At 40.6% G+C, this 241,346-nt stretch overlaps 3 protein-coding genes across 5 annotated transcripts; all 3 read left to right on the top strand.

Annotated features, from left to right (window-relative positions):
* The first annotated feature begins 14,268 nt into the window (after positions 1–14,268).
* TACC2 (transforming acidic coiled-coil containing protein 2) lies at positions 14,269–145,787 on the top strand. Its single transcript, XM_050899008.1, has 20 exons — positions 14,269–14,338; positions 27,064–27,236; positions 60,397–60,522; positions 68,093–68,224; positions 99,453–99,616; positions 107,121–108,441; positions 111,855–111,890; positions 113,375–113,435; positions 114,467–114,674; positions 118,450–118,511; positions 119,341–119,456; positions 120,241–120,412; positions 121,816–121,956; positions 130,291–130,434; positions 131,359–131,435; positions 135,978–136,021; positions 142,178–142,338; positions 142,926–143,032; positions 144,154–144,274; positions 145,232–145,787. The coding sequence occupies exons 1-20, from the start codon at positions 14,306–14,308 to the stop codon at positions 145,295–145,297; spliced, it is 3,465 nt and encodes a 1,154-aa protein (XP_050754965.1). The 5' UTR covers positions 14,269–14,305; the 3' UTR covers positions 145,298–145,787.
* A 617-nt stretch (positions 145,788–146,404) lies between these two features.
* LOC127017481 (CD59 glycoprotein-like) lies at positions 146,405–148,235 on the top strand. Its single transcript, XM_050898544.1, has 3 exons — positions 146,405–146,459; positions 147,306–147,422; positions 148,030–148,235. Exons 1-3 carry the CDS (start codon positions 146,405–146,407, stop codon positions 148,233–148,235), a joined length of 378 nt encoding a protein of 125 aa, XP_050754501.1.
* A 48,956-nt stretch (positions 148,236–197,191) lies between these two features.
* Positions 197,192–236,463, top strand: PLEKHA1 (pleckstrin homology domain containing A1). Of its 3 annotated transcripts, XM_050899050.1 has the most exons (13): positions 197,192–197,243; positions 212,806–212,966; positions 215,632–215,688; positions 217,187–217,232; positions 219,334–219,431; positions 222,063–222,194; positions 223,861–224,004; positions 225,030–225,098; positions 228,306–228,370; positions 229,206–229,269; positions 230,525–230,614; positions 231,725–231,799; positions 233,981–236,463. In XM_050899050.1, exons 2-13 carry the CDS (start codon positions 212,826–212,828, stop codon positions 234,308–234,310), a joined length of 1,311 nt encoding a protein of 436 aa, XP_050755007.1. In that variant the 5' UTR covers positions 197,192–197,243; positions 212,806–212,825; the 3' UTR covers positions 234,311–236,463. The 3 variants fall into 3 exon arrangements, with proteins under 3 accessions (XP_050755007.1, XP_050755008.1, XP_050755010.1); XM_050899051.1 differs by lacking the exon at positions 231,725–231,799; XM_050899053.1 differs by lacking the exons at positions 197,192–197,243; positions 231,725–231,799 and having other exon boundaries at positions 212,834–212,966; positions 217,192–217,232.
* Positions 236,464–241,346: the final 4,883 nt, after the last annotated feature.

Raw genomic sequence — 241,346 nt, 5'->3', positions numbered from 1 at the left:
ATTATTGAGGATATATCTTTCTTATTACTTGAAGCTTCCTTTAAAATTCTCTTATATCTATCATCTTTTATGGCAGTATTAGAGAGTGGCAGTATTAGAGAATGATTTTATGGCAGTATTAGAGAATGATTGACCTGTAACACTGGGCAGTTTTTAATCAGTGCTGTGCTGCTTCTTTCAGTGAGGGAAGTCAAACCAAGCTTTCATACTGACCACTGACCTTTTTTCTGAAAAGATGGGCCCTCATTCTAGGGGAGGTGGGAGCCACTACACAGGCTGTGGAAAACTTTCAGATCAGCTTTTGTGTTTTCTGATGCCAGTGGAACAATGTTTATAGAAGCCCCTTAAGTCTGTAACAAGTCTGAAAAGAGTAAAATTTTACCCTACATCTATGATCTAAGCTTAAAGCTAAATTAGTAGCTTATATTCAGCTGATTCTAATTCAATTGCAGCAACTAATGGTTTGAAGAGTTGCACTGCTGACAGCCAGTATAAGAGTAGTGCCATCACAGATTATAGTTTTTATTTTTCTTAATATAATCCTTTTTAAGTACTGGCTTCTAAAAATCGCATGGTGAAACAAAGTTCAATTTAATTTTTGTATGTTTTCATTAGAAGTTCCTGAATGCAGGATACTATGAAAATATATCAGTTGATCAAGAAACATATACAGAATATACAAGGCTCAGCAAGTTTGACAAAATACTGAACTATATATTCTTGCCAAATTAAATTTGTCATAAAATGCTAGTTAGGACTTGACAGACTCATTTACTTCTCTGGTTTCACAGCAAGCATATGATCCAGCTAGCACTCTTGGTTCTTGGTCAAACCCAAGACTCAGCCAGCTCTGAGTCCTTGCAAATGGATTAGGATATGTCTGTTTGCTTCATGTGTAAACAGTAGTGTGCTGTGAGGAATTTTGTAGGACTGTAATAGGACTGTACATAGATAAAAGGTAAGAATGATTTATTTTGTTACCTAGATGAAATGTGCTTTTCTGAATATAAGTAATCAGAAAAGATTCATTGGATCATGGCAACCTGACTGGGTGTATAGTGTAAACACTTTTTCTTGCTATCAAAACATAATGTGATAGATATCATGCTAATATTTTTTTTTATATGAACGGTTGCCATATTTGCAACAGAAATATTTTAGAAGGAAACAGGACCAGTATGATTGTGAGTAAGAAAGCAGGACCACGAGATAATCTGCCTAGAAACAATGAAAGAAAACAGGAAACTTTATTAGTGAACCAACACTATAGCTGTTTCTGCAGAATAGATCTGATTAAGGAATTGGTCAAATTAGACCAAATGGCATACATTTTCAAAGGAGTTCTTTGGGAAGTATGATTTCAGAACATTTTCTCCCATTCCCCAAACATGCTTCCTCCAGTAGACCTGTAAAAAATATAGCTATTTTGGGGAGATATACACTAAAATAGAGGAGGGATATGTCCCTCAGCCCTATTTTCTATGATTCTATGAAGTGTCAGCCAAACAGCACCATTTCTATGCACTTAAGGTTCAGTGTCAGTTTTCACTCATCCTCCAAAAGAGGCAAAGAGGATGTGTCTAGATCTTCTGGAGCAAAAACAATTTTTGATGTTAACACACTCTGACATGGTGAGCAACTCCTAGTTGAAGCCAGAAGCACAAAGATTGCTGCAGTAAGGGTAGGGGAAAAAAGTACAAAAAAGCAGTTCATGAGTATCAAAATCCTAATTTTTACAGCACAGCTTAACAAATCTGCAGGTTTGGACCTTAGATGCCTAGTTTTTAATGTGCTCCATTTTGTTTTTAGCATGGTATAGACTGAATTCTCCAACACTTCAGAGGGATATGTGTGTGATGTATTATTCATAGCTGTCTTTCACTTTTGTTACTATTAGCCTAGTATAATGTGAGCTGTTGCCCTATTTTTCATCCTCACGAAAAAGCCTTTGATTAGACTATAAAGATTTTGTTTTATATTTCTGTATGTGTCTATGTATTATATATACAGCATATTGATACAATTGAAACTACAGTAATTATTATTAGCTGTTGGAATAAGTTGCATGCCTGCTTGTTACATTGTCTGTTACTCACATTTTCCATGCCACTTCCAACTGTAAACTGAAAATTATACTTAACCACTTTCTTTATGAGAAATAGCTGATTTTACCCACAAATTTGGAGTATTGCACAATTTTATTGAACCCATATGAAAATATCTGCATGATGCAAGGGGGCAGGAGGTTTAAATTCATGGTCTACATTAAGCTGGGGGTTTTTTTTCAGTTTCTCTGGTAGACTCTTAACTCATTGCACTGTTCACATCAAAAGGTGATGTGTGTCAGGAGCATTGAGCATGGAGATATTCTTGCATTCTGATAAACTAGCCTTAGCATTTCTTAATTGTCATACATGCAATGTTTAGTCCCTGCATGAAGACTTACCAGCCCAAAACCAATATTCGAACCATGGCACTACTAAACCATTTCTATTGGTAAAAAGATTTCGAGAGTTTTCGAAATTGCGCTTAAGCCTTTTGCATTAACATATCCTACAGTCTCATCATATCTTTCTATGGTAAGTTCTGTTCTTGCATCTGAAATTTAAAGAGGTTTGATTCAACCTATAGGCTATCACACTTTTCAGAGAAGAATATTATTCCTTTTTAGATGTACAGAACTTCACCATGTAACCTTTAAGAGTTTGCTCATACAACAAAAAAAGAATTGCATCTGGGTACAAGAAGATACCAATCTTGATTCACTTCAGCCCTTTAATTATGGAAGGTGGTACTGTGTATACTCCAATAGTACATGAACTGTAAACTGGACAAACAATTGTAGGCCTTATTTTGTGCTCATTCAATTGACTTGAAATATGGTTAGTATCCACTTCTTGGGTGCTAGTGACTGATATTTAGTTCCCTGCATTCTGTCACGGTTTCATGTTAAGAGTAGAAGTTTCATATCTTTCCGTTTACTAATATCTCAAAGTGCTTTGTGATTAAAAACAATTGATGTTAGCTGGGAGACAAAAGTGCCATCTGTGAACTTGCACATAGCATCAGCCTAGGCATTCTTTTTAATATTAGCTCCTGCTCTAACAGGAAAAGGTGCTTTTTTGCCAGCAAGTCAAGGATGTGCAGTACAAAAAGGCACTTGGATCTTTAATATCCAAAAGAAACAGTCATAAGTTTTGCATAAACATGTAATATTTCTATCTGAAAGATGAAATCTCAAAAAAAATCTGTCAAGCTAAAAAACTTGAGTGCTACTTTTCCCATTGCACTGGTCTTCTGCCATCATTTAAGATACCAGTGCTGACTCTTGGGATTTTGCACCCCAATAAAGTACGATTTTTACTTTTGAGTCCACATCCAAGTATGAATCCAGTCACTGGATTGCAGTGCTAGCACTGTGTGCTAAGGTTATAGCCATCATAGGTGCAGCTGGAGGAGAACTAGGGCAATGTTGCTTGTTTCCATTCACTTCATTACCTTTTGTTATTTTCTTAGGCATGAAAAGAACAGCTCAATGACAGCAGACAAATAGGTAAATAGTAGATGAATAGAAACCAACTGCAAAATCAAATTTCGTCTGTTCATCTGTCAAGTTCCGTCTGTTGTAATGACCAAAACCAAAATAACTATAGCCAATGTTCAAAAAACATAATTAGATTTTGATGTTAAAATCTTACTGAGATGAAAGGGGAAATTCACATCTTTAAGAACCAGGCTGTTGCAGACTCAGGAAGCCAATATTGCAGCCATTTGCAGATGATTTCTGAAGATTTTTTTTCCCAAATTTTCATTCAGTATTACAATCCCTGCTTAAAAACGTAAATATAGTGCCTAATTATGTATAACAACAATTATTTTGTGAGCCTGGTCTCCAGGGAACCTTCCCCAAATCAAAACTGAGATTGAGTTCAAGTACTGCAAAGCCTGTGTCTAACATGCTCACTAACGATGAAGAAATGCCAATGGAAAAATACACCTGTAAATTAAGAGTGAACTTCTGAAACTGGATATTGTTTACATTAGTGGAAAATGATAACATGAATATAAATAGTGTAGACCCAGCTGCACAAGGCAGTATGTTATATGAGTTTAAATCTGTCCTTAGGAGAAGCTGATTAGGTTTATGTCTGTCAAAAGGATGAAGACTTGTGCCATCTGTAACAACAGTGAGCAGCTTAGTTAACTTTATCTCCACCAACCACCATGGACCACTAGGACCACTTCCCACCAACATGGCATTAGATCATCTTTTAAAAAAGCCACTACCACAAAGGCAAACATCGAGACCTCCCATTTACAGTAGGATAATGCAGTTTAGGCACCAGTCATTGTCAACAGATCATCATAAAAACTTTAGGGACTGTCTTTAACTGACTTCTCAATCTTGTTTTGCCTGCCTGCTTAGTTGAATCAAAGGAGTCAATGGGGAAAATAGGTTTATAGTTTACATTCATATTCATCTTAAACAATCATTCATTACATTAATTTTAAACATTATGTTATAACAGTGATGAAACAATGGTAATGACAGTAAGGAAGCATTCTCATTATTATGCAATTTTAGCCTTACTGTTTTTCTTTCCCTCTTTATTTATGATATCTTTAATGATGCCTCTGTGATGTTACTGTGCACAAAAATGTTCTTGGCTGGCCCTTACAAATAAACCTTAGGAAGTATTTTGGTCCTGATTAGCCTTGAAATTTGATGGGGTCTTGTTGTGCAGGGCTAAATCAGTGTGACATCCTTGAGAAAAGTCCCTAATCCAGTACATATTCCATGTAAACTATAACTTATTCTTTTAGAACAGCAATGCCAAATCAAACCAGTAATCATTTTCATTCTGTACTGATATTCTGAGGGCTGAACACTAGCCCTAGTTTCCTGCTTAGTTCAGGATTACACAATATATTAATGACCTAATCACTCAACCCCTCTGTGCCTCAATTTCTACTTTTGTAAAATATCAGCAGTGTTACCCTGCTTTGTGAATCAGTGAAGAACTTGCATAAGTAATCCCACCTAAATGCATACAGTACATGAATGTAAGTGTTGTGCTTACTTAATGTAAGTATTTTCAAGGTGCAGAAGATTGAAGAAACTTGACAAGTTTAATTTCAGAGTAAATATTTTTTTAGCTAGCTTCAGCACCTTTGTAAACAAGGATTTATGGCTTTATGAACACTATCTTGACTACAAAATCATTTCAGAGGTCAGTGACTCAGTTCCCAGAGTTAGTCCTGCAAAGATCTAGTATGCTTGCTTGGACTAGAGTGTGAAACCTAACCCTGGTCTGGCTATCAACAAGTTGTCTTGAGGTGCAAGTCTCCTGAGAGACTTATTTTGATAGCCTGCCCTCACTACTGATAAAACACAGTACATCTGGATTGAGAATATTGCTCACTGCTAAATATTCAGTAGCTGAGATTATAATCTAATTTATTCTCACCCAGTGATCAAACAACTATCATGAAATTATGAAAAACAGCTTCAGGCTAAATGGTCTCTAACTGAGGATGAAGGATATAACCTGTATAGGACATATGCATTTATATATACATAATATGTAATATATATGTGTATATATATGTGTGTGAGTGTGTGTATACATGATTGCGTACCTGTGTTGGGCCAGCACAAAAAATCAGTAAGCATCCTCCCCTCAGCCCAAGGAAAGTCTCTGAGTGTTGGAGGCTTTCTAAAAGCCCAAGAATGAGTCCTCCTCTCCTGTGATATTTGTGTGGGCATGAAGGGTGTGTTAGCAGAAAGCCCAGAAAGCAGCTGCAACCTGCCAACTCTGACATGTCAACACACACCTCAGGCCAAGAAAGCAGGAGATGAAATACTGCTGCCATCCACGATTAGGGAGAGACAGTTGCTGACAGCTGGTTCAGACTCCACAGCTAAAGGAGAACAAGAAGGAAGGAATCTCTTACCTTCTGAGCAGCTTTACACCCTGCCTCTTCTCTGCCGTTCTCCTCAGCTCTCAGAAAACCAGACCGTATGGCAAGTCTTCGCTCTCCCTTGTATTTCCACTGAGTATCTTGGCCAAAGGGAGGAGAAAAAAGGGAATGCATGGACAGAAGAAACAGGTAAACGCTACAGAGAGAACAGCAAGGAAAATAGTTTGAAGGAGAAAGAACCTGAACAGAGGCAAGAAATCATTCACCTTGTGATGCATTCTTCCCATGCTTTATGTGTGCCTCTAGAGACGTCTTAAACGGACTGGTCCCCACCTTGCTTGTGTCTCCTTTTCTGCCTCAACATAATACGGATTTTTGTCTCTCTGAGTTGTGTCCTGCCATCCCCAGTGCTGTGGCTGGACACCACAGCAGGCAGACCAGCTCTGGGAGCAGAGAGCCAGCAGGTTTTGAAAATCCACCCTTCACCTCAGACCTCCCACCACTCCTTCAAAACTGTGCCCCAAGTCAGAGTAATGTTCTACCTGCCTCATCTTTGAGTTTTAGGAACAGGGATCCTTCACTTTGAGTGAATGAGGGTGTGCATTTAGAGTGTGAAAACACACGTGCACTCTGCCAAGTTGGCTATGGACCTGAAATATACAGTCATATATGTCTCATAATACAAGTATGGGTGAGATATTTTTCATAAATTATAATCAGCTCTTTATAAAAGGCAGGCAGTAGTAATAAGGAAATCATTTGCAGTCCTGCGCAATGATAGGCACAGATTGACCAGGTGAGCTATGTAGGTCAGCTGCCCCTATAGCTCCCAAGCCCTGTTAGCTGGTTGTGGTGTTAGGAACTTAAAATACAAAGCCTTTATCCAGCTCTCCATAGCCAGATACTCCATGTGGACAGAGAGAGAGTCAGTGCCACTGCACAGAGCTGCGTGTTTCATCTGGATCAACAGCCTTCCCACTGACTTAAGTGCTGCATATGGAATCTGGTGAAAAACTGCTGGTATAAATGTGGTTTGGAAAGAGAAATGCTCCAATACTTGGATGTTATTTTTTGGATCATATATATTTTATGAAATAGTTTTGGCATCACTTTTAAAGACTAGGTCCTCTGCATTACTTTGACATCTGCAATCAGTGCAAACAAAAGGGAATATACATGTGCTCAAAACATTTAATGCTCAGTGCACAAGAGAAAGATGATTCAGATCCACAGATGTAGGCATTGAGCACCATTTTAGACACCCTGAGGTGGCCATGACATCCTTGTGGGACTGGCAGATAAAACACAAAACTTATCTGAGACCATGTCTTCCAGAGAGGCAGTTAAGGGATAAGCAGGGTACCCTAAGGTGTCCAATGTGACACTAGATGTCTCTTTTAGGCAACAGAATCACACCTAAGATTTCCAGAATCACTTTTATTTATTATTGCATGAAATTATATAGTATTATGAAAGTTCTGCCAAAAGCTGAAATAACAGACTTCTTTTTTTCAGCTGGGAAAATATTCCTAGATAGAATGTAAAATAAAATTAATTAGCACCCCCATGTTGCTTTAGGAAGGGTACCTCCTGATGGAGGTTCGAATGACATTAACTCAAATTCCAGCATAGTCTGGCAACTGGAGCTTGCTGAGGAAGCCGGTGCTGACATCCTAGTTCTGCCACTTGGTGTTTTTTTTCACCTTGGGCAAATAAATTAATCTCCAAAGAAATATGCGTCGTCTTCTACAGCTTTTGTGCCATGAATGTTTAGACTAAAAGATCTGAAGGAGGGAGGAGGGACTATCTGTACAGAGACTAAAACAAGAGGTAAATTCTTGCAGGCACTTGATGTCTCTCACTACTTTCTAAAATCACTTCTAAGGGTACTATGCATAATAAGGCGGTCACATCTTTCTATAACTGTTATCACTACCGTATCCAAGTACTTCATTACCATGAGCATGAATAAAACTTTTCCAAATACCTTAGCTGTATGAAGAGGCTGAACCCCATCAGAAGTCAAAACACTTTTGGATCACAATGTTTTTTTCCCGGTTTCACACTGTAGCAAAACAATTCCCTTTCACTTCCTCCCTGAACACTGTGATTTCATAGCCTGACCACCTCTGGTGCCACAGTTAGACCTCCATGGTGCACTGACATCTGTGGCGCAGGAGTGCCCTGACGTGCTGCGCTGGCGTCATTAGAAGCAATGGAAGTGTGCCATAGATCAGATTTTTCCAGGCCAGGTTGTTATACTGATTGAAAATTAGCCAGAAATGGGAAGAATAATTTTTAACTTTCTTAATCTGTTTTTTAAAAAAATCTTTTGTCTCTTAGTAGGAGATACTCAGTCTCTCCCTGTCTCTTTTCTTTCGTACTTGTATATTAAGTGGAACAAATCAGCCAAGGCTGGGCTGCATGAAAGAGCTGTCTCATTCGCTGTCCTTTAAATCCTCAGTCCTACCCTATATTCAGTAGTGCGGTCCCGATAGGCAATTTCTGGTTATATTTGGGGGAAGGGCAGCAAAATACCATTTCACAACTCTCACAAAAGGCCAGCTCAGCTTTTTGTTGCCAAGCAACATCACGATTTTACAGCAGATCCAGCTGCTGATGTTGCTAAGCAACATCTTTCCCATCAAGTTGTGCACTTTTAAATCATTACGTGTTTACTAATTCTCATTATAGGATTATGTTTTCCCTCCCAGATCTTGATGTTTGCTCTGTTAGAATTTGTGAGAAAACAAGGGCTGAAGGACTATCCTAGGTCAGTCTTTCTTGCAGATCTCAACAATATTGTTCTAATATGCAGAAACTAAGAATGATTTTTCATTAGTTACATCAAGATCAGAGAAGAGCGAAATTCTGAACACCCCCCCTTTCTTCTCTTACCTATGAGAATAGCTGGTGCGTAATGGTATGATCAGTGCTTCAGTAGAGCTTTGCAATGCTTTATGCGTAGTATCAATCATGTGAAAGTAAGGAACATAAAAACGTTTTGTCTTATTTTGGCAGTATTTATACCATAAAGTAAAATAAGCTCAAACTAAATTGTCTTATATAAATACCTAAGGTAGCATATATTCAATATGTAAGAAGCTAACGTGTCTGAGTAGTGTGTGGTTGGTAAGTATACCAAATACTGTATATACTAGGATTAAATTTAATCAGTCATGACAAATTATTTGGATCTTACTGAAATGCCTAGCTCATTAATCCGCTACATAGCTTACCTTTAAGTCTGAGCTGTGTTTTTCCCTAGTTTGAGTCTTCCAGTCCTCCTGGGTTAGATCCTCTTTTGATCAACAAAAGACAGTCTCTCCCTGCATGAGCGTGAAGCGTGGATGAGGAACCACAGGGGGATTCCAGCAAATAACAGTAAAGCAGCCTGATGTGAGTACTTCTTCTCCGACCAGTTCTATAATAAAATCAAAGAGAATAAATCGAGACATCAGAGGATGAGGAATGCTCTCACAGTTAGTGGTTTACGCAAACTGATATGACTTCATACTGGAACAGAGCAGAAGAGCAGCATCTGCATAAGTGGGAACAACTTGCAGTGAATAGGTGCTGCTTGGGATAGTTGGGATAGGACCTGAGTGTATCCTAATTTAGACACAAGAGCAGGCCAGAAAACTGACCCAAAGATATAATGTCAGTGTTGTCAGAGTTGTTCTAGGTCCAGAGATCAGAGAGCGTGGCTGCTGTCTGTTAGCGTGTATGTCCCTCTCCTCATTTCACATGACTCATGGTTCTGGCAGCAGTAAAGTTGCGTGGCTTTGCAAACCTTACATGAGGTTTGCCAAACAGAGGGATTCTGCTTTGCACATGTGTTGATAAAAATATAAAATCAGAAATCATGATCAACTACCACAAGGTCATTTCTCCTAAGTTTGTGCCAGACAATTGTTTTGCAAGGCAGCTTCTTCACGTTCACTTTGTGGCATTTTCTGGCCTTAGCTTTAGAAATGGAATAGCACCAAATATGAGTTCACTTTCTGTTTATGAGGAAATAATGTGGCTAGCAGAAGTGAGGATGTATTACCAGGCTTGTGTTTTCCTGAGCTCCCACAGGATCCCTGTTCCTAAATTCATGGCAGAGAGCCTAAACAAAAAGATTGCATAATTTGTTGTCTATAGGCAATGAATTTTACAATGGCCCTATTTTGTTTTCTAAGGAAGAGCACACTAAAACTTTGATTTGATGAACATCAGCTTTTCTGGATTCTGAAGTAGGCTGGGGAGACCGGAGAAAAGGGGATGTGACAGCCACTTTCACATCTTTTAGTTTTTGAGCTTCAGTATAGATCTTGACTTTTCCATCTTGAACTCTTAGAGGTATAGCACAGATTTATTTGACATACTGTATTACCCACACACCACCAAACCCACTCATATGTACTTTACTTTAGAACCTGAAAAAGCTCAGTGAATACAGGTAATTTATTTCTGATCTGTGGAATTCTTCTTTGATCAGTAGCAGTGGCTTAAGGTGGTATAATAATGCTGGAGGCTTGGGTTGCTGGATCACCACCTTCATAAAAAAAGAAAGGTTAAAAAGGCAGGGCTACTCATGTAGTCCCTGACCTTGCAACTGTTCTTTCCAGCTCTTCACATGCCTAATGTTTTCAAGCCAGATGTTTGTAGACCAAGACTTTGTGGAACAGAGAACAACCACAGGAAAGCCAGCGGAGAGCATATAGCTACCCTATGAAATCCTGCCTCTAATTCATGTCAGGTATGAATTTTCCATGCTGGAGTCAGTAATGCTGCCTAGCAGCTCTTCAAGGTGCAGTAAACCGACAGTTGACAGTTCCTGTGCTGTGTGGCACCAACAAGCACCACTGGTGTTTACAGAAACTTGTTAATCACTTGGAGTTGCCACTAATGATAAATACACTGTCTTTTGTTATCAGCTGTCTTTCTGAACACCTCTTTGTGGAAGCATTGCTGGAACGGACAATGAGCATTAATAATAGCAATTAGCTCACCCATAAACCAGTATTTCTTGCAACATCACATTTCAAGGGGTTTTTGTCATGTCTCCACCCTTCAGGATGATTAAATGGGAAATGATTTCAGCATAACCTGAATAGGAACATCAACATTTGTTAGCAGGTATTTGAAAGCTTTCAAGAGTAATATGAGAAAATGAAAGACAAACTTAAACACATAAACAAACTTGAAAACAAAATGCTGAATAGATATTCCCCTAATACTAATTTTCCCTTGAAAACACGTGCATAACTTCGATGTATTGTTGATACTGTTTCACTGAACAATTTTTATAGTGCAAGAAGCATTGCTTATACGAGAAGCAAAGAAACAGTAGAAGGGAAATATGTTGTAACCAAAATCCATGTTCTCTGGGGTTGCTTTTGTGAAAAACGTTAGTACTCAATTCATGACATGCAGAGCCATAGCAGTCTCCCAGGAGCGGGGGGAGGCCTGGGTGGAGGAAGTATAACTTGTTTTCTTTTTTGCCTGGGGTGGAGGCAAGTTGGTTGTTCAGCAGGTTATGAAGGTGGGTCCCTGACAGAAAGCCTACATTTCATGTCGGTCTGAGGAGAAGTAGGAGGAAAATAAGGTGAAAACTTGTGAGGTGAAGATGGAAGGAATGGTTTGAAGACATGCAGTAAAAGTGTCAGTGAATCCAAAGCTGCCAGATTAATCCTGGAATGTAAGTGTAAAGTTAAACATTCTCTCGGTCGCTCGCTTTCAGGAAAGCAGTTGTTTTACTGTACCAGTACGAAAGTCTCTATGGGCTGATCAGACCAATTTGGTACTAGTGAGCAATTTTTGAGATATGTAGTGTTAAAATAATTTTAATAATGACATGTAAATTTTAAAAGATAGTATAGAAAGATGAGAAAGATTATCTTTTGGTTAACCTATGTTTATTTAATGAATGGATTTTTAGCATGTTTTTAATGTTTATTTGAGATTCTATACATATGATAAAGCACTTGTAGTTTGCAACCTAAGTAATGCTTGTGCACTGAGAAAATGTTTTAGAAATAACGTATGTAAAAAGGATTACAATAACATTGTAATCTGAAAAATTATCTTAGTTACTCTGCAATGTAATTCATGCATTATTATTATCACTTGTCTCATTATTGCAGAAACTATAACGACTTTATTCCCTATTTATGACATTTATCTTCATTATTAAGGAGATGGTAATGTGAGAATTGTGTGACAATTGTGAATTTTCATACTCTAGGGATAGAAAAGAGTAAGTAGACAGTGTGATATGATATGTTAGTGGAGATTTGTGATAGCTATCACTTTTGCCGTGCTTTTGTAATTTTCTACTTTGATTCTTGTACATTTTAATAAAAAACTGTAAATAAAGTAATTTTTCTTTCAACTGAATATTATGAATTTGGCCTCTATTAGCAGTTGCTGTTCTTAACAGTCAGTATTGCTGAGTTGGTGCAGAAGCATTGAGAGTATATTATGCACTGGAGTGAGTTTCAAATAAATAGAGTAACATTATGTCATACCCTGGCTAATCTATTTAAGAACTTGGTAAGCAAAATTTCCATTTTCCGGAACTGATATACAAGACCCCACCCCAATTAACCATGGGGACTTGGAGAGTTTAATTCATTCCCCAGCTTATGTTATTACTGCAAGTGCTTGTGAGGGGACAGTTTTGAGAGCTTTAAATTTCCTGGTGTTTTCACATGATGCCTGTGGAAACAGAAAAAGAGCTGGAAAGAGAAAAGCTCGTTAGGTCAGTGGCACAGAAATGCCAGTATATTCACTCCTAGGGAAATGTGCTGGCTGTTGAGAGAAGCATATTGCTATAGCAAAGTTATTAGTTCTCTCCTGTGCATTGAAACCTTCGTTAGCTGCTCTAACAGTGTGAGAATATTTTGTTATATCGATACATATGTAAAATACTATAATCTTAATCTGTTGTCTGGGAAGATTTCACTGAGCTGGGCCTGAAAAGATTTGGTTGTGCACACTACTTCATGATGGAATACTTCATAATTGTGGAATAGTGATTTTGAAAACATTACATACAGTCTTTAATTTAGTTCAGTACTATTTTAAAACAGTAGAGGATTTGGCAGTAATGTCAGCAGATAAAACCTAGCGTTGCTAATTAATCACTAAAAGTGCAGTCCTGGCCCCAGTGATTTCAACAGGAGCAAGTTCAAGCACCAATATATCCCCTGAAGACGCTCAAGTTTAAACAGAGCATAGCTTAAAAGCACAATACCAAACTTCTCTCTCTTTCCAAGCTTCCTGTGAAGAAAACTAATCTTTCAAGTTTAAAAAAGTGTACTGTAGTAATAAGTAATAACATTCCTTAAAAGCTTATATGGTTTCCTTGGCTAACAAAGTGCAATCTTTCTTTTACAGCCTGACTTTAATGGAGTTTTTCTTGACATATGCTGCAGACCAATCTCACATTCTTTGGAAAAAAAAATTGAAGAGAGTGTGTAATTTTCAGCTATCCAGTAATACAATAAATACAGTGAATTTAAATGTCTGAGCCCCAAAATAAAATGTCTAGAACAAGAAGTCTATAAGTGAATCTCAATTGTGTACTTTCACTATTGAGTATCCTTTTCAAAGAAATACAGAAATGAATCATGCCTGGGGAGACACTAATTCTAGAGCTGCTGGTTACTGTTCTAATGCTCAGAGGATTTTTTTGAAATTAAATAATTAGAGTTGAACTAGTATAAAACCAATAGTAATTAAGGTGAGCAGATCCTGTTAAGTGTAAAGAAAATGTGTTTAGATCATAACATTGTAAGCAGAATAATGCCTAAGAAAAGCAGGGTACGACTCCAGTGATAAGGATAAAAAAAATCCATTTACTCTTTCTTAAAGCTGACTGCATATATGGAAAATTGTTTCTGTTACAGTAACGGTCTGGTTTAACGTTGTGGTTCTGACAATGTGAGCGGGCAGCTCAGACCAGGATCTCCAAAAAATAGAAGTGGTTTGAATACAGTTAAAACAATAAGATTTTCATATGGGCTGTCCATCCAAAGTAACTTTGGCAAGGAAAATGCCTTTCTGCTCAAATGACATGGGATAATACAGAAACAGCGTAACAACACTGAGTTTCAAGAAGTGTCTTTTAGCATAAGTGGAGCCAGCGTAGCGAAGACAGTAGAGAGACATTACAAAATAAAAGCATTTGGAGTTATCTTCCCCTGATTTATGACTTAAAATCATTGTAAGACTGAATGTCAGGAGGGGCAGCTGATAGGGTGACTGAGGTGACATTCCTCCAAAATTTCCAGGGTTTTCTGTTGTTTGGTTTTTTACAGAAGACTTAGAGCTTTTTCTTTCCTTCCAGTGATCTTTCTTTAATTGCTGTGTGATACTGGACATCAGCATCAAAATGGGCAATGAGAACAGTAGTGCAGAAAATCAGGTGAGTATGACAGTGTGATTGCATTTTCCTTCCCTACTAGCCTAGAGCAAACCTTACAGAAATTGGTTTCACTGGCCGCTTACCCCACATTTATCTTCTGCTCCCAGTTACACTCATATTTAAGTGTCATTAATGGTAATTGAAGGCAACTTTTTGTTTGGTTGGTTTTTTCTTTGGCAATGACGCTGCTACGTAGCATCAGGGCACTGTGCAGGTGGTTGCTCCCTAGGGGACACGAGTCACAGAGGATCTCCACGGGGTGAGCAGGGCTGGCTCATCCCCCCTCCCCAGCCAGGGAGCAGGGCAGCCGGGGGGCAGGTGGGGAGCAGCCGTGGGCAGCCCCTGCTCCAGGCATCGGGCACGTCCCTGGAGAAAGGGACAGGCCAGGATGGGTCCAGGATGTCAGCCCATGGGTCAGCCCAGCTCAGCGGGGCCGATGGCCAGGCAGGGCAGGACTGTGGTGGAGCAGGAGACCAACATCCTATGGCATCGCTGGGGATAATGTCCCCAGGGGAACTGAAACGGGGTCCTGGGCCATGGGCAGGGTGGGGAGAGGCCCTGGGAGCCAGGCAATGCCTATGGTGCCCTCAGAGCCCTGACACACAGTAGCTTCTCCTTGTTCAGAAATGCTGCTCCAGGAATTTACACCCATTTTAGAAGGGTGCTTTGTTAATGCATCTTGGTGTTCGGTGATTTATTTTTAAATTCTTGAAAGGAAGGGAACCCACATGCTATGGCTAGTTGTGTACAATTACATTAGACGTTACTATGTTGATATAAGTTTGAATAAAGGTTTTAATTCATCTAATTTCAACAGTTAAAATACCAGAATGTGTTTCATCTTCTCTTCTTCCATATGTTATGGTAGATGATAAAATGCCTTAGGGTTCATTTTGCTTCCACTTCAGGTCTTAGCAGATCTGCTGTACCTTGTGCATTGCAAGGTGGACCCTCTCAAGGGAATCACTATTACAAGTTAGCCAGATTTTTTCATAAAGATTTTTTTAGAATAAAAATCTGCTATAATTCTTGGTTGTTCTGTCCCAGTTGTATTGTTAGCCCAAGATTTGGTCCCAACTTTTTTCATGGTTTGGAAAGAGCGGAATGTGTCAATTCCTATAACTAAGTAATGAGAATTTCTTCTCCAATGTGTACAACTTTCACTTAGGAAGTTTTTGAAAGTCAAATACATTTCTTGAGAAGTCTTCCTGAGGGTGAGAAGACTTTACTTAAAAGTTACTGAATTTATTAAGAAATTTAATAAAAAGCTCTTCTTTTATAACAAGGAAAGTAAGCTTCTGGTCTCTATTTCACACTGTAAAAAAACCAACCAACCAAACAAACAAACAAAACCCCAAAGCAAAACAAAATAAATGTTAGAAAACCAAGTTACTTTAAAAGTCACTATTAACAGAGAAAAAACAAGAAGTAGTAATAAAATCTTAAAAGCCACTTCATCTGCTGAACAGCTATTGAAAAAGTATTGCTTAATGAATAGTCAAAATTCATATAGTCACTGAAACGTTTAAATATGTTCATTTTTAGTCAGAAGTTCCCAATGCAAATAAAGTCATCCTTATACCACCAAGCCAAGGAACACAGCAGGTAGTGGATGATGAAACTGGTTTGCATGGTTTGCATTTCAAAATGTTAGCATCAGGCTTGGCTGTGCTTTTTCTTAAGCATCTGCTTCTGGCTTTTGTTTTTTTGACACTGACTGCAAATTTGCAAGGCAGCTACATTTAAGTTTTCAGCAAGTTGTAAAAAAAAATCTGGTTTCTTTTAACTTTTTTCTTTAGTAGCAATCTTATGCTTTAGAGAAACGGCCCATATTTGACCCTCTTTGCATGCTGGCTTTCCTTCCAACTCTAACACAATTAAAATAGCTCAGTGGGTGTTGCTCTTATACTCAGTACCAATTGACATGAGTTGTTGTTTTTGTTTATGTATTTATCAGAGAACACCATTGCCCAGCTCTAGCTCTCAGCTGAGTCATTTGGAAGCCGTACACGTGGTTTGCATTAAGGATGGGAGAGCCTGTGCTAAGTTTAGAACTCATTTAATAAGAGAGAAGATCTGTGGAATAAATGTGCTACTATGAAGAATGTAGTAGCACTTAGAGAAAAAGTAAATACCCAACCTGTCTTGTAAAGACCAGCCTCTGAGGAAAATATAATCTAAATTTAGTAGAAATGAGCAAAGATAATGCTTGGATAAAACAAGGCTGGGGCCAGCAGTATGTTTAACAAAGTGATTTTATGTGTACTGACCACGTTCTGTTTTGCTGTAACGGTACACAAAGTCCAAACTGCTGAGAGATTTTAGGTTTGTGCCCTGCGCTATTAGAATGGCAAAGCCTGCTTCCAAACAAGGGTCTCGGTCAGTGGCACAGCTTGTTGGGCTTATGCTGAATTAAATATAAGCTATTTTTAAGATGCATTTTCCTTGAAAAGCAAAACTCCACATGAAGAGAAATATGTTTAAATTGAAAAAGAAACAACCTATAAGAACAGATATTCTGACCCAGTTTGACCCTTGAGATCCAGCCTTTAGCAGGGAAAATACAGGGGAAGTAAAGGAGGTATTCTTTAATGGGAAGCTATGAAAAGTACTACAGTTTATGGAACTGTAGAAGGTCTCAGCCATTGTGCTGCCCATTAGACACATCTTTCTTCATCCATCCAAATGCACTGGGTAGTATAGAGGAATGGCAAGGTCTGTCCTCAGGCTTTTCCCCGACTTTTCCGGACAGCCAAATGTTCAAAAATCATCTACATTTCTTTTTATTATGGCCACCATAATAAAAAGAAAAGGCTCATAGTTTCATAGAAACTGATGTGTCTGCGCACTTCCTCAGCCCTAGACCTCTTAATAGTCTGGGCTCAGATGCCAGCTAATAAAGCCACACTTACAAACGAAACCAAGCTGACTAGGACCAACAAATCTGGTATCTAAAAAGTCTGGCAGTGTGAGGCACATGGTCTGTGTGAAGGAGCGTGAGCCCAGCATACCAGCTCTGCAGCCCAGCCTCATCCATGCTGCTCCCGGGGTTTGTGCAGTTAACTCAGGGACCCGCTCCCAAAGTGACTGTATGTTACACGATTGTTACTGACTTTCATGACTGTTTTTTATCATGGTCTCCCATCTACTAGAATTATGCTATTACCAGGATATCTTTGCTTTCATTTTAAAGGAGTGGGTGGAGGATGTAAAAAACAGAAGGAGTTGTCTATCATTGGAAACATGAGCACAAAATTTTCTAAAGCTCGAATAGGCTGGATTTTCTAATATGTAATAATTTTAACTCAGGTTTTTAATTCTTGCCACTGAGAGTTCTGAAGAGGAGAGCTGTCATCTTTCACAGCCTTTCTCGTGATTACAGAAAAGTCAAAGTTACCAAGTAATTGTAAAGCTATTTGAAGGTGAAAACTGCTGCTGAATTGAAATTCTAGCAGCGCATATTTTGCCCCACAGTTCAAGAGGGAATATCAAAGTCAGTTACACATAAGTTATTTCTATATATTTTGCTTTATCCTTTCTTCTTTGTTTTCTGAATAAGTAAATAGTCAAACAAAGCTGGTTATTCCACATCTATGTTATTGTCTGTTTCTCTTTAAATATATATCTTAATGTGTGGTTACCTTTTTTGGTTTTATTTGTTTTCTGCTGTGAAATGTGTAAGATATAGGCAACACATGCATACTTGCCAGAGGGGCCATAACTTCTGAAGAGTCTATTTGTTTGTCTGAAGCGTCATGCTGTGTTCCTGCTAGGATTTCTCCATTTAATTGTTATGAACAAATCTGACTGCTGCACATTCTGCAGTTAATATTCTGCATTATTACTTTCCCCATATTTCAACTTCCTTATGCCTATGCGAAATGATGGATCTAGTTAATTGGCATAATTCTTCTTTCAGATCCCAGTATTATGGGGATCAGCAGAGAATGCACTGGGCACATTAGCAGCTTCCCAGCCTTCAGTCTCCATTCCCACAGATGATAACTGGGCAAATTCCTCTGAGCTCTGGTGCTCATACTGTGTGTTTACATACTTTTTGAATAGTGCAATAACATCTCTGTACATTCCATTGTTTTTATTCAATTGGGAACAAAAATACATTCCCAATTTTCTGCATAATAATTTTGCCTATAGCATTTTAATGAGGTACGCTGTTACCCTACACGGGCTTTTCTTTGAGTTTGTTGTGTCCACCATGATTCACCACTTTTACTCTCTAAATTATTATTTTCTTTCATTTTTCCTTCCGTTTCATCCATTGCACATCAGGAGTGCACAGGACAGCAGAACTGTTCCACATCCTTCCAGTCAACATTCGCCCAGAACAGGGTGTCGATGGCAGTTGGCTACAGGCTAGCATGCCCATTACAGATGCTTACATAGTTCTAGCATACCTCCAGTCACCATATTCATTAATGCTTACTTCCAACAATAATTACTGCTGGTTCAATATTCTATGGTGAATAATGCCAAGTGTTGGTCTGAGTTTACACAAAAAGAACATTGTCGGTTTTCAGAGAATTATATGTCCATTTATGCAAATGCAGCAAATTCTGGGACACTTCTCACTGCAATGGATAATTATTATACCTGTTCTCATCTTCCCTGTGAATGAAGTAGGGGGGATGAAAGAAGAATAAAGATTCAAAGTTGTGACGGGGTTCTTAATTTGAAAGCATAGTGAAAAGGAAGTTGGAAGACTGTTCCTTCTCTTCTGAGTTAATGGTTAAAGCTTCCTTCACATCTGTGAAGTCACCACCATTTCTAATGGGAAATGTACATTTATGGGTACAGATGAAAAGGAAAAATATTTTATATTTATAAAGAACCTCTATAATTATTTACTACATTTCTCCATTTAGAAATAGCGTGAAAATGTTGGACCTACATTTTCCACAGCTATGGGTAGTTAGAAATTGCTAGGCAAGCAAACACTATCGGCTGGGGAGCACAACAGAGTTTAGAACTCAACTTGGAGACAATTTTCCCAATAGTACTTCATATGAATCTTACAGCATCTTCTCAAGTGTTTTATTGTTAGGCTGCTAAGAACCACTCATCAGAAAGCTGCTGTAGCTAAAATTATATTGACTGAAAATTGCAAGTTATGTGATGAAGATTTTTTCCCCCAAGATCATCAACTTTATTCTCTCTCTCTCCTGCTATATCTCATACACCTGCCATCCTTAAGAAAATAATGTAGGTACTCATCAGGCCTTCATCCAGCTGTCAGGAAAGGGACAAAGGAAAATAAGAAGCTGCGGCAAGACTAGTGGAGTTACAAGGATAACTATGAATTTTCCTTTGCCTGCTGAACATAGATCACATAAACAGATGGAAAGATTAGGTTAACCAGAACCATGAAGCCAGTTACATAGCTATGCTTCGTTTAGCCCAGTGCAGACTCATGCTACGCACGTTCAGACAGACTAAGGCTCAAACATAGCAGCAAGTTGTTGAGAAGACACGCTGAAATTGCAAGGATCTGAAGATAAACAGTTTAGTGCCCTCAGTGAATTGGAAGGGTCATAAACACGAACAATGAATCCTGAAGGTTTGAATTGCTCTTGCTGTAGCTGAGAGGAAGTTGTATATTCTGTGAAGGATGCTAAACCAAGGGTAAGATGGTGACTATACATAAACACACACACCCCCCAGTGTTTATTTTTACGTTCGCAGCCAGAGTCGTTTCAGTAGGTATTTCTCAGGAGGGAAAGCAACCCTTTTTCTCTAAGAAGAGGTCGTAGGTACTTACAATAGAACGTTGTAACCAGAATTTTTCAAATACCATTGTTACCGTATCACACTTTGCTTTGCTTCTTGTATTTGTAAGAAGCAGATTAAATGATACTTCCACCAAATGCCAATTTTTGCATTCCTGTCCCTTTGAAGATTTTAATTAGAAAAGGCATGAACTTAAAATTCTACTCCTGCGAGAGACAAATAAACCAAGCCAGAAGCAATAGCAAATTACACCATTACTGATTAAAGAAAAAAAATCTACTGTAATTGCAAAATTCTACATGGAATCTCCCTTAAGGAAAGAGTCTGCTTTTCATATCTGATCATGTCATAATTACATCCAACTAATGAAGTAGTCATGATGTTTGGGCAAAAAACCAAGAAGTGGTCATGACGGTCATCCCCCTCTCTGAACTGCTGTACTCCAGCCACTCTCAATAAGGGGCAGGCGCTGAATCATGCAGATTGCTGCACAAGTTGGTTATTAAAATCAGAATTTAGGTCCCTTGCGATGTGATAAAACCAAGTTATAGTGTAATTCTTCAGAGCTTAACTGTCACATGGAGTTCAAGCTTGACCCAGTATGTCAGGTACCAATTTGTTACTGTCCCGTGATCAGTAGTTTTGCTGACCAGTGTTTGCTGATTTGATTGAAAAGTTCTGCTTGTTAAAGCAATATCCACTCATTATCTTAATTTTTATCTATTTTGGTACCATTTCTCCAAACAATGAAGAAACAATGGTTCTCCAAGGATATAAAGATTGAAAAATCTAATTTACTACTCAGTTACCGTACCTGCAGAACAGCAAGGAAAAAAAAGCCAGAAGAGCAAAAAAGTAGCTCCTAAAACCTGCTCTGTCTTAAAAAATTGCAACAGCCATTTTAAAAATAAGATTTCCCAACCATGTGACCTGTGCAATTCTGGTTTTAGAAAAAGGTAAGCTTTAAAACTGGTCTTCTATCCACTTTTCTGACATAGATTGGGTTATTCATATTTCATTGGTATTGATTTCTAGTAGGTATCAGGGTATGAGGCAGACTCATTCAGGAACTGTTAACGTGATTGCTTTAAGAATCGCAGCAAGCCATTTTCTGGCGACTCAGTTCTGTTTTCAAGGAATGGATTTAATGCTGAAGTACAATAAAAATAACAAGGAGCGGCCTATTGATCAAGGCTGTAGATGAACAACTTTTCACTCCCTTTCTCTGCAGCCAGTCCTGCAGTGAAATGGAGCAATTGCTGCAAAGCATTGCAGTGAAACCTTTCCAAAGAGCGCCATGTGCACGCTTTTCTGCTTGATGCTAGCCTGCTCAGGCACACATGTGCGAGGCGTTTGGCAGAGGACGTGTGTGGCCCGCTGTCCCTGACGGGGACCAGGTGTCCGTCCTCCCGATGCGGTCAGCTTGGCGGTTGATCCTGAAACCGGAGCCCGGGTGCTGCAGGGCCGACCTTTGCTCCGCGTCCCGGCGTTCACCTGCACTGCCGCTGCCGGCTCCCGTCCCTGCGGAGGAGGTGGTGGCTGGGAGCGAACAACCAACACTTCTCGCAGGCAGACTTTAAACAAACCTATTAAAAAACAAAACAACTTGTAATGGAAGACATGGAGAAAAAGAAAAGGTAAGCTCTGGTTTATTGATTGAGACTTGTAAAGGCTTGTTCCAGCTTCCCCCCCAGTAACCAGAGGGAGTTAGTGGGAATGGAAACTTAATGTAACTCTTCAAAGATTACTTTCAGCTAGTCAGAGCTATGGCATGTTCCAGCAACTGCTATAAAAGGATGTGTGTTTAATGGAGGAATGTTGCAGAGAGCAGATGTAAAAGGAAGCAACTTTTATTGAGAGAAAGGAGAAAGGGGAATCAAAGGAAGCTCACTTATTTGGAGGGGTTTAAGTGCGAATGCTAGGTTTTAAAACCAGACCTGTTTTGTGCTTTGTGAGCAGGAGCCTGGTGGCTTGTTGAGAAAAACGAGGCTTCTTGAATCGCTGTCGAGGCTGTGGCAGTGCCTAATGCTGTTGCTATGGCTTTGAACCAGGAGGGGAGAGTCAGTGTTTTGGGAGCTGAGCTGTGAACAGGCTCCCATGTAGCATTAAAGGAATTTCTTTCTGGTATGATAACTTTAGCCAGAGTACAGCAGCGCACATAATCCTTTTGGCTACAATGTTAATGGAGTTCTCTTTCTTTTTTTTTTAGCTTTTAAGCTCCTGTTCAAAGTCATCAGGAAAATAAAGTGATCCTGTAGATTTACTTTGTGTTCTTGCAGAGTCCAATGCTTGTAGAAAGGTTTAATGCAAATTACATCATTGCATATTTCAGGAGAATCAGTTTTATTCACTTAAATAGTATGCTGGCTTAAAGGAAAACAAATATAGGCTGTTTAGTTTTCCTTCTGTTGTTTGTATACTCGCTGACAAACTTGGTTTGTTTGTTGTTGGGGTTTTTTAATTATCCTAGACTTACAGAAAAAACTGCTGAGAACCTCTATATTCTGATTTTTAATATAATTATTTCTTTAAGTCTTTCAATTAAGTAACTTTTTATAATCTCAGAATCCTTTTCAAAAAGGAGTATGCTACATTTGAAACAAATATAGAGCAAATTTAGCTGCAAGCTTCTGTAGTATATCACTTCAGAGGCTGTATGTGTTGAAACCTCAAAAGTAATTTATTTAACAGCAGCTTTCTGATGATGCTTGTGAACAAAACATAGTATTTCTAATTGTTTTCCCAGATGTTAATTAAAAATAAAAAAGCATGCTCTGCAAAGCTAGTTTAGCACCTGATTTGCATAACTAGCTTAAATTTGAAAAACTTGATAGAGAAATTGAATTATGTTTTTCTGCTGGCTGACATAGATTCACAGAGCATGTTCTTTTGTGACGATTAAATTAATACATTAAATGTAGAAGACCAATATATAAAGCTTTCCTATATCTTGGAATATTAGTAGTTCCTTTTACATTTAAATACCTACCTTAAGATTTATTTTAGATTATTGTTAAAATCCTCCTTCGAGCTTCTTTTGAAAATATACTTTCCTGGCCATGTGTGCTCTTGCCTTACTAGGTAAGAGGACAACTTTGCTTTTTGATCATTGAAACACCTGACAGCCTGGAAAGAAAGAAAGAGAGTGTCAACAATTCAGACTCCTCTCTTCTCCAGCAGGAGCTATGTTGCAAAGATTGTTTTGATATATGTTAAATTTGGTCATGTTCAGAACTGGAAGAACAAGAGTCAGATTTTTCTGTGGCCAATGACAGTTGCTTAGGGATAGCTGGGAGATGAGCTATAACTTCTTAAACATTAGATCCCTGAAAGCACAAAACTATTGAAAAACAAAAAAACCTGTCAAAACCAAACAAACAAAAAAATGAGCCCCCCAAACAATCTATGCAAAATGTTAAAAGTAGTCTTCAAAATAGTGCACATCATAACTAACTTTTTGAGCCATGTTTTGTTGTGATCATTCTCCTTGCCTCCTCAGTCTGCCCCTCCCAGCGTGTTTTTGTTTAGATATTAAGATTTGGTGTAACAGCTGATAAAATCACTGGGACATGGGCCCTTCTCTGTGTCTGATGTGGAAACATCCTAGTTTTGATGAGATGAGGTGTTCAGGTATAGCAGGCACATAAATGTCTATATTATGTAGTTAACTTGCGAATTATGGAGATGAATAGTAAAAGTAAAATCCAGCAAACTTCTACCAAAATGATTCTGGCCCCAAAGTGTTCTGTGAAGTGTCAGACTCAGGGAGTCAATGACAAATTAGCCTGACTCCATGTTACCGTTTCAAACTGTCCTGAAATAATTGTACTGCTGGCTTGTAAGTACCTAGCAGATGTAACCACTGAGTTAGGTCTCCTTGTATTTGTTAGTGCTATTTGAGCTTTGGTAGCAATGTGCTATTGAATTTATTATATGACAGGCTGACGAGTAGTGTTTCTTTCTAATGCCATAACTGAGCCCATGTTGCTGATTAACTATCGGTTATCACGTGACTCGTGGGAATCGTGGCTCTGGATGGCAATCCAAAGGATACTGATTCTCTGCACAGAAAGGAGTTTTAATTTAGAGATTTGTGTGCAAGAGGCATCCCTATTATGCTGTGGCTCCAAAAGTGGGATGACTGCAGGTCAGTAGAACAGAGGATTGTAACGTAAAGGAGCCCTTTGAGTTAAGCGGCTGATCTTGTGAAAGAGAGATTAATTGGAAGCAGTGTGTGGGTACTAAGAGTGCAGTAGGTTAATGACAATTCTTTGCTGTGTTCCTTTCTGCCATGGAAGATGACAGAGGCTTCAGAAGAAGGAGACAAAACATGCAGCTCGTCATCTTCTGAAGAGTGCTATGAGGTATTCCTCCTGCCCAGCACCCAAATCAGCTGAACAAAATTTGAGATGGTGGTAGTAGAAAGGAGGAAAAATAAAGAATTAGTTCTCACTGCCCTTGCCAACTGCTGGAGGCATCTGGACAAATTTCTAAATTGGCCTAATTTCTTGGGGTTCTTTGCGTGGTTCTCCCTACCCTCCCTGCCCTGCTGGGAAAGGAAAGGACGTCATTTTTGTTTGCAAGTGGCCTGAAAATTATTCTTCATTTGGCTGCTACTGTGAGGCATTCGTTTGTGGCCCACCTCCCAGACTGACCCAGCTGTAGCTCTCGCAATAAGACGTGATCCATTGACTACGAGCGTGGCACCGTGGCTGCCTCACGTGGCTTGTTGTGAGTTTACCAACCCGCTGCCTTGCTCTTGTCCTGCTTCCCTGGTGGGTCAAGGCCAGTGCATGCTCTGAAGACTGACTGTCCATGGGGTTGGGCCATCTAGTTGAAGGAGTTCCTCTTCTGCCAAGATATAAATACCTCCACCTTGGCTTGCTGCGTTTTCTAAATGCTAATTGGCAAGTGGAGTAGGCTCTGGGGTGTGGGTATAGTGGTGGTCTGTGAGTGGTGACTGGGCCATGGACGTGCTCCAGCGTGATCACATATGGCCCCAAGAAGTCACTGTTTTGGTTAGTTGGGTTTTTTTCCCTGATTGATAATTAGTTTAATAATGCATTTTTTCGTACTTCTTTCTCTCTGCACACATGTATGCATGCTGAAATAAATTCTCCGTGCAAACTTTCTCATGCAAACAAAAGCAAGGTTGCCCAAAACATAGCAACAAAAGCAAAACAGAGCCCTGTAAGCTAACTAAGCTCTATTTTTATATTTTTTTTCTGGTTGGAAGAAACAAATTTCCTTGTATAAATCTTGATGTTCTAGTATTTTTTTGCCGTATACTGTGGTTTTGGGGCCAACATATATACTTAGATAAATATTCCAAATGCCAGATGTCAGCACATGCTGGGTAAGTGCTTAATAATCATGAAACCAAGAGCCCTTGGTCTGTCCCAGTGGAAAGCAGTGTGATAAAGAAAACTTCTGCAAACAAAGCTGTAGTGAAGGGGTTCCTCCAGGGGAAGGCAGAGGATATGAGAGTTAATCAAATTTGCCTTAAGTCTAAAGGAAGTCTTTTTATATTTTCAGTATGCCCTGACCTTTTCAATTGCTCATTACATGGGCTTTTCTTGTCCGCTGGGTGTCTCTCATTCCTGGCTCTGATCACAAGAAGCCTTTGGTTGTGTGAGAGCACACCATGTTCACGCAGAGAAGTGTAATTTTGTAAACAATAGCTTTCTGCAATTTATTGACTACTTCTAAAACAAAATAAACCTAAAAATTGAGAGTAAAAAAACCCAAGAGATTAGTTGGAATTGTGTACTGTGCTTTTCATCTATGACATTCTTCTGAAGTGGTTCTCCTGTCGTCCGTACATATGCTTATGTGTCTTTACATTAAGTGTGCCTTAGGCTTTTTACAATTACAGTTAAGAATTAAAACAACAGTGACTGTATGTTGAGGGTGATCTGATGAAGCAGTTTTCCTTCTCTTTCGCTATTGCTTGATGTGCCAGAGGATTTGAAATGGAGCTTCTTCATTCAGACTTCATTTTTGCTTTACACTTAATTTTTTCTCTCCAGTTCTTTTGTTATACTTGAAGAACATCCTCAGCTACTGTTCAAAGCAGCTCTTACCAGCTCTTCTTTGCCTTCTAAAGATACTTCTGCCAAAAAAAATCAGCAGGAAGGTGCCACTGCCTGTTGTAAGCAGCCCCATAGGGGTGTTGTAGAACCCCAGGGATTTGCAGGCACACCACAGGTCACAGCCCTGGCATTTGCACAGGAGACTCTTCCTGCCTGGAGCGAAACCAATAGTTTGCAATAGAAACAAAACAAAACAAAAAAACCCACTCATGTAAAGGCATGTTTCCATGGATGAAGATCACAGGTAAATATTTACCTTTGAGAATAGGCGATGCAGCATTACCACATTTGTGTAATAGCATTTCTGTAGCAATTACTACAGAAACTGCAGTGTTTCCTGTAGCTGTTATTATAGAAAGGCAGCGTGGTGAAGGATCAGGCCCTCTATTTCAGTTCAGAGGCATTCTGAGCTTTGTTGAAGTGGGAGGGAAAGAATCTGGACTTGGATTCAAGTGCTGGGTCTTGATTGACGTTGGCTTTATCTCTAACTTGATTCCAAAGATACTGCTACTATTATGAGTGTCAAAGTTTATAGCCTGCTTCCATCCTTTCTCATTTTAAACTTGCTTAGCAAGGAAGCATTTGCCAGGCTTGGAAAAAGAGAAGATGATACCCTCCTTGGGTCAGTAAAGGCCCTGGCTGCTTTAGAACAATTGTCGCATTCTTCTCTCCCTCTTCTTTTCCTAGTATTTATTTTTGGCTCAACCACTTCCTTCTGTTTTTCTGTTGTTAAGGAAAAAAATGGCTTGGCTTTGGAACCTGCAAGTTTCATCAAAGTAGTGAAATCTACCACAGAAGTTGTCCGTCAGTGGGCAGAACAAAACTCCTTAGGCTTATGTATTCTCCAAAATAGCAGTAGCTATTTAAATTGTTCTTTTTTCATTCTAGAGCACTCCACAAGATTCAGAATTAGGCCAACCTCCTGGTGATGGGCACGGTTTACAAAGGAGCCCTCAGGAAAACAACATAGAAAGATCTGGAGGTCAGGACATCTCAGATCTTCTTCCTGCTGCTGTGCAACTGGCTGAGAGCATATCCCCATCAATTCCAGGACCTACAAGGTAAGAAAAGAAGTTTCTTCCTGTGAAGAAAATTGAAGCCCTGCTGCTGTTGATAGTTGGGGGCTGTTCGTTAAGTTTCTGTTCTTGTATAACTGATTTTCAAAGTCTATCATCCTGATGGATGATGATGATGCAGTCTTCAAAATAACCTGACAAAACAAGACTACTTAGTGTTTACCAAACTGACTTTCTCGCCTTACTGCGTAACTATAAACAAGACTCCAGCTGTTGTAGTAACCCTTGACCTAAACTTCCTATGCTTTTTGCTTATACTAATAAACTCTCATCTGAGACAGAGAAACACTGAAGAGTCCTTTGTAGTCATATATGATTGTGAAGTAAGATGTAACTGTAAACAATTGCAAAATGCTGTGCTCAGCTCTGTATAACAATCCTACTAAAAAGTACCAACGCAGCTAATATTTATTAGCATTGCACTCTTCTAAATGTCTTAAAATTCACCTGATGATTGCTTGATTAAATAAATAGGACTGCTTTCAGAGTTAAGGTATTCTTCAGTGCTATTTAGGATAGCAGAAGGTAACGTAATCTGGATTTTATTAAATATCCCAAAGGGAATATTTTGTCTGAAGCATTAATACTTTTTACTTGAATACCTGAATTTTCCCATGCTACTAGGGTTTTCATCTGCTGCAATGAAGAAATTATCTAATACCAGCATGATTTTAACATAGGGCTGAATACTTTCCAGATCATCAATGTTACCTGGGATAGAATGATAAATACAACTTAGAAGGAGTAACAGTAACTTGCTGATAAATGTGTAGGAATTTTAGGCCGTGGGCACCTTTTAAAGTGTTTTGACGAATTGTCTTTAAGATTGGAGAATTCACTGTAGAAAGATTTGCCACATCCTTTTCAAGTGGAGTATGTGTGATTTGGGCCTTTTTCTGTTTCCACCAACCCTGGCTACCATTTCTGATTGCCACCATCTTTGAAAGATGTAAACTTGGGAAAGTAATAACAAGAACAAACAGTAGTCAAGTGAAATACTTCAAATGCTGTTAAGTTAATGCTATGCCAGGCAATAAACTCTCCTTCTCCCTTTTTTTATAAGAAATTATGACGATTAAGCATTTCTTTACCGAGAGGGTGGTCAAACACTGGAACAGGCTTCCTAGAGAGGTGGTCAATGCCCCAAACCTGTCAGTGTTGTAAGAGGCATTTGGACAATGCCCTTAATAACGTGCTTTAACTTTTGGTCAGCCCTGAAGTGGTCAGGCAGTTGGACTAGATGATCATGGTAGGTCCCTTCCAATATTCTATTCTATTCTAAAATTATTGATATCATGCAAGTTGTGCAGTTTAAGTCCAAACGCAGGTATTAAGTAAGATCATAATTGACCACATCAGGGAAATTTCAGGGAAACTTAGAGACATGACATAATCTAAAAAGACTTACCAAGAAAAAGCAGCTTACTTTCTGGAAGGGACAGTTTGGCTGTGCTATGGAGCTCTTACAGTTCAGTAGATTGTCATACTTCAGTACACACAGTATGATATTTACTATTAATTCTATTTCTTCTGACTGCCACTAGCACATCTTAATTATCTACTGAAAATAATAAAGTCTGATCAAGACTAAGACTGCAAAATCAATTTACAATGATAAAGGTATTTAGGCTTGGAGTTTAAAATGATGAAAGGTTGCACTTCTTTCCTAGAGATGTATGACTATTTCTTTTCTAATGTGGTATCACTTTACTATCTGGCACCAGGTCTGTACATGAAACAGCTCTTCCTTGGATGAGTTCCTCATGTCTTTGAGAGCGTCTCTCCATTTTCATGTCAAATGAGGAAAGCCATAGATGTCATTCACACTAGTTAGAAAAAATTGAGTTTGGAGTTGTGATGTAAACTTGGACAGGGTGAGAATTTTAGATGCATATTTTGTTCGTTTGTTATTTCAGTTAACAAATACTACATGTATCTTCTAGCTTCTAGTTTCTCTCGACAGTTTTGTGCATAATCACTATATTGTATGTGTGTGTAATGGTGAGTAACCACACTGTCCTAGCTGAAGAAAATACAAATTTCTTGTAAGCTACTTAAAACCTGATGCATTCTGATTTGTGACAGTAAAATAGTAATTTTCTGCTATTCTTATCAGTATGCAGGTTATATTATGGGAAGGGGAAAAAAGTTAGAGAGGAAATGACGAGTATTACTAACTGCTGAATCTTATAGTAGGCCTATCATGACTAACGTTCCTGCAAATTAGAGTTGTTTGTGAAACTGCAAAATGACAGGTATTAGACTGTGTACTTAGAACTGCAACACCTGTACACCCTCTGACTGACAGCATCTGTACCAGCATCCACCTCATACAGTGTTTGTGCCAACTCCTAAGATCTGCCTTAAGTAGTGCCTCTATCCTGTGAATGAAGCAGCAGCAGAACTCACCTCAGAGGGCTTAAATTGTATATTTTCTTCTTGTTTCTCAGAAAGCATCTCTGTACAATTACTTTCTTGTCCACATTTTAAGGAAGATATATACACAACTTTCTCCAATGGCTGCCTATAAAGACCCTTCTAACTAGCTACCAGGAAACTGGTAGGGACAGTAACACTGTGAAACACTCAAAATGGAAAATGTACTTTCAACTCCCTGACTGACCCTAACTCCCAGGAATGAAGTTTATCAAAGCAACTAATCTCTCTGAATTTAATTTTCTGCACCTGCAAAATGAGTATAGACTATGCACGGTGTAGTACGTTAAAGAGTAAGAGATTCTTAGATGTTGCCAGAAAGCTGCAAGAAGTATGCAGAGACTTAAACTTTCTGACATTCTTGCTCCATTCATTTGTGGAAATATAAGGAACTCAGGTACACGAAATCAGCAGGGCCCCACCTAAAAGCCCTGAGGAAATAGTTCTTTATCACTTCACTGATGTTTGGTTCATTTTTAAAGTTGAAAATATATAAAATCGAGGAGGGGACTTTGAGGGAGGGCAGTTTGTTTTACCCTGGTCAGCAGTATCTTCCTCTACTTCTGTCTCCAAGAAAAAAAAGTAGGTGGCAAAATCATATCAAGCAGCCAGGAATGAAGCTGTATTCATCCATGCAGCAGGATTTTGTCACTCTGTCCTGGTTTCAGCTGGGATAGAGTTAATTTTCTTCCTAGTAGCTGGTATAGTGTTATGTTTTGGATTTAGTATGAGAATAATTTTTATAACACATTGATGTTTTTAGTTTAAAACTAACTCACCCAGTCATCTGGTAAAGACCGTTCTTGATGAAACGCGTGTGCGGGCACAGCTAGGAAAGAAGAGGGATGAAAATTTTGGGGGGGGGTTGGTGGTGTGAAGAAGAAAGTGTCAGCTTCAAGTTTCTCTAGTCACTCAGACATGGGAAACCATTTAATACAGCCCGCAGACAGATCTGTATCACTGTGGGTACTGGAAGGACATGGTAAACTTCTCAGAGCCTCATCACTTGAATATTTGACCTGAGACTTGTAGAATTTCTCATCAGTCTCACGTCTTCATATGGGTGGACCTTTGTATCTTCATCCTGTGGGCAAGGTTGGGCAGTCCTGCCATCGAAAATCGCCTCTGTGGGAAGCAAAGCTACAAGGTCTTGGCTGCGGGCCTCACCATGGCTTTTAACACAACAAGGAATGGCCTGTCTTACTGGTGGGGTCTCCTTTGAGAATGCAGAAATCTACTAAACGTGGTGCAAAACTTATAAGCAAGTTCTGTTCTTTCATTTGTGTGGTGACTTTGGTATAGCAGAATTTAACCCTCAAACTATTGTATCCATGCTATTCTTTTTCAAAACCTGCTGTTCTTCGTAATGATGCTTTAGCATACTGTAGGTCTCAGAACAGCAGCTTTTCAAAATATTTATTTTTTAATCTCAAAGTAGCAAGTATCTCTCTTCTTCCTATGGTAGTGATGGTAGAGATAACTGGTTAATAGAGTCTGATCTGAAGCCAGAAGTTGTCTGACAAGGAAGTGGGCCAGATATAATTTTCTCTCTGTGGGTCTGGATTGTAGCGGAGGCACACGTTCAGGCTCCAGCTATAAGCAGGTATAGGACTATTAAGCATGAATGGAAAAATAACAAACACTGGAGCTGAGGTGTGGTGTGTGATGGTTTACATTAGCGTCAGCAATTCTTGCATGTGGCCTTTTGGAAGACTGTGTTAACTGAAGAAGCAAGTAGTTACACACTGACGTGGTTTGAAACAATGGACTGAGTACAGCTGATTAATACAAGGCTATGCTGTCACCCACCCAAGCTGTCCAAACTGGTGTTAGAATGGGCCAGTGGTAGTAATGGAGACTGTGGGTGGGGTCTCTTATCTTGGGTTTTGAATATTTGTGGTTTGGCTGCAGCAAGTGCAATCTTGCCTTTCTTTTTTTTTTTTTTAATACTAGCATAGTCATTTTATACTGTTCTGTGACCAATTTGCATTTTTTAAAATGCATTGCTCAAAAATGGCATGGCTGCAGTTCTTTAGGGGTTCCTTTTCAAAATGTGAGAACCAAGAACACTTAGACTTATATTCTAGCTGGTTAAAACAGCTTTACACCTCAGTATGCGAAATTATGACTCTTGGGAGATGAATGTTACATGGATGAGTCAGCTTGAAGGGATTCATAAGATTCTTGTTTCAGGAAACTTATTAGATGGGCAGGAGCTCAGGCAATTACTTTTTATTTAGCCTTACTCCTGAAACTGCTGGTATATGCCTGTTTTGGGTGGCTTCTAAGTTATATCCTGCCAAAATAGAAACAAAGACAATAAACGGAAAATCTTTGAAGTTTCAGATTCCAGGCTGTTTATTTTTAACTCGCTCCTGTATGCTGCTTTGAACGCATCTTTTCCACCCTGAAGTGAACTCTTACAGTCTTAAGAGTGTATGACCTGCCATCTTCGGATGGAGTATCTCTGCGTGGAAAACTACCACGTTTGCTTTTTTCCAGTCTTCTGGGTGGCTTTCTTCCATCCTCCACAAATTCTCAGAAATTGTTTCAGTCACTTTTAAATTCTTATGTTTTGGAATTCAAAATGTCTGTGACTTATTTTAAAATACTCTGTATCAGTCTGATTTTTTTTACCTGTTTCTCACTAGTCCTATATGCTGAAAAGTAACACAGTCAGCAATTGATCTGTAAACTTTCCATGTGAAATAAAAATGCTGAAGAACTAGAATAGTTAGCAAGCCTCAGGCTTTGCGTTGGTGCCTGCACGAGGTGTAACCATGCCTTTCTCCTGGTGCACACACAGAGGAAAACGCCTGGGGAATTCTTAGCTGGACAACGCTACCCCAGAGAGGCATTTTTTCCAGCAGGTTTAGGAAGGAGCAGATACAGCAATTTAAAAGGTACACACCCAGAAGTAGTTCAGGGCAATAAGCACTCTTCATGGATGAACTTGGCCACTCTCCCACCTGGAGTGCTGCGCACAGATCCTGTGGGACCCACAGAGCCACTGCAGAATGACAAGCTGAAGCTGCCACGCATCCTGTGGGACCGTCTGTTCAGTGCCACGCTTCCTGCTGACTCTCTGGATATCTCGGATGGAGACCAGGAGCCGGTTGTGGAACTGGAACTGAAGATCTGGCCATGTTTGCTTGCTGCAGCAGTAGTACAGCTTAATTTTTTAATGTTAGAATAATTTAGTTTGGTGATACTTAAAATATTGCAGGCCCTGCGTTTTATTCTGTGTATGAAACAAGGAGGTGAAAAGTGATTGAGAGTGGGGGGAGAAGGGGAGGACAGTTCCCAGGAGGATCATATAGATCATTATTCCTGCTTCACTTTTTCCTGAAAGCTTAGATATACAGGGAGGGTGGTGGAAGCTGGCTGCTGTTAGCAGCCCTTTAGCAATGATGGATTTCTCATGTGTTTGTTTACACTGAAAAGTTCAAATAGTGATTTGCTCTGCCTCTAAAACTCTGACTTTTTTTTTTTTAAAGGGAATGTGGAAATTATTTCCATATTCCTAATTAACTTTCAATACCTCTTAGGGACAGATTAAAGTGCAGAATTCTTTAAGTTAACTCAAGTCCCCCAGTACATTGTGTCCAAATGTGTAAACTCAAAATGTAGATGTTGATCTCTCGTGTGTCAGGGGAAACAGAACAGAAACATTTCAGAAGCAGCTATACGTGTGCCATGGTTGCAGAGCTGGCTGTGCATTTGTCCCCTTCAGTGCTTTCTAAATTCATCCTCAGATTTCAGGCTCTTGTACTCCTGGGAATATAATCACTCAGGCTCTGAGTTACATCAGTATGGATGGCAACCGTATGTGACCTCTGGGTTTCATAGGCTTCAGCACTTGGTGTTTTTCCCTCACAAGTGTGACTGGGTTGGAAAGGCTGCCTGTCCTTTCAACAACTATGGCATGTTCTAGAAGGAAAGCAAAGGAATAAGAAAGGGAAATTTTAAATTATCTACAATTTTCTGTTGTTGGATCATAATTTCTTATTGTTTAACAAGTAAGCTTAACATATTTGTGCATCTCTACCCACCGTCCCTCCACCCCCCCTCAGGTAGTAAACACCAGAGAGCTTTTGTCTAGCTGCTGCTAGTTTTACTTTCTGTCCCCTTGCCTTTGCTGTGAATGGCAAAACAGAGTAATGGAAGTTGCAACTTCAAGTGTTAATGGCTGGTAGATTGGGTATGGCTCTTAATCTGGAAGTATTTATGGGAGATGCACCATAAGTCATCGATTTCTTAACATCCTTTATAGCTTGACACCCTAAACACAAACCAGGCAGTGTTGTCCTAATAAACATCTTAGTAACTGGGCAGTACTCTTAAACTGCTCCAGGATAATTCAAACTTGCCACAATACATTCTGAAGGTGGAAGAGGTTTACTACAGGTATTAAAAATTAATTGGTAAATTTGCAATGTGCTTCCAAACAAGCAATTTCACAGTAATTATTTATGCAAAACAAACATTTTAGACATATAAAGATTTAACTCATTGTTATGTGATTTTGTAACTGGAAGGATAGCATTCATATGGTCGGTATGTTAGGGCCTTGAACTTGCAAATCCTTAATTGTGTGCTTAACTTCTAAGACAAGGTGGTAACTCTTGAGTGCAGTGGGACACTTGCATATTTCAAGTTACATATGCATCTAGGTCTTTGCATGACTGCATTTTTTTTTTAACATATCATCAATTACATGCAGCAATTATTCCTAGCAAAATGACTCTTTCTGCCCTAAGCTCTACCCGAACTGAGGAACTCTAATGTTCTTTCATGCTTTGTCATTTGCATGTTTTGTTTTAAAGATGAATGAATTTTTCCCTTAATAATATCAAGCTAGTTCAGATTACAATCAAAAGAGATAAAGTAACTATGAAAAAGAACACATTTTATTTTCCTGTATTTAAAAAAAACAACTTTTCGGGTCATAGCTTTATGTTGATCATATTCAACGGGTTGTCTGAAAATACCTGTTCCCTGCAGGTAATTATTGATTGCTAATACATTTTCATGTAGATTGGGTTTTACTCAGGGGAATTATCTTCAGCATGTGGTGTCATTTCCCTGTAGTGTTACTTCTTTTAAAAAGAGTGGAAGATGATGGGACTAGGTGTGACCTTAAGAGGTCATCTAGTCCATCCTTCTGCCATAAAGCAGGATCAGCTGTGTTTAAGTCATTCCCAACAGATGTTTATCTAACCCCAGCAGTGTCTTGCAGACAGAAAAGCAAGAGTACAAAAAATGAAAAGGAAGATGTAGGATATGTTCCCTATATAGTTTTCCTTGTTACCTACATCAGAAGGAGAAACATAAATGGAAATATCCAAACAGGTCAGTCTGGATGTATCTTATTATGATTGAAAAATCAAACCTTTCAATTCTATGTTATGTCCTGAATAAAACATTGAAGCAAGCTGCAGTAGCACAGATGATGAATGTATACTACTTCATTCTGAAAGTGATAGTTTAAGTTGCTGTCACAGCATGTGCCAGCACTGTCATTTTAATACTGTTCAGCATACATTAATTACAAAGTTGTCCCAATTCCTTCATCTACTCCTGGGAAAAATGAACAAGTTTTCAGCATTATTGAACACCAGAAAAATTGTTTTAGTTGATTCATAATGCTGAATAGCTTAGTTTATAAGATTATCATCTGCCCTTGAACCTGCTAAGTCACATGTTTACTACTATGACTCTTTACAAAGTTACTACTAGCATGGCAGTAGATAGTTCATGGGTTTAGCAGTTGCATTCAAGAAAATTTAACCACTTCAGACATGTTTGGAACTGTTTCATATTTGATAGCTGCAAATAGAAGTCTAATGTAACAGAGAAGTCATGTCTGTGAAGGTCTCGGAGAAATTTCAGTCAACCGAAATTTGTAAAATGCAAATATATAATGATGTATGATCTGTATGATGAACATGTACCAATGGTTCGATCCCAGATTTGTTACCATGCTTTTCCCAACTCAGTTGACAGATGGGATTAACAATGAGTAAAGAATCAGAGGTTAAAGATAAGCGATAAGGAGAAACTGTAACTGTAGGTGGTGTTTTCTACTTTTTCCAACACTCAGTTTCATGGATATTAGAGGGCTTCTCCCCTCCAACCTCCACCCACATTTGTTCTTCCCCTGACCACTGTATCTCTGACAGGAGCATGCTTCCAGGTTGAAGAACCCTGGGCACACAACTGCTAATGAGCAATTTAATCGGTAAGAAGATAAACTTGCAAAACGAACAAAAAGGTGGAATGGCAATTGACTCCCACTTTTCCATCCCCTCTCCAATTCAGTGTTGTGGTTTCTGCCCCTCCTCTTCTAATTAAGCTTCCCTGAGTGCAAAATTAATGTTAAATGATGAAGTCCATTCCTTCCTTAGGGGAAGTCTCCTGGCATCTCGTTGTTTATTCATGTCCCATCATGCCCCATGTTGTCAGTGGTCCAGCAGATACCAAATACTGCATTGCCATCTCTGTTGTTCCCAGTGTCAGTAATTTGATATGGATAGGTGTTTTCAGTATGCTAGGAAAATAAAAATTGCTTTGAGCAAAACAATTTTTAAAAGTTTAAATAAAATGTATTGGTGTTATACATTAAATGTTCAAACTGATGCCAAGCATCGCTGAAACTTGTTTAAACTATATATGAATTGTCTGTTATAGATATTTTACCTTAGATTTGAGGCTTACCCTTAATATAGGCAAATTTCAATAGGTCTTTAACAACTAGTTCATTTTCCACTGCAATGACTCTGAAGAAGGTTTTTAGGATCTAAGACATACTCAGTTTTACATGCAGCCCTCTCATAAAGAAACTGGTTGTTGCATTGAGCAATCTTCAGTATAAGGAGGGGTTTTGACCCCACCTGGAAGTGCATTTTGTGCACTGTAGCACAGCCCAAGAGCGTGGGGCTTCAATGCTGCTTCAGCGGTCACTGAAGGGGCAGTGTTTGTCTAAACACGGACGTAAACCGCAGGGACCTGAGAGCTGGTCACTGGCTCACTTTTCAGTCAAGTATTCTGTGCATTAAACTTGGGCAGAGAAGGGGAGAGAGGCTTCTCAGATTTCTGGAGATTACTTAAAATCCAATCTATGCTTGGCCTTACAGAAGGTGTTTTAAACATCTTCTATAACTCCAGTCTGTAGGGCACTTTGAATTCCTGAAATGTAGCCTGTTCCTGCTAAGCTCTGGCAAAGCTCCAGTGATGGGCTCACCATGAATGACCTCTCTCTGTGCAGCTATGGAGCTAGAGCGCACTACTGTCACACTGACCTCCGAGCATTAGACAACGTGTTGTCTGTGTATCTTCCTTTGGATGGGAGGGGGCAGTGGTGGGAGATTTATTATTTCATGTTAAGTAAATGATGCCCCTTGCTCCTAGGTACAATTGTACGTTCAGTTTTGAATTGATATTTCACTCCATGTTCCCTACGGCAATGAAAATATGCGCAGGCTTCCCAGGGGAGGTGAAGGAGAGAAGAAGGTTAACCTATTTCATCACCTCCAAACCTAAGTGTGGAAACCGAGGTCCACACAGTACATGTGAAAAATATTTAAAATAACTTCTTCTCTGCAGTTAGTGCACCCACATCATCTCTGCTTCCATTTATTCTACCTTATCTTCAATGGGTGGGGAGAGAGATCATACAAACAGTTATTGCCTATATGCACTGAAATCAAACACAGCAATAAAATGACCTCATAGGGTGTGTATCATTGTATGGCAATGTCCTTCGGCAGGGTGAGACCTTTGACCTTTTGGTGAGAATCAACTGTGCTGATTAGTTGGAGAAAACATTCAACAGATGGGCCCTTCTTAATCTTCTGCTATACAATAAAACTATAGCCATACAACAGCAGTTACTGGATTGCACAGCCTTTAGCTATGCACAAAGTAGTCTCACAGAAGCAGAAATTAAAAGCCTGTCTTTGAGCTACTGATGTTTTTTTCAGTATTTTTGTCATTCTTTCCCATGTTGCTCCCTTGGTCTGTTAGGTGCGTGTCCCTTCTCCCCACACTTAACTAAGGCAGATTTTGGAATGGTTAAAATGCATGCTATGAGCATAGTGGCTGTCAGGTAAGACTAGGGACGTATTTTCCAGAGTAATGAGCATTTATATCACTGTAATGTGTGTCTGATGGTTTAGCTCCTGAAAGCAGATTATCAGCTTCTCAGTGCATGTACTGCATGGCTTGAAACATCAATGGCACGAATGGCTTTTATTCTTTGCTTCATTCGCTTCATATTCTTTGCTTCTTTATTGACATTAAATAAATAAACATTTCCATTGTTGGCAGCATCACTAATGAAGGCATCAGTAGCTACAGTGCTGAAGATTTATCCAATCCAAATTCAAGCATGGTGTCTTCAGAGGTGACAGGACAGAACAGTATCTTGCAAGAACACGGAGGACAAACAGGCTGTGATTTCTTAACGCAGGCTGCAGAAACAAGAGAGAGAAGTCTGCCTATCTCAGTGCCTTTTGCAGACTGTGCCAAAGAACATGTCACAGCTGATCTTACAAGCAGCAATGACAAGTTACCAACCTCAAATTGCAATGAAGCAGTGCCATCACCAGGTCCGCTGAATGACAAAGAAGAGGGAATAGCACATGCCATATTTGTGGACAGAGGCCCAAAAAGCGACAACATTGCTGCCACTTCTATGAAAAACAGTGAGAATGACCCCAGAAACCCAAGCCTGGAGCCCAGCCCTCCTGCAGCAATTACAGAAACGCAAGCAGTCACACAAATGAGTTTGAGTGAATTAGGAGCGCTTTGGCAGAGTGAACAGCTGGGTGGCATGAGGGAACCACATGTCAGCACGTTTCCCCAGGGTAAAGAAGCAGGAGATTATTTTACTGCTCAGGAGGCCAAGCTGAAGCAAGGAGTTTTGGAAGTAGGTCAGCCGCAGACTGTAATGCAGCAAGGTAGACAGAACACAGATGGTGGAGAGGGTCTGCTAATGAAAAAGAAAACCTTAATCCTAAATTATGCAGCAACAGGAGGCTCAGACAGTGAAAAATTCGGGGCAATTGTGAATGCTCAGGGCTTCGCTGAGATCAGTGAAGTCTGTAATCTGCAGATGGGGGCTGTAACAACAGCTAAAGGGGATGAGGCAAATCCAGCTCTATCTGGAAGCAAAGGGGAGCAATCAGAAGCCTGTACTTTAATGTCAGAGTTTCCTTCTAACCCTCCAAATCTCTTCCTGGTACCAAAGCCTGAAGAGCCTTCGAGGGAATATGTGCCTGGTAATGGCTCTCAAGATCCAATGAGGAGTGAAGCAGAGAAAACAGCCTCTGAAAAAACTGAACCCATTTTTCAAAGAGAGCTTCAAAAGCAGGATGAGCTTGTTAGTGCCGCGCTTTGCAGTGTGCCTTTATCGTTTAAGCAAAAGGAAGAACAAAAATCAGCTGTCACAACTGAAAGCCCAAAAGATGAAGCCAGCAGCAATGAAATTATAAAAGCTGATGATGTGTCTAGAGAAAACACCACACTTTCTGAAACAGAAAACCTTATCAATCCCACCAAGGAAAACTCCCTGGTAGATAAAAGATTATTACTGGAAGAATATGCATTAAGTACCTCTCTGAGCAGATCCACAGAGCTGAATCAAAAAGAAACTGAGGTGGGTGTAACAGGAGAAAAAAACGACATCAGAATGGAGGAGGCACAAGTGAGAGAAACCAGTGAATTACCTGAGGGGTCAAGTGGGGCAGAAAGACAACTGTTGAACTCTGTTAGTAGCCACTGCCAGGATGTGGAAAATAGCACCCACTTGGGACACAATCCTGAAGAATTCAGTCTTTGTGAAAAGACTTCAACAGGTGACCTAGGGGAAGAAGCTGGGGGAAAGCCTCTGAATTTAGACAGTAACTTTAAATTGCCTGAAGACAATTCACAGTCTCTTGGTTGTAAACCTGAACAACAAATGAGTAAAGAGCAAACAGCTGCTACAGATGACCTGGAGAATAAGCTCGTGGCTTCACCGCAGTTTCCAAGGGAGGAATACCCACTGAGTTTTGATTGCTTTAACGCTGAGGCAGAAGACAAAACTTTGGGCCAGCCAGGCTGTAACGGGACTGAAAAAGTTTGTTTAACCAGTGCACACAGTTCACCGCTCCTCCACTCTGAGAACAATACTATTAAGCAGAGTAAGCAGGATGAGTCCTGGGAAGAGGCTTTTGCTAGAGAAACTGTGTTGGAATCTGAATGCAAAACTGAGAGTCAAGAAAAGCCTGAGAGCTATAGCAAGTCAGAAGAAAGTGCAAAAATGTCCAAATCAAAACTGGAGCTCCAGGGCTTAAATGAGTTGGCAGGGGCTATGGATCGCATGGCTGTACAAACTGAGGAGGCCTCACGGGTTTTGGAAACCAAAGAACAGAACGGTCACATCACTGAAGTGCCTCGCAGCGATCCAGAGCAAGGGCCTGCAGCTGCAGCTGCACAAAGCAGTGCCGTGGATGGTAAAGAAAATGAGGGTATTCAACAGGAGAAGCACCAAACTGCGGTGAAAAGTTTCGCGGAGGACAAAGATTTGGCACTGAAAAGTGAATGCAAATCGGATGTGCTGATGCAAGCTCAGCTGGAGCAAGTGGCTGCAGAAAGTCACAGAAATATGCAGATGGCTTGTTCAGAAACCTCCCAAGCTGTAGTCAGTACTTCAGGACTCACTCCTCAGCAAGTTCACGTGGAGAAAGGGGGTGACAGCCCTGTCAGTGAAAACAACTGCCCCTCTGAGAGTGACACGTGCAGCTCTTCGGAGACCCTGGAGTGCAGTATCAGAGAATTGCAGGAAAATGCAGATGTTCCAACTGCTCTTCCCCAAGCAGAGCAAATGGAGAAGTCAGTGTCTGTTGCTGGCGACAGTGACTGGATTTCAAATACAGGACTTGAACAACAGAAGCAGCAAAGCAGTCTGACAACTGTCACAAGAGCAGATGATCAGGAACACAAAGAAAGGGCTCTAAAACCTGAACAGTCATGGGACCTAAATAATCACAGCGAGGTACCAGAAATACCTCTAAAAATTTCAAACAACCTTAATAAAAACTGTTCTGTGCTAGGTACAGCACCAATCCAATGCGACTCTGAAACAGCAAAAGAAAAGGACAAGGATAAAAGCAGTGCTGTGGTGTCAGAGGGTACGTGCAGCAGTAAACATGGGCAAAATGCTTCTGGTATGACCATTCTTAATTTGCAAGATTGCAACGAGCAAAACAAAACCGATCTCAAGGCAGAAGAAAACTGCCACAGTAAGCAAAACTCAAACAAGCCCGAGCAGGATAATAATTCTTTGATCTCAGCTAGACAGCATGAAGCAGCATGTCATAGCGATACATTTTCTAAAGAATCTGACAAGAATGAACAGCCAGGCAGCGGATGCAGGATAAAGGATAATACTGGTGAAAGCCGTGCTGCTGCTATAAACGCTCTTCCAGGGACACAGAATTCAGCAAGTGCCACTAACATATCACAGGCTTTACCAAGTGATACAGAAATAGCACATACTTCTGATAATTCTGAGAAAAATGATCCTCACATATCTCATCCAGAAACTCAAGGGAAAATGCCATTAATGGCAACAAACTTGGAAAAGATTGAAGGTCTGACTGCTGATGGGGAAATCATCCAGAAAGATGGAAATGTGGAGATAAGTTGTGAGCACGGTGCTTCTGTCGCAGAAACAAGCAACATGAAAAGTGATAAAAGTCCAGGGGCACAAGTTTCTCCTTCACCATTACAGGCACACGGGGAAGTAATTCCCACTGATAAGTCATATAAATCCAGCTGCATTCAAAAGACACCAGAGGAGCCTGGTTATTGTCAAGCAAATTTTACAGACCTCTCTACACAGACCTCTGCACTCAGCCATCCCAGCCAGCAACCTGGAAACAATACGAACAATAGTACTGGGGGGGAATTACTAAATAATGAGCTGGAAGTTGTAGCATGCCAAAATGCCTTAGAAAGTAACTCTAATTTGCAGATTGCTGCAGGTTCTCAGGTGTCTGTGCACTTAGGTCCTTCACCCAGAGTAAGCACAGGTAAAACAGCAAATTCAGAAAATAGCTCTGCGGGGAGTATGTGTGTGAATAAAAAAGATGTTCCAGACCACAGTTTTCAGGGTGATGGAGACAGAAGTTTAGCCCTGCCAGAGCCTTTAAATGTGGGGCAGAGTACTGGAAACTTATCACAGTTCAATTCTGAGAAGCTGAAAAAAGAAATATCTGCAATTAAATCCAAAGAAACAAAAAGTGAGGTAAACTTCAAAGAACAGCAAAGTGACAGTTCAGCAGAGTCTCTTTTAGCTCTCCCTACTCTAGAAGGGATGCTGCTGAGCCTTTCATCTGTTGGTAAACAAGAAGGCTGTAATGAGGAAATTGCAACCAATATCTGTGTAGATGACAAGTACAGTAAGATCTTAGAGAAACCTGGGAATTCAGAAAAAATGGAAGAGCTTTCAAAAGAGAGTAATAACATAACCAGGGCAGAGATCAGTATTTCCGAGCAGTCTGCAGAGAACTCTGGAAGGGAGCATGAGGCTCTGACTTGCAGCTCTCTGGACATTGGCTCCAGCCTCCCAGACTTTAGGGAGCATATCAGCCAGATATTTAAAAAAACTGTCCACAGCACACTGAGTGCTGAATTACCCCAACTTTTGTCTGAAAACCATGCAGGCTTCAAGCAGAGTCCAGTGGCCAAGGATACAGCAGAACTGTGCGGTGCTGAGAACTTCTCAGAATCAAACAAGGCGGGCAAAGGAGCTCCCAAGGGCACCTCAGAAGCAGAGGGGCAAGAGTTGTCTTTAGCTACTGAGACTTCCTGCAAAGCTGCCAAGGGCAAATCTCTGCAACAAGAAAACACAGTGGCAGAGCTGCCACCAGCAAGTCTCCAGGACACTGAGAAAAACAGGCAGCCCGGTAGCTGTTTAGAAGTGGTCCCTAGATTGGATGGCGCTGCACCTGCTGAATGCGCTCCAGAAAATCTGCAAAAGCCAGACAAAACCACTGAGCATCCAGAGAGCCGTGAGATGGAAAGAAAGGAAGCTGCGTGTGCTAGTGGCGTTGATCCTGAATCGCTAATAAGCTTAGAGATAAAGAAGCAAGGACCAGCTTCATTTGATGGGGCAGCAGCTGAGAACTTCCCTGCATATTCTGACAGTAAGCAACAACCCACTGTAGCTGCTATCTCCACAGGCGATGTACAGAAGAGGGACTTAGAAGATGCTGCTACCACAGAGGGAAATAACTTAATTAGAGAGTGTAATGCAGAACCAGTTTCGTCTGAAGAGGATGTAAGTCTTCCTACTGAACAGTGCCAGGATCCTAAGCCAAATGAACAGGAGAAAAGTGAGTACAGTGATCCAGGCATTGCCAAGAGCATCTCTGACATGGCAGCTTCAACACTTGTCCCGGGAGGATCTTACAATCATGAAAAATTGCCAGACAATTTTAACGTGTCACCTGGGGAGAATCAGGAGACACACATTCACAGCAATTTTATGCATGACATTAAGTCTCAGAAAGACATGCGGATGATACAGGATGATCCAGTAAATAGGAAATGCTTGGGAACATTGGAAAATTCACAAGATGCACAGCAAGAAAAGAAAGTGACCGTGCATGGGTTAATAGATTACTTAAAAAACGAAGTAAGCCAGGATGATTGCTTGCAAACTGACTCTAAACTGGAATCTAGCAATATGACTGAGGGAGATGTAAAAGAGAACAGTAACACAGTGTTATGTACAGCAAAGACAGCTAACGAAAAAACTGGAGACATCCCTGAAACAGGTACTGCAAGGATGTTAGTCACTGGTGAAGGTGACTTCGCTATAAACACGAGCACTGAAGAGCAGGAGACAGACCTGTACAAAAATCACTCTCCAACCGTTCCTGTGATGGAGCAGGGTGAGCATTCTGCATGTACAGATCTCACTGTTGCTGAAAATCAGCCGAGCAAGATGAATTCAGAACATGAAAGCCCACTTCAGGATGCCAAAAGAAAGCTATCACCGCTTGCATTAACTGAGCCTAAGAACCTTGACCTCAATGAACTTCAAGACATGGCTGTGGCAGGATTACCTCCTGAAAGGTATTTACTTTAAATTACTTTGTGAAATGGTTGTCAGGACCCTGGGGCTTGATAGGGATACAATTTTCAAGGCGGATACCCATTGTCTGGGCGACTTGGGAGGGCATGGCACTTACTCTGTTCTTAAATTTCTATTAAATTTCTGTTGCTTCTAAATGTGGACTATGTGGAAGAAATTTGAAACAATTTGTAAGGGCAGAGGGGTCCTAAAAGCTGAGGAGCACAGTTCTTACCTGTTCCATCTGCTGGTCCAGATTCCTGCCCTTACCTGTGTGGATTTGCTTATGCTTCCCAGTGTTCACATCTCATAGCCTAAAGTTAGGCAAACAAACAGCACTTCCTAGCCTTAAGTTAGTAGGCTTTTGCCTAAGTTTTGGTGACCCAGTTAAATGAGACCTGCAGCATTCACATAGTGGATTGCAGTATTTAAAAACAAGCCTACAGTATAACCCGATTACTCACACTGTTAGTTGTCTAGGCCTCCCTCTTATCCTCCCATATAATATAATTGTATTGACAGTGACTTTGATCACTGTGTTATTCAGTGTTTCTAATGACATGGAGTTGTTTCAGATGTGAATTCTTCTTAGCTGGGATTTGTGGAGCCTAAGAGTTGTTGTCTTTTTAATTTTTCAAACCTAGCAGTAACTGCTTCAATAAAGTTAAGACTTTTTTTTGTGAGTTTCTACTTTGCTGCCTGAATTCGCAGTTTGATGTGCAGCTAATTCAAAAGAATTATGATCTTAGAACAGGTGCTTTCCCTTTATCTAGTCATGTCACTGCTTCCTCTGTAACCTTAGCAACTTTCTTGCATGCTGTCCCTCTCCTTCCCGTACCGGAGCAGGCAGCTATAGGTGTAACTGCTAAGAGACAACAGCAGAGCAGAAGGGTACAGTGAAAAGCTGAACTATTTCAGACAACATCAATAAATGGTCTGCATAGATGGAATCTTTCCAAGTATTACCAAAAAATTAGATGATACTAACTGAAGAAGGAGGGAAAATATTTCAGTGCCACATTCCTTAAAGGTTAAAATGATAAAACCATATTGTAAGTGAAAATACCTGAAGTGTTTCTGTTGTGAAAATGTGGGGGAGTTCTTCCTGTTGTATGTAAGTCTGGGACAGAGACTGAATATGATCTAATTGTGTGAGCAAAATGTACATTAGAAGAATATTAGAAGTGTTGGAAGTCTGAAGAGCTATGTGACTTTCTCTTTAAGGATCTGTCTATAAAATGACAAGGAAATTAGACCCTGTTATTTCTCTCTAGCTCCTTTCGTTTCTTTTTGTTTCCCTTTATATGATGGGAAGCTTCACAGTGGGTAGCTTTGAAATTACCAAACAAATTCCTGGCATGGCCTGGTTCAGAAGCCTTAAGGGACTATGGGGCAGTACATGCATACGTCTACGCATGTGTGTTATATCAGGGCGGGTATCATACTTTAAATAAATACCTGTGGCAAGCAGGGCAGGGTTCTTGAAACAGCTGCTGGCAATTCATGGAGTAGTTGCTTAATACTTGCATATGCTTTAAGAATTCATTATCACCTGTTTTTCCAGCGTGAGGGTTTGTATCAACAGGCAGCTGCTACTTTTGGACTGCAGCTGTAAGTGGTGTCATACACATACCAAGTGTATATATGCACGCAGGAGATAGTGCGTGCAGAGCCGTACACGATTGCAGTATTGTAGACTTAAACACTGGGGACTCTCAGAGGTAGAGAGGAGTTTCTGCTTTTGATCAGGCTCATTTCTTAGAGGAATAGGCATTTATAATACAAAAGAGAAGTAGAAAGCATTAGTCGAGCTGGCTGGTCTGTCTTCAGCGGGTCCAACATGCTGACTAGTCCAGTTTTCCTCTGAGCTTAAAACTGGTTTTGTATAGTTGAATTTCAAGCTGTATTCCATACCCTGTATACTCTGGGCACAACACTTCTTGCCGCAGAGTGGTTTCCAGTTGTTTATTGCCCTATAATTCTTACAGAGGATAAACTACTATAGCCATGCAAAAAAAGGTGCACGTTTCTAAGAGCTGACTGTGGGGATTTGGGCCTGATGGAAAGAACTCCAGGGAGAAAGAATCCTCCCCAGCTTTCAAAATAAATAGTAGTAAGAAGTATATTATATTTAGGAGAAGGAAATGGCATGTTCTGAATTATTTCAGCATTGTTTTCTGCCCCCTCCGCTGCTTCTGTATATTCTCTTACAAGATCTCTTACGTTGAAACCCCACTGATCTGTGGGTGAGGGCGCAAAGCTGTGTGATCTGACTCTTAAATCCTTGTTAGGATTTCTTCCTGTAGAGGAAATAGAGGAATTTCTTTCCTTCGTGGTTATGGCACTGGGAGGAGGGTGGTCTTGTGATGAACAGTAGATCCAAGAACTGTCTGCAGTGACTCCTGCCCCCACCTCCTTTAGGAATGGGACAGTGGTCAACTAATAAGAAGAGCCTTTGTGTCTGAAGGGAATAGTACAGCACCAATAACTTCCCTTCAAATCTTCAGTAAAAAGGACAATTATTTTTGGAAAGGAGGTTGTGGCTGAAGCATTAGCCCCACTTTCTTGTGGAAGTACAGCTGTGCTATTAGCAGAAGTAGGGAGGGGTTGGGTTTTGGCAAACCTGTCTGTTAGCACTGAAAAGGAGTAAAAAATAACCCTTTCTTTGATGGTTTTGACATTTCTATCTCTCTACTGAATCTGTGACTGAAAACCTATGTTCGTGATGGCCACATCTGGGCATCAAAATGTCGTCCTTCCCACTTACTATTGGGCATCCAGCCACTCGATTTTGCTGTCTGAATTTTACTTGGAAAGGAAGATCAAGACTTGAGGTTTTTGGTTTTTCTCCTTTTGTAATGTCTACACCCACACATCTTCATTCTTCTATGGAGTACCTGTTGTACTCAAAGCACATACCAATGGAAAACTAGGTTTGTGATACAATGCTGGTTATTTTTTTATTTTATTTACGTATGTTTCTGCTACAGAAAAGTATAGAAGTAAATCATCTCTGGTCCTGCCAAATCGCTGGTACTTCTTGCTGTATTGAAAACATTCTGTAACATTCTTGTTGTGGTTTAACCCCAGCCAGCAACTCGGCACCACGCAGCCGCTTCCCCCTCCCGCCTCCCAGTGGGGTGGGGAGGAGGGAAAAAAAAAAAAAGGTAAAACTTGTGGGCTGAGATAAGAACAGTTTAATAACTAAAGTAAAATAAAATACACCACTAACTAAGAATAATAATAGTAATAATATAATAATAATAATTGTAATGAAAAGGAACATAACAAAAAAAAAAAAAAGAAATAACACCCAAGAAAAGACAAGGGATGCACAATGCAGTTGCTCACCACCCGCTGACCGATGCCCCAGCAGCAATCTGCCCCTCCCAGCCAACTCCCCCCAGTTTATATACTGGGCATGATGTTCCATGGTATGGAATACCCCTTTGGCTAGTTGGGGTCAGCTGCCCCGGCCGTGCTCCCTCCCAGCTCCTTGCACACCTGCTTGCTGGCAGAGCATGGGAAACTGAAAAGTCCTTGGCTTAAGATAAGCGCTACTTAGCAACAACTAAAACATCAGCGTGTTATCAACAGTATTCTCACACTAAACCCAAAACACAGCCCTGTACCAGCTACTAAGAAGAAAATTAACTCTATCCCAGCCAAAACCAGGACAGAACCTTAGACACATATTCGTAAGGTAGGTATTGACATGGATGGATGACACGAGCTGTTTTTTTCACACATCCTTCTATGTTTCTCAAGAAATTACGTTTATTCAATCAAATACAGGCATTTGCTAAAGAAGTCCAGCATGGACACTGTAATACTTTGTCCAATATCTGGACAGGCAGTTTAGCATCAATTTTTGTCTTCTTTTCTCATTAAGTTAAAAATTACTTTCAGATTAGTTTTTTTTCTTTAGCTTTCCCCAGATGTACTTTTCAACCTTGCTTCTTCCAAGTAAGCTGTCTATTTTCTCAAAATTGTTTTTGCATATCCTACAGATGCCCATATTTTCTCTGTTCCAACTCTGTATCTTCTGGCTTCTTGCAAAATTGGATACCATGGAGCTAGTTCCACTGTCCCTGTTTCTAATAGAATATGCAAAGTAGGATTAGCCCTGGCTTTGAACCCCGCCGAGGGCAGCTCGGAGAACAGCAATTACAGACACAGGCATATTCTCCATGACTTGGATGTGGCTTCCTTCCAGTTTTTCTGCGTCTTGGCATGCTTGCATTGCAAGAGTGCTTCTCAACAGAGACTCTTCTGGAGACATGTCTGAAGAGCCAGAACTCCATAGTACTTGCCTCCTCCTTTGCTTTCTGTTTTTCCTCCTGCTATCTTTTATGTTGATGTCCTTGGAGCCTGTCTTATCAATATTGGTCCAGGTATATGGAAGCCCACATGTGCATTGCTAATAGCAGGTGGGGCTTATTGAGATATTGCTATTCCTTAACATTTGGGTACTCTGGAAAAGTCAAAAATTGTTATATGGATCTGTTTGGGCCTGTTCATCTACACTCACCTTGACAGGTTAATTCTTATAGTAGAGTCTCTTTGGCCTATAAGAAGCTCTGCATCTCAAATTGCAGTAAGTGTAGAAATGGTAATTGCTCCAGTCAAAGGCTTAATTGTTCTGGATTCTAAGGTCCCTGTGAAATGCGGAGTGCCACCATTCTGTGCTGTTGTCAAGAAACAGCCCTAGTATGTTATGTTAATCTTGTTCTCCTTGCTGACAAGTGCTTGGGATCTCCTCCCAGACTAAGCATTTCCTGATGAACTCTTGTTTGTTCACCCAAGCTTAATCCTTCCTCTTCACTACTCCCCCTGTTTGGTACCTGCCCCATTCATCCATGGTCCTCAGTAAAATAACCAGCTGCCCGCAAGTGCCCTAAGACTCTGCAAGATTGTTTCCAATTTACTTTCACTAATTTACTTGCTTTACCTCTTGGTACATTCCTTTCAAGACAGCTGTGTGAGAGAAGGCTACAGCTGCAGCCTACCCTTGAAGTCAGTAAATGTTGGCCCAGAATCTCTGTGCCAGTGGAGTGATATCAGCAAAGAATTTGGCCCTGAGCCTCTAACAGATCAGTCAAGGAGAATGCTGCGCAGTCCTGTGATCCTTTTTCACCCAGACCATCCTACAAGCACGATACTCCCAGTTATCCTGCTTTGCTTAAATAAGGGGGGTGTCTAGTTGTTTCAACTGATAAAAAATCAAATTAGCAAAACAGGCTGTATGTAGACAAGTAGGATTTAAATGATGCGTTGGCCTGAACTACCTGGTGTTTTCCAACCTCAAACCTGTAAAGCTTGGCTTGTCTTTGTAAATTATGCTCTGAAAGGCACGGAACACTTGCTTCGTTAAACTGAAACTCATCAAACTGCTTTTTTATTCTTTTTCAGCCTGTTTTTCATAGCTCCTTTGGCTAATGAAACACAGTGTAATCAATAAAGCCTTTTTTTTTTTTAAGGCACTCAAGAGCTTATGTAAAATCTTTGGAATTTGTTAGCATGATAACATTGTTATGCTCTCCTAGCTGATAGAAATATCAAAGCCAGCTAAGAATAACTCTGCAGCAGACAGAGAAGATTGGATTTGTTTCCTGGAATGAAAGCAAAAAGCATGTATGCTCAGTTTCTAACAACTAAGGAAAAAATTTTAGCTGTCATGAAAATAAATGGACACTTAAAACTCCCATCTCCCCTTCTTAACAATGTCATTAAATGAGTCAAAATGTGGAGTTAGTTTTGCTGAATATTTAAAAGTCTCCAAGATTTTCCACATCTTCTCTTTTTTTCTTTTTTTGAATGCTGTGATGGTACATGAAACTTCTGTTGCATGCAGCATTCTTCAAATTTTGTTCTTCTGGTAGAAACTCCCAATAAACTTGGTTTGCTAGAGAAGTTATCACTGGAATTTATGAGGCTTTGAGTCTAGCCTAGTGTTTTCTAAAAATCGATCTTACTTATTTGGAAGTTTGCAAAATGGCAGTTTCCCATCACTTTGATCCTCCAAAGTGTAATGGGTTAACATTAAACTTTCCTTTTTTTCAAAGCAGAAGGTTAAGGTAAAAGTCTGGGAATTTAAAGAGACCACTCTCCCAAAGCCTTGCCAATAAAAATTGCTGGAAATTGCACAACCTAATTTTCAACCACCACAAATGATGGTTGTGGGCAATTTGTATGTGGAAACTAGTGGAAATACAAAGTTCAGGTGTTTGTTACAGAAGCGGCTTGGATATCTTAGCCAGGCTGCTCTGTAACTAATTGAGTCTGTGGTTTTGCAGAGTGTATGACTATGAGCCTCTGATTAGGAATTGCAAAAGAGAAACTCCTCTTTAATTTTAACCAAACTGAAGTATATTTATATGGTTTTCTTTGTTGCAAATGGCCTTAAAAATGGGCACTAAGTTTCCACAAAGAACAATTTAAAATCACACACACACATTTTCTTAAAGGTAAGTCACATGATGCAGCCTTAGTGTTCAGAACAAACCTAGGCATTGCTGTTTTGCCAGCTTTTTTGCAAGTTTATCACAAATATTGTAGTATATGTATTTGCTTATAGACTAGTGATAACCTCAGTTTAAAGAGTTAAAGAGCCTTGTTTTCATGCTTACAGGGAAAAACTTGACAATCTGATCTGAGTTCATCCTGTATTCTCAAAAAACAGAATGCAAACTTAAAAGAAAAACTGTGTGGGGTGTTTGGTTGTTTGGTTTTTTTTTTTTACATTTTTTTAATGTAACATTCTTTCCAAGCCAATTTCATGGGTTTTTCATAGGTTTTGTGAGGGCTGACTCATTCCCCCCCGCCCCCCCCCCCCCCCCCCCTCCCCCCCAAGTGCTTTGGTTTGGCAAAAGTGACATGGTTTATGGGAAAAACCCTCAGATTGAATTCACAGGAGCTGGGCAGAGTGGGTCACCACTAGCAGTACAGTGTCCATTGGAAGCTTTCACCAGGTGTCCACCCACAGTCTTAAAGCATCCTGACCATGGAGCACAGCCTGAATGACAGAGTCTCTGATGACGTTTCTCAAGTCATAGTCCAGACTTCTCAAAATGCAACCTAAAACGATGTCCTGGAATCCACCACTTCTGGAGGTACTGAACTTAAGTACCTTTAATTTTTCTGTAATTCATCTTCCTGAGTGTAGGGTAAAAATGTTGCCCGCCTGAGGAGAATACTCATGTGTTGGTCCTGCAGTTAGGAGCAGTGTGGGATGTGGAAGCTGGGGTGAAGTGTATATATATACATGCTCTGCCTTCCAGCACCATGTGCCTATGTAATGTTAGGTGACTATAGTGTCACCACAGGCACTTTGTTCTACCTGTGTCATGAACCACTTAGTATTGCCAAACTAAAAAGACGATTATTTTTTTTAGGGTTTCCTCCACTCCTAAGATTGCAACCTAACTTCTCACATATAGCTTGGTAAACGTTATTTTCATGGACACATACATATGTAGAAAAGGAAAAAGCAGGGAACTAACGAAAATAAAATCCTTCACCCAAGTGCAAAATACTGGTGTTCTTTAAAAACGTTTGGGATCTACATTAAAAAACAACAACGGTCCCCCCCAATATAAGCCATCCTGATGCTTTCTGGCCTTCCCTTGAGGCTAGCTGTTCCCTGGGAGCTAGGGAAGGGCCCGGACTCCAGTGGGGCCGTCCTGCAGGATGTCTTCTACCGCCGAGTCCCTCTCATCAGCACGCTCACCGCTCCTATCCAGCTCCGGCCCTCGGGAGAAATGTTTTGCAACACTTTCTTTTGCGGCGCTTTGATCTGTGGGCTCCGAGCCTCAGCCAGACAGCGTGTCACTGCAGGCTGCAGCCTGAAAGTCAGCCCCTGTCCTGTAATTGTCTTCCCCAGCCTTGCTGGGAGGTTGCTTATCTCTTGTTTTCCTGTTGCTTTTCAGCTGGTTTCCTCTCTTCTCCCCCAAGCCTTCTATTAACGCAGATTAATTAATTCTCACAGGAAAATCAGATAATCAAGCACACCTTAGCGCCGTGTTCCTGGAGTTACTGCATATTAGTCTTTCTATGTTTAAGTAGCAGAGGGCACTGGGAGGAAAGTGGAAATGTTTTTGTGACAAAAGTGGGTTTCGATTGCTTAGCAGTAGGTGAAAGGGTTTTGGTACAGCAGGAGGCTAATGAATAAACAGGGAGAGGCATGTTATTTGAGCAAAATGACCGTTTCATTCCAAAAATGCTATATTTGGTTTTGTAGCAGGAACGTAGCTAGTCTGTGTCCACAGCTTTGCGCCAGACTGAAGTGCTGCTTGCAAAGAAAATCAAAATTTATTTTAATGAATCTTATTCTCTCCAGGGTCTCCCTCCCCCTCAGGGCTGTTATACCTGCAGAAGCTATTTGTGAAATGGTTTCCAGATGACAAAAGAGTTTAGTTCCCCCCAAAATGAGAGGGTGGCTGAATGCTTGTACCTGTATCAGAAATCACGGTAACTTTTTCCATGCCTGGTTTCCTGCTTCTTGGGAGGCAGGATATGAGAGAGCTGCTCTCCCCAGAAACTTTAACTCTCAGCTTGATCTTAATTCTTGCTGTCAGAGTGGATGCTACTGGCTCCCGGTCCTGTAACTAAATGAACTCTCCCCAGCGTGTTGTACCATCCGTGGTGTTTAGCCCTCGATGAGCCATACCTTGCAGCCCAGGTGATGTTGGTGGTCTACCTTTTTTCCAGCATTTTCACCCATTACAGTATCTGATTTGGTCTCCGGGGGTCATTTGGTATATTCCTCTATTTCCTGTACAGGTATCTGAATTGTTAAAAGCAGCAATGAGCACATCTAGGGGAAATCCCTGTCGTCTGCTTTCAGACTAGATGGGAAAGTTCTCCTGTAACACAAAATTTACCTGGTCAAAAATTTGTTCCCTCCTTTTGCTCATAGAAAGTCAAACAAGGGCTAGACAAGAGTCAAAAAAAAAAAATTAAAAAATTGATGAATACCTTTTTCCACCTGAGGCTCAGTTCTGAATTGATGCTTTGAGAGGTCCAGCTGGTATCATTACTGTACCCTAACATTAAAAGGAGATGCACAGTCCTGCTAAGAGCTGGGCTGAGTTCTGAAGAAAAGGGAATGTTAGTTTTGTCACCCAAGCAGATGTAGCTGGCACCACAGTTGAATGCCCAGAGTTTGGGTGGAGTGCACATGGAGTGAGCTGGGAAACTAACTCAGCTAAATTACATCTGTAGCCCCAGCATTTTATCTGAAATATCTCGATTGGGCATTTGGTAAGCAATGAACTACCAACTGTCTTGCTGTGGGATAGATAGGATAGACATTTAGTCTATAGTTATTGTATGACATGTTATAAACACGATAATGATCTCCCTGGGTAGAGACTCAATTAATTCCTTGGGTGCTGGCAGCTTGTATATGCAATTTGGTGTATCTCAATGCAAAGGCTTAATTACCTGTGAAGCCATTCTTTTTTGTTGTAATAAACCCATAGGAAACCTAAGAGATTAATAAGGGCACGCAACTAATTAAAACTGCTCCATTTTCTTACAGGTAAAGAAACCTATAAGAAAACCTGTGTGACTTTAGGAGCTGGAACTTAACGCAAGAATTAGAGTAGGAATAAAAAGGTTTGTTTTAGATTTACAGCTATAAACAAAGTTTCAGTGGAAGTTGTTAAAAACTTTTCCCGCGTCCTGAAACTTTTGAAAAGTTATCTTTAAAGTTGGGCCAAACACCGTTCCCGCATCCTGAACCTTTAAAAAGTTGCCAAACGCCATCAATTAAGCAAGGCTCCGCTTAAGTGGTTTTTAAAACGTTGGGAGGTATTTCTGTACGCTTTAAGTGTTACATACGCCGTAATTTAATCTGTCCACATCCCCCACCACGCGCAGCAGATGGAAACTCCGAGCAGCCATCAGCTTGCCGTGACTCAAAAAAGCCCTGGAAGAAATCCCACCGCAAAACCAGGAGAGAAAAAAAGAACAAAACCCGTGGGGCAGCGTTGCGGGGTCCTAGGTGTAGTTCCCCCTCAACCCTTCTCTCCGCTTAGCTGCAAGCGGGGCGACGGCGAGCTGCGCCCCGCGTCCTCCCCCGCCGGGGTCGGATGCCTCCGGGGCGGCTGCCGCCGCCCCGGAGGCATCCGACCCCGGCGGGGGAGGACGCGGGGCGCGGCAGGCTCGGTCGCTGCGGCCTTTCCTCGGGGAGCCTCATGGGAGGAGCCTCTGAGAAGCAGCTCCAGGCTCCTACTCATCGGCCTTTTGTAAGCTTCAGCGTTTCAGCCTAAACTACCGCGGCCGGGGCCGGGTTTGGCGTGGGGTAAAGCCGCTGTTGCCGACCCGGGATGGTGGAAGTGGAGGGAATTCGTGTTAAACTGAGGGCCTGTTGCGGGCTGTTGTGTTGGAACCGAGGATGACTGAGAGTAGCAAAGCTGGTGATTATTTCCTGGCCTTGGTAAGTAGACACTTGTGAGGGGAAAGTTAGCCAAGGAAATAACAAAAGCAATGTGCAGTTGTTACAGTCTGTATCAGAAATTAAAAGTTAGCTGTTGTTTACCACTGCTTTTCTCTCTCTCAAAAGATTATTGCACTTTTTTCCCCCTCCTTTTTTCCCTTTGAACAACTTTTTGAGAAGTAACACTGCTACCGAGTAAAATGCCCTCCTGCTCACACAGCGCTGCCTCCAGCTCTGGGAGAGGATTAACTCTCCTTACCTCCAAGAAAGAGACTGGATGGTTTTGTGGCTCCTGCCATGGCTCGTGGTTGGGTTTCTGCTCGGCCAGCGTGTCAGCGGGTGAGGAGACTTTGGGGGGGGTGGTGTTGATCGCACTGAGAAACTTTTGGTTCAGGTTTACTAGCTGAAATTTGGAACCTTTTAAATTCTGCACCAATGACATCAGGACGTGACTGAGAGCTCTTCAGAGGCTCTAAAAGCTGCATGGTGGTGACGTTATGGGCTTTTTATAATGGTTGACAGTTATTACAGCAAATATGCTTATTCATCCTGTGCAGGCATGATTTATACTTCTAACACTTTTATGTGGCTTTCTGTTGTCCCTCTTTTAGCTTGCAAAGGAAGTAATACTGTAACGCGTGTTTCAGTCCCCTTAAGTCTTTTAATCTAAAATAATTGTATTTGTTTGTTTAATGTAATAACTCCCCATAAGTTTTAGGTTTTAATGTGACCACAGTAATGTAGAATATTCAGGCAGAAAAAAAACAATTTTTTTTTCTATATTATGGTTATGACTAATCACATCGATGATCAATCTGGATACGTGTGTTACAAAAATTAAGGGACTTCTAAGCAAGAAGGGCTGGATGAGAGAGGAAGTCCAGGCCCTCAGGTAATGTGTGACTAAACACCATCCCCTGCCAAGATAACTTCTCTATCTTGTCAGGATTTCCACAAGCACTGCCAGAAGAGTATCGCTTCTGAGAATTACGCTCCATCGTCACGTGCGCGGATTGCCTGACAGCGATAGCACTATCATCCCGCTTGGCCGGGTAATTTGGAGTTACCTGCAGGGATTGCCAGCTGCTGTGCAGCTGGGTTTCTGGCGTTGCTTTTCATAGGTGGGGTATTGCCTTCAGGAAGTCTTTTAAAAAATGCTTTCATTGCTCCAGAATACAGTTTCTGCATTTGTTTTCCTTTCTTACTTTCTTAGTACAGAAATTTGCAGTAAGAGAAGGGACTCCCTTGTTGCTGGAAGCACAGCCTTGCGTCCGGAGCCAGGCAGTCGTGTGTTCCCGTGTGGACTGCAGGCAGTCTGCAGCCTTTGGGAGATGCAGCTGGTTCCTATTGCTCAGCCAGGACGATGGCAGTTCCCTTCCTTGGGGACAGGTGTGACTCAGGTGCTGCCCAAGCCGCGGTGGGCTGGGCTGGCTCTCCCTGGGTGCTCTGAGCACAGTCACCCAGCATCCAGACCTGTTCTGCTGATTGCTCAAGTCTGGCTCAGAGGAAGAGCATGTAAATCTCAAATAAATGGACTAATTCCCCCAGGAGCCAGTTCTGGTATCTTGGTGGCAATGTTTTTTTTCCATAAGTGTAGAAAGGCTGCTATGCACAGCACCGTACATCAAACTCATGTGTCCCCTGTATGACAGAGATTTTATTTGTTTAATTAACACATGGCAGTTCATCTCTTGGAAACCTTTATTACTGTGTTTGTACAGCGCCCAGCTCAGCAGGACTCAGCCTGGCTGAGGCATGCAGAAGGTCCTGCAGTGTAAATACAAAGTGCTGATGCGAGGCACTTAAGGCATAGTTTCTCCTCCAGACTATAGAAGGAATTTGAGAGATTTTTCCAAAATCACATATTTAAATGCATAACGAAGTCTTTGTTGGGTTTACAAAAGGCAGCATATTTCCCCAAACTTGAACTTTTGACTGTGAGTGTGTGTTTAGCTGGTAAAAGTAAAGCCTTGGTTATATCTATGCATAGCAACCAGCAAAAGTCATTGCTGTGTCTGAGCTTTTAAAGCTATTGCTGGCATATGGACTTGCCCTGTGGGGACATCATTTGGTTGTATGGATGTCCCTTTAGTTCGTTGGGAAATAAAGCCAGACTTTCCATTTCAGTCTTAGCATCTCATATTTTTCCTAAAATTCTATTAATATTTAAATCGATCTTAAATTACCTCACAGGAAGTAGTACGGGGTAAAAAAAAGAGGGTTTTGTTTGGTTTTAATCCTGTGCTGGTAGTTTATGCAGCAGTCCTGAGCTGTTTCCTGAGCAAGATTAGTTTTAGTTTCTGATACCAGTAATGTTGATTTTTAATGTGAGAAATAGCTTCTTACCTCCTACTCTGCTAAATTATATTGACAGGAGTCCCAATATTCATGAAAATACTTTTAAAGAACAGAAATACGAAAGGTGCATAGAGTTACTATAGCAGATTATTGTTGGATTTTCTGCACATGAAGTTTATTTCAATGAATGTGGCTAATGTATGAGATAAGCTACAAAATAAAATATGAGAAGGTAAAAATGAATATTAGGAATTACTTAGTAAAATGAATGAAATTTTGTGAGATACAATGTGTTTGAATGAGTGAATTATTTGAACTGATGTAGATGCTGCTAGATCTCTTTCCCTTGCAAAGGATTGTGGTGTAAGAACTTATCAGAAATAGCAAATACTCTCAATATTTTTCCGTGATTAATTAGTATTTTTTTATACATGTGTAAACTGAGGCTCAAAAAATTGATTCTTTGGCCCCAGTTATTACGAAGCCAAATATGAAATCTAGAGGATTTTGTCTGTCAGCCTTGCTGTACCCAGTGAGCAACATCTCCTTTCTTGAAGAAAACGAAATAGCGGGTGATGAGAGTGCTGAGAGCTCAGTCCTGCCTTGCGGTTGTTGGTGCCATTTTCCAGAGATTTCTGAAGTAAGAGCAGGATCTATAAATCTTACCATTATCTCATTAAAAGCAACCAAATGTTTGGGACTAGGAGATAGCAGGGCTTGAAATGCTTATTGGTTTCCCTTGGAGTAAACTTGGAGCTGTTGTTGACTGTTCAAAGGGAGTCACATCCAGCTCTCCTGATTGGAAAAACATGGACAGGGAGAAAATGCCAAGACCCGTGGCTGCCTTCTGTCTCCAGCACCAGTGTCAAAACATTTTAAAGCTTTAGTATGAAATTGGGGTTTTAAGTTTTCCATCTCACTGAGGTCAGTAGGAGAGCAACAAAGGGACCCACCAGAGCACCTAGCTCTCGCTGTGTTCGCGGGGTTGGCGCTGAGGACCTGAACCTGCCTGCCTCTGTGTCCACGTGTGTAAAGCTGTGCTTTTTTACATATTTTAAATACATTTCCTGCCTTGGTTCGAAAGCTTCTTACATAGACAGAGGTCAGACCTCCTGTGTTTAAACAGAAGAAATTACATAGGTTTATGCAGTTATTTCTCATTCATTCATTGATATTTAATGACTACTATGGGTCGTCATAGTTTGTCTGAAGTTTGTCGTAGACTTTGTCTGAAACTTGCTGTTTGTGTACCTGCCTTCTAACAGTGACTTAGAAAATCTCTTTTCAAGGGTAAGTAGAGGCCTTAAAAGTGAAATTATGAAACTCAAGAGCCTGAGGACACTTGATGGGCAACATCTTTCACTTGTGACACGCTAATAACAGACTGAACCCCTTGGTCTTTGGGCTGAATTTAGTGTGCTCGCTGCAGCTGTTAGTAAGCAACTGCTTGTTAAACTGTGAGGTATTTTCCTTTGAAAAGTATTTCAGTCATGCTTGTCATAAGTAGAATTTGGAAGTCATTTTAAGTAGATCCTCTTCCAGACTTGTCCCAGAACTCTGGCAATGGAATGGAAAAAGCTCGTGGCCTTTCTGCAGAGCTCGATTCTTGAAACAAATTGGCCTAAAAGGCCGGTTGCTACAGAGGACTTGCAGCAGGGACCTGGCGGCAGGCGCCTGCAAGACGAAGGCGGTTGTGATGCCCAGGAATGTCAGTTGTGGAACTAGTTTGAGCAGCTTTTGGATAGCTTCATTGTTTGTGCCACACAGAGCGGGGTGACTTGGCAATGAGCAGCTTCGCCATCACCTCCCCGAGCCCGAGTTTCAAGTTACGTTGTCCGTAGACTGTATGAAAATCGCCGTCTGGGAGTTCGTGGTGCAGCGGATGTGAGTGGCGGCAGGCAAACACTTCGCTTCTCGCCAGATTGGGGCACACCAGTACAACAGCTTCAACTGCAGTTTTGGCTTGTGCTGTACTTTCTGTATGTTCACAGGAAAGACCCTTAGTGCTCTGTCAGTAGCCAGAACAAGATCTGCCCATCTGTGTTTCACTCCGTATGTATATAGCAAAGAAGTTGCAATGTCCCGTTGTCAAGATCTACTTTCTAAACACTGGTTTTAAGGCAAAGCAGAGGGGGCACTCCAGTTTGTGCTCTAAGTATATGCAACTCTTAGCGATGAGTGAAAACTGGTCCTTTTATGCTAACAAGCGAGAGGACTTTAGAACTTGTAAACATCTTAGCTCAAAGCTTCCTGCAACAGGCTGAGCCCTCAGGTGTGGTTAAACCAGAGAACATGTGGACAGTTAATTGCTTAGTATCGTAACTAGATAAAAGTAATATTGTCAGTTTAAAAAATGACCAAATGTTCTAGGCCATCATCTGAGAACTGCACTCGGTGCAGTGGCTTAACCCTGCTCTTGTTAGTGTTGGTGTAACAGAGGGAAGAATGCCACTTGGCTTGTCAGGGATGCCGTGGACAAACGAATTGGACTGAGTGCAGAATGATGCTGTGAAAACACTGGAAATGAAAAGCAGAAACACTGGCTGACAAAGGATCACAGGTGTAATTAATTAAAAACAAAATAAAAAAAATCAGAAAACAAGCTGAGCAAATCATTATTCCCATATGAACGTGTTACTTTACAGAATCCTTTAGATAAAATATGTGAAGTGTGAAGTTCCCAGAATAATATTGACATTATTATAGTGCAGTTTAACTCCTTGTTACGTTCTTTGAACCAAAATTAGACTGTAGTAGAGAATCATACTGATCCACTGGATTTGCAGTTAGGTAAGGAAGTAATTGTCTAGTGTTAAAGATGAGGTCCATGATTTAGGGATTTTTATTTTTAAGCTGAAATTCCAGATGCTGAGGGACAGTTTTAAGTTTATACACCTCTGCTCAAATCTGTCTGTGTAAGGTACCATCCATCTGTGTACAGAGTTGTATTCACTTGGTAGTACTGGAAACAACATGGACAGAAGGGTGTTCAGGAAAGCGGCACCTCAAAACCGAGCCAGTTGGGTGAATCCGCAGATGTGAAATTGGAACCCCCATTAAAGGTCACATTTTATGTTTTACAAAAACCTGAGGATTTCAGTGAGTTCCAGGGAAAACTGACACTTCCAGGGCCCTGGTCTCTGGGTGGCCACATGGGAAAGTCAGGTTGAAGTAGGCAACAAAAACATTGTTTTCAGGGGATTCCCATGGTTTGATGTCTTTGTTAAAAACAAACGAAACCCACTTCTTCAGCGAGGCTCCTTTCCTTATTGATTCAAGGGGGTGTTTCCAAATTGTTTTCTTTTAGCCAGGTTAGTGCTGGTACTCAGCTGCACCCTGCTTTCCCCGGGTATGGGACAAGGCTGGGTGTCTCCCTGCGTGTGCTCCCTGCAACACCCGGGACACCTTTGTCTGACTCCCTGCTCCCAGTGATGAGCCCCCACGCAGCTCTGTGGCAGGTGAAAGCCAGACTGGAGCTCCCTGTGTGTTACGTGGTTTTTAGGCAAGGAAGTCTTGCCATTTCTCCTGTTCAAGCAGTAGCTCATTTTCTCATTTGTTTTGTAAAATCACAATCAAAATGGGGTTAATTTGCTGTTGGATTGCACTATCTCATTGCTCCTGCAGTTGTAACACAGACAAAAATGCAGTGACTTCAGGCCGGTGGGAACAGTAGAGCTGTGCACGAAAGCAACTTACATGAAAAACGCCAACTTTCGCTGCATTCCCTAACACACGAGTTAGCATACACATGCTAAAGTCCAGGGGTTCAGACAGCCAAATGACAATAGTTCTGCAATAACTCAGACCTCTAAGGCTGCCTTTTTCCATGTCTTTTCTTTCCGCAGCCCTCCTGGGCGAGGTGATGATATACAGTTGGCTTCTCCCCTTGATCCTTCTGAGCGACCCTTAGCTGTTTCTGCGGCATATGGAAATGTTGACGCCGTGGATGCTGCTGAGCTGACTGCAGCAAGGTATTGTACAGAGCCATTGCAGCTGGAGCGGTGGGAAGCAGCTGCAAACTGCTTACTGATGTGGGCGGGTGGAGGACCACCGAGGTCAGCGCTAGCTAAGAAATCGCTGTTACTCTTCTTGGATGGATATATGTCTGGTATGGCCAGTTGCTGATGGGTTTGCTGAGTCTGTAGTCAGTGGAGCATCTGTCGCTGGAAATCTTTAGCAGAATTTGTATCTGCCTCTATCAAAACCTTCAAAGGAAGATGACGTTTACCTTCCCCTGAGATTGAATCACTTTGGCACATAAGGAGGGTCATGCCACGTGAAGGTGCAATATATGCCTTATATTTTTTTAGGTGCTTATACTTTTTTTTGGATTAGTACAAGGTAACTGATCCTTTCGGCATTTTCTTTAATTTTGAGAAGTTCCTTAACAGTATAATGCTGATCATAAAGCATTCAAGTATCTCATCTCTGTTGGACACTGGGCTTTTTGTCTGCTTTTACTTGCACTGAGAAGGGAAACTTGCTTTATTTGTGCTGGTGGCAGTTGGGTTGTCAGGATCTTTGGGCATATGAATTTGTCTTAACTGCCACCGGTAGATGAAGCCTTGTAGGGTGTGTTTACACTTCAATCATTGTGAATTCAGTGGAGTGTAAACATACACAATATATTTAAGCTAGCATTAAATTGGTTAGCTGAAGTAGCAATAATATGCTATCAAAGGCAGAAAGGAGCTTGTGTGGTTTGCGCAATCCACCTTAAAAGCTGGGTGACTTTGCTGTTTAGCCCGTACTGGTCTTCCATCAGTCCCCAAGCTGGTTAGTTGCTAATGCTGGCTGAGTGAATCTGTGAGAAACAACTTTTTGCCTACAATTGGGGTAAGATGATCTAGAGAAGCTTCCAGTGGGAAGCTAATGATGTGAATTTCTTCCAGTTCTTGTAAGTTTTTACTCAAGAGAGTTGTGTTTCTTTGTTTTTAACAAATGTAATTGGGTTACTGGTGGGTTTTTGTGGATTCTGTTTTTTCTTGCAAATGGATTGTTGGCCATAGTAGCAAGGCAGTTAGACAAGAGTGAGGAGTAATTAAGGTGGAGCTATGAGCTACTTTCTGAATGTGGAGGAATGAAAAAAGACTAACACCAAAAGTGCTAGGAAGATTTATATATGATCTCTGGACTACAGTCTGAAACAGAAGACTCTGTTGCCCTTGGGGTGATAGTTTGCTGTTTGTAGGGAAAAAGGCACACAAGCTGTCTGTGATTAAATGTCACTTTAGGAAACATTTAGGAAGAGCAGTCTCAGTGTTTTAATTTACTGCTGCTTGTAAACCTCACGAATTCACACTGTTCACATTCTCATCTTGATCTGGAGTTTCGAGTTAATTATATTATACCTTTTCTTTTGATCTACTTCATAACTTCTGTCTTTAAAATGTTTTTACCGTTAATGTCCAAAAGTTAGTCTCAGGGTTCCTTGCTTCATCCCAGTTGCGTAGGCTGCGAGTGCTGGTGCTGAGCTGTAGTTAGCCCATACAGGGTGGCTGAGCCCAGTAGGGGTGAGGGCACACAGACTGTGCAGCAACCACAGGATCTGGCTCTTGTTTCCATATCCTGACCTTGAGGAAGGTGCAAGGATTTTTGCAAGGATTTACTGCTAAAAAGTTGCAAACCAGGGATATTCAGCGTGGAAGTAGGTAGTTTTTCGGTTCCTGAAACGGAGGAAAGTGAGAGAGAGATACACTGTGGTTAACTGGAGTGAATCTGGCTGCAAGTAGTTCTCCTGTGTTTGTTGGTTTTATTTTTTTTGTTTATTTTTTTAAAAAGCTGCACGAGTTAACTCTTGTCAGTATTGTTTGGTCTTCTTATTCCTTTATTTTGCATCCTTGTTCAGCTTTAGACATAAAAGCCTACCTGTTCTCCTTGCACCTGTCTTTTCTGTCCAGGCTGTTGTTGCTTGCCAGCTTCTCTGTGAGCCTTGCAGAGGTGTTCCCTGGTGTCCCAGCAGTAGAAATGCAGTAGCTCCCACATGTGCCCACCTGCAGATGCAGCTGGTCAGCAGAAGAGGGGTTAATATCAACGCAGCTGGACCCCTGCTGTAGCTCCTGTCTGAAACAGGCATGGTGCAACTCTCTTCCGGCAGTAACAAACCCTGCTGATTTCTCTGTCGTTTGTTCAGACCTAAACCGATAACAACATAATGTTAGTAGCAAATGAAAGTAGTACTCCACCCAGAGATCAGCTCCCATGACTGCAGCTACTCCAACTCTGGTGACAGGCACCCCGTTGTCTGACTCAATTCTTTCTGGGGTACCGTGTCGCCATAAGATTTGCTTCTCGAGGCCCAGGATAGTGTTCCGGGCGGTGGCATGGGGCACGGGATATGTTTCCCCTGTTTATATACTGGGCATGACGTTCCATGGTATGGAATATCCCTTTGGCTAGTTCAGGTCAGCTGCCCCGGCTCTGCTCCCTCCCAGCTCCTTGCACACCTGCTTGCTGGCAGAGCATGGGAAACTGAAAAGTCCTTGGCTTAAGATAAGCGCTACTTAGCAACAACTAAAACATCAGAGTGTTATCAACACTATTCTCACACTAAATCCAAAACACAGCACTGTACCAGCTACTAAAAAGAAAGTTAACTCTGTCCCAGCCGAAACCAGGACACATGGGATATGCTCACAATGAGGATCAGTAATAGCAGGACTGGGCTTTTCTTATCCAAGGGAAGAGTTTCAGTGATGTTTGATGTTTCATGTCATTGCCTTATCCCTCATCTTCTCTTCACCTGTGACGTGGAGCAGATTCTTGCCTGTATAAGTAAGATGATGATATTAAAGCCACTGCTTTTTTGGCATTTTATGTAGAAATACTGCAGCACTGCTTTTCAATATGACTGCAAAAAAATTAGCTAATGCACAGACATGTGAGGTCTCTGTGTCGATGCCTACAGGTTATACCTCTGCACTAGACTTTTGAAATGTTACCAGGGCTACTAGATGGCATGATGCTATTCCAGTCTGTCTGCAGTAAAGTACAATTATAATGTGTTTTTCTCCCAATGTATTTAGGTATTTACTAATAAGTTCCTTTTGTTTCCGTGTATTTCCCCATCAGGGGTGTCACATAATGCAGATGGTGTGCACTTTGACAGGGAAAAATAATGGTGCATATAAGGTAGGGGTCAGCTAAATGTCTTCCAGATGGCAGTGCATAATAAGAGATCAGGTTGTCCCTCCATCTGTCCAGCCAAGAAACTGTATCTTTGTTTTGCTTCTTGAGGATGACTGTCTGCCTTTCCTCTCCCCTGTGGATAACATATTGATCAGGGACAACATGGTATCATCTGCTCAGTAAGTAGATTTTATTTACTGTATCGACAGAGGAGTGCCCTGAAAAGAATTAGGTAAAAAGTTCACTGGCTGTTCTGCCAAGCATTTTTGTTTAGCAATGAAACTGAAGGCCAAGTTCACTCTGATTTGCCAGTACACGTTGCAGTAGGAGAAATTTTGGCTAGACACATCTTTCTCTTTATGCTGCAGGTGCAGACCTCTGCAACAGGACTTCTGTTTTATATGAGAAATGCTTGGATTAGAAAGGCAGAGAAGGCAGATAAGTGCCCCTTACTCGTGGCTGTACGAGATCATGACTTAGGTGGGCTGCATGGTTAGAGGTGTTAAACATTTCCGAGCAGTGTCTATCTGTTCGCTGCAACTTGCTGCCTGTCTTGTGGGCAAAAAAACCTCCAAGTGCCCAGGAAAAAATGGCAGCTTGGAAAGCACTTGCTGCATGAGTTGTCTTCAGGGTCAGGCCATAGGTAATAGGCAGGGCAACTCAATCTGGTCCCTTCCATGTGCTAAGGAAAGCTTCTGCTCTTGCATTTAATCTCCAGCTGAGGTTGCAGAGCTGCAGCACGGCTTTTAGTCCAGACCAGACAGAGCTGTCACAGCTCTGTCATGAATACTAGGGAATGAAAGCTGTTCTAAACCTGGCGTTGGAAAACGTTGTGTTCCCCGCATCAGCCTCTCTCCCAGCTCCTGTTATGCAGAGGGCACATTAAGGTGTCGTAAGGGAATTTGTGATAGGTGATGTTGGATGCACTAAAAACTGTGTTGCTTTATCTGCAGATGGACCTTCCCCAGTCGCATAGTTGACAGCTTGGGGAACTGTGATGCTCTCAGGGTGTGCTCCTCAGTGTTAGCAGCACAAGCAGGCAGGAATACCCAGGGTTATCTGTATACGCAGACGGTCAGAAAGTGACTTTTGAGAATTACTTAAACAGAGGTGGAGCTTGAAAAATGTTTGTTTTCTAATGAGCTTGACTCTACAGGATAAAGACTGGCCAATGTATAGTTTATTGCATGCTGAGAAGACTCGGCCCTTTTGGTAGTATCCTTGCTACAACCATTAGAATATTACTAGTTAGAAAATAAGTTTAATGGCAAATCTGGTTTAGTAAGAGCTGTGGAGTGGCAGAGGTTTGAATGTAGCCGCTTCATGTCTGATCTGATACAAGTACCATGAGTTGATACATGTACCTGAGTTGATGCAGACTTAGGCTGGAGAGTTTAGAGTGGACACAGAGTCTGTGTTTTGGACGGGGCAGCTGTGCTGTGCTACCCTGCCTCAATTTATGCAGTCTGTACCATTTCTGAGCTGCTTTGCTTCTGCCTTGTCCCTTATGAGCTTATTATGCCACCAGTGGGCAGCAGCCATCTGCAGGTAATGCCCATCTGGTGATGAGCAACAACCAGTAGCACTACGCTGTTGCAATTCTACCTGCAAACCGTACTGAACGTGCCAAAATTATGATGTGGCAATATTAGCCCCAGACCTGGTGTGATTAGTCTTGAAACCTAGTTTTCATGGCCTTGCTCAGCACTCCTTGGTACTGTGGACCACTTGTCAGCGCGACAGCAGTGGGGAAAAGGAGTGGAGGCAACCCGTGGTACCCTGTCCTACAGTCCGCCCGCCCACGGCACACAGGTGGATGCCTCCCGGTACTCGTGTTGGTGTAAGATGTCAGAGAAAATGCAAGTACCAGCTGCATCTCTGCTGTGTTCCTTTACAAGTCCACTTGCATAAGTAAGGCAGCTGACACTTGGCAGGCGTGGTCTTTATGGGAATCTAGTATTTGACGGTTTAGATGAAGCTTGGAAAGATGAAGGGAAATTATTTGTGGATTTTAATACATACAGCTACTATAGCTCATAAAAGTAAGCCCTGTGCTTTGTGAAGGCCAGGGAGCAGAGCTCTTCTAAAAATGCCTGTATTTTGATAGCTAGTTTTGCTTTGCGTTAAGAATGACATTAGTCAAAGTATATCTCTGAAAATTGTTTCGTTTTATGTGGAAAGACTTAAAGGGGGAAGCTGAAGGGCTGCAGATGGGCAGTGGGGCCTGTGCGAAGGGTGTGGGTGAGAGGGGAACAGGTGCTACTGTAAGCAATTAACTGGGACGGTTTTATGTGCTCATAACATAAGGTCCATAATTTTATGTGCGTTTGGTATTCTTGCTTGGCTGGGCCCTCTTGTGAATTGTTTGGGTTTTGCAATTCTTTGTGTACTCTCCAAACAGATGTTCAGCATTTGCTTATTTTTAGCAGTTTACTTTTTGCTTTAAAATCTTACTTTCTCTAATCTTCGTGTGCCCCTATATAGTCACATCGCCTTCGTATATGTTTGATGCTATTACTATATTAGGACAAAGACATTTTTAGCAAAGGGAAAATTCCTTTCCATGAAAAAGGAAACAGCTTGCTTTTAAATTATTTATTTATTTATTTATTTATTCTAACTTGATGTGACTGAAAATTTAGGAAGTCTGTGTCAAGTGTCAGACCAGTTTGGACAAACTGAGGAAAGGGAAGGAAGGAAGGAAGGAGTGCATAAAGCAGAGAGAATTTCTTAGAAGAAATAACTGAGTAGTTATCCCATATGGCACAAACCAACTTCATGGATATGAGCTAATCAAGGTAAACCACTCTCAGAAAGAGCTTTCATGATCTTAGTAAGTTAGTGGATAAACACTTTGGGAAATAACTGTTCTCGTGCTCATATGTATTGTAACTAAAGTTAGGGATGTGATTTATGTTTGTCCTCTGTTTGTATACATGTTTCTAAAGAAAGGAACAATCTGTCCCTGAACTTTACCAACTCTTATTCAGTAACACAATTTAATCTACCTTCTACAATTACAGTACAATTACTGGGCGGGAGGGGAGAGGAAATTTTAAAAGGAATGACTAAGATAGCTGTTTATATTTAGTTCAGGAAATCTAAAAGAAACTTCTCAGCCAAGGCCTGGTTCCACCAACATTTCCTTAAACATTTGTGTCTGGATGTCTGGAAGCAGGAGCTGGCGTGAGGGGAGGCTGTTGTGTGTGGCTGCTACCCCAGGACATCTGTGTCCCTCTGGTACATCGAAGGTGCCCCAGAAAGGACAACGTGGCGTGACAAGACCCTACGCGGCTCCTGCTTTTGAGACATGAAGTCACTGGTTATTTAGTTCCTTTTCTGTCATTAGTTTAATGAGTGTGGCCAAGAGCAGGGGGAGTAGTGTGGTTACCAGTGTGCTTAAAGTGAGAGAGAATGCAAGTGAGCTTCTTGTGGGGTGATCTTTTGAATACATGGGTGATTTTACACTCTTAAAGAGCATGAGAAGGCTCAGGAGAGAAGTGTTTTATTTGTACTGCTGTCGAAAGCTTTTTTCCTAATTTGGGTTTTGCTTAAGAAAACAGAAAATTGATGGAGCTGTAACAGTGCATTCTGCTCTGGTCTGCCTTGAGGAGAGGGAATGGCAAGACTGCCCTCCCCTGCGTGCCAGGGATTTGGGCAGACGGCAGCTTCCTCCTGTACTCTGGTTGGTATCTGTGTGCAAGAACTCCTTTTCTGCAGGGACCAGGAGCGGGCATGCCTCCTCATAGTGCCCCACAGTGCCTGCCCTTGCTATGAAGAAACTTGGTCTTTCCAATCTGTATTTACGTGCTCTGGAAATCATTACATGACTGTCATGCTTCTGAGCTTGGGTCTTGTGGGGTTTTGCTGAGCAGAGGGACTTGTAGGAATTAACAAATACTGCAGTATTACAGTCCTGTAATCTTAACATTCGTGTCATGAGTTCAGGGATTATTGTGCTTGTAGCTTTACAGCATAGGGAGAGCTTTTAAAGTAAGAGAATTTTTTAGTTCCGGATTTTAGTTTTTTCTAAAAGACAAGTCACTTAATTGAATGTTTGTATTGTACACTGAGGAGAAAGGGCTGTGTGAGAACTGCAAAGTAGTCATTAGTGATTTATTTATTTTACTAATTTCATATGCAGTTAAATTCCTCTGGCAGTTAACGTTATGGTCTATAAGAGCTGTCAAAACTTTGCAATATTACTGGTTATGTGGTCGTCTGAGAAATTAAGTGAAATAGGGTTTGTAGGAAGAAGTAATTTGTGGGAGGTGAGAGAGAGATGGAGTTGGGGAGAGGATGATGAGCTCCTTAGTTTAGATCCAGCCAAAGTTAATCTTTTAAGGACACTTCACTAAAGTTTCATGGGCACTTCTGAAATTTGTCAGCTTATTTTTAATAATTGTTTTGCAGCACTTCGAAGTCTGATAGCTGCAAAGAAGTTGATAACCTCGTTTCTGAGGATGTACCTTTGGCTGCGGCCCCTGGTGATGGTGTAGAACTGCCTGCTCAAGAAACTGAAGGTTTCACAAGGGAAAAAAAGAGGTATTGTGCAATGTTATTTCATACATTACCATAAATTTCCATGTCTGTACATCCTTTGCTTAAGAAAACATAACTAGTGTGAAAGAGGCTGAATAACTTTAACAGGAGCTCTGTCTAAGTTACGTGAACACTTTGTTGCTGGATTTTGAAACCTAAATGGTAGACTATCAAGACCTCCTTGCTCCAGTATATTTACTCCAAAAGACCAGAAGAGGGAGCTTGGACTACACTGGTTGTTACTATGCTGATCTTTCTTGCTATTTTTAAATTAATAAATTTTTAGCTTTTTTCCCAAATATTTTCCTTTCTTGAAGTTCAGTTTGGGGTTTTTTGGTGGTTTTGGTTTTTTTTGGTGAAACTGTGCAAGGTCAGGTCATATTCAAGAAGACTGTTCTACTCATTCCCCTTCAGATGCTGCCAGCATCTTCCCCACCCCACACTACTGATTTGCATTGTAGTTGTCAGTACTGAAGGAAGAAGTTCAGCTTGGTTTTGCTCTTGCCGAAGAAATTTTGAATTATCTTGATTTCAAAGTTAAATGTTTTTCTCCTTCAGATTTGCACTGATGGGTGCCATAGTGTTTGATAGATGACCTAGGGCATTTTTGCTTGGAAACCCCCCAGACTGAGTCCTCCCATCTCAAATATAGTCGAGACAAGACATGTGCTTGGATATTCATGTCAGAGCTTTAGATGACGCCTGTCTTGTGGGTCATTAACCAGTATGCTGTTGTGGCTCGGCAATAAAGGCATGCCCTTATTGTGACATCTATTAATGGAAAAGGTCGCAGCACAGCTGAGAATATTAAATGGGCACTCCCTGGAGAATAGCATTCTCCACCTCACAAACACAGATTGGCAGCTTGTACTTGTCGTGACAAGTATGACACAAGACAGGAGACACCACGGGAAATACAGTTATTCCACTAAAGCTCTGTTCAAAAATGTCAAAAGATGCTGCTGTCAGCACGAGGATACTCTGAATCACAACTAAAATGTACACAATAGACATGTTCGGCTGTGGAACAGTGAATGAATAGCTATCAGCAAATGCTATTCAAAAACCCATCCACAGTATAATATCTAGGCAACATGTTGGTTAACTGTGTGTTCTAAGGTTCTGATTATTTTGATCAGAAAATGGTGTCCTCACCTCTAGTGTATGTGCTTGCTGTAACACAGTTAGGCCAAGTTTTCTGTGTAATGTTCCTCTGTGATACTGTACTAGACCCACACTTTCTAACCTGTGTGTAGTTGGTGGGGAACGGAAGCGCTCGAAGGTCTGTTTTGCATGAGTATGCAAGGTCTGTAATCTGGAGGGAATTTTCTGAATGAAGGGTAGATACCATGGTCATTCTCTAAAAATGGAGAGAAATGGTCAGGTGAGGTTGTAAGTTAGAAAATATTCACCCCAAGATGTTGGCTCTTTCCAGAGAATCATCCAAAATTGTTTGAACTTTATGGATACCCTGGACTGAATTTCACATTCTGTGAGTGCTTTAGTGTAGTCACAGATGACTATCGTTTACAAATCCAAATTGAAACCACCAAAACACATGGTGATTTTTTTTTTTTTCCTTTTCACTAGAATTCAGCATCAAAGAGAGGAGAAATAATTTTAGAACTCTGCAGACAAGCAGAGCTGCTGTGCTCACATATTTAGATTGGCTTGTGCCTCTGAAGTTTCTGTTTGGTTTTCATAATGATGTGGTGTGTTTAATAATGTAAATGTCTATATGTGCATAAGAATCTCTTGGATGGGGTAAACAGTGGTGTAATTAAGTAATATTAGTAGAACTGCTTAATGCAGAATCAAAATCCAGCCTAGGATGTCAGTAACCAAAATGTACACTGGCAAGCATCCTCGTTATGCCTTGAGAATAGCAGTCTTATCACTTACAGCGTTCTTTCTCTAAAGCTGAACTTACATGTCTGTTCTTTTTGTAACATGAACACAGACTTTCACAGATCTTAATGGAAATTAAGATGCATACAGAGGTGAGAATTGGAGATATCTGTGGGACTAAAGATAATTCTTGCATCCTCTTGAAAGCAAATATATTACTGTCCAAATAGCTCTTTGCTGTTATAATCAGCCCCTTATGCAAATACTTCTTGGACTATCTTGCATTTTTATGTGATGCATGTGCATCAAGTCCAATCAGCCATGGAAAATAATAGCATGCAAATTGGGTTATGTTTCACTTTGTCACATTTACGGCAACTGCCTGGACGGCAAGGTGCTAAACTTCTGTAAATGCTATGCCACTGCACAATTTTCTGCAAAATGGATCCTTGAGGCGTTTCAGTGTCCTCTGTGATTATGATGGTCACATTATGAACTGTGTCACAGACACTTCATAATTTGGGAGAAGTGCTGAAATATTGCTAGTGAGTGTAACTTGTCGTTTATGGAAGCCCTACGGATAGAGCTGGAAAGGCTCTGAAGAGCTGATCCATCCCTTTGATTGTCCTATGAGGAAGAGAGATAGGTATAATCCGTTCTGTAGAGCAAAAAGCAAATGCTGTCTTTGTGCCTGTCCTCACCTGTAGCCTCACTACTGGCTTTGAAAGCTACACCTGTGATGTTAAATGTGGCTGATGTGATTGAAGAGGTGGCTCCACCTTGTTGTCAGATACGGGGTCAGTTTTCTTTCAAAAGCTAAAACAGACTGGAGTCAGATCATTTTGAGAGACTCTGGATGGGTAGGGAACTTCTGCTGTTCTCTGAATCTCTGAAATTAAATACACATTTCTGTCTTACCTAATTTTCCTGAAATGCGCCTGGAACCAATTGGAAGCACAGCAACAAATCTTTCTATCCGAAAGCAAAAAGTCACAACAGTGTTTACAGAAAGCTATGCTTTCCGTGTTGTTGGTTTCCAACAGGTCGTTTCATAATACCTCCCTGGGAGGAAGCAAAGCTGAATTATTGGTGTCACACAGAAAAACAGGATAAGCATGACGACTTCTGGCTTTTATTTGCCTGATCATGTGTTGAAAACAAGTTTTCTCCTTTTGCCCACCTTTGGAGAGGCTTGGTGTAAAATTAAGTAAATAAAAATCAATGTATTGCCTTCATTTATGACCAATACTGATGATCCTAGACTGAGTTGCTTTTAATGATGTAATCAAAACCAAGAAGGGATTAAATGGGATTCAAAAACACCAGGCTTTTTTCCTTGAGTGAATTTAACCCTTTTGAAAGGGATGTGTCATTACACTAAGTTTACAAGTGTAACGCACTGAGCAAGGAAGAGATGGGAAATACAAGTGAGGGATACAAATGCAGTCTCAAGGCCTCTTTGTTTCGAAAGTGTGGGGTTTTGAGGTTTTTTGATTGGGGGGGGGGGGGCGTGGTTTTGGGTTTTTTACGTGCATTATATGAACTGGATAGTAGCATACCTCTGATGTGTGTCCAGACTGTCTGGTGCACAAGTGAAGTGATTTTTTTTTTTATAATAGTGACAGAATGAAGGCATTACAATGAAGTTGCTTAGGTCTTGGAAACTAAAACCCAAGGATTTTTCTTGAGGCTTTGTGGCTGATATCCCGAAAAGCATTCACTATCTTCTGAAGCACAACATAAAAAATAGATACCTTCCATGTAATCAGCCGGTCTGTAACAAATGGACAGGAGTGAGCCACAGTCCTGCTCTTCATTCATTTCCTCCATTCCAGGTTTTTAAAAGAGATTGTGTCTCCTGAGTGATGTGTTCAGAACTGCTCAGCCCCAGGCAGGAGGATGCTTTGTGTTGCTTGCTGTAGATCTCTTCAGCCTATTACTGAGTAATAGCATCAAATCCTGGGATGTCTGCTGTGTTTCAAGCCAAAAATGTTGTGGACTAAGTGCATTTTCTTATAGCTCATTGTGGGACTGGTATGGTGGGGTCCCCAGACGAGGGACTGGATCCTGCAGGCTTGTCTGGGTGAACCCATGACCGAGGCAGGGACAGTCCTCTGTGTGATGGGCAGGGTGCCTGGAGACCCCCATGTTGTGTGCTGGCAGAGAACAGCTTCCATAAACCAGCAGCAATTCAACAAATAGCTTCCAGTAACTGCATTTTTAGAAGGCAAAGCATTAATGGGTGCTTGACAGAAGTGGGAAATTTCACCAGGTTTCTAACCATATCTTTGTTCAGAATTTGGGCTCTCTGGGGTGCGTTCTGCCTGCATGTTTATGCTCAAAGAGAGCAATTATTTGTGTCTGTTGTAAAGCTTCTCTCTGTATGTGGCAGTGGACAAAAGGGCGATGGTAGCCCTCTGTTTGCTTGTTATTACTGTGTATTTTACAGGTTCCCTGAGGCGATATATGGTAATTTCCTTGCTGCTAGAACAGGTTCAGCAGCATGAAAATGAATATGTCATTACACTAATTAATCCATCCACAAGGAATTTTAGAATGACATTAATCATCTTACATCAACCCTACAAAACTGGCAGTACAGATTCAAGGCAGAGATTATACACCTGGCTTGGGTTGCTGTTCCCTGGCACTGTGGCACGCACAGTGACAGCTCCGAGGGCGCTAGAGGAGCCTGGCACTGCCAGGGGGGTGGAGGACTCGCAGGCGATCACCTCTTGTCCTAGAGCAGGTAGTGCATGGGTTAAAACTGTTGAGTCAGGTGTATTTTGTATTTCTCAATAATCAATGTTATGCTTAAGTATGGCCTGTGCTTTTGGGGCACTCTACCCCTAATGCTAAATCTTTTAAAAACAAAAGCAAAAAGAAAGCCCTGAAAAATACCAAAAATACTTCAAACCAATTTCCTGTTAACTCTTTTGAAATCAAATTGAAGCTGTAAGGTAACTTCTTAAAGAAGTTAGCCAGTCATTATTTGACCACCCATCCTTGGCAGTGACAGCAAAGACTTGCACCTGGCGGGAATACTGTTCTTGTCTGATTTCTTCATCCTGCGTTTTCATAATCTAATTCTTCACATAGGCCCTGAGGGCAAGAGACCTTTGGATTCTGCCTCCTGAAATCTCCTGCAACAAGGTGCCCCCGGAGAGCGTTATTCGCTCTGATCTTGTCGGCTGAGGGCAGGTGCATGAACGCCTTTAAAAATGTCAGTCCCCTCCCGGCATTACGCAGCTCCTTTCCTAACAAGCCTGGCTCCAGCTGTCTTAGGGATCTTACACCTCGAGATGTTTAAAGGCTTAGAAAGAAGCATGGAAGCAAGAAAAGATCCCATGGTCTGTGAAGGTGGTTTTGCAACTCTGGTGCATGGAAATGTCAACAGAGCTTTGGGCATTTAGCTCGTGGACGTGGTCTGCAGAGGCATATTCAGCGGTAAAACGAACTCCATCCTTTGGTGTGGTTATGCTTGTGGTCCCAGTCTGAAGGCTGGGCCAGAAATTTGGAAAACAGGGGTTTAAAGTTTTGTTTGTGATCCAGTGAATTCAGGCCTCGTTCATACAGTAGTAGCATGATACAAATGGAATCCAAAATTGAAGTGTCTGTGCCTCAGCAGGGGGGAAGGCAAAGGGGCAAATGACAGGCCAGAGGCTGCACGAAATGATGCGGGACGAAGAGCTTTCCACAGGGGTTTGGCTGCCCTTGAGCCTTAATGTAGGTCTCCTCTGCAGATCTGCATGGTAGACAGACCCCCTTGTTCCTTTGGTGAAATCTCCACACTTGAGGGTGCGCTCAGCTCTTGGAAACCTCATCTCCCTGTTTGTATGGCTTCTTAATTTCATAAAATGCTTTTGTACACGGAATCTTCTGGTATGTTTAGTTCTCACGTTACTGATTGTAATTCACTGCTGACCTCTGAAAGACTGTAGCCCCCCTGGCATCCTGAATAGCACCGTGCAGAGGCCCCTTTTGTTATCTTTGCAGTGGGTTTCCCATGCAGAAAATTTCAATAACTAAGCAGGCATCTTGATTATTCATAACTCTTAATGCCATTAATCTGACTTGCAATTTAGATTAAGCAGTGACCTTAGCAACCAAATGGTGATCAATGGGGGTGGGGGGCACAGTTATTTTTTAATTTTTATTTTTTATTTTTTTTAGAATCCCATTCTAGTGTTTGTTTCCTGTGAGTTGCAGTGTCCATCTGGGGTGCATCATCACTGGTCACTCCATTTTTTTTTGACTTGTCAGATGGAAATATTCTGTCAGTATGCTCAGGCTTAAAATTCTGAGACAGTGGGTTTTTTTCATGAACTAACAATGTATCAGTGTAAATAAAGCACTCACACCATGTTAATCTAGATAAGTGGTGGAGCAGACAATGTGTTTGTCAAAGTGTTTAATCTATAAGATAAAGTTAAATCTCTGAAGCTTTACACCTAGGATTGCCTCATGTTATTTTGTGGTGTATTATTTTACGTCACGGTAACACAGATAGGGCTGTGTTATGCCAGGTATTGTACAGAGGCAACTGAATGAATTGCTTTTATTTTTCTTGAAGAGAATATTGAAGAATATCCCACTGATTTAACACTCTCTAATTATTTTACTGTTAAGATTTCATTTACACTCTCTAGTCATGAATCAGTACCCCACTCTAAGCCCATTAAAAAAAAAAAAAAAAAGAGCTACAAAAAAACCAAAACCCAACAAGACTGTGGTTCAATCTGAAGGTCTGTCATTCTTACTTTAGGGCTGAATTTCTGATTTATCTGTACTGGAGTGGGATTAAATTAGGGATAACTGGATCTTTGAAGGATGGTGATGAATGTGCCTTTAAATTGCTAATTATAGACTATAATCATATCCTAATAATACTGTAGACATGAACTGCACTAAACACCTATTTATTAGGCACTACTAAAGCATAGGTGTTACAATTTATGTTAAGACTTTACTGGTTTTTGCCAGTAAACCAAAATGGGATAAATTTGTTGCATATTTCAGGTAACTTTTCATACTTACTCTTTCATTTGTAGCACAAAGTTGCCCCATAAACCTAAGGGAGAGAAAGAAAGAAATCTGCTTTTCTTCCACTGCTCTTGCTACCTGATAACAGCAAGAGGTCATTCCTCTCTTTGACAATTTGCATGGCTCTCCAGGAGGTGGCATTTGCTTAGGTTCTCTCTTTGGGATATCATCTTTCAAGATAACAAAGATTTTTAATTTTAAATGGTTGTCTATTCACATGCAATACTGTGGCTATTCCCTAGAGCAAAAAACAGTTAGAATCACATCTCTGGGGAGAGAGAGATTGAAGGGGTTAGGGTTGCTTTCTGTGCTTAGATGTGACTCTCTGAAGGATTTGATGACAGTACCAACGTTAAGTATTGCCACTGTCCGGTCTCACAGCAGTTCAAGAGTGCAGGCAGTGAACTGGATCATGGAATGACCTGGCTGGAAAAAAAAATGCAAGATCAATGCGGTCTCACAAAGATTTCTGCTGGCGCATCTCTGGGCGTAATGTAAGAGTAGAGTTAACTGGATAAAGTGAAGAACCAAAGTGAAGGGTAGCAAATGCCTTGTAGTGTTCAACTGGCAGCCTCAGCAGCTCATTACTTGAAGAGGGCTTTTAAGTGACTTCTCCTCAAGGCAAGTGGAAATTATAAGATAGATCCTCTCTTGGTCACTTTAGAGAGGGAGGTAAGACTAAGGAGCAAAAATCTGTCTGCAGGAGTGAGAGAGACTGGTTTGGAGAAGAAACAAAAAAACCCAGGAATCCTAAGTGTCCCAGTACTGAAAAAATGCATGGTGAGTAAATTAGCCCAGGAATATGAGTAACATGTCTAGAGCCATGTATTTTTGTGCAGCCTATAATGAAGAATGCTTGAATTCTTTAAAAGCCTGTAAAACTGCTTACTGTATAACCTTGAGAAAGATGAACGCCAAACCTTGAGTGCCCACGTGGTTGAAGACAGTCTGCTTGACCTTCTCTGTAACACAAGGATCAACACTGGTCCTGGGAGACCCGTGTTTCTGGGAAGGACTTAGCAGACGGACCCTGTGCTTAGAGGGCGTATCAGCAAAGGCCAAGGAGGGCTGGTGCTCCTGGAAGGGTTTTAGAGTACAGGAGTCTCCAGCCTTGGGTGTCCTAAAAAGGCTGTCACCACTGCACTTCAAAAGATGTCAATGCTTTTATCTGCTAATGTGTTCTCAAAAGTACAGCCAGCCTCCCAGAGGCAGTGGTTTGCCTTGCAACTGTGTCTGTGCAGAACAGTGTTGATTTTTTTTGAGCAGTTTGGTCCTTTTAGTCCTTTAGGAAAGCTGTTGCTGTTTCTTAGCAGTTTGAGGTTGTGGATGCCCTAGCCATGAGCCCTTTGATACCTGGCAGCTTAATAATAAGGGAGTCTTTGGGGTGAAATCTTCTTCCCAGGCTGCACTCAAGGCTTTGGGATCTAAAGGCAATATCATCTAAATATTAAAAAAAAAATATTGGGGGGGGGATTATGTTTAAACAATAATCTATCCTTTTTTAACATTTTCCCATCTTCGTTTGTTTGTTTTTTGTAGACAGTACTGTTCCTCAGAGCATTGGCAGCAGCCTTCAGGGTACCAGAGAAACCTCTTCTTGTTATTGGGATATTTGGTTTTTCTCTGTTCTATCCAGTTGGCTTTATATGGTGCTCATTTCTGCACAGTACCTCAATAATGCATTGCAGCTAGGAGGTATAGCTTAATATTCACCCACTCCTTCCCGAGGCGGATAGATGTGTGAGGGAGGGTTTTCTTTCAGTAGGCTCTTTGATGTTTCCATGTGTGTATGTGTGGTCATGTTTATAACTAGTGTAAATGCCTAGCACGATGGACAGTGAAGCCAAGAGCAATGAAACAGAACATAAATTTCAGTATATCATAAACCTTATCACAGTCCTGTCCAGCACTGTTTTTTTGATGGAAGCCAAAAATTTCAAATTGGGTGCAAATGACCCAAGTCTAAATTTATATATAAACATGAAATGTAATAAGACCAAATATTTAGGAGCCTGCACAGCGTTTTAAACAACTAACCAATAGACATCAAGTTTCAATAAAACATTAATTTAGTATAGGCCAAAATATGGCTCTTGCTTAAATGGATGAAACGGGCAGGAAGAGAAAAAGATAAATTTTGAAGGATGGTACTGAATATTTAAATAGTCTTTTTCAGCAGTGGGATCACAAGAAGTTGTTATGTGGCTGTTCATCCCTAGGCTGAAATGCCTGGGGCATCTTGAAGTCTTTTGAAGCTACAGTGGGATTTTTTTAATTTTTTTTTTTCTTTTCGAGCTACATCTGTGTGTTTTTCAGGTTCCAGAGAAGTTCTTACAAAATGTGCTTATAGTGTCAACACAGTTCTTATATTTTTAAAAGCCAGCACTAAATTTAGTACTAAATTCATGCTTCTTGGCAGGCCCAGAGGATGGATTGGGGCCAGGCAGGAGAGGGAGAGCTTCCCTCTCAGCCGAGGTCTTTCTTACTGATCAGGGCAGGCTGCAGGGAAAACCTTCCAGTGCTGCTGATCACACCACATTTGTGTTCAGACTCAAGGTCTATCAGACTCTGTGCTTCTGCCCCGCAGAGAAATCAAAGGTGAGAGCCAGCTTTGCAAGCTTACTGCTGTAGTTGCATGATGCTTAATTACATGTCCCCTCTCTCTGAAGTGCAAGAAGTGAAATGAGTGACATGATCCTCTGAGCAGCTAGAGTAGCTTAAAGGATACATGGGTTTAGGTGAATGTAGCAACCAGCAAAATGACAGATCCTCTCCAAACCTCAACCTAGGGTTGGTCCACAGATGGCTTTGTAGTGTAACAGATTTTATGGCCAAATCAGAAGTAAATCTACGGTCTGGCTTCTTGCACAGTGTTGGCCAGAGACTGCAGTCTATTATTTGTTACACTTGCATCCTTTAGTCAGCAAACACTTTCAAGTCCAAGGCTCAGTTACAGCACATCTTTTTTTGAAAGACCAATCACAGTCTGGAGTTTTAAAATTATTAAAGGTGGTCCCTCCCCATGAGGTAACTGTACTCACTATTAGGAATTTGCATGTAAAGGTTGATTTGATTTTGTTTTCCTAATTTTAGTTTCTCTCATTGGATCTTGTTGATGTAGTACTTGGTCAGAGCGGCCACTGCTTTCGAGCATGTAACTTCTCTTTGTGCAGGTGCCTTTGAGTGTAATGGCCTGAGCTCCTTCATTTTTGGTCTGAAACATTTTCCTAAGGCTCCAAGCAGCTCTTTTCTGGCCAGTCAATGAAGTATTGACACTAAACAGACAGAAGCGCATCCATCAAGGTCTCACTAGTGTTAGAGCCCATGTTCTTGTTTTACCAGTGCTCCAGTTCACATCGCTGTAATTGACCTGCTTGGATGGTTATTTTTCAAAGAGAAGAGTTAAATCCTGTCCCCTTTATAAGCAGGAGCAGCTTAGAGACAGTGAGCTGTCCCCATGGTGAATCTCTGAGCCGTGCCGTGGGCTGTGCACATGAACTGGAGTGAGTGAGAGGGAGGGGAGAATGAGGCAATACCTTGTCTGTAACACACCTCACGATAGACCAGAGCCCCCTGCTAACCCGGACAGTATGTGCAAAGAGACCAGGGGCATAGTGGGGCTTGAAAGGCTGAAGCTCTTGATCCTGCAGACTGTCAGTGAACCTGTTAGCCAAGACCTGTGATTTCTAGTGGAACTCGAATGTCTGTTGAATAGAAGTGTTGGGGAACGGGATAAAAACTTTCCCCACTATACAGCTCCTGAAAGGACCATGCTGCCTCAGAATAGGATTCAATCCAAGCCTTTTTTTATTGGGCCTTTGTTTATTTAATAGATGTACGTGCGAAACTTGAGGGAGTTGCCACAGGCATTTTAAGTGTATTCTTTGCACTTGTTAGGAAGATTCCACAATATTCCTGTTTTCCCCACTGGCAGGACAAACAGTGCGTGTGTTCTCCTTCTTGGCTTCCAGGTACCTGCTAGGGCTTTACTTTCTCAATATGGTGTTTGCCTTTCTAAGGAAATTTTTTTCTCAATGTCTTCCTTTTCTCTGTAACAAATGAAATCCATTAGGGAGCTCTTATGATACTCAAAAGGCCAGTCCTCTGTAGTTCAGTATAGCTACCACATGCAAAACTGAAGCTGAGCTGTAACCTCAACCTAATAGGGTCTCTGAATACAGCCGTGTAATTTTAGTCTGTTGGCTGGTACCATTCATTTCCCATATTGGATGGAAGTACTGGAGTTATTAACCATTTCAAATCTACTGCCAGACTGTACATGGAACTTTTCATACACTTTCTTCAAATTTTGTGTTTTACTTACTTTGGAATGCTCCTGACAAGTGTATACCTGACATGATGTTAAAATTTTGCACACTGAGTTGTGTTTTTATTTGGCTCTGCTGATTTGCTGTCATTAACAACATTGTCCAGTTCATGGCATTTTATGCTTATCCTGGTAAATGTCTGGTGAAGTAAATACTGCTGTAAAAGGGCTAAAAAGCAGCCTGTATTCTCTAGCACAGAAGAGGTGCAAACCTGTCAAGTGACAGTGTCCTGTATTTTCAGCTCTTACTCTGAGAGTTGTAGAGCTGTGACAGTGCCTGGGACGAGTTTGGTTCCTCATCTCTTGTCCAGTGATGACTGGAAATGGCTGTTTGGGCAGGTCGCGCTGCCCAAGTAGTGAAGGCCTTCCCCTGGGAGCTGGCAAATACGGAAGGCGTAGTGAGCTGCCACCACCTTGACAAGGGAGCATCAGAGCTGGGCTCTGCTGCAGAGCTTGGGGGTTAACCGGGGCTCAGGCACCCAACTGGGTGCCAGAAATTCTGAAGCTTAGTCCCTGAGTGAGGCGGTGCCGCTGCTTCTCTGGGGGACTGGAGACGAGTGTTGAGCAATGAAGCACTAGAAATGAGGGTTTGGCTTTCTCCAGAAAAGAAACAACCCCAAAATTGTAACTTGCTTGGAAGTTTGTGGCTAAAAAAAGTGCTGGCTCACTAGCTTTTCCCCTTAGTTTAAAAAAAAAAGGGGGGGAGAAAAAAAGGCACATTTATTTTGATGCTGTTCATAAAACAATTTAATTTTAGGCAGTCTCTGGAAGTGAAATGTATTTCATGTTCACTAAGCATCTTTTTTTCTTCTTATCCCGAGAACAATTTATTGTGGGTGCACCCAGAGAGACAGAACCTTGCACATGTATACAGCAGTCCTTGTTTCTGTAAAGCGAGCAACCCTACTGGATTTCCCTTTTTGCAAGCAGAGAAAAAAACCCAGAAGCTGTTTAAGGTGTCAGCCTAGGGAGGCCTCCACTGAAACATGAAAGCCATGCTGTGGTAGGTGCTTGGAAGTTAGTATGTTTTAATAGTTCTGTTAAATTAATCTGATCCTTTTGACCTCTCTGCCTTGTCACGTATCCAGAATTGTGACATAGCTTCAAGCCATTTTTGTCCCTAGAGTTTAATTCCTAGTATAGATAGTAGTGCAACTGATTTTTTTTTTTGCTCCTTCAGTGATGAGAAACATAACTTGTATGTGGAGCATCTGTTATTTGCTAAAGACAGTCATGTGGAGAGTGATGGTGCCCAGCCCTTTCAGCTTGTTATGCACGTGAATTCCCAGTACCCTGGTACTTCCAGAGCGGCAAAAGGATAAGCTATTTCGTAGGGTTTGGAATGCTGTTTGCTTGGGCTTGTACTTTCTGTGCTTAAAGATCCTCACCGCTAATCACATCAGTATTAGATGATGAGCATCCCCACAGCTCTCCGCCTCATCGTCCAGCAAGGGGGTCTGTGCAGGCAGAAGCAAAACGGTTAAGTGCACCGATCTGTTGGATGGAGCTGCGCCGGGTAGGGTCCGCTCCCACATTGGCTTGTTTACCTTGGCTGCTCATGATATTCTCCCTACGTTCCTCATGGAAGATTCCATTTTTTGCAAGAGGGATGAGCTCATTTGTTTAAATGAAAAAAAAGCAGCCATTCTGCTTATTAATCCTCTCTGCAATCATCCCGATATGCATAACTTGCCTGTTATTAGAGGGAAATGTATGCATGGCATCCAGTGCACACATGCATTTGCATTTCAAATCAGCTGAGTCAACACAATATAATGGTCCTGCCTGTAGGTCCTTAGGGAGCCACAGTAGCTGACAATGTGTGCTTAAAGGGAGGGTCTGCTTTTCTTCTTCTTCTTTTTTTTTTTTTTTTTTTTTTTTTTAAGCCAGTTTCAATAGCCAGTAGTCCTGTGTTAGAGGCGCTTGCACCATAGCTGCTTGGACCACTGATGTTTAGCAGACGATTAGCCTGTCACAGTGGCTGGGATTTTATTTTATTTTTTAAATAGTGTTCATCTGGACAAAAAAAAAAAAAAAACTGGCAACAGTTCAGAGAAGAGAAGCTGCTGCTGAAGTGTTTCTTCTTGTGCTGCCACTGATGCAAGCAGCTGTTTCCATCTGCACTGCAGTATTGCAGCCTCTACACAGTCAGAGCTCTCAGGGCTCCTTGCTGGTGGAATTACGGAAGAAGCTGGCCTTGCTCGCGTCTAGCTTCAACCCAAGGGCACGCTGAGGATGGGAGGGTCGCAGTCTCTGCAGCAGGCACAGACAGGTAGCCTGAACCGGGAACCGTCAGAGGCCATGTAAGTGTGGATTCCCTTTGCTCTCCTCTTTTTTTCTCTGTACTGCTGGGCCTGCAGCCTTTCTGCACTTAACCTGTGCGGTGCGTTAAGGAGCTGACTTTTGTGTCTGAGGCCTTTGTTTAATGCTAATTGCATTCAGCTGGAGACATAGTTAAGGTTTTGGTGAATATTGTGAGTTATATTTTGTAATGCTTTTCTAGTATGAAGGCACCTCGCTTGGACTGACCACCTCAATTCATTTGTGTTGAGCTATAGCTGTGTACCATATGTTTTGTCTTTTTATGTTTTGGATGCGTAATCAATCAAACACAATGACCATTTCCAGCGAACAAAAAACCAACCCCTTCCCCCCTCCCAAACCCACCACCTCTGTGTTTTGTATTTAAAATGCACAGCATGGAGCTGTATTTTCACTGTTTTTTCAGAGCTTCTTTTTGCTTTTCTCTATACAGATACTGTTTTTTCAGGTCACATCACCCTTGTCAGCATCCATCCCTGTCATGGTATTATATCCTCTGATGAATCATAAGCAAGGTGTCCTTAGATCTCTTCTCACTGAAGGCCAACTCTGAAAGATTCATTGGGGCGAGGGAGGAAAAAGCAAACAATTAGTGCTTGTTCCGATCAAGTTACCACTTTTTCAGATGGCTAAATCATATATGAAAGTACACAAATATGTATGTGCATGCGGAAATAGCAGAGTCATTTCCCATTTGTAAATAGGATTTTGTCATTTATTGGTTAAGGATTTATCAGTTACTTAGCCAACAGTCTTTTCTCCCTAACCCTCCACCCCAAACTACTAAGCTGGCATGCTAGAGCATGGACCTTACCTCTGAATGGACTTTAGAATTGCCTTGTCTCCTATTGTCATTTCAGTTACATAAATCACGTGTATCTAACATGTCTGAACACTGAGTTCATTTCTGCTCATGTATTTTGGTGAGTTTTAGGTATTTATCCACTAGGGCTAGTCTATAAACTAGCCTTATATACGTCTCTCAAAAAATTTTTTAATGTAATGTCTGCTTATTAAGGTAGATCTGATTATAGTTGAGACATCATTTGTATGTTTGAGATAAGTGCTTCAGAGTCATTGGGGAATGCTAGAGCAGTAACTGATAGTTTTGCCTCTATAATAGGCCTTACAAGTAGGTTTATGCTCCCTATTGTCATATTCCAGTATATCAGCAGATAGCTGTGCTTGATACTGTCTTGTTGTATTTGTAAGATACAGGCCTAACAGCATTTCTGCATCCTTTGTTCCTTTGATGTATAGCTTCACCAATTAAGGTTTTTTTCTATATAGTTCCATCTTGTATAGTACTGACATTCCTATATACAGCATCTATTTTAATGATATGGTGGAATAAACTGATGCCTCGTTATCTTTAAAGTACTGTAAATTACATTTTCATCTTCACAGACTGGTGTTGATTTTTAACAGTGATCCAAGGACTGGGCAGTGAGAGAGGTGTAGCTAAAGCAGGGTTCAGTGTTTTTTACCTACAATTTTCACAGCCTTTTGAGAATGCATTCTGTTGAAGAACATATTGATCAAGGTATATATATATATATGTATATATTTTGGGGCCACATGAGTAAATTATATTGTCATCTCTTTCAATGGCTCCTTTTATATATAAATATACTCATCTTTTGCAGTCAGTCATTCCTGTGGGGTCTCAATATGATCTTTTAAGGCCCGACATAATCAACAGATATACTTTTAGCACAGGCGTCATTCCGTAACTGTTGATGTCCTTGGGAAGAGTTTGTGAAAGATATTACTGATCTTGTATTAAACAAAACACTAAAAGACTGCGCCATTTTCTTCACGCCAACTAAATACTCTTTAAAATGAGATAAGAATGGAGATGTTTCTTTATCCTTGAGAAAGTACGGGCCTGTTTTCTGAAAACAAGAACGTCCTCATAGGATGTCATGGTAATCAGTTCTGGTCTGAGGTTTTGACTTTATACCCTAATCACTATAACTTTTACCAACGCTTTTTTAATGAGGTTACATTTAACTTACTTTGCACACACAAGCAAATTCCTTAATGGCAGTGATAGTTCAGAGGCAAAAACATCTGGCTGTGTCCCAGGCAAGCTGGGTAACTGCCCATGCCGTTACAGCATCCCTGAAGTCATCGTTATAGCCATCAGCAGAGGCTGACTGCCTAATGGAGACAGCTTCTTAACAAAGGGAAAGCGGGGTTGGATTTGGCTGCCCTGAGTTCATTAGATTAGAGGGGTGTAAATCAGAAGTGATTACTGGAATAGATTTATGTTAGCATCAAAAAAGTACAGAGACAAACAAATTCCTTAAATAGCTGCTGGTTTAGGAGTTCCTCCAAAGTGTCCTACGATGGACTTCTTCGCTAAACACTAGGGAAAGTCGTAGAAAGAAATTGATGGTAGAATCGATGCTGAAAAAGGGTCTAGGTTAAGATTTTAGAGTGCTCCACGATTAAATATGCTCTTTTTGCATGTGTATGCCAAATTCCCAATTTTAATGTAGATTTGTTTCAGCCAGGGTAAAAGTATTTGTAATAAGACTGGTATTGATACTGACAGCCTGGGGTATTCTGTTGTTCATTGTGGATTGTTAGCGACTCAATCACTAGCAGTAGACAATTGTCCTTTTATTTAAAGAAAAAAAAAGTCAATTTTGAATGATAAAAAAGGGAAAGCCCAAGGGAAGCCCGTGACAATAAAAGTTAACTGCAGATAAAAGTGGTGTGGTTCAGACCTCGCTATTGACATTATAAGCACTGTCATGTGCTTTGCACATTGCAGCAGGCACCCTGGTGGTCACAGATTTAGCTAAATCAAGGGCACGTTTCAGTCAGATAATAGGAATGGACTCGGTTGAAATAAAAGCAAATGACAGTATGATGATGTTTAGTGTGCATGAATTTGTTCAGGTGCGTACACACTTACATCTAGTGCACTTGTGACTGTATCCTTGCGTGCACTGTTTGTGCTATGCTGAGATGCCAGTTTTGTCCTGCTGAGGATGTGAACAGAATTCAGCTTGCCAAGTGCTATCACCTATGTATCAGTGGTTTTCTTTTTAATAGTAATATGTTTCTGTCTCTCGGTAATACTTTTTAACTATTAGAAAACTGGAAATTTTGCTAGGTTTTTAAATGTTGGTAGCTCTTAGCCAGTTGTCATCTCTGAATCTTTCTTTTGCTCTGATGGAAAGGGTTCCTTTCTCCTGAGCACGAACCACACCTTCCTTTTGTGGAGCATTATGGTTGCTGTCCTTGCAGCAACTGGGCAGGATTTACATTCAGTGCCCATTTCTTGATCAGCCAAAGGTCTGATGATGTGTTATTTCCTCCCATCAGGAGCTTTACATGCTGCGTCTCTAACATTTTCATCCCTTGCCAATCCAAGAGGAAAATGACTGAAGACTGAGCCAGCTCCCACTGAAGTTGATGGTGAAATGCCCACTAACTTCAGTGGGAGCTGGATCAGGCTCCAAGAAAGAAATTGAATGTTACTGATCGTTGGTAGCACGCCAAGATGTTGGTGCTCTTGTGGGTTGTTTTTCAATATTTCTTCTGCTGCGTGGTCTTTTGTTTGTTGGTTGCTGGAAAGACTCAGAAAAATTTAAACTGGATTGACTCAGCTTTGTGCGTAAGAGATGTGAGCAGCTGTTCTGTGTGTATGTGTGTATATACGCATGTATATATAAAAGTTATCTGTGCATACATACAAAAACGCAGCTCTTGCTTGCTACCACATTTTTTATTTTTCCATCTACCAAACTTAAAAGAATCCACTGTATGGTTCTTAAAAGTTTGGAAGAAATTAGTCTGGTAAAATATTTGCACAGTTTTATATGCTCATACATAGGAAAATCATCTTAATGAATATATACATGGAAGAGTGGGATATATATATATTGAAAGTATTGAAAAGAATTTGGGTCTTGGAAGGAGGGGAGGCTTCTGTTACTGAATTAGTGTTTGGTCTGAGTTAATCCCTTGACAGATAGTTCTGCCTATTGTCAGCGTTCTGCGTAAATTTGTTTTCTTCTTCCTCTTACTGACAGTCATCAGTAAGCATCCCCATCAATAAGTAGAGCATACTCTACTAGATTTGTCTACTAAATAGGGTGAGTTGCTGGAAGACGTGGGGGTGTTTTACTTAAGAGAAAATGGACCAGAAGTAACAAGCAAATTCTTCTGTCAAGCTCCCCTGTCTTTTATTCCAGCCTCCCTTATTTGAGTCCAAAGGATCTCATCTCTGAAGTCAATGACAGCGCTTCCTTTGATATGAGAGGTTATTACATCAACTGCTACATCTGTCACTAGAAGTAGGCAGGTCACGTTTAGACTTGAAAACAAAATAAAAAGACCCCAGAATCATTCACCCTTCTATTAGCACGGCGTGCCACACATCTGGCAAATACGTGTATATTATAAAGCTCTCTACAGCGAATGGTGTGCCCTATGCCATGCATAATGGAGCTGCTGTCATCTATTATGTATTATGACATACGGGCAAATTGGAAAATACAAACTGATGTGAGGTAGTAAAAACATGAATGAAAAGGCGTTCCTGCACATGCCTTGTGGCTGTCACTTATAGTCAGAACTGCTTCCCTGTCTGCTTTTGCTTTTTGCTTTGCTTGACCCAGCAGTCAAGGTAACTGCTTGTTAAATTTAAATCAAAGATGCTCCTCAGTCCTGTGTACTTCAAGAGGTAATAGTCTGGGTGCTTGTAATCTTTCTCTAACATGATTATAGTACACAGAAAAGTGGTTCTGTCTATAATAAACGCATTTCCTTTGTTTTAAGACCTTACACCTATAGAGAGTTATTGTATTTGCTAATGTCTTAGACACCATTTCCTTATCCATCTCTGATGCTTTGTAAGGATTTAGCTATGTAACAAACTTCTTATTTAGCCCGGGTAAGCAGGCTTTTCAGTGGCAAAAGGCAGAGTTTTAATTATAGCTAGAATGTCAATACAGTTTGCATTTTCTTTGAGAAAGTGGGAGTGTTTGCTGTAAGAAACAAACAAATGTATTTTTTACAATGGAAAACCTTCTAAGAAAAAAAGGTGTTATTTCCCTTCAGATCCTTAAATGCTCTGAAGCAACCATCTGAATTTAGTAGCAGGCTGTGGATATCATGTTTTGTGCTCCCATTAACACCAGAGAGCCAGCTTAATGGGAAAAAAAATTGAATTAGTTTCCTTTTTCCACCACAGTCTGAGGTTTCAGAGGTTTCTTTTAAGGCACGTTTTGGCCTGAGAGCCTTCATTGATGGTGATACTAGACAAGATAGTAAGATCCCTCCTTAGCTCTAGGAACCAAAGTGGAGTTTGCAACGTAGACTGTCTAAACATATAGCATGTGAACTGAATTTTGGTTTAAGCAACTGTAGATGTCTCTGAGACAGACCTCAGGGTAATTGTAGAGCTCTGTTCATTTTGCTTGTTGCTTCCCCACAGTGCTGTTTGCTACAGTTCCTCTCCCTCTGCGATGAGGACTGATTAAGGAAATGAATGGGTGCTTGGGAAGCCTCTTGCTTTCCAGAGGAAGAACTGGGGCCATTGGTTCTGTTGGGATGAAAAGTAAACTTTGGGAAAATCTGGGGCTTTCCATTTCTTTGATTTTGATTAAACAGGATCCTTAGAATTATGTTCAAATTTACAAGATAGTTTTTTCCTAAACAAAAGAAGCTTGTGTCTAGGGCTAAATATAGACCAGATTGTATCTGAAACCTAGTAGTAGTTAGAATCACATAAGCTCCTGCTTTTGAGTTTTGATTTCCTTCAGCCCAGAAACCTGCATGTATTGGTCTTGTTAATAACAGTTCATTGCTGTCATTAGAAATGAGTCCAGTGTTGTGCTGGGAAAAGGGTTTGGTTGCTAAAGGAGGGGGAGGATGAGCAAGGAATTTGAATCCCTTTGTTTAACTTCCCAAGTGCAGGACTGTCCCCTTCCAAAGCGGGAGCCTGGGAGGGGAAGGTTTAGCGCCGTTGTTCCTCACCTAGCAGAGCTGTGGGCAGCAGAGCTGGGTGCCAGCTGGTGAGGTGCCACTGCAAATCAGGGATTCCTTTTTCCAGCATGCTGTTGTGCTGAGTTGGCACTTCCCTGAGCTGGGCGTTCGCGCAGCACCTACCGAAAGGGACGGTTTCATTGTGTTGAGAGCTGGAGCGGCACAGTGTGCCCGCGGGAGAGGTAAAGCTGCAGCTCTGCTGAAGTCAAGGAGAAATCTCCCAGAGCTAGACTGTGCTGGAGGAGCGGCAGAAGGATCATACCCACCCCCGAGTCAGGAGATGAAATTATTACAGCCCAGTGAGAGATTTTGTTGTTGTTGTTAAGAGGTTGAGATGTTTTTTGTCCTTTGCTCCTATTGCTTCCTGGCCGTGTTTCTATCCATGCAGCTGCTTCACATGTTGAAGTAGAGGAGGAAGTGTCAGTGAGGATCTGTGCGAAGCTCTGCACTGCTTTATGGAGGCTGTGCAGGGGTAAAATAGGAAGAATATGGAGCAGGTTGGGGGCAGAGGGACTCTTTTCTCCCCTCTTTCCCTTTTAGCAAAGGGACTCCCCGCCTCCCTTCTTCTCCACCCTGCATGTAGTCCTTATCTCCCTTCAGAAGGGAAGGACCGTAAGCATTGCAGGAACACAGTCTTATTTCCTCATCTGACTGTTTTCACAAATCTCCATGCCTCTCAAGATAAGATGGTCCCCCAGGGATTACGGGTGTCATATATTCATCTCTGCGTTTCACAGTTGCTGTTTTGTCCCCAGGTCCTGCTTTTGAGCAGTGTGGCAGAGCAGAGATGCAGCTCTGGAAAGCCTTGTTGCATTTAAAAGGTAGTTCCAATAAACAAAGCAATTTCAAACCTATGGCTCTGGCTCCCAATGAATTATTGATTGTTTTCCCTTGAAGCCATTGCATGATGCTGTATAGCAGTGAGCACAGGCACATGGATGCTTTCTGAGGAGATAGTTAACAGGATGTTGTTTCCTGGATTAAAACTTTAGAGCTTGGTACTAAAGCAGAGGAAAGATATTTGCCAAGGGTATTAAATATTTAAAAATCAACTAATGATTCAAATACCAATCCCTAACCTACTAGGGTGAACAAAGTACAGAACTGACTGGGATTATTATGTTTTAACTGGTCATAACTATATTTGTGGTAAGTATTTTCTACCTTGGATATTGGGGTATCCTGCATCTTTACTGTTTCTTCTCATCTCTGAAGAGATTTATGTGTTTGAATATTTAGCATCCTCTGGTGATTTAGGGACACATTAGTATATTCGCTGTTGTGATGTCTGAAGATGAGTGCCTTTAATTAAATGGTATTTTCCTGTTGTTCCTCTGAGAATAAAGCATCTGCCTGAAAAGAGCATAGGGATTTAAAAAAATCTTCAATACTGAGTCCTGTTTCTGTAACGTAGATGTTTTCATTATTCAGACTGAAGCCAGTAAAAGGGAAAGCAGGCTGACCAGAAAGGATGGGGGTTCATTTCATTATTCATTTATATCAGTAGTGTTGAAAAACATACCCTGTTATATCTCAGGAAGAGCAATAAAAAGGAAAAATTTAACATGATTTAAAGCAATATGGGGAACTTCTTGCTAATCAGTTAGAAAAATGATTTAAGTAGTTTGAAGTGCTGCTCTAAGTATGCCATGTTATATCGCTCATTTTCCTTCAGATGTGGTTTCCCACAGCTTGAGACATTTCTTTCTGGTTGCTGTGTGAAAGCAGGAAATAGCTTTTGTTGAGGGAGTGTGAATTTGGCTTCTGCACAAAATGCTCTCAAAATCGCTGAATAAACAAGCAGAAAAAGCAGGAAAAAATAATTCCTTTTTCCCATATCAGTTATGGTAGGAAGATTACTTACAATACAATAGGCTAAAAAACAAAAATCAACTTCATTCTTAAGATGATTATGCCCCTTTAATTCTCCTCCACTGCAGTTCTAATCCTGTTCTCTAAATATAACCATTCTGTGAGGAAAAATTGGCCTTTTTATAGTAAGTGATTAATGTTTAAGGGATTTGTAAGTTTCTTTTTGCAATCTGTTCTAGAAGACACATTTCCAAACTGATCCGTGTGGTTTGGATAATACGCAAGGTATTATTTTCCATTCCTAAAGTCCCACATAATGATCTGAAAAGGGAAGCCATAGCATTTTATTTCTGTTATCTCACCTACGTAAAAAAAGAAAATCCAGATTCTTGTATCTCAGCTCAGACACTAAGTTGTCCAAGGACTTGACACTGGAGGCCGAATGTTACTGGAAGAGCAGTGAAGTTGCTCAGTAGCGTTAGATCAGTAGCAGTATGTAACTGAGCCGTAGTTACCCATTCACACCAACTTTACACTGGTGTAAATCATTAACACTTCAGCTGAACTGTCTGAGATGCTCTGGGGCAGCAGAGGATGTTACACCCTTGGGCTCGCGGCGTGGAGGAGAAGCAGAAAGCTGCACAAAGCAGGGGAACGACTCTGGCTGCTTCTGCGCACAAAGCAGAATGATATTCCTCCCTTGTGTCCCTAAATTAAACGTTGTGCCTGTCGTGACACATCACTTGTGGGCCGCAAAGTATCATCTTCGATGTAATAGTGATTATTTTTCTGAGGAGCCATGTTTTCTGTGGGTCTTGTAGGAATATTTATGCTGAAATAATATTAAAATCTTTCTCTGGAGAGGAGTGCCTGCCTTGCTTTCTGCACACATCAGTGTCAATATGAGTTCTTGTGTAATTGCATTGCACTAAAGTAGGTCTTTGTCATTTCAGTGGAATGGGATTTATTTGATAAAAGCTTTATTCTTAAGTGAGAACTGCAAAGGATACTCCTCTGCTGCGTCGTAGCTCAGGCCATAAAGCGAACACGTGACATTTATCCTGCTCTTATGTTGGGCAGAATACCTCTGCTGAGGAAGAAACTGTGGATGATTTTGTGGAATATTACTTTTGCTGCAGAAACCCATGAATGCAAAACATAATTCCTATTTAAACCTCCCAACTTTGATTGGATCTGTTCTTTCACAAAAACCTTTTTAAAAAAATTGCTATCTGTTTTTCTCTCCTACGGTATTGTTTTAATGCATCAGAAAGATAGCAGCATAAAGAATGAAGATACCTAGGAAATTAACTTCATCCCAGTTCAGGGGTTTCTTCTATAAAATTACTTTAAATTACTGTGATTAAAGAAGCTGGAGTTGTACCTATTTTTCATTGAGCCATATCCAGTTTTAAAGTAAAAATAAAGAGAGAAGATCTACAAGCCAGCAATGATGACTGTTTATAAAGTAAGACTAAAATTATTCTCCAGCATTATTGTTTAAGCTGAAATAATCCTGTGATGAAATTATGGTTTTGTTTTGATGATCAGACTTTGCAAGTCAGAAACCTATAAAATATGGCACCAATGTTGCAATACAGGTGAGTAGCACAAGATGTGATTGCCTTTTCTGGTACGCATATGATACGTATTCTGTACATATGCCATACGTATCAGATAGCAGACAAAAGTATTCCCCTGTAAGGTGATGTACTTGCTTAGTACAGACTCAGCACTAGAAAGCTGTGAATTCCCACTGACTTTTGGTGTAGTCTGGGGCATTTTGCATTTCCCTGGAGCAGACCCTCAGAGACCAATACACTCTGGTTTTCCTGTGGCTACCTTGGGGGTACCAAACATTATTTTATTTTATTTTATTTGCAAGGCTTGATTCTTATCTTGTGTGCGCAGATCAGCAGTAATGTTCCAGTGGGACAGCAGTATCGTGCCAGTAGGAGCAGGATGTGAGCTGAAGACAAAGTTGGTGATCTGACTGTTTCTCTCTCAGCATCCTCTTCTTGTGACCTGTTTTGTGGTTTGTCTCCTCACAGTATAGGTTTGTTGTGAATTTATTTAATCATAGCATAGATGATCTTGTCACTGAATACCCTTACAACAGTGTGAGAGAAGTCCATTAATAGTTAATGGTCAGAAATGTGTCCCTAAAGGAACTGTCTTGTAAATGGAGTCTGGTGACATGTAAGTGACATGTTTGTACCTCCCCCGGCTCCTGACTCAATATAAGCGCCAGATCCAGCACTAAGAACATTCCCCGTGGGGGGAGAGGCAGCAAGGCAGATGGCTTTCAGTGGTCCCTGAAAAGTCACCCACCCTTGAGCTTTGGTAGGCTAGGCTAAGGTTACAGGTTTTGCTCTTCTCTGGGCAAAACATTTTCAGAGCTATCTGTACTGTCAAATTCTTTTGAGAAGTTCTATCATTTCAATGGTGTATTTTATTAGAGAGAAGGGAAATATTGTTTGTGAGGTGTATGCCTATCACCGTTTGTATTTGTAGGTTTTTTTAATACCATGCATTTAGCAGATCCTTGGATGCTAGGTTTGATAGGTAGACTAATTCAGACACCAAATATTAATATTTAATACCTAAAATAACCAGATGAATCTACTATTGCATCCATGTTTTCTATATGTTGCTGTACAGATTTAATATTAAAATTTAAAATCTGTAGGGATGTTTCATATTCAAAACATGTAGGTGAACAATGACATAGCTAACAATCATCATGTAAAAGAAGCTAATTGTTGTGGAATATCATGTTAGCTGGAAGTCACTGAGTAGGCAAATACTGTACAAAAATGATAGCATACAAAGTTGACACGTCTTTGATACTATCCTAACCTAGTGCTGGAAGGAAAAAAATGACCTTTTGTTCTACCTATAGAATATTCTTGGTCCTTGTGAGTAGGCCCTTGGGTCAGCTAATGGCTGCTGGCCTAAATCGGTAACTTGATCTCCAGGAAAGGAATTACCACTTGGGCTCTCCTGGTGATTTTGAATTATGATCCAGAGCTGTATTTGTAAGAGTCTGAAGAAAAAAAAAAAGAGGAAAGATTGTATGTATCTCTTTATTACAGAGTGGTGTAACTGCAACATGAGTGATACCACAAGATGAATTATAAGAGATTGTCAGTTATTGAATTTTATATAAACAGAAGGAAAAAAACCTCAAATGTAATGTGTATCGAGCAGCCTTTTTTCCCCCTCTGGACTCTGCATACATCCACAGCAAGAAGCTGTTCATGCCATTAAGAGATCCCAGCCTGAGTGGGTAAGGCAGACTTGAGGTGGATGCCGGAGTGAACTGACCAAGACCATGTATGTGCAGCAGTTCAGTGGCAGAGTTGAGAGTAGGATTGTTCTTCGTCTGGAGAGATGCATTGCTGAAACGTCCTGCCTCAGTGTTCTTGTTGTTGTTGTTGTTGTTGTTTATTTGGTTTTGGGTTTTTTAAGAATTATATGGAAAAATCAGTTTAACCATTGAAAATGGCACCAGGAAATCTGAAAAGGTGTTATTAGACTGTTTACAGTGAAAGAGCTTTGACTGAAATTAATGTGCATCTCTGAGTGCCTTGCCTCTCTGGCTTTAGAAGCTCTGAAGCTTAAAGTTACTGAGTGTCTTTTCAAATCTGTCAGCCGGTGTGGCTCTTGCCAGTGCAGTATACGTGCCCGCTTAAGTAACATGCAAAACAGATTGACCTCAGAAGTATACAGCCAGTCCTGCATCCTTGGTTCTGATCTCATCAGTAAACCAGACCTGAATTATTCATGCAGGTTTTATGAGGATCATCGCTGAAAATGATCGATGGAGGTGAGAGTACAGAATTTATTCCTCCTTTTTATTTCCAGCTTATCTCCCAATGGGATTTACAAGAATGAAAACCAAAATTCATCTTCAGTACTAAATTGAACATTTTAAGAAGTTGCCTTTTTTTTTTGCTGATTTAGATTCCTCTCACGGTGTATGATAAATAGTTCAGTAAATACTCATGTGAAATTTATACCTTAACTTTATGATATAACAGCTACAGATGCTTTGGAGGGCCAGGTCTGATAGAATCTGTGCGTTGCCCTTAGGTGTTGCCACAGGTAGTGCTTATGTATCAGCACTGCAGTGTTTGCTCATTTGGGTCCTTCCATCGCATGGCTTTGGACTCCCTGTTTGTCTCGGAGCCCTGCTAGTACCTCTGGTGCACAGAAGTCTCAGGACGGGAAGCGAGCATTGCGTGATGTCCTTCTGGTAACAGATGCACGTGCCTTGTGTGCTCTTATTTGTCATTTGATTCTTAAGGCCCAGGAAACAGATCTGCAGATAACTCTAGTGTGGGTTTATGTGGCCTAGAGGTGATGGATGTACTTGGATAGCCATTTTCCCCTTGAACTGCAGCTCTAGCCAGTTGTAAAGAACATGTGGATCTAAAGATGAGACAGAAAAAAAGACAAAATATCCATTTCTGTCTCCTCCCCCTCAGGGAGTATAGCTATATCTCAGGAAAAGACTTTAGAAGTTATTGCCAGTTAAAATTGATAGGTAGGAATTGCTCAGCGTCTGCGACAGTCCTCAGTTTCTCTGTACGTTTCCGAATGTCCCGCACACTACAATTAGAGGGCAATCTGTAAACAACAGTTCTCCAATAAAGCTTTGGAGTCCTTGCTTTTGTTTCATTACCCTCCAAGCACTCTTGGGCAGTAACGGAGCACAGTTTGGTTTTGTTGTAGTTGCGTTGTAAGATTACCTGACTTTTTTCCTCCCGGTATGTCATATTTCCAAATACACCATGAGAATGAAATTGTCGTCTCTGGTCTGATGTCAATAAAACAGAAGTACATAGAGACAAAACAATTAGCGGTTAGAGTTTTTTGAGTACCAGCGAGAAGGATGAGTTTATGGAGTGCTAGCTGGGCATCAGTGATATCGCGGACAGATATGAGAGACCTCAATTAATCTGGGGCATGTTCCACTAATAAGGCAAATTTAACGTACTTTTTCCTAAGTGCAAAGTTTGGAAGAAAATATACAAATTTAAATACAGGTGGACAGAGGCTGTTCACCTTAGCTCTGAGGGAGCAAATCCCCCTGAAGCTGGTCTTGCTGTTGTTACTTGTGATTCCACAATCCCGGCTGGTGGAGAGCAGCTCCTTTGGCTCCATCCCCCTCTCCCCACTCCCAGCACAGGCAGGGCTTCTTGATAATGCAACTCCAGCTCCAAAATATCACACACCCATTCCTCTCCAGACTGTCCATATTGCACACCGATAGATCAGCGCTCCATAAAGTAGTTAGGCATGGATTTTTTTTTCTGAAGCAGGTTATATGCTAAATAAAAATTGTATATGGATTTGACTTTAAGTGAAGTAACTCTACAAAAGTCTGTGGAGCTCCCTCGGCACATACCAGTTCCAGATTTACTCCCTTGTGCCCCTCCATAGGAAGTGATGCTGCTAACCTCAGTCCTTGTGTCAAAGCCCTGGTTTTAAGTTTCTTGTATATATCAGACATCCCTTTCATTCCTGTGAAATAAAACCAGAGTGCACACTTGCACTGGTTATACTGCTGTAGTGTAAATATTAGAAGAACCCGAGACAGATGGCAGGGTTCCCGATGCGGCTGAAGGCCCCAGCTCTGTTGCAAACTACTTTTTAATGAATCGAGTTTCCAAGTGACAACTGGGATGACCTCACTTCAGTGGCTGTCGTGCCTGAAGAGGGCAAACGGTGAGGAGAGGCAGTGGAACGAAGAAATCTCATTCTTGCTTACTGAGTGCTTTCCAGCTACAGTGACAAAAAGGCAATTTTTCATTCTGAAATTGAGGAGGACTTAAAGTTATAAGCATCTGTGGTTTACAAAAAAAGGTAACGTAACTTATGAGGCTGGATTTCCGCAAGGCCAAAGGTGAAGAAGAGAAGTCAACCCTAGTGAATCCCTTCAGTATTTCCTCCAGGGGTTTATGCAACAGGCTGGGCAAGACCTCCGAGTTTCCAGATGAGAGCGGGAGTGCTCCTGCTCCACAAGTTGATGCAGTCTTGCCAGATTTGTATTGGTCTAGTATGATTCTTGCATTTCTCAGTTCTCCCCTGCTTCTCGACCCCATCTGTATGTGTTATATTTACTGTTTACTGGCTATCTTTTGAAAAGGAATATGGAAGAGATGGACTGAAAGATTATTTCCAGTCATTTTGTACTCTATTACTATCACCTAATCATTTTGTAGCTTCTATGATGTATACCTTTTTTGCCTGTTATGTACAAAAAACAAAGGATACAGATGGAAAGATACAACATGTTATAAATGTAAGCTCCCACTAATTTGCCAAGCTGGCTAAATGGATGCATGAATGTCTGTTCCTTCCTGTAGCTTTTACTTCATCACTGCCCCACAAACTAGTCCTGCAGACTCAGACTCTGCACTTGCACACCCCATCTCCACGACATTATGAGCTGGGGCCAGCAAATGAGTTCTCCATCTCTAAAACCCATGCATCCCATCTCATCCTGCTTCATCCTTGGCGGGAGCTTCAGAATAATATTGTAGATGATACAAGGGCTCTTCCTTTCGTGAGAGCCTGCTGGATCCATGGTGGCTGCTCCTCGTGCAGCTTTGAATTGGTGCCGATTCTTACGGCATATCACAATTTGGCAATCTGTTTTACACCACGAACTTTACAGCAGCATTATTTTTTTTGTTCTGTGTATTCCCTGTATTTCTCAGAGAAAAGACATTATGAATAGAACTAGCTGAAATATGTAATTTCCTTTTCACAGGAAATCCTGTTGTTCTGGGAAATTCTTTTCTTACAGTTTGAAAGTAGGACTGCAGTGTTAAAAAAAAATCCTATGCAAGAGAGACCATCTGTATTTTCACTAAGGAAAACTGAACACAGGATCTAATTTTTCCAGGATACATGTAACGTAGACCTTGGAGCATAGTCCTGGTATTTGCTTCCAGGCTTTATGCTCTCTCCCAGATCCCAGGCTATAACAAAGAACGTTTTTCTGGTATTGAGCTTCCCTTCGTATTTCTTTGTTAAATACTGTATTTTGCCAGCATGATTCCTTCTCATAACGAACTCAGCAGCATTTGGGTTACGGTTAAGACAGTTCCTACTTGATTATACTGCTGCTTATGGAGGGGTGCGGCTGAAAATCAGGAGTATTGCATCAGAATCTTTTGGGAATTATTAAATATTAGCAAAACAAAGCCTTGTGCTGGAGCTCAGGCACAACAACTGTCTGTCCATGGACTCAGGAGGTTCTCCAGAGTGAAAGCTCATACAGTGAACATAAAAGAACAGGCATTTCTCTCTACTCCAAATGCTTATGCCCACCTCATCCAAGGTAGAGTCCAAGTAAACAAAGGTAGCTCATTTAAAAGGGAGATAAACATGCGCAGAGTCTTTCCATCATTTAAATAAAGGAGGACACAGAACTGCTGCATCAAGGCAGTTTAACAAAGCAGTCACAAATAAGAGTAGGACGTGAAAATCGAGATTTTTTTCAGTTTCAGTGATATTACATATATCTATATATTTACTGTATATGTTACATGTTCTATACGGACAGTTTGGAAGAAAGGAGTCTAAACATTATCATTTCAGTATTACAGAGCAACACTTTGAGTTTGAAATGAAGAGAGTAAAACATTAATTAAGTACAGCACAATGAAGAATTATGTGAAAGCCTGAGAGATATAAATTACCTTTCATTTTGTTGGTGTAGATGATAACTTTCTAGGTTTATTTTTATGACACAAGAAACATTTCTCTACTGGGAAAATATCACGCAACTCTGTTTCTCTTTGATTCTTCAACTTAAAAGTTTCCTGAACCAGGTCTGTGGAAGGAGGAGAAAGCATTATTTTCTTGAATACCTATTGTGCAGCTTTATTTACAGAAGCTCTTTAATTTGCAGCTGGTTTTAAGCTTAAAATATTTGAACTTAAAACATGGTGTATCTTTGATATAATTTAAAATGCTGCAGCCTACCTCTTCCAATTTGTCTGTTCTGTGGCCCGATGAATGAATATGGTTTAAGCAATGACACGGAGAAGGTATTTTGAGGAGCTGCAGCAATAGATGTAATTGAAAGCCAGGCACACTATTTTTGAGCAATTCCCCAGGCAGTGACATAAGTTTGGGGAGAAAAAAAAAAATCTCCAAAAATCCCTGAGTAATGCAAACATCCAAAGCTATTAGCTAGTAGAAATCCTTTTGTTTTGCACAGGAGTAGAGGTGATGAGACAGGGGAGACAGGGGTCAGCACCAGGCTGTGGTGTGCGCGTGGCGCCCTGACAGCGTGCAAGGAGGTGGGAGCTCTTACTGGGATCCTGCAGAGGTAGCCGGGAAGAATCGGGTCCGCTGTGCTCCTCAACCTGTCAGGGGTGACACCGGGGTCTTTTCTTCCCCAGCTCGCCGGAGGCTTCATGCTGCGATAGATTTAGGCAAACGTAATCGAATGCAAATCCTGTACTTGTACTTCTCCTGACATCGAGCTGCTTAAAATAATCATGAGCTTTGAGAAACCAAACAGAATCTGGCAGCTCAGAGTTATCTTTTAACTTGAACAAAATGAGAAGAGTCTTCGATTCAGGATGGCTTGTAGAGTGCTTCTGGGGGATGAAATGGCTTTTCATTTCATGGCAAATTTTGTCCCCGTTGCACTGACGTGTTGGGGTGCGGATAGCCGTGAGGAGCAGTGGAGACTACAGCCATGCACAGAATCGCTGGAAATAGGCAAATCAGTCCTGTCCTTTAGGAAACTGTCATATTCAATTCACTTTATCACAGACCAGCGGTAAAAATCTGCATCTGACCAACAGAAATGCTTATTGAACGTATATTGAACATATGTTCTGTGCATATTGAATATGACACCATTGTTACTGCATTCCTTGCTCCCAAAAAAAGGCTTTGAGAAGAAATGTTTAAGAGCTAAAATTTGGTCTCAGTTTGGTTTAAGAACAAATAAGATCTATGGTTTTCAGATCTAGAAGGACAGTTTCCTGAGGTTGTACTGCTGTAAGAGCAAATTGTATGTCTTGTGTGGTTTAGATCTTCACTTAATGTTTAGGTTACCCATCATTTTGTACAATTGCTGCCTTTCAAGCTTGTGTTTCATTTGATTGGCTCCATTTTGGGTGCTGCTGTTTTCTTGCTGGGTTTTTGTGTCTGTGTAAGCACATGGTGCTAGAAAAGGATTATTGATAATAGCAGGACTCCGTGCATTTCACAGGTTGTCTTACCTTGTGTAACAAAGCCATACACTTACTGTTTGAAAAGGGCTATGGTAAAATTCTGCTAAAAATAGAATGTAGTATTTCTGTGGGAGCAGGGTGCACAGGATTTGCTGCACCTCAGGTATCTCCATATCTGCTTTCTCACCTGTAGGAGCACACACAGAAATTTGATGCTATTTTAGGTGGGTTTTTTGATGAAGCTATGAAATTCTCTTGAGAAGATCCTTTTTACTTTTTTTTTTTTTTAGTTGATTTAGGTACACTTGTGCCAAGGAGAGTTTTAGAGACTAACACAGGGGTGTCAGTGGTGTTGTCCATGTGGTTGAGCCACCTTCACGCTGGAAAGCAGGCTTTGCAGGACAGATTTATTTCCAAGTGTGTGTTCACTTTTGTAACACAAAGAAGTCTTAAGTGACATGAATACTTATATATGGAGAAGACCATAGGCATGATATTCTCCTCTGGAAACCATACTGCAATATAAAAATCTCCTTTGGGAAATGCAGAGGTAGCCTGATAGCTGAGGTCTATGCCATCAGCTCAGAAAGCCCTGCATTTCCAAGTATGACCTGCAAACGTGAATCTTCACTCTGCTCACTAGTCTCATTTGATTTTTCACCAGGAGCTCTGACTCTGAAGAAGCATTTGAGACCCCGGAGTCCACTACACCGGTAAAGGCACCACCTTCACCTCCGCAGCCACCCCCCGAAGCGGCGGCGGCAGCAGCAGTTGTAGCAGACATAGCAGAACAGGAAACAAAACCCCAGCTGCCCTTGGAAGACACAGGTAACGAGCATGTAATGAGCGGGACAGGTTACTGAGGAAGGTGAAGCTGCAGGGAGGTGTTTGGGTAAGCACAGGCAAGGAATTGATGCTAACAAAATGTCTTCTGGAAGATTAGTTAGTGTATGCTGGGCATTATCCATGCTGGGAGGAAAAACCCTGTCACCTCCTGGAATAAAGTATTGGAGAATCTGTCCGTAACATTTGACAAATATTAAAGAAAAGAGGAGCTTTCTAAAAGAAAGCTTTAGAAAAACTTTCTTTTTTTTAGAAAAAAAGAAAAACTTTTCTTCCTTTTGAATCAAACTTCATTCTGTAGGATCTTTACAGAGTCAGATGAGTAGAAAAAGGAGGTATGAGATACAGATGCAAGTACGTGGGTGAGCACTGTTAACTGCGACAATTAACAGAGTGTTATTTTCAAATGTATTGTCGCCTGAAACAGAAGGTGAACAAAAAGCCCATTAGAACAATAGAAATATTGATATTAGCTTTATAAGAGGAACATGGGAGTATGTGTGAGTGTATGTATAATATACATACATAAAAATTGGTACATACTGGGAAAATAACCTCTAAAAAGGGAATATTGTGTTTAAAAAACCAGAGAAATCCTTTCTGCACAAAAAGTGCTCTTTGTTCTCCAAACTGAGTAATGGAATATGAGGGAGTAGAAAGTGCTCTATTAGCCCAAAATAGCTGTGTTTGGGCTGTCAGATGACAGCTGAACAGTTTAAGATTGAATTCCCCATTATACTGTCTTTTTTCCCATCCGAAAGTCAAGTCATCTCGATCACCTGGCTAAATTGTATAAAGGTAATTTTACTCTCAGCAGACTAAAGCTCATTTGTATTTCATTTGGAAAGATGTATAGCATTGCCAGGCAGTGTTTTAAAGCTTCCATTTCCACTCTAGAAGTGGCTGTATTTAGCAGTGGGCAAAGCAATGTCCAAGGCTGATATGTGTATTATAAAGGCTGTCCAGCTTTGATTTAAACCTTCAGGAAAGTGACAAGTCTTGCAAATGTCTCGAGCCACCTAAAGCATTTCTGGGAGTTATGCATTAAGGAGTGCTCTTTAAGATCGTGATTTATGATACAAGCTTATAAGAAGCTAGAAAGATGTTCAAGAAACTGATTCCACAAAATAAAAATGAAATACTGAGACATCCTGACACTTTTTCCTTTCTGCTGTTACAGTTCTCTCTTCATTGTAGCAAACAACATTACTCATTCTCCATCTTCTTTCCTTTTTCTAATCTTTTGCAATCTAATGATGACAAAATAAGCGCTGACAGAACAAAAGAACGCATATGCTAAACAGGATTGGAGTGTGGTTTTAATTACTGCAGTAGATTATCTTCAAACCCTTGATTACACATGTGCTTCCCTGGCACATGTGATTCTTGTCTCCCTACATCCCAGATCTCCCCCTCCTTTCTTTCAGATAGTTCTGAAGAAAGGTAGGAAACTGAATATATCTGTTCACAGCCAGTGTGAACTATATTGAAGGCCATTGGATGGCAGAGATGAAAACATTTCATTTGCAAATAGGATTTGTCCATGGGAGGCAAGTTACCACAAACTAACAGAGCTATGTTCAGCATTTCAAAATTATGCAAAATGAAGTTATACAACAGGGTAATTTATGTGGGGGAAAGAAGATGTGTAATGCAGAAAAAATTCAGATGTAGGAGGGCAACACAAAGCATTCATTTGTTTTGGAAATCTTTAGAAGAAATTAATAATACTAAGACCATAGCTTAGGTGTTTACATGCTTCTTCAGAAATGCGAACAGTTAAACATTTTGTACTTTATAAACCACTTGAGTAACAGTTATCTCGTAGTTTACTTACCTCATAGGTTATGCATGTGGCTGCACACAAAGAGAATGAGTCCCTTCCTCGGGGGTTATGGGTAGTTGAAGCAGAGTTCCTCATTGGTACCATACAGCTAAATAAATAGGTTTCAATAAAAGAGGAGTAAGGAATACGGGCAACCGGAGAGCCTGGCACACACACAGGGAGAGGCAGCGACGTCCAGCTGGGTTTCTGGTTCACCAGCTGCATGGCTTTGTCTTCTACATGAGGTTGGTGACGGAGCGTGTGTTTGGATGGAAGGAGGGAGCATAGTAAGTGTTTAAAGGATTATTTCATCTATATCTGACAATAATTGCTTATGCAGACAGCTGCAGTTGTGCTGCATGATATCATTAGTGCAACAGCTGGACCCACTGCTGGAAAGCCAAGAGGAGAGTTTTTAATTAGGTTGACTTCAACGCTAGCTTAATAAATATGATGAAAGTGAAATATAGCTAGACTCATCCTGGGTTTGTGACAGCTCCTGGTGGGGTAAAACCTGCTGCATGGCTCCAGTCCATCAGCAGCAGAGCAGAAGAGGGGAGTCAGTCTGCAGGCGAGTCTGGAGGGGAAGAGGAGTAACAGAGCATATATGGAAACTGCCTCTGAACCCTAGAAAGTGTCACTAATGAGCCCTTCCATTCCTCTGTAAATATTTTGTTTGTTGTGAGGAACGTGGGTTATACGCTCAAGGTAAATGACTTTGAGAGTGCCTTTAATTTTTTTTATTTTGGTAGTATTTTAAATTATCATTGCCTGTCTCATAAGCTTCTCATAACGGTGTCCTCTTGTCCCTTGTTCCAGCCATCTGAGCACCAGAAAGTGCCCCAAGCCCTTTCTCCCAAATACCCCGTGTTTCTGGCCAGGAATTCCTGCCTAGGCAGGGGCATTTCTTTTGCCCCCCCTGCCGCCTTCCGCAATTAATTAATGAATTCAGATTCTGTACACAGGGGAGATGTGAGAGCTGGAGTCCCCTCTGTGCGTTACAGCTCGCCGATCCGGATATGGGAGACCTATATTCAGGTCCTTCTTGTGCCAGGGAAATTGAGGTCAGGCTTTCCGGTAGAGAAATGATGACCAAACAAAAACAAACCAAATTTTTGGGATGGAAAATATTCTTCTTCAGTGTTTTTCCTCTTGAAGCCTAACACAGAAAAATTGAAAATAAACTTTATATCCGAAGTTTTCTCTCAGAATAAATGGCAAAAGTATTTTTACGGTAATTTTAAAAATAGCGTTACTAATTGATTTCATAACTTCAAAGGCTTCTTATAACAGGCAGGAACTTGAAATAAACTGTGTTTCAAAATTCCTGGTATTAGGTAATTCCAATTCCTATATGCTATAGGCAAAGTGTACTTGTCTCCTGAGTTATTTCCTTATAGTGGAGTATGTGGGTGCATACTGTGTGCATTTTCCAACGGTTTCTCTTTGTTTTCTCTAGAAAACACAACTAGAATTTAATTTCTTCCATATTTGCTTTATTAGAACTGGTTAAGTTTTGTTTCTAAGCCCTTCAAAATAGCGTTTCATTTTGTTTCCAGCTCAGCAGTGGTAAGGCCTTCTATTTTCAGCCTGTTGGGTTTCCTCCTATTTTAGAGATACATCAACAAAGAAAAAATGCTCAACTGTCCTAGTGCACAGTGCAGCTCCCCCTCCAGAAGAATTTGTTGTAATTTAAAGGGAAAAATATTTAAAAATACCTAGAAGTACTTTATATGTCCTAACTCCTTAATATATTTTCATGATTTATAAAGAAACAGTTCAGATTTAGATTCAGTAAGCTCGTAGCTGGTGCAGATATTTCATTTTCTTCTTTAAAGTGTCTTTAAAACAAATCTGAATTCCAAAGTTTTTGGAAATGTTTCTTTTTGCGAACACGTCCCCGGAGAGCGCACCACCTGCGCTGTGGTAGGGGATGCCCCAGGGTGCCGCATCCTGTCCCGCTGGTACCGCAGTGCTCGAGGGGGGAAGGCACGGAGAGCTCCGCAGGTGAGGAAGAGATCGGTGATACTGCATCAAAATGAAACAAATCTGCCCTTGCTTTGGCTACTTCTGTAGCTCCTTGTGCAGCTACTGCCACCAAGTTTCTGCATTTCTTTCCTAAGGCTGTAGAAAGATGTAAGTCCTAATACCCATCCTGATCTAAATCTACAAATGCCTCCTATCCTTTCATATTCAATATAAGGCAGTGGTAGCAATTTAATTAAAATTTGATATCCTCATCAGTGGACAGTTCAGACCACACGCATGGGATTTGTTACTGTTCAGATCTTTTATGGATCTTTATTTAAAGAAGGCTGAGTTAAGCGAGGTATGTGTCTACCTCGCTGTTCTTGTGGGACGTTGAAGCTTTACTAGCATCTGAAGTGCCATCAAAATCTTGGTATTTTGTATTGTACAAAAAAAGATTTCTGTAGTTGACTAGAAACGTTTTTTGATTTTTTTTTTAATTCCTTTTTGTTGATACTAACAGCAGAAATTTGTTTCGTTTATTAATGCAAACAGTCTTATAATATCTTTCTAGCAACTTTTGCTTCTGCCATAATAGGTGACAGGTGAGAATGCCAAGCATTAAACATGTCATGCAGCTCTCATTTAGAGGTCTTATCACCTGGATACAAGAAGTCTGGGCGCTTTTTGTTGTTGTTTTTGGTTTGGGCATTGCTTTTGTTTTTCATACCTGATCCAGGCAAAAACTCTCTGAAATCAGAGAAAGTCCCTTCTGGAAGGAGCAGAACTTGGACCTTCTTTTTTAATGAAAGAAATGGGAGGTTTCTTTCAGGGATTGCCTGTTTTTATGGCAACACAAGTTTCCCTGCTATCGCTCATGTACTTGGAACGCTTTATAAAACTTAATATCTACCTGTGGGCAGCTCTTACCAGTATAATTTGTGGGTGACTGTCAGCGCCAATAAGAGGCATAAACCTTATTTAAAACCTTGTGCTGGCCTCTCTCTAGGGCAAGTGCTGCCTTAATTTTCATAGCTTGTATTGTAGCATGTTCCTTTGTGATCAAATTGCATTTTAATAAAATACTGTAATTATGAATACTGGTTTGCTTAATTCTGTGGTGTAAGAGGAGAAATGGCACTGCTCTCTGGGTATGCTGTTAATGTCAGGAAAGTGTGGTCTTCGTATGTCTTTGTAGTAATAAAGCCGTGCTGTTTTGCGATAGTGAGTATCATTCATATCTTCTTCTCCGGCATTTCTGCTCTTACCAGTACTGAGCCAGTTCTGCTGTAATGCCAGAAGAGTCTAACAGCAGCATTTCGCTTCTACCAAAAGCCATGTTTTCTGAGACGGTTTCACGTATTGTTTCATAAAGAAACAATAAAAATATCACAGTAGCGAGTTGAGCAACACTCTGCAGAAATCTATACTCTAAGTAAAGGATTTGATTAGAAGGAAGTTGTGAAATAAGCAATTACAGAAGATTAAAGCTCTGCACTGTGTGGAGCACACCAAATTTGCATGCTGTTTTGTTTTGAGTAGCTGGAAAGCCTTGTACGCTCTTTGCTGCTGTGATGCATCCCTAACCTCAGCTCCACCACGCCTGTCATTTACAGTCCAAGTCCTGCAGGGCATCGGGTTTCTTTTCTTTTATTTTATGTTTTTTAAATGCATGTTTGTACTGACTTTGAACAAGGGGCCTCAATCCTTTTGAGGCCTTTGGCGCACGCTGGAATGAAAACAACGCATAATTGCAGAAGATTTCTTGTTCAGATCCCCCTTTTATTTCATGCTGACCTACATTTTTACTCTGCTGACGTATTAGAGCTACGTGAGTGTTTATTGTAATGTATTCCCGTTAAGTGTCTTCCGTTCCCGTTTCAGTGTAAAATGTACAGATCAGTCTAATGCTGGAGTTTTATGACACTCTTTGAGTCCCTTTAACAGAAGTCCCATCAGTGTCAGAAAGTGATGTGTGTGTGAAGTGAGCACCAGCTCGGCCGGCAAATCAAGTCTAATTAATGACCTCTCAGCTAGGCTGAAATCAAGCCCAACCCAGTGGAGATTAAGGAGAAGAATAAACTGTCCTGAAGTACCGCCACATTATTAGCATTCATTTAGCAGAAAAACACATTAAAATATTATTTTAATTGATGTAACTTAGTAAATTCCACAGTCGTAAAAGAGAAACTGTGTAGCTGTCATTCCTTTGACAATCTCTGGAAATATGTGGTGCCGCTCTAAGGTACTACTTTGGGAAATGTGTCCAATTTCCTTAAATCCTTTCTGTCCTCTACATCCATGAATAATAATTCTTGCAATCTCTATGCAGACATATAATTTCCTCTGAAACAAAGGAAAAATGTTTTTTTTCTGTTCTTAATCCATTCATAACTTCTGACTGAAAGTAATTATTGATTGTCTGTATTGCTTTTATGAACAGCATCAATGAATGTAGCTGGGCAAAATGGGAATTATTTTGCAAAACATGTCAGGATTGGAATGAAAAAGATGTGTAGAAATTTCTCTGAAATCATTTAAGGATGAGCAAAGCATTCATGTTTGTTTGACTGTTTTTCTTCATAATTGCATAATTAAAAAAAAAATGACAACATGAAGAATGCTGCGTTGCTTCAATAGGAAACACTGGGGCATTTTGTTCCAATACATATCAGTGAGAGCTCAGAGCAGCTGGCTTACCCCAGCTTGAACTGTGAGCTGGAGAGAGACTTCCCAGGTCTCCGATACCCTGACTGGGACACACACACATAGGCAGAGGTGACTGTTACATTCAGGTAGGTAGCAGTACAATGACAGCAGGAGCAAACCGTATTCAGGATTTGTAAAACATTTTAGTAATCAAATTTAGTTCTCTCTATAAAATTTTCTTTTCATCGATGAGTTAGAACTACACTTGGAGAAATCTGTTTTAAATAATCTGTAGGGAGCTTCTAGTGGTCTTTTTTAAGGAAGATTTTCAATTGAGAATATTTGTATGGTTCTCTAATGGACTAATTTTTTTACCTTTGCCATAATTTATTTCATATGAAATTCTCAATGATTCATGTCTCATTATAAACTTGGAATTATGAGGTCAAAGTAGAGTGTATTGACTGCTTGGGGCAAATAGAGAAGCATCATTGATGGGTTGTGGAGAGGAAGCCATGTTCCTCTGGGAAAATTGGTAAAAATAGCACATGGGAAACAAAACTTGAGATCAACATGTAATTGCTGAAGCAGCAGTCAATTTACAGGGAATTTACTGCATAAGAGCTCTGACACAATTGTGTGAACTCTTTATAATAGTAGAAAACGGGAGTAATAAAGTGCTTGATGTTCAGTTTTCCTGGTATTTGGCATATTTAGCATGTTATGGTAATATCCATCTCTTTAACTAAATGATAATTAGTTTAGAAGAGATGCTCTAGAGGCTATTGCAAATATATATTTTGTGTTTTCATGAAACTTGCCTTGAATCCTTTTCTGGGGAGAACAGAACTATTTTTTCCCTTAATCTTGCTCATGTATTGGAAATGTCACTTTGGTTTGTATGTCCTTTTAATCATTGCTTAGTCCATTTGTATGATTTTAACCCTTTATTTTTTTTTACTTGTAGTAATATTATGGTAAATCTTATTAAGCTCCAGTTTTTAAAATGTGTTTAAAATTCACTGAGTTCTCTGTTTGTTCCCACAGGATTATGTTCAGAAGCTGTACCTGTAACTGATGTGTCACACAGTGAATCAGTTGAAGAAAGCCCTTTCCGCCCCCCTTCCCATTCTTTTTCCACTGTCTTCGATGAGGACAAGCCAATAGCCAGCAGTGGAACTTACAACTTGGACTTTGATAACATTGAGTTGGTTGATTCTCTCCATGCCTTAGGACCGAGCTCTCCGGAATCAAAGAATCGTGACCCCAAAGCAAATGTTCGAAGAAAATCTACTGATTCAGTCCCAGTTTCCAAATCTACATTGTCTCGATCTCTTAGCTTGCAAGCTAGTGATTTTGATGGAGCATCTTATCTTGGCAACAGTGAGACATTAGCACCTGCTGCAGATGTGTACAGTACTGGTTCAAGTAGTGCTTCTAGTACCCTTAAGAGAACAAAGAAATCCAGACCAGCTTCCTTAAAAAAGAAGCAGTCAGCAAAAAAATCTCTGGATGCTCCACCAGTGAAGGAAACACCACAAGAACCGTCTGACCTTGGCCAAGTGGCTTGTGTCCCAGGTGAGGATAAAACAGTATCTGAAGCGAAGGCTGACTCAGTAAAGCCTGAATGTACTGAACCTTCTAAAATCTCTGCTGAGAAACAGGAGGCCCCGCCTGTGCCTGAAGGATCCTACTCTTTGGATCCAGATAGTTTTGAAGGGATTAGTGCATTTAGCACCGGAGGCAGCAAAGTACAAAACTCTCCCCCTGCCAATAAGAAAACACTACCTCTTACAACGGCACCAGAGGCTGTGGAGGTGACTCCGCCTGACACTGGAGGACAAGAAGACCCTCCGGTCAAAGGCATTGCGGTGAGGCTGGAGTTTGATTACTCTGAAGAAAAAGGGGTGAGTGAAGACCAGCAGGAGAGTACTCCTCCTCCCAAAAAAACAGGTAAAAAGCCTGGTGCTAAAATGCCACTACGGAGGCCAAAGACTAAAAAGTCAGTGGAAAAGCTTGACAATGCTCCAACCACACCGACCAAGTCACCCACTGATCCAAATGAAATCCCTATCACAAAAGGCTCTTACACTTTTGATATTGACAAGTGGGATGATCCCAATTTTAACCCGTTCTCATCTAGTACAAAAATGCAAGAATCGCCCAAACTGCCTCAACAAACGTACAGTTTTGAGCCAGACATGAGTGAGGACTCTATTGACCCTTTCAAGTCTTCTTCTAAGATAGCCAGCTCGCCCTCTAAATCTCCAGCTTCCTTTGAGATACCAGCCAGTGCCAATGAAACAAACGGAACCGAAGGAGACAACTTGAATAAACCTGCAAAAAAGAAGAAGACGCCACTAAAAACGTAAGTTAAAGGGCACAGATGTTTCTAGATTAAAGCAGCACATTCCTACCCCTTAGCATAGTTACACCCAGATTATATTTGAATAGAGAAAGGAAGATGACGTTGAGTGTTGGTAGCCACACAACTGGGCTCATGCTGGGCGTCTGTACGTGCTCTCCCTCAACTTGTTTCCTCAATAGCTCGATATTTCTAGACCGAAGGGGAGAACCAGGGCTACATCAAGCCAGATTAGGCCACTGGTCTGGCAACTGGATTTTTGAAGTCGTGGGGCTCAGTGTAGCTTTGAATCTGATTAAGTCCAAATTTTATCAATTTTGTGCTAAATTTTCTGTGACCTCATCTTGGGAATTTGATACTGTTTAAGATGATCACGGTATTCACACCAGTAAAGACTATTTTATGAATCACAGTTTTTGAGAGTGGGATGTGAAATAGTAAGGCAATGACAAACCTCCTGTTGCACACAGCAGGAAGATGGTTTTATCCAGTGACTTATGGTATTTAAAAGAAAATAACCTGAAACAGAAGAGTGCAGTATTGAAATATATTTTTTTAAATACAAGTCTAAAACAAGTGAAAAATTTCCTTTCTGTGAAGGAGCTTACAATTCTGCAGAAGGGTTTAAATCTCCTAGACTGCTACACATTAGGGAAATACCCAGCTTTTAGACACAGTTGACAAATTGCAGGATAAGTTTTCTAGCTTGTTGTATTTAGATATTTGGTTAAAAACCTCAATGACTAGTTGCATTGATTCCATGGTTAATTTGCTGGTATGCATGTTACCTTATCTCTTCAGACATGGTTATTTTGAGTTGGTAATCAGTAAGTTTATATCCCATTTATCTGAAATTGATATCCTGTGTATCTATAAGAAAGTATCTTAGTGCATGTGCCTTTATGGATTAAATGTTTCAGCTAGCTAACAGAAATGGGACTAAAAAATTTAAAAAGCCTGGCAATTTGAAGATAACATGGTTAATGTAAAACAGTACAAAAGATGACCTCCCTTACAGAGTGAGATGGAGATTATTCAGTTTTTTCTGAGCAGCCTGCTACCCTCTAGGCTACTGATTCACGTTCCTTGCCAGATTTGAGGAAGCTTGTGCCATTTTTTTCTTTTTAGGGACATTTCTGACTTATGGGAAGTATAGACCACTGTATAGTTGAGTTGGTTTTTGAGGGAGGAGCCTGTTTTTTCTGATGTTGCTTCTTTTTGAGGTATGCCTGAAATTTAGCAGAAATTAAGGTGGGAATTAAGATGCATGCTAAGCTGGCACATTTTCCAAGCCTGCAGCCCAAACTGGTTTGGTCCAAACCAAGAAGACTTAAAAGTCTGAGTGCAGAGAGGAGCAATTTGAATCTTATTGGGGAAGTGCCGAGGGAGAGAGAGGAATTTTAATATCACCAGATCCTTAAGTCTGATATTTGCAGCCAGCCAGAATCTCCTTGTGTCTTCCAGTAGCTGCAGTGGCGTTAACAGACCCCCAGTATAAACCTCTTGGGTCCACCCGTCTGCTGTGAATATTAGAATGAATTCCAAAGTTGTTAATTCAGGGGCAACGTGAGTTTACAAAGAGTTTGCTAAACCGCATTCATTCTTGGGAAAACCTATTCCTGGAAGGCCCTGTCCTACAGCCACAAAGTTCACTGCTGGTCTTTATCATGGTGAAAGAAGTGAAACTACCATAGAGCAGGTCTTGCAGGTTCTTAGGTCAGGAGGTTTGCAGGAATTCCCAGCCCTTGCTTGGGACTGCTTTCACTGCGTTGTGTTATGTGTCTGCTCCTTGTGTTATGTGTCTGCTCGCTGCAGCCCCGTAACCTACTTTTGCAAGTGGTTTCTAACAAAGAAGAGAATCTGCATGTTAATACACAGTGCAGCCTGCAGCCCTAACACTTTCTAGAAGAAAATTAGCCTAAGGCTTGTTGGGGGATGCCAGGGGAAGAAGTGGCTTTATTTGTCTCTGCCTGTCTCTTGTCTCTCTTCTGCATGAAAAGGGCCCTCCGCATGGCTCCTTCATGGGGTCCAGTGCAGGAGAACCCTGGCCGGGCAGGGAGAGGGGTGTAGGACCCTCCTTGGCAATGCTCCCATGGTGGGACAGGAGAGAGAAGCCAGTGCAAAATGCTTCAGCTCCAAGGGGCAGAAAGGAGGGTGTTTAAATTAAGAAATGATGCTGTAATATACCAGGACTTCTAAAACCTAATTGATGGACAATTTTGCAAAGCCAGAAGTTTTTATTAGCACTATTGAGGGGTGCAGAAATAAATTCTATGGACCGGCTTGAAAATGTGTTCCTCATATGGAAAGACAGCGATTTGTAGATTAGACCTATGGGAGGTGAAGAAGCCAGGCATGAGTTTAAGCCATTGCTAAGCTTGTACTACTTTGAATCTGTGCATGTGCTAGGTCTTACCTGTGTTAATAAAAATAATCAGTTTTTATTCTTCAATGAAACCTGCAGCAGCCTAAGCGTTGACCTCCATGTGAAAAGATTAGACTTTTAGAAGAGGTGTCAGCTCAACGCAAATTACTCTCTGGTCGTATACCTAAGTGCTGAGCTGTTTTGAGATAGATCATATTGCTCAGCTGACACTGAACAAAGAGCAGCTGATGCCTCCCGAGTGCCTGCTTATAGTGATGAGTAAAAATAGGTGGCTTGTATAGACATTGCTCTCGAAACTGTTGGACGATTGGAGGCTGTGTTTAGAAACACAAGGTGCCAGCTTTCAAGAGCAGGGCACGTGAGAAGAGCTGAGCAGAAGCTGCCAAGCTTATAAGTAGATGAAAACTTTTCTTAGTCTTAATTGTTTGGCAAGGTTTGCTTCTGGTTTTGGGGCAATCAATTTGTTCTGTCAGAACACAAACTTAGGTTTCAGTGAGAGCCAAAATAGATGAGGTTTAAAGAAATGTCATTTTCTTTCTTGACTTAGGTAAATGATTTGAAATACTCGAGTAGCTTTTTCTGTACTGTCGTAACAGATCAGCAGACATGAAAAACCTTGCATAACTGTGCTCTTTCCTTAAGCTTAGCTGCCATTCAAGAACAATTTTGCATCCCATATAATAACAAATACTGTGTTTTGAAAAGAAAGCAGGTGGCTACCATCAGGGAAGGCAAGGACAGTTAGTATGTTGAACTTAACTTGGAGGCGTCAGCTTTGAAAAATGTGTTTTGTAAGATGAAAGCATGTCAAAAGTATAACATTGAATTTGAAAACATTGAAGGACTGGATGAATACTTTTTTCCTCACCATGTATTTCACAATAAAAAGTAGGGGTTAAGATTATACAGGTAGAAAAATATGCATGATCAGATTGCCTTAACACATTAACATTAACAGAGTATTTGTAGGTTTATCTTTTTTGTCAGTTCCTTCTGTCTGTCTCTCTTTTCTTTGTCTTATTTGTCTTAGGATGGTAGAAGATGTGATGTCTGTATGTTCTCTGTTGTAAGTAATTCCAAGCTAACAATTCAAGTTTCCTATTTGATTTATGGGCTTTTTAATTTTACTTACTTATTTTGCAGCATGATCAGTTACTATTCAGCATGAAGCTTTTATGTTAACTATGTCACTTCACTGGCACATATGAAAGCTATTTTAAGTAAGATGCCTGGCTGTGAATGAGTTTGAGGAATTCATTGCCTCATTATCTGTTTGCCTATCAAAAAAGATCCTCTTTTAAAAACTATATAGATTTTGTATCCTTGAGCTGAAATACGAAAGTTGTATTTCCACCATTGTAGAACAACATTGTACAATCAGTCTTTCGTAAATACTGCATAAAGTGTTTCTCCTTCTTAAAGGAATAAGTTATACTAATTACTTCTAGCATCATAACTAGATAATTAGTAGCATTGAACACACCAATATTCAGCTGTCCAATTTATTTTTCCCTCTAGATGTGGTATTGATTTACCCTCTACCAATTGAAACCCACCATTATAATTTCTAGTGTTGATCTTGCTGTCATTGATCAGGGATGAGCTGGTGGGCAGTAATTTTTGCCACTGCATCTCAGTTCAAACATTAAGTCTTTATCAGTGAGTTTGCTGTGATATTTTTCTCCCTCTTTAAGTCAGTAACATAAATGTGTTTGAATAACTCTGGCAATATGCATCGAGAGAACAGGTAGATAATTGGTTAATTTCCTGGTTAGAAAATATTTTTAACCAATTGTGAATAAACATAAAGGCAACATTCATAATTATACACCAAGACATAATGTCTGTTCTTCATTCCTTTTGCCTGATTAAAACCTGTGGGATTTTGAAGGGCTACCGTGTCTGTGCTCCCAGTCTGCACTGTGAGCTCTCAGGGGAACTGGAAGCAGAATTGCCGTATTTTTTGTTGTATTTGTTTTAAAGAAGTTCCGTTGTGCACATTTATAACGACAGAGCTTTGTTCTGGCATCTTGGGAACAGCGTCTGCCTCAGCTGTTTTTAAGTAGTTCATCCAAAGCATACCATTTTTTTTCTTAATTATTTATGGGGTCGTTGGAGCTTACTGCCCAAGTTTATCACAGTTTTAATTCTCAGGTAAAGGATGTGTTTTAGACCTAATTTTCAGATGGGAAACTGAAGCAGCCAGAAGCTAAATAATTTGCTTAAGGCCACTGAGGACGTCTGTGGTGGAGCAGGGATTTGAATTCCAATCGAGCAACAACTCTGTTCTGTAAACATGTCAGTAGTTAGCGTGAAAAATATGGCAATCCTGCTTTTCTCAGCTTTTGGGGAATCAAGGCCTGTTCCAAGTGCATGACAAGAATATGTACCTGTGGCATGTTTCTCTGTGGTGCTGCTGCCTAATGGATGGGATTTTAAAGCAGAAGAGCTTTACAGAGGTTGCATTGTCTGTGGCTGTCTCTTGCTAAGTGTGGAATGACCTGATTCTTGCTGGTATTACCATATTAACTGTTTTAACTTTATTTTCAGTGATACATTTAGGGTGAAAAAGTCACCAAAAAGATCCCCACTATCTGATCCTCCTTCTCAGGTAAAGTACTGCCTTATTTTGATGCATGTAGTTTGTGTTGTTGTAGGGGCAAAAAAGGGAAATTTGATTTAATTGTAGAATTGTACATTTAATAATAGAAGAGGTTTTTGTAAAGAATATAAGCATATTGGTGTTCAAGTATAGCACATTGGGCTATAATCATAAGGTATTAACCTTTTGGTCTCTAGAAGCGTGTATATAACATATATTAGATCTAGTATTTGCTCTGGGAATTCCAGTTAGACTATTAGTAAATGTACTTTGGAAAGTCCTATGTTACAATGGAGCGACGATATGAATAAATATCTTCAATCAGTTGTCTGAAAAACTAGACGTAACTATCCACCCTGGAATTTTTAGATTAGAAAGTAAGAAACTAAACGCATCAAATTGGTGGGCTGGAAGAGAAATAGAAAGAAAACAAGTGGGCTGATCTACCAGGAACATATGCTTGGATGGCTTTATTCCTTGTTGTGAACTGCCGGCAGGTGGTTTTCTTGGAAAAGAAGTTAACAAAAGCTGTTCTGCCTACAAAGGCCTGACTGCTTTGATGTGGCACAGCTCCTTCCATGCTGCTGTTCGTCTTCCTGTTATCCATCCTGCCCTTTTATTTGTGCTGCTTGACAGCGTAGAAGTGAAGAAAGGGTTCGTGACCTCACAGACCTACAAAGGTTTGCTCCTATGAGGGAAGTCTAAAAAGTCAGGTTTGGTAGTCATGGGTGATATGTGCCACTTATGTCAAGTGCCTAACAGATTTAAACAGCTCTGGATTTTCTTTCTTCCTTGTTATCAAGGCAGCTTTGCAATGCGAGTGTTTATCATCAAAGAGTTTAGTTATCCTGGGAAAACTTGCTGCTAGTAGAGTTCTAAACAAAGTACTTAAATATTTTTCATCAAGTATTTTATACAGAGCTGCAGCAAAGAGTACAGAATTAAAAAGATGACTGTGGTCATGCAAAGGAATTCAGAGAGTTAACTATTAAACGTGTTAATGAAAGATAATAGAATTAATCGGCACTTGTTCTCTGCAGGATCCCACTCCACTGCCTACTCCAGAAACACCTCCCGTCATATCCACAGTGGTTCATGCGACAGATGAGGAGAAACTGGCGTCTTCAGTGACCAGTCAGAAATGGACCTGCATGACTGTGGACCTGAACACGGATAAGCAGGATTACCCACAACCATCTGATCTGTCCACATTTGTTAATGAGACTAAGTTCAGCTCTCCTACAGAGGGTATGCTTTAGAAAGGACTGTCTGCATCCAGCTAATGTGGTATTTATTGAGAGAGGGGGTTTGGTTTGTTCGAGGATGTTGGCATGTACTTTGCTGAATGCAAACTGTATTATTGGGGAACCCTAAAAAAAGATGCTCTTTGGACCAGTCTGGGGAACTTGGCAATTATGGGGAGCTGAATGTAAGACCCCAATAGTACGACCTTGAGTTTTCAAGAAAGAGCAGAGAGGAAGCTTAAAGGACAATGAACGGGGTCTTCAGACCAGGATCTGATACTGCTCTTGGTTAGTGCTCTTGGATCCAGAGTCACTGAACTACTGTTATTGCTTGAGCCTCTTCCTCTAACCTGAATGGGAGAAGGTCCCAGGTTAAAATTCCGCTCAAAGTTTGTGTATTGCATTAAGACCCTTAACATGCTATCTCTCCTCCAGGTTCCTGGGATCTGGGTGTCTTTATGCATAAAAATGTCCAGGATATCCCCTGCGTAAGATAGTTATCATTCACGTGCCAGATAAAATTTCCTTCTAGATCACCTTATTAAGATTTTTCCTGTCGTACCTTCCTATAAGCAGATGTGAGCTAAAGCTGGAAGTTTCTCTTAAGAGAACTGTCATTCCAGGTCTGTGAAATGTGGAAGAGACAGAATTTAGAAAATCTGTGTGTGGCCTTCCTTGGGGTTACCAGAGGGAATACTGCATTGCAACATCTGCTCCAAGGGCAGATTTTCAGCTCTGAGAGTGGGAAGAATGTATGAATTTAACTTGGCTTAAACTTTTTCTTGATCAGAATTTATTTTTTTTTTTCCCCTAACCTTTCAACTCATGTCCCAATCTAGCATTAAAGCTACTTTATGCCGTTTTAGACTGGGTCTGAGGAGTTTTTGCCTAGTTAAGAACTGCTAAGCTTTCAGGTCAAATGTGTTTGACATTAAAAGGCATGAATAATCACAGTGGTCTTAATGGGACTGCACATGTTCATGTGCGTGTACTTATATGTTTGCATGGCCTGGGCTTTTTGGAAATCTGTTGAGTCTTCTGTACAGTAAGTATTTCAGTCTGGATAAATCCATTTGGCTTTATTGTCAAATTATAAGTTTTAGACATCAGCTTCACTTCATTTGTGTTTAAAAAAAAATAACTTAAATACTTTTTAGAAAATAAGCCCCCCAAATCTGGGAAAATGGAAATTACATGGAAGGAAATGGAACAAAAGAATAGTGAGAGATACTCTAAGGCAATCATTTTAGCTATCAAAGTGGGTAGAAGAAAGTAAGCAAAGCTCCTAATTAAATGCTAATTGTCTTGTCTCATGTGTGCTGCATGGTATAGTCGGAGTTTCAGATTACATGCTAATTATAATCAACAATGCTTCCGCTTTTCAGATCTCTTAAAAATAATAATTTTTTTCCCTTGACAGTCTTGCTCCTGCGGCGTTGAGAAATTTTTGAGTAATTCCAGGGCTGTTTCTCAGTGCGAATATTTTTACCCCTCCCAGATACTCGTATGAGTGTTACCCTGTAACCTAACACGGCTTTTGTACAGATACAGCCCAACTACTGAGTCAGCCAATACATCCAGCTCTCATCTGTTGCATGCGCTGCTTATAACTGCTGCCATTTTCGTGTTGCAGAGACCAGAAATAAGCAGTAATTATTAGCAGAAAATTCTGATGTAATCTTGCAGCTATTTGTAGGAGGAGTTGGAGGACATCACTTAGTAAGTCTGTTGTATGTATTTATAAAAGATAATTATCTTACTTCATGGGATATCCTGGGCATTTGTAATTTTGAATGTATAGGGATAACCGGAGCCTCAGGTTTTGGAGGGGAGATGATGTCTTAGAGGAGATACCTAGGAGAGGAGATGGAGTCTAATTATGCTGGAAACTTCTGAGATCAATGGGATGAAACAAACTGCGTTTAGCGAGCCATGTTATTCCTTTTGTTTCTAGTTGAAGTATTTCCATCTGTCTCCTGCCTTTTTTGAATCAGTAAAGTTAAATACCTGTTGTCCCAAAAGTCAGTTTGGATTGCAATTGCAAAGCTGCTACCAGCCCTGCGGGCAGATGGAAGATCACTGCCGGCTGTGCCAGCAGAGGCCAGTGCCGGTCCATCTCCTGCCCGTGAGCATGCTTGTACGCTCACTCACGGATTGCTCTCTGGGGTCCTAAAGCTGCCCCATAAACATTCATGATGCACCTCATTGGGCTATGTGTAGATAAATGAAATACAGAAAGGCAGTTACTCAACACTGGATGCTGTTATCTGGTATTTCATGCTTTCTCCTGCAATTCTGCATCTAGTAGGTGGTTTGAATCTCATCGTTTCAGTTTTGGTTTTGCTTTCACGAGGAAGAAGCTTGTATCTGATATCAGGAGGTTGTCCATCTTGCCTGGCTCCCTATTACCATTAAAAACATATAGTGCTAGGAATTTAAACGTGAGGAGCCTGCTATTATAGCATTCTCTTCACTTAGCCGTTTTACTATTAATATCTCCCACATGTCAGGTACTGAGAGTTTGTGGCTATTCCTCTTCAGTGGTTGTTTGACAAAATACATAGACTTGTGGAATTACAGTGCTTATACTCTACAATGCTTTTTATTATTAAAAAGTTTTGAGCATTATAAACCCACATTGCACTCTGAAACTTTTTTTTTTTTTAACAAAACAGGTAAGAGATTATCTTTAGGGTTGGTTTGTTTTTAAAGAACAAACATTTTAATGATGATTACTGTCTTCCTGATACAAGCCCTGCTTTTCGAAAGCTGCCCAAATCTAGAAGAATTTTAGCACATACTTCTATTGTAATGTAAATGCTAGTGTGCCATTCAGTAGAACTTATCTATAATGGAAATGAAATTATACAAGTGGTTTATTGAATTAACTCATGGAAACAGAGTAAAATACAGCATTAGGACAAATTAATTATGTTTTTAATTTTTAAATTAATGTGTCATTGAACAAAGTCTTTGCTTTTATTTGGGTGCAGGAAGGTATGCTCTCTTTTCCATTTTCTGTGTTTTATCTGTCTGCCTCTATATCAACTACTGGGTGACCATGGATTGGAAAGAAATGCTAGTTATTCCCTCCACTGTAATTAGCAGATTAGAAGTAGAGAAGCCGTAAAGATTTGCATTTTTATTAGGGTTTAGACTTAGGGTTCTTTGTAAATCTTCCTGCCTTAGGCTTTTACTCTGAAACTAAAATGTGAAAACAGCCCACTAAGCTGGGCTGTTGTCTTCACCCCTTGTTCAATGAGCATACAGGTATTTTATGAATCTTTTTATCTTAAGTGATACCACAGTAGTCCTTCTTAATTAAGAATTGTGTGATAAACATGAAGAAATAGAAATTATTTCATTTCTCAACAGCTTTTAAAATCTTTTTGCGTACATTAAAGGAAACTGGTATCAGCATTACCAATTACTGAAAAATGTGTTTTCTGTGATAAGATAACATGATAGAGGAAAGTTATCTGTGCTCTGAAAGTACTCTGAAACTTTCTTAATATTCTAGCCCCTGGGGCAGAATCTTCAGCAAATTGATAAAGCTGAAATTTTTCAGGCAAATGAATTTGCCTGAAATGTGTCATAGGTTCAGTGTTGAAAATCAGTGCACCTTCTGCTTTCTCTCTGTATATTCTATTTTTAATACCTCATAGAAAAGTATTCAGCAGAATGGGAGTGGCCCTTGTAAATGAGAAGAGATCTCATTTACTTCTGTAAAAATAATTTCATGGCATGTATTTAACGGCTCTTTTTTGTTTCCGTTGCAGAATTGGAATATGGCAACTCATATGAAATAGAATATATGGAGAAAATAGGCTCCTCTGTGCCTGTAAGTTCTCACTTCCATTTCCATTCATTTGCATTCCCTTGTCATAATATACTATCCTGATAATGCCATCAGCCTCACTACTCCTTAAATTAATTATAATGTGCCTGCAGCAGATTTGCAAAACCAGTTGCTTTAAATTGGCATAACTGGGGTAAATTGCATGTGCTTTGTTGTCCTATATCCTGTAGAGCTTGTTCCATTTTATTATTTTATTTTTAAGTTAGCATCATAGTAGTTCTTTCTGGAGATCAAAAGCAAATCAGTATTTCCAGTAGTGTAGAATACAGAGCTGTCAACACCAGCTATTGAACTATTTTAAGAAACTGAGAGTAAAACTTTTAAGAAGATGGAGGGAATCAGGAGAGAATACAGAATGAATGTGAAATATGGAATGCAGTACTATATGTTATCAGTTGGTTTGCCTTACTTCTATTTAATTAATGGATTTGATAGCTTGACTAGATCAAATGGGGATATATCCACAGGGGAAGTTAGAAAAATCAGGTGCTTAAACTGATGAGAAGTTTCAATGAATATTTTATTGACTTTCAGTCAAGGGTTGCCTCCTGCCTGACAGGACCAGAAATCTGATTAAACCCAAAGTGGGAGAAGAAGAGCCATTACAAAGAGTGAACTGTTTAGGTTTTGTTCTTAAATGGTTTCTTCCTTAAAGGGATCATCTCAGTATCAGTTAGCATAGACTATATTACAGTCCTATGTTATTAGTTGTCTGTCAAGTCATTTGGTCACTTAAGGCTTCAGTGACCTGAATTAGCTTTAATGGAGAACGGTTGAGTTGCTTAATGAGTCTTTCTTTTCCTGTTGCCAGCAGGATGATAGCACCCCGAAGAAACAATCTTTATACCTAATGTTTGATGCACAGCAGGAGAGCCCAGTCAAATCACCTCCCATCAGGCTGTCTGATTCCACAACACCATGCTCAGGGTATGTTACTGCAAGCAAATTCAGCAATGGAAAAGGATGCCAGGGAAATGGGTTACCATCATGGCACGTACACAGGCAATTCTTCCTCTCTCTGCCTCTGTGTTGCTGAGTTGTTTGTTTAAAAATAGATTCCCATCTGTGTACACATATGATAGAGAATAGAGGGCAAAGATACAGAAGTTTTATAATGGGAAGCAATAAGGACACGTATTTCTCCTTCATATTCTTACTAAATAGAGTCACAGTGGCAACTGTTTCACTAGACAGTGGCTTCCTATTTACAGTTTTTTTCTCAGATACTGAGGTCATTTTCATGTCAATCTAGAAATCTCCTAATTGCAACTTTTCTCTTGGCCTTTCCTAGATATATTTTCTGAACAAGGAGTCTAGTTCATAAGAACAGGATTTGGGGGTTGTATTCACTTCCAAAATTTTGCTTGTTAAGGACATTTGTTCTTGTTAGTAAAAGTTGTTTGTTGGGAGAGATGTAGGTCACAGTGAGAAAGGGGTAAAAAGGCAAGTGAGAAATATTTAAGGAATGTACATAACATTTCTGATGGAACTGGCTTTATTTAGATGACTCCAGTGCATTGCTTTGAAAGGATATTGCAAAGTGTTTTGAGATATAATGATATAAAGTTGAGTTGAAACAGTGTGTGTGTGTGTATATATATATACACACACACATGAAAGTAATGAAGAGGACTTGCTTAGTTGTTACCAGAAGCAGAATTTTAAGGGCCTTGTGCTCCACCCTGAAAGCATGTACACAATCTTTTTCCAGGTCAAGTTTTGAAGACCCTGAAGCCCAGCAATCCTCTGGAATGAAAATACAACATCCAGCTTCGCGAGTCCTAGCTGCCAGCCAAGAGGCACACTTACAGTCACCTGACAAGTCAAAGCAGAAAGACCTAGAGCCCATGACCCTAGGAACAACTCCAGAGGCTATTGAAATAGTAAGTAATTTATGATAAGAGTTTGGGAATCATTTTCCCACAGAAATTTCTCGTGTCATATAAGAAGTAGCAAAGGTGGATCTTGAAAGCAGAGTGAAACTCAACCTAATAGTTAAAGATCTTGGTAGCAGCATGTGGTAGGACCCAAATGAGGGAGGTAGGTTGATGGAACTGATGGAATTTAGAAGAATTTTCTGAATCTTTACTGTAGCTTAACATGTCTTGTGATAACTTATTCCAAGCTGATACTTTGAAGTGCTTTTTTTCTCACACAGGCCTTTTTACACTGTGCTTTAACCCAATATTTGAAGAACTATTTTATACGTAAAATAAGGGGTTTGATATAAATAGACATGTGATCTGTTCTGTTGCATGTGAAATTTCAAAATTTTGTTGGTAAAGAACAGGTGCTCTTTCACATTTTCGTATAAACTGTTAACTGTATTTTTGTCATCTGATACTGATAATGTAAAATTCACTGTTTTGATCATTAGAACTCATTCTGGCTTCCAGTTAAATCACTTTTTTCAGTGGCTTCTCTGGGTTGGATTTGAATTAGTGGTGAGCCGTTCCTTGCTTCCAACCTGCGCTGCATACAGACTTTAGAGCATTGGTTCTCAAATTCATGAAGGTTCTCTCAAGGCCTCCACTTTTCCAGGCAAACTTGTTTCACAAATGCCTACAGCACTAGGCATGCTAAGCTATATGACAATATATTTACTGAGCAGTCAAAACAAGAAGCAGCTCACTTTAATACTATGCTTAATTTATATTAACGATGCTGTTGATACCATCTCACAAAACATTTTTTATAAGCTTGAATACTTCTCTCACTGCAGGGAGTCTAGGGTACTCAAATCCCAGTGGTCTTGTTTTTGTCGTTCTAATTCTGTCCACCCTCATATTGTGTATTTATCCTGATCATGGTATAATTGTGAACATAACATAGTTTATCCCCAGTAAGCAGCAGAAGACTTTGTAAAGACTGCAAAAATAGTCTTGCTGAGGTTCCCTTCAGTTTTGGTGGTCTTCAAAGCTTTTGGACTGCCTTAGAGATGCCTGAACTGAACATAAGCTATTGCATGAACAAAACCTATGGTAACTGAAAACTCTTGTAGAAGTATCAAGAGTGGGCTGTGGTCCATGGTTTGAGAGCCATTACTTTAGAGGTCTTAATATTACTTACTTCATGTTAGTCTTGGAAAATTTGCTCAGCTTTTAAATTGGGAAGAGTTGTTCTTGATGTTTGTCTGTTACACCTATGAATCGTGTATTCAAATGTAATCTTCAGTGGGGCATGAAATTCCTAGGAATCAAAGATATGCAGACACGTATTTTGCTTTTGGCCTGAACTACTTGAGCAAAATCTCTGTTGCTTATTCTATATCCTCCTTGCTCTTCAGACATCTCCTGAAGACTCCTTTGTCTCTGCTGATGCTCTTCTCAATAGGATATCTAAGAAAACCTCAATATGTGATCAGCCTGAATATCTAGATCCTGACTTAGCAGAAAAGAACCCCCCAGTATTTGCTCAGAAACTTCAGGTTTGTAGCAGAAATATAAATGTCACTTTTCTTTAAGTTTGTCTATACACAGGTAGAGGAATGCTTTGCCTCATCTGAAAGGGGTGGGGGGAGGCTTGGAGGGGAGGTAGGAAAGAAGCAAAATAATGATTTGATTCTTTCCAAAGTAACTTCGGCCTTTCAGGAACTTAAGGAACAGAGATATTTTAATTTAATTCATATACATAAACTTAAATTTCATCAACACTTTCAGCTATCCTATACCACTGATGTATATATTTTGCAGAAGTCTTTATAAAGCAAATCTTTTAAGCTTGACCACAGGACTTGATGTGTGGAGAGTTGTCTTGACACCTGGCCTTAGTAGGTCTTTACGCATAGATTCATTTTCACAGATTTAGGCCCTAATTCTGCTGAAATGAAAATTAGGCTTTGTTTTTCTAGTAATCTATCTAATGCAGAATTTGGCACGGCTTCTTCTAGGAAAAGCAAATTGATCTGCAGACCAGTTCTGTGTGTCAGGACGTATTTTCTAGAATATTTATAGTGAAATTTTAAAACAGCAAAGGTTGAATTGAGAGCAGCAGCCGGCATAAATTCACATAAAATGAAAACAAAAGGAGAGGAGCCTGTGAAAAACAGCTTTAGCTTCGGAAAACATTTATTTTACCCAAAGTGTTGTTCATACTTACCCCTGAATAAAAATTTTTTGTCTCTACAGCTACCTCAAAACCAACTAAAAACTGGAGTTTTATATCAGTGTTCTAGTCATGAAAGGAATATGGGATGTGTTTGTCACCCAGAAATTGTCAGAATTATACATTAAAATATAACATTCCATTTTTGAATGTGTTAAACATTTTTGCTATGTTCTTAATACATTTTTTTCTGTGGATTGCTCACAACCAAACACTTGACAGGAGGAGTTAGAGTTTGCTGCAATGAGGATAGAAGCACTGAAGTTAGCCAGGCAGATTACCCTGTCTTCTTTCTGCTCCGAGGTACCTGTTTTGTGCCTGCCATGTGTGTGTGAGTGTGCACAGACTAAGAAACCGAGTGCTGCTTTTTCTTTAACAAGGTAACTAAGGCTCTCAGAGTGCAGTGCTAAGCTGCGCGCACCTCAGTGTGACACCAAAGAGCATGCTGAAAGCAGTACTGCACACATAAATGCTGTCACCTGCTCCGCTCACAGAGTACCGCTACATCCAAATGAACAAAAGGCGAATTTGAAGGCAAGAAGCAGGCACATACCTTTCGCAGGAGACAGATTCTGCAGTCCAGGTGGCCATTTGTCATTTGTCTACAGCAAGATTTGTCCTAAAATGTTTGATGGCAAAACAATACAAACCTACTTCTCATCAAGATGCTATAGATTGTGACTGTAGGGACATTTTGCCTTTTGTTGGTATTTTCAGCTTGAAATCAGACACTTTGACCCTCAGAGTTTGGAAGTGAGAAATTAAATCGACCCTGCCTTCAGGCATCTGAAGAAAGGGACTACAGCAGGTTTAGAAGGGCTATAGAGCTCCCAAGTTAAAAAGGCCTCCCAACACAGTGTGTCTTTATTCATGAAGATCTAAACCTTTTTTTTTATTGCTACTTCCAGGTTGCGCTGGCTAGTTCTGCCTCAGAGTGATGCTTTGCACTGCTCTAGGGATGCATGTGGTCCTCACTGTGTTTGCAACAGGATGGAAAAGCTTGCTCTGATGCACTGATTTTGGTGGTTAGCCAGTTGCACAGCCAGTTTATGATGCCCTTCATGGTACTTTTAACAAAAAAGTCAAGCCAGAAATGTTAGTGGCTTTCTTGGGAGGTGTTATCAGCTGAATGGGATGCTGATGGGATGGCAGTGTCCTGCTGCAGTGAGACATTTTATTCCAAATGAGGAGAATCTGCTTCTGACATGTCCTTCTCCAGTGACCTTTCTCTTCTTATACTGTCCATTAATAAGTCAGTGGGAAGTCTTTTGCCGAATCCTATATCATCTTGAGTTCATTGCATCATTAACAACATTTGGGCTGGTTATAGGGTAGAATTTCTTGGTGCTTTAAAGATCAGTCATAAAGTAGCTAGTTCATAAAAGTAGAGATTTTTTTTTTAGATTAACTGTACTTTTATGAAAAAATAACGATTATATTTGATTTATTTCACTTACCTTAAATAGCCCAGGAGCCAGCTGTTTCCATGGTGCACATATACTTACCGAAGTAAACTCATTCCTTGCAGATTCATGGGTGTTTTAAAGTATGTGGCTATAATCTTTTATTTAATCAAGAAAAATATGCCATTGTCTTCATTAGAAACCAAGCTTAGCCTTCTAATTAGGAACAGGAAGAACAAAGGAGAAAAAAATAAATACCATTTTTCTGTATGAGTACTGGCCTGTGTGCGCTGTGTCCCCTTGCTCTGTTGCCCTGAGTGGCTGGTGTCAGAAGAGGGTGAGGTGGGATCCTCTCTAGATCCTCTCTACCTCCTTATTCTCTCTCTACCTCCTTGTCCTCCCAGCACGTAGCTGCAACATGCAGCAGTCAGGCTCTCCAGCACCAAGAAACACTCAAGATGAAACACATAACAATACTTAGATGCTCTTCACAGATTTTACAAAAAACTTCTGTTATGACATCTGCATTTTTGCTACGGACCAGCAATTCAGAAACTCACAAATTGTAGTATTTTAGACTGAAGAGAATAGGTTCATATGTTTGTGAATTCTTGTGTGTTACCCAGGGAAGATTCTGAGCTGCAAAAATGTTATAGTATGTATTTGATTATGTGGAGTTATATTTTAAAGATGCTTTTTAACATCATTACAGCATTTTCTTTTATCTAGAACAAGTTTATGAACTCCTTAGAAATGGGGGATGGATTTCATGTGATTTTTTAGAAAATGCCATTAATCTGTATAACAAAGATAGCAAAAATGATAAGCAGAGATGAGGAGAGAAAAATAAGCAAAACTCCACCCTCGACAGAGAATCAGTAGCATTTTGACACTCACAAAGCCCCATGTTGGTCCAGTCATAGGAATGCTTTTAGCTGAATACTGTGGGTGTCATGTTAGGCTGGGAAGGACTTTTGTCCTTGCATAACTTTACTACTTCAGTGGGAGGTTGCTAATGTTAAATTAGCCTATGATGACAACCCTTGTGACCTACAGTGACTGGTGGCCTGGATTAAGTATAATAGGATCCACCAGACGACTGCAGTGACTTGAGTTTGGATGCTAACTGGCAGAATTCCTTTCTGGTTGGGTGACCTCAGTTCTTTTCTTAATGTTGTATAATTACATTTAACATTTGCTAAACCATTACAGGATGGGTAACAAGAACAGGATGCTAAATAAAGACACAAGCACTTGTTATGGCAAGTTAGGTCACCTAAAATAAACATGAAATACAAGCATTTTTTTGCTAGTACTAGGACTGAGAATAAGGATGTGCAGTTTGTTGTTCTCAGACAGAGGGAAGTTATTTGGCCACTCACAAACTTCTTGTCACAGACTTCAACAACAGCAGGACTAGTCATCTGCTTTGCATTGCTAAAGATTTCTATCTTCCAGCGTTGAGATGAATTAACACTTCTCTATTAAACAGTCTCCATTAGGATGTCCTGTGGCCATTTTTTTTATAGGTGCAACTTGAACAGAAAGCCGATAGGGTTTGTGTCCACCACCCTACAGATGCTGAGGTGATACAGAGTTGGGTGTTGAAATAAGATCCAAGGAAAGGAAAGAAACTGGAAGGAAAGGCATCGGCACAAATGGGATGAGTGCATCACAGCTTTTGGGGGGCTGTCGTGGTAGTGAAGGAGGAATATTTCCTTCAAACAGGGATATCATTTTTTCTAGTAAAACTTTACAAGCAGAGAACTTATGCTTGGATTTTACTTGCTTTTCAATACATTTGCAAGCACAAATAGGTCTTGTTTTGCCTCCATTGACCTGTCTGCACACACATCAATTAGTTAAGAGTAGATGATTTGATATGCACCCAAGCAGTATTTGAGTGCTTGTAAAGGGCAAGCTAATTTTCAGCAGGGCTAAATACATATTCCTCTAAGCATTATGATAAAAACTAGTTTTCATTTTCATTCCAGTGCCTTTGTCTGTTTTCTTTCACTTTGACCTTCTTGAAGCGAGATAACTGCAGCTGGTTAATCGATGTGCATTTATTCCCTTTCTGGTCAGATATCTGGTTTCTGTGAAAGATGCTGGGAAGGGAAGAGGAGGTGCGTTGGGCTCTCAAATATTTACACTAGGATTGCAGTGACCTACATTTAGTAGTAATTCCCCTGCAGACTCTAATCTTTCTGTGCGAGGTTCAGTGACTTACAAATCCCTGTGCTTATTATTACCCCAATTAACTGCTTACCTTCTCAGCAATTAGGTGTTGAACTTAAAGCATTGACAGAGTTATTTTGGGTAATACCATCATCCTGTTGGTCAGGTTATATTATTTTCTCGGGATAGGAATATTTGGAGGCAGCAAATAACAGTTACTGAATTGTGCATCAGTTTGGAGCTGTGTAAAATTGGCTTTTGAAGTAAAACCACGAGGACTTTTACTGGTTGCTCCTGCCAAAGAGCCTGGTTGTGCCTCGTGTGAGGTGTTTCCAGAGTTAGGACAACACTGGTCGGACCACTACCACAAGCATTTCTGCTCAATGGTTAAATTCCAAGAGGTTTTACAGTCATCTCTGGAAATTTTAAGTTGTTTTGCATGTCATTATTACTATTCTTTTGTACAACTTACTCAAATGCAAGAGAGAACTAGAGAAAACATAACTATATTAGTGAGGCGTTGAGCACTATATAAAAATATGCATAAGTATGTATTAAATGCTTTAAATGTTCTTTTTTCTTTAAAAATTTTCATCATCTGGGCAGTTACTTTGACACATTTTTACATGAGCTGGAGGAAATTTGTGTTTCTTTTGCCACAATTAATATTTTCCAGCAATCTCTTTATGAGATCCAGCAAATTAAGCTGCAGGAGGCTTTTGAAATACGATACATACAGCTCAACAGATTGATCTTCAGGATGGCCTTTCTTTTGAGGACAGCTTTGATGATCTAATGGCTCTTTTTTATCTCTCAGTTACTCTTGCCTTGTGTTTGAGGAGGAACTAAAGTACGTTTTTTTGAAGTTGGGATACTGAGTTGAGCCAGGAGTAGTCTTATTTATAGACTGTTTTACCGTTACTCAGATCTGCGGACAGCACCATGTGTTTTTGTATTTATGCATTTACATAGATGTCTGAGCTTGTGTTCCAGATGTATTTTTCCCTGCGTAGTTGTTGTATATTGGGAGATACTTTCAAGAATACAGGCTATGTAATTTTGATAGGTCTTGTGATGCTTTTTGCTCAGGTAGGAAAATCGAACAGATTGGAGGTTGCACCTCCTAATTATATTGGAATTGATTATTATTTTGTGTGTTCGTGGTTAAATGTAGCAAAAAAGAGAAGGGATGGCCTGCTCCATAAATGCTAGAAGTAATAGTCAATTGACTCCTGTGTTTAAAAATGAACAAAAAATACAAAGCAAATTAGTGAGAGTCTCTTATATAAATAAAGATGCAGTATGGTGTTTTGTAAGTACTGTTTAGCTTATTCTTGCTCTAATTAAATTTTCTTGCCTAGTCTTTTAATGTTGCTGGTGTGGTTTCTTCATGTTGTCTACAGATGTGATTTCCAGAACATCTAGTCCTGTGTTTATCTCGAGTGAGCATTGTATGTAATTTTTAATATAGCTTCTTCAATAAGGTGTGATGAGAACTCAGAAGGGATTGCAACAAAGTTAACAGTGGGTTTGGATCCTTTCTATTATTCTAGGCTATGCGAGAAGAACTATGAGCAAGTGAATAATTTATGGAATAGTATCTGACAAAATTTCCTTTAACTGTGTTGAAACAAGAGCATGTGGTGTTGAAATTAATGAGGTCTATTTGTGTGCATGTTGTGGAGAGGAGGACTGAACCTTGATTCAGACATTATCTCTACTCACTTTCACATTCCTGTGCTTCAAGCAGTAGAATGTGACTCTGCTATTTTATTTTAAAAAAAGCCACAAAAACAACTAAAAAAAACCCAACCCTCTTTTACAGTAAAATAAAATCTTTTTCTCTCTTTTATGTAAAAAACTCATTAAAAAAAATATTGATTACTATCCTTAATTATTGCAGATAAAGCCTAAAGACTAAGGTACTGCATTAGTGAACTTGAAGGAACAGAATATATTGCTTTATGCGCAAAGGTAACAAGTAAACTGGAAAAATATGTTATCCCCTTTTCAGCAGCAAGGAAGTGCTGTACCAGAAAAGCTGTATGTGAATATCCATTTCCATCAGTGGATGGAAAAAGGCATGGATCAACCTGACTTCCCTCTCCACCCGCACAAACTGTGGGCCATGGTCCAGCCCTCTCTGTGGCTACGTGTATCATCATCATAGAGACAATTTTAATTGTCATGAGAGCCCACTGAAAAATTCTGCTACTGAATCTGCAGGTTAAATTAAAAAAAAAAAAAAATCATTCCATATTTTAAAATGCAGTTTTGACACTAGCTTAGCAAGTGACGTGTGTATACATACACAGTGAGAGAGGGATTTCTGGGCATTTGTGTCCTCCCTGCTGAAGTCGGTGTGTCTGAATGTTCTGTACCACGTGAAGTGTCTTCTTAGGTCACAGAAATTCAAGGACTTTCAGCCATACTCAGATACAAAATCTTTCTTATGAAACTTCTTTTGGTGGAAGGATTTCATATAAAGAGAAAGAGAAAGGAAAGTACTTAGTAAGTGCAAGAGCACATCCCTGGCCGGGGCTAAGGCCATCTTCCCCCACGGTGCTCCTCGAGGTGGGGCTCCCCTGGGACTGCTCTGGGCAGTGCGGGGACCAGAGCGGGTCCTCAGCCCGTGAAGTGGAGGTGCTCTGTCTCTGTCTCACAGAATTATCCCGAGGACGATGTAGCCTGTGCCTGTGCAGTGTAGTCGTGGGGGTCCCAGCACTGCACGGGCGGAGGGGTTCCCTTTGCTCTGCTCTGGAGCCTGGAAACATAACAGACCTCATAGAGATGCCTCTTACCATTAACTTTCTACCCTGTTTGGTTTCTATGAGGATTTCCTCTTTTAAAAAGAAGTTTATTTTAGTTTTTTGTGACATTTTGATTCTCCAGCCTGTTTTAGTCTAGCATTGTAAGGAAGCAGTGGTTTTGTGATGGCTGTGGTGTCTGTACTGTCTGCCCCTCTCCTCCCCGTCCCCAGTAATCCTGATTCCTTTGGCCGGTTCCGTGCGTATTTAACAGAGGAGTGGAACACTAAACCCCAGCAACAGGGATATGGTCACATCCACCCCCAAAATTATTTTGTGACCCACCAGCAGCTGAGAGAAAGAACATTTTGTTTCCCAGACCGCCAGAGGCAATACCCAGCCAGGCGGTCAGCACGTGCATGTTAGCTGGTTGATGGCGAGATGCAAAGTGTAGGTAGCAGACGCAGGGACATATAGCTGTGGTGGTGTATCTGCTGCAGAGGGGTCTGCTTTCAGGGGTTTGCTACAGATGGTGTCTAAAAATGTGGGGTTTTTTTTGTTTAATATCTTCCTAACTGTCTTATTATAATCTCCTTGGGTTTAATGTGCCGTAACTTGGATTGTTTGTATCTGGAGTTGTTTGCAAGACATCTCATGCATCTCAGTGTCACATACCTGTTTTTTGCTCTCTTCCTCATTTCACATGCTGCTCTCCTGCGTTAATCTGGGCCGCTGACATCAGCAAAATTGGCAGCTGCAAATAAAACCTCATTTAACTTACTAATTGCATGCTAAATACCAGTGGGGCAGCAACATTGCTTGTATATTCACACTTTTTATGTAATACCATTTATGATAGATACAGTATATTGGCAGGTCAGACCTAAGAAAGTGAGCTGTCCTCTTGCTTCTGGTTTCTTGATCTATTTTTATGGAAGCAGAATTCCTCTTAACAAGATCTGTGCCTCCAATTCTAATTTCCTCTGCTGACATGCATTTCTTGTGGATGTTTTGATGAAATTTCTGCATCAGAAAGTAGTAAATTTTCTAATATAGGACCTTAAAATATTGGTGGCAAAGTGCTGTCTTTATTTTCTCTCTGTAAGGGTAATGTGGCTCTCTTGGTGCTTACTATGGATCTTAAATGTATATTTTATGATTGCTAAATTCCAAGTTCCTTGTCAGTGTTATTGCTGTTATAATTTAATAGTGCACAGGATTCTACTCCTAGCTCAGGACCCTGGTGCCTAGCACTACACCCAGAAAACATATGAGCTCAACACATATTTAATGGTTCATTTCTTTGTATTTAAAAAAACAAACACACAGAGAGAACCTGCTATCCCAGCAGATGTTTCCATCTCTAAAAGTGCACTGTACTCCCGGATTGGCGCCTCGGATGCAGAAAGCACCATGGGTCTTCTCTACCCCCAGCAAGACTTAGACTCTGCACTACGACTCGCCAGAGCAGAGGTAATTTTCTTCAGAATTTGGAAAAGGAAATATGTGCCTCTTGTGGTTTCCTTCTTTCCTGTTTTCTCCCAAATGATTCTTATTATGAACACTTGTTCTATTCTTGAAACCATCCTCAGCCGTGCTAAAGCCATGCTAGAGGCTACCAGAGCAAAAGGCACTACACTGTAAGTTTTACTTTTTTTGACATAAGTGAAAAGCAGACATTATATGAAAATAAATCTTTATTGTTTTTAACCTCGTGTACTCTGTCCATCTTGACATTGCTATATAATTCTATAAAAATTGTAAGATGCTAAAAATAGGAATAAAATCATGTATTTTACAAAGCTACATATAAGATTAGTCTGATTAATAATAACAATTAAAAAATGGGTACAATCTAGTGTTAGAGTATTCCAAACTTTATGGTAGATTGTGTGAACGAAAGGAGCACAAAGGAACACAGTCCTTTGGGTATAAAATGTCACGGACAGTCAGCCCTGAATATGCATGCAGAAGCAGTAGAACCCCGTCAGAGGACAAGCCAGGGGACCATGTTCCAAAGCCAGGTACAGAAGTATTTCAGATTTGGCACCAGGTCAAATCAGACACAGCGTAGCATAATATAGTATTTCTTGAAAAGTGTCCTTGTTATAATCAGGAATGAAACATTGAAACAGGAACATTGCATCTACTTTCCTAAGTTAGTTTTTCAAAATTTGAATATGATTTCACATCTGAACTTTTTTAATTGCACCTTGCAGTCTGAAAAAGAAAAAAATCACTGGGGATGGTTATATTTGAATCCATTATGCACTTGAAAACTATACCTCTGTTAATTAGGATTTGATATTAAATCAAATATTGTACAGTTATTTAATTTCCTCTTTAATGGATCACTTGGTTTTACTGGTTTTTTTTCCTTTGCTTTCTTTGTTTCAGATTGTGGCCAAGGAAAAAGAAGTATCTGAGTGGAAAGAGAAATATGAAGAAAGCAGAAGGGAAGTGATGGAAATGAGGTGGGTTATTAACTTGTTACTAATCACACTGACAGAGAGTCTCATTTCAGCCTGTGGATAGTACACAAAGTACCATGATTGTACAACTGTTTTAGTTAGCTGAATTTGTTTCATTATTTTTAACTGCAGGCTTTGGATTGATCCTAAACTGATACTTTGTCTTTGTTCTGCATGGTGGGCACCCCTGTTCAGGGTAATAATTGAAAACTTTTACGTTGCTAATCTCATTTACATCCTCAAAATACTGAGATAAGAGAGGTCTTAATCTAGGTTAATGTAAGGGAAGAATTTCCTCCAGTTTGTGCTGTGAATTCTCATGTGGATTCCATAGTGATGTTTCTGTTGCCTGACTGAATGAGTCTGCCTGCAGAACTGGCAGAGGTATGCACGTGCTAATTTAAAATTCACTCTCCACAAATAGTTTTGCCAACGGAAGAAATAATGTGAAGGTTTGCAGATAGGTATGAGTAGTACAGGCTCCCTCCAGGACATTATTGTAAAAAGTTTCTTTAACAATAGAAAACAAAAACCCGATTGCCAGTAGAAAAACATTTCTTGCAAAGGAACCACTCTGTCCTCTGAGTGTTGACTTTCAAGGAGATTCTACACCCTTTTCTTTGAACTGAGCTGATTTTTTAATTACTGCACACACTAAGCTTGATTTTAGTTAAGCAATTGTTATCTTGGATTTTGCTGCTCCATTTGAGAGCTGGCAGAAGGACCCTGAGCTTTTCAGTTTATTCTAGTTGTATCTGTTCTATTCTATTTCTCCTTGCAAACCTGCCTCTATTACATTAAATATCTGTATACTGGAACATAACTGGTTTGACCTTCCTTCCCAGCCCAGGTCCTACCACTTGCAAGGATGACAACAAAATCATTGTAGTGGATGAGGTGAGCAGTGTTGCTCAAAGAGTCACTATTGCTTCCCATTAAGTCAGTTGAAAGTTTCAGCCTTTCTTTTTTTACAGCGGTAGTACCGTAAGAATGACATACCAATGAGCTTGACCTGCTCATCGATCTGAATCTGAGAAAGTCATCAATTGCAAAAGAGAATGTACAAAAATATTTCATGGAATCTTTAAAGCCTATTGTTTTCTACCTTCAAACAAACAGAAAAACCATCCCCCTTCCTTAACTTATAAATAAAAGGAAACTGCCAGGTTATTTTAGCATCCTTCTTTTAAGTAATAATTTCTGCAGTCGCTTCTGAGACTGAATTTTCTTCAAAATCACTTCTGTTCTAGCACCAGCTTCTTCCTCAAATTAAATGTCTCGGTGGTTTAAAGCTAAAGCCAGTGAGGTGTATCAAGTGATGACCTGCATGTGCAATTCCTGCTTATATCCAGGAAAACTGTGCTTAGGGAGTAAGGGTAACAGGGAACTGCGGTGCAGAACTCAGCAAACGCTAGCATGGATGCCAGGAGTCGCACATGGCAGATTTGAATAGCGGCAGCACAGGGCTTTGAGCCAAAGCATCTTAAGAGAAGCATCTGCAAAAGGCAAGGGCAGGCACTTTATTTCTTTCAGAAAACCATCTCCCAGCACCCAGCTGAGTTCTCTCACCTCTCCTGCGCTCTGCTTGGAAAAGGAAACAAAACCCTGGCATAGCCCTCAAATGCATAATGAGGCAAAACGGAAAGGAGCTGCTGCAAGCAGTCAAACCAAGGAAGCAAAACAAGGAGTGAACAAAATTAGGAATTGTGTAAGGAATGTCTCAGCGTTCAGCACACGCTCAAGTGCAGTACTTGGTCTATTCTCTAGAAACTGCCTGGGTGCACGCGCCTGCCGGCTGCAAACGGGCCCTGACAGAGGTTGCTTATTCCTTAATGAAAGGGGAGCAGGGGCTGACACAGAGCAGCTGGCACACTGTAGATCTGTACCTTCATCTTCCTCTCAGTAATTTGCTTGTGTGTCTACACCTTCAATAAAATTTGATTTGAAAAAAACACATTATCTGAGACAAATTTCCCACAGGCACATCCCTAGAACACATGGGTGAAAAAAAAAATCTGACTAATATTGTCACAAAATGATAAAATATGCGTGTGTGCACAAAGAAAGATTTCTCTTGGAAGATTAAATGTTGAAACAGTCCATGTGTGGTAAATTAGAGATGCAGCAATTAGATATGACATAATGATAAGCAAGGAGTGAAGGGATTATCTAGAGTTGCAAGCACAAAAGCATCACTTCCCACAGAAGGAGAAGCAATGCTCCTTTACCCAAGTCCTGCATACTCTGCCTGGAATAGTTTAGCTAAGTTTCCAGAAAAACGTCAGACTGGAGGACAGTCCACTCCAGAGAACAGTAGCCAAGATGAGAAGTTATAATAAAGTAATAACTATCGAAGAGCTAAACCAGGGTGAGCTGTACCATAATCCAAGGGTACAACTGGAGGCAGGCAAGAAATATTTAAATATGGTTATTTAGAGGTCTAATTGATTATGCCTCAGTAAGGGAAGTCAAGCAGATGACCTTTGAGATCCTTTGTATCCCTGGATTTTGGTATTTTTATGACTTATGAAATTGCAGGAAGTCAATAAATAGACTGAATGTCTAAAATACCAAAAGTTCAGCCTATGCAGCTTGTCAAGCTAGGGTTAAGATGTGCCATCACAGAGAGGAATGATGTGGCCAGCATCCTTTGGTTCCCCAGCCGTAACGACCATTATTTAGGCTGCTGGACTGAAAGAGGCCTTTGACATGAATCTGGAACAAGACTTCACTTGACTACCTTGTTTTCCAAATTGAATATTATTAAAATCCATGTGCCATTGCAGTATCCCCTTCTGTTGAACAGCTGCCACATGATTCATAAGGCTGGATAACGCAGAGAATGTGGTACCTACTTGAACTAGTCTAAGCTGGTCAAAATAAGAAATAGATAATGTTATTTCACTTTACTGCCAGCTTCCATGGTGCAGCCTAGTCTGGGAAGTGCTGTAGTGTTTTAACAGTGTTTAATGTTGTGTTCGTTGCCCTGAGTCCTTGGCTTCATTTTCTAGGATGATAAAACTTCCTAAAGGTGCCTGGTGTTACAAGGATATGACATGGCTTTAAAATCCTTATTGCTTACAGCAGGCTTTTGAGGTAATCTTCTTTGGACATGAAACCAATCCCTTCCTTTTAGGGGAAAATCCTTGCAGCTATCTTTGCTCTCAAAAGTGTCATTTATGGTTAAAAAAAAAAAAAGGCAAAAGAAAAGCGCCAATTAAAACAACAGGACTGACAGCAGGGAAAGCAGCATCCGAGCAGATCCCAGCAGAGGCAGCGGCTGGAGGCACGGTGATCTGTGCAGAGACGGGCTCTGGCCCCAGAACCGAAAATTGTTTCTACCTGAAGCTTCAGCAAGGTCAGCGGGGTGCCCAGCTGTAAAGCCCCTGCTCTGCTGAGGGCTCTGCAGGACCAGGGCAAGTGAGATGCTACTGACCTTTGGGGCAAGTGGCCTTCTCAGGGGTTTCTGGGCTCTGTTTGTGATTCAGATTTGAGACAGGCGGTGCTGGAGTTACTGCGTTGGTTTTTTGGGAGCTCCGCAAGTTTCTCCTTTCCTTACTGACGTTTGTCTCAGGATTTTCCCACATCCTTTCTGTAACCTCACCAACTGCAGCAGACTTCTCTAAAATGGAGCAAGTGAAAGCAAGCTAAGACTTCAGAAGAGACATATTCAAATACCAGTGAGCTATTTTGAATATCCACTTCAGATGAAGTGTGGGGTAATTTTGTTTTTCGTAGACAGTCCTACGTGGCTCATGAATCAAAGCACAGATCAAGCTAGTCTCATTTCATTAGCTTTATTTGGCTCTGGGAAGGGACAGGTCATCTTTCTAAATCACATTTAATCTGCTTATTTTGGCTAACCTCTTTTCAAGAAGGAAATTCAAAGCCTACCGTGAGTATATGAAATAAAATAATCTTAAAAGTAACATTTTGCCACCTCCGTTTCAAAAACAGATCTGGGAAATAGGACATGATGGATTTTGTGCTACATAACTGAATATTTTGGTCTTGTTCTCTTAAGTGCTAATGGATCATTTAGTCACATTTGGAGAGTGGAAGATTAGATATATTTTGGATGAGGGCCAGCTATACTCCTGTTAGGTTTACTTGCTACCAATTATAACTTTACTTAATGTTTACATTAAAAATAAGCAAACACAAACATGGAGAAGAGAGGAGAAAGTAATAGAAAAATCAGACTCTTTATAACTCTTGAATTAGACCAATGTGATTATGTTTATATTTAAATCATGATTGGTAATGTACTTTGGGCATGTTTCAAATAACAGAATTTGTTTCAAAGCAATCCCTTTTCCCTCTCCCCACCTATATTGATTTACATGGAGAATTAATAATCAGATGCAATGTTTAAAATGTCAGTGTTATTTGTTACTCAGGTAATAAGGAGCATATAAAAGTGTGAAGGGGTTCTGTATCTCTTTTAAAACACCATAGTTCAGTTATTGAGTAGCATTATTTTCTAAGTAAGCCTTAGCAATTATAATGTTTGCCAAAAGCTTTTCTTTTTTTTCCCTCTTACAGGAAAATAGTTTCAGAATATGAGAAGACGATTGCTCAGATGATAGGTAGGTGTTTCTACTCTGACAGATGCTATCCTTCACTCTGATTTTCTGAAGAGAGCCTAGAAACGTGGTTGAAGTCTGTGGGCTTCATTTTGATGCTAGCTATGTCTGCTGATGCTGCTGGGAATTGTGAATGCATCTGAGGACACCAGTGTGTGCTGCCAGGTCGTGATGAAAAGCTAGGGCTTCATTTTACAGAAAGTAGCCCCCAAGGCAGTCCAGGTAATACAGAAAGGTCAGGGCTTTTTCTTCTGCATCAAAGCAAACTGTCCCATAGGAAATGTGTTCAAATGCTTTGCCCAGAATTCACGGGTATCTCCGGGAGAGACTTTCAATGACCTGAAAACCCTTTAGTCATCCGGTCCCAACTGTTTAATGGGAGATACCAAACTTAGCTCTTTACAACAACAGGGATTATCTGTGCTAAGTGCATTGGTCAGACCAAAACCTAGATTAACTCCAATCCCAGCTGAGAGATTATGAGTGGCCAATCCACTTCCCCAGTTATTTACTGACATAGGGGTCTCCTTTAAGGTCTAAATTATGACATGTTTTACCTCACAATAATGAGAAAACGCCTTTGTTGACAGCATGCCCCACAAATGAAAAACGCTACATGCAGTAGCATTTCAAAACCAAAGGTTGCAGGACTCGTGTGCTTTGTTGGCACAGGAGGTCTGGCCCCTGGGATGTGATTTTAAAGCCTCCTCATAAGATTGCCAAAGCTCTTTTTCCTAGCCTGGCTATAGAAAGCGCCAGTGGCTTGTGCTGCCCTGTACTGCTTCAGCTCGAGCTGGCTCCCAGAAAGGCAAATGGCTGAGCGGTGTGGTGGGTTCTCTATGGCCAAAATTGCTGGGAAGAGCAGGAAAAGAAGCAGTGGCTGATGAGAAAGCAGGACCAAGCTCATGTGGACAAGCTTGAGTAAAGCAGCAGAGAACTGTGAAATATTGTTAAAAGCCATTAGGAGTGGCCTCGGAGGTAAATCTGGGCTGTGAGATGCAGGAGAAAGGCTAGCCTAGCTGATGATATCTGCGAGCAGGGAGTGTTATAAATCCAGCCTGTTTGCACTGTGTTTATTGAAAAATAAAAGGAAAGAAATTATTCCTCTTAATCCTCCTGAGAGAACTGTCACAGAGAGTACAGAGTGCCAGGAACACAACAGGCATACCTGCATCTTTCTAACAGGTTTTTAACAGGGAAGGATTTTTATTACAGCTATCAACGTATCATGTTGTTTTGCCCCTTTTAAAATTGGCAGTCCCCTCATATACAGTCAGTACTGTATGAGCCCCAAATGTTTGGTTACTTTTAAATTTTTTTATTTTTTAATTAATGCTTGAGTTGTGTTTACATACGTTAGTAGTGAATTTGCTTATTTTTGCCCGAAGAGTGGGGGGAAGTAGTTCAACGTCTGGTGCTTTTGCTGCCTTCCTGCATTTCTCAGCCGTTGGGAGACACCCCAGCCTCCTTTCAAGTGAAGGGAAAAATAGGCCTATAAATAAGTAAATAAATAGTATGATAATAATAATAATAATAAAATAATTAATAAAATACACAATGATGAATAATATGTAATAATAACATGCCTGGCTTCATTCTCTGTGGTGTTATGCCTCCGTTGCCTTTTGTATGTACAACTGAGCAAATTTGCCCGCCTTCTGGCATAATGTCTGTCATTCTCATCATGCAAGTGTTAAAATAGGAGTGACCAGAGTATGCAAAGAACTTAATTCATTTTTGTTCACTATATGTACTGTGGTATGGGGTACTCAGGCTTCGTCCCTGAACCTGGCCATTCATATGTACAAACACAGGACCTGTCCTTTTTTCCCAAGCATATGCATATAGTTAGCAACAGAAGTTTCTTTTTGATAACAAATTTTAAAAATTGAAACAGATTTTAAAAGAAAAAAAAATCAAATTGTGAGACCGCTGTGCAACAAGAAGGTATAGAATAGGGATCCCGAGGCAGAGGCACAGCCGTGGCGTACATAGTCAATTCTACAATTGCCATTTCCTATTGTTGCAAAGAAATCAAGGATAATTAAAGCATCGGGCCATTTACCACTGAGGAAATAGGAAGATCTTTAAACTTTGAATTCAGAGTATCAGTCAGAGTCTTTCAAATTATCTATGGCAAGTTTTTAAGATCTATGGCTGTAAGTAATGTAATTTGCTGTCCATTTGCAAAGGAACTGAAACAACAACAGTGACACAGAAAGCATGTGTTAATTAGAGCAGTACGCAAATTCTGCAGCATGGTAATACGTTAAATGCGAGGCTTCCTCTCCCTGCGTTTAATGTAAATTTTTTATCTAATTGTCCCACTTTCTCCTGTCATTTGTCGTAAATTACTGTCCCTTCTGATAAAGGAATTCACTCATCCAAATGCCACGTTGTGGAGGAAAATGATTGTCTGTGTGCTATTTGCTTATACTTCACTGAACTATTATCACAATAATGCCTTACTGCTAAAGCAAAATATGCATTTTAACAGAAGAAATGCCTGTGCTCTTTCTATTTATGATTAAAACCTTCTGAGCTATTTATACAGCCCTGTTAGAAGGGCATTACAAGTGAACCAATTTCACAAATCCCTTTAATGAATATTCAGTGTGGTTGATAGGTCCTGCTCAGCTTTTTATAGGTTGTCTCATGTTTGTGTAATGAATAGCGAAATACTCCATATTAACAATACATGATTGTGTATGTTTGCCTATAACAGCACTGAAAACATGCATTGCAAACAGTAATTGCCTTTGATTTCAAGGGCTGTGGCGGTCTGGTATTTGCTGTCATATACATATAGAACCCACTATTACCTGACTTAGCTTATGCAATTAGTTTCATGCCACGCTCTGTACAGCCAGAGCTTGCAAGCTGTCAGCGTATAGATCCCTGTTAGTGTCTCTTTGCATATTTTTTTACTGGTGCTTTAACTTTTTTTCCTTTTTTCTTACACTTGCCTCAGCCCCTAACACATTCTTGTTTATACTGAGGAGGGGGGAGAAAAAAGAACAGGCTTTCCCGGCTAGCCTGCTGCTTGTGCTACCGCTTCGCTGACTGTTGCCCAAGTTTTGCAGCTCACGACTGCGTGGCACTGACAGCCGTATGGAACGGAGCCTGCGTAACCCCAATGTTCACTGCACCCCACCCTACGCACACTTTGATCACAGCCATCCACAGTTCCCTACCAAAATCCCTGTCGTGGATTTCCTTTCTATTGTTGGATTTGTAATGTTGGGGTTTTTTCTGTTAAAAATGTATCCTTATACTTGTACGTTTAAATACATAATTAAATTCTCATTATGAAAAACAAATAGATGTTATGCTTTGTGCATTACAGGTTGTTGCATTACTTATTTTCTGCTTTCCTAACAATTCCTGATTTTCTATTTTGCTTCCGTTTTTGTTGCTTCTTGCTATTTGCTTGCAAAAACAAAACAGGCAAGCCTGGTAAGTAAAGCTTTTCACCAACTTTCACACCAGCATTTTGCATTTTTAGTTTCTTTTGCTTTTGTTCTCTGTTTGCTGCATTCCCATTAAGTAATGTAAGTTAATATTGAGCTGAGCCTGAAAGCGGATCTGCTGCGTTGGTGCTCTGATTCTGTCAATTTGGATAGTGTTAGTCCTGAGCATACTGTTGTTATTGTTGGTGAGCCGTGGACAGTGTGTGTTGCAGACGTGGAAGCCATTTAATTAAAATATTTTAATCGCATAACATCATAAATATCTTTAGAAATAAGTATCTGTAATTGCTTAACTAAGATTTGACTGGCAGACTATTATCAGCGCAGTGCCACTAAGCAGCTTTTTCATTAAAGCTAAATCATAGTTTTAGAAAATATCACATAGATCTTCCAGTTCCCCTCTAGCCAGACGCCAGTTTCTGTTTTCTGTAGTATTTAACCACTTTGTTTTTAAATGTATCTATCTTAACTGTTATCTGAGTTTATCAGATGCCCCTTGCTTAAAGCTCACTGGAAACTTTCCCGCTTTTCAATTGATATGTCACTCCCCCGATATAAATTCCTGTTTTCCCCTTGGAGTTTAATGAGGGCCTCGGCTCGCTCCCCGGTCCGTGGACACCTCTAGCACGTAGTGGAAGGGAGAGGAGAAAGGGAGCATCGGATGTCACTTGCCCCAAATTCCCGTGTGCAAGTTGAAGTGGGGCTGGGGATGAGTGTTGGAGGAGCTGGTCCAGGTGAGAAGAGAGGAGGGCACCGCCGTGCACCGGGAGGAACAGCAAGAGCTCGGTAGTTGTGAGGGAGTGAGTCACGAATTACTAACTTTCTAGATTGCCCTAGAAACAAGTAAGAAGGAAGTTGCTAAAATACCGCAGACAGCAGTCTCAGAAAAATTAAAGTTGTGACATTAAATACATTTAAGTACATTACGTGATCATGCAAATGGATCCCTTCCCCTGCATGGAGTTGCGACGCCAGAAGTTTTGCCAGAGAACAGGATCCTGCCAGTAAGTGTTTTGGAATTAAGCTAGACAGTGTGTAATCTCCAGCGCAATTAAACAAATCTTGTGCTGGAACACAAGGTGACAACTTCTCAGATTTAGAAAAATAAACGAAGGATGACAAATGATTTTCTCATTTTACTTGAGAATACATTCATTTTGACATTACAGATGATCACAGAGTGTCTTTAAGAAGGCAAAATAGAAAAGAATGTTTATTTTTTATGAAATGTTAAATGTTATCAAACTGATGTGGCATTACAGGGTTCTGGGTTTCTCAGTTCTGCCGTATCAAAGGTGTTTGTTCACCAGTAAAATAAAGGTGTTACAACTGCCAGTGCTGCAAACTCAGTGCAGGTGCTGAGAGCTTCTCTGCTTCTTTCTATCTTCTGCATCACATAAAGCAAAATAACCTCAGGTCAGACTCTGCCCCAGCAAGATGCTGTCACAGAGCATGCAGAGGAGCACAGAAAATTGCCAGCATGAGCTGACACACGGCGTGGCATCATCGCTGCTCTGGGCTTAGTTAGGCTAGCAAAAAACTGTATAAAAGGATCGAATATGCAAAAGGAAGAGATTAATCTCAGTTTGGGAATTGACAGTATCAACTTTGACATTTCAGAGCTGACCAGTACTATGAAATACTTAATTCAGATGAAGGCTTCTATTCAAATAAAAAAATAAACTCTTGTTTAGTTCTTTATATTTCAAAATATAAAGGCCTGAATGAAAAGTTGTAGATTCTGAAATGCCCCATGCTTTTTACATGGGAGAGCTTCTTACCTTATTGTAATTTCCATCATAGACAAAGGAAAACGGTAATGTAAAACTGCTATGTTTTGCAGGTTGGTTTTCATTTCAGTATCATTCAAAGTAGCCCTTAAAGCATGGACACAAGAATCATATTTTAGGATATGAAGCAAACAATGAAGCGTTTTGGAAAACAATGCCAGACCTTTTCTTCCAGTGTTCTATGGGTATTCCAATTTATTACTAGGTCAATTTCTTTGAAAAGTTCTCTTCCCTATGGATTTGGATTCCTATTGTGGTGTTCCCACCATCCCTGCCTCAAATTTAACTATACACAGGAGAGGCTTGGAAGATGTTTTCTGCAGACCAGAACTTAGAAAGTCTGTCTAATGTTAGATTTCCTTTCTGGCACTTGCTACAGTAATCCTAAGAATGAGAGTTTGCAAAACACTCTTTTTCCAAGGGAAGAATTTGAGTTGAATTCCATTAAACAAAGTGCCTTGTTTGTACAGGATTAGAAGAGATGCCAGGAGATAACAAGCATGTATCAGCAGTGGCAAATAATTTATTACCAGTGCGAGTAATATGCATAAATGTCCTTTCCTTCAGCAAGTGCACTTCAGGCAAACAAGGGAAATCCAACACCTGCCTTTTTCATGGGAACAGCTGAGTTCAGAGTGAAATAAATCATCAGTACAGAGATATATTCACATTTTTCTCCAACATCAAAATATTTAAATACCACTGTATTTAGCAACCTTTTTCCAAAACAGGATTGTGTCTTTATATAAAAATGACTTTTCTGGATCCTGCAAACTTACTAATAAACAACGTAGAGCACAGTATAGTAGAAGCTATAGATGATAGTAAAATCAGTGTTGTTACTACTATTGCCCTTCTGAAAATTGCTTTTTTCCCTCCCCCTCTCTTCTTTCTAACAGAGGATGAACAGAGAGAGAAATCCGTCTCCCATCACACCGTTCAGCAGCTGATAGTGGAGAAGGAACAAGCTTTGGCAGATCTGAACTCAGTGGAGAAATCCCTGGCAGATCTTTTCCGGAGATACGAAAAAATGAAAGAAGTATTGGAGGGGTTTCGGAAGGTGAGTCATGTTAAAGTCCCCTCCTTGAAAGAGCAAAGCTGAGCAGGTTCTCATGTATACCAGTGCTGTTTAACAGAAGGCACGTCTTTGTTTTGAGTCGAATCTGATGTACTACGTTAGACTGCAGTGTGCTGGGAGGAGGGAGAGCATGAATGCTTGTTTGTGATTTCCTTTTGGAATAGCTTTAAAAAGATGAAGACTGTGCCCAAGAGCAACTTGCTCCCATCTGTGACACTGCGATTTCAATAGATGTCACATAACTGCGGCACTTGAGCACATGTCAGGGCTGGCTTCTGGGCTGAGCATTCCGTTAAAACCTAGGACGTGAATTCCTCAGGTCAGAGGTTATGTCTAAAGTGCGTGACATAACGTAATCCTCAGATGAAGGATTGCAGCCGTGCATCAAATGCAAACAGAAGAATTGTAAAGCTTTTTGCATTGCGTAATACTGCTTCAGATGGCCTCTGTGTGGAGGTGTCAGTGTTAGGCTGCAGCCCTTAAAACATCTGAATGTGACTCCTGCAAATAGGTGCCTGTCCTACACTTCAACCTCTTGGATTAAATTTAATGTAATCTTCTCATTTAAGAATGAAGAAGTGTTAAAGAAATGTGCGCAGGAATATTTATCACGAGTAAAGAAGGAAGAGCAGAGGTATCAAGCACTCAAAATTCACGCTGAGGAAAAACTGGACAGGTAATTGATTGTACACATCTCTTTTCGGGAGTTCATGCTGCGGGAGGATTCCTGTGGCTGGACCTTGCATTCCAGAACTGCTTCTTCAATATGCAGAGTACAGGCTGCTCTGTGATGGAGGATGGAATGAAATGCCGTAATGAGAATTTCTGTAATGTGCTGGTGTTTCTTCCAGCTCCTGACCATACAGAACACCTTAAATTTCTATCTTTATCAAATGTCTTCATGCTTCTTTAACGTATTTTCCAGGGAGGATCAAGAAAGAAGCTATTAGCCAGGTTTATGCAGCTATGGAGGGCTGTGCTCAGATATTTGCACCTGCAGGCAGTATTCCTGCCCCCAGCGATTTACTGTTGCCCCTGTGCTGTATTATTGATTGTCCCTGCGTCAATCAGAACAGAACATGCAAGTGCTGCTCGGCTGTTTCAGTGCAGAGTCAGTCAGGCGGTCTCTCCCTAGTAACACCGGTTATCTAAGCTGGATCAGCCCACCTTGTGCTGAGGGCGACTAGGAATAGTTGCACAAAAGATCGTGCCAGATGTGCACGGATAGTAACTCCTTAAGCCACAGTTAAGGGGCAAACATCAGATTGTGGCTTAAGAGAGGCAGCTCTGGTTGATTTCCGCCCCCCCCCCCATGCTTCCATGTCATGACAAAATGAGCATTTCTAGGGATTACATTCAGGACTCATATTACAGTCTCCTAGACCCAAGAGATGTTTCCAAAATGTCACTAGGATTGATCAGTGCGTAAAACAAAGTAAGACTTGGATTTGCTTTCCAGCTGTTGTCCCAGCTATGAGTCTAGTCTGTAAGAACTGGAGATCAGGTTTAGAAATTGCCATAAAACACTTCTACCTAAGTGACAGTTGTGATCCCAGCACAGATATCTAGAGAAGCATGAAGGGAACGACCCAGACATTAAGAAAACACTTTGCAGCCTCTGCTGAGCGAGAGAGGGAGTCATGAAAAGTCTCTAGGGCAAGTCTCAGAATACTTTCAAAGACAGGCAGAAAGTATCCCTGCCCTCACCACCCATCTGTTAAGATGCAGTCCATCCTTTGATACCCGCTGTCCTTTCCTGTAGAGAACCTGACGTGACAAAAATCTGTGTTTTTCTAGAGCCAATGCTGAAATTGCACAAGTGAGAGGCAAGGCTCAGCAAGAGCAAGCAGCGTATCAGGCCAGCCTTCGTAAAGAGCAGCTGAAAGTGGATGCATTGGAAAGAACACTGGAACAAAAGGTAAATAGCAATTCAGCTCTTTTAACGCAGAAGTCAACGGGACGACCAAAGTGAAATGAAACCTCCCCAGAGTGGCTGCATCCAGCTCTCCTCTGGAGCTCAGACTGCAGCCAAGTTCTGCCCAAAGACCTGTCTTGCTCCTCACGTCGAGCTGGCCCCAGGGAGAGCAGCATCGCCCAAACCTTATAACAAAATCAGCTGCCTGCGCCGGGCGGTTCAGGCAGATGGACCCATCTGCCAGGCTTTGACCTCAGCCACGGGCCAGCGCTCGGGGCTGGTTCAGACTCGGTCAAAGCTCAGTGTGCACCTATGTACCAAGCAGGGCCCTTGGTTTGCTTTGGTTCTCGGGTTTAAGATCTTCTTGGTTTAGTTCTTTCGGGTTTTGTTTCCATTTTTAGTTTTAGCTGTAATTCCAGTGCTGGCTTACGTGCCTCCACTGTTAGCATAGACAAAACGATCAGATACAGATCTGTATGGCTTAGGGCACAAGTGACTGTAGGAAATCCCTATTTCTATCTCGTGTTCTCTAGCTCAGCAAAGGAGCTTGCTTTCAGTACAGTACAGCTCGTCCTTGCTTAGAGCCCCGGGAAAACAGGGTGAAAATAATACTGTAAAAGTGCAGCCTAAAAACAAATTTACACTATGTATTATTATCATGTGCTAGGAATGACTGCTATAAAGCTGTCTGCTTTAGTGCTAAATTGTATTTATTGAAGTCAGAGGAGCTGTATGTGGAAATAAGTAAGCATATTGTTTGAATGCATTATACGTAGCTGTACTATGTATGCATATATATATCAATATCTCTCTCTATATATGTATAGATATTCTGTTCTCAGTATTGGAGAAAACTTAATTGTCCCACACTTCTCCCAAAGGTTGGATAATTTAAAAAAAAAAAAATACTCAATGCAACAATATTTTTCATAATACTTAATATTGCCTTTTATTTTCCAGAATAAAGAGATAGAAGAATTAACAAAGATTTGTGATGAACTGATTGCCAAAATGGGGAAAAGCTAACTTTTAACCAAATTTCTGGACTTCAATATTGAGTGCAATATGACCATTGGCACACTGATGTCCATACATTTATGTGGACAGGTTATATTTTCACTTTTTCGTATGCACTACTGTATTTTCTTTCTAAATAAAGTTGATTTAATTGTATGCAGTACTAAGATGACTATCAGAATTTCTTGCTATTGTTTGCATTTTCATAGTATAATTCATAGCAAGTTGATCTCAGAGTTCCTGTATCAGGGAGATTGTCAAGTTCTCTAAGAAATTACAAATTGCTGATCCTAGCCTTCCCTTTGTACATGAGTTCCCATGTTGGATGTCTTTTGGATTTAATATAAACATGTATTACTTGCATGGGGACTCTTGCCTTAAGGAGTGTAAACTTTATCTGCATTTGCTGATTTGTAAAATAAAATTAAAAATGAAAAAAAATGAAAATGCATGTCACTTAAATGAAATTCTCTATTGTAAATAAATTTTTTCGTTGAAAGTTGAAGATAAGTATGGCTCTATTTTATGTACTTCACTTGCTTACTTCATGTGCAGCGCCAGATACAGCAGCTCTTATTAATGAATTCCTTTACAGAAAGCACTTCATGGGTCACTGCTTGGAGCGCTCCGTGGGTCACAAGAATATACTACTTATGTGCACATATCTGTGTCTGTATCTTGCTCTCTCTATGAATACATATATATATGCTAGATTTGGACCACTCAGGACTCAAGCATAGGCTTAATCCTCCAAAATGTTTTAATACTCTGACCCTGATCCAGCAAATCCCATAGGCCGATGCAATGAGACTGTTTGCAGGAGGTGGAGGCCGTGACATGCGATGATGGGATGGTGGTTTTTAAGCATATCTGTCACTGAAAGGTGAATACATTTTCTTCTTCCTGCTACTGGAAGAATTTGCCTGCAGAGTTTGTGGAGATGAAGTACGTGTGATTAGAAGTACAACCAGAATAAGCTAGATAAGTAGCATTCTCGTACACCTCTTTATCCTATAAGTTATCCTCTGCAGAGGATTAGGTATGTAAGATAAGCATTAAGGCTTTAATAGCAAACAAACTGCTTTCTTTGGCTAACGGTACATCTCCTGTATCTCCATGATGTGGACAATCTTCAGCCTGGTTCTTGTCAGCTCCCTTTTTGTACTCAAAAGTAAGTCAACTCCCTTTTCTTTCCTTTTTTATTTCTTTTTCATTTCCTACTTCAGGCGTGGCTGAGTCTCTTTGCTGTTCTGGGCTTCTCTCCTGGGTCGGTTTGGTTTCAGATTATTTTGTGTATGTGGTTAGCAGCACAGAATTTCACCTCTGCTAGGTAATGTAAACATAAATATGTATGCTAACAAATTTAAATGCACATGAAGGACAGCAAGTGTGCCTTCTGCTCTGCAAGTCTGAAGTATGGTATTTCAAATACATTTCAAATTCTTGCTTGGCTTTGAAAATACCATGTAGTTTGAACCAAGGAAAAGAAAGAGGATCGCGTTACGGTTGCAATGTTTAAACAAAAGCGAAACTCTTAAGATCTACTGTTGTGCCTTCCAGCTGAATTGATACTTCAGGAGAAAATGAAATATGGATCATAGTAAGATTTTATGTCTTTACAATGTACTTTTTCATGGTACTGTGGACCAAAGATCATGACGGAGGGGGAAAAAAACATGATACTCCAACTTGTTACAGTGGATTCTGCTCTGAAAATGTTACAAGAAGGTGTGGATGCAATTACAGGACATCAGATGTTCTTGGATTATTTTAAGTGCAAATTGTAACAACTAAATAATACATGGCTGATTTTTTTTATCTTTAAAATCAGTATCTGGACCACTTCTAAAAAAGAAAATAGGATTTGCAGAATCTTTAGATTTTTTTTAAACCTGTTTGCAATTTTTTGCATGTGCTTCGAACAAAGTCAGAAAGACTGTGTAGCTGATATTTTAAAATACTTTTTGTGAACTCTAAGCACTACTGTTACAAGTGGTCTTTTTTTCCTTAATGCCAGGCGAAGCACTGCAGTGTTACACCTGTGTAGGTTCTAGTGATGAAGACTGTAACAGACAAGGAACCCAGCAATGTCCAGGGCATTCAGATGCATGTGCGGTCATTAGAGGACAAGCAAGTAAGTAGTCACAAACAGTTCAGACTCATTAAATTTTTAATAATAGAAATAAATAATCAGTGTTGGAAAGAGAAGGGTATATAGTAAGCTAAGGAGAAAAACAAAGGTAAATGTTTCCTCTCAAAATAAACCCTATTAATAAATCTCAATCCCTAATTTTATTGGTTTAGCAGCAATCTGATACAAAATCCCACTGAGGATGATTTGTCAGTGTGCCACGGTGAGCCATATCCACGCTGTGTGAGAGCTGTAAAAAAGCATTTTAAGTATTGCCCTCTTCTTACTTAAATCTGTTGTTTTAAGTTAAATGACTTACCTGGAAATTAGGAAGGAAAAGAAGCTAATGAGGCACTGCGCTTGAGCATGTTCAGAGATACGTAAGCTGCATCAGTTGCGTCTAAGATAAATTACAATTACTTAACTTCTGTGGGAGCTTGTTGTTAGTGGGCTGTAATCTGATGCAATTGTATTCGTTTACTTGTAAGGAACGGCCAACCTAATGTTGTTGCTCAGTATCGGATGCTGAGGTTCATGCGGAGGGGTGCAGAGAGGAGCGGGTGACCATGAACATGCCGGTGCGTTTGGGTTCAGTGTGGCTCTGTTCTAGGTGGCGTTATGAAGTCCTGTTCGTTCAGGTCCTTCTGCGAGCGGGCAAGGAGGGACGGATCCAGAGCGCCTGGAGTGAGCGTTCACTGCTGCTACTCAAACAACTGCAATGCAAAAAGCCTGGCTTCAAGAGTCGCCACCTCCGCGAGCTACTTCTCTCTCCTCGTCTTTACGTTGCTGTGGCACCCGTTGTTGAAGCTGACATGAGGGGGGGGGAAAAAAGAGTATCCTGAAGCAACAAGTCTGCCTTCTTAGAAAGGGATGATTATATTTCCTAATCATGTTACCCCATGTACCATATTTCTCGGTAGGCAAAAGGCAGTAGGCAGACCTGACAGATGTTCAGATAAAAATTGTTCCATCTGCTAAGTATGTCTTGACCTATATGTAAGAAACGCTGCCCTCTTCTTGTTTATCATAAGGGGTTGATTGTGCGAATATGTAACATTTTCCTACAATTTAGATAGTATGTGTAAAGAGAAGGAGAAATCTTAGCTGCGAGTAGCCTTGTAGTAGGGTAAAGGACCAATATCTTCCAAATGCTGTTTACTGTTGGCAGACATTCAAAAGCAAGCTAAAATTTTCAAGCGCAAAGTGACTGAAAATTCTAGCAAGAAAATTAGTCTTTCAGAGAACATTTGCGAACTGGGCAAAGCCAGAAAACTTGAAATAAAGATGATTTAGTATTAATAAAAACTGGTAAGAGAAGGTCATTAAGAGAACAATGCATGGAGGTATGTTGTATTATGTATATTTCCTGGGGAAAAAAACCCTTCCAGTCTTCTCTTGTCTGATCCTTTGAGAATCTCAGCACAACATTGGAAGAAGAAGAAAAAAAAAGAGCTTGGAAGTTGTTTTGAACTGGTAAGCTCCCTCCAAAGATCAGCTCGTTCTATCTCTACTGCTGGTTTTGAGAACAAGTGGTTAATCCCTGTCTTGCAGGCAAATTATAACTTGAGTAATAACATTTTTGTTCATCCAAATTCTTCTTGCGGTTTCAACTATGTAGTTAATTCTTCACTGTCCTAAACTTCATTCTTTGAGAGTAAGAGTATGTGTCTATCTCCCCCTTCAGTGACGTGACTGAGTTGATCTGTGGTGGTTTATATATCCTTCTCATTTTGCAAAGTGAATGAAATTACTTGGAGATCTTTAGAGATACAAGGAACTAAATCAACATTTTTAATACTCCCACTCATTGCAGTCTCACCAAATAAATGATCCAGAATGGGCCACATCGTAGAAGGCATTGTGCATCACTGGCTAGCAGGCAGACGATCCTTTGAAGTGGTTATGTTGAAACTAGGCAAGACGAGAAGTGACATAACGCACGATGTGACAGCACTAAGCAGGGTCTTGGGTCTATGATATTGGAGAGCAGGGTGATACCTCCTTTGATTCAAAACTGAGAGGGACAGAGAAGCAGATGAGTGATATTTGTAGATTTTAATGTCCAACTGTGATGATCCGGTCTAATCTCTGGCACACAACGTGCATAGGACTGGCTTAAAGTCTCGCTGGTGTAATTGAAGTAGAGGTGGTCTTCCGAGTTCTGGTTTTAGTTGCCCATTTGGAAAAAGATTTGGTCGTCAAGTTTATGGAACTCACAAAATACGTGGCAAAGTAGTTTTTCCACTAGCTTCGTGTTGTGAATTTTTTTCAGTATAATTCCTTGAAAAATCAATTCCAGGCAATGTGTCATAGAATTCTGCACATTCACAAAAATTTTATTAAGGTTGCAAACGCTAGAGAGCTTCTTCAAGTGAAATCAGTGAAACCTCCATGTAGAGTATAACCCTAGCCTGCCTTGTAGCTGTTGCCTGTCACACGGACCAAGCTGTCTCCTTGTTTTATTGTACTCTTTCCTCTGTATGGATCCCTTCATCATCTCATGTCGATTGTGGCTTCAGACTGGGACTGTTCTTCTGGGGTTTTGTTCGAACGGGCTCTCAGACAGGGCAGTTCTGGTCTATGCTTAGTTGCTAGGCACAGGTCTGATAAAGCTGTTGAATATAAAGATTGCAACAAGGCAACAGATCTTGGCTGAGAATGTTAATTCAGACTTAAATATCTCATCTGTGTAAAAAGCACTTCAGTTGGTTTAAGTATTTTTCATTTCATTCTCAGCTTGAATCAGTTCCTTCAATCTGTTCTGCTACAGGTAATATGTATGGATTGTATCTTTATTTTCTGATTGTTCTGTAATGATAAATCTGTATTGAATGTAATCTCTGTATATACTCAGTGCATTTCCTTAATGAGAAAATAAAATACATGCAATGGCTGACAACAATGTCTCTCGATAAACAAAACTGCGTCTTTTAATTGGGATTTCCAGTTGCATCTGGCGGTCTGTTTTCCAGCAGGAATTCTGGCTTTTTTTTTTCTGTGGGATGTATTTCTTAAATCTGTTGGATAAAATAGTGAATGTTGATAGTTTTCTTACTGTGATATTTCCATGATAAAATAAGAAGGTAAGGCTCAATCCTCTTGACAAACACCATCTGTCGTTCCTGACTACAGCCAGGACTCGGATCTTCAGGCAGCTCACAGCCTCCCACCGCCTCCAGCACGTAACGGGCTGTGTTTTGCTTTTTACGGGTCTGACATTTTTCCTGCCTAATTATGAACCTGAAGTGTGCAGGCACGTATACATCTAGAAATGGTAAACCATATTTATGGAGTGATGATACGAGGGGGGTTTCACGATGGTTCTTGGCATAAACATTAACAGGGAGACAAGCACAGAAAAAATGGAACAAAACAGAAGGAATATTTTTTAAACCCCATTAAAAATACAGGAAATATTTTAAAGTTTCCATTGCCGTGACTGTGCAGAGCTATTCCCAATCATATGTAAAATAGAAAGTAATTGTCTTTAGTTTGGTTGTTCTGAAGTCTAATCATTCCTGGCGCAGTGGCGTACTCTTTCTGTCTTCCTTAATGTTGACAGACAGTTGGGACAAAAGGAGCAGAAACTGATAATGAAATGCCTTCTGCTGCAACTAAAAATGATAGGACTTCTTTTTCGTCTGTTGTATTCGTTGGATCTATGTAGTGGATCGGTTGGGTAAGTACTGGGTTTGAGTTTAATGCTACCCTCTCACCTTCAAGAAAGGATCTCCAAAGCAAGAGATTCTTAATTTCTGATTCATAAGCGAGAGAAGCTCTCAATTATAACTATAGCTTGTAGGACTTACAGATAGCCCCAAATCATAATTTCCATGATTTCTTTATATCCTCTTGTTTTTGGCAATACAGACAGCGTTTCCTTATTTTCCCAGTCTTCACAAAGACAAGAAGAGCCTCTGGGACCTACCAGCAGAGCACATCTGAGCAAAGTGCCCCCGCACTTTCTCAAAGAGCATACATGCAAATGTACGACTTAATTTGTGTCGATATTCATCCACACCTGAATTTTCCCGCAGTTGGAGCAAGGTTCCAAGCTGTCTTTGTTCTTGGTGAAGAATAAGCAACTCTGGAGGCTCGTGAGCTTTAAAATCTAGATCAGAGAAGATGACCTTGATACCAGCTCTGCTATTTAATGAAAGAAATTGGAAATACATCTTGGTGTCACAGACCACAGGTTCTTTTTTAACCTTTTTTCCATGTGAAATGTTAGTCATCTGGCTCTGTTCAGTAGGGATCAAAACAAAGAACATCCTTGTACCTGGTGCTATCGTGTCTTTGTGTGCAACGAAAGCCCAGCTGTGTCAGATTTCATTGTGAGCATCACTCCAAAGGGTCTCAACCTTTCTGGACCCTATAGATGTTTAGGTACGTAGCCCGGAGCTGTTAGCTGTGGCTGGTGGCTGCCCTTGGGGAGGAGTTTTATGCTTTTGAAATCAGAAGTCCTGACTGCAATTCATGGAGCTGAAGCTTATCACCCTGCATACACGTACACTCCCTCTTATCATCCAAAACCAGCAGTGCACAGGGCATTTTTAATTGGCGAAATTTATGACGTGCTTAGATGTAGCATATTGACTCACAACAGAGTGGAAAAAAATGATAACAGCGTTAATCCAAGTAACAGCGTGTGTAAAGAGGGTAGCTAGAAACTCATCGTGTTGGTGGCGTAGGTACAAGTAAACTTTGTTAGCACTTGAACAAAACAAGGGAAGAGCCCCTGTGGGACTCGGTTCAGAAAGAACCACGGAAGCAGCACGTGATACGTGGCAGCGTGGCTTTGTGGAAAGTAGGTCTTGTCAAAAACATCTCATTTGAGGTTACAGATTTTTGCTGATAAAGGCAAATACATAGATTTTGCAACACATTTCAGATAAAATTGCAGTCGTGATATACAGACTGAGAGTTCAAGAGCTAGAAGAGTGAAAGACTGCAAAAACAAGTTCCCAGTAGAAAATCATCCAAATGGTATCTTGGACACAGGCGATCTTACGTCATCTTTCTGACAATCTCAGGATGTTACCATAAGAAGTGTCACAAAAAGAAGGGGCTGTCAAAGTACTAGCATGTCTGCATCAAGACAGTCCTATATGTTGCCCTATATGTTGCCATAGGGACAGGTTTCCAAGGGAGACAGGTAATGCACTTTTCTGGACCAAAATTAAAGCAGAGGAATGAGAGTGGGAGGATTGGGCTGAGCATTTTGTAGCCACCCAGCCCTCCTCTGCTCCGCACTTAGCACCAGTTATCTGTGAAGGAGTACACTATTACTAAAATTGCTTACACCTTTTCTAGCAACCTGATGTAGCCCAGCAGGCGAAACTTCTTTCAAAAACTACCCTTTTAGCTGCTAGCTCAAAAGACTTGTAAATAGGAGATAATGTTTGAAAGGTGAAGGGGAATTTCTCACTTGAAGTCGTTTCCCTTTTCTGAAGACTTCCTGCCCTTCATCCTCACCAAAATGTTTTTCATTTTTTGCTTTAAACACTCCAGGGGGGAGGTGTTTGAACACCGGCAGAGACTTGGCCAAAAATTTAAGGCTGGTGTTCAAATGCAGTCACTGATTCCTACCGCCTTCATTTGAGACGCCTGTCATCTTATTTTAGGCAATGCCGGTCACCCTCAGTTTCTGCTTTTCAGTGCAAAAAGGTCAGTGTCTGCAGAACTGGCCTGGAGCTCAGGCGGACTGGCTGGCATCTCTTCAGCCAGGTCAGAGCCTGATTTTGCTCAAAGAGAAATTTTTGATGCATGGTTTTGCTCCTGCGCTCTCCCAACCTTCCCAGAGCTTTTGCAATCTTGAGGATGTTCTTTGTCTGCCTTTAGCAACTGGTTCTTATCCCCCTTTGCAGCTTTTGGAGGACTTCTATCGAATGAAAAGAAAACATCCAAAAGTGTGTATTTATTAATTTCAAGTTCATAATATATGCGTCAATGGAATTAAATTTCTAATAGCATAATAATCTCTAAGTTGCATCTCCCAACTCTCTGATGATTACTAATTTCAGTCTTTACCGGCATGATAGGTTTCGCTCTATTTTATTTTACGCTGAGTGTATGAAGACTTAATGGCTAAGGCTTATACAAGCCAGCTCCGGAGAAAAACTCCTGCCCCACCGGCAGCCGTGCCAGAAACCCAGAAGCTGCGGTTAAAGCAGGATCCATTTAAATCACAGTCAGTTGAGAGCACTGAGCTTTCCCGGGGCTGCAGAGCTGGTGGTTAAGACACACTTTTAAAGCAACCCACTGTCACAGAAGAGAAATAAGCACCTTTGCACTATCAAACGACCTCGGTGCTTTTTTCTGTCTCGCCTCTGTGTTTCACTGCATCTGTGAAAGCTGCCACCGCCAGCTGTACGTGGGCAGGGAAGAGCAGTTAGTGACAACCCCTGCCTTCGTCTCTGCCCTCGTTTAGTCCTTCTAAGGGTTAAGCTTTACTTTTGGGAGCCGTCTCTTTGGACATTTCTTTTGCACTGTACCGTTAACAGTGCTTATGAGTATTTGGCAGTCTCCATCACTTCAGTTTCCACATTCTCCCAGCCAGCTATGACTCCTCGTATTGGATAAACATGTCTGGTTTTGTTAAATATTCAGTTTCAATGAATATGACTCTGGAAAGAGCAAATCAGTTACCAGGATGAAGCAAATCCATGAGTGGGGCAGTTAACTGAGCCAGGAAAAATGTTCATCGGGAAGTCATCCGAGCAGTGCTGTGCCCGTGGGGCATTGGCAGCGGGTTTATTAGCATTCCTGTAATTAAGTGTAGGAGGAGCTCGTGGAGAGGAGAGATCTACCAGGCTGCTTTGCATTTGGTGATGTTTGTGGAGCAGATGAAAACGAATGGTTTGTCCCTGGGCTGGTTTGGTTAGCTCTCCCCAAGGTTTAGGTTTAGGACAGGGAGGAGCTTCTGCTAAAGCATCTTCCCAACGCAGCTCTGCTCTGTTGATTTTTTTCTACATTTAGTAGACCTTCCTTCTGAATCCCAGCACAGCCACGGGGTCAAAACGCCAGCCCCGAGACGGATGTGTGCGTGAAAAAAAATCTGTGTGTGTTCAGGGTGCGGTGCTCTTGAAATGAAGGTGGCTTTGCAGTCAAGCGGGTTTCACCAATTGCTGGCAATTTCAGCTGTGATATTTTAGGAACTGTGCAAGCCAATAAGGCTCTCGGAGCTGGCCTCGATGAGAGTCTTCTGAGGATGATGACAGGTAGGGGAAAAAAAAGAAAACTTTGATTTGGCACCTCCTGTTAACGCTAGAGAGAAGCAGTCCCTGAAAAAGCCATCTTCTGCCCGCTCAAAAATCGGGATCCCTTGTGGAAACCGAAAATAATACTTTGCTCATGAATGATCAGCAGTCTAGTGATCTCATCCGACCTTTACTTTTAACATGGCTTATCCAAAGCTTTTTATGCTTATCCAAACTTTGGCTCCAGACCGCACTGCGAACCCGAGCTATTTGGGGCAAATCCTGGTGACCTCTCCTTCAGCTTGTTCTCATCAGGAGAATGAAGAGAGGATTACTAGCCCATGGATGGGGTGTACCGAGCCAGCAAATAAAACAGTCCTCCCCGTCTTGGAGCTGATTTCTAAGTCATGGTGTGCTTGAGGATCTTTCTGTGCCCAGTCGCAGACCAGTTCTCCAGGAGACAGATGGCCTGCGGGCTGCTTCGGTCTTGAGAAATACAGTCAGCTGCAGCACTTAAAATAGTTCTTAAAATAGTTCTCTCTCTCTTTTTTTTTTTCCTTTTTTTTTTTCCTTAAACAATTTTGCTCCAGACTTGCCCAGCAACTACAAAAGCTTTTTCATTCATCTTATTTTCATAACTGGGAAACTGAGGTCAAGGTGGCCACAAGCCCCAGTCGGGCAGAGAAAATGGGATTGGAGCCGATATGGCTGAAATTAGGACAAGGTTTAGCGATGTCGCTGCCGTTGGAAGTTTGCCGTGGTTGAAGCGAGGTGCCTGCAGACAGACACCGACCCTCAGGTGTCTCAGCCCTGTCTCAGCTCCAGGTCCCCGCTCAGAGCTGGCTGTCTGGGTGTCAGCTTTGTCCCGCTTTCCTGCCGGTTGCTGCTGGGAATTTGGATGCATTTTAAATCGGATTAGACTCTGCTAGTTCTGCATGAAAAGTCTAAAGAGGCTGCAGTGCCAAATCAGGGGCTCATTTATGGTCTTGCTATTTGTGTAAAAATAGAAAAGTTACATAGAAATAATAGAAATTTACAATAGGAAAAAAATGGTACAAATATATGGAGCTTTGGATAATGCTCTTGCAGCGGTGACAGACTAAAGGCAGAGGTGAGGGAAGGTTTGGGGGGAGGTGGGAGTCTTTACTGAAGCCAGCTAAGAAAACTGGAAAAAGAAACAGGCACATAAGTCCTTCTGCAGATCTGAAAACTCTTAATATTTAAGTTTGCCTCCTCTTTTTTTCTTCTCTAAGGTTATATACCCAGAAACCGCATCCGAAGGAACTCTTTTTGTCCGCACGCAGAAGATCACAGAAGATGCTGGTCCAAGTCAGAAACAGCGACCTGAGAGAAGATGTTCCTTGGAAATTGCACTTTATTTTCCCTGATCCGAGTAGCAGGACTTTAATGCAAGTTTCTCCTTTTTCCTTATAAGTGTTCTTGAAGTGCTGGGCTTCCCGTGGGATCCTCATCGGACCTATTTATTTAAATCCAGAAACTGTCGGAGCTTTTTGCGTTCCTTGTAGACGTGCTCCTGAAAGCTTGACCTCAGTCTCAGCTTCTTCGGGCAGCGACGGGAGTGGATGGGGAACACGGGACGCTGCAGACCAAGTGACCTAACGGCTGGCCGCTGCCAGCCTCCCTCTGCCATCAGCCTTACCCCTGCTGCTGCTGCTCCATTTCTGCTCTTCTGCAGCAGGGCAATAACACATCAGAAAACTAACAGCTCCTCAAGAGCGGAAAAAAATCTGGCAGCTTCATTTCTTGAAGCTGTTCAAGGGAGTCTAAAACAGGGACAAGACAGAGAGAAGGACCACCCATAAAAGCCGTACCTCCATAGGTTTTCCTACACTATTTTATTTGCACTGTGAACGCAGATGTCCATACGAAGGAATCGCCATGTGTTTTGTCTAACAAAGCTCACCGTGGTCTGGGAAGGCCCATTCAAGCGTGGTTTTGGTGGAGGTTTGGCTGTGGTGGGTCATGATGCATCTTATCCTGGAATATTGGCTGCAAGTCATGTCAAAGACCTGCTGTTGCCCACCGTACTGCATTATCTTCAAGTGAAATGGCAGCAGCCCTGCTTCTCATGCCTACAGAAGGACAGGGTACATTAAAAAACCTCCAGAGGTGTTAGCTGCATGTTTGATTTGCTAATCCTCAACGCTGGGCTGTGATAAAAACCAGGAGAGATAGGGCTGGGAAGGAGGGGAGTGTTACAGAAGCTGCAGCCCTTACAGATCATGATCAGGGCTTCAAGACAGGACAAAAAGAAAACAGCTTTCAGCCACGCTGGCTCTGGTGAATTGAGGTAGTTCTCAGGAAGAGCGATTTGCTTTGTAGTATTTTTTTACTGTAAAACATAGTTCAAATACGCTTACTTGAACTAGAATTGCGTATCTCAGTGGAATCAAAAATGCTACAGTTAGCTGAAGGTAACCACCTTGATTAGTAGAGACTCACGGGAGCGTGCTGTGCCGTATCACTCAGCTTTTTAATTGCTTTTAAAAATAGCAGTATACACAAAGCAATGTGTTAACCCATGAAAAGTCAAATGATCTCATTGATGGCAAGGGAACAGCACACACACACAAAAAAATGCCACAGAGGGACATTTATGGCAGCAATAACCGGTTTTCACTTACCCGTCACTGTGACGGGGCTGGCAGGCAGCAGGAGCTGTGCTAGCCGTTCATTTGCTGCTCAGCATCCGTGAAACGCTTTTTGCTGGACCGGTTCCCTAGCAGTACCTCCAATCCTGCAGCCAAGCTGTTCTCTCAAGATAGCTGAAGCCTATCATTTTATATATGCAATGATACAGTATAGCTCTGTTAGGTTGGTAAAGCTAGCCCAGGAATGAAAGCAGTCTACAAAACTATATCCCAGGCAGGAAAAGTAATCCCCGCCAGAGTGTGTGTACCTCTCAGCATCTCATGCCCTGAATAGTAGGGATGCAACATCTTGTTTCTGAAAGCTGGGGATCTTTTGAATTAAAAAATTTTTGAATTAGAAAAAAAATAATAAGAAGCAGCAGCAGAAGGAAAATCTGCATATTGTCAAACTCTCTCGATCTACAGTAATTATCTCACTACAGGGAAGGGGGACGAGCTGATCTATAGTGTGAAGGTATCAGTGGAAACGCTCCTGTGCACTCTGAGTCCAGTGATCAGATTCAGATAAAGCTTCAGACTTTCAGCTTATCGTAATGCCTGCATTAGTTCGAGAATGAGCCTATTTTTGCACAGCTGGTCATCAGAGTATCTGCAAAATTGCTTGCTGGGCTGAAGAACAGTCAGGCCATTTTACAGCGCTACTGTTGAGGAAGGAGGTGTCTATCCCACGCGTGTGGGCATCCTTCTTCCTGGGAGTGCTCTTCAACATCACCACACTAAATCCAAGTGAGTATGAACAGTATTTATATAATATTTGAGTTGACATGGTTCTTCCAACTGCAATGCAGCCAGGAGGCTGTGAGTTTGGTCACCATCACGATGATACTTTTTCCACATTGCTATCCCCAAGATGCACATTAGGCTGCTGCTACTTGAATTGTGCTAACACCTCCGTACTGCTGCTTACTCGCAGTAGTGACCTTGATGACCGAATGGCATTTTGACCTGTAGCCCAGATTTTACTTTCCTTTCCTTTTCAGGGGTTTCTATTCCATGTCTCTCAGCAGGAGAGCCTCACCCACAGCATCTCCAGAGTGAGAGAATGGCAAAAAATTATTGTCTCTATTACCTTGCTGCAGCACATGAAAACAAATATTGATCACAGACATGAAACAAGTCCTTTGTGGTTTGGTATTTAAACTAGAAGTAACGCATATATATTTAAAAATTTAGTATTTTTCTTGAATTATCAGAGTGCAAAAACCTCTTGGCAAGCAGCAACCAGATAAACTTCTTTTACAGACAATGATTATTAGTGTCTCTCTTTCATATATCTGTATTTGCCTTATTTGATTTCTTCAGCTGTCTGGTTTGGAAACCTCATTTTTGCACATCCAAAATAATGACAGCAATGACAATGACTGACAGGAATTTTGAAAATTAAGAATCTAAGCCACTACAATTTCATCTGCAGTCCCATTCTGTTAGTATTTAAGTGTCCTTAAATCGCACTTAATTTGCGCATTCATGATTGGTTCCTTTGATGGAGCAAGATATCAAACAGCAACAGAGAACTGACTGATTAGGATCATCAGCAATCACTTCTTTTCAGTTCATTAAATTACTTCACAGCTGCCTGATGTTCTCCAAACAGGAGCAGTATTAGAGGAGCTTTCATGCTCAAGTCAAGTAAAAAGAAATCAGTCCTTCTGGAATAACGTATATAAATGCAAGGAATATATGTGCAAATATAGATACCCACTGATACCACCCAACAGGCTGAAGAACTGGAGTATATGTGTTACCTTTTCATACTGATGACAGTTAAATTGAGGAAATAAATTCTGATGATATCAAAATCAGACAGATTTTTTACAAGGGGTCATATATTTGGTCCTGGGAATGTAATATTATTTTTTAGAAACAAGGTTATACAACAGTGAAAGCACCTTTCATCTGAGGATTTGGAAACCCTTCTGTCCTGGTTTCAGCTAGGACAGAGTTAATTTTCTTCCTAGTAGCTGGTATAGTGCTGTGTTTTGGATTTAGTAGGAAAATAACGTTGATAACACACTGATGTTTTCAGTTGTAGCTAAGTAGTGTTTATACTAAGTCAAGGAGCTTCTCCTTGACTTTTCAGCTTCTCATGCCCAGCCAGCAAGAAGGCTGGAGGGGCACAAGAAGCTGGGAGGGGACACAGCCAGGGGAGCTGACCCAAACTGGCCAAAGAGCTATTCCATACCATATGACATCATGCCCAGTATATAAACTGGGGGAGCTGGCTGGGAGGGGCGGATTGCGGCTCGGGAAGTAACTGGGCATCAGTCAACGAGTGGTGAGCAATTGCATTGTGCACCACTTGCTTTGTATAGTTTAATTCTTTTAGTATTACTATTGTCATATTATTATTATCATTATCATTGTTTTTCATTCCTTTCTGTCCTATTAAACTGTCTTTATCTCAACTCACGAGGTTTTTTTCCTGATTCTCTCCCCCATCCCACGGGTGGGGGGGCAGTGAGCGAGCGGCTGCGTGGTGCTCAGCTGCCGGCTGGGGTTAAACCACGACACCTTCAGACAAGCATCTCACTGCCAGCTCAGACCTGCTCAAACACCATCTCTTCCCTCGTTCTCTGTTTTCCCTAGAATTAGGGAGGGCATTAGCAGCCGTCTTGTTCTGAAGTGCTGCATCTCTTCCCTCTCCTCAGCTCCGCCCTTGTTACTCCTGGTCACTCTGGTCTTTTCAGAATCACTAAAACATTTTTTTCCCTTTTCTTTTTCCTCCATATACTAAAATAATGGAGCTATCACTTATTCACGCTTCTGTCACCCCAACTCATCTTCAAATTCCTTCTGAAAGCTCCTTTTTCTCAGGAATTCCTTCTTCCTTCCAATTGGCAACAGTGCTTGGTCCCTTCGCAACTGTTCCTCAGCTGCTGCCCGTGCCTGGCCTGGCATCTGGCTCCCACGCAGGGTATCAAGCTTCCCATGCTTTGCTTACAATAATAGGAAACTTAACACCCATTCTGGAGACTGTTAAAGGTAAAAGATCTTTTGAGGTTTCCTCAAAGAAAATGCCAGAGAATGTTTTATTGGCAAACAGCTGTTAGTAACCAGAGTCCTCACCCCATTCCAATTTAACTATTAAAATTGCCTTTTTAACTCACATCTCTTGACTGCTGATTATAAAATAGAAGCATTTCTTTTTCTATGCTTTAAAAAGATTTTTTTTCCTCTGTATCACAGGTGTCAGTCCATCATGAAGTGTGGAGTTTGCTCAGCTATGTCTGTAGCTGCTGGCCAGGCGAGATAGAGACACCGCTGAGGTCTGGGAACACTCCTTGGGGTGGGAGCTCTCTAGGTGACAAAACTGGGGACCGGCTCGGGAACCTTCACACTGCTGTTAGACACCTCGAAGCTCTTGGGGAAATCCTTTTGCATGCATTGACTTGCAAATAACATCACTGTATGTGTCTTTGTATTATGTTACTTGACAAAAATCGGGCTTGAAATCTGTTAACTACAGCATCTACCCAAATTGAAGATGCTGAATAATTCACCCATCAATTTATGTCTGTCTGGGGTGAGGCCTTTTCAGTCGATGAATTTCTTTTCTGCGGAGCTTGAATTTTATGAGCATGACCAATGTGATGAAATCAACTTGACAATAAAATTCGATTCATTAAACTTCTGCGGATGGCAGGTGCGATGGTCACAGCCGCAGACGGGCAGGCAGGCAAGCAGGCAGGCAGGCAGGCAGGCAGGCAGGCAGGCTGGCAGGCAGGCTGGCAGGCAGGCAGGCAGCAGGCAGGCAGGCAGGCAGGCAGGCAAGCAGGCAGGCAGGCAGCAGCCCCTCCCGGCAGCACTGCCCGCGCCCACCACCAGATGGTACCCGAGACTTAGAAATAAAGGGCTTCCAGGGGCTTAGGCTCTCTGCCTGTTATTTAGCCAGCAAACACAGCAGATCTCAAAAAACAGCTTGAAGGGAACCTTGTTCCTCAGCTCCCCTGCCAGACCCGACTCGGGAAACTGCCCCAATATTTAGTGCCTTGCGTGCTCCATCGCCCAGGTCAGACTGGCTTGTAGGTCCCCCTTCTTTAGGTGTGACGTTATTTTACTGTCCTCAAAAGTAATGCTTCCTGCTAAATGTATCGTGCACCGGCCATTTCTATTGCATCCTGCAAAAGCAATCATCTGCTGAACACACATCTCACCCTTGCGACGACCGTAGCATCGCGAGCCTGAGACGAGCCAGGCACAGCCAAGCCTCAATGTGCTCGGCGCTGCACAAATGTAAAGGATGGGGCTGAGTCTCCAGCATGAACCTGGGCTGAACTCGGGAGCTAGTTCCCCACATGAGTTGCATTTCTACACAAAAATCCTAAAATACATTTGTAGGCGTCCACGCTTTTTTAGGAGGATGCTAATAATGTGCTACATCACAAATCGACCGATTTCTTTCTGTCGGCGGGTGACCTTGCAAGCACTCTCACGCAACTTAAATCAGAAGAAGACCTGTTTCCCAAACCAGGTGCCTGCAGGTTTGTTTTTATTACATGTCCCTTGCCAGATCTCCCTGTGTGCAAATACTAGATCTGCTAGACATTCATTCCCACTTCAGCTCCCTGCCTCTAGGACAGAAAGGACTGCATTTCTCTGGGGACGCAGTCGGGGAGTGCTGGAGCAGTGCTGCCAACGTACACCAGCCTTTCCCCGTGGGGCAAGTACTGGCTTGTGAGCTTTGTCCTGCTCCTTTTCAGAATTTCTGCTTTCTGCAGAGACACCAGGCTGGTGTCTGGACCAGTTATACTCTAGTTTTCCACGTCCACAGAATGACTTCGTCTTTAAGCCAGCGCAATAAAGTAGAATCAGGCAAATACACTGTTGACTGGCCAAAAAAAAGACCAAGATGTAAGACAGGTGTAATGGATTGTGCTCAAAGTAAGAAGTCTTGCACTGCACTGATTGTAATATCTTACCTAAAAAACATATTAAAACCTTCTTTCTGTTTAGCTATTTTATCCAGATCTATTTCAAACTCCTATTCTATGTGATATTGGCATCATTAAGAGTTTAGTTACGAAGACTCCAAAGTTCATGGTCATGTCTTCCAGCTACAGGGGCAACCATAAAAAATAGTTCCAGGTCTACCCTGTAAACATGACCACAGTGACCCAGAGCAGAGGGAAGGCTGATGGGACGAGGCTCAGAACTGAACATCAGTCTTCTACACCCAGATACATAAATAGCTTATTTTTAAAAGATAGCTAAATCTTTCCCCACAGATTTATAAACATTCTTCCATGTCTGGAAATACTGTGTTGTAACATAGCATACCATGGCCACCAGTGGAGTGGAGCATTTTAAAACAAACAAACAGCGAAGAAATGACGATGGGCATGACAACATGAAAGAAAATTTTCTGGAAGATTTGTTGTTGCTGCCCTTTTAAAATGAAACAGTCTGTAGATTTGTAAGAAGGTTCAAAATATTGACAGTCTAACCTTCCCGGTTTTTGTTTCTAAGCTCTTCCACCCTCAGCTGCAGTGCAATTTTTTGATATTAAGTGTAGTTTCTCTAACAAAATCCCATCTGGTTAATTCCCTTCTAAGAAGAAAGAAACTCAAATTTAATGAAAGTTAGCAATGATGAGAGAGTGCCATAAGCTACCCATCACAAACACTGACTTAGGATAAATGTGATGAAGGGCTTTTTCCCTCCAGGTTCCTGGTTTTAATATCTAATGAGGATCTGAAAGTCAGTAAAATGAGAATAGTCTTGATAGATAAACATAGCCGATGCTCTGGTAAACAAGAGCCACCCCCTAATCCATGTAATATTCTCATTAATGTTAATTAACTTGAAATGAAAGAGTAGGCTGTAAAACTTTATCAAAAATGTAATACAGCATCCTCACTGATCTCTCGGTGATACCTGAGTGAAAACTGATGCTAAAGCAAAGTTAGCTCCTTTACCCGTTCACATTTGCCATTTACCAGCCGCTGCGTTTCTTCGCTGTAATTAGGGGGTGGGTCTCCTGTAGTCCCGTGCTCCACCGGAGGCATCAAGCGTGGGTTACAGTAATCGCACGCAAATACGCTACAGATGTTTAATTCAGAAGGACCCAACGTCTGTATTGTTATCTGTAACTTGCTGTGCACCCCCCGGTCCTTCCTTTGCAGAGGTTACCATTTCTTTCAGACTTTTAAGGTGTTAGTTACCGGTTATACGAATTGTCTTTTCCTTCCCAAACCAAATTTTCTGATTTTAATGTCAAGTGTTAAGCAAAAACAGAAATACGTGGCTATTCCTGTTAGGCTCCTCCACTACAAAGCGTGCTTTTCCGACTTGTGATGTAACTCACGCTGACGTCGCCTTTTCCACTGGAACATCGGGACTTTTTCCTTTACACCAGCTGTCATCACAAACACCTGTGGCCACTGGATTCCTCCACACATGCACTCACCTTTCGAGTGGTCTCCTTGACACGTACGTTTTCTCTGGCAAGGCTTGGCTTCCTTATGGTCAGCCAGGGATACTTTCTGTCTTCTGGCTTGGAACTGCTCACTCAGAAAATCCGCTCGCTCAGGCTCGGATGAGTTCCCTGGTTTCTGCCTCTCAAGTTAGTGCTGGATATGGACTCCAGGGCTCTTAGCATTTCATCTCCTGCAGCCTGAGCTTGTTTCAGAACCTCGCTTCTGCAGTTCCCTGTATCCCTCTGATGCCAAAATGCATCACCCATAGCCTGCACTCTTCCTCCAGGCTGTCGGTGCTCCCCGGCTGACCTGAAATCCTCATGCCCTAACGCGTAAATCATCTGCCACTTTTCTTCTGCCTATTAATCAGGCGGCCACGATATAAAATAGAAATTATTTCTTATGTTGAAGGAAAATACAATTTAATAAGCGAGGAAAACCAGTATGTCTCTAGCAGTTACGAAGGCACAGTAGAATTCTATTGTATTTATCATTTTGATAAGGACATTTGATGAAATAGGCTTCTGGACTCAAGACGCAAGTATTTTACCCCTCTGTAAGCTCTAATGCAGGAGAGTGGTCAATGAGTTGCCAGTGCTGCCATGGGCACCAAGGTGGGGGGTACGAGTGACACTGCTGCAGCGCGTTCTGAAATGAAAGGTTTGTTATCCTTGCTCTTTCAGTGTCTTCTAGCAGGCATTTTCACCCCTGAAGCCAAGTCAAAACACGACAACCCCAAACCAGGAAAGCACTTGGCTCTCACCTGTGGTCTGCGAGAAGCTACTCAGGGCTGGAGAGCTTTGTGTCCAACAGCAAGTGTATTTTAGATGGTTTAGCCCTTACCCTGGAACCTTCACCAGCAGACATGCAGTGAGAGATCAGTCCTTTGATCTGTATTTGTATTGGGTTTGCGTGGCAACGTTTTGGTAGCCAGGGGGCCACAGGGGTGGCTTCTGTGAGAAGCTGCCAGAAGCTTCCCCTATGTCCGACAGAGCCAATGCCAGCCGGCTCCAAGATGGACCCGCCGCTGGCCAAGGCCGAGCCCATCAGCGACGGTGGTAGCGCCTCTGGGATAACAGACTTAAGAAGGGGGAAAAAAACTGTGCAACGGCAGCCAGAGAGAGGAGTGAGAAGATGTGAGAGGAACAACTCCGCAGACACCAAGGTCAGTGAAGAAGGAGGGGCAGGAGGTGCTCCAGGCGCTGGAGCAGAGATTCCCCTGCAGCCCGTGGGGAAGACCATGGTGAGGCAGGCTGTCCCCCTGCAGCCCATGGAGGTCCACGGGGGAGCAGATATCCACCTGCAGCCCGTGGAGGACCCCACGCCGGAGCAGGGGGATGCCCGAAGGAGGCTGTGACCCCGTGGGAAGCCCATGCTGGAGCAGGCTCCTGGCAGGAGCTGTGGCCCCGTGGAGAGAGGAGCCCAGGCTGGAGCAGGTTTGCTGGCAGGGCTCGTGACCCCGCGGGGGACCCACGCTGGAGCAGTCTGTTCCTGAAGGACTGCACCCCGTGGAAGGGACCCACGCTGGAGCAGTTCGTGAAGAACTGCAGCCCGTGGGAAGGACTCACATTGGAGAAGTTCGTGGAGGACTGTCTCCCGTGGGAGGGACCCCACGCTGGAGCAGGGGAAGAGTGTGAGGAGTCCTCCCCCTGAGGAGGAAGGAGCGGCAGAAACAACGTGTGATGAACTGACCCAAACCCCCATTCCCTGTCCCCCTGCGCTGCTCAGGGGGAGGAGGTAGAGAAAATTGGGGGTAAAGTTAAGCCTGGGAAGAAGGGAGGGGTGGGGGGAAGGTGTTTTAACATTTGGTTTTATTTCTCATTACCCTACTCTGATTTGATTGGTAATAAATTAAACTAATTTCCCCAAGTCGAGTCTGTTTTGCCTGTGACAGTAATTGCTGAGTGATCTCCCTGTCCTTATCTCGACCCACAAGCCTTTTGTTATATTTTCTCTCCTGTCCAGCTGAGGAGGGGAGCGATGGAGCGGCTTTGGTGGGCGCCTGGCATCCAGCCAGGGTCAAACCCCCACAGTATTACATCTTCCAGGGCAAAAGTCACTCCGGATATACAGCCCTACAACTTCCCAAATATTTGTAGAAGCCCAGTCTATGACTCCTCTCCTAGTGCTTCCGAATGTATCATGGTTGGAAACGGTGATTTAGGGCTGATCTCTCCCTGGCACGGCAATATGGAATAAATAATTTATGCCAATCTGTTATTAACAAATCTTTTCTTCCTGCAGGTTATTTACACTTCATGAACTTCACCTACTGAAAACAACTCTCTTGTGGATCTTCCTAGGGATAAATCCAACTGTCCAGATAATTTCAGGTCGTGAAACAGTTCTACTGTATTTTAGCAGGTAAGGAAGTGAATTTGAGTGGAAAGAAATTAATTCAATTCCAATTCAAGCTTTTTTTGAAATACAAATTTTGATTTTGTAATGTGTTTTCCTGCTTCATCAAGAATTAACTCTCAAATAAGTGTTCCGAAGTGCACATTTTTATTTCATCTTTTAAGTGTTCATGGAGAACCAGAGAAATCTGTTTTATTTCTTATAGCAATCATAGTATATAAATGTATAGTCCATTTGCTGTAGCATCCCTATGAAGGAAAGGTGCTGAACAGGAAATTACCCTCAGGCCCCAAATTATAGCTTGCTGGAACCTGAATCACATTTTTTTGAAAGCTCCTAAAATGCGTGGGAGACAGTAATGATCTATACTGAGATAATACAAATAATTTTCTTAGTCTTCACAGACTGAAATTAATTGGTCCTGAGCACGGCTTTAAATATGTGACATTAAAGAAGCACATAGTTACCCTACAGGAATAAGCTACCCTACATTTTAATGTTGCATCATTGTCTCATTTTGTATTCCTGGCCACGTGATATTGACTCTGGAACAGGAGGCAAGATGTTTTAATTACTCATAAATAATTATGTAAATGTACATAGCAGTGCTTGTTGAAATTAATCATCCATTAGCACTCTGGGAAAAAAAAGAAATGGAAATCAGATGAGATCTTGCTGCTGAAAGCTGAGTTGAAATTCTGTTTCATTTCACAATCAGCGTTCATGAAATATGCTAGATGAGTATCGATTTACCCCGCTGAATAAATCTGCCTGAGGGAGGAGACACTTCCCAGAAAGGGCAAGTAATATTTGTAATAATTAAAGGCCCATCAAGAGATCACAAAGCAACTTATGGGGGAGGATAAACTGCTTTTATTCACATTTGTGAATAAGGAAAGGCTAATGCAAAAGAGACACTTAAGTAAAGTTACTAAAAAGGTATCGGACATTAAAAACCCAAAAGAATAGAGGGTATCTGCTGACTCTGCACCGTACCTCCCACCACGGATCACTGCCACATCACTTGCAGGGTCAGCTCGCAGGATTTCACACCGGGCGCAACCTATGGGCGTGCATTGAAAAGAAAATATCTATTCCCAGTGTCTTGTAAGACGACATGAAATGACTCCATAATTCTGATTTTGGCTTCTTTAACCAGTTGGTGGGCTTAGGCTGGCCCTTGAGCTGTCCCACGGTGCCGCACACCGTTCCTCTCTGGAGCGTCGCCCCCTCTGATGCCCGCCCTGCCTTGGCAGCTGCCTGGGGAGCTCCTAGGGAAGAGCTACGGCATTTCAGGGCTGGAGGACACTGTGAAGACCAGAGGAGCAATGCAAAAACGGCTGAGGGCCTTTCCTGACCTTTTGCCCTTTACTTGATGGCCTGTTTCTTTAAAGCGAATTTACTTATGGTTTTTTCTTTTTTTATTTAGTTTTTTCTCTTGCTATCCCCATGAGGCATTCTTTCCTATGAGTCATGCACACCATAAAGAAATTACTGTTTGGCTCAAAGTTCTGCTCCCATGCCTGGAATCAACATTTTTTCAGTGAGAGATAGGAAATGAGCTGAATTTGTGGGTGATTCATTATTTACTATTTTGACCTGAGATGTGTTTTTACCACTAGCTTTAAAAGAAAAGAAAATCATACAATAAAATCCCCAACACACAAAGTCAAAGCTACATGTGACTCAAGACACTAAACATGCTCTGTAATGGTTTCTTTACATCATATACAGTAATAATCCCTTATATCTTTTGACGTAGATTGTACATTTTATCAGGATTATTAATGTGATTAATTTTATTCCAGAATGGTATCTTAATTATCTAAAATACCCTTCAAGAGTATATTTTCTCATATGGCTCAGAAACATGGTATTGTTTATGCATTTATATTCTTCTGTGTGTGTATGATACAACAAGGCACTTCTTAAACACCTATATAGCCTGGATGTAAAAATCACACAGATATATATCAATAGAGCAGTCCTGGGCACTAAAGCCCATCTGAACTCAGAAACCCAAATTTGGAATAAAACAGAATTCCAGATGATAAAAGAGCAAAACAGACCAAAACCTGGCAACCAAAATCCAAGGCAATGGCCAGAGGCAGAGCCCCAGAAGCCACTTCCATCGGGGACAGCTGGAAGGGCCCCAGCAAAAAGGTCAGGAATTGGAGGAACACGTGGAGGCCTTCTCGTTAGCAGGATTTTTAAGGGTATTTTAGTATTAACTCCAGGTGGATTATAACCGTTTCCAGTTGCCAGACAATTCCAGCAGCGCTATTTGCCTGAGCTCCAGACCCCGAAGGCAGCCCAGCCCAAGCCACCAAAATCCTCCTGGAAGCCACGAAGGTGAAACCTGACCACTGCTGCCTGGAGTAGGGATATTTGCGATGTACCTGGAAAGGTCAGTCCTGGGATCAAAGGCAATCGCAGACTGCCCAGAGACAGGATTTCTTGAACCACACAGCTGCTGAAGGTTTGCTAAACACCAAGGTTTGCCCAGTTTTCTTCAACGCTGTCAGGTGGGGTATTGAAACCTATTTTCTCTCTCTACGGGCTTGCCTCTCAGTATGTCAAACCATTTGTGGCTTTGAGGGGTTGACCCTCCTCCACCTCCATCACAAACAGCACTGATGTGCTTCTCTGAACATATGGGGGTCTTGCCCCGTGCACGACTGCGTATGGGTCACAGCTCTGCTCGGCTTAGGGCCCCACCATGGATCCGTAAATCAACAGCGACTACATAAACGCCATGAATCAGCTCTTCACTTAAAGGAGTGAAAATAAAATCTGGACCAAGGTCTGAAAGCCTTGCTTGAACCCTTTGCAAGTCACTTTCTAAAATTAGATTTAGACATTTAGGTCATTATAAAGCAGATGCTGCCACCAAACTTGTTTGGATGTAACTCACTGCGGCCCTTTTGCCAGTAGAAACAAATTAGAAAATGCTGGCTAGCTCACCAAATCCTACTGATTTATTCATTTCGAACTAAAGCGGTTGCAGAAAGTTCTTAAGTAGTGCATCTCCATCCTTGGCAGATACTTATGAAAAAGGCAATGATTTTAATTTTTGCTGCAGGAAATGGAACACATCTGGGATCAAGAAGTCTCTTTTATGGTGGCCATCCCCTTCAAGTGGGAGGGGAGGAGGCGGAAGAGGAGATGAGGAAATTAATTTCCCCAAAAAGGCCACAATACATTTAAAAAAAAATATATAAACTAAAATAGTGTTCAGAATGATTTCTCTTGGTTGAATTGAACATTATCTGTTTTGTTCTCCCAGGATAGCTTCTGGATTTGAAGATGGGTTTTTACAGTGCAGCTGGCATTTCTGATTTGACTAATATTCTTGCAACCACGTAGTGATAATATTGCGTGGCAATGGGATTGCCTTTCTGTGCTCCATGCAAGCAGATGGAGGAAAGTAGAAGCTATTAATCACCTCTCCTCCCATAAAAGCCACCCAATATATGCACAGTGTTGCCAGCTTGCAATTTTTTCACAAGTCCCATGGTTTTTAATTGGGAGGAAGAATGGGTTTAAAAGCTCCACACTCTGGAAGCAGCTAAATCGCTATGTACCACCCTAAAGCATCTCGAATCGCAGAAAGCCAGAGTTAAACAAGCAGAGCCCCTGAACTGTAATTAACAAACACCAACAACATTTTAAGCCATCCCACCATTTTTGGAGTCTGATTAATGAGCCTGAATGGCGGCGGGTACAACCAGCACACAACCAGCATCTAACATATTCCTGTTTCTGCTTGGCTGCGACTACTTTAAACAATTACTTCAGAAGGGTTTGACATCCAACTGGGCAAATGCTGTGCTGCTTGTGGCGAGGAGACCAGGGGCCTGTTGACCATCATTGGACACGTCACGGGCGATCTCTTAATTACCAGACACGCTGAGGTTGTTCTAGCTGCAGAGCGTCCTGAGGCTTCCCTCCCACTCTTCATCAGAAGTAGAGGTGAGGGCATCTCTGCTCCCCATTCAAAGGGACTGTCCTCTGCTTGATCTGCTTGAGCTGTTAGGGCTCTTTCACTAATTAAAAGCAGGGCCATTTTTAGTCTTTTTCATCTTGAATGAGTGGTTTCAGGAAGATGTAGCAGATGTTACAAACCATGACACTACTCAAACCCAACGTAGGACTGCAGCGACTGAAGCTCTCGCATGCTCCTGCACAGGAAACGAGCTCTCAATGGCATTTCTGTCTCATTTCTGAAGGAGCCTGGCCCCGTTCCTCTTCCTTTTCAGAACACGAACAATGTGTAGAACAGTATATATATTGCTACTGCAAGCTGGGATGTTGTTCATTGTTAATGCAGTGAAAAATACAGACTTTTCACACAGTTTTCTTTGTAAAGCCAACAGTTGGCTACAAGCAAATGCTCTGTAAGCACAGGATGCACATTACAGGGAAGAAGGCTACTGGACTGGCAAAGTCAGGTCCACAAAAACAATGAAATGATAGGATTAAAACTTCCTATGCAATCTTAATTCAGGGCCCTTTTGCATAAACCTTATAATAAAGCCTTATAATAAATAAGAGAACCATTTTTTGTCATCGCATCCCTGTTTCAGAGCAGAAAAGCATTCCAAAAATGAGGTGTCTGCATGTTCTGTCCTCTTGTTGCCTACTGCATCTTGCAATACGCTGTTCAAACACTTTCTTGAAATCATGATACTAAATGTCACCATCAGGTTTATGATGGTTCTCATCTCAATCTTGCCCAGTGGACATCGCAGATGTTTATTAATAATGTACTTTCATACCAATTTGAGGGGTGAAGATTCAAATCCTCTGAATTCCCCCCTTGGGGAACAAGGACAGAGGGAAATGAACATCAGAAGTGTCCACCTTCTCTGCTCAGCTGCTGCCTCCGACTTGGGGTTCTTTCAGAGAATTTAGACGTACGTAGCAGTTCATTTATTTGACATGCAATTTTAGCTGACCCCAGTTACAACCAGTTATTGACAGAGCTCTGGAGCTCTGAATCAGAGGTCTCCAGAAAATAAACCATGAATAACTGGTGACTTATGTGGGGAATTGATTAAGGCACTAGGTGTTACAGGCAACCCAGCCTCTTTACCTAAACAAGCCTGATTTGTGCCCAGAACAGGTCCGTCCTCTGCAGGGAAACAGGCAGGTGTCACATAGGAAAAAGAAAAAGCAGTATCATGGAACCGCTGTTCATTGGGCTGATTTATGTGAGGCTGATCGAAGGCTGAACAAGTGCCCTTTTGGGGTATTCTTAACTCATTTTCATGTTTTAATGTGCCTTTGTGTATGACTTCCTTTATGTCTAGTTGTGATAACCACAAGAGGAGAGGTGATGCTACCCAGAGGAACCAGGTCATCTTTAGCACAGGTACCATTACCCACTGTCAGAGGTATGAGAGCACACGTTCTGGGTTGAAAAGAGTAAATATGGGAAAGACTCATCAAAAGCATAGCTATTATATAGGATTTCATGCTGAGGAGACAGAACGGATTTGTGTTTGGAGATGAGACCTGGAGTGAAATTTAGCAGTATGGTTTGGAGGGGCTGATTCAGAACAGAAGAGAAAGAGGATCTGGGGCTTTTCCAGCAACATATTGTATTTTAAAAGGTCATAGTGAAAAATCCATTTGCTGGATACTTGTCTGGGTTTCCACCACGACTCACTGGATGAGCAAGCCTGCATAATGTAATTAATTTGTGCCTTGGAATTCATGTCTGCTCAGGAGACCGAATTTCAGAGCGTTTCAGTGCATTTCGTACTTGTTTTTCTTAGACTGAGCTTTTCCAGCGTGGCTGCATCTTTCAGGTGTGGCACATTATTTGTGTGAGACCTGAGGTGGGATTCAATAAAAACCAGCCAAGCCAGAGACACAGTGCACTTCAAAGAGAAAAGGTGCTATGAAGCATTAATGCTTATTTACCCTGGAAAGAAGCAATTCAAACAGCATGTTTTCTTCCAGAGTTAAGATGAACTTGCTGTTTAACTCCTTTATTACCGAAGGCTGCTGAATTCCCAGGCAACAGCATGGCTGAGACAAATCACCATTTCCTCTTCAGAAAATGGAAGTGGTGTACAATTGTTCTTTCTTCTTTCTTTTTTTTATTTTTTTTTTTGGCTGGGAAAAACAACTTCTGAGTTCCTTTACCACTTTCGGAGCTGAGCTACAATGGGGCCCAGCCACCCGTGACCTTTCACAACGTGGGGGAGGAGATACGATGGAGTTACAGCTCGTTTCTCGTTTGTAATGATTCCTTTGCAAAATAGTACCTGTGTTTCCAGGACCCACGAATGCACAGCTACTCGGAGAAGCAAATGATTAATTTTTCTCTTTCATTTCCTTCAGAAGCTGTGGCAGTGGCAGTGTGCAGCTGACCCATAAACATATATATATATATATATATTCTTTGCACTCAGAGCTTTTACATCACTTTAAAATGCATCAGCAAAAGGCAGCATATGGAAAATTCTGATTGAAAACATATGGGAAGTTGCATCAGAAACAGAGACTTTTTTCTCTTGCCTTCTGCGGATGTTGATTTGCTCCACTCACAACTATTTGGGGAAATAGCAGGGAAAATATATTTCCTTTTTCGCTGAGTGCCACCTAAGCCCCGCGGATTGATAACTTCAGTGTTACTGTGATCTCTACCACTTTCTGCCAGCTGAGAGATTTCTTTATCTTGAATCGCATGTTTCCTATTAATAATTACTCAACAAAAGTTTAGTTATGTATTATTCATAGCTTTTTTTTGAAGTCATTGACACCACTTGCACTTAACTCTGAAATCCAGCCCTGAATCAGCTTTCACAGATCTCTGCCAGATTTGAGTGTCACCAGATGAAAAATATAGCTATTACAGTAAAACAATTTTTTACTTTTTTCCTTCCTAGAGCTAATTGTTTTAATTCTTTACCACTTCGTTTCCTACTAGTAACCAGCTGCTTCTTCTTGTCCTGCCTGTAATTGCGTTTATTTGTTAATGCCAGAGATAGAAAGAGAAGCTACTGCCGTTAAGAGTGGAAACAATCTTAAATCCTCTTCAGTCCTGGCTTGCATCTGGCACAGTCTTATTCATCTAACAGAGGCTATATGGGTTTGTTAATCAGACAGGGCCCTACATTCTCACACCAAGAAAAAAATCAAAGTGAATCAACTATGGACTTAGGAAAGAGTGTTAATGATTACAGAAGGCTAAATTGCCAGAATTACATGTAGTACAGCTTTCTTTTCATTTACATCCCAGGCTGCTACAATTCATTCGTGTGAACAGCAAAATCTTAAATGTACCTTTCAGTTCATGAAGAAAATAAAGGTCTAATTTAACAAGGGTGGTTTATGCAATTTAATTTTAAATTTCAATTTTTTCTGCCCACAAACAAGAAAAAAACCCAAGAAAAAAAGACTGATCTGGCAAGAGCGGGATGCCCAGTATCACGGTGCGTGTGCCTGTGCCAGGTGCTGCTCCTTCCAGCACAACAGAAAAAGAGGGCTGCAGCCTGTGCCATGGGATTTATAAGCACACAAAGCTTTTTGTTTCACTTCAAGCACTCAAATTCTGGTTTGTAACAAAATAGGGACCTTGGATGCCAGGCTGGAAAGCCAAGCAGCCGCAGAAGCTCTCCGTGCAGCAGGGCTGAGCCCGGGCAGGGGGCTGTGGCAGGGGTCTTGGGGGGGACATGATGCAGGAACGTAGCCTGAAATTACCTTTTCTAGTCAATCCGTCGATGCATTTGTCATTCCCTTTCAATCACTTTACTTGCACGGGATCAAAGACAGTGTTTGTTCTAACATTAACTTCAAGCAGTACTTTATTAAAGGCGTTATTTTTTACTTGTACAAGTTGTTGTGATTTTTGTTTTAAATTCACTTGCTTAAAAATTGTTTCTTTTCTTCCCTTCTTCTTCTTCCTCCAGTATCACCGGACTGAGGTGAGCAGCAGACACTACTTAGTCATAGTTTCGGTGATAGTTTGGTAACCTGGTATCTCCTTACCCTGGAAAGACTCGCACCACGAGGACGATGCGATTCTCAGTTAGGTATGAGAAGAAGCACTTTGTCATGGTCTCCAACTTCCCCAAATCCTTACATCGAGAAGAACTACTTGCTCTCCATTTTAGAGAGTTCCTAAATGTACTTGTTACTCTTTTATGCTCCTTCCAGAATGTATACACCTTGAGCTGACAGCAGTACAAATAATTTCTGGCCTTAAAATCAAAGGTTTTAGAAAGACAGAGACAGACGGAATGAATAAAGTTTTAAAAACTTTCCAAACCATTTGTCAGATCATTTTTTTTCTGTAGCAGGAGGCTGGCAGCAGTGACCTGTGCTGGGAAATGCTTAGTGCACCAGCGTGGCCTTGGTATTCGTAGGGCAATTTTTGTTTTGAGTATAACTCTTGACTCATGGAAAAATAATCTAAGTGTTTTGGGCTGGTCCCTGACTTGATCTTCCTTGAATTAATGACTGTCTGTTTCAAAATAAGCGTGGAGAAGCTTTTATGATAATGTTTTTATCCTCTCGCTCTCTCCCTTGCCTGCTCTTTGAGAGGCAGAAGTCACTGGAAGTCAGTTCCCAGCAGCTGTTTGCTATGTGGGTGGTTGGGCTTTTCCAGTGAGCAAAATTCAGCGATCAGCTCTACCAGACTCCTGCTTGCCACTCCAGCACTGCCGTCTCCAAACGTGAAGTGACATTTCATCTTAAAAATTAAGGCTAAGGTGTGAAATTAAATCAGCCAGTTTTAACCAGAGTGCTACAACAGTTGCTTTAGGCAAATGGCAAACATCCCTCTGAAAGTCAGTACGTTGGGAGGCACATGCACCAAACAAAATCTAAACAGCTAAATTTAGTCCGGATAGGAAATTAGCTTGAGGTTAAGTAAAGCTTTCTGCTACTTTGTTTTGTTTTTAGATTACCCAAGAGATGTTCCTTCCTGGAAAGGGAAATAAGACAGAGATACATAGCTGTTTTTCAATCCCTTCGTTTACATGGACTCATTTCAAGTATGTTTTATCGTGTGTTTGTGATTTAAACCTTACCGGCTCCTATTTTCAGATGGAAAGATTTGAAGTGCCAGTACCAGGTCTGTGTGCAGCCCAGCTCCTATCGGTACCTCTCTCCTGGGCAGGGAGGCACCTTCCTCCCAGACTCTTACCTGCTCTGAACACAGGTGGACAATGTAAAACTTTATTTTAAAAAATTCCTTTGCACCTAGTAGTTGGAATCGGTATTTATTGCAAAATTACATTCCAGAACAGATGAAAAATTACAAGCTCTGCTATGTAATGTCTAAGCCAGAGGAGACAGAGCTCCTCAATCCAGCAGCTCCAGCCAAAGCTCAGTAAAATCTAACCCACAGACTTTCTGGATTCATATTTTATCATCTACCCTAACATTTTTGCTTGGACATCATTTTGCTTAGACAGACGCTTCTAAACCTAAATCCTGGAGCTAAGCAGCTGTGACTGGCTGTGTGTCTGTTTGCATACGTCAAACCAGATCTATAATTTCTGATCTTTTTCATTAAAGACACCAGTTTTCTTTGCATACATGTGATTTTTTCCTACTTGCTTTATTTTGCAATAATCAGGGTAGAAGTAACTGTAGGAAAGCATACAGTTACAGGTTCATTTACTGATCCAGGACATAAATCTAGTTGCTTCAGCAAACACAAACTCTTTAAACAGTTGTTTAAGCAAATATGAAGGATGAGGTACACTGAAAAGGATTCTAAAAATGCTCTGGAAGTTGGGGGCTTGGTGGGGTTTTTTGTTTAACAAGGCTATACCATCACTTCTTACAACTGCTGTGGAGGTGATGGGAGAGGAAGAGGACCCTCAGCACTTGTATAATGCATTTTTTTTTGTTGGTAAGCCTGCTACCTGCGCTGCTGGGGAGCCCTCGCAGGGAACTTGTACTCCTAAAGCCTCCTGCAGCCCTGTCCCTGCAGCCCAGCGGTGGTAAAAAAGTGTGTACCAGGGGAAACTAGCCCTGGCCGGGGCTGCCCCCCAGCCCCCTTTGCTGGAAGCACGGCTGGGTGGGGATCTGTAGGGAAAAACTGGTGAGAAACTGCTTCGGTGGCACTGAGCGCTTGGGGACTTCCAGAGCCGTGGCAAGCCAGGTTAAATGCTGCAGTGGAATCTCCCTTTGAAGGCTGCTATTTACTCACACCAAAGTTATTCTTTCAGAGAAGCGATAGGAATGTACAGTTTCAGAGCAGGAAATACCACTCTTTTAATAACGGCGTGCGTAGGAACACAGGGCGTGAGGGTGGCCTCGAGCTGGACAGGCGGCTGCTGAAGCACTCGTGCAGCTGGAGGGCTTGCAGGAGATTGACTTCTTCCCAGTGAAGAATCATGTGCAGAACAGAAATAGAAAATGTTGGAGGTTATTCCTTGAAACTCAGATTACTGCTTTTTGTATTGCATCCTTGCAAAGTGCCTTGAAGTCCTGGTCTGATTTGGGCCTGAAGAAGGGTGTCAGGAACAACCTCTGAACCACAAAGCTTTTACTTCCCAGTTGCATGTATAAAATAGCTTTGGTGGTACACTTTGGGATATAAGGTACGCTGTAAATGATGCTAAAAAGTAGAGGACAGAAAGAAAGACATTTTTAGCTTAGTGGATAGACTACTGTTATCCTTACATGCACTTCATAAATGATTTTTTTTCTTTCTGGAAGTTTCTGAAGAGTGCATTATTCAAAACATCCAGCTATTCCTTCTGAGACTGAGTGTGTTCACTGGCATCTTATGAAACACTAACTGTATTTAATTATTAATATTTTTTCAAGTATCCATGAGTTTTTCCCACTCTGTACATGTGCAAGTTCTTCTCTCAAAATGACAAGAAGGAAGATGGAGCTGAGGGTCCTCTTGGCCAAGACACCTTTCCATTGCATTTCTTGCCGACCTCCCTCAGGACCCTTGTCACGACAGTCTGGTTTCACTACAACATTTCACACCGTAGCTCCTGATGAGGCCAGCTGAGGATGCTGCTTTTAAAAAGGGAAGGAAAAAAAAAAACCAAACAAGTAGAAAGTGATTACTGAAATTAAGCACTAAATCAGAATTGCATTATTAATTTCTTTTGCGTGTCCTGGCTTAGCAAAAAGGTCTGTCCTACAGCTCCTGAGACTCCATCTCCTTGGATATGTCCCCTGTGCCACTGGAAAATGCCATTACAAAATGGCACCACTTTGAGTCATTTTCTTCATAAGGTGCAATCACTTTCCTTTCAGCCAGAGAATGGTGATGGCTTGAGAGACCACGAAGATTTTTCCTTGCAAGCTGTGAGATTTGGTGTGGTGTTTGAACAGGTACATAACGCAGAGGAACAGGAACAATACAGTACAAGTTTCAAGATTTAGCGTGTTTTTCAGAAGGTGCCAATATGCTACATGTGTAATGTGCGTATTTCTGGAAAATTATGAATCACATTCTTTTTTCCTGTAAAAATGACAGCTGTTTTCTAGGATGTCAAATCTGTAACTCCTTCCAAATAGCAAAACAAATTAAGTAAGACTAACTAAACTGGTAGGGAGAATATTTTGAAGAAGGGGAAGTAGAGCGGATTGCATCCCATTTTGCAGCACATCTGTGATGGTGAAGGGAAGAGAGGCAGGCTCCACACCAGCGCCGTGCAGGTAACACGGTCCATGCATGGGACTGATGCATGGTAATAAAAATTATTTCTCTTATCAGACACCAGTTCATTCTGGTGGTGACTGAAAAGGGATTTTACTGCGCATGCGGGCTTCTTTAATATACAATACATTTAATAGATCTTCCTCTTGACTTTCCTCCTGTGTGTATTGGATTAAGGCTGCAGTAGATCAAGTGTCTACAGCAAACGAGGTGAGAGCTGTTTCGGTCCAGCTCCAAGCTGGCAAGGACCTTCCAGCAAACACTGTCCATCCCCCTGAGCGTGAAGGAGCCAAACGCCAACAGTCCCAAAGAGCACGTGTTGTACAGACAGGAACAAACTAGTATATACTTGAAGAAGTCTTCATGGTCTTTGCAGTCTATGAAAACATGTTGTGTGTTAGTTTCTTTGTGATATTTGCCCTTATTATTGAGATTATCTGGTACCGGTGTTTTTCTTCTTTAATCGTCTTTTAGGAGCCAAATCACCACAAAGGAATAATTCCCATTTATGAACTCTTCTTTCAGGTAGAAGCAGCTAAATATGAAGCTTCATCATACAGCTTTTACTGTACATACAGCTGGAGTAAGAATTCCCATAGCAAAAATGGCATTTCTGCCTGTTTCTGAAATTACCTTCATTTAAAGTAGTAATTTGATGTTGAGAAGAAAGGCAAACAATTAAAGCAATCGCTCTCTGTGGTGCAAGTACGTTCATGCTTTTTCTGCCTTCTGACTGCAAAGACAATATTTACATATGCATACAAATCATATCACGTATTTAACCAGTGCTAGAACTGCAAATATTAAAACTGCAATGATATTTTGCTGACTTTTTAGACATTTGATGATCAGGAAATGCCAAGGTAGTGATAAACCAGCTGGTTGTCAGGTGTTTTGCAGGGCCCATCTTCAGGAATTCACTTTCTGAATGTCTGCACACATTAAGTGTCAGGAAATTTATTTCATCGGCCCCTTTCTAACGAAGCCCTGTGTCACCCAACAGAGCATGACAGAAGAGATCCATCCTGGTACTCAATGTATTTTCTAATTCTTTTCTTCCTGAGGAGCAGATAATGCTCTGGCAATGTAAGGAGCCGCATGAAAAGTCCCTCTGCCTTCAGTAGCAAGTTGCATGTTAAGATGCCGATGGAGAAGATTATCATAGCACACATGTTGTTGCCATTTAATTATTCCCTTTCCTGTAAAGAGCCTGGCTTTAATTAAATGGCAAAACAAAGTGAGAACTTTTCTCCAAGCCATTTTAAAGTGCTCACTTCCTCCTCTGTGTTCTGCGGTTTATTAGATTTGAATGACTAATGGGGTGGTTTCATTTGTTTAGTAAAATTAAAGTGGTCAGTAACAATTTCCTGTCTGAGCAAACCGTGGGCCGATTAATAATATTGGTGATGGCGGTGAATAGGGTTTTTTTGCAGCACACAGGTTGTGCTGTCAGCCTGCTGCTGCTGCTCGGGGGTTTCCAGAGCTGCTGGTACTTACCAGGCTCAGTCTCAACCCTCACCGAGACAAACGTTGTGCTTACAGGGCTGGGCTGGCACAGGAGTAGTTCGCAAGGTGCCTTCAGAACTGAACACCAAAGAGGCGTGGAGGAGATACGTTTGGAACCACAACTGATCTTCCTTCTTACCCAAACATTTAATAATTTGCATGTGCAGAACCAAATCTGGGTGTGGTATGAGCACTGGAAGCACCGGCGAGATGCCTGGGTTTGGAACGTGCATCTCTCATTCGGGACGGCAGAGAAAGTGTTCGCCTGGTCCTCTCCAATGTGTTTCCCAGCATTGCTGGCAGGGATGGCCGTCCCGACCAGGGGATCCCTTTACTTTTCACAGAATCACATTCTTGTTTAACCTGCGTGTAGCAATTTTGCAGAACCCGATGATCCTGGGTGAAAACTCTACAGCATCCCATGAATTTGAACTAACAGCAAAAATGGTAGGGAAATCAAATGCGTTGTGCAAACCTTGGCATGGGACTCAGTATTTTCACTCCTGCTGAAAACACCTTGGAGAACTTTATCTCTGTTTATACCTGAAAAAAGCCACACGTAACCAGAGGCTACAGTCTCCCAACCTAAATTGCAATTACCAGTTGACACAAACCATATTTAGCAGTCAGTTTTCCCATACGCATTACAGATTTTTGCCTGAATTTTATTTATTGCCTCTTCAGAGAGTCAGACGCACAGATGGGTACCGATCAGCTCACCCAAAATCCGGAGTGACACGATCCTCTTGCAAAAAGGCATTTGGAAAAGGATGAACTCTACCGCAGTTATTCTTGCTATGTCTAAACACTGATGTGGTATCTGTGGCAAGTAAATGCTTACTGCACGTAAAAGAGCTTGGACTCTGATATAACATATAAAACATTTTAAAAAATAGGCATAGTCCATGAATTTTAAAATGTGGTGGCAGACACGGAGTACCAGAGAAACATCAGGCTTGTTGCAACACCTATTGAGTCCATGACAAAAATGCTGTCTCCAATTATTGCTGTTCAGTTGATGACAAATATAATGCCTTTGCCATTAGTAGGCAAATACAAGGGCCTGTCAGCACGTAAGACTTCGAAATCCTACATTGACATCCAGCAGTTTGTTTAAAGAGCTGATTCAACAGACTGCTGACATTGTTTCATGCTAGACTTATTTCTTCAGCCTTTGCCCATTGATCCTCACGTTTACATATGACCATTAACTAACTTGGCTCTTTCTAGAAGCTGCAGAGTGTTTCAAGGGTCACGGTTAGCTAGAGGGTTGATAAGCACAGATTCTGTAAATAAAATACTTTGTACATCGACGCCAGTGCTTTCTACAAGGGATGCCCGAGCATGTACAGCCTCCACACAAATCATTCCACCCAAGGTTCAATTCTGGAGTATTTGAGTCCCTTTAATTTTTACTGACATTGCTGTCAAAAGGATATGCTTAGCACTTCAAAGAAAACGTTGGTGGCACATGGACTCAAGCCCTCATGGAAAATGCTAACTGGTTATCTCAGGAACGTAACTCACTGAAGCAAGGTTTTCAGCTTAGAAAGAAGTAAAATGACTTCTGTGAAAGGAAAAGCACATGCTAAGGAGATACATCTAAAAAAAATTTAAAAAGAAGCATACTTCTTTCCTTAATCATACTTCCTAACGCAGATAACACCAAGCCTTTGCACAGAAAGGAAGTCAGAGAAATGACGCTGTTCCACATGAACAAGCAGGTTGCGTGGGCGTAACCGAAATCAGAAATTACACTAATAAATAATGTCTCTCCTCTGACAACCCAAAGTGCTCTGCAAATGTTATTTCAGTTGAGCAATAGAGACGGGCAAATATTTTATAGTTTTAGAGCTGAAGGTTCAGAGAAATGTAACGATGTAAATGTCTTGCTTGAGGTGAGACGCAAGGCTAACGAAGAGCAGGAACGGTACGCCTGTGTTATGACTTGCAGACCTGTGGTCTAACCACCAGACAAGAAAGGGCTTATTAAAATTAACAGTATTAGAAAAGATTATGCTCCCCAGCAAAATACCAAGTTCCTGTGAAGACCTGTGAATCGCTTGCGTAGCTTTTGCAAAAAGTTATTTAAGAGACATCATCTGTAGCTCCTCTGTGTGCATCTATGTCAGGACTTCTGAATAGTTACTCAGAAGTCAAACATGTTTCTTTTCACCTTCTCTGCAAAACTCAGATTTCAGGTATAGATTACACCCTGTCTGCTTCACGGTAGGAAAACAAAGTGCCTAGAGCTACCCCTTCCTCATTTAAAAAGAAACTGTCTTTTTGCTAAAAGTTCAAAGCAATGAGATCGCAGCTATTTTGCCAAACCAAATGCTTAGCCAGAAGTCATCTGAGAATTTTAAATTACTAATAAATTAGATCGATTCCTCCAGTATGGATCCTGGTTTGGGTTTGGGTTTAGCTGCTGAAGCATGGCTACCATCCGTGCCAAGCCATGCTCGTCTTCTTCCACCTCCTTGAGTCAGTCAGTCCTAGTGTTTCCTCACTTGAAGAACCGATTTTAGCACCTGATGGGGTTGGTGAAGCGAGAGCGATCAGTTTAGCCCACTAATCATGTTTGTCACAGAGTGAAAACAAGCAACTGCAGCCTCTCCTCGTGTCATGCTCATTTGAAGGGTAAATTTGATCAACAGCCCGTTTCCATTACCCGTAGGTTCTTGCTGAAAATTGGCGATTTCCTCTGTATTAAGGCATGGGCTCAGATGACAAAACCTGGCTCTAGATTATAGGAAGAGAAAGTTTGGGGGTGTTCGTGTCTCAGCTTTCCCGCAGCTCCACACATGTTTTCTGATTTCTTTTTGATTGAATAATATTTTCCAAGTGGGCTCTAACTTTACAAAAACCATGAATGAGCCTAATCTAGATGACTTGTGCAACCGTTTTTGTAAATCCTTATGAGTTTACACGCTACTCTGTGCCCTCTCTGACCCTCCAGCCTATGTCCCTTCCTCCTACCCCGCTTCTACACTTTGAATTTTAGTGCACGACTCTTGGCAGCCTCTGGTCCCTGCAGGTCTGACTTCTTCTGCAGCCACCCATGCAACCCTGCTGCCTCCAGAGGGGACAAAATACAGCCTGTTTCAGAGCAAGGGATCTTGTTCAATGCCATTAGATCCACACCTTGGGTATAAATCGTTCTTTCCAGGATGACTCTATTCCAAGATTTCTGTGTTACAGCTGAAATATTGTGCAACACAGTGATATACAGAGAGGCAGGCTCAGGCCAGAACTGATGCAGCAGTGCCATCCCATACATGGGTTATGATTAATTCTGCCTTTCAGGGCATGAAACATTGGCTATTAATCTCCTTCCCCTCTTCTTCTACTTCGATAACAGCAGAGGCACTACCTGAGCTATATTATGGTGCCATAAAGGATGCCGATTATTTATTTAGAATAAATGAAATGTGGTTTAATGGAGCATGTGTTGGGCTCCAAGCCAGTGAACAGGTTCTGGTGTTCTGGGTTTCAGTGCAGACACTCTATAATCAGGGGTTTCAAATGAAAATCACTGTCAACTCACGAGCACTTTAAAAGCTCATCTTGGCTCTACCCCAGCTCCACTGCTGGTTGAATTGCAGCCCTTTGCCTGACTCTCCCGTCACTTGAGATGGGAGAAAAACGGGCTCCAGCTCTAGATGAGCTCTTTATTCCTGCTGGACTCCAGACACAGGGCTCTCGAAATTTCGTTTCCAGGCAGGCGAAGCCTTGGCCGTGGGAGCCAGAGCTGCCTTCTGAGCAAGCGTTTCCCACACACAGGGAGCGGGCACCATGGGGGCACTGACGGATACATCAGAACAACGTTCTGACCTTGCCTAAAATCTGAGCGGTGCAGCAATCGCCCCCGTGCCGGCCATCGCGCAGGTTCCCGGGGTAAGTTTTGCTCAGCACTGGGCATCCCTCCCGTGAATATGGATTGGGATGTCTTAAGGGATTTAAGCTTAAACTTCAGCTTCCCGTGTCTCGCCAAGTTCTCACTGTGCTCTCCAGCAATCCCACCACCAAGGGCATGGTGCAATGGTCAGAGATGAAAAGGAGCATGTATCAAAATGAAGCCACGCCACTGGGGAATAAAGTCACATAGCTATGGGAAAAACATGTGTCTGTGAAGACTTCCCTTGACTTTAGCACACACATTCTGCTCGTTATAAACTGTCTCTTTATATAACTTGACCTAACAACATCTGCAAAATTCTTGCCTTTTTGAAACAGCTATGAATACGTCACTGTTTATTTCTGATTGAGCCCGATCCATTTATCATTCTGGGCAGGCGTTCATTCCTGTAAATACATTTATTCTCAAGATTCTCAGTATTTAAAATACATGTTTCATAGTAATTCTGAGGTCAGGAAAACAGTCTGCCAAAGACCACGTGCACATTTCTACAGCATAAAGTTTATTTTTTGCTTGCTAAAAAAATGGCAGCGTGCTTGCACTAAATAACAATTTTGAAAGGAAATTTAAGGCAATCATTCTGTAAAAGCTTTAGCAGTTAACAGTTGGCTGAGTATTTAAGTATAAACTGTTCCTAGAGACAGTTCAGTAAACCCCCTGTTCAATTAGTTGTACAATTATAACATTGACATATTGTAGGAAATGTAAAACATTTAGGGATAGCCATTAGTAGATAAATTGTATAGGTAGTAAGCTCCCAAGCTCACACACATCATTTTTCACGTGTTCTTACACAGAAGCCAATTTTAAAGCAGAATTAAGGCTAAGATACATTTTGTCAGAATTCAGAACCTGCTGGCTAATTAAAATCCAATTTGCAAGAGCCTAAGACATCCTGAAGATAATGAAATCCCTGCCCATATGATAAAAACTGGCAGGGGGTAGGGAGGAGAGACGTGAGTCGGGATGCTGGTGGAGAGGACACGTGGTCCTTGGCTGCGGTCCTGCCTGCTGGGCAGCTGCCCACAGCCCCGGCTCACCCCAGGGGACGGCCAGGAGGACATGGGAAGGAGCTGGGAGCCTCGCAGCGTGGGGATAAGGGTCAGACACAAATCCGTAAGGTTATTGCTTGGTTGTGCAGAGAACGGCTTGTTTCTTCGCAAAATTTCTGCTCGAGGCTTTGACCTTGTGGTTTCCATGTACTTTCCAAATTAATTCTGTTTCCTGCAGTGGCACCAGGTAATGCCAAGGGATGCTCCAGGAGGTGAGCTGCAGGTTGAACCTGCTGCGGGATGCAGACGGGGATGAGCCAGGAGCTGCTCCAAGGGCTTAAAGGACTCATTAATACTCAGCCCCAGCCCCAGCTTGTGGCCATTTCACAGGTTTCTGCTCTAGCTGCTGTAAAGCCAAGCGACCGCATCACCTCTCCAGCCGGTGTTGGACTAATTTTGGCCTGACGACGGAGGTGAAAAAAGAGTTGCCTCTTCTCTGGACAGCTGCATTCTGACCTCGTTATGATTTCATCTGTATTTCTAGAAACCTAGACGTTTCCAGAAATATGTGACTATGTAATCTCTTCGTGGCTCTTCAGCATCCCCACCGGTTCCTACCACTCCACCTGTTTGTTAAAATTAGCAAAACATTACATAAAGGCTAAGACAGTTTTCATCCGTTGCAATTTTGTCATTTTGGTGTTGTGTTAAGTGAGTTCAGCTAAAGGGTGTTTTAACGAACACAAACTAAACTAACCTTCCAAGAAAGGTCCGTGGGCAAGGGTGGGAAGTTGCAAGAAACATGAGGTAGCTGCTAAGAGAATGCAGACAGATGTCGGAGACGTTTCTCTATTTGTAAACAAACAAACAGCCTGACACCCAAATTGGGCCAGTCTGGTGGAAAATATCAAAGTCATGACCTCCATCAAATGAAAGAAAACAGATTACACAGCAGCGGTACTCGCTGTTTTCCGTATCTTTGGGTACGTTGTGCTGGTTTTACAAGGCTCTCCAGGGGAGCTGAACTGAAGTGACCCTTTCAGGTTCCAGTGAGGTTTTTTCATTTCACCATCACCATGTGAAAGGGGACAACCCAGCCTCCATTTGTTTTTGTTTTCTTCCAGGTAGTCTCCTCTGGTTTCATGTCTGCTCCTTAATTTCCTTTCTTTTTTTTTTTACTTCTCCCTGTTCTCCTCCTTTCCTCTCCTATTTTACCATTTCCATTTACTTTTCCTCTGTTCAGCTCTCTAACTCCCTTGGAGCTCTACATTTTTACTCCTTAAAACTAAGTCCTTAATCCACCACTGTTATTTGCACACACATTTGTTCAAGCAGTTGAGCTTAATATGCCACTGCTCATTCACTGAATCATATTCCCCAGCTGCAAACAGGCCCATAGCCTATTGCAAACATAAAAAAAAAAATAGATATCTTAAGCTAGCCTTTCATGTGGCTGAATTAACTTATTAGACACGATAACTCGACCGGTTGCAATTGCCTAGCCTTATCTGTAGTTCTGCTGAGGAATAGTCCCATTACGCTACAGCCCCATTTATATCAGCCAGGCATAGACTGTAAGTGCCACGTGGGTTTGGCCACAGCACTGAAGAAATAAACATTTACGATAACATACTTCTAATTTTGATTTTGGATGCTTTCTTCCCTTCCAAGTGGTGGTGTTCAGAGGTGAGCTTCAGGAGCAGGATATTTTCAAATTTTGCAAACAGAAATCCTTTTTGCACTTCTGACCTTCTCTGCGTCTGGATTTATCGTGGCTATTTAACAAAGTCGGTGTACTTGTGAACAAGTGTGCAGCCAGGGCATCTCTGTTTACCTACTCTACATGCCTAAATGTGGTGACTTGGAATCACATCGTAGCTCTTCCACAGAGTCTCACCATGGCCCCAGACCTTCCTGGGTACCTGACTGCTGCACCGCTGCTCCGATAGCAGTGGAGATGCTCCAGCGGGAAAGTCTTCATCGTGAGCAACTGGGGACTTGCAATCCCCTTTCTCCAGCTGCCCCCAGACACATGCTTCTGGGATAACACCATCTCAGAGCCTTCCCTGCCGTAATCCATCCCCTACCTTCCGTGCAGTGACTCACTGCTGTCCACAGGAAAAAAATGAATCACAATCTCAGCAACTTCTGCTGACCCCATTTACAGCCTGCAACACAAACACAGGCGGCAGACCAAAGCGGAGGTGGAAAGCTGAGCTTTTCGTTAAGCAAGCGCGTCGTGGGACCCTGGAAAGGAAGATTTGTGTGCGTGCTGCTCGCTCCGGCATGCCTGTGCGTGCTTGCACTGCATTCCCGAGGGAAGCTGGTTTTCTGCAGGGACGGGAGCCAGAGCCAGGACGGGAGCCGCGTGGGAAGCCGGCTGCTCCGTTCCTTTCTTTGATAAAGTGGTGGTTGAGTCCACCTATGAGAGAACCACTTTTGCGGTCTTTGTTTTGGCAAGGCTGCTCTGTAAAAGTAAATTCAGTTCCTTGCTTTGTAATCTGGGATGATTTTAAATCTCTTTCTGCTTTTTGAAGTTAGTCAGAATAATTAAAGTTGGGCTGGCAAACAGGGGAGGCGATAAGTAGCAAAAGCCAAATTTCAGGCTACAGGCAATCTGCATGTGCCTGGGATCTGCCTCATGAATAAAATGAAGCCAAAGGAGGACAAGCTAGTGGGGTTACAACAGCTAAGGAGAGGCAAACCCAAATTATTCCTTTGTAGGAAAAAAAAGAGGCACCATTTTGTCTCTTCGGGCTAGAACCCATGCAGATAAGGTGGAGCCACTTGCTCTGCAGAGGGACAGAGCCTCTGACACCCTGTTGCATCTATAGGGATGGTATGGGAGCTATACGCACAGCATGCTCGGCTCCCCAAGCTGAGGCCAGCCTGGCCAGAGACACCCCGTTACAGACAACCCCATTACAGACACCCCCGTTACAGACAGCCCCGTTACAGACAGCCCCGTTACAGACAGCACCTCCAGGGCGGAGGGGAGCTCGGCGGAGGATGCGGCTGCGCTCGTCCCTCAAGTTCAGACCTTGCTACAGAGACAAAGCCTTGGGGGAATTCAGAGGGTATTTTTTTTGTGCACTTAGCTTGTGGGAGTTTAATGTTTAATCGTTGCAGAGAAGCGAGTGGGTTAGTCATATAATTGTTAGCCATGATTTCTGCCTTTTTTCCTTTTGTCCTTTGTTCTTCCTTATCGCGGCTCTTGCGTTTTGTGGACTAAGCTGGCTTCCTATCACAGCCCGCTGGTCCTTGATTTCTCAGTAAACTGCAGTTTTATAGCATTCACAGGAGTCTCTTCATTTAAACAACTAAACTAAGGGCATAGGAGCCAGCGGCGGTTGGCGCTTAGACGGCTCCTTAACCTCAAAGGAGGAGGATGCTTCCCCAGCAGACAGGCACCGGTCCGGGCTGGCGCCCATCGCTGTGGGTACCACCACTCCCACAGATCAAAGAGCCAGCTCCATACCATGCTCCCAGCCTTCGCCCAGGAGAAGCAACGCTGAAATTCCCCAGTCTCCGGCGGCGATGGCTGCTGATTTCTCAAATGAAAGAGGCGCAAAAGGAATAAACGACAGTACAACTCCAAACAAGGGAAGTGTTTGCTGTTAAGCGAATGGGACGCTTTTTTACCCACTAGCCTCAAACCATAAAACAATTTACAGACTCGGAGCTTGGTAGATAAGCGTGCCCTTACTTGCAACTACGTAAGGCAACCCCGTGGGGCTGTTCCCTAAGGGGCAGGTTTGTGCCCCAGCACGGCTCAGGGCTGCCCCCCAGCACAGCTTCACCTCTGCTCTCTCCCCGCATCTGCCACAAAACCCAGCTGCTCTCTTCTGCCCACCCTTTTTTCCCTTAGAAATGTCAGATCTGGCCATGGTCTGGCACTGCGAACCACGCTGCTACGCTTTTAACGGAGAGAGCCAAATTTATTTAATGAATTTGATTACTCTTGCTGGTTAATAATTAATTCAAAACAGGACCATAAGATACTTCTGTTGGGTTCTTACTGCTTTTAACAAAACTGAAAGATGCTTTTAACAAAACTATAACTCAATTAACCTCCATAAAAAGGAAGATACGCATCTTAATTGCCATCAAACATTTATCTTTTTTTCCCCTGCATCAGCTCTACCTTACTCCTTTCTAATCTTAATTCATCCTTGTGTTAGTGATTCATAAGACATTATTTAACTTCTACAGAGGTATTTTCATAGTAGTGAAGTCATTCCCAGTCAGACACATGGCCCATGCCATTACAGTTGCTTTTAAATGTTTCTAAGGTGCGACGAGCCTACCAAATGATCCAAAGGATAAGTCACTTCTGTTTTCTTCTCCCCAAGACGAAACAGGATTGACAGAACCAGTCATCTTTTCATCATTAATATCAGCATTGCACTCAGTCATAAAAAAAAGACTGACGCATTTCACAGCCTGGCTGTCTACGGAATAATAATAAAAAAATCCTAAAATGTCACAGAGCAGCCCAACACACCTTCTGGAAATGTTGCCATTCCAGATATCAGGAGAAACAAAAATCCAGTCCACTTACCATGGAAACAGGGTCTCTACCTTTGAAATACGAAGCCACCTGGCTAACTTAGATAAATTATGGCTGGATGAGCGCGGTAGCTTGACGGCAAAGGTAGCATTTGGCATGAGAACAGCTGTCAACATCTGTCTACTTTAGGATGACAGATTGCAGGGAGCAGAGACGCCAGCGTTGCCACCGGCTGAGCAGAGGCGCAGATGACCTGGCAATGCTGCTGTTTACACAACCCCTCGAAGCTATTGCCACAACCAGTGGAGCTGGTTTTAGCAAGAGTGGAAAATCTGTGGAGAGAAAGGAAATGCTGAAAAGCCAGATAAGCTGGAGCAATATCTGGAGCGGTGCAGGGCGCATTGTCTGTTAAATAATTTTCAGCAGCAGTTCAACTTCATCCATGTTCAGCCCTGGGTGTACTCGTTGATGGCAACAGGGCTTAGAAAAAGGGCTCCAGAGAAAAATTGTTATCTCCTAACGCATCCTTGGGGGCCAAGAAGGAGAGGCCATGATTGCCCCTGTACCCCGTGGGGGGTACTCGCTGTGCCCCAAGCACAAGGGCCGCTATCTCGGTGCAAAACCCCGTTCCCCTGCTCAGCTTGGCTGGAGCTGGCTCCGGCTCCGGCTTGGGCTGTCTCCCCCATCAGCAGTTATCAGTTCAGGGTGGCTTCTGGATAGGTACTGTTGGTATCAGGGGATTTTATAGACAATGTCATAACTACATCCATTTCCATAAGAACATACTAAAAAAGCCTTATTCTTGCACTGACTTCAATAAAAGTGTAAATCCTAGAGAGAATGGAATAAAGATGCAAGTATTTTAAATTGGTAAGACCTGAGTTGGGCAGCGTTTGATGACAAAATATTCACAATCAGTTTACATCAGTAACCCATTGCATAATGTGCACAATGTGCAAAGACTTTGGCTTCCTATATTAAAAATTAGACCAGTTGGAAGTTACAAACACTGAAATTTATTTGGTCGAGCTCGGGACCAACTTTCTAGCTGCTTTAATCCCAGTGGTCAATTTTAATCCTTCCTCCAATGTAAATAAAAAGTGACATTACCGAAGGCAGCAGAGTTTGCAGGGTGACACAAAGGGAGGTATAAAAAGCAAATCATGCTGGGAGATACTGGGAGCTCCTCAGAAGTAATGAGGTAGGAAAAATGGGGATTGCCCTAGAAGGATGACAGGCATTTCACCCAAGTAAGTTACAGGAGTGACTAGGCCTGAAGTGAGCTCAGTTCTTCTGCTCAGAAACCAACCTACGACATTACAAAATATTTTTTCTGAAGGAGATGTAAAACAGCACTCAGGGAACAACCTGGGAAGGGGACACCGATGGGCTAAGAAGCTGGAATTTGGGAATGTCACCAGAACCTCATAATTTCCCACTTTTTCTAAACCTGAACATTCAAAGATTTTTGCATTCCTTCTAGATACTCTGAAATGGTAACCAATGTTTCTATTTTCCTTTTTAAATGTAGGCACAGTTGTTATTTTTGTTATCTATTTGAAGCTGTGTAATGTAATATTGTAGATTTTCTAGAGATATCTTTATCTTTTAATCAACTTTTAATAATTGCTTCTTTCATTTTATTTTATGAGCTTAAAAGTTACAATGTTAGTTGCTAACCAGAGTCTCCATACACTTCAATTCTTGTACATTTTTTAATGGCCACCAACATCAGCTACTTCCCAGCCCTGCAAATCGTTCCCTGACTATACAGAAAACAAGAAAGCTCTTTGCTTTTACAAAGTAAAACACGTTTTGAGCATATGTCCTTAAGGCTTATGAAGCTGGCACATCAATCTTGAACCAGAAAGAGCTGTGTCCTCCGCTCTGAAGGCAACCTGGAATCTTGCTCCCGAAGGAGAACGGCTCCTGCAGTGCCTTGACCTGCCCCGGTGTGAGAAGCCAGGCCAACCTTTCTCTTGACACTTGCGGCTTCCTGAGCAGGTCTAACGTTTATTTGGGTGCGCACGGAGATGACCCACGTGCCCAGTCCCAGCCCCAGGGATGTCAGAGGGTGGCTCCCCTCCAGCTGCCCCGAGAGCGGGACCGAGCCCGGCTGGAGATGTGCTCCTCAGGCGGAGCTCCACGTCCCCCACCAGCACAGACTGGGTCAGGACTGGGCTGTGTGGGCACACGATCGCATTGCAGCCGAATGAGCCGCGGCGTGTGCTCTGGAGCTCGCGCCAGCTTTCGGCTTTAACGCCGCCTCCACGCCAGCTGCAGAGAGCCAGGCGATACCTGATCTGGCACGGCGCCTGCCAGGGCAACAGTAAGCTGGGAAAAACGTCGACCCCATCTGAAATTATCAAATGAGCTTGTGCTGGTGCTGTGCTCTATGTCATGGCGCTGAGGCATTTTTGACCTTGTACCGGGAGCCCCTGGAGTTACTCCTCTAACGTTAAACAGTACATTTTTAGATGCTGCTGTTTGGACGTCCACCTGCAGAGCTGTTCTTCCTATTAAAAACCTTGGTCTAAGGCTCTGCTGCTTATGTGGGCATCCCAGTGGGGGCTGCTCCATGCTGGAGGAGCACATCCATAAGTGGGTACCGACGAGAGGGGTCGAGGGCTGGTGGCACCAGCAGTGGGACTCTCGCCGCCCGGCACACCGCCTCGACCTGCCGCCTGGCACAGCCGGATGGAGAAACCCAGAGTGCCATCACCAAGGGATTCCCCTGCATGGGAAATATTAGCCACAGCTAAGTCAGAAGGGTGTGCCGAGGGCAGGGCATTGCAACGTACTTTGGGATCTTGCTGTAACTGAATGAAAACTTTCTTACTTCCACCCATGGTGGACTGTGACTTAGACTGCCACGCCGAGACTCTGAGTTGTTACGGCGAAGTATAATGTTATGGCTCCAGGTAAAAGTACAAATGAGAGCAGCTTCAACAATCTGTTTTGCTCCGCACTATACTATCTAATATAAACGTAAATTATCTCTGTAATACAGTGCGTAGTGAAAAATTAAATAAATAAAAGTGTATCTCATTGCCTCTGTCTCACATTCTGTGTGCTCCAATAAAGCATCACTTTTTCTAGTAATAACTCATGTTTACATTGTTGTATACTTTCATAGGTAGACCTCAAACCCTTCACAAGAGGAGGTGTATATCGCTAACCAGCATCTGGTGAAGGGTATCTGCTGAAGCACAGCACCGCATCTGTGACGCTGCCAGAAAGCGAACTCAGGCGTCCTGACCTTCTATCGTCATCCCAAGACCATCAAAGCATTGCGTGCTGGCTTTCTCTAGGGTATGCCGCTGCTGAGCCCAACGACAGACAGAAGCAAAGCACCATCCTGAGCTGAGTAAGTGACTGAAACAACCGTGCAAGCTGAAAGCCCTCCGGGCGGTTCGCATATATTTCAGTACAGAATACGCCCTAAGATTAAGCTCTCGTCTTTTAAGCTTTGGAATGAAAAAGATGGTCCCCAACTGAAGAAAACATTTCAAATTTTTTCTTATATTTTAAAGACAATTCACATTTTTTAACGTGGAATGGCTTTGGGCTAAAATAGAATAAGGGGGAAAAAAGGGCTTTTGGTTTTTCAGTATTAAACTTTATACCTAAAAATGATGGAAGAAAAATAAAAATGCACTGTTTGATAAAAAATGAAGAATCATCATATGTATTTTAGCATAATGCTATGCACATAGGAATGAGACAAACAACTGCAACATAAGAATATTAAACTCCTAGTGCTAACAAACTCAAAGTGCTTAAATATGACTTTCAGGGAAATGGACTACTTAAAAGGCTGAGAAATTACTTCATCACTGTGTGTCAGTACTTATACACAGCAGTTACATCAGGGTGCTTTTCTGCCTCAGTATCAAATTAATAACAAGATCCAACGACTGGCAGCTGAAGCTGAATGAATTCAACCTCCATGTGAGATTAAATTTCCAAGCTCTGTCAACATAATTTCATCAAAGAGATGAAGTTTTGGCTCTCACTTAGAGGCTTTAAAATGCATATTGTAAATATGCTTTAAACCAGCTTTTGAATTAATCTCTCGGCTTATATGTGCAGGGATTTTAATGCTTCTGCTCCTTTCCTCCCCCTGGGAGGCGTGGAGGGAAGAGATTCGTCTGCGTTGCCCTCAAGGTGCCCATCACACACACCATTTTGCTGTAAGGCAATGACTGTAGGGAAACCTCCTTCTTCAGTGCTTTAGCTAATTACCTGCAGGGATGGAGCGGATGTTTTTCCTTCACTACCTGTTAGCTAGCGATAGCTTGGGCATCAGTGTTGTTATCTTCTTAAGCTTCAGAAACTGTCCATAACTGGAGGTGAACAAGGGTGTACTCCCGAGGTGCAGAAGACCACCTTGTTTCTTAGAGTCCGTCTCGCTCACGTGTTTGAAGTCACAGTGACAGGCAACCCTGAGGTACGAAGGGTCGCTCTTCCCCAGGTCATACTGACAGGAACCGTGGAGAATTTTTGTCTATCTCTACATTATGGCAAATAATTTAATTAGATAATAAATATTACCTAATCAATCCCATGCCACTGCAGAAAACTCAGACGTTCATCCTCTGGGATAAAGTTTAATGACCGAAAAGCTTTCCTTGGTTGCTAACACTGAAGGTGTCAGCAGAGTAACAACCTCGCCTGATCATAGCCTCTAAGAAAAGTAGTCCCACTGAGTTCAGTAACACCCCTCTTAAAATAGTGCACAGGAGGCATACTACATGTGGATGGAATTTGCAATACTGAACCCATAAAAAAAAAATATAGTGAGAGCATTTTGCTCTACACTTAGTAATTCACTGGCCAGGCTTTTTCCTGTTTTCCACTGTAACATAACTGTTAGTTTTAACAAAACTGTTTTGTCTAAGGCAGAATTAATTTCTTTAGAGCAATGAAGTGAGTTTTTGTTCATAGTTCTTTATTTCTGCATATGTATAAACTTGCTGAACTTCCTCTGCTGGATAAAATTATCCATCATGAAAGTACAATTAGAAAAGTTAAGAATTGGGATATTCTGGAATTGTTGAATATTTCTGCTTCATTGCCAGGACATGCAAGATGTGTATTTATATATACAGGGTATATATGTGATATGTATATTTATATCTGTATATTTGCATGTACATATAGATACGATAGATACATATTACTCCTTTGGGTATTACTGTTATACATGTATGTTCTACCGGGAGTTTCCATACCTTGTGAAATAAACACTTGTTCTTAAAGGTGCATATTGCTGCAGGTCACCTGCCAAATGTTATTTATTATAGATTGTATTTTGAATAACTGGAATCCCAGCAGGAATTGATGTCCAAACTCTCTTGCCCGTTTCAGTGATGAGAATCACAAGCAGCTCCTGAGGAAAGGATCAGTACAGAAGGGGCCTGCCAATATTTTTTGCCAGGCATGAAGACTGTTCTGAGAATACCTGCCAGCTTTTGAAAACTATGAATAGAGACAACTGGAGAGGAAATAAGTGCCTGTCTCATAATTCTGCTGGAATACACTGGGCTCCGAGCCAATTTCTAAATCGAAGTCAGTGTCATTGCATGGGGCAGAAGCCAGTGCAGATTTGTAGAAATTGCAGGGTAGGTAAAAAATAGATTCTGTCCCTTGTGATCTTCACACACCTACTTTGTATTGCAGAAGAATGGGAAAGTATCCGCATGATCTAATCACTTCAGATCTGAAGTTTACCTGTTTGTCACCACAATTTCTTTCAACTGTTACATTTGCACACTCCACAGAAAGGAAGACTAAAGATATTGAATTGCCTTGAAGTCAGTGAGCTCAGCTGAGCTTTAGGTAGCCTGTGTACCAGTAGTGTACAGTACAACACCATAACAATACAGCTTTGAGCAGCCTCCTACCGAAAGGAAGTTTTGTTTTAAATCAAGGCAGTAGAGACGACTATATTTATGTTTCTATGCACATAAAGTGGTCTTGGATATGAAAGATTGGTACCTAAATGGTTTAGCATCGAGACATACCTTGTTGTGCTCACCTACACTGTGTGTGTAATTCACGGGGGAGAAAAATCTCGATCTTCATCCTCCTTCTCATCCTTTAAAAACATTATGTGAAAACAGAAGAAAAGGTTAAAGGAGGTATTAAATACTATGAGCCTGTACTAGCCTTGTGCAAGATCAGTCTGGTTTATCTGCACAATACCCTCAGAGGCTATGAAGGACATGTCCTCGCTCCCTTGCTACACGGGGTAGGAAGGAATAAGCAGTGGTTCTAATTCAATGGGGAGAGGAAATACTAAACTCAGGGATTATGTCAACAGGAGCAATGCTCACTTGAATTAAATCTGTGTTATTTTAAAATTTCATGTTTGTTTTGCAGGAGAGTATAGAGACTTCCAGTAGGTACTCTGCAGTTGTACCTACTGAATTAAATGTTCACAAACAAGAAAATGCTGAGCAGGATAGAAGGCTGCTTTAAGTTAGCCTGATGATATTGAGTTCAAGGATCTGACCCACAGCACCTGACTTCAATGCTTTTTATTATTGACCAGATGTTACCAAATTTGTGGCAAGCATAGAGATGAATATACATGTGTTCTAGGCACAGCTGCAAACTCATTTATTTCTGTATACCAGTTAGCCACAGGATATTTCTTCTTCAACATTACAGGGATAAAAGATAGAAGGTTTAGAGCCAATTTTAAAAGCATTCAGAAGTCTGCATGTCTGGGGAGAGGAGATGGGCAGAGCCATGTGCTGCATAGAGGGATGGGCGTCGGTGGCAGCTGACTTCTCCATCTCACACTGGTCGATGGCTGAGCTCTTCATCTTTTGGTTCCCCACATGCATATTTCGTGAATATACTTTTGTGAACAGTGCAACTAACAGAATTCGGCTATTTTAAAAAGTTTGTATCTCAGCTTAAGCAAAGATAGTTCTTTATATACATTATTTTCTCCTCACTAAATTGCAAACATCAGAAGAATTAGGCCATCTCAAAAGGAAGGTTGCAGTAGTCTTCCATGTGGAAAATACATACGGCAAACTACAATTTGAAGTTTGCTACCTGATTCCAGTATAATATATTCCCTCTTTTAAATGTAATCATCTTCTTTTTTCCTTTCCCGAGTCCTATTATCACAATGCATAGTTATTCAAACCTTGTTTGGGAGGCGGGAGAAAGTACTCGCAGAGTGTAGACTGCCATGGTTTTCAGTCTGCCACCTTCTGCGCGTGCGTTATGAAACAGCTTTTGATTGCACGGCTTTTTGATTGCAAAAAGGGCATATCGTTTTTGCAAAGGGCTCTTCCACGCGCAGCACAATGGCAGGCCACATCCTGCAGTCGTTTAATGAGCTGCCACAGTCATGATAGTTCTGTCAGCACAAGAAATGTCAACTCGGGACCCAAGCCGGGGAGGGACAGGGTGCTGGCTACTGTTAATTGTCTTACGTTAACTCCAGTAAAACACTGTTAAGGGAAAATCGTCAAAAAAATGTATGAATAATTGTGAATGGAGTCCAGATTGAAAAGCTTCTGGCTCGTGCAGCTGCAGAGTGTGTGACCCAGCCAGGGTTTGATAGGAAGAAGTTGCCATGGGAATGGTACGGCATTGTTTGCGGCTGACTTCAGCTTTTATTGTTGTGCTCTGATTACAGCTTTTGTTTCACTGTGAAGTACGGTTGTTAAATGCCAGCTTGAAACAAAGATGTATTTACAGGCAACGGCTGCGTTCAAATGATTTCTATTTTTAGAGATATCACTGCTTTAAGCCAGGAAAAAAAATTCTCTATTACTATTTCAGAAAACACTAAGTATTTCAGTATAAATTTAGTATACGCTTAGAAAAGAAGTAACTTCCCATTAGAACTGGTTAAATATCATTACTGGAAATTGTTATTTGCCACTAGGACCATAGTGAGTGACGGCTTCAAAAAGCTTTGAGGTAGCACCTGAACCGACAAGCCTTCGGTGAGAAGCGTAGGGGAAGAGTCTCCACACGCCCAGACTGTTAATTCCCTTTCTGCTGGTCCCTCTCCATTAAATTTAACATTAAAATCGAAGTAATTGCATGTTCAAAAACAAAGCTGCAGAAGATTACTTTAAGCAGTGCCACATCTACCCATGTAACGGCTGAGAGCTGATGCTTTCCCCGGTGCACGGCGCTACGTTCACCTCCAGCCCCGCCTCAGTGAGCCGCGGCCCGGCCAGCACCAGGCCCCGCCGCCGGGGGAACGGCCCCGACTACAACTCCCGTCAGGCATTGCGCCGCAGGGTCGCGCCTCACCAGCGCCTACCCCCCGCCGCACTACATATCCCAGAAGGCTCCGCGGCGCCGGGCCGCCCGGGAGGTGGGGCTGCGGCGCATGCGCACGGCGGGGCGGGCGGGGGGGCGGGCGGCCTCGGCGGTGTCGCCGCGGTCGGTGGCGGCGGCGGGAGGCGGTGAAGTTTCTTCGGAGGGAGAAGGGGGCGGGAATAGAAAGGGCCGCCCGCCGCGCTGAGTCGAGCCGGGCCGGGCCGGGAGCGCGGCAGGAGGCGGCGGGTCCCCGCGCGGCCCGGCTCTCCTCACGGGGGCTCCCGGACTGCCCTGGACTCCAGTAAGTGCCTCGGCCCGGGGCGGGGGCGCTGAGGCGGGGCCGGGGGGCTGAGGCGGCGGGGCTGCCCGGCCCGGCCCGGCGGGGAAGGCGCCTGGTTGATGCTCTTCCTTCCGTGCTTGCCTGGTGTTTGACCGGGCAGGGCAGTGTCCTGTTCCCTCGACGCCTCTGCCTTTGTGCAGCTCCTCGGTCGTAGCCGCTTCGTGCCTTTCCCCTCCTTCCTCCCTCTCCTTTTTCTTCCTTTTCGCTTTCCCTCGAAGCCGCCGCCTTGGCGTGGGGGCTCTCCCCGTGTTTCACCTCGGGGGCAGTGTATGGAGGCCGTGGCATGATTGCCCTGGTAAAGCAGTCAAGGCTCTGTCACATCCCCAGAGGTAAGAGGATGATCTCATTATCCGTAATATTTTTTTTTTTTTTTTTTTTCCTTCTCCTGTCTTCTTCTCAACTTCGGTCTTTGAGCATGATGGGAAGGAGCGATCTTATCTGGGCAGAGCCCTGCAGTGATGGTGCCTGGGAGGGTGTGGGCTCCCGGAGCACCCCGCCTGCTCGGCTGCCAAGCCGGGCCTCTCTCCGTTGTGCTCGCGTTTGATATTGAAATCTCAAGCTGCAGCTTCAAGGAGAGCTGAGTGTGATTGGGACAGCTGACATTTAGTGGCTAGTTTGCTTTTAGCTTTCGAAGGCGCTAGTTCTGAAGGGGGCTGTTTTGGAAAGCTGTTGCCTGTGCCAGCAATGCAAGCCTGCACCTCTGAGTTGTGTTCTAGCTTAGTTGTAACCTGGGCTGGTTATTTACTGAAGCAAAGTGTCTTTAAATGGATAACTTGACTATAAATGAACGTTAAACTGTAACTAATATTGTCATATTTGCAGTTTTTAGCACATGTAAAACTCCAGATAGGCATTTGACATGCTACTAGCTTAATACAGACTTAAATACTGTATGTATTGTGCAGATTCCTTAGGTTCCCTTAATGCATAACCTTCATAAAAGGCATTATATTATTGCATAAAATGTTTGCAAAGTAACATCAAGAGGACAACAGTTTCTCTTTGGGGAACACGCCTCTGTTTTGAGGCCTTTTTTTAAAAAAAGTCTAATTTTCACTAATCAATGTACTAAGTTTATAAACAAGCAAAAAGAACGGTTTATCTTCAAGTGGGAAACAGTTATCAATTTGTTAGGCTAAACTTTATGAATTAGGCATGAGCAAAATGCTGTTGCTTATCTGAGTAAAGCTGAGAGGGAGAATTACTTTTTTTTTTTAAGATTCTTAAGAGCTAGATCTCTCCATGCTTCACCTTTTTACAAAAGCATAGTACTTTTAAAGAGACTACTTGACATCCCTGCATATAGTAAGCTGAATGGCATCAGCTTTTTTGTTGCCTTCTGACAAATTGCTTACTTTACTAAAAGAGGCCATAATGCCTGTAAAGATGCATTTTCTGTTCTGTTCCTATTACCCAATCCCATACATGACACTGGAAGACAGAGCCATATTTGATCATACAGTTTGGGCCTGTGAGGTGCCAGGAATAGCTTCTCACTGTTGAATCCAGCAGGGTTTGGTTTTTTGGTTGTTTTTTTTTTTTCTTTGATTTGTCCACTTCCTTTTTATACTTGGGCTGTGTTCACTATGATGCAGCACAAACACAGTCTTAACTGAGATGGAGCTGTGCATGGCGACTTTGGCTGGTTGCTCTATAATGAGTTACTCTGTCTTAATGAATTTACTATACTGCACTTTTAAGGATGGAGTTTTTTAATACTTTTGATTTGAAAGTAGTTATGAAGTATGATGAGGTCTTGTATCAGTTTATTTCACAACTGAGTTACAGGTGCTACTTTAAAGCAAATTCAGTAGTCCTTGAGAAAGTCTATACATCCAGTTACATATAGGAAGACTTCTTTATGTTTTATCACTTGTTCTCATGAGGCTCCACGTTGGATAAATTCACAGGACACTCGCTCCGTTCTAGTAAGTCTTAACAGCTGGTTTGGAACAGTGGACTTGCCTTTTAGGTCCCTGCAGTCTTGTCTCCTACTTCTCGTTATTTTTACTTGAGAGAGTCACACAAGGAATAATACATAAAACTGTCAGGTATGTAAAGCAGAGAAGTGTAGAAGTGCTGTTTTCGTGTTTGTCACGTGAGTAAGCGTTAAAAGTGGGCTGAAATCTCTCATGGTAGAGAGAGATTCTTAGCCTGGTTGATATTTGGAAGAGCGCCTTTTAATTCAGGGATAAATAAGCGCTGATGCTGCAGAAAGTGATAATTCAAGAGATAATACACGGGGGTTTTGTGTATCCTAGATATCACTGAATACTAGACTGCTGGAGACAGCTTTGCATAAAAAGTAAAACTTTGTGTGACTCGTGTTCTTTTTGCAGTTATTAAACATTGTGATTTTATTTCGTTAGTGTAGAAAAATTAACTTCAAGTTAGTAAATTGTAAAGATGAAATCTGTTTTCTTAAGCTATTTCTGTGTTTTATAACTACAGTTGGCCTTATGTTCCATTGTATAGCTATGCATTTCAAAGGCAGAAATAAAGAAAAAGATGCATGGTAGGTCACTGACAGGTATATTGCAGTGTTTAAATGTTTCAGAGGAGCAAATGCTTTCATATAAATTAGAGAATAGACAAAGAAGAACCAGTGTATGAAGAAAATAGGAAGCATCTTGATGCTTTTCCTCCTCCTCCTCTCCCACTGTATTTATTCTTCCTCAGGAGTAGTAACTGAGTGACAGAAGACAGACACACGCATGGGGAATAAGGAAGGCGTGTATACAAGGAAGAGATGTGAATGCAGGAAAAGGCCTTGGTTTTTCCAGGTAGCTGTGGCTTATTTCAGAAGGCAAGGGAGCTGTATCAGCAGAAATAGTAAAGGCTGACTGTATGTCAGAGAGTTAGTGTAGAAGAGAGGAAGAGCAAAAGGCAGTTTTTATTGACTGTAACAGATTAGAAAAAACTTGAGGACATTACTGAAATGTGAACAGATCTCTACTTGTAATACAGTCTCCAGTGTAGTGTTGGACATAACCCAAACTGCCAGGCCTGCAAAATTCTTAGTCTATGCCAGTAGATTTAGAATTCCATCGATGTCTTTATTACTAAATGTTCCTGGTTATTTAAGCTGACAGTTATCATAGTGAATATAGTTCCTTCAAAATGCAGCAAACCAGCAGCATTGGGAAGTGAGTGCATGTTATAAGTGAGAAGTTTCCTTGCATGCTGTGGTGTGCTCTTTCTTGTATCCAGTTGTACATCAGTGTTTGTCTAAACAATGGGTTGTGATACAAGAGCATGTATCTTTCTTGCAAGATGTTTTTTTTTTTTCCCCTGATAATTATGAACAATGGAAACATTCTTAGAAAATACTTATTGGGATTGGGAGCCAAATAAACCTTTGTGCAGTTGTATTATTGCATGAAAATACAGGATAGTAACTTACTTCAGTGCCAAAATATGGGAATTTGGGTAACTGACTTTAGCATAAAACATTTTTACAAAGTGCAGCAAGTACTGTAGATGTCACCACGAAACAAATGATGCAAGAAATACAACAGTCAGTACCTGTATTCTTTTGTTTCTGAGCCTAAATGCAACAAGACATGGCTAGAAGTGTTGCTCTCAATGCTTTATAAAATTATTTAAGAAACATAAATATCAACATTCTAGTGAGCTTATCTGACATACAGAAATAATGTAGCTGCTTTAAAAAAAATTGCCTGCTGAAGAGGTCGGAGTAACAAGTGCGGTTCAAGTTCAGGTTTTGAAGTTACACTTTAATGCACAGAATGACTGAAATGAATTGGAATGGGAGATATGGCTGAGCTGTTTCAAAATTTTTTTTACTCTTGTACTGATCTCTCAAATTAGGACTTTGAAAATTTGTAAGTCTAAGGTTATCTTGATACATGCTGTAGCCTAACTTTGAGAAACATTTAGATACGTATTCACATATGGCTCAATTTTATAAATAACGCTTTCCTGTTAGTGCTAGGTAGAGCAGCAGGGTTTTGTTGCTGTTGAGGAAGGAAGCTTGGTTCATTGTCTCAGCACTGAGCAGCATTTTCTCCCTCCAGGGACTTGCAGAAGCATCTAGAATGTGTAGGTGTTTCTTTAATCTTGGAGAAGGAACTTATTAAGCTTTCTGGTGCAGAACTGTATGAGCCACTTACTTTTAACAGATGTTATCTGCACGAGTAGGGAGTTGCAGGTTTGGTAGACATTTGTGGCATTCAACAGTTTAAACAGTTTTCAGGTTTGAACATATGCCTTTGCCTTGAAAATCTGAATAGTTTCAGGTATTTTACGTAGAAGAAAGGTGGTTCAGTGGTGAGGTTGCTGCTCTGGGACTTGGGAAACAGGTTCAGCTCACTGTGTTGCCAAAAGCTTCTTGTGTGGCCTGGGACAAGCTGCTTCTCTGTCCCTCCATTCTCATACTGAAACTGCAGAGCAGTAGCAGCTCTCTGCATCGCAGAAGTGTTACAAGGGTACGTCAGTCAGGTTTTGATGTGTTCAGGTGCCCTGGTAACGTGGGGCATATAGCTCCGTCGTGCTAGGAGGGAGAGGTTGAAGAAACTGCCCAAGTTAAAAGCTAGGGGTAGGCTTCAGGCAGGAGGAGTAAAATCAGAAAAATAAGGGGGGGAAGTTTTGACTGGAAATCTCTTGGATCAGTTAAAAACAGAGAAAGCAAGTCCTTAAAATTTTAAGGAGCACTGCATTGCTTTGTTTGTTTAACAAAGTATAAAACCAATGCTTAAAATACCTGAATGAACCAGGCAAATCTTTTCTATTATGATTCTGCCACACAGGGAACAATAGCAAAGCTGTCTGTTCCTCTGTCGACTGTTATTTTCTTTGGAAAATGCTTTTAATTCTAGCTAACCATTACATCCAAAGGTTTTAGCTGTCAATTTTGTTGATTTGTTCTGCTGGCATGATAGGCAGAATCTCTTAAATTCAGTCTGATTTATTGACTTTTCACGTGAAAGAGGTTGAGAAAAGATACCTTCTCTACCTCCCCACTCCTCTAAGGGGGAAAAGAATTTGCAGCCACCTCTTTAGAGCAGAGTCTTTAGTAACTTTATAGAGCTAAAAGTATTTTGGATTTAAAATCCTTCTGGTGGAAATATAAGATGGTATTGTCATTGCTATAAACTGAAAATGTAGACTAGACAGCAATTACCAAGTTTTGCAAATGTGTTTTCATTGTTGAGACTCAACACTCCCAGGAACAGTCTCTCTGCACTGGCAGATAGGTGATAAATTCATTAGTTTAATATGTAATTGTTTTGATGTGTATGCTCTCCATGGGTGCTTTGGTACCCACCACATTTACATCCCATGTCCAAGAAAATGTGTTTGAACTTGTTCAGACTAGTGACTTAATTAAGTGTTCTTCTGTTAAACGCTAAAACAGTTACATGTCAGGTTTGTTGTAAGAGTGAGCAGTCCTCTTAAAACTGCACTTCAAAAGATGTTGTTAAATATATTGGTTAACTCTTTAGGGAGGCTTATAATAACAAATGGGAATTTAGGCCGTACTAATAATTCATCTGGCAAGTTATTTCTATAGCGAGTAGACTCAGTGCCTGTATGTGCACTAGTGCTGCAAAGTTAGGTAGCGGTGCTTAGAGGATGTTCTTGCTTCAGAAGTGTTCCTGCTTATTCAGGACTTCAGGCTTTGGTTATATTTCTTTGTTTTCTCATTAACTTTTTTTTTCCTTAAATCAAGTTCAGTTTATTTATACTGTTTTGCTAATTTGTGCTGGTGCCCTGATTTTTGGGTGGAGGAGCAGGATTTCTTAGGGAGGTCCATTTGTTCCCTTCTTGGGGGAAGGCTGCAGTACAGTATGTTGAAACCCAGTCTGTTGCATACTCATGGTAAGTTCAGGATTTCCAGGCATGTTGTTGCACATACACAGGACTTGCAATTCTTCTGGAGTATTTCCGTCTCGCTGTGTGTAGGTCAGGCAGCAATCCTGCAAAGTGCCAGGAGCCTGATGACTTCCTGGTAGTATTGGGATTACTCTGTAGGTGGAGCATTGTTATTCTCCATATGCATGGTAATTTATGCTTTAAGAAACACCAGTGTCAGTGCAGAACAACAGCTGTGCAGTAAACTGGTATTTGTGTCATTGCACATTTAAGAAGAAAGGTAAGGAAGAAGGTCAGCAGCCAGACATGGGCTGTACCTGATGTGAGGACAATTCCTTGGGCTTACGGCTTGCTTCCAAGGAGGAAGGCTGCTGGAAGTGAGTAGTGTGAGAAGTTATAGTGAAGTATGTGCTTCAAGTGAAGTGTTAGTGTGCTGGCACTAACCTATCATTGCAGATAAGCTTTTATTTTATCGGGTTTCTCTCTGTGTCAGGTGAGGCTTTCATTTAATATACCAGAGTGGGATTTCATTTTCTTAATTTAAGAAGTATAAAAAAGCAGGGGGAGGGGAGGGGCGCGGGGAGGTAACGACCTGGAAACCTTGCTGTTTGATGGGAGCTTAATTTTCTCCTCCCACCACGGTAAACAGGAGCTGGCATGTGTTCTGTAAATGAGTATTGGCTCACTTACATGAGACAGACAAAGCCTTATTTGTCCTAAAGAACTTTCACTAACTTGTGCTTACTGAAGAGCTCTCAGATTAGTCCTAATCGCTGTGAATCCTTGTGTAGTGCTAACATGATTGATAAGTAAGCTAGATTCTGGAGGAGATATCTAGTCTTTGCAGTAGCGGGAATTTTGGCCTACATAGTGGCTTATGCAATGAACTGAATGTGGTCTGTACTGTAAAGTCCCACAGTATTAAAATAACAGCGAGGTAAAATCTTAATGGCAACAATTTTTCCTTCCCAAGGTATTAATGTAGATGTACCATAGCAAATTCAATGCAGAATAAAAAAAATGCAAAATTAAATCTGTAAAATCAAATTTGATAATCAGTTACTTGCTTTGTGTGCTTTGGTTTCATTAAATCCTTTTACATTTTTAAAAAAGGTCAAACCAAATATTCATCTGATAGTGTTCTTTTCATTATTTGATACTTTAACTGAAAAATCAAGTGATTTACAGTCCTTGTTAGACTCCACAGTTTGGTTATGAGCGTTAAAAAATATGCTTGCTTGCTTTGTGCTGAGCTCACTGTAGACAAAATTGTTAAATGTTGTCTTAAACCTGTGTTCAGATGGCCTGTAATATGTTGTGCTACTAGTAGACATATGTAATGTGAAATCACAATTCGCAGGTATTCAGCTATTCAGAGCTGGCTTTAGAGTGTCTTAAATATGTACAGTTTAATGGAATTAGTCTGAGTATGATATGCTTGCATGTAAACTTGGATCTTGCCTTTGGATCTATATGTAAAAGATAATCTTTTACTACTGCAATGCTCTCTTAAGTTTCCCTCTGTTTGGCTTCTACCCAATGTATTCAGCACGACGTTTTGGTGCTGAGGCAGATGGTTTTTTTAAGTAGTACTTTCCAAATTATTTTGACACACTCTTATGTACATGCTGCTATTTCTTTAACAATGTAAGAGTACTCTGTGAAAACTGAAGAAGATATTTTCAACTTGTTAATTTCCTAACCAGCTGGCCTTTTGATTTTTTACATACTTGACAGGAAGAAGGTCTATGTTTGTTTATGCTGGTGAGTTTGTACTCAGGATTCAGCGTGAAAATCAGCAACACTGGCTCAAAAATGGCAAACTTTTTTTTAACCAGCCTCACCTTCTTTTTTGTATTGAACTTCCTCAAGTCAAATAAGCTTCATCAGGATTTGTAGTTTGATGGAGATAGTCTTTGTGCTTTGAAGTCATTGGGATGCTTTTGAGACTCTTGCCCTTTCATATTTGAAGACAAGTTTGGGTTGAATTTGAAATAGCTGGCAGTGTGTGGAATCTGAGTTCTCGGAGTGGTTGGCCTAGATGAAACAGTTACTAGCAGTTGAAATTAAACAGTTTTTTTACTAATGAGTAACTAGTAATAATAAGTAATGTGCTTATTGTCTGCTTAATTTTTAATTTGGTTTAGTTCTCATGAATGGAACAATTTCTATAGACTAATGCATGTAAGCGTTTTCAAGAACAAGGACCTAATTTGTCATATTTGGAGTTTTACATACAGCACTTATTTAAAATTTTGAAAAGGCCCATAATAACATTAAAAATAATTGTAAATAATCAACTCTGAACCTGCATTATTAAGCATTTTAACTAGTCTGTAACTGAAATTAATAAGCTTTTAAAAATTTGTTTTGTGGATTGTATGAGATAAGTCAAAGTGAATTAGGGTAACTATATTCTGTTTTCCTCTGTTGTACTCATCTCTGGTTATATCTCATTTTGAGTAACTTTGTATTACCTAGACTTAATATGAAGTGATGAAAACTGTACTTCTGGCTGTTGTAAAAACTTTGCGTTATTGAACATATTCTTTCCTTGTCTTTTAACTTTTTTACTTTATTGCTTTCTAGGCTAGTCATCACTCATAAGTTATTAATAGATAAATTTCAAGAGTGTCTTTTATAATGGCCTCACTGCACAGGATGCTTCCTTTTATTTGCATTAGCTCAGTGCATTTAGAGGGACAATTAAAATACTTGTTTTAGCTAGGCAAAAACCATTAATAGGTGAGGTTTTTTGTTTTGGCTCTCTTAAGAGATCAGTGATAGAGAGGAATTTTGCATCCTGTGCAGTGCATTTCCTCATTTCATCATATCCCAGAGCCTTTGGCTGCTATTGCAAATACCTTAAAATGGAGGAAAGTAGTTCAATTAAGAGCACAAAACATCACTTACAGAAATTCCTGCAAAAGTTTTTGAGGAAGTACCAGTCTGTTCCATCGTGGAACTTGTAGATCAGTATTTGAAATAGGCCAGCGGATGATGGATTCAGGTAACTTCAGAACATTTTTCCTTAGAACTCCAGTCTTCCCCTGAAACATAGTGAAATTTTTACCTAGACAAAGGTAACATTTCTGCAGTTTAGCCTAAAGATGAAGAGTTTGTGCGTGGATCGATGTCGTTGTTCGTGGTGAATGATTGCAGCTTTCTGGCGAGCAGTGTGTCTGGAGTTGGGAGGCAGACCAAAATGGCTGTGAAAAACCTTAACCGCCAGCATGGTAGGGAGGGAGGTGGTGGTCTGTGTTCATTAATGGCATGCATCTTTTGTGGTTAACTGCATCTCGGTTGTTTCTCACTTCAGTTTGAGCCAACTGTTTCTCATTGGTGTGTTGTTATACCAAGGGTCTTGGGGTGTTGCAGGTTTTACTGGATTGAATCTGTACTGAAAGAAGGTATACCAAACTGTGTGCTTTGATGCATTTCTGTTGTTAAAATGTATATTTTAATAACTGTTGGTTATATGTGGACGTTGAAAGCACCCAGGATTAATGCTGTAGCATTTAAGTTGTAGATAGTATGGAATAAAATTATAGTCATTTGACTTGCTGAGGTACACTGGAAAAGAAGGGAATAGTTGGCTTACCCTGATTTAACAAGTCTTCCTGGAAAACAGCAGATCAGATGCGTTTTGAAGACAATGATGACTGAGTAAGAGTTAAGTGCAAGATAAGACTGCTGGTTTTGTTAGATGATTCATCAGTGCAAATGATGATTCTTCTATATTGTGGCCTGGTTGGAAGTTGGATTAGGTACTGGGGGAGGGATGTATTGTTTGATATGCCTCATAGTTTGATCAGGGATAGGAGAGGTCAGTGCTACTGGTACTTATTTCCAGTTTTTTAATTTTGAAGATTAACTTATGCTTAGGAATTCTCTTCCAGGTGATTACTGGCCTTGTGCAGCTGCGTTTTTTCCTTCTTCTTGACCACTTTAGAGAAGGAATCTAAATTTAGGGGGCAGCATATCTTGGAGACTTCCAGTTCTCATTTGTAGATGTAGTTAAAATGTTGCTAATAGTTTCATACAGCAAATCAAAGTCATGTCGTCTTTGTTTAACAGAAGCATACAATGTCTGTTGTGCCCTCCAGAACAAAAATGAATCAGTGAAGGATCTTTGGGAAATAGAAGAGCTCAGCATGCCATTTTAAAACAGTCAATCCTAAATTATCTTTGGTTGTCATCAGACTTGTACCCAAGTCATCTCTCCAGCTCCTGGATCAGTGTTTTTCTGTCATGTTTTGGGTACTTAGGAAATCGTGGCTTTAAGGGGTTTGTGAAAGATGAGCAGAGACATTGTCTCTCAGTTTAAATTATCTATACAGTGTTCTGCCTCTACTGGAAGATTTTCAAGGGACTGAAAATAAAGACGTTTGAACAACTGTCCTGGAAGATTTATGTGAGTTGTTTTCAGAGGCTGTTCTGAGCTGGTTGTCTCAGGATTGGGGTTTTTTTTGTTCCCCCCCTCCTCTCTGTTGTTCTGACTGTATGCAAGAAGGAAAGCTTTCATTGCTGTGTTCTTCAAGGTATAAGCAGGACAGTCTGAACTCATCCCTTACCCTTGGGAGTCAGTAAATGGAGTAAATGGCCAGTAAAAGAGATGACCAACTGGAGAGTAGCTGATTTACAGCAGGAAGCTGATAGTAATTGCCTAGGCAAAAGCCAAGAGCATTCAATAATTAAGCTGTCCCTGGAACTGCAGGCAAGACTGGAGATTGCTGGGGATGCTGCTTACTTACCTTCCCTTTGTGGTGATGGAGCTAGTGTAAATAGTAGAGCTTAAAAAGGGGGGTGGGGAGGAGGGATGGGCATGACTCATGGCATCATTTTATATTTATCAAGTGTAGTTTTATGAATGTTGTTCATCATTTCAGAGATGACTAAGTAGGTAATGTATGTTTCTTAATCTTCTTAGCTAAGAGAAAAAGAACCCCAAAGTCATCTCCTGTGGTAAGTTAAATCCGAAGGTCAAAATGTCCATACGCTAATAGAGCAGGAAGTAAAAGTGTTATTCTAAATTAAAGAAATAAAAATAATAATAAAATTATACACAAAGCTTGGGGAAAACACGTGAAATAAAGCTAAAAGGTATTAAGGAGCAGTGCTCATCTTGCTGTATTTCTTAATCAAGCTTTCATGTGGATAGTGCAAAGCCTATTGCATGGTCTTTTTATTCATATGAAGTTCCACTTTCTCTGGTGGAACTGGAAGCCAGTGGTCCGTGGTTTATGCCTACTTGTGGAAATCAAGCATTAGCTATCAAAGGAGAGATTGGGCCATAGAAATGTTACCTTGCATGCTGCTTTAATAGTCTTGTATAGAATTTGTACTTGAAGATATGGAGGCTGCAACCAAACTGTAAAGGAGGTGAACTCAAGAACAGGTGCTGGTGTGAAACTAAAATAGAAATTAGTGTAGGAGAGTTTAAGCCATCTGTTATAAATGGTGAAAACGAGATGCTTGTGTGCCTCTGCAGGTTCTAGTTGTGCAGTCATGCATTTACAGTTATAGACTGGGAGAAGGTGATCTGTGACTTTTATTTATAGTGGTGCCCAGGAGGCCATGCAGCCTTCAGTTTGTGATACAAATGTTGAGGAGTGTTGGTATATGGTGTACCGCAGAGGAAGAGAGCAGTGAGACGGGAAATTTGAGAGAAGCTGGCCTGATGAGGTATGTACCTGCTTAAATTAGTACACCACTAGAAAGAGGGATGTAAGACTTCAAAAATAAGTGAGACCTCCTGTTTGGATTATAACACAACCCTCCAAGAAGGAATTTTAAGGAGCTACAAGTTTTCTGAATTCTTACAGATGAGTGTCAATATACATCAAAATGAGTTTTCAAAAATATTTTAGCTTCTGGTGAATTATGGCGAGAACCAAGAGGAAATGGGCCACAGGGACATTTTTTCTGAAGTAGCACTATGTCATTGACCCATGTCTCCTCCCTCCCCTGCCCCCCCAACTCTGGAGAGGGAAGGCAAAATAAAATGAAGTTGTATGTATTCTGTTACAGGTTTGATGCCTTCAGCTTTTCTCTCTAAGAACTCATAATCTTTTTATAATATTTGATTCTAAAAATGGGCAGAAGAGTTATTACAATGTTCTGTGCTGCAGATTCTGCTGCAGAAAATAACTAAGTGTGCACGTAATAAGAGCTGTAAAACGTACACAGACTTGGAGATTTTTGTTTTATAATCACCTGAAATAATAACTTCATGAACAATAAATCCTATCTATGTAAGGCAGGATCCGTATTCTGAAGACACTTTTAAGTTGAAGTTCTGGTGAATTGTTAGGCTGGTGGTCTTCCAGCCAGATTTCCTACACTGAGGAGTTAATGTTGGAGTTCTGCAATTCCTTTTATGAGTCTTCAGAAGTAAAGTGGTAATTCCATCGTTGTTGCTTTTTTGGTCTCTGTAGCGTTGCCAGGAAGCGTGTCGTAGTAGTGGTTTTATCATGTGTGTTCAGTTGCTTTAGTAACTGGAAGAAGGGCACAAATTGATTTTTTTTTTTTTAATGTGCATTACAAATTGTACTTCGTTAATGAATGCTGAATAGAATTGGTATTAATTTACAGTGGAATCTTGCCAAGGTGTAATGTGGTGGAAGCAGACTTTTAAAACCAGAAAACAATTGCATGATTTTATGTTCAATTTCAATTTTATAATAAAGTTAAAGGGTTTTTTATCTCTTAGTCTTTAAGAGTATCAGTCTGGTAGATGTCAGTAATCACATGAGGGATTTTGAACTAATTTGAGGAAAACAGCAATTATATAACTAAAGTTTTAAAATTAATCATAGTTTATCCTGTATTTTCATCAGAGGACAAAGGAACTGCAAATAGTATAATTTTGTAGGCTAGAAATTAGTTAGTAGTACTTTGAAATAGAAAATCTGTATGAATTTAGGGTTTTTTTTCTGTGAAAATTGGTTTATTGACAAATAAGAGAAAGCTTCTGAATTTTGTCTTTTGCCGTGGAAAAAAAAATTAAAGTATTGGAGTGCTTCAACTTTAGGTAATTGTATGCTCATAATGGAGCATTATGAGTATCCTCCTTTCATTTTTCTTAAAAGGTTTTTTGAAACATAGATTCTCCTATAGGGGAAAAGTGCTTTGAAAATTCAGTTGGTTTTATTCAAGGAGTCTTAATCAATCTGTATCTTGTTTCAAAAACAAGTTTTCCTTGTTTCATTTTCGTCACATCTGCGGAGAACACAGCTTAAGCCTGCTCAAACAGGAAACCAGCCACCAATATTTGCTTTTTTTAGGCAGGAGGCTTTTCTGGGCTTCATAAACATATTAAGCTGAAATGGTGTCCCGGAAGTGCTGTATATTTTGTTGAGGGACCACCTGGCACAACTTAGGACAATACTGGTAAATGACAATTTTTATATTAATTTAAATGAAAACAATGTGTGATGCCAAGTTCTGCCAGTTTAGATGTATAATGTAGAGAACAGCTACCCTTAAGCTTGCCCCTAGCTACAGATGTGTTTATAGTGAGATGTTGCTTCAGTGTAAAGTGATCTCAAGAGCCAGCATGTGAATTACTGATGAATGTTTGTTATGATTATGACATTGTCTTAAGAGTGCTCAAGTGTTTGTTTTTGCTGTTACTTATAGTTATAACTTGGTTGCAGAACTTGTCTTAGATCTGTGATATTTAAATTGAGGAACATACCAATAAAACTTAGATTACCTTAGTAAATTCTGTTACTTTATTGAAGGACAAACTTATGCCTTTGAAGATTTAAACCATTGTGGCATACCTTAAATACGGAGTCTCTTTTACCTTTTGGAGGTAGAAAGAAAAACAAATCAGTCAAGCACTTAATGGAAGGCTTATACACACTTAATGTCCTTGTAGCTATATAGAAAATGTCTTGCATCTCAAACAGAATCGTGTTAACTTTGTTACACACAAAAATGCATTTAACTGTAGGAATTTAACAGCTTATGTTAAAAAAACCCAAACCATTAACATCTTTAATAGTCTGTCATCGCTATGATATTGCAATCTCTTCAACTTTTTGCAAATACTACTGAATTGAGATTGTTAGATCTGGTCCCTCATGCCAAACTTAATGTATCAGACTTGAGTTCGTACCGGAGGATTAGTTTGCTGTTGAGCACAAAAAAGGTTGTTTATTTTACAGATTGAGTTAAAGAGCTTAAAAATGTTTACTAGAAATTCTTCTAGTATGGTATCAAAGTCATAACAGATTTTTAAAAAATTGTTTCTCAAAGTGGTTGAAGCAAAATTTGACTAGTATTCTAGTTATATGAAATGACAGCTGTAAATACAAGCATATATCTACATGTTTGTATATCTGATCCCCAAAAATAAATATATGCTTATCTGTATATCTGATTCCCCAAAATAAACACTTTAAAATGTGCTTGTTTTACTGTGGTGTATCAATAGCTAGCTACAGATAGTTATCAAGTGTCTGCCTCATTGTGTGTGAATATAACTATATTTAAATCAAATAGCTTTAAGCAAGGAGATAGTAAAGGTAAACAATTTCAAGAAATATTAAAAAGAAACTTCCATATTACACAGTGAAAGCTGGAAGATGTTATGAAAAGTGTGAAGTGCTTAAACCTTCTATGTCTCATGTTTAATATTAATATTTTCGTATATGTACTATTTCTGATTTTTGTAACAAAATGTAAAGAAGACTGAATTGTTTCTTTCCTGCTCTGGGAAAGATTGGCATCAACCTGATTTTTTCATGTTTAAATGTTGGTTTATTGCCATTTTTAGATGAGTATGCAAATTTATCTTTGGTCTTACAAGGCTGGCTCTTAAGGTAAAATGTCTGTCCTGTAAAATAAAAGGAAGCAAAAAAAAAAAAGATGCAATAGCCTGCAGTAAGAGCTATAAAAGGTGAAGCAGGCAAAATGGGAATAGGTGATCAGCAGTACAGATTTTTATTTATTTACTTTTTAAAGCAAAACAAAAAAAAGGCAAACACCCCCCCCCCCAACCCAAAATAAAAAAAAGCCTACCACCCTCAAATTTAGTACCACATGGATACTGAGGATTTCAGTTTTGGACTAGCAAGTGTGTTCACATCTCTGTTGCTGCACATACAACTTCATTTTGACTATTTAATGTATGAGGATGAAAAGATGTCTGTTCTTAGACATTGTTAGACATGAAGTTCTTTTTGTAGGAGAAAAGAAAAATGTGAACAATGTTTCCAAAAGCCTCTTTGTTGAATTTGCCTAAGCAAAATATGAAAATTCACGTTGGACAGTACAGCTGCTGACAAAGATCCTTTCTTGACCATGAAAGGCAATGTCAAAGAAGGAAGTGTGAACCTAGCATTATCTCAACTTTGTGCAGGTTGTGAAGGAGAGTCTTTGATTATTCTTTAGTGATCTTGTAAAAGCTGGTTTTGATGCTCATCTACTATTTACCACTTGTATCTTTGCACTTAGGGTATTAGATATCCTAACAACATGCCTCAAAGAAGTAAGAAAGACCTATCTAAAAATTCAGTGGTGGTAGTGGGGGGGGAAACAGCAACGCCTTACTTATCTTCTGTAGAACCTTCTTTAAGCTACTAGTTGAAACTGCTCAAAATATCGTGGGTAGGCACAGAACAGTCTTAAAATTAGTAACGAGGAACTTTGCTTAACTACTATGCTTTTTGTTCTGCAGTGTGATGTTCAGAGTCAGAAATGCCTTATGTGGATCGTCAGAATCGCATTTGTGGTTTCCTAGATATTGAAGAAAATGAGAATAGTGGAAAATTTCTGCGGCGGTACTTCATTCTGGACACACGAGAAGACAGTCTGGTGTGGTACATGGATAACCCACAGGTGAGATGTTCTTGGCAATAGTTATCTGGCTTCTATCACTTTAAACTTTTGCAGAATTTTAGCAAATTTACTTAGGAAGAATGGGGTTTAATGTTAATTTATGGACCTGGAAGCTGGGAGGGGAGAGGGGGAAGCTACGTAAGTGAACTAATTGTAAATCAGTGTCTCTTCTTTGCTAATATGTGCACTATTTTAAAGAAAAAATATAATTCATATTTCTGTTTAAGACATTACCAATTGCAGGTAGTAGTAAAACCTTAAAAACAACGTGAACATCAGTGAATTGCTGATATATGGAATCTTAAGTATTGACCAGAGAATTGCGGATCAGATAGGAATCTGAATTTGATACCACATGTACATCAGTTATTTGTTTTGAATCATGATGTGCTATATTTATTTTGTTTTCTATCAGGTGTCTTGAATGTGCATTGCAGGTTCTTGCGGGCACTAGGTAGTGCTATACAATATAACCAGATGAGCCGAATCACATACTGGTTTCATTATTTCAGGTCTTTTAATTCACCTTTAACCCTGTGTGGAAGTATATAGTTTTCCTTGCATTGCATGGGTCAGTTAGCAGTTCTATGTTACTTCAACTGAATCAGTCATTGAAAAGCAATTTCTAATGATGCTTGCCGTTTCAGTACAGCATGAATGGTACGTGAATGCAAAAAGCCTGTATCCATCATGATGGAGAGCATCCTTTATATAAAAGCTACTTTTACAATGTACATGCATCAGTGTGTTTTCTAGCATAGGGGAGAACAGATAATTGCTTAGGATTTGGGTACAGAGACAGTGAAAGCGTAGGATCTAGGTCAGCTGACAACTGTCTGCCAGAAGAATATTCGTGTAGCATTCTGCCAGGAAGAGCACAGTTAAAATGCAGTAGAAGTCTACTGTTCAAAGGAACTAACAGAAAAACAAATAATTAAACGGTATGTAATTCAATGAATGTGACTTGTGACTGAAGCATTCAGAAGTTCTTACTGAGGGGAAAAAAGAAATAATTTCTGGAAATAAGATTTCAAACGTTTGATCTCAACGAGTGATATGAAGCAGTTCTTTTCTTCAGTTTCTCCTGTGATATAACCAGAGCATGTGGGCAAAAACTTGAAAGGCCATAGAAATTGCAGTTCATCGGAAGTTTTAAGACTAATATTTGCAGTGCAAGCCTCTTAAAGTTTTTAGTTGAGGCTTTCTTATCTTTTTTTTTAACGTTAGAGTTCATGCACAAATGAAAGGGTGCCTTGCAAGGGGCAAGTTGAAGCTTCTTGATTTTTCTTCCGCTGCTGGTTTAGTTTTGAAGAACTACAGAGCTTTTATAGAGCCACTGTGTGGAGACCATTCTTAATGCTTGTAGTGATGAAACTCTTCATATAGGATGAGTCTACGATGTGTGCAGAACTTCACTGGGCCCTTTGTTGCTGATAAGTGCTCTATTTGTATCTGTGAAAATCAGTTCTGCTGTTCAAAGAAATAATGTTTTTAAGTCCACCATTAACCACACATTCTTATCCTAATATAAAGAATATAAAACTGGTATATGCTGGGATCAAAATCATTCTGATAAAGTAAAACTTAAATTTATTTATTTGGGCAGAACGGGAAGACTTTTTTTATTAGATTTCAGTGTTACCAGTCTATAGTAAACCTAACCTACTTCTTACCTTTGAAATAGGAATGGAATATAAACCAATTATTTGTTTGTCTTTCTGACTCTGTGGGTACCATTAGGCTCCTCTTTGCGATGTAGAAGTTCATAAGACACTATGGAATAGTGTGAAAAAAGCACTTTAGCTGGGGAAAGGATCAGCGAGCAGATGCAGTACCATCCCTATGGTCTCCAGGGAGGCCTGTAGTGGGAAGAATGATACTGTAACATAAAGGGCCATTTTGAAAGTAAAAATTGTAATGGAAAAAAGTATATGGAAAACAATGCTCTATTTAAAGGAATAAAATTAGGAAGACTATTTCATCAGAAACAGTTAATAAAAAAGTTATCCGTGTTTTGTGATGCTCAGTTCTTTAACTGTTATATTTCTAGACTACTAGCTGGTTGTGAATAGTAATGTAAATGTTAGGGCTAGTATGTTAAGCAAGGATGTAAAAACAACGGACAGCTCCTTTTTGGATTGTAAATACACTTAGGCTTAACTGCAATTTTAGAAAATACCATGGTCTTTCCCTGTAATAACTTTAATATTAAATGAAAAGACTATGATTTTTCAATCCATTTTGGAAAATATGTGAGATGGCCTTTGAAGTATCTGACGTAATAGGTGAATGTCACTTCTTGTCCCTTCCGCCTGCCCTGGTCAAAATACATAAGACTCCAACATCTGTTAAGGAAAAAGTATTCTTTCCGGATTTCCTGGATGCAGACCTGCAAGAATCCTTTTTCCTCTAGTAAAATACATAAACCTCTGAAACAATTACTATTTGTATTGTTTCTAGCAGTCTTTCTGTTTTTAGTTGATTAACAGATGTGTGTATAATAAACAAGTAGTTTAGATCCTGTTTCAAGCATACATTGTGTATTGTCTATGAAAACACATAGAATTTTCTTTTTGTTTGTGGAATTATTTGCTTTTTATGCGTAAACACTGACTGTGATACGAGAATAAACTAGTGTTGCTTTGTAACATATGATTTGTTTCAGAATCTTCCCTCTGGATCTCCACCTGTTGGAGTCATTAAACTTACCTATATTTCAAAGGTAAGATAATATGTAAGACACTTGTTGCTAAATTTTTAGTGATAACTACCAAGGGCCGCTTCTGAAGGCCTCAACTTTAGGCAATTTTAAATGCCTCTTCGGTGGCACATGGGAAGCTTTTTGCTTGTGTGCTACTCCTGAATTTTAGAGAAGTGTTACAAACACTTCAATAGTATCGGGTTAAAATAAGAACAGGCTAATTACTGTGTTGTCTAGGTTTGTTTTGTGATTTCAAGTGGCAGCTCTTTGTGCTGCATAGAATTAATATTTCTGAACTGTATGTTTCAGTTCTTTATGAGTATTTGAATTCCAATTAGTCTTGGAGAAAAGACAGGCCACTTATGAAGTGGAAGATAAGTCTTTGGGTGTGATAGTTTGCAAGTATAATGATTCTTAGTAGATAGAACAGAAAAATTTCTAGAAAATACTTACACGTTGTTCATTACACTCTGTATACACTCACTTCCAAATATGTCTGAAAGAAAACTGTGAACTAAGAAAGTCTCCATGGTTAAATTTGTAGCAGATACTGCATTAACAAGTAAATGGAGAAAAATAATTTACCTTCTCTTGTCTTTTTGCTCATTTCTCATCCTTCCTTTGCTTTTCTTGTTGTCATACTGCATCTTCCCACCTTCCTTGTTTTGTTTTTTTTATTCTTGCAAAAGATATCATTGATGCTGGTTATATCGTGAGTACAGAAGTGTCTGTGGAGACCCGCTTATGTCCTTCCTGGTTTCCTCCTCCTGTGCTTACTTTGCCCCAAACCTCACAGTTGTCATCTTAAGAAATCTGAAATCTTGTACCTCACTTTTAGTGGGAGCAGGGGTGGTCACCCGTGCCTTTGCGCCTGTGTGCACCTTTGAAGGCAGCTCAAGTCCGCCTCCTGTGCAGACGCTCTGTCTAACTTTCCACCGTTGTTCTAGTTACATAGTACCTGGTTTTTGTTTCTGGCCAAAAAAAAGGTTTTGATGTGACAGACTGCTTTGCCTTCTCCCCCACACTTGATGGAAGTGCTCTATAATGTAAAAATGTCACCGCCTCTCTCAAAACAGGACACCCGCTTCTCTCCTCCCCCAATACTGCAACATTTTAGAGACTGCTGAAGTGGCTATTATTCTTTTAATGTTAATGAACCAAAATACAGCTGATGTCCCTGACAGTATGAAATGTCCTTGAATTTTTAGTTCAATTGAGACATAGAACTTCAAAATGCGAGTAGAAGTGTTATGTTTTCAGATTTCAACATTTGTCTGGTAATGAATCCTTAAACTTAAGGAATAGGAACATATGTCTTAAGCTGTCTTCTTATCATAGGTTGCACATCTTGAACTGAATTTTATATAGTATTTTTTGTAATATCTGTATATCTATACATAACAAGCTTGCTATGCTGCTAATCTTCAAATTTAGCCACTTGAAAGAGGAAAAAAAGTTGTGATATCTGATGTATATTTTGTATGAACAGTGATATTTACAATCTTAATTTCCCTACTAGGTTAGCGATGCAACTAAGCTAAGGCCAAAGGCAGAATTCTGTTTTGGTAAGTTCTTGCATGCGGCATGTGCATCAAGTACATTCTTCAGAAATTTGAAACAAAGATAATGTTCTGCAATTCTGTTACTAGATACAGCTGGTAGTGTATTTTTTAAAAATAGCTTGTATTCACTGTTTCTTCTTTAGTGTGAGGGAAATGTTGGCTTCTTCATAAGGTGTTTTTGTGGCTTTTTGTGTTGCAGCTTAATGAGGAGTAGGTGAGAGCTGTTTTTCAGATGTTTGAAATTTTTGAGGCATTAATAAGCTAATCAAAAATGATGGGTGTTTTCAGAAACATGGCATGCCTGTCAGCTGTGAAGACAAGTAATTTAACTATTTTAATCTGTATTACTGATAAAAGAGTTGATTTAATTGATCTAAAAATACTGTCAACCAATGCTCTTACATTAAATTTCAGCCTTTATTGCTGCACTGAAGAAAAAGAATTTGTTTGGGATACCTTCTAAGTTTATTGATACTTAAACTTGTTTACACTTAAGTAAAGCTTTAGATAATTATAAAAGCCCCATATGGTCTTTTTTTAGAGTTTTCTTATAAGTAATTTGTCCAGAATTTACCATAATTCCAGATTTTTTTGACAAGCAATTGGCATTCACAAAAGTATGTGTAGAGACTGGAATCAGCCTCTGCTCTGTTTATGAATAACCATTCTTTATGGCTGCATTCACGTAAGAGTTTTAGCTCTGATGAAGGTGCTGAAAATGCCTGAAGGTTTTATGACAACTAGTTAAGGTGTCCTTTGCCATGTGCAGTGTTGTACAGGCCCAGAGAAGGCAGCTCCGCCAGACTTGTGCAGTCTCTGTGTTGGAGCTCATGAAACACTTGGTAAATCAGTCCTGTGTGTAAGGCTTCAGGGATTCTAGACTAGTACCTAGCGTGTCAATTCAGTGCCATCTACAGATTCCTCTGCACATGCATGTGTAGAGGTGTTTGTCTTCATCAGTTGTAAAGTTGCTCTTGGCAGTGGGCCAGCTCTAAAAAGCCGTAATGATCCAAGATGCTGGCTGAAAGCTTTTAATAGTTCTGATTTATTAAAGCTTTTTTGATACTTTTTAGAGGAAAAATTTACATGTATTGTCTTTTTATTGAAATAGCGGGAGTTGTTTCAGTCAACTCATCATACAGTTCTGTATTTTGAATTTATATTTACATCTAGTAATGTTTGCTTCAAACCATCCACTTTGGGGAGAAAGATGATAGAAGAGTAAAAAGTATCTGTTTCTGGCATGTGTTTGCTGTTAGCGGTGACCTGAAGAACTGTTACGTTATGGGTAGAGCAGTGAAATCTGTTCAGATTTTAGCTGCAATCCTTCAAAGTTCTGGGAAGGTTTTAGTCACTGTTCACCTTAAAACTAATGTCAAGATAAGTTCTTAGAATTTGTGAGAAAACTAGCTGTGATTTTTTTTTTTTTTTTTTTTTTTTTTTTTACTGTTACACACAAATATGTTTGTCCTTTTTGGATAAAGGTATGCTAGGTGTTGCCACGTAGATATATAAACTTGCTAAAAATATGCTTTCTCTGCCAAGTCACTAAAGTAAAATAAAGTTTTATGTTCTGGCTATTTTAAAGTTGTTTGGTCCTGAGCATCATATACTTAGTAGTCAATGCTGATTTTTCCACAAATTTAAAAAAAAAAAAAAAAAAATTGATCATGGTCGCATTAATGAGTTCGTTGCAAAGGATAACAGATCCTGGTCAGAGGGTTAAAAGGAGAAGTTGTAGAAGTCCCCAAGTATAAAACTTTGTTGCTTAGGGAAATTGAGAAAAGGGAAATGGAGCTGTAGGAAATTCTGATAAAATTCAAGACTTTATTTCTATGTAATAAAAATAATTTAACAAATTCTGTATAATGCCATTTAAGTGGAGAGCTTAAAAAAAAAAAGAAAAGAAAAATAGGTTTTTTTAGAATAAAGCAAGCCTGTCAAGTGGATGTGTGTATCTTAAGGTGACTTTCTAAAAAGAAATGCAGCAGAGAGCTTAAATACTTCAACTGGATTTTCCATCTGAAATCAAATCTTTTTCTGATGGTGTTAAGTTTGCTCTTAAATTTCCGTGTTGTTAACTTTTCATAATGGTTTTTAACAGTTATGAATGCAGGGATGAGAAAATACTTTCTACAAGCCAATGATCAGCAGGACCTAGTTGAATGGGTAAATGTGCTGAACAAAGCTACCAAAATCACAGTAAGTGGTTTAGTTGATATTTAGCAATGCTTTCAAATGGTGACTGTCTCAAGGTGCTTAAATGTAACCTTTGCCTCCAGTTTTTATGCTAGAGTAGTCTTTTTATCTCTACAAACAAGTCTTGGCTTGGCTTTCCAAGACTTGGAGAAACTATACAGAACTCCCCCTTAACTTGAGTTTATTTTACTTTTTGTTTTGGAAATTGGATAAAAATGTGATTATCTTTTTCATTACAGCATATGATGGTTTCTAATAATTTAAAATTAAGCATACGCATTTAATATTAATTGAAACATCCAGAAGACACTTGCAAGCAATGAAAAGATACACATACATTTACCTGGTGTCAAAAGTGTGTATTTCTTAAAGTATCACTAAAATAATGAGCAAACACATCATGCCATGTTCCAAAGGCTCTCTCCTGATTTCAGTTAATATCCATTCAAAGAAACATTAATGCATTTTTCTGGTAAGTGTTAAATTACTTTTCTGGTTTGTACCAGGACAGCTTGTTACCACATGATAGAAAAACCCACGTGTTACCTCAGTCTTTTCAGGAGGCAGAAGTTATGGTTTTGTTTTCTCTCCAGTTTCGGGGAAGTGATGACATGAACTGTTTTGAGAGCATACCCTTACAAAGAAGGGGTTCTGAGCATGGGTGCGCACATTCATATTTGTTGTCAGTAACTTTCTCATTTTTAGGTTATCTAAGGATGTTTCCATGAGTTGTTTGCATTGTTGTAATGTAGCCCTTTCTTTGGAGTTATAAAAATGTTACTAATAATAAATAAAAAAACCCAGAAACACAAAGCCTTCTCACTTGGGTTTTTCATACGGAGGACACACCACATCCAGGCTTGAATTCTTTCCAGTTCAAGAAAAAGAATGAATAAAGAATTAATTGCATCAAATTAGAATTTAGTTTGAAAGCTGTTGATCATATGTTTAACTTGCATTCTAAATGGCTGGTGAAATCATTAGTATTTTTTGTCTTTGAAGGAACAAGCCTTTGAACTGTTCATCTGTTCAGAGGTTATTTAGCATGGCCAATTATTTAATCAAATTAAGATCATTCAATTATTAATTTTCATATGAGCATTACTTGCTGTAGATTGTAATCCTCCAAGATTCGTTGCATTTTTTAGTACTCTCAGTGCTGATAATTTCAAAATAACTATGAACCTTTGCAGTCTAGCACATTGTGTACCTATTTGAGTACTGTTTGAAAATGCATTCATGTGAGAAGGTGGTTGTGGGTTTGGTCTGTAACATTTTAAGTAGGAGTTTGTGACAGGACGGCTGAAGTACTTACCCATAAAGCTTGTAGCTACAAGCCCCTTCTCTTGAAAGGCTGAGGCCCATGATCTGTGTGCACTAGGAGTATGTCTTATCCTTCAGCACCAGACTTGGCTGTGAATGGAGTCACCTTTTACCTGTGCTAGCAAAGCTGGCCTTTGTGCGAGGCTAAGGGGATGGTGGAAGTGAGAGAATGAGCCTGACGCCGCAGCTGAGCAAGCTGTTGAGTGCCACCTTCGTTTGGCCAGGAGGAAGCTGTCCTAGGCTGACGTTGGTGCTCTCAGGACTGTTCGTATTTCTTTGCAGGCTGGTTTGTTGGGGGGTTTTTTTGGTAAAATAAGCAGTCCTGGGCATAGGAACTAGAATCACAGCAGACTATAAAGTAGCTTTGTTTTTGTCTAGATCAGTTTGATTTCAAGTTTTGAATGTGCCACGGTCTTGCATGGTAATTCACTATGTAAAGACAATTTACGTGTCCCTTCTTTCTGAAGGAATTTAGATGTCCTGTGTAAATATCCAGTAGGTTGCTGGCTAGGATATTTTGGTGTGAGACTTGATCTCTTCTTGTTGAAGTCACTTCAAATTTACTATATTAATATTAGGGGTGAAAGGAGATTAGAAATGAAAATGTCTTAGGTTACAGATGTTTACTTCTTGCACAAACTCAGAAATTTCAGTACGCATTTTAGATCAAAATACTTACTGGGGAAATTAAATTCCTGTGGTGTTTTGATTGCTTTCATTCCACATTTGAGAGGATTATCTAATAGTTAGTGATAGTTAGAAATAGATAGTTAGGGTCATTCTGGACAGAATTTAGCAATATATGTAGGATTAATGGAGGTAGTACACACAGTCTTCATGCCAAGCATTGGACTGCGAGTGCAAATGTCATACTGGTCAGGCATCCTATTTGACAAAAGTCTCAATACTGTAGCCCTGTGTTTATGGCCTTACTGTGCTAGCTCTGCAGGCACTGGGGCATCTCCAGTCTAAAGCACTTATTACTAAAACTGAAAGCAAGTGCAAAATAAAGAACCAGTTCTACAAATTAGCAGTGCTTCTGAAATATCAAGTATAGTACTTATGGCAAAGCTGGGAATTGATTTTTAGATTTCAAGACACCTGGTGAAACGTCTTTATTGGCACCAGTTTTCTTCTGAGAACTAAAGCATAGCCATTGCAACAAATTTTCATGTGAGGTATTTCTAGCCTTTTACAATTAGAGAACATTTGTTAAATCCTGCTGAAGACAAATTAAAAATTCTTGACTAATGATTGGGGCTTTTTTAGGTCTTCATAAAACTTATGTTAATTATCATATTCCACTTTCAGGTACCAAAGCAGTCTGATCCTCTCTGTCAAATGGATAATGCAAATCGTCAAGCTGAAAGCCCAGGTGGAAAGAAGCAAGTCTCTTACAGGACAGAAATTGTTGGCGGTGTTCCTATCATTACACCTACCCAGGTAATACCCTTAAAACAAGTGAGCTGTTATTTGATAGAGGAAGCTTTGTTGTTTGACAGGTGAGAATAGGTTATGTATCATAATATAGCTGTCAGCTTCTCACCTTGCTCAGCGGACTTATACTTTGATGTGCACCTTTTATTGATATTGACTGGGGTTTTTGGGGCATTTTATTGCCTTTATACAAGATGATAGAGAATTATACAAGACTATAAAGAATTACTTGAGTATTGATTTTTGCTCACAGATACCAGTTAGTATGCTGAAAACGTCTTTGTGTGTGTGTGAAATGAATTGTTGGTGTTAACGATGCCAAATTTGTGTCTTTTTAACTGCCAGGAAAAGTGGGCAGAAAAGGACATGATTAAGTCAGCTGATTATATATACACTGTGTTATTGGAGGTAGTAAGGATGACAGCAGATTAAACTATGGCAGAAGGGCCTTATGAAATGGCATGTGTGGACAAATAAGATAGCAAGTGAAATTCAGTGAAAATAAATGATGTAAGGGATTCTGGGAAACACAATCCTAGTTTTTATAGAAAATACTGGATTGTGAAATAACCATTTCCACTTGAGTGAGAGGTAAGAGTTACAGTCACTATGAAAACATCATCTTAGTGTTCAGTAACAGTGGAGGAAAAAAACCCACAAATATTAGGAGTTACTAGAAAAAGAATAAGGAGCAAAACAGAAAACATCTTTGTTGCTGTATAAATCCTGTCTTTCACCAAACTTTGATTACTGTGTTCAGTTTTGTTCTCATCTTAAAAACTAGAACCGGAAAGGTTCAGAGAAAGATTTCAAGATGATTGGTCCATGTGGAATGATCTCCATATGAGGAACAATTGAGTAGGCTAGTACTCTTCCATGTGCAAAAGAAATAACTAAAGGAGGATGTAAGAGCTCTACAAGATCACGATTGGCAGGAGTGGATGGTGTAAACTGTGTTTTCCAGTATGAGAGCTGTGGCCTTTTAAACAAAGTTAATGGTGTAACCAGGTGAAACAAAGGGAAGGAGTTCTTCTTTCAGTGAGTAATAAAACATAGGGTACTCCTTGCCAAAAGATGGCATGGATGGAAGAAACTTTCCTGACTTTGAGAGGCTGGACAAGCTCATGGAAGAAGAATCTATGCAGTGTTAAAGATATAGATCTGTGTCTGTTTCTGGAAGTTCCCTGAGCTGAAAATAGTTACAGATTGGATTAATATCATGTAAATGACATGTATACACCTGAACCGCATTTAAAAAGTTGGTGAGTTCTGATATGTCTTATGGTCCTAGAAATAGCTTTTTCCTTGCTGTAGCCACCTCTAGTGTTTTGCCCTTAAAGTCATCTTACGAGTTTGCACTAAATACATGCATGTATCTTGGGTTTAGGTCTGTAACATTATTCATTGAATGTCTGTCAATATTGTTTGAGAATAGTCAGCACTTTCTTAGTTTAGTTTCTAAATGGAGCTTGCAAATACTCAACCAGAGCCCTTGTAGAGTCTCATTAGTTGTCTCTAGAAATCAGTTGAAATATTTTATCCTTTCAAACAAATTGGAAATGGGATTTGTGAGCATGGGATGATACAATTATTTCCTATTATAACTAGTATAATTATTCTTTGACCTTTAGGAAAAACTGAGAGTGTTCTGAACTTTCCTGCTTTTTTCTAGAAAGAAGAAATCAGTGAGTGCAGTGAAGGGGGTGATAGGAATTATTTGAAACGGTCACAAAGTCACCTTCCTTATTTTACTGCTAAGCATCCCCCAGATAATGCTATTATCAAAGCTGGCTACTGTGTAAAACAAGGAGCAGTGGTAAGTATTTGAGATCAGTGTGTTTCATTAATCAGGAACAAAGGTCCTAAGGTGGTAGTTGTACTTATCAAGTAGATGATTGGAAAAAAAAAAAAAAGACATAATTACCAGTAACTTTAGCACTACTGGCAATATTAAGGATGGCTAAAGATAAAACTTATCCTCCAGTAGCATGTAATTTATGTCTGTCTGTCTTCTTTTGATGAATTTCTTCAGTGTTATGTTGTTGGAGATGTTTTGGAGAGGAAAAGTTGTGTGCACAGAGACTTTCACATTATGGTTAGTGTATGCAACTAGGGATTCTTTTTTTCTACAGTTATGTAGAGGTCCTTACTTTGCTTACTAGAAGCATCTAAATTAAGGCAGAAGTTCAATGTCTGCATGCTTTTTAAATCACTAAAATGTTTAGAAAAAGCTCATTTTTCAGTTCAGAGGAAGAATTGTACAACTTGTCAGACTGATTAACGCAAGTGGAACTATTCACATGATGCCTTGCTAAAAGCAGGAACAGATAGTTCAGATTAAGGAAGATATGCATGCTTCCTGAGTTCTCAGACTCATTTTATCTTGGATTATGAAGCTTCTTTTTATAACATTCCTTTTTTTAGTTAAAAATAAACTAGAAACCTTTAATGTACTGTCTTTTAACATTTCTTACGGGGTATTTGTGCTGCTGAGTTGCTACAGTTTCAGTGGAGACTGTTGAAAAATTCTTGTAATAGAAAATAGTAGCTTCCAGAATTCTAAATCTTTGCAGTTTAAAAAAAAAAATAAATAAATTAATTGGGCAGAGTCTTGCAGAATTATTTTGGGGGCACTATATATATACACACAACCCACATATAAATAAATATATGTAATATACAAAATTGTAAATATTATTTATGAATAATTATAAATAATTAGGAATTATACAATATCATATATTATAAATTAGAATTATAATTAAATATATAAATATATTAATAGTATATTTGTATTTATATATAAAATATGTAAATATTTATTTATTTTTCCTTTAACAGATGAAGAACTGGAAGAGAAGATACTTTCAGTTAGATGAAAACACAATAGGATATTTCAAGTCTGAACTGGTAAGTTTCCAAGTGTGTGTTATCTTCCAGTGATAGTTGCAAGAAAATCTAAAGAAATAGGCTTGTATTTGAAAGATGTGCTGTGCTGCTCCTGCAACTCTTAACTCTGTACTGTAATAACTTTTCATAATCGAGAAGAACAAAAAATGAATAGGGTGGCTGTTAACTCGGACTTCAGTCTTCTGTTTGGGAACCTGTCTGTAGGGCACTGAAGAACAGTAATAGGATATATTCTACAGTCACCCTGATTTTTGTATTAGTGTCTTATGACACTTTGTACTCACATATAGTTAATTGTGTTCTTGAAACAGCTGATCATTATGTGGAGAGACAAAACTGTGATCTTGCAGTTCTTAATTTAAAGTTAGAATTACGGGGAGTTTTATCATACAAATGATGGGATCTTTTCCCACACAGTCGTTTCACCAGGGCAGCCAAGACAGGCAAAGAACTCTGCCATTCAGAAGCAATGCTTACAGAGTTTGTTTTGGTTTCATGATCTTTCTTCCCCACTCATCAGTCTTCAACCTTTTGACCAATTTTGACCAAATATTAAGTGCCTTCAGGCTTCATTTAAAAACGAAGTGGCTGGTACTGGAGACAGTCTGTTTTCCCAAAAAGGAATTCCACACTTACTAAACATGGGAAAATCTGTACCTAAGGAATAAAGTCTGAGTTGTAGAGTATTATAAATTCAGGAAAATTGAGTTTACAGGCCAACTGTGAGGTGTAAAATGTCAAGAACCCAAATTTCAGAGTGTTTCTGAAGTGAACTTTTGCTTTATTTTTAATGAGGGAATATACAACAGTAGCAGGAGTTTGCTCTTGCATCATTATCTTTGTTAAACTGTCAGCATAACACAATTCTGACTCATTGTCCATAGTAAACCCTCTATTTTTATTTAAAAAAAAAAATCTGAGTGCATATTGCTCACAAGCAAATTCTAACTCAGTGAGGAATTGTACTGTGTGAGAGTATACTAGAAAGATGGTGGAAAGGCATACGCTTTTAGTGTTTCATCATGCTCCTTTCCAGTTTAACTATTTTGAACAATATAAAACCTTGTAGTGTCCTCTATTCTTCAGGCTAATATCCCTTTGCTGCAGTTTGAGGAAGGTACTGGACTGACCAGCTGTCAGACAACAGGGAAGTAGATCCTGCTTCACAATTTTTACTGAAATTAGGGTTTTTTCCATTTTGAGAGTCATCCCTCTTCTTTTCAGGGAAGTAAGTACTGAATAGAGAATATAGTGTCCTTTTATTGGACTACAGTGGTTAATCAAAGAATTTCATGGTTAGGAAACCTGATCATGATAATCATGTTTCATATAGTTTCTAAACAATTAGGATCTGCCTTGTCTGAAACATACATGTTGGAGAGCCATTTAATCTGTACTGGAAAAAGCAAAACTTTCACAGAGCACAGCCCACCAAGAAGAAAACACCTGCAACAACTTAACCATGTGTCCTTCAGACTTTTATTTATCTCCTACAAACAAAAAGGGTAAAGTGCTGTCTTCTGAAGACTTCGAGTGCTGAATGGTTTCTTTCAGCCATGTGTGGGATCTGAGTTTCCCTAATAATCTCCTGTTCCTAGTGAGAGTCATACAAAGATAGGAAAAAAGTTCAATAGTGATTGTTTGTCATGCCTTTGTGGTTAAGAAGGCTATGGCATGGAGATCGTATTCAGCTAGTGTAGCATCAGCCTTCTAATTCTGGAAAACTTCTTTCTATTGGACTTCAGTTCCCAATAGCTGCAGTCTTCAGTCAAGTATGGCTCTGTCTTGAAGTTAGTTTCTTGACAGCCAGCCTGCTCACCAATACTTCAAATGACTCTTACTGGATATCTTGAGGTGCTGTTGTTTTGCATCTGTAGAAATATATCTGCATTCCCTGCTCTCAAAAATGTAAAAAATGGTTGTGTGGTTTTTTTAATTGAAAAATATGTGGATTCTGGGGATTTTTTTACTGTGGTGGTTTCGTGTCGTGTCCCGTCCGCCTCCTTAATTATCTCCTCTCTTCAGTTTGAGGAAGAGCCCATGTCCGTCTGCAGGTGGAGCATAGTGGAATACAGGCAATATCAGACTCGGAAGATTATAATTTCTGAGCTGAGGTCTTTTCTGCAACAGGTGTCTGTATTCCAGGGATGATCTTGCAGTTCACATTTGATGTATTACTTTGAAAACTCTTGTAATGGATGAGTGAACCTAGGAAGAGCAGGGAGGGGAGAGGGGGGAAATAAAAACTGAAAACATTGCGTTTTAAACTCTGTACAGTTGATCTGCTATAAAGACAAGTGATTTAATGAAAACTGACATTTGAGGATGGTTATATTTGGGTGACATTAGCTGTTTGCTATAACACATAAATCTCTTAAGTATATGTAATAGAAGTTGTAGAGAAAGTAGTCATTCCAGAGCTGACAGCTTTTGTTTTGTCTGTAAGCTGAAGCCAACTGAAGTAGTCCATTGTAACATTGCTTAAAGAAAACACAGTAGGGGGTAAAATAAGTTGTTGTTTGTTTGTGTTTTACTGTAACAACCACAGGAAAATAATAGTATGTATGATATTACGTTGTCACGGCAAAAGTGAAAGTATTTCTGTTTGAATATTCTCACTTTTTTTTCCTGTTGTGTGAAACTTTGACAGAAATGTAACGCTTATTTTTGTTACAGTAACAGAATTTTCATATGCTTTAAGAATACTTGCTCTTTTACAGGGTTTGGTACGATTGATTTCTTTGTATTATTTTTAATTGTATTGAGTGTAGGATACAATTAATCTTATTTAAAGCCATGTCATGCAGTACAATTAACAAAGCATCTTGTATTGTAGCCTTTCATAGCAAAGGAATATAATCATGGGTTTACTGAAATAAGCTGCTTGAGACCAGATTCAATGTTCTGATCTAGTTAGGGGAAGGGGACAGGTGTGTTGTCTCCATTATGGTAAGGTGAATGAATGTTTTGGGGTTATTTACTTCTTGATTTCGCCCCCTTTTCGTTGCAAGTGCCATGGTTGGTTTAATACTTACAAAAGCAAATTAAATTTTGGTTGACATCACCTTTTGCATAAGTGACTGCCTTGAAAGTCTCATTTACGTAAGTCTGCTGCTGTCAACTGGCCTGACCTCTGGCTTTTTTGACTATATTCTAGTTGTTAGATTACTGAAATATTTTTGCCTTTTTTTTTTTTTTTTTCTCCAGGAAAAGGAACCTCTCAGGGTTATACCACTTAAGGAGGTCCATAAAGTTCAGGAATGCAAACAAAGGTGAGGAGAGAAGGACTGATGTGATTATATGGGGTGTAGTGCGCTGGTTTGTCATGGCTCGACTGCTCATTGGAAACAATGGAGAACTTTTTAGTAACTTTGGTTGATGTAGGCATTTGTGATACTTTACTTATAGGACAGCAAGTAGTTTTGTGCATAAAACTGGTTTTGAGGGTTCTGCATTAGTGTGTGTTTCAAACTTGTAACATTCAGTAGAATGTAAATGCATTGGACAAGGGTGGAACAAAGGAGTGTCATGCAATCATGAGTTAGAGATACATGGGTGCTGTCTGATTTGAGGCAGCAATTTTAGGAGTGTCTGTTCTGCTTATGTAATCTAAACCTATAGAGGACATTACCTTATGTTAAATGGCTGAATTTAGATGAGAACATTCTTCCTCCTGCTGTTTCCCTCCCACCAAATGGCAATATACTAAGGAATTAATTGCCTTTGTAGTCATTCTTTTAGCAGGCTACTGCTTAGGACTAATACTTTGTGAAGACACAACATATAAATGTGAAATTTTACAGAAGTTTGACTAGAACAATAAATATTTTTAAACTTAACATGATATGGTTTAGAATGTTCCAATTAAAAAAAAAAATAGTAGCACACATGCCACTGATAAACTAGAGAGTCTTAGGACTAAAATGAGTAAGAGATGCTGGTTTTCTTTTTCTAGTTGGTATTTCTCAAAAAAACAACAGTAAAGTGATAAAGAAATGCAAAGGTCTTCAGACAACAAATGCTCTGGTCCTCTGCACATCCTAAGAGTCTTTTTAAAATAGAAAGTTGTACTTGCTGTTGAAGTATTTTTGTGTGTTTCATTTACAGTGATATAATGATGAGAGACAATCTCTTTGAAATTGTAACAACTTCTCGAACGTTTTATGTACAGGTAATTTCTTTTTTTTAAACTTTGGGCAAGACCAAGAGCCTACCATAGTCAAAGCAAAGAAGCGCTACTAATTTGCTTTTAAAGTTGTATTTAACTATGCCATGATTTTCAGAGGGAATGTGATCTTCATTACATTTCAGAAAGATGCATATAAGACACATTCCACATAACAGCAAGTGTTATGTTGGTAATGTATGAAAATAATAAACGATAAATCCTAATGTGATTTTGTTGGCATTCGGGTCTTCAGATTCTGTAGGATCAACTTAATATATTAAATCTTTTATTTTGAAGTACTGAATTTTTATGTATAGTGGTTGAGTTCTCAGATTCAAGTTAGTTGCCACATTAAAATATCTACTAAAGCACAGCAACATTTAGATTTCAGTACCTATTTGGTAATATGTGTCCATATGCACTTTATTCACTGCATCCTTACCATGTCACCTTTTAAATGTTTGGATATAACACAAATCACAAACACTTGCTTTTCCTAGCTGTGTGGGAATGTGATGCTTATAGTACTGGAAATAATTTCTGAGTTTCTCTTGTAGGATCAGAAAGGCCGGTATGGTCCAATACAGGCAGTGGTGCCAGATGCTGAGTTTTGAGCTGTCCTATAGCTGAACATAATTAAGTGACATGTTGCAGATGTTTCTTGCTGGGTGGATGTGCTATTTCAATAACGCTGCAACCTAGTTAGGAGATAGCTTTAGCTTTTTATCTGTCTTTATCCCAGCAATGTACACCCTTGGTATTCACTGTTAATCTATTACATCTTTGTTGGCTTGTTGTTCTAAGTAAATGTACAGCTGACCCCTGATGGAGACTGATTTTTATTTGACGGTAACTCTTCAGTAAATACCTCATAGAAGTAAAGTGCAACAGTGACTGAAAAGTACAGAAGTTATGTCATTGGCCAAAGTCTGCTAAGAGGGGTCAGCAGATCTCCTGTAAGAATTTCTGTGGGCGCTTTAATGTTTTTGTTTGCTGAAAGTAAAAATTTGAGTCTACAGTATGCAAATATTATAAAAAGACTTATTTCTTCCTTATTATTTTATATAACTATATACATATAAGAGTAAATTCAGGGTAAGGTTTTAAGAAATGTCTGGGCTAAGAAATGGAAGTCCCTATAGCTTTAAATAACAGACTACTAAAGTAGGGTAAGGCTGTCATTTTAATGCAGATGGTCAGGACACTGGGAAAGTTGCAAGTTGATTATGTTAAATGTAATGCATATTGTTTGATCCAGGCGGACAGTCCAGAAGACATGCACAGTTGGATAAAAGCAATTTCTGGGGCCATTGTAGCACAGCGGGGACCTGGAAGATCAGCAGCTTCCGTATGTTATTCTGAACCTCAGAGAAAATGTGATTAGTTGATGTTCACTTGTGCACATGAAGTTGTAGTTGTTTTTTCCTTTCGCCTGTCCTCTATCCTGTCCTGTAGTAATGTGGCATCTTTGCATGAACTTTCATACAGACTGGCATAAAATATTTTGTGTTTTTAATTGAGCACTTATCTTAGTCTTACCTGTATGTAACTTTATGTGCATTGTATTGTCTTGAACACGTAGATAATGCAAGTGCTAACCTAGAAAAATTCTTCTGAGTTCAGTATGATCTTTGTCACTACTACTAGTTTGGGAGTAAAATTGAAACTTTCTAATTCCTGCGAGGTGTTTCTGCTAATTGCTGAATTTTGCAATCAAATTACAATATCCTAATTTGTTTTTAACAACTCTCACTACTAAATTGTCATCCTCTGTTGTTGATAATTTATTGTATATGCAGATACAGATTCAAATTTAAAGTAACTTCTCTGAGAGATCTCTGCTCGCATGAATTAGTTTTTGCTGTTGGAAACGTAGTGTGAACGCCATCTAGCATTATTGAACTGAAGGCACTGTGACAAATCTTAATATTTGTGAAGCCATGTGGATGCCAACATTTCATACATACTTGCATTTAAACTGTATTAGATGTTCAGTACAAAGTACATTAACTTGTGGATAGTGAAGGTTACTGCCGTGTCACAGTGTCTCCAAGTATGTCCAGATTTAACAAATGGAATACTTCACAGTTCAGATGTTGCAAGCTATGGTTTTCATTTTCTGGCTATGGGATGTTTTGTAATAAGCTGAATATATCATTACCCCCATAATCTGAAATCTAATAATTGAAATCTGGCTTTTGACTACACATTTGCATTGATATTGTGTTTCTGTTAACTCAATCTAAGTTCTCAATTATTTTTTGCAGCTGGGAGCTGCTTCATGCTTTTAAATAAAACTTCCTATCATAAATATTATTTCTTTCTGGGGGAATGAAAATATGCAGATAACTTTTCTTTGTGTATGCTTTTTTTTGTGGGGCTAACTGAGCAATCTAGCTATTACTGTCTGCATCACTTCTTTCTTTTTCCCTCTCTTCTCTTCTTTCCCCAAGTATAGGTTACTCTAATCTTAGCTTTGCACTGTGTTCCAGATGCGGCAGGCCAGAAGGCTGTCGAATCCTTGTATACAGAGGTATACATCAAGAACTGGTGAATGCAGCACGTATGTGGGCTCTCATGTAAACTTGCCTTCTTGACAGAGGGCTAGGACTAGAGACTAATTTGCACCATAAAAAACTAAAAATAATGCTACCTGTTGTCATTACCATTACTGAAAACTAACTCATAAATTATATCACTCACTTACAGGTTTGCACTGTTTTTTCTTACTTTTAAAATAATTGGAAATCAAAAATGGCAAAAACATGTATTTATACTTCAAAGCATAGAGTACATATTTAAACGTAAATATATATAAAGTATATATTTAAACGTAAGTTATGTGATGTCATTTTAATAGGAAAGTATTAAAACTAATTTGCATGAGAGTTCATATTTCCATTTTACTTTACATTTTTTTGAAACTGCGCAAAAGCAAAATTAAATTTAAGCTACCCACAAACTAATACAGGTGCACACAAAAAAGCACGTTGTAACTCTAGTAATTGGAAGGATAATATTGTAGCCTGATTTGCATGGCTTATAAGTCTCTGCATGAAACTACTAGTTCAAACATAGAAGCATTATAATGTATAATCAGTACACTGTTCAAAGCAGTACACCTTAGGAGTAATACAGCAGCATAGTCTCTTAACTGTGAAATGACAGTCAGCGTGGGTAGTAAAATCAGAGTATCCTTCAGTTCAATTCAGCAAAAAGTTTATTATAGAGATCTTGTCCTAATATCCCTTACTTTTGTCCTATTTGTTGAACTAAAATTATTAATAAGAAGAAGAATAGTAGGTAAATCACTGAATCATATGTTCTCCTAAAGCAAATGTTTTTCTTGAAGTGGAGTATCAAGCCAGGTGTGGAATAAGGCAATGTAAATAATGTGAAATACTTCACTGAAATTGAATGCAAAACTGAAGTCCAAAAAAAGTTGCACAGCTCCTTCACCCAATAATATTAGTTAATTTATAAAAAGTACAGTCGTACTTGGCAGAATCCATTATGATTAAATTTATGAATTCATGTCATAGCATTCTAAAAGAAAGTTGGAAAACTGCTGTGAAAAAATAAGTATTTCATTTAGGATGTATATTTGCATCTTGGACACACGTCTGTGATGGTTTTTTTGCTAACAAATGTGCTTGAAAAGTGACATGATTTGTGTACACACATGGGTTCGCAGGTTTCTTTATTTCATGTACTAACACCGGTGATGGCAGAAGTGGCAGCAGCTGCAGCTCCTAATGCATGCAGAGGGAAGTATTCACTGCATCATCGCACATCGTTTTGATCATATCATTTAACACTGTATCCAGCGCTGTTTGAGATATCCCTAGGTATTTGAGACATCCTTACAGAACTGGTAGATACAATGCAGAACCTGAGGGATTTTTTGTTCCGGAGATACAGCTGTAGGTCAGGCAGGATATCCTAGGACGTCTAAAATGGTGCTCTTGTGCCTATGCTTTAGACGTCTAAATCATTCCTAGGTGGTCTGGGAACTTGCTTCTATCAGTAAGTAAATGGTGGAAGATTATTTTCATCAATCTAATAGAGTTATGTAAAGGTCAACAGAATGGCAGTTAACAATAACAAACACAAGAAAATAACTTGACAATTAGAAGGAATAGCTTAAAGATCAGTTTCTTTTCTAGGTCCATTAACTTTGGAAATTGTTATACAGTTTTGATAGCATAAAATAGTTACTGGGTTTTTTTTGGTCCCTGGAACAAATTGGGGAGATTGGTACCCCAAGAAGAGGGAACAGTAAAATGTGCATTACTTCAGGATTTAGGATATGAGTGCCTGATGTATATGAATATGTTTGAATACATTTTTCTCGTGGAAAGATGTCGCTTTCAATGGCCTTTAAAGTGTGTATCTTCAAAAGGTTACTTAACATCTTAGTAAAATGAGAAGCCTCAATTTGCTGGACTATATTATAAAGTCTAAAGAGCTGCTGAGCTTGATTTGAGAAATTTCATTTCCTCAAATGAAGAAACTGATGTTGCTGTCACATACTGCTGTAAGGTCACATTTAATAATACACCGCTTTGAGAAAGCACCTGCCTCCTGCTGCTGTGGCTGATGCTTCGCTTTGTGTGTTTTCTGTCTTGATTTTTTTTCTGAGAGTGAAATCTGAAACTGCATCTTTCCAACACGATGTCAGTGACTTCATGTGACACATGCTTTTCTTTTCCAGGAGCGTACCGAGTCTTCTTCCGAACCCAACCATGCTCTCCGTTCTGCCGTCTCAGCCCCAGCAACCTCACATTCCACAGCCTCTCACGGCAGCCCTCTGGTCCCAAACCCTCACGCCAAATACCCTGCCTTGGAGAAGCGAGGATTTCACGAATCTTTTACCAAGGCCAAGCCAGGGAGCTACAAGATCCAGGTTGTCGCTCCAAGAGAATCAGCTTCCAAAGTGACTGAACAGGGCCTCTCGGAACCCCAAAGTAAAAATGGCACTCAGGAACAGGATCCTGGCCTTGTGGATCTGGATGATGCAAGCCTTCCAGTTAGTGATGTGTAGTGATGGAAGTGTTTGGAGAATGATCCATTTGTTCGGTCCTCTAATTTCCTTGCTCGGACTTTTAACCAAAGAAAATTATAGGAAATGAGAATGAAAAACCGGAACACTGATTTTTATATATATGTATGTGTGTGTTTCTGTGCACACATGTGTATATATAATGTGTTTGTATATTGCCTTTCAGCTGAAGGTCAGAAATGGACCTTACACATTTTCTCAAAGCCTAATAGTAAATCACTTACTAGGGAGGGGCCAAACTGCACAATTTAGAAGGAAAAAAAAAAAACAAAAGACAAAACCAAAAAAGTACTTCTGCAAGTAAGCAAGGTACCAGCAACTTTTCATTCCTAATCTGGCAAATTTACTAAATTTACAACTAATGCTGTATTGTGGAGAACTTATTGCCAACAAATGTGATGACGTAATTTCATTTTGAACTATAGTAAGATTTTTAGGCATAGATGTGAATTCTCTCCATGACTTTCAGATACCAGGAAATGCACAAAATGTTTCTTCTGTTCTTTAGGATCAACAGTGTCACCTGATTTGTTATCAGAACAAGAATTCTGAACTCCCTTGGAATTCTAATTATGGTGCTGTAAAATGTCCACTAAAATAATATTTTGAATAGTCAGCCTATTTTTGATGCACTCCTAAAGGTGGGTTATAACTTTTGCACATTTGGATTTTAATGGACTGCATGTGATGGTGTTTCGGAGGGGGGAGAAGAGAAATTGGACTTTAGAATTCGGACACTTCAGATCTTTTGAACCAAGTAGGGTTTATATTGTGTTACATTAGGATTTGCAGCAATTATTTTTCTTAAATGTCTAAACGTATCGTTTGATTACTGTTTTGAGAATGGTTTTCTTATCAGCGCTTTGTGAACAGTTCTTGTTTCTAGATTTGAGCAGTGGAAGACCTCCTCGTTTAGTTTTGTCATTATTGGTACTGAACTGTTCATAGTCATGCAATTGTGGCCTATAACTTTTGGTGCACTAATAATCTTAAGTGCCTGTGGTTTTTCTCACATTGTTGAAACACTTTTGGGTTAGTTATCTACACAAACCATTCTCAATGGTTTTGAACGTTGGCTTGGAGTTGTTCTGAATGGCATAGTTCAAAACAGCTATGTAAAATAGAAAACTTACGCTAGGGATACCAGTGTTCTGGTATTGCACCTACTAGCTGTGCAATATATGTTTTTAAAAAATGAGTATTTGTTTGTGTACACTGTGTTATGGGGCTTCAGTGATGCAAATGAAAAGAACCTTTACATTTCAAGTATCGGATTAGATTGAGTGTGTACTTTTCATCGTTTTTGAAAAATGTTTGCTTTAATCAAAACCCCACAAATATCTCATGCTGCTGCTTATTGTGATTCAGATTGTCCGGCTTTGTGATGCTTTTTGTCTACTGGAACCTAAGATACATATCATACAAGTCCATCTTCTCTCCAACTTCCAAACTGACTTCCTGCTTGAGAGACATGGATGGCTTTACCACAATAATTTGTTGATCCAAGGATAGCATAATTGGTGTCATATAAGAATGAAATATAATCTAATTTCAAAACCTTAAATTATATCAGCACCTTCATTTTTTTATCCATAAGCTAACTAACCACTGTCTTAAGGCAGTGGTGTTTGTAAATTACTGGTTTTGTTTGACTCTTTAGATATATGTGAAAACTACCACAGAATTGGAAGTTACTGTAAATGTCTGTACTAGTATTGTAGGTTTTAACTTCTATAAAGATAAAACAATAGCTCTTTAAAAGCTTATTTTTTGATAAGTACATTCTGTGTGGAAGACACTTTGCATTGAAATATTTTTACTATAGTCTAACATCTGAAATCACTTGCTCTGGTACAGCTTTCACACTGCATGTTCATTTTATTATATTTTGGTATTGGCAATTTTACACATCGGGTGGAGGTAAAGCAGCTCCGTTAAGAGGAAAAAAAAAAGAAAAAAGAAAAGAACTACTGTTGTAGTTCAGTAGGGAAATATTTGTGGTTGGTAATTGTCAGGGTCTCCTATTTATCAGTACTTTTATAAATCTATGAAAATTGTTAAATTATTTTAGAAACAGTGCTGTAAATATGTCACATTTAAATTGTCAATAAATCAGTTTGGGTAACTTAAACTAACATCTGACTGAGTTTCCTTGCACCGTGTTAAATATTTTATCAGAACAATATATTCCTTTTTAGCATATAAGAGGTCGGATTATAATTTTAATTCTTCACATCTGATCAGGTTGTGTAGCGTAAGAAAGAAATCAAACAGAATGAGCTGTTTTTCTTTTACTGTTATCAATTTCTTCTGTGGAATTTTTACATGTTATGCAAGGGAAATCGATCAGGTTTGTTTTGCATCGGTGGAAGGGAAGAGATGATGCCTAGTAATGTCAAGTTAACCATTTGGAAACACTCAGGCACCATCTGAAAGGGGAAAAAAAACCCACCCCAGGAGAACAAAATGTAACATGCATTTTTCTGGCTTTATACCATTGCGTAAGAAAGGTTCTCTCTCAAAAATGCTTTCCTGAAATAACAGCACGTATATGACATCTGGAAGCACCTCACTGCCTGTACAGTAGACAGTATGATATCATTACACTTGAGTGACTGCGTTTCTCAAGTCTGCTTTTCCCTTTTGTAAAGTGGCACACTTAATCGGTCTGTCTCAACAGTACGCAAGCTTCAGATAAAGAACGGTAATTGAATAAGATACTTTATATAGGCTGTACACAGTTGCCCAGATTCCAGTTTGACTGTGACATTTTCTGACTGTGAATTATTCCAGGTATGTACACATCTGCATGCTGTTGCCCCCAACATTTTACTCCGTAACATACGACTTCTAGAGGAGTCACTGCACCAAGTGTCTTGAAGCTTGCATTGTAACCAGTTGCACCACAGGCCAGAGCTGGTATGAAATGTGTATATAATTGTACCTTTGGTAGCCCATCTCCATTTTAACTAGACATTTTCAGCTTTATCGTAACATCACTAAGTTCCAAAAGCAGCTTGATTGCTGCAGTATGGAGTTGATGTTTCAGCAAGGTCCTTGCTATACCAAGTAAGATACTAATCCGCGTACGGCAATACAGAATACTTCCTAGTAATAAATGTCAGAATAAAATGCAATTACTGGCTGCAACTCAAACTTATTTAAAGGAGCTGAAAAATACCATTTCTAGTTCATCTGTCTTACCGTATGCATCTCTGCTGTTTAGCTTTCAACTTTTTAGCCTCTTAATTATTTTCATAAAAATCTTAAGCTATTTTTCACAGCCCATTGAGACCTGAGCTGTGGTCCCTGAAATGACTCGGATGCTCTGTCTTACTGTGTGCTGTCTTGCATGTTTTCATTTGCTGTGTACTTGCTATCGCCCCTTTACTGAAGAGGAAATCGAATTATTCTTTATGGTTATGGATTTAAACCCACCATATTACAATAAGAAATTTACAAAAATTTAACTGCTAAATCTGCAATCCATGTGCCTAAAGGTAACTGCCACAGGGTAATGGTCCAGAATATAGTTTGATAAACTGGCATATGCCTTAACCTCGTGGAATAACAGGATGTCAGCACCACCTAGAGGTCATGCTCTAGCTTTAAAAATTATTCAGGTCAGGCATTTAGTTTTTAAGTATCTTTCTGAACCTTAAAAATCCATCTTGAAACTCCAGTTGTTAAATCACTGGACTACTCAAAGTCGGTTTGGTTTTTGTTTGTTTGTTTTTTTAATTCTTGCTCCTTGTATGCTTTGAATAGCAATGGCAGCAAATTGATTGAAGACAAAACAAAACATCCCTTTCTCCCTGCTGCTTTTGTTTACAATACCAGTTTACTCCTGAGGAAGCTATGATGTTATCAGAAAAAAGTAAATAATCTGTTAACTTGTCCAGTGAATACTGAAAGGGTGAGGCTTCTCGTGATGCTGCTGACTGTGGAACACAATTACAGGCAATCAGAGGATAGTAAAAAATAGTTCAAACAGAAGAAATGGAAGAACTGACACTTTGTAGTATGAAAAAGCAGATTCTCCAAAGTAGCAAAACTCGAACCACAGCGTTAATGAAATATATCAGTGTTAAAGAACTGACATTTTCCTATGATAAACCAGTACAAGAGAAACCTATTGCTAACAGCTAGATAGTAATTCAGTCTCATAAGAGTAGCCTTTTTTGAATGAAAAGCAAGTATATATGTATGTTAGATGACTGTATAAAATGTGCAAGCTCAAAACATTAATTATTGCTTGAAAGGCATGCGTACGTCTGGCAGCGTAAGGCAGTAACTTTCTGTACTAAGAGGTCTTGAGCTGAGCTAGTTGACTTTAAATTACTGCAGTTTAAGATTTCTGGAACATACCTGGGAAACTGGTTATCTAGAGCGATGCAGCTGGTCAGATGGGCCTTTAAAACGTCTCGTCTGAGTGCTGTCTCTTCAGCTGCTGGACTGGAAAGGAAGCATCTCTGCTGCTTTTGGTAGGCAAAGTAATGCGACACAAAGATACGAGGTTGGAGGTAGACCGGAGCAATCGGGGCCACAGACTGAAGGAGGGGACCTAACCAGTTTCAAACTTCATTCTTTACTAACTGAGCTGCCACTTTAGTAATTTTACTTTTTGGCTTTGAGGTTTTGCAGTTGCATATATAGATTCAGAAGTCAAAATTCTATACAGAAATGAGTTAAAAGTGCATATGGCATCACAGAGTATCTCCTGTCATGAAAATGGCTGTGTTAGTAAAAAACGTTGCTATTCAAAGGCTAATTTTTTTAGGCTTTATAGGAAGTCTATATTATAATGGATGGAGAAACTAGTGAGCACACCAAAAAGGTGCACTCTGAAGGTGTGGGACAGAAATATTACTATTCTTATAAAGATTCCATATTAATTTGAGGTGGGAGAGAGGGAAGAAATGAAAGAAGGGGAAATTTGGACAGGGCATTTTTAGTCTAAAAGTTAAAATGAAATAAAAAAATTTGAAGCCCTCTGTGCTGTGTATAGTTTTACCTTTTGTCAGTTTTATTTAATGTCTTAATATTCATCTGTATTTTGGACCATAAGCTATATAACTAGTTGATGCTCCAAGCCAGTAAGGTGCTAAAGTGCTTCTGAGATCTTCCATGGAAGTAATGAAGGCTACTCTCTGGAAAAATTAAGTGCAAGTCCTATTCTAACTGAATCAGGTCCCAAATGTCTGCCTTGTTTTTTCACTTCAGATTTTTCTGTGCAACCTCTCTGAGAAAAAGAAACTGGTACTCGTTTGTAAAGGCACTATGTAATGGTGGTGTAGTAGTCAAATATTGCCCTTGGAAGTGGTACTTTTGACACTGTAATTAGGGATTTACATTTAAAACGACTGTCAGCACTTTAATTTTGCATATCAATATGCATAGTGAACGCATCTTTTAAGAATTTAAACCACTCTGTTGCACTACATTCCTATTGTCCCCATTCTCCTAATGATAACTGAGCACCTCAGGACACCTAAGTCATCCCTGTTCTCAAGAGGTGAGTCTCAACTGCCTGTTTTCGTAGCAGTGCATTTGTTTTCTCTAGGTTAAGATGAAGTAATTTATGAAGCTTCAACGCTTGTTTTGCAGACCCTGCCTGTAGTGTAATACTTGTACTCCTCGTTGTAGGATTGCCCTTCTGACATCGAGGAAAAACCCACGTGTACACAAATACATGTTTAATTTGTTCAGATAAGCAATTGTTTCTTGGGGCAGTTGAGTGGTTTCCTGTGAGGCTTTACAAAAGACACCCTGATCGTTCATTTAGTTTGTAAATTATGCCAACAGCTATGCTTGTCAAGCATCAGGGCTGAATTCACATCTGGAAAAGAATATGTAGTTTTAAACCCCCTGGTTTGCAGCCATTGTCTTTCAAAGTAATGGCATTTTTTCTGTAGGTAGCAATGAATCCAGCATACATTTTTAAAAAGCTTTTTTTTTTTTTAACTAAAAAAAGTAAGTATTTGTTTAACCAAATAGAGAAGTCCTACAAAGTAGAGAAGTGCTGGGTTTTTGGGGGGTGGGGATAGAGGTCTTACATCCTGGCCAAAAGTATTTAGGACAGCATAAATTTTCCCCTAGAAAATCTGGGAGAAAGCCATTAATGAATGAAGCAAAATGGTAACGCAGTCATAATAAACCTAGAAAAGCTTTCTGCAAAGTCCAGGCTGTTTAAGTTTGCTCAGCATATAGGCATTCTGGTCATCTCAGACTTTCCCCATCCTCTTTTCTGGCCAGGACCCTTCTAGCCCCCAGACTGTAATGCTAACTCCTTTCTCTCCTGCCGAGCGTACTCTTTACTTGCTCCTTGCTTCCCACCCTTTCCATGTGTGCCCAGATGCTTGCTCCAAAGCCACCTCCTTGTCCCCCATGTGCCGCAGCAATGTAAGAAAGGAAGCCACTGGAGGTAGCAGCTTTTAACAAGGCGTTTTGCTGCTTTCGAAAACTGAAATTTCAAAGGCAGTAAATGATACATCTTGGGTAACGTGGCAACGTCTTCACGGGCATCCAGGAAAACTTGCTTTCGTAGCAGGTAATGTAAAGCAAACCGTCATATCGCAGGAAAGGCCGATCTCTTCTGTCCTGACCTGTACTGAGAGCAGGGCTGAGGCTGAACATCGGGGCAAATTCTGGATCCCCGCCAGCGGCATCCAAACTTTCATACCTTTAGAAGAATTTGTAGCATGTGATGTCTAGATGGAGCCTCCTGTCATCGAGCTCCATTTGAAAAGTAGGAGATGAAATATTTTACTAGTAAGTCACTCAAGTGTAAGTATTTTTCAGACCACATTTTTGGTTTCTCTGACTATCGATAAATGTCTGCTGGCTTGGATAGCCATTCGGTGTGAAAATGTTACGATGGGGGAGAAATAATAATTTCTGGGTTTATAGCGCCTTTCAGGTGTAAGGCACTTCTACACAGATTAGATGGGTAATGAACAAATACATTTGTCAGTAAACTAAGTTGTTAAACCCCCAAAGATTTATCTCAGTTATTCTG

The sequence above is a fragment of the Gymnogyps californianus genome, chromosome 6, assembly GCF_018139145.2.
Source record: "Gymnogyps californianus isolate 813 chromosome 6, ASM1813914v2, whole genome shotgun sequence".
NCBI lineage: Eukaryota > Metazoa > Chordata > Aves > Accipitriformes > Cathartidae > Gymnogyps > Gymnogyps californianus.
The sequence above is the reverse complement of the archived record's forward strand: the minus strand, read 5'-3'. Positions and strand labels throughout refer to the sequence as shown.

Coding starts and splice junctions, on each gene's coding strand:
- TACC2 (XM_050899008.1), top strand. CDS start 14,306: ATGGGCAATGAGAACAGTAGTGCAGAAAATCAG. Junction 130,435..131,358: donor TACGACTCGCCAGAGCAGAG/GTAATTTTCTTC, acceptor TCTTTGTTTCAG/ATTGTGGCCAAGGAAAAAGA. Junction 136,022..142,177: donor GACGATTGCTCAGATGATAG/GTAGGTGTTTCT, acceptor TCTTTCTAACAG/AGGATGAACAGAGAGAGAAA.
- PLEKHA1 (XM_050899050.1), top strand. CDS start 212,826: ATGCCTTATGTGGATCGTCAGAATCGCATTTGTGGTTTCCTAGATATT. Junction 212,967..215,631: donor GGTACATGGATAACCCACAG/GTGAGATGTTCT, acceptor GATTTGTTTCAG/AATCTTCCCTCTGGATCTCC. Junction 225,099..228,305: donor GATATTTCAAGTCTGAACTG/GTAAGTTTCCAA, acceptor TTTTTTCTCCAG/GAAAAGGAACCTCTCAGGGT.
- LOC127017481 (XM_050898544.1), top strand. CDS start 146,405: ATGATGTGGACAATCTTCAGCCTGGTTCTTGTCAGCTCCCTTTTTGTA. Junction 146,460..147,305: donor CTCCCTTTTTGTACTCAAAA/GTAAGTCAACTC, acceptor CCTTAATGCCAG/GCGAAGCACTGCAGTGTTAC. Junction 147,423..148,029: donor GGTCATTAGAGGACAAGCAA/GTAAGTAGTCAC, acceptor GCTCTGTTCTAG/GTGGCGTTATGAAGTCCTGT.